General features: G+C 43.4%; 4 protein-coding genes across 14 annotated transcripts; 1 reads left to right on the forward strand and 3 right to left on the reverse strand.

Annotated features, from left to right (window-relative positions):
• The first annotated feature begins 10,975 nt into the window (after positions 1–10,975).
• On the forward strand, positions 10,976–73,233 carry LOC134342652 (syntaphilin-like). Of its 10 annotated transcripts, none has more exons than XM_063041029.1 (8): positions 10,976–11,097; positions 18,094–18,238; positions 30,700–30,836; positions 46,169–46,294; positions 54,619–54,689; positions 59,645–59,842; positions 62,598–62,747; positions 64,889–73,232. In XM_063041029.1, exons 5-8 carry the CDS (start codon positions 54,649–54,651, stop codon positions 65,850–65,852), a joined length of 1,353 nt encoding a protein of 450 aa, XP_062897099.1. In that variant the 5' UTR covers positions 10,976–11,097; positions 18,094–18,238; positions 30,700–30,836; positions 46,169–46,294; positions 54,619–54,648; the 3' UTR covers positions 65,853–73,232. The 10 variants fall into 10 exon arrangements, with proteins under 10 accessions (XP_062897099.1, XP_062897103.1, XP_062897104.1 ...); XM_063041033.1 differs by lacking the exons at positions 10,976–11,097; positions 18,094–18,238 and adding exons at positions 19,480–19,517; positions 35,971–36,225; XM_063041034.1 differs by lacking the exons at positions 10,976–11,097; positions 18,094–18,238 and adding exons at positions 19,480–19,517; positions 45,303–45,383.
• Positions 73,234–76,163: 2,930 nt separating this feature from the next.
• Positions 76,164–117,885, reverse strand: LOC134342654 (syntenin-1-like). Its single transcript, XM_063041039.1, has 9 exons — positions 117,735–117,885; positions 96,190–96,253; positions 94,686–94,755; positions 93,080–93,183; positions 89,883–90,041; positions 87,149–87,324; positions 85,242–85,413; positions 80,244–80,335; positions 76,164–76,895 (listed from the first exon to the last, which is right to left on the reverse strand). Exons 2-9 carry the CDS (start codon positions 96,238–96,240, stop codon positions 76,844–76,846), a joined length of 876 nt encoding a protein of 291 aa, XP_062897109.1. The 5' UTR covers positions 96,241–96,253; positions 117,735–117,885; the 3' UTR covers positions 76,164–76,843.
• Positions 117,886–122,761: 4,876 nt separating this feature from the next.
• Positions 122,762–142,109, reverse strand: LOC134342655 (peptidyl-prolyl cis-trans isomerase FKBP1A-like). 2 transcript variants are annotated; one of them, XM_063041040.1, is made up of 5 exons: positions 141,973–142,109; positions 141,828–141,875; positions 138,324–138,436; positions 131,803–131,941; positions 122,762–125,906 (listed from the first exon to the last, which is right to left on the reverse strand). In XM_063041040.1, exons 1-4 carry the CDS (start codon positions 142,007–142,009, stop codon positions 131,813–131,815), a joined length of 327 nt encoding a protein of 108 aa, XP_062897110.1. In that variant the 5' UTR covers positions 142,010–142,109; the 3' UTR covers positions 122,762–125,906; positions 131,803–131,812. The 2 variants fall into 2 exon arrangements, with proteins under 2 accessions (XP_062897110.1, XP_062897111.1); XM_063041041.1 differs by having other exon boundaries at positions 122,763–125,910; positions 141,973–142,009.
• Positions 142,110–175,313: 33,204 nt separating this feature from the next.
• Positions 175,314–248,893, reverse strand: asip1 (agouti signaling protein 1; the record flags this gene model as incomplete). Its single annotated transcript, XM_063073877.1, has 4 exons — positions 175,314–175,807; positions 209,521–209,591; positions 212,883–213,055; positions 248,847–248,893. Coding segments are annotated over 4 exons (480 nt in total), but the record flags the coding sequence as incomplete, so codon positions are not given.
• Positions 248,894–288,358: the final 39,465 nt, after the last annotated feature.

Consider the following 288,358-nt stretch of genomic DNA (forward strand, 5'->3'; position numbering starts at 1 on the left):
ACTACAACTTTATCACAGAGGTTAGCTTTAAAGTTTTATATCCACTGCATTTTTTAAATAAGTAGCAGCAGTTGTATTTTTGCAAGTGGTTAATTTAATGCACATTGTTGTTGCTTGTTACAATCAATTATTTTGACTGGATTGTCTTTGAAAGCACGTTATTATTTTTTGGCAAGATATACTACTACAGCATTATCTGTATTTGCTTCTATTGCTCAATGGAGAACACTTGTTTCAAGCTCTTTGACCTGTGTGTTTTTTCCCTGTACTTATTTAGCCTTTCTATGTAAATAAACACATTTGCTGGAGTTTGTAAATCATGGTTTGGCAGATCTTTGCAAAGTGCAGGTGTCTTAATTGCAGGAATTACTTTTTTGACAAGCCAAGAAATATGCCTTGATTCATAAATTAGATTTGCGGAGAATGCTGGAAGCTGTCAGCAAGTCAGGCAGGACCAACAGGCTCCGGGACAGCTTCTTCCACCAGGCCATCAGACTGATTAAACTGTATTTCTATGTTATATTGACTGTCCTGTTGTACATACTATTTGTTACAAATTACTATAAATTGCACATTTAGCTGGAGACGTAGTGTAAAGATATTTAGAAACATAGAAAACTTACAGCACAATATAGGCCCTTCGGCCCACAAAGCTGTGCCGAACATGTCCCTACCTTAGAACTACCTAGGCTTTACCCATAGCCCTCTATTTTTCTAAGCTCCATGTAGCCATTCAGGAGTCTCTTAAAAGACCCTATCGTTTCCGCCGCCGGCAGCCCATTCCACGCACTCACCACTCTCTGCGTAAAAAACTTACCCCCGAAATCTCCTCTGTACCTACTTCCAAGCACCTTAAAACTATGCCCTCTCATGCTAGCCATTTCAGCCCTGGGGAAAAGCCTCTGACTATCCACACGATCAATGCCTCTCATTATCTTGTACACCTCTATATTTACTCATGTATGTGAAGGATGTAAGTAATAAAGTCAATTTTTATTGACTTTATTATTTTATTGAATTCTATTATTGAATTCAATAATAGAACAGATGCATTATTTAGGCTTTACTGATTTTCTTTAGAATTCATAGGTCTTTTCCAGACTCTTACGTGGGATCTAGGTATGGAAAATTCTGGTTTACTGCTGATAACAGCTTTTATTCAAACACACCTGACTAAAAATCAGGGAAAAATGCATACTTCATGCAGCAATTTGGTTATTGACAGGTTCACTCAAGTTATATGCTTGTGAAGTGCTTTGGGATTAGCTTTATTTGTCACATGTCAAAGTTAAAAGCAAATTTATTATCAAAAGTACATATTTTTCACCATATACTATCCTGAGATTTATTTTCTTGCAGACATTCTCAATAAATACAAATAAATGTGATACAATTAATGAAAATCTGCACACAAGACTGGCAAACAACCAATGTGCACAAGACACCAACCAACCTGTGCAAATTATAAAGAAAAACACAAACATAATAATAATGATGAATAAATAAATCAAGACTATGAGATGAAGAGTCCTTGAGTGAATTCATAAGCTGTGGGAACATTTCAGTGTTGGGGTGAGTGAAGTTATCCCTCTGGTTCGGGAGCTTGATGGTTGTGGGGTAACAGCTGTTGCTGAAATTGGTGGTGTGAGTGTTAAGGTTCCTATATCGCCTTCTAGATGGCAGCTGTGAGAAGACAGCATGTCCTGGGTGATGCGGGTTCTTGATGATAGATGCTGCTTTCCTACAACAGCACTTCTTGTAGATGTACATCAAAACATGCAGTGTGTCACGGACCCCATGACGGGGATAAAGAACCGGCAGAGATGGAAAACACTTTGGAGTCTCGTATTGCTATAAACTACTAATATTTATTAGTAACTACGCAATACGGTAATATAAATGTAAATAAATCAAACAGGATAGCAATGATTATATATAAAAGTAAGTGTGGAATATATATGTATGAAAAAACCAAGCTTCTTTAAGTCTAGGGGTAAAAAGATACAGTCTTACAATGTTGAGTAAAGTTCAGTTCAGTTCAGTTCGTGGTATTTAGTTGAGTAGTGATGGAGAGAGAGAGTCTTCAGGTGAGCTGATGCCGTCGATCTTCTCGTTGTCCTCTGAAATCATTTACAAGTCTCCGACTGTGACTTTAACCAGGGGCACCGGTCTTCTGTGGTGGAGCTATCACCCAGAGGAGGGTGGACACATAGACAACTCCCCACCAGTCAACCCCTTCTTCACCGATGGAATAGCAATTTGGATCGATCCGCTTGATCGATCCTCCAAAACCCACTTTCTCTGCGGGTACAACAATGCTCATTCAGTGTCCAGATCATGTGTCTGAGGTCTGTATCATCTGACTTCCCATTTATTTCACCAGGCTGAGCATCACCTGTCATTCAAAGAGTCCCTCCTTCCTTTGTCTGTAAAGGAGTGCAAGCAGGCAACCTGTCCTTGAAGTAATATCAACAATCTGCCTTTGGTCACCATAGCAACCTTCGAGCTGCTCGGTGCTGTCTCTAACTCCAAACTCAGTAGAAATCCAAAGTTACTTCCAATGCCTTAAAGTGACAGTCCAACCGTTGATCTTCGTCTCTCTCTCTCTCTCTCTTTTCAAAAGCAACATATCGGTGGTAAATAACTCTGTCTTTCTCTCCTTTCCAAACAAACCATCAGTGATGAATGTCTCTCTCTGTCTCTCTTCAAACAGTTAATAGGGGCACTCCTGGATCCCCTCACACTCCCCTTCCTCAAGGAAAAAAAAATTGTCAAAGACGATTTTTTTTTAAAGTGTCCATCGCAGAGTTTTAAACAATACAGGGAAGAACATCAGATGACAAAGCAAAAATGTGTACAGTTTTCAACTTAACATCTGGATAACTAATCAGCTATAACATTGTCAGTACCTTTCACATGTTTGATTTTTTTAAGTCACCTTCCTGCAATACCAGACTCCAATTTAACAACCTTCTATTCTTATCCTCCATCTTAGTTAGAAACATCAATGGATTATAACCCATGTAAACCACAAGTGGTCTCTGAGCAACAGAAAGGTGTTGAGGTCTCTGATCATAGGCCTCAAAATATTGTAAAGCCAGAATAAGTGCTAGCAATTCCTTTTCAACAATTGAATAATTTTTCTGGTGTACATTAAATTTCTTTGAGAAATAAGCTACTGGATGTTCAATGTCATCCACTCCCTTCTCTAACAGTACTGCCCCAGCAGCTTCATCACTAACACCTGTTGTTGTAGAAAATGGCTTTGAAAGATCAAGTGCTTTGAGCACAGGATGGTTTCCAGATGTTCAAATGCCTCCTGGCAAAGGTCACTCCATTCAAATCTTTCACTCTTCCCTAGGAGTTTTGTTAGGGGGAAAGCAATGTCAGCTAAGTTCGTAACATAACTTATGGTAATACCCAACCATTCCTAAAACCCTTCTTAAAGCTTTCTTGTCAGTCAGAACAGGAACTTCAGCAATAGCTTGAAACTTGGCCTGTACAGGAGCCAGTTGGCCCTGGCCCACCACATAACCCAGATATGTAACTGTGGCATGGCCAAACTCACTTTTAGCGAGGTTCACAGTAAGATTGGCCTTAGAAAGTCTATCAAACAATTTCTCTACCGCTGCAATATGCTCGTCCCACGTGTCATTCCAGACCACTAGGTCATTGATATGAACTCCTGTGCTTTCTAACTCTCCAATCACCGAATTGACTATTCTTTGAAATGTCTCTAGAGCATTCTTCATCCCAAAGTGTAAAACATTGTATTCATACAGTCTAGACGGTGTCACAAATGTTGATATCTCTTTAACTCGGTCAGTCAATGGAACACACCAGTCTCCCTTCAGCAAATCAATCTTTGTGAGGTACTTAGCCTTCCCCACTCTATCAATACAGTCATCTATTCTCTTTCTTTGTTCCTTCTTGTTTCTAATTTCTTCTTCAACCCTTTTACTTTTCTCAAAGTTCACTCTGTGAAGATGCCATTTCATAGGCTGGACTAAATTCATAATGACGTCATTCATTGCATCTGTGCCCCATTTCAAAACACCAATTAGTCCTTTTACTTGTTTTTTCGGCTTTGGGTCCAACTGGTGGACCTTATCAGTAATATTTTTCAAAACAATGGAATTCTGACATCTTGGTGAGTCTAGATTCAGTGAGAAAACATGTTTATCCATTCCATTATCAGATTTCATGATTCCATTTTGTTCTACGACAATTCTCCCAGCTGCAATTTCAGTAAACAAGTGTCTTATTTTGACGACCATTTTGTAAACTTTCCTTAACAAAGTCACAAAGCTTACTAAATCCCTTCCAAAGTTCTCTGAGTAGGGTCAAAGGTCCTTTTGGCCTGTAACTGAACACAGGTTCCAACAAATTACCCTTCACTGCCTTCTGAATCGAATCTCCACCAATAAATAAAAGGAGGGGAACCCCCTCGTTCACATTTTCCTAATTTCTCACACAATGATGTCTACCCAAAGTCATACTGTAAGCCATGTTTAAAATTTCAGCCTTGTAACCTTTCAAAACCACCACGTGACTTGCAGGCACTGTGGCTGGTCTCCAGCTCCTCATCAACACCTCATCTTTAAGGTAACGTCCCACTGACTCTCTCTGAACCTCCTCTCCTGTGAGAGCCATTCCTCTTAAAGCCACCATTCCAGAATCTCGCTTCTGTTCCTCGATACATTCCTTTCTCAATAAAGACAAACCTTTCTTATACACCTTACCCTTATCAATTGTACTACCCTCTAAGTCCTGCTGAAATCTAGAAGGTAGAAAAGTCTGTGACACATCATAATAATTTAAACCTCTGGTCTTTCTATCATAAGTCTTAATAGCAACTTTGCTCATTAGCTGAATTGCTGAAACACTCTTACCTTGGAGAGCTGTCAACATGCCTCCATTGTTTATTAAACAGTACCATCATCAGGCTGATGAAAATATGAAAGAGACCAAATAAACTACCCATCTCATTATGACCTATACTTTGACTTGTATCCATGGCAACTTCCACTCCAAAACCACAACAATGTTTCTGAACAACAGCATGATCTTGCAGGTGCATACTTCCAAATGTCCAAACAAAATCCAACAAACTAGCGCATCCTGTCTCAGCAGGCCTTTGTCCTGCAAGCAGGGTCAAAAGTTGCACAACCAATCCAACCTTTTCCAGCACTTTATCCAAAAGTCCAGGAACAGCACTTTTGCCATTATTTTCAACAATATTGACCTCACCAGGTTCCATTTCATAACCAACTTTTAAAACATGGTCTACTACAAATAACTGAGAACCCTCACATTCCACTGGTACCAAGGTTAACCCCTTATTCACTGAACCAAGTCCATCTGACATAAAAGGACTGCATTCCTTTCCAACCAAGTCAGACACCTCCAACTTTAACTGAGTTTCAACACAAGGTTCAGTACCCTGTGAACTCACAAGTACTTCACCAACCTGACCACATTCAATCCGGACAGCTGCCTCTTCTGGGCTGTCATCACTTGTCCCAGTTTCAAATTCAAGGTCATCTTGAACCTCCCAGCTATTCTCTGGCCAACTCTCATCTGGAGTTAACTCAACCTCGTGTGTTAAAACTTCTTCGTCTGCTTTCTCAACATACCCCTTCAGGGTAGGGGCATCCTCTGACACTGGGTATGCCCTTACCTCATCACGAACACAACTTTTAAATTCATCACACAAAACTAGCCCCTCCGAGCTGTAAAAGTCATCAGGGTCTGACACTAAACCTCTTTGCTGCAACCTGTCCCTTTTAAACTGTCTCTGCCCTTCTGCCACGTGATCTTCACGTTGCCATTTCTCCCTCTCGAGCTGTCTGTCTTTCTGCCTCTTGTCTCTGTTTTGCTGCCTCTGCTGTCTGTTTTGCTGCTTCTTCAGCCTCTCTCTCCAGCTGTTTTAATTTCAATTCATGCTCCCTCTTCAATATTTCCAACAGAAGCTGAAGCTCATCCTCAGCAGATTCACCTTCCTTGAACACCTCTAACGCCTCCTCATCAAATGTTCCCTTATCTATATAATATTCAACTATTTTTCTTTGAATTTCTACCTTACTCACACCCTTCTTTACCTCAATTCTAAATTCTTTAGCAATGTCCCGCTACTCATACTTTTTTAGCAAACTTCAAAGTCCCCAGGTCTGGTGATTTCAGAAAGTCTCTAACGCCCATTTCTGCTGTTTTTCCACACAACCAAATTAACAGTCCAAATCAAAAGGGATTTTCCCCAAATCAATTCAAACCAGCCTCCCGACCAATTTGTTCATATCCCGGACGAGCCCCCAAATTATGTCACGGACCCCGTGACGGGGATAAAGAACCAGCAGAGATGGAAAGCACTTTGGAGTCTCGTATTGCTATCAACTACTAATATTTATTAGTAACTACGAAATACAGTAATATAAATGTAAATAAATCAAACAGGTTAGCAATGATTATATACAAAAGTTAGTGTGGAATATATATATATATGTATGAAAAAAACAAGCTTTTTTAAGTCTAGGAGTAAAAAGATACAGTCTTACGATGTTGAGTAAAGTTCAGTTCAGTTCAGTTTGTGGTATTTAGTTGAGTAGTGATGGAGAGAGAGAGAGTGAGTTGAGTCTTCAGGTGAGCTGATGCCGTCAATCTTCTCGTCGTCCTCCGAAATCCTTTACAAGTCTCCGACTGTGACTTTAACCAGGGGGACCGCTCTTCTGTGGTGGATCTATCACCCAGGGGAGGGTGGACACATCGACAACTCCCCACCAGTCAACTCCTTCTTCACCGATGGAATAGCAATTTGGATCGATCCTCCAAAACCCACTTTCTCTGCGGGTAAAACAATGCTCATTCAGTGTCCAGATCATGTGTCCTGAGGTCTGTATCATCTGACTTCCCATTTATTTCACCAGGCTGAGCATCACCTGTCATTCAAAAAGTCCCTCCTTCCTTTGTCTGTAAAGGAGTGCAAGCAGGCAACCTGTCCTTAAAGAAATATCAACAATCTGCCTTTGGTCACCATAGCAACCTTCGAGCTGCTCGGTGCTGTCTCTAACTCCAAACATAGTAGAAATCCAAAGTTACTTCCAATGCCTTAAAGTGACAGTCCAACCGTTGATCTTCGTCTCTCTCTCTCTCTCTCTCTCTTTTCAAAAGCAACATATCGGTGGTAAATAACTCTGTCTCTCTCTCCTTTCCAAACAAAACATCAATGATGAATGTCTCTCTCTGTCTCTCTTCAAACAGTTATTAGGGGCACTCCTGAATCCCCTCACAAGTGAAATGAATTACTTGCATCAAATCAACTCAGCAATGATTGTTCCATGCAGCCCACAAGTGTCACCACGCTGCTGATGCCGACATTCATTAGGTGAATAGGATTAAATTTATAAACATCTCTCGAACCTGCAGAAAAACATCCCTGGATTGTCTTACTCCTTTACATCTAGCAGCTCGGGCATCATAAGCAAGTAAAGCTTAGCTTAAGACATAGGATCAGAATTAGGCCATTCAGCTTATTCTCCTGCCTCTGTCCCCCATAACCTTTGATGCGGTGACTAATCAAAAACCTCCACTTCAAATATACCCAATGACTTGGCCTCCACGGCCATCTGTGGCAATGATTCTACAGATTCACCACTCTTCTGCTATAGAAATTCTTCCTCATCTCTGTTTTAAAGGGGCATTCTTGTACTCTGAGGTTGTGTCTTCTGGTTCTGGACTCCCCCACTACAGGAAACATCCCTTTCATGTCCACTTCTTGAAGGCAGACTCTGAGCCATACAAAGGATGACTACATTCTTCAGCAGTCTGAAAGTGTAATCTATGTTCAGAATCAGAATCACTTTATTGTATATACGTGGTTGTGGTTCAGTGCCAAGCATAAAATACAGGACAATTCCATAACAGATAACACAATAGCAACCAACAATTTACAATAGTGCAAACAGCCATGAGCTATCAACAATTAGCAGAATGGTCACATACACAATTGTCAATAATGAAGCTTAAATGTGAACATATGAACAGATTAAATAATTATCAACAGAACAAGGGGAGCAGGGAAGACCAATTAATGGAAGTTGTTCAGGGACAACTGGGGTATTACACCTGAGTGAGTTTTGTTGAGAAGCTGGATGGTTACAGGAAAGAAGCTTTGGAGATGGCATGTAGTTCTGGTGGTGATGAACTTGTAGCGTCTCCCTGACTATAAACCTTTACAAATTACATTTTAAGCAGAAATGATGAGGTAAAACACAAGTTGTGATTTTCAGTGAGTAGCAGAGTACAGGTAGATGTAAGGGTTCAAATAGTCTTATGCTTTTCTTAATGTTGTTACATAGAACAGTCAATGCAATTGCAATTTATTGCATGATTTTGAATTATTGCCAATCCCTATCAATCATCTGCTGAAGATCATTGCCCTGAAATAGTAATTGCTTCTTTCTCCATAGATGTTTCATGACTTGCTGAGTGTTTCCCACCTTTCTGTTGTTTCTTATAAAGAATAGCAATAGAGCTGCTTCTTCCACTAACTATGCCTCCATCTGTTGGCACTCCTATAAGGGTATGCCTTCCCAATGTTATCATATTCTTTCCTAAGTACATTAGTAATAACATCTAAACACCTCTTATTTGGTTGGCTCAAAACTGATTACAAATCCTCATCCATGATATTGACTCTGAAATTGCATAACCAATTGTAAGAAAAATTGCTATGTTCTGTGGGAGAACTTTGATTCCAAGGCCCAGGAACATAGAACATCACAGCACAATACAGGCCCTTCAGCCCACAATGTCTTAATCTACTTTTAATCTACTCTAAGATCAACCTATCTCTTCCCTCCTACATAGGCCTCCATTTTTCTATCATCTATGTGCCCACCTAAGGGTTTCTTAAGGAACGTGATTCACTATCATCATTATGTGCCATGTTGTATGATGTAGGAGATCATAGTTTATAACCATGATCATGCTTGGCAAATTTTTCTACATAAGCAGTTGCCATTGGCTTCTCCTGGGCAGTGTCTTTACAAGACAGGTGATCCCAACCATTATCAATGCTCTTCAGAGATTGTCTACCTGGCGTCAGTGGTTGCATAACTAGGACTTGTGATATGCACCAGCTGCTCATACGACCATCCACCACCTGCTCCCATGGCTTCATGTGACTCTGATCAGGGGGCTAAACAGGTGCTACAGCTTGTCCAAGGGTGACCTGCAGGGTAACAGAGGGACGGAGTGTTTTACACCTCCTTTGGTAGAGACATATCTCCACCCCATCATACTAAAGAGCCTTGAATTCCTGAACAAATTTCTATCCCTTCCTTACTATTGCTGAGTTGTAAATGATGAAGTGTATTGTTAATTCAACCTCTTGAGCATGTTTAACGTTACATAAGATCATGGCTGATAATATATTCTAACTCCATTAACCTACCTTGGCTCAATGCCCCTTAATGCGCTGCTTAGCAGACCTATTAATGTCATTTAAAATGGTTGATCATAAGTGGTATTTTAAATGGTACAGTATGTGCTCACTTTTTGATGGAAGAGAGTTTACTCATCTGCCTCTAGTGAGCAAAAAATGTTTTCTAACTTATTCTGAATCACCTCCCCTGTGATCCGTTATCATGGCCACGGTAGCATAGCAGTTAGCATGGTGATATACAGCTCAGGGCATCGGGGTTTGGACTTCAGTTCCAGCATTCTCTGTAAGGAGCTTGTACATTCTCTCTGTGATTGTATGGGTTTCCTCCGGATGCTCCGGTTTCCTCCCACCATCCAAAGATATACCAATTAGTAGATTAATTTGTCATTGTAAATTGTCCAGTGATTAGACTGATGTTAAGTAGGTGGGTAGCTCGGCGACGTGGCTCAATGGGCCAGAAGGACCTGTCCTCGTATCTCTAAACAGAGTAACATAAAATAAAATTTTTCACGTTTTGTTCTCAATATGAACCCTTTTTGGCCACATTATTGAATATTGTTTAATGTCATTTCCTGTACACAAGTGTAAAGGAAAATGAAATAATTGTTACTCCAGATCTGATGCAGCATAAAAAAAACACCGTAAGATAAAGAATACAATAAGAAAAATAATAGAATAAGATAACAATATTAAGTTCAAGTTTACTATCATTCAACCACACACATAGATATATCTAAAACAAAACAACCTTCCTCAAGAACCAAGGTACAAAAACCCAGTACATATGTTCCATAGAGAACATAAATGATATTAACAGATAAAAATATGTCTCTAATGATATACACTGCACAACATATAGTTAAATATACATTGGTATCCTGTTAGTGGCACTGTTAGAAATAATGTATAGTGGGTGGTATCAGGGTGTTCACAAGTCTCACAGTTTGGGGGAAGACGCTGTTACCCAGCTGAACAGTCCTTGCTCTTATACTGCAACATTATGGGGATTTAATAACCTTTGTAAATGCAGCAACATTAAACTTCAACAAAAAACGAGTAGGTGTTAATTTTTGACTTCACAGGTGTACTGCTAACTGTCGTGGTGTGTGCTGGCAACGACTATACCTAGGTGTGGAGGAGTAACAGACACCCGGGTAGAGGCAGAAACAAGAGTTTATATTTGAATTTCAGCAGAATATCAGTGTTTTGACCGAGCAACAGCGTGAGACAAACCATTCTCAGAACAAGGATCCCATGATAGGTTCTAATTGCTTTAAATAATCATAGACTGAAAAAAACCTGTACCAGTCAAAATAAACTTGACAAGGTTAAACAGAAAGCACAAAGGCATAACGATTCTAGTTAAGATAACAGTCAGTAAATACAAGTGCTTGAGAAACCTTGGAGCCCAATGGTCTATGGCAAGCTGCACAGGCCTAAAGAGCTCATGACAGTTTGCACTCACTCAAAATCGCCAAATTGGAGTACTACAGACACAGTAGAAGTGCAAGTCTGGCAAACAGCTTTAAAAACCCCATCTCCATAAAAGAGGGGTACTATCTAGCAGAGCGGTCATTATGGGAGTGGTCTGAGTCAGAGTGGTAAGGCTTTGGTTCAATGGCTTTGGCAAGAACAGGTGGAGGCAAGGTAAGTAGGTAAGTTCATTCCTTATTTCTTATTTCTCTTCTCTTTATTAACTCTTGAGAAATGTCTATAGGCCCAGTGTTCTGTTCTGGGTGTCAGATGTGGGATTTCCAGGAGACTACCAGCCTCCCTGATGGCCACATCTGCACCAGGTGCATTGAGATGCAGCTCCTTAGATTCAGTGTAGAGAATTGGAGCTGCAGCTCGATGACATTCAGCTTGTTAGGGAAAGTGAAGAGGTGATAGACAGGAACTACAGGGAGGTAGTCACCCCAAGGCTACAGCAGACAGATAAATGGGTGACTGTTTGGAGAGGGAAGGGCGAATGTCAGATAGCAGCGATCATCCCTGTGGCCATCTCCTCCAACTCCATTTTGAGTACTATGGGCGGGGGGGGGAGACAACCTACCTGGGGGAAGCAACAGCAGCCCTGCCTCTGCCACTGAGTCAGACCCTGTAGCTCAAAGGTAGGGAACGGAAGAGGATGGCGGCAATAACAGGGACTCTATATTTAAGGGAACACATAAGAGATCCTGTGGATGTGAAAAAGAAACATGGATGGTGGTTTGCCTCCCAGGTGCCAGGGTCTGTGATGTTTCTGAGTGCAGCCACAATATCCTGAAAAGAGAGGGTGAGCAGCCAGAAGTCATGGTACATATTGGTACCAACGACATAGGTAAAAAAAAAGGAAGGAGGTCCTGAAAACAGAATACAGGACGTTAGGAAGGAAGTTGAGAAGCAGGATCTCAGAGGTAGTAATCTCGAGATCGCTGCCTGTGCCATGCGACAGTGAGGAGAGGAATAGAATGAGGTGGCAGATAAATGCGTGGCTGAAGAATTGGAGCAGGGGCAGGATTCAGATTTCTGGATCATTTGAACCTCTTCTGGGGCAGGTAGGACCTGTACAAAAGGAGCAGTTTGCACTTGAATCTGAGGGGGACCAATATTCTTGTGGGCAGGTTTATTAGAGCTCTTTGGAGTGGTTTAAACCAATATGGCAGGGGATGGAACCAGTATGACAACAGAGGATGAGCCAGCAGGTTTACAAGTACAAACCCCATTTCCAGAAAAGTTGGGTTTTTTCCAAAATGCAATAAAAACAAAAATCTGTGATATGTTAATTCACGTGAACCTTTATTTAACTGACAAAAGTACAGAGAAAAGATTTTCAATAGTTTTACTGACCAACTTATTTGTATTTTGTAAACATACACAAATTTAGAATTTGATGGCTGCAACACACTCAACAAAATTTGGGACAGAGGCATGTTTACCATTGTGTTACATCACCTTTCCCTTTAATAACACTTTTTAATCGTCTTGGAACTGGGGATACTAATTGTAGTAGATTTGCAATTGGAAATTTTGTCCATTCTTGCTTGATATAAGACTTCAGCTGCTCAACAGTCCGTGGTCTCCGTTGTCTGATTCTCCTCTTCATGATGCGCCATACATTTTCAATAGGATCTGCACTGGCAGCAGGAGTCAAGCACATGCACTCTGTGTCTACAAAGCCACGCTGTTGTAGCCCGTGCAGAATGTGGTCTGGCATTGTCCTGCTGAAATAAGCATGGACGTCCCGGGAAGAGACGTCGCCTTGATGGCAACATATGTCTCTCTAAAATCCTAATATATGCCTCAGAGTCAATGGTACCTTCACATACATGCAACTCACCCATGCCGTGGGCACTGATGCACCCCCATACCATCACAGATGCTGGATTTTGCACCTTTCACTGATAACATAGTCATAGTCAGAGTCATAGTCATAGTCATACTTTATTGATCCTGGGGGAAATTGGTTTTCGTTACAGTTGCACCATAAATAATTAAATAGTAATAAAACCATAAATAGTTAAATAGTAATATGTAAATTATGCCAGGAAATAAGTCCAGGACCAGCCTATTGGCTCAGGGTGTCTGACCCTCCAAGGGAGGAGTTGTAAAGTTTGATGGCCACAGGTAGGAATTGCATCTTGGAGGAATGAGTCTCTGGCTGAATGTACTCCTGTGCCCAACCAGTACATTATGTAGTGGATGGGAGACATTGACCAAGATGGCATGCAACTTGGACAGCATCCTCTTTTCAGACACCACCGTCAGAAAGTCCAGTTCCATCCCCACAACATCACTGGCCTTACGAATGAGTTTGTTGATTCTGTTGGTGTCTGCTACCCTCAGCCTGCTGCCCCAGCACACAACCGCAAACATGATCACACTGGCCACCACAGACTCGTAGAACATCCTCAGCATCGTCCGGCAGATGTTAAAGGACCTCAGTCTCCTCAGGAAATAGAGACGGCTCTGACCCTTCTTGTAGACAGCCTCACTGTTCTTTGATCAGTCCAGTTTATTGTCAATTCATATCCCCAGGTATTTGTAATCCTCCACCATGTCCACACTGACCCCCTGGATGGAAACAGGGGTCACCAGTACCTTAGCTCTCCTCAGGTCTACCACCAGCTCCTTAGTCTTTTTCACATTAAGCTGCAGATAATTCTGCTCACACCATGTGACAAAGTTTCCTACCGTAGCCCTGTACTCAGCCTCATCTCCCTTGCTGATGCATCCAACTATGGCAGAGTCATCAGAAAACTTCTGAAGATGACAAGACTCTGTGCAGTAGTTGAAGTCCGAGGTGTAAATGGTGAAGAGAAAGGGAGACAAGACAGTCCCCTGTGGGGCCCCAGTGCTGCTGATCACTCTGTCGGACACACAGTGTTGCAAGCACGCGTACTGTGGTCTGCTAGTCAGGTAATCAAGAATCCATGACACCAGGAAAGCATCCACCTGCATCGCTTTCAGCTTCTCCCCCAGCAGAGCAGGGCGGATGGTGTTGAACGCACTGGAGAAGTCAAAAAACATGACCCTCACAGTGCTCGCTGTCTTGTCCAGGTGGGCGTAGACACGGTTAGGCAGGTAGGCAATGGCATCCTCAACTCCTAGTCGGGGCTGGTAGGCGAACTGGAGGGGATCTAAGTGTGGCCTGACCATAGGCCGGAGCAGCTCCAGAACAAGTCTCTCCAGGGTCTTCATGATGTGGGAGGCCAATGCCACCGAGTCTGTAGTCATTGAGGCCGCTGGGGCGCGGCATCTTCAGCACAGGGACGAGGCAGGACGTCCTCCACAGCACAGGAACCCCAGCAAACAACAATCTGGATGGTCGTTTTCATCTTTGGCACGGAGAACTTGACGCCCGTTTTTTCCGAAAACTAGCTGAAATGTGGACTCATCTGACCACAGCACATGGTTCCACAGTCTTTCGGTCCATCTGAGATGAGCTCGGGCCCAGAGAATTCGCCGGTGTTTCTGCATAGAGTTGATGTATGGCTTCCTCCTTGCGTAATACAGTTTCAAGTTGCATTTCTGGATGCAGCAACGGACCGTGTTGAGTGACAATGGTTTTCTGAAGTACTCCAGAGCCCAGGTGGCTATAATTGTCACAGTAGCATGATGGTTTCTTAGGCAGTGCCGCCTGAGGGCTCGAAGATCACGCGCATTCAACAGTGGTTTCCGACCTTGCCCTTTACGCACTGAGATGTCTCTGAATTCTCTGATCTTTTCACAATATTATGTACTGTAGATGTTGAAAGACCTAAATTCTCTGCAATCTTGTGTTGAGAAATGTTCCTTTTGAACTGACTAACAATTCTCTCATGAATTTTGGCACATTGGGGTGAGCCACGACCCATCCTTGCTTGCAAAGACTGAGCCTTTGATGGACGCTACTTTTATACCCAGTCATGATACCTCACCTGCTACCAATTAACCTGCTTAATGTGGAGTCTTCCAAACCGGTGTTACTTGAATATTCTGTGCACTTTCCAATCTTATTTTAACTCTGTCCCAACTTTTGTTGAGTGTGTTGCAGCCATCAAATTCTAAATTTGTGTATATTTACAAAATACAATTAAGTTGGTCAGTAGAACTATTGAAAATCTTTTTTTTGTACTTTTGTCAGTTAAATAAAGGTTCATGTGAATTAACATATCACAGATTTTTGTTTTTATTGCATTTTGGAAAATGTCCCAACTTTTCTGGAAATGGGGTTTGTAGATGATGGGTGTAACATGAATGTGAGAAAGGTCAAGCTAATGATTGGGTACAAATGCAGACAGAGCAAAGAGTTCAGTTGTACCATGGAGGCAAAATTCATAAGGGTGAAGAATGCAGGACTGAAGTTGGTGTATTTAAATGTGCATAGCATTCAGAATATGGTAGACGAAGTTGTGGCGGAATTAGAGATTGGTCAGTGTGACATTGTGGGCTTCACTGAGTCATGGCTGAAAGAAGTTCATAGCTGGGAGCTTAACATCAAAGGATATATTTTGTATTGAAAGGACAGGCAGGAAGGCATGGTGCTGGTGAGGCTCTGTTGGTAAGAGATGGAATTACATCTTTAGAAAGAGGTGACATAGGATCAGAGAATGTTGAATCTTTGTGGATGGAGTTAAGAAACAGCAAAGATAAAAAAAAATCTTATGGGAATCATATATAGGCCACCAAATAGTAGCCAAGATGTGGGGTTAAGATTGCAAAGAAAAGGTATGTAATAAGGGCAATGTCACAATTGTAATAGGTGTTGTGCAATAACCAAGATCTTATATGGGAACTTAATGTAAAGGGACCCTTAGGAGGCAGTGATCATAGTATGATTGAATTCATATTGCAGTTTGAGTGGGAGAAGCATAAATCACATGTATCAGTATCGCAATGGAATAAAAGGAATTACAGAGGCATGAGAGAGGAGCTTACCCAGGTGGATTGGAAGAGCATACTGGCGGGGGTGATGGCAGAGTGGAGGTGGCTGAAGTTTCTGGGAATAGTTCACAAGGCAGAGGATAGATATGTTCCACAGAGGAAGAAGTTCTCAAATGGCGGGGGTAGGTAACCGTGGCTGACAAAGGAAGTTAAGGACTGTAAAAAGCCAAGGAAAGGGCATATAAGGTAGCAAACGTGAGTGAGAAGTTGGATGATTGGGGAAGCTTTTAAAATCCAACAAAGGGACAACTAAAAAAGCTATAAGAAGGGAAAAGAAGAAGTATGAGGGCAAACTAACCAATAATATAAAGCAGAATACCAAAAATTTTTCAGTTATATAAAGAGTGAAAAGGAGGTGAGAGTTGATATTGGACCACTGGAAAATGATTGTGGTGAGGTAGTAATGTGGGGAAAAAGAAATGGCAGATGAACTTAATGGGTACTTTGCATCAGTCTTCACTGCAGAAGACACTAGCTGTATGCCAGAGGTCCGTGAGTATCAGGAAGCAGGAGTGAGTGCCTTTACTATTAAAAAGGAAAAAGTGCTAGACAAACTGAAAGGTCTTAAGGTGGATAAGTCACTTGGACCAGATGGACTACATCCCAGTGTCCTGAGGGAGGTTGCTGAATAAATAGTGGACGCATTGGTGATGATTTTTCTGGCATGATCCCGGAGGACTGGAGGATTGCAAATGTCACTCCACTCTTTAAGAAGGGATGAAAGCAAAAGAAAGGAAATTATAGGCCATTTAGTCTAACCTCAGTGTCTGGGAAAGTGTGGGAGCCTGTTATTAAGGATGGGGTTTCCAGGTACTGGGAGACTAATGATAAAATAAGTCAAAGTCAGTATGGTTTCTGTGAAGGGAAATCTTGCCTGACAAATCTGTTGAGTTCTTCAAGGAAGTAACAAGCAGATTGACAAAGGAGAGGCAGTGGATGTCATTTACTTGGATTTTAAGAAGGCATTTGATAAGGTGCCACACAAGAGGCTGCTTAACAAGATAAAATCCTGTGGCATTACAGGAAAGATACTGGCATGGATAGAGGAATGGCTGACAAGTAGGAGGCAGCGAGTGGGAATAAAAGGGACCTTTTCTGGTTAGCTGCCAGTGACTAGTGGTGTTCCTCAGGGGTCAGTATTAGGATCGTTACTTTTCACATTGTCAACGATTTGTATAATGGAATTGATGGCTTTGTGGCAAGTTTGCGGATGATACGAAGATAAGTGTAGGGGTCGCTAGTGCTGAGGAAGCAATGAGATGGCAGCAGGTCTTAGACAAATTGGAAGAATGGGCAGAAAAGTGGCAGATAGCCAGTGCTGGGAAATAGATGATAATGCATTTTGGTAAAAGGAACAATAGTGCAGACTATTATCTAAATGGGGAGAAGGTTCAAACATCAGAGGTGCAGAGAAACTTGGGAGTCCTCGTGCAAGACTCCCAGAAGGTTGATTTACAGGTCGAGTCTGTGGTAAAGAAGGCAAGTGCAATGTTGGCATTTATTTCAAGGGAATAGAACATAAAAGCAAGGAGATAATGCTGAGGCTTTATAAGACACTCATCAGGCCACACTTTTTTTTAAGATTAGATTATGAGGACACTTAGAGTTTTGCCAACAGTTTGGGGCCCCTTATTTCAGAAAGGATGTGTTGTCGTTGGAGAGAGTCCAGAGGATGTTTATGAGGATGATTCCGGGAATGAAAGGGTTAACATATGAGGAGCTTTTGGCAGCTTTGGGCCTGTATTAACTGGAATTTAGAAGAATGCGTGGGGATCTCATTGAAACCTATCAAATGTTGAAAGGACTAGATCGGGTGGATGTGGAGAGGATGTTTCCTATGATAGGGGTATCCAGAACTAGAGAGCATAAACTCAAAATTGAGGGACAACCTTTTAGAATGGAGGTAAGGAGGAATTTTGTAGCCAGAGAGTAGTGAATTTGTGGAATGCTCTGCCACAGACTGGTGGAGGCCAAGCCCACGGATATATTTAAGGCAGAAGTTGATAGTTTCCTGATTGGTCAGGGCATCAAAGGATATGGTTAGAAGGCAGTGTGTGGGGTTGTGTGGGATCAGGGATCAGCCATGATAAATGAATGGTCTAATTCTGCTCTTACGTCTTATTATCTGATACAAGTCACTACCAACTACAATTACTAAACAACTATCCAGGTTCAGCGTCCAAGATCCAATTTATCCCCTGCAATGCCCAAGGTTCACCTGTGGAAATCTTATGCTTTTTTTTCAGGGTTATCCAGACACAAACATATCCCAGAAGATTGACAGGCTGTCAGCTCAGGCAGAGTATTCATCTACTCACCTCCAGTTAGGCCAGGCGCTGGAGTAAAGCTAGCAGGGACATGTCTCCCTCGCTTACAGATTGCAACAAGAAGGTGAGGAGATGCCTCTTCAAATATGTAAATAGTGGCTGCACCTTTGCATCTTATTGGCTACCTGCACTGTATTCTCTTCATCACTGTAATACGTTATTCTGCATTGTTATTGTTTCAGTGTCTTAATGCACTGGATATTAATGCACCAGGGATGTGATGCTGAGGCTTTATAAGGCATTGGTGAGGCCTCACCTTGAGTATTGTGAACAGTTTTGGGCTCCTTATCTTGGAAAAGATGTGCTAGCATTGGAGAGGGTCCAGATGAGGATAAACCCATCCTACCCCTCATTCCCCCAAACACCCCTCCTCCTCATTACCCGTCCCCCATCCTCCCCAACCCTCCCCCTCCCCCTCACCCTCTTCCTCATCCCCCCTCCCCTTCTCCTCATCCTTTTCTCCCCCTCACCCTTCTCATCCTCCCCTCCTTCTTACCCTTCTCCTTATCCTCCCCCATTCCCCCTCCCCATCCTCCTCCTCACCCTTCTCATCCTCTTCCTCAACCCCTTCCCTCTCACCCTTCTCCTCATCCTCCCCCTCATCCCCATTCTCTCATTCCCTTCCCTCTGCCCCTTTATATCACCCTGCCCCTCATTCTCCCCTCCCCATCCCCCTCCTCATCTTCATCCCCCACAACCCTCACACCCTCTACCCCATCCCCCATCTCTGCTCATACGCCCTTCCCCCATACCTCTCAACCCCTCTCCCCACTCCGCCTCAACCATCCTCCCTTTCCCATCTCACCATTCTCCTTATCCTCCTTTCCCCCTCCCCCTCACCCCTTCAGCCCCTCTAACCACCCTCATCCCCCACTAACCTCCCCTCATCTCCACTATCCCCTAATCCCCATCCCCAACCCCGATCTCTAATTCCCCCGAACCCCTCCATCACCCCTACCCCATCACCACTATATCCCCCCATATTCCCTCATCCCCTTATATTCCCGCATCCCCCACCCCTCTCATGACCCCTATATTCCCCCCACCCCATCCCCAATCACCCCTCATCCCCTATCCCTCCATACCCCTTCATCCACCTCTCTCCCATCCCACCTCATCCCCATCCCCTTATCCTCCATTCCCCCTCATTCCTCCATCCCCCATAATCTCCTTATGCCCCTATCCTCCCACCCCCCCCACCCTCCGACAGCACTCCGACGCGGTGGCGCACGCAGGGACGGCGAGACGCAGCTCCTGGGCTCCATGGGTTGGGGGAGGAGGGAGTCGCCCTCCCTCCCTCCCTCCCAGAGGTAACCTCGCCAAGCAGGGCTCCGGCATAGTCGGTAAGTGACTTTCTGTACATTGCATGGGTCATCTATCGCACTGAAAGGAAGGGGTGATGATGACCCATTCGCTCGTTGTCAGGCTAGCTGTAAAATGTAAATTGTGTGGGGCGGTGAGCGATGATCGAATCTCACCTGCTAAATAAACATTTAATAAATTTAAATGTTAAACCAACGAGGAGGCTTCGAAGTTGGTTAGGAGAAAGCAGTTTTATTGCGAAGTGAAAACCAGGGTGAGGTGGGGTTGCTGGGTACTGAACGGAGGTCGGTTAGTGGTGAATCCGCTTCCTGTACTGCAGTGTCTCTGCACCACTCCAGACGTGTGTGTATGTGTGTCTGCCTCTGATGCTGAACCCTGCAGCTCGCTTCCACGCTCCTCGTTTTCTGCCGCCGAGGCCCGGCGCACGCAGCAACATCCCTGCATCTACCGCCGCTTCTCCGTGTCTCCGACTCTTTTCTTTCTCTGTTTCTCTCGATCTCTCTCTCTCTGCCCCCCCCCACCGCGTCCCTCTGAATTTCTCTCTGCTTTTGTACCCCCCTCTCCCTCCCTCCCCTCTCTGTCTCTCTCTCTCTACCCCTCTCTCTCACACACACACATACTCTGTCACTCTGGTTTTCTCTCTGTTTTGGGAGCCAGTATTTGCTTGTCTAGTACTGTTAATTTGGTCTTGAAATGGTTATCTAAATTCTAATACTTCGTCTTGATGTTTCTGAATTGGCCGATTGTATAAATCCTTTGAGAAAATTTTCCAGTCCTAATCAAAATGCAGCTTGTACGGAAATTAGCTGCTGAACATTTTCAGTGTTGTAATTGTGACTGCACTTGGGAGATGTTTCATTTACTGTGAAGCCCTTTGCTGGGTCCAGAGGTTAGGACGCGCAAGTTTTCATTTGGCACAGTGTCTTTTTCCTCCTCGGAGATCCAGAATTTCACTAACGATCGCCGTGCTATAGGATAAAAACCCAAACCCACCTGATTCAAGATTGACACCTCCCCAAGGGCATAACGTTTTGCTATCGAACCTTGGAGTTGGGTCTCTTTTGGACAGTTGCCAGGCAGTGAGGTACGACAGCAGAATGATGGAGAGTGTTGGAGGGCTGGCCGACTTTATTTATTTAGAGATACGTCGCGAACGGTGAGCTGCACCGCCCAGCAAACCACCTATATTAACACTAGCCTAATCGCAGGGTAGCCGGCCGGTGGTGACTTCGAGGCGAGTTTGAATCCGGCAGGCTCCTTGCACCGTTTCCATCCGTGCTGGATTGAGCGTCGAGCTAGCAACTGGGCGTCCCAAAAAAAAAGCAGATGCAAAGGAAATGGCAAAAATGCCACCCGATGCGCCAAAAGAAACAACAACAACCACAGGGCAATTTACAATTAATTAACCTACTAACCGATACATCTTTGGGAAACCCATAGCGCTTCACGGGGAGAATGCACAGACCCCTAAAAGACAGTACCGGAATTGAACTGCAAACTCCAGAACGCCCCGAGCCATAATAGTGTTGTGCTAATCTCTACGTTACCGTGGCTCCCGGGAGGCTAATATACGCAAGTTGAGATGTTTTGTTTACCATGTACCTCCGGGGACCAGCACTGGTGGACTGTGTTGCCTCAGATTCATCCTGAGAATAAAGTTCCCATTGAGAAGACCTCACTGGACAGTTTTGTAGTTAGTCAATCCTGGATTGAAAGGTTCATTAACCAATTTATTCTGTTGAACTCCAAGATAATTCAGTTTTCTGAAAACTGAATCATTTGTTCAAAGTAAATTTATTATCAAACTATGTATACATCATCATATACTACCCTGAGATTAATTTTCTTGCAGCCCTTCAGTTCTACCCTCCAGGTACCTCTCTCTCTTTTAATGTTTCCAAACATTCTTAGGATTGGGAGTCATCTTTTATTGCTGTACACAAAATGATGGAGGAGTTCAGCAGGTCAGGCAGCATTTACAGCATGGAAAGGAATAAAGAGTCAATATTTTGGGCTGAGGCTCTTCATCAGGACTAGAAAAGAAGGGGGTGAATCCAGAATAAGGCTAGTGCTACAGTGCTAGTGATTGGGGTTCAATTCCCCTGCTGTCTGGGAGGAATTGGGTGTTAAGGTAGTGTAGTGTTTAGCACAACACTACTACAGCTTCAGTAATCGGAGTTTGGAGTTCAATTCCAGAGTCCTCTATAAGGAATCCCTGTACATTCTCCATACGGAATGCGTGGGTTTTCCCTGGATCATCCTGTTTCAACCCACAGTCCAAAGACATACCAGGTGGGTTAATTGGTCATTGAAAATTGTCCTGTTATTAGGTTAAGGTTAAATCAGGATTGTCGGGGGTTGCTGGGCTGTGCTTCCACATTGTATCTCTAAATAGAAATAAAATCTGTAAGGAGCTTATAAATTATTCCCATGATTGTGTGGGTTTTCTCCGAGTGCTCCATTTTGCTCCCACACTGATATTTAATAGTTATTCTCGCATGTTCCCCCTTCCTTTCCAGTCCTGATGAAGGGTCAAGGCCTGAAACATTGACTGTTTATTCATTTCCATATATGCTATCTGACCTGCCGAGTTCCTGCAGCATCTTGTGTGTGTTACTCTGGATTTCCAGCATTTGCAGAATCCCTTGTGTTTATCTTTTATTGTTCAATGGAGTCTGATACGTTCAATTAACAATGACATTTTTATTATTAATGAAGACTACTGGATTGCTGGCCTAATTTTAAAAAGATATCGAGCTATTTTGCCGTAAATCACTTGATTGATATTTTATAAAGATCTTATAAAGATCTTAATCTTAAAGTTCTTTATCTTATAAAGATAAAGATTAGGTAGAAGAGAGCTTTTGGCACATTGGCTTTCATAAATCAAAGTACTGTGTACAGGAAATGGGATAATGTGTTGAAATTGTATAAGACATCGGTGAGGTCTAATTTTGGAGTATTGTGCAAAAGTAAGGTTGAAAGAGTACAGAAAAAAATTACAAGGATGTTACCGGGTCTGGAGGACCAGAGTTATAAGGAAAGATTGAATAGGTTAGGACTTTATTCCTTGGAATGTAGAAGATTGAGAGAAGATTTGATAGAGGTATACAAAATTATATTGATAGGGTAAATGCAAGTAGGTTTTTTTCACTGAGATTGGATGGGACTACAACTAGAGGTCTTGGGTTAAGGGTAAAATGTGAAATGTTTAAGGGGAACTGAGGGGAAACTTCTTCACTCAGAGGGTATGGAGGCCTATGGTCTGGGTGTGGTCGATGAAACAAAGGAGAAGTTTGGGTAAGTACATGAATGGGAGTGTTATAGATGGCTATGGTCTGTGTGCAGGCCGTTGGAAGTAGGCCTGGACTAGATGGCTCAAAGTACCTGTTTCTGTGCTGTAGTGTTCTGTGACTCTATGACTTCATTTATCACATGTACTTCATAACGTAGAACAGTACAGCACAGGAACAGGTCCTTGGACCCACAGTGTTGGAATACAAATTCAACTTTCAGTGAAGTGTGTCTTTTGCATCAACAGCGGATCAAAGATGTTCTGAGACTACCCTGCTAGCATCACCATGCTTCTAGTGCCAACATAGAACACCCACAATTTGTTTACCTTAACTTGTACATCTTTGGAATGTGGGAGGAAACAGGAGCACCCAGAGGAAACCCACACAGTCACAGGGAGAATGTACAAATTCATTACAGACATTGGTGGATTTGAACCCGAGTTGCTAATGTTGTGAAGTGTTATGCTAACCACTACACTACTGTGCTACCCATGCCACGCAGAAATGTCAGGGTCATCTTCCTCTTCTCCTTTTGAGCCATTTATTTTTATTATTAATGAAGTCCACTGGATATTGTTAACCTTGTTTAAAAAAATGTACAGAGCATTGTCTTAGTCATAAATCACTTGATTGATATTTTAAGAAATCATTTAAGTATCTGCTCATGTTGCTCTGTCTAGTAGTTTAAGTTCCATTTCACTCTGCAAATTTTGCAAATTCTTGACATAGACCTCGTTCCCTGGAGTTTCTTCACTTGTTTGGTCACGTCAGACGATATTCCTTTGGGTCTAAAGTCATTCATAGGCCAAGCTTAGACGGGAGGATAGAAGTAAAATGCTTTTTTTCCCCCGCTGAAAAGACACTATAATTGAAATTATTTTTTTTAAATATTGAAATAATTTCAAGCTCCTGTGCAATGATTTCAATTACATACACAAAATGCTGGAAGAATTGAGTAGGTCAGACAGCATCAATGGAGAGAAACAAACAGTCACTGTTTCAGGCTGAGACCCTTCTGCCCCTTTCCTTCCCAGTCCTGGCCCAAAATGTTGACTGTTTATGCCCCTCCATAGATGCTGCCTGATTTGCTGAGTTGCTCCAGCATTTTGTGTGTGTTGCCCAAGAGTTCCAGCATCTGCAGAATCTCTTGTGTTTATGCTTTGAATTTACTTTTTTGTTATTAATCTAGGCAAATAGATAGACAATTCTGTCAGCCACATACAGTAACCGCAGGCCATTATCTTTACCGTACAACACATTCATAAATCACATTTTGAAATGTATGCACGTGTCTGCTGCATATCCTTTATTAATGCTGTGTTATTTATTCATAAGTTTTCTATTTCACTGATCTTTTTTTTGAGAGCTCTCTTTCTCCAACTTCTCCTCTTTTAGTTTTATGTTTTTATATTTTATGTTCTTGCCCATTCTTTCTTGTTGTCATTTGTGCAACTTGTTGTTTTTTATGGGGAGGTGGAATTTGATGGCCTTATCACTGACTGCACGATTTAGTTTTTTTGTGTGTTGGGGCTGATGTTTTTGTTTGAACAGCTTCCATGGTTTTCTATGTTTCGTGGCTATCTGAAAAAGACAATCTCAGAGTTGTATACTATATACATACTTTGATAATAAATGTACCTTGAACCTTGACTCCCTATCAGCAACTGTAGGACAATGTACTGGTTAGCACGATGCTATTACAGCTTGGGGTGTTTCAGAGTTAGATTCTGACACCACTCTGTAAAGAGCCTCTTTCCGTCCTCCCCAAGGAATGCATGGGTTTTCCCCAGGTGCTCCCACAGTCTAAAGGTTTACCAAGGAGGTTAATTATTGCAAGTTGTCCCATGATTAGGTTAGGGTTAATTGGGGTTGTGGGGCTGCTGGGGCGGTTTGACTCGAAGGACCGACAGCCTACTTCAAAATAAAATAAAGCCACAGTTTTTCTTCCCATTCCCATTTTGGACATGTCGGTCCATGGCCTCCTCTACTGCCATGCTGAAGCCACTCTCGGGCTGGAGGAGCAACAGCTCATATTCCATCTGGGTAGCCTCCAACCTGACAGCATGAGCATTGATTCTCTAACTTTTATCAATTTCTATCCTCTCCCTCCTTCCCTCATTTTCCATTCTTCATTCTGGTTCCCCTCTCACCCCTTCGCCTCTGCTCACCTGCCAGTACTTCCATGCATCTTCCTCTCTTTCTCCCTTGGTACACTGTCCTCTCCTAATATATTCCGCCTTCTTCAGCCCTCTTTACCTCTTCCACCTACCACCTCCCAGCTTCTCATTTCACCCCCCACGGAGTCGCAGGGAGAATGTACAGACTCTTTGCAGTCAGCGCTGGGAATTGAACCCTGGTCTGACATTACGCTAACCATTATATTACCGTGCAGCAGTCCATTTCTATACATCCAGTGCTGGATGTTGGACACAGTAGGGGCTGTGGGGTGATGAGCAGAGCTGGTGTGCAGAACCTCTGGGTGTTATTAGTCATCATTTTGTGCTGTGTCGTATGAGTGGGCGATCATGGTCTTTCCATAACAATGTTGTTCTTGACATACGTTTCTACAGAAGTGGTTTGCCATTGCCTTCCTTTGGGCAGTATCTTTACAAGACAGGTGGCCCCAGCCATTATCAGTACCCTTCAGACATCGTCTGCCTGGCATCATTGGTCACATACCCAGGATGTCTGAACTGAATAAGTATTTTGCATCAGTCTTCACTGTGGAAGACACTAGCAGTATGGTGGAAGTTTCAGGTATCAGTGGTCATGAAGTGTGTGAAGTTACCATAACTAGAGAGAAGGTTCTTGGGAAGCTAAAAGATCTGTAAGTAGATAAGTCACCTGGACCAGATGGTGTACATGCAGGGTTCTGAAAGAGGTGGCTGAAGCGACTGGGGAGCCATTAGTAATGATCTTTCAAGAATCACTGGATTCTGGAATGATTCCGGAAGACTGGAAAATTGTAAATGTCACTCCATTCTTCAAGAGGGGGCAGTAGCAGAAGAAAGGAAACTATAGACCAGTTAGTCTGACCCCAGTGGTTAGGAAGATGTTGGGGTTGATTGTTAAGGAAGAGGTCTTAGGGTACTTGGAGGCATATGATAAAATAAGCCGTGTCAGCAAAGTTTCCTCATGAGAAAATCTTGCCTGACAAATCTGTCGGAATCCTTTGAAGAAATAACAAGCAGGATGGACAAAGGAGAATTGGTTGATGTTGTGTACTTGGATTTTCAGAAGGCCTTTGACAAGGTGACACACATGAGGCTGCTTAACAAGGTACGAGACCATGTTATTATGGGAAAGATTCTAGCGTGGATAAAGCAGTGGCTGATTGGCAGGAGGCAAAGAGTGGAAATAAAGGGAGCCTTTTCTGGCTGGCTGCCAGTGACTAGTGATGTTCCACAGGAGTCTATATTGGGACCGATTCTTTTCATGTTATATGTCAATGATTTGGCTGGCTTTGTTGCAAAGTTTGCAGACGATATGAAGGTAGGTAGAGGAGTAGGTAGTTTTGAGGAAGTAGAGAGGCTACAGAAGGAATTAGACAAATTGGGAGAAGAGCAAATAAGTGGCAGATGGAACACATTGTCGGGAAGTGTATGGTCATGCACTTTGGTAGAAGAAATGAAAGGGTTGACTATTCTCTGAATGGTGAGAAAATAGAAAAATCTGAGGCGCAAAAGGACTTGTGTGTCCTTGTGCATGATTCCCTAAAGGTCAATTTGCAGGTTGAGTCTGTGGTGAGGAAGGCAAATATAATGTTAGCACTCATTTCAAAAGGACTGGAATGTAAAAGCAAGGATGTACTGTTGAGTCTTTATAACACACTGGTGAGACCTCACTTGCAGTATTGTGAGCAGTGTTTGGGCCCTTTATCTTAGAAAGGATGTGCTGAAACAGGAGAGGGTTCAAAGGAGGTTCACAAAAATGATTGAATGGCTTGACATGAAGAGCATTTAATAGCTCTGGGTCTGTGCTAACTAGATAGTTAATAGTTGATAGAGTAGATGTGGAGAAGATGTTTCCTATGATGGGAGAGTCTAAGAACATAGGACACAGCTTCAGAATAGAGGGGCATCTTTTTATATTGGAGATGACTCGTGAATCTGTAGAATTCTTTGCCACAGGCAGCTGTGGAGCCCAAGTCTTTAAGTATATTTAAGGCAGAGGTCGTTAGATTCTTCATTGGTCAGGGCATGAAGGGATATAAGTGGAAGGCAGGAGATTGGGGTGAGAAGAAAATTGGATCAGCCATGATGAAATGGTGGAGTAGACTCGATGGGCCAAATGGCTTAATTCTGCTCCTATATCTTATGGTCTTTCTGCACCAGCTGCTCATACGACCATCCACCACCAGCTCCCATGGCTTCACGTGACCCTAACTGGGGGACTAAGCAAGTGCTACACCTTGCCCAAGGGTGACCTGCAGGCTAGTGGAGGGAAGGAGTGCCTTACACTTCGTTTTGTGGAGACGTATCTCTACCTTGCCACCTGGTTCATTGGTATGCACCTAAAAACCACTTTGCTTATGGATGGTATCAATAAGTAGCAGTGTGTAAATAGGAGGAACCACGAATAAAAAGCCCTGTGGTATTAAGGTATCTCAGACTCAATGGGCTGAAGGGTCTCTGGGACATCACAGCTCCATGATAAAGTTTTAAGGGAGATGGCATTGTATACAGGGTAAACTCAGCCATCTCCATCATGGGCACTAGACTCCTCAGCATCCAGGACACCTTCAAAAGGTGGTGCCTTGAAAAGGTAGCATCCATTATTAAGGATTACCATCACCCAGGACATGCCCTCTTCTCATTGCTACCATCGGGGAGGAGGTACAGGATCCTGAAGGTACACACTTAACTATTCAGGAACAGCTTCTTCCCCTCTGCTATGGATATTGAACCCATGGACACTACCTCACTACCTTTTTTTCTCTTTTTACACTACTATTTAATTTATCTTCCATTTATATATTTACTGTAATTTTTAGCTTTTATTACTCTGCATTGCAAGGTACTGCAGCCACGAAACAACAAATTTCACGACCCTACTGTATGCTGGTGATATTGAACCTGATCTTGATTTTCCAGTCAGTAAAGTGAAATTAATAAATATAATAAGGTAATAAAATAATTTTAATAATTAAATTTAAATGTATTAAATCATTAATGAAAATAATCAGAATCAGGTTTACTATCACTGTCATTTGCAGTTTTGTGGCATCAGTACACTGCAATACATAAAATATACTATAAAATACATATTAAAAATTGTGTAAGTTGTGCAAGAAGAGGGTGATAACAGTGAGTTATTGTTCATAAAATAAAGTGCAGAAGCTGTAAGGACTGGTGCATAGAGGTCAGAGGTGTCCTGTTTATGTCTCAGATTTAGTATTAGCCTCAGGAAGTATGTTATAAAAAAACAATGTGTTAGAAGGAAGACATTTTCTGCAGATATATTATCAATTGCAATTAAATCAGCATGCTTGATTGGCTGCTAATAGAATGTCTCAGCTTTGCTGTCTCTGTTAATTAACTTTATTGGAAGACATTCTATGAGAACTCAAACAACATAGCTCTGTATTTCAAGGGAAATATCCTTTGGTGTTAAACATTCTCCCATCACATTAAAACCAGTCAGTGTGGTGACTCTTTATCTTGCTGTATAATGGAGCATCGAAATGAGGAAGGGCATGATTTCCTTTAATGAGATTCTTGGGTTGCTTGTTGCGTAAGAAAGGTCACATTCAAGAGCTGGAATTAATATTGGTTTATTATTGTCGCACATACTGAGATGCAGTGAAAAACCCGCCTTCCATAGTGTTCAGACAAATCAGACTATTACACAGTGTATTTCATCCACTCACCTTAAAATTATGCAGCCCCTCCCCCACCCTGTTATACCATTTCTACCCTGGGAAAAATTCTCAGGCTGTCCACTGGATATGCCTCTTGTAAACCTCTGTCAAGGCACCTCTGATTCTCCTGCCTCCTTCGTTCAGCCTATCCTCATAAGACATGTTCTGTAATCCAGGCAGCATCCTGGTAAATCTCCTCTGCACACTCTGTAATGATTCCATACCATTCCTATAATGAGGTGACCAGAATGAGCACAATACTCCAAGTGTGGTCTAACCGGAGTTTTATAGAGCTAGAACATTACCTCTCAGCTCTTGAGCTTGGCACTGCAACTTAGAGGGACGTGGACTCCAAGATTTCTCTGTCCCTCCACAATCCTAAGATTCTTACCATTAACTCTGTATTCTTCCTTCAAGTTTGACCTTCCGAAGTGAATCACTTCACCCTTTTCTGGGTTCACCTCCATCTGCCACTTCTCAGCCCAGCTCTGCATCCTACGACGACTTTACACCATCCACAGCTCCACCGACCTTTGTGACATCTGCAGACTTACTAACCCAGCCTTCCACTTGCTCGTCCAAGTCATTTATAAAAATCACAAAGAACTGGGGTCCCAGAACAGATTCTGGAACTCCTGCTCTTAGTTTCTCCAGTATTGTGTGTGTGTGTGTATACGTACGTGTGTGTGTGTGTGTGTGTGTGTGTGTGTGTGTGTGTGTGTGTGTTGTGTGTGTGTTTGTGTGTGTGTGTGTGTGTGTGTGTGTGTGTGTGTGTGTGTTTGTGCACTGCTCCAGATTTTCAGCATCTGCAGAGTCTCTCTTGTGTCTTTGTGAGAACATGCCAGTCAGTGTGATGGCACTTGGAGTTCAGCTCCAGCGTGCTCTGTAAGGAGCTTGTATGTTTTTCCCGTGTACACATGGGTTTTCACCAGGTGCTCTGGTTTCCTCCCACAATCTAAAGAGCACAGCAGATTGATTGGTCATGTTAAATTATCCTGTGATTGTTGGTTGTCCGTTGTGTGCATCAGTGACAAGAGACCTGTGTGGGAGAGTTTTTAAAGTGGGAAAGACATTGTACTCTCTCAATCTTGGAAGTCTGGGTCCAATTGTGTGAGCATGATCACAAACTGAAGTCTTCCTTGGTTGCAGTGGATGACCATGACTTGTGCTGTGCCTTGTCATGTCCTTCACTCTCCATGAAGAGCCTTCCTGGATGGATCTCATCAGCCTGGTCTGCTGGAGCTGACTTCACATGCCAGCACAGGCATGTCCTTATCTCACCGGGGTATGAGACCTACTGGCTACACTCAGCTGGGTTAGCCACTGTCACTTGGAGCCACAGGTGAGATCTGAGTGGGGCCCAAAGGTGAGTGAGCTGCCTCGGAATGGACATGACAAGCCCCTTCACCGGAGGTGCTACCCCTCCCTGGGCAGCCGATATACCCCAGTCCTGTGATCATGAGGCCTTCCGTTGGTCGGAGTCAACCATAGATATTGTGTCCTAACTATACATGATACTCAAGCCATGGTAGTGCGATATGGAGAGCAAATTGTTGTCCATGCAACAGGCTCCCCCTCTCCACGCAGCTGATGAACCCAAAGGAACGGCAGAGACTGATGCAGTTGGCACCAGCAGTGTTGCAGGAGTTGCCAGTCAGTGTTGATCTCAATGTGGGACTGTGTTAGGGACTCCAGCTATGGATTATTCCTTAGGGTTTACTCCCAGAGATTCCCTTATGAGTGGGTATAGCCACATAGCAGCAGAGGTTTGAGGTTAAGAGTTTTCCTGTGATTAGTCTAGGGCTGGGCAGTTTGGCTCATTGGGCCGGAAGGGCCTGATTTGTGCTAATCTCTAAATAAAATGAATAAATAAACCACAAACAAGAGAAAATCTGCAGATGCTGGAAATCCAAGCAACACACACTGACTGTACTTTCTTCCATAGATGCTGCCTGGCCTGCTAAATAACTTCTTTCATTTTGTTTTAATAACCTGAGGTGTCACGTCAGTGGCCGACTGTAAACTCTCCTTCCTTCCATGGTGCAGGTGGAAGAATGTTGGTTTCATCCGCTGACACTATAGCTTCGGATTGGTCTGTGTGACACAATGTCTCTGTTCCATCAGCCTGCTCTCTACAGTCCACAGCCTACAGACTGAGGAAAGCACACACCTCCTTCTGCAGGGTAAGGTCAGAAGCTCATCTTTTCAAATCTTCACTTCCATCTGTTATTGCCAGGACAGGATGAAAAAAATCTCAAATAAACGGCAAGTGGTGGAAAATCACCGCGGATTCTCAAAAGGAAGATAAAAAAAAACACTCAGTGACCATTTTATTAGGTACACCTGTATGTTAATGCAAATATCAGCAACTCAATGCATAAAAGCATGCAGACATGGTCAAGAGGTTCAGTTGTTGTTCAGACCAGACATCAGAATAGGGAAGAAATGTGATATTAGACACTAGACACGAGAATACTACAGCATAGTACTGGCCCTTCAGCCCTCGATGTTGTGCCAACCCATATATTCCTTTAAAAAAAGTACTAAACCCACACTACCCCATAACTCTCTATTTTTCTTTCATCCATGTGCCTGTCCGAGAGGCTCTTAAATACCCCTAATGTTTTAGCCTCCACCACCATCCCTGGCAAGTCATTCCAGGCACCCACAACCCTCTGTGTAAAAAACTTACCCCTGATGTCTCTCCTAAACTTCCCTCCCTTAACTTTGTACATATGCTCTCTGGTGTTTGCTATTCATGCCTTGGGAAACAGGTACTGGCTATCCATCCTATCTATGTCTCTCATAATCTTGTAGACCTCTATCAAGTCCCCTCTCATCCTTCTACGCTCCAAAGAGAAAAGTCCCAGCTCTGCTAGCCTTGCCTCATAAGACTTGTTTTCCAATCCAGGCAACATCCTGGTAAATCTCCTGTGCACGCTCTCCATAGCTTCCACATCCTTCCTATAATGAGGTGACCAGAACTGAACACAATACTCTAAATGTGGCAACACACATCAAAGTTGCTGGTGAACTCTAAGTGTGGTCTCACCAGAGATTTGTAGAGTTGTAACATGACCCCTCTACTCTTGAACAACACACATAAAAGTTGCTGGTGAACGCAGCAGGCCAGGCAGCAACTTTTATGTGATTTGCTTGAAATTCCAGCATCTGCAGATTTCCTTGTGTTTGCATTTTTAAATTCTCTACTCTTGAACTCAATCCCCCTATTAATGAAGCCTAGCATCCCATAGGCCGCCTTAACTATTCTATCAACCTGTGCAGTGACCTTGAGGGATGTATGGATTTGAACCCCAATGTCCCTCTGTTCATCCACGGTCTTAAGTAACCGACCATTAACCCTGTACTCAGCCTTCTGATTTGTCCTTCCAAAATGCATCACCTCACACTTATCCAGATTGAACTCCATTTGCCACTTTTCTGCCCAACTCTGCATCCTGTCTATATCCTCTTGTAACCTTCAACAACCTAGAGCTCCATCCACTACTCCTCCAATCTTCGTGTCATCTGCAAACTTACTCACCCATCCTTCCGCCTCTTCATCCAGGTCATTTATAAAAATCACAAAGAGCAGGGGTCCCAGGACAGATCCTTGCGGCACTCCACTAGTCACCAACCTCCAGGCAGAATACTTCCCTTCCACTACTACCCTCTGCTTTCTTCCTGTAAGCCAATTTTTTTATCCAAACAGCCAAGGTTCCACTGATCCCATGCCTCATGACTTTCTGGAATAGTCTCTCATGGGGGACCTTGTCAAATGCCTTGCTAAAATCCTTATAGACCACATCTACCACCCTACCCTCATCAATTTCTTTGGTTACCTCTTCAAAAAACTCGATTAGGCTTGTGAGGCACGACCTTCCCTTCACAAAGCCATGTTGACTATCCTTGAGTAAACTGTACTTCTCCAAATGCTTGTAGATCCTATCCTTAAGAATCCTTTCCAATAATTTGCAGACCACCGACATAAGACTCACCTGTCTATAGTTCCCAGGATTCTCCCTATTACTTTTTTTAAACAAGGGAACTACGTTTGCCATTCTCCAATCCTCCGGCACCTCCCCTGCAGCGAAAGAGGATTCAAAGATCATAGCTACTGCTCCAGCAATCTCTTCTCTCACTTCCCACAGCAACCTGGAGTATATGATGTCCGGCCCTGGGGACTTATCAATCTTTCTGTTTTTAAGAAGATCCAACACTGCTTCTTCCTTAATCTCCACATTGTCCAACACACAGCCCTGTTCTATTTCAACCTCACCCTGATCAAGGTCCTTTTCGCTTGTGAATACTGAAGCAAAGTATTCATTTAGGACCTCCCCAACCTCCTCCGCCTCCAGGCACATGTTGCCTTCTTTATCCTTTAGCGGTCCCACCTTCATCTTTGTCATCCTTCTGTTCTTCACATACGCATAGAATGCCTTGGTGTTTCCTTAATCCTACATGCCAAGGCCTTCTCATGCCCCCTTCGAGCTCTCCTAAGTCCTTTCTTAAGCTCCTTCTTGGCTACCCTATATTTTTCATGAGCCCCTCCTGCTTCCTGCTTCTTATATCTAACATCTGCTTCCTTCTTCCTCTTGATGAGTTGCCTCATGTGTTTCGTCAGCCACGGTTCCTTTTTCCTACCATTTTTTCCTTGTCTCAGTCATACAAACCTATCCTGAACCCTGCATAAGTGGTCCCTAAACTTCCTCCACATTACTTCTGTGCTTTCACCCTTGAACATCTGTTTCCAATTTACTCTCGCTAGTTCCTGCCTCATCCCTTCATAGTTAGCCCTTCCCCAGTTAAGCACTTTCCCATTTTGTCTGCCAACTGACCAGGTTAATTACCCAGAACTAGATCCAGTATGACCTCTCCTCTCATTGGCTGGTCCACATACTGTGTCAGGAATCCTTCTTGAACACAAATTCAGCCCCATCTATCCCCCTTGCAGTCAGGAGGTGCCAGTCAATGTGAGGGAAGTTGAAATCACCCATAACTACAACCCTGTGTTTCCTGCACCATTCTAAAACCTGACTACTTAATCTGCTCCTTGGTGTCCCGAGGGCTATTTGGGGGCCTATAGACTACTCCCAGCATAGTGATTGATCCCTTCCTATTTCTGACTTCCACCCACACTGACTCAGTGGACACTCCCCCTGCAGCGTCCTCCCTTTCTATAGCCGTGGTACTATCCCTGACCAGTAATGCTACTCCCCCCACCTTTTCTACCTCCCATCCTATTCCTTTTAAAACACCTAAACCCCGGTACCTGCATCAGCTGATCCTACCCTTCCTCCAGCCAAGTTTCAGTAACGGCCCCAACATCATAGTTCCACGTACTGATCTGTGCTCCAAGTTCATCCCCTTTATTCCTAATACTCCTAGCGTTGAAATAGAAACATTTCAACCCCTTTAACCGGCTACATTTACGTTTTGTCCCCACCTATCATTCCTCACCAACTCAGAACACATAGCATCATGCCCTTGTCCTTCTACCCTAATCTCTGCACTCACATTCTGAATCCTACCCCCCTGCCAAACTAGTTGAAACTCTCCCCAACAGCTCCAGCAAACCTGCCTGCCAGGATACTGGTCCCTTTCCAGTTCAGGTGCAGCCCGTCCTTTTGGTACAGGTCAGACCTTCCCCAGAAGAGATCTCAATGATCCAGAAATCTGAACCCCTGCCCCCTGCACCAACTCTTCAGCCATGCATTCATCTGCCATAGCTTCCTAATCCTACCCTCTCTGTCTCGTGGCACAGGCAGCAATCCGGAGATTACCATCCTTGAGGTCCTGCTTTTTAACAACTTTCCTAACTTCCTATATTCCTTCTTCAGTACTTCATCCCTACGCCTATCTACGTCATTGGTCCCCACATGGACCACGACATCTGGCTGCTCACCCTCTCTCCTGAGAATACTGAGAACTCGATCCGAGATATCGCGGACCCTGGCACCAGGGAGGCAACAGACCATCCGGGATTCTCGATCTCTCCCATAGAACCTCTTATCTGTCCCCCTAACTATCGAATCCCCTATCACTACTGCTCTCCTCTTTTCCCTCCTTCCTTTCTGAGCTGAGGGTCCGGTCTTGGTGCCAGAGACACGACCACTACAACTTGTACCTGGTAGGTTGTCCCCACCAACAGTATCCAAAACAGTATACTTATTATTGATGGGAAAGGCCACAGGGGTGCTCTGCTCTTTCTGTCTATTCCCCTTCCCTCTCCTGACAGTCACCCAGTTACCTGTCTCCTGACTTTTAGGGGTGACTGTCTCCCTGAAACTCCAATCTATTACTGCCTCTGCCTCACGAATGATCCGAAGTTCATCCAGTTCCAGCTCTAGTTCCCTAACTCAGTTTAACAGGAGCTGCAGCTGGATGCACCTTTTGCAGGTGTAGTCATGAGAGACAATTGTGCTATCCCTGACTTCGCACATCTTACAATTGGAGCACTGGACTGCCCTATCTACTGCCTTCATTACCAACTTCTAAGTTAATTAAATTACCCGGAACTTACCCGGCCTTACCTCACTGGGAGCAAGCTCGTCCTTAGCCTCTGCTTGCTGAAGCCTCTCGAGCCAAAGCCTCAAAGCTCCCCTCCTTCACTGGCCCACTCACTCACTGGCCGTTCTGCCTGAGCTACCCCTCTTTTTATTTGTTTGAACTTGTATAAGTGACTTTCACTATGAAATGATTATTGGTGTCAGAGGGGGTGGTTTGAATGTCTCATAAACTGCTGATCTACTGGGATTCTAAAGTTTGCAGAGAATGGTGTGAGAGGCAAAAAAAAATCTAGTGAGTGGCAGTTCTGTGGGCAAAAATGCCTTGTTAATGAGAGGTCAGAGGAGAATGGTCAGACTGGTTCAAGCTGACAGGAAGGCGACAGTAACTCAAATAACCGCCTGTTATAACAGAGGTGTGCAGAAAAGCATCTCTGAATGCAGAACATGTCGAACCTTGAAGTGGATGGGCTACAGCAGCAACAGCAGAAGAACACGCCAGGTTCGACTGCTGTACCCAATAAAGTGGCCATTGAGTGTATATGTTACTGTCACATACAAGGGAAGATCTGTAGATGCTGGAAATCCAAGCAACACACACAAAGTGCTGGAGGAGCTCAGCAGGTCAAACAGCAACAGGTTCTGATGAAGGGTCTCGGTCTTCAATGTCAATTGTACTCTTTTCCATAGATGCTGCCTGGCTGGCAGAAGTTCCTCCAGCATTTTGTGTGTGTTGTATGTATATTACCAGATGAGGTTAAGGTTAATCCATTCAACAAAAGTAGTTCTAACATAGTTTGTGTCACCCCAGACACTGGTGGGGGCATTTGAGGCCCTGTGTGAACGAGAAGGCGCTTACTTTGACATCGGAGATTCTGCAGATGCTGGGAACCTTGAGCAACACACACAAAATACTAGAGGAACTCAGCATCTATGGAGGGAAGGAAAGAGACAACAATTTTGGACCGAGACCCTTCATCAAGACTGAAAAGGAAGGGAAAGAAGCCAGAATAAAAAGGTGGATGTGGGGAAGGAGTACAAACTGGCAGGTGACAGATGAGACCAGGTGAGGGGGAAGATACTTTATACTTTATACTTTATTGTTGCCAAACAATTGGTACTAGATCGTACAATCATCACAGCGATATTGATTCTGCGCTTTACACTCTCTGGATTACAAATATTAAATATTAAAGATATTAAAAATAGTTAAAATTAGTAAATATTAAAAATTTAAATTATAAATCATAAATAGAAAATAGAAAAATGGGAAGTAAAGTAGTGCAAAGAAACCGAGAGGCAGGTCCGGATATTTGGAGGGTACGGCCCAGATCCGGGTCAGGATCCGTTCAGAAGTCTTATCACAGTTGGAAAGAAGCTGTTCCCAAATCTGGCCGTACGAGTCTTCAAGCTCCTGAGCCTTCTCCCGGAGGGAAGAGGGATGAAAAGTCTGTTGGCTGGGTGGGTCGGGTCCTTGATTATCCTGGCAGCACTGCTCCGACAGCGTGCGGTGTAAAGTGAGTCCACGGACGGAAGATTGATTTGTGCGATGTGCTGCGCCGTGTTCACCATCTTCTGCAGCTTCTTTTGGTCTTGGACAGGACAACTTCCATACCAGGTTGTGATGCACCCTAGAAGAATGCTTTCTATGGCGCATCTATAAAAATTAGTGAGGGTTTTAAGGGACAGGCCAAATTTCTTTAGTTTTCTCAGGAAGTGGGGAAAGGGGGAATGAAGTGAGAATCTGGGAGGTGATGGGTGGGAAAGGAAAAGGACAGAAGAAGGAATCTGATAGGAGAGGACAATGGACCGGAACAGCTATAATTTTATGTTTTTGAAGAGTTATTTTATTTAAGTATATTTTAAGTACTTTATTACATTAAGTTATTAGCCTTATTTTTAGAGTTAATATAATCTTATAGTTTTAGAATGTTTTGAAAGTTTTTGAAATTTGAGTCATGGAGCACTGTAAGCACAGAAACAGGCCCTTCGGCCAATCTAGTTCATACTGAACTGTGATTCTGCCTAATCTCATTGACCCGCATCTGAACCATTGCCCTCCTCACCCCTCCCATCCAGCTGACTGAGTTTTCAACTTCCTGTGTGCTATTAAAAACTTCTCTTAAGTGTTGCAATTGAGTCTGCATTCACCACTTCTATTGGCAGCTCATTCCACATTCACACCAGCATCTGAGTGAAGAAGTTCCCCCTCATGTTCCTCTGAAATATTTCACCCTTCACCCTTAACCTCTAGTCTCACCCAACCTCAGTGGAAAAATCCTGCTTGCATTTACCCTATCTATACCCCTATATTTTGTATACCTCTATCAAATCTCCCAATCATTTATATTCAAGGGAATAAAATCCTAACCCATTCAACCTTTTCCAATAACTCAGGTCTTCAAGTCTTCGTAAATTTTCCTTGTAAATTTTCTCTGTACTCTTTCAATGTTATTGATACATTGCCTGTGGGTAGATGACCAGAACTTCACATAATACTCCGAAAATACTACATACACTCGAGGAACACCTTAATAGGTACAGGAGTGGTTTTCTGCTGCTGTAGCCCATCTCCTTCAAGGCTCCACATGTCATGCATTCAAAGATGCTCTTCTGCACTCTACTGTTGTAACGCGTGGTTATTTGAATTACTGTTGCCATCCTATCAGTTTGAAGCTGTTTGGACACTCTCCTCTGACTCTTTTGTTAACACAATGTTTTCACCCACAGAAATGCCACTTGCTTTATGATTTTTATTTTTTTGCCCCATTCTCTGTAAACTCTAGAGACTGTTGTGCATGAAAATCCCAGGAGATCAGCATTTTCTGAGATATTCAAACCACCCCATCTGGGACCAACAATCATTCCATAGACAAAGTGGCTTGGGTCACATTTCTTCCCAATTCTGATGTTAGGTGTGAACAACAACTGAACCTCTTGTCGATGTCTGCATGCTTTTATGCATTGAGTTGCTGCCACATGATTGACTGATTAGATATTTGTATTAACCAGCAGGCGTGCAGGTGTACCTAATAAAGTGGCCACTGAGTGTACTTCTCTGTCACTTTAGCGTGGTCATCTTCATAGAGTTTTACAATTCTGTGGGTGTTTACTTACTCCAAGCACCTGGGTCTTTCACCGCATCGACAGCTGGTGTCACTGGGGATGTCTTCACTGGGTGTTCATTTCTTGCTTCTTTGCTGGGAAGGCATGCTGTCCTCTAGATGTGACGGGTAATTAACCCGGTGAAATCTGCAGTAAATCATTTTTTGCATCCTCAGACCTGTCCCTTGCAAGTTACCTTGATGCTCATCATTAACCACGAGTCTAGACTGCCAGCTCTTACAATGTTATATACTATTCTGATTAATTTTCAGCATCTTATATTTTAGTTTGGAAATTAGAGGACTTGAATTCTTACAGATTATTTAGTCATTTGCTGGTGAATCTGTGGGGTTGATTGCCACAGATGGCTGTGGAGGCCAAGTCATTGGGTATATTTGCAGCAGAGTTTGATAGGTTCTTGATTAGGCAGGGTGTCAAAGGTTACGGGGGGAAGACAGGAGAATGGGGTTGACAGGGATGATAGCCATGATGGAATGACAGAGCAGATTCGATGGGCTGAATAGCCTAATTCTGTTCCAATATCTTATGGTCTCATAAACTAATCAGAATAAGCTTTAATATCAACCTTATATGTTGTGAAATTGGTTGTTTTCGCAGCAGCAGTACATTGTAATATATAATAATAGGAAAAAAACTGTGGATTACAGTATGTATATATATATAAAATAGTTAAATTAAACAATAAATAGTGAGGTAGTGTTCATGGGTTCATTGTCCATTCAGAAATCTGATGGCAGAGGGGAAGAAGCTGTTCCTGAATCATTGTGTGTGTGCCTTCAGGTACCTCTTGAGAAGAGGACATATCACGAGTGATAGGAGCCCTTAATGATGGACGCTGCCTTTTAGAGGCATCGCTCCTTGAAGATGTCCAGAATGGGCCGGCTGGTGGCACAATGACATCAGCGCCGGACTCTGGAACGGAAGTTCCCGGGTTCGAACCCAGTCGGGGCTGCTCCCAAGTACACTTTCCATCCGTGCTGGGTTGAGTGTCGAGATCGTAACTCGACCTCGTAGAATAAAGGGAAATATACTGTGAAATGCCTGTGTGAGGAGTGGTGCACCACACAGTCTCTCTCTCTCGCTCCGCACCTTGTAAAGGCACGAAAAAGACATCGTCCTGCCAACATCGCACACGCATGGACACATGCACACACGCAGGTGCAAAGGCACGCATGCACATACCAAAAAAAATGTCCTGAATGCTACACAAGTTCACGCCCATGATAGAGCTGACTGAGCTTACAACTTTCTGTGTCATTAAAAAAGTGACTAATGTGAGCAGCTCCGATGGAAATCTGCAAATGTTAATCAGGTCCTGGAGGTGATTCTGAGGTATTAATATTCAAACTAATGTAGAGTTGGCACTTGTGAGCTTTAAGGCGTCTCTGGTTTTGCAGGTAGTTCAGAATTATTTGTGCAGCCTCCTACACGATGCTTTAATTGGATACTTGCTCACTGAGCGTGACGCTTTAACAAGTGTGTTCAGAGAAAACAAATTATATTAAGGTTTTTAATTCTCAGCTTTAAATAGTGGAATGAAAGTGAGGAATGGTGGGTGGTGTGTTAATGTATAACTTTTTTTTAGATTATGAGAACATTCAGTCCTCTTTTATTGTCATTTAGAAATGCATACATGCATTAAGAAATGATACAACGTTTCTCCGGAGTGATATCACAGAAAACAGGACAAACCAAAGACTAACACTGACAGAACCACATAATTATAACATATAGTTACAGCAGTGCAAAGCAATACCATAATTTGATGAAGAACAATCCATGGGCACAGTAAAAAAAAGTCTCAAAGTCCCCGAGCCGATCGACTCTCAAGTCCCCGATAGCGGCGGCAAAAGGGAGGAACTCCCTGCCATAAACCTCCAGGCACCGTCAACTTGCCGATGCCTTGGAAGCAGCCGACCACAGCCGACACTGAGTCCGTCCGTCCAAAAACTTCGAGCCTCTGACCAGCCCCTCCGATGCAGCCTCCCAAGCGCCATCCTCTGCCGAGTGCCTTCGACCCAGCCCCGGCCGCTGAAACAAGCAAAGCCGAGGATTCGGGTCCTTCTGCTCTGGAGATTCTGGTTACCACACAGTAGCAGCGGCAGCGAGGCAGGCATTTCAGAAGTTTTCCAGATGTTCCTCCGTACTCTCACGTCTGTCTCCATCAAATCAGAATAGTGCACGGTCCCCTACTTGACAGATTACAAATATCATTCACCGGAGAGGCTACGCGCGCTGCTGTTGCGCCGCCATCTTCTCCTCCTTTTCAGTCCAACTTCAGTCCAAGGATAAGGTTAACAGTGCCAACTATTTCCGCTCAGCTCCGTTCCACTAGGACCTCAAATGGCATTTTTAAGAAGACTCCTTCCATTTTGCTTATTTACTTTCAGAATCAGGTTTCGATTCAGAGTCAGCTAAATTTATTAATCACATGTACATTGAAACAAATGTCGTTTCCTTAACAACCAACAAAACTAAAGGGTGTGCTGAGGGCAGCCCGCACACTTTCCAATGTAGCATGTCCACAATGTTCAGCAGAACAATACAAGCAACAATAATGACCATTACAAGCAACAACAACTACACAGTGAACAGTAGGGCATTGAGGCGTGTAGTAGAACAGAGGAATCTGGGAAAACTGGTCCAGAATTCATTGAAAGTGGCATCACAAGGTTCATGAAGAAAGCTTTTAGCACATTGGCCTTCATAAATCTAAGTATTGGATACAGGAGATGGGATTTTATGTTGAACTTGTATAAGATGTTAGTGAGGCCTAATTTGAAGTATAGTGTGCAGTTTTGGTCCACCTACCTGCAGGAAAGATGTAAATAAGGTTGAATGAATACAGAGAAAATTTACAAAGATGTTGCTGGGACTGGAGGACCTGAGTTATAAGGAAAGATAAAAAAGATTAAATATGAATAAACTCTTCTTGGGCTTCCTGCCCGTTACAGGTATTGATTTTAACCAATGTTTCGATGACAAACTCTTCCAACTTCATCAGGGATGATGCCTAGGCATGTCTATAAATACCACCAGACTAGACATGCCCCAGGGATCATCCTTGATCCTTTTCAAAGTTCTAATAGGTTAGGACTTTATTCCTTGGAACGTAGAAGATTGAGAGGATATTTAATAGAGGTATACAAAATTATGAGGGGTAAATACAAGCAGCTTTTTCCACTGAGGTTGGGTGAGATTAGAGCTAGAGGTCATGGGTGAAGGTGGAGTGTTTAAGGGGATCATGAGGGGAAACTTCTTCACTCAGAGGGTGGTGAGAGTGTGGAACGAGCTGCCAGCACAAGTAGTGTATGCGAGCTCGATTTCAACATTTAAGAGAAGTTTGGATAAGTACCCAGATGGTAGGGGTATGGAGGCCTATGGTCTGGGTTCAGGTCAAATGAGAGTAAGCAGTATCAATGATTTCTGCACTTCCCTCTCCTGACTGTTACCCACTGAGGCCCCGGAGTGACTACCGGCCTATAGCTCCTTTCTATCACCTCCTCACTCTCCCTGACCAGATGAAGGTCATCAAGCTGCATCTCCAGTTCCCTAATGCAGTCCCTAAGGAGCTGTAGCTCGACGCACCTGGTACAGATGTGGCCGTCCAGGAGGCTGTGAGTCTCCCAGACTTCCCACATCTGACACCGAGCACAGAACACCGGCCTCACACACATACTTCCTGTCTGTATTCTGCACAGATAACCTACCTCTCCTTGACCCGTTATCGCCGAAGCCCAGTTGAGCCAAAGCCTTCCTACTCTATCTCCCTGTATTCTACTGCCCGCTCTATAAAGCTGTCTCCTTTTAAACTCTTCTCACTGTTCTTAGTGGCTGACATCCACCAGCTTGAGCAGTCGTGCCCCAATCAAACCGCTGAAGAAATAAGAGTACAGAGAAAATTTACAAGGATATTGCCAGGACTGGAGAACCTGACTTATAGGGAATGGTTGAATAGGTTGGAATTTAGAAGATTGAGAGGAGATTTGATAGAAGTATACACACTTATGAGGGGTATAGATTGGGTAAATGCAAGCAGGCATTTTTCACTGAGGTTGGGTGGGACTTCAGCAAGAGGTCATGGCTTAAGAGTTAAAGGTGAAAAGTTTAAGGGGTTAATGAGGCGACACTCTGTCACTCAGGGATTGTGGGAGTGTGGAATGAGCTGCCAGCACAGGTGGTGCATGTATGCTCGATTTCAACATATGGATGGTAGGGGTATGGAGGGCTATGGTTCTGGTGCAGATCAATGGGTATAGATTGTTTAAATAGTTGTAAGATTGCGGTTCACTTCCCACCAGGAGTTTGTACATTCTCCCTATCACTTTGTGGGTTTCCTCCGGGTGATCTGATTTCCTCCTACATTCCAAAGACGTACGGGTTAGTAGGTTAATTGGTCTTGCAGGTATAATTTGGTGGTGTAGGCACGTTGGACCTGAAGGACCTGTTTCCATGCTGTACGGGCTAGGGTTACTAAGTTGAGTGCATTCGGTGTTGGCACTGGAAGCATGGAGGCACTTGTGGGCTGTCCCCCAGCACATCCTCTTACTGTACTGGTCGTTGATGCAAATGATGCATTGCAATGTGTGGGTCAATCTGCCTGTTTCAAATAAAGCTGATCTTTCAGCCCCCAACTTCTGAAGTCCTTCTTTTTCTGTCACATCCAGAGGACTACATGTCTTCTTGCCAAAAGAGCTAGAAATGAACACCCAGTGAAAACATCCCCAGTGACACCAACTGTTGACATGGTGAAAGGCCCAGGTGTTTGGAGTAAGAAAACACCCACAGAACTGTAAAACTCTATGACGATGACCATGCTAAAGTGACAGAGAAGTACACTCAGTGGCCACTTTATTAGGTATACCTGCACGCCTGCGGGTTAATACAAATATCTAATCTGCCAATCATGTGGCAGCAACTCAATGCATAAAAGCATGCAGACATGGTCAAGAGGTTCAGTTGTTGTTCAGACCAAACATCAGAATGGGGAAGACACAAGATCTAAATGACTTTGACTGAGGAATGATTGTTGGTGCCAGACGGGGTGACTTAAGTATTTCAAAAACTGCTGATCTCCTGGGATTTTCACACACAGCAGCCACTAGAATTTACAGAGAATGATGAGAAAAACAAAAAAACATCCAGTGGAGTGGCAGTTCTGTGGGCAAAAATGCCTTGTTAATGAGAAATGTCAGAGGAAAATGGACAGACCAGTTCAAGCTGACAGGAAAGTGACTAACTCAAATAACCACGCATTACAGCAGTGGTGAGCAGCAGAGTATCTTTGAACGCACAACATGTCGGACCTTGAAGTGGACGGGCTGCAGCAGCAGAGGGCCATGAACATACACTTCGTGGCGACCTTATTAGGTACGGGAGGCATCTAATAAAAGGGCCACTGAGTCTATGCTGGCGCCACTTGTGGTCTGTCTCTAGCACAATCCTCAGACGGTGTCGGTTGTTGACGTAGCCGATGTATTTCATTATACGTTTCGATGTACGTGTGACACGTCAAGCTAATTGTTACGTGCCAGCTGCAATAAACCACAGACACAGATTTTTAATGTTAAACAACTATATTGTCAATTTAATAGTCAATTAAAAACAATTACTCCTAACCAAAAATTAACGGTGCAATGCATCTTAGCTCACAAACTGTGGAGGTCTGGAAGCAGTTCTTCCCAAGTCTTACTCAACCCAAATATAGACAATTTAAACATAGTCCTAGGATGGCAATCCAGAAAGTTCTGAAATCCATGGGAACAGGTACAGGTGTCTGTGAGGTAGGGTTCATAAATCCACATTATGATGACACAAGGGTGACAGTCACAGAAGATTCCAGAAGTTGAGTGGTCGTCACTTAAATACTAGAGTCCAAGCAGGGATAACAAAGTGACGCCTCAGTCCTAAAATCCACATAGGGATATCACAAGGTGACAGTCACGGAATATTCCTTAACAGAAGTGATCACCATGTAACACACTCGAATGCATGTATAAGTTAACAAAAAGTGGTCACCACAGAATACTCCAGAAATCCGAGTATAGATCGTACAAAGTGACAGTCATGTATCCAATATGCACTGTGTGCCACAAATTATCACAATCTTCCGACACGGAGAAATATTGGGACCGCCCACTGCTGTAGTGAACTCTTCAACTCACTCAACTCAATTCACTCCCTCGCTGGTAGCTTACCGTTAACTGACGAATTTTTCCAGAAACCTCTCGAATCAAATAGAAAAAGCTTCCACGTATTTGTTATAATAATGTCATCCTCCCCTCCCCCACCTCGTCCAGGTGCACTTAAATGATGCTTACGGTTAATAAAAAAAAGTTGACATGTAACATTATGTTCAGCACTGATGGGCAATGTTCTATGAATGTCTGAATTAGAAGCAGGAATGCTCCTTGGCCTTCAAACTGCTTTGTCATTCGATAGTTAGATTATAAATTCAAATTTTTAGTCCCATGTACTTGTAAACCCCTTTCCTGCCTGCAAACCACTGCTTTATAAGTAGCCTCAGACTCTGCTTCTAAAAGTTTTTTGAAGATCTGCTCCCAAAGAGAGGAAAATAAATGTCTTATTTCCATCTTAAATGAGCTGCCATTTATATTTGAACAGTGATGCATTGTTCCGGATCTTCCCTCAGTATAAAATCATCCCCAGATTGTCAGCAGCTCTCAACATCTTTAAAGATTGGCTTTATTTATTACATGTGTTTTGAAACATACAGTGAAATATACTGTTTACATGAAATCAAAGCAGCGAGGATTGGCCCGCTAGTGTCGCCATGTTTCCAAAACCAACATAGCATTTACGAACCCTAACCTGTACGTCTTTCAAATAGGGGAGAAAACCCAGAGGAAACCCACATGGTCACAGGGGAAAAAGTACAAACTCTTTACAGACAGTGAGAGGAATTCAACCCAGATCTTACAGCTAGCATTGTAAAGCATTATGCAGCCATTGCATTACTGTGTCCACCCTTATGTTTATGTTTCTTCTCTGTCCCAGACTTGTTCCACTTGCCCCGTCACTCCTCCGTGCGGAATCTCTGAAGCCGTGTGTGTGGAGCGATGAAGGTCAACTATCAGGGTATTAAATAGGATAATTGCTCTGTGGCACTACTGACTAATCATCACAAACTGTACTGCTTTTCTCTCTGGTTTCTGGCTGTATTCCACAAAAGCCATCCCTGAAACTGCAAACCAAAAGTGCGGTTGACAAAGACCAAAGCTTCATTCATGTGTGACAATATTCGCTTTATCTGGCTCCAGTCACATTGGCCTGATGGGTTGTACTAGCAATTATTCTGAACGTCTAGCCAATGGCCACCCATCGAACACATACACCCTGTCTGAATACCCTGCCGACCCCTGTCACTCCCATCCCTCCACTCTTCAACTCACAGACACACTCTCATCCTGCACTGGTCACTTTACATCTTTTATTGCTGCTGTTTTACATATTTATACAACTGCTTGTTTTATTATGATAGTGTCAGTGACATTATACTGTCTCACATAATCATGTACCTCACACTTTATGTCAACCTGTAACTCTCCAGGTCATGCCACACATAGACTTGTGCTGATATTATTTTGTGACTGTATGTGCTGTATTGTAACTATTTGTGCTGTGTGTAACCATATGTACACCTTGGCCTCAGGGGAACGATGTTCTGTTTAGCTGTATACGTGCGTACGGTTGAATGGTGATAAACCTGAACACCGCAGGGCTGGTGGCAGGTGACGGCTGTCTGAGTCTCACCAGCTGCAGTCCGCAGACTGGAGTCTTCCTGCGCCCTCTCACCCTGATGCCTTTGTAATGCGAAGTGCCAGCCAACTTTCTGAGATGCTGCGGCTGTACTTCCTTTACAGGAGAGACATCGGTGTCCCTGGATCGAATTCCAGACCGAACACGGTGACTGAAGATCATGAGGGCAATGGATTGTCTGTGCCAGCCCAGGATGAGGGACTGAAATCTGAAGAAAAACACAAGCCTTGGTACGATGAGTTAATGCTTCACCATTCCCCAGTAAATGGTTAACAGGTTTGTCCAGGTGTAGTTTCTTCTTTTATAATCAAACGTCACTGAAAGAAACTAGTCAGCCTATTGATCCTGTGATAGTTCCTTGATAAGATCTGATTTGCCCCGTTCTTTTCCCACAAAACCTTAGATTGTTCCTTTTTAAGTATTTATCTAATTCTACTTTGACAATAACTATTGAAACTACTTCCATTGTTTATTTAGAGATACAACACAGTAACAGGACCTTCTGGCCCAAGCGACTCCGTGCCCCCCAATCACACCCATATTAACCTACTGATCTGTACGTCTTTGGACTGTAGGAGGAAACTGAAGCACCTGGAGACAACCCTCAAAGTGATGTGGAGAACGTACAAACTCCTTACGGACAGCGGCAGGAATTGATGCTCGATCTTACAGCTGGCACTGTAAAGCGTTACGCTCACCCCCACACTACTGTGCTGCCCTTAGTAGCCTTAAACTGATGCACCCAAATGGGGAAGGTTTACAGTACTTTGAATGTCTTGTCAGATACCAACAGGTGTCACTAGCTGTAACAGAACCTCAGTGGCGAGGGGTACGTCAGCTGAATGGTGGAACAGACTCGATGGGCCAAATGGCCTACTTCTGCTCCTATACCTTATGGTCTTATGAACCATCAGATTCCACAGATGCTGCCTGTCTTGCTGAGAACCCCAGCAACAATTTGTGTGCATATGAATAGATACCTGGTCACTGATAGAACACTTTTTGCAGGATCTTTCTACAGGACTACCCCCCCCCCACCCCGCCCACCATTACGACATTGAACTTAATCAGCGGCAGGAATTGAACCCATGTCACTGGCTCTGTAGTAGCATTACACTAATCACTATGTTATCGTTCTGCCTTCATTTGTTCTTCCAGGCAGAGCACTACAGCACAGAAGCAGATTGTTTGGCCCATCTAATCTGTGCCAAGCTGTTAATTTGCCTAGTCCTATCGACGTACACCTGGAACCTTGCCCTCCATACCTCTCCCATCCATGTGCCTATCCAAAGTTCTCTTAAATGTTGAAATCGAACCCACATCCACCACTTACGCTGGCAGATCATTCAACACTCGCACCACCCTCTGAGTGAAGAGGTTCCCCATCAGGGTCTCCTTAAACATTTCATCTTTCACCCTTAACCAATGACATCTAATTCTAGTCCTGCCCAACCTCAGTGGAAAAAGCCAGCTTGCATTTACACTATCTATTCCCCTCATAATGTTGTATACCTCTATCAAATCTCCCCTCAACCTTCTACTTTCTAGGTTCCAACCTATTCAGCCTTTCCCCATAACTCAAGTCCTAGCAACATCCTTGTGTGACGCTCCGGTTCGGTTGGCTGAGTAAGTCTGGGGAAGACACCCTCCAGCCCCGCCAAACATGGGAGATTGAAGTGCAAGCCCCTCAAATCCCCGTTTGTGTGGATGCTGTGTGATTTGTTACTCTGTTACAAATCAGTACCGCGAAATAACAGACAGCACACTGCATACAATTAAATGCTTTAGCTTTGTAATTCTTAATTTGACTAAAGGGTTAGTAAAGAAAAATCAAACAATGAAAAGGGCCCATTTTAAATGAAACAGTCTAATGTGCACAAGTTGGAGCTCACAGTTTCCTCTTCGCCGATCCTCCTTCAATCTCCCCGGGCTTCATCGAATCCTGGCTCCACTCCAGGTTGACTCCTCCGACCCCTTCTGTCTTCTCCACCATCAAAAGCCCCAAGCCCAACCTTAGTGTCCCTCACCAGAGAAACCTCCCCTGAACCATAGAAAAAGCATAACAGAGATAAAAGCATAACAGAGAAAAAATATGAACCATGTGAACCAGGGCGTTACACTTGTAAATTTTCTCAGAACTTTTTCAATCTTATTGACATCTATCCTGTAGGTAGGTGATGCTGTCAGTGGGGCCACCATTGATTGCCCGTTCATGGGGTGTGTGCTACAGTGGTGTAGCAGTTAGTGCAGTGTTGTTACTGCTCAGGGCAGAGTTCAGAGTTCATTTCCAAAGCCATCTGTACAACCTCTCTGTGATTGCATGGGTTTCCTCCAGGTTCTCTGGTTTCCTCCCACTTTCCAAAGACGTACCGGTCAGCAGGTTAATTGGGTCATTGTAAATTGTCCTGTGACTGGGCTAGGGTTAAGACAGTGGGTAACCCAATAGTTAAGCATACTTTACGTATATGGTTTCAATTTCGAAGATTTTTTGGGTTTAATCAATTTATCCTAGCAAGCCCTATCTTGTCAAACTTTCTTTTTCAACCTTCCACGATGGATCAAGCCTACTCTGATTGGAAAATTAAAGGTATAATATCTTTTCGCGATTTATTTATGGATAATTGTTTTATGTCTTTTGATCAACTTTCTAATAAATATAACTTACCCAGATCTCATTTTTTCAGATATTTACAGATTAGGAACTTTTTAATTACTGTTTCCCCTAATTTCCCACGTCCATATCCAACGGATATTTTGGAAAAAATTTTAGATTTAAATCTCTCTCAGAAAAGTGTTGTAGCAATTATATATAATATAATTATGAATCTATGTCCTGATGCTTCTAATAAAATTAAAGCTGACTGGGAAAGAGAATTTGAGATTACTATACCGACTGAAAAATGGGAAAAAATTCTTCAGTTGTTGAATTTATCCTCTATATGTGCTAAACATGTGTTGATACAGTTTAAAGCAGTGCACAGGGCTCATATATCCAAAGATAAACTATCTCGTTATTATTCTTATATTAATCCAATATGTGACAGATGTCATTCCGAGATAGCTTCTCTAACCCACATGTTTTGGTCATGTCCCCTGTTGCAGAAATATTGGAAAGATATTTTTGATATTATTTCAACGGTTTTAAATATAGACTTACAACCGCATCCAATTACTGCTATTTTTGGACTACCAATGATAGATTTAAATAATTTAACCTCTTCATCACAAAGGATGATTGCATTTCTTACTTTAATGGCTAGAAGGTCCATTTTGTTGAATTGGAAAGAGATTAACCCTCCTAAGGTATTTCATTGGTTTTCACAAACTATGCTGTGTTTGAATTTGGAGAAAATTAGAAGTGCAGTTTATGACCCTTCCATCAAGTTTGAAAAAGCTTGGAGGCCATTCATTCAGCATTTTCACTTAATGTAATATCTTTATTTCCAAACCTATTCTATTTCTCTGTATTGTTGTTGGAGGGGAATGGAGTCGTTGGCACTGAGGTTTTCTTCTTTTTCATTTTTAAGTTCTTAGATTTGCCCAAGTCTTTTAGTTTAGTTGATTAATTTTGTCTTTCTTTTGGGTTGGGGTTTTCTTTTTGGTTTTGGTTTTTTTTTCCTTTTTCATGTTTTTTTTTAGTTTTTTTTTGATCTGTTTTATCCGTTGTTAGTTTTACATGATTGGGAGCTTTGTCAAATTTCAATATTGGACTTTACAATTACTGTTTGTAAGTGTAACAATTTATCTCCTAATTATTTGTATCATTGCTATGTTTTGTTTATATATTCTAAAATTAATAAAGAGATTGAAAAAGAAAGAAAAGACAGTGGGCTGCTGGGTGGTGCGGCTCGTTGGGCCAGAAAGGCCTGTTCCATGCTGTGTCTCTAAATAAATGCCCCATGGACAGTAATCGGTTTATTATTATCACATGTGTACTGAGATACTGTGAAAATTTTTGCTTGCATGCAATCGAGACAGATCATTTCAAACATAGGTATATTGTGATTGTACAAAAGTAAAAATAAGAACAGAATGCGAAGTATGGTGTTACTGTTACAGAGGAAGTGCAGTGCAGGTAGGCGAGTAAAGTGCAAGGGCCACCATGAGGTAGACTGAGAGATCAAGAGTTCTGTATCACACAAGATACATGTTCAAGAGTTGGATAACAGTGGGGTAGAAGCTGTCCTTGAGCCTGGTGGTACGTGCTTTCAGGCTTTTGTATCTTCTGCTTGATGGTGGGGGGTGGGGTGGTGGGGGGTCGGGGGAGAAGAGAGAATGGCCGGGATGGGTGGGGTCTTTGACTGAGTTGGCTGCTTTCCTGAAGTATTGAGAAGTGTAGACAGGTAGAGGGGATGGGATACTGACCTTGTGATAGGCAGAGCCATTGCCATACTAAACTGTGTGACTTCTGATCGATAATTTCTATGGTACTTTCCATGGATTTCAGGCTTACCGTCCTGTATTGCTTGCCTTCATTCTTCAGTAGGCCGTAAGACATAGGAGCAGAATTAGGCTATTTGGCCCATCAAGTCTGCTCTACCATTCAATCATGGCCGATTTATTTTCCATCTCAAACCCATTCTGCTTCCCTGTCCCCGTAACCTTTGACACCCTGACTAATCAAGAACCTATCAACCTCTACTTTAAATATATCCAATAACTTGACCTTTACAGCTGTCTGTGGCAATGAATTCCACAGATTCATCAAGCTGCATGAAGAAATCCTTCCTCATCTTTGTTCTAAGGGGTCCTCCTTGAATTCTGAGGCTGCAGATGGCCTTTCATCCCTGACGTTACCTCGTCAGGGTCCCCTGTCCTGGGCCAGTCTTTCATGTTGTACTCTGGTGTAGCCCATCTTCTTGGTGTATCCTTCCTCCCTCAGGGATGAGGTCTTTGGAGCTTCTGTTGGTGTTACCGTAGCACAGGGCTTTTGCTGGATGGGGTTGCTGGCCCCATGCTCAACCTTCCTCATTCGCAGTGGGGCTTGGGACGAATGGTCCATGGTGGAGTTGACGGGACTCAATGTAAAGTGGACAGAAGAAGTGAAGATTCTGAATTGACTTTACTGAATAGCACCATGTTTGCTATTCTGGAGAAATGTAGTTATGAAGCTAACAGTTTAACCCAACATGACCAAAAGGAGGTAGAAATGATTTATCAGTGAAAGAATTCCATGCTGCTATTCGAGTGACCTGTCTTGAATGATTGAGCATTACCGTTACGCTGGAAACAACAAGATACTGTGTTAGCAGTTTAGTATCTATCATCTGCCAATCACACTGACAGGCGAAGACGCTTGGAATTCTTAAGGAGTGTGTTCTGTTTCAGAATCAGGTTTAATATCACTGTCACATGTTGCGAAATTTGTTTTTGATTGGTATTGCACTTAAACTATACTTGGCGGGGGCAGTGGAGGCATGCTAGTGTAGCAGTTAGTATAACGCTGTGACACTGCCAGCGGCCCGACTCTGTAAGGAGTTTATTATACATTCTCCCCGTGATCACGTGGGTTTCCTCCGGGTGCTCCGGTTTCCTCCCACATTCTAAAGATGCATAGGTTAGTAGGTTGATTGGTTGCATAGGTGTAATTGGATAGCATGGGTCCGTTGGGCCAAAAGGCCTGTTACCGTGCTGTGTCTCTAAGTATATAAAATGTAGTGATTGCAGTCAGTTCAGTTCAGAACAGCACAGCATCAAAGTTTTGTCAATACAGGCGTAATAGTTCAAGTTTGTTTGTCATGAATACCGCCAAACGAAACAGTGTTAAACAGGAGAAAGTTTGCAGATGTTGGAAATCCAAAGCAACACACACAAAATGCTGGAGGAACACGGTAGGCCAGGCATCATCTATGGAAATGAACAAACAGTTGACATTTCAGGCCGAGAACTGGAACAGTATTAATGTCTTAAACACAGCGATATATTCCAAGGTACCTGAACCGAAAGTGGACAATAAATCGGGACCTGCTGAACTATTGAAACTACACGCAAAGTTCTGGAGGAACTCAACAGGTTATGCAACATCTAGGGAATGGAACAAAGAGTCAAGTGTTTCAGTCAAGACCCTTCAACAGAATTCCTGAAGCCAATGTACAATATGTAAACCTAATTCATGATTAATATAATTCCTTCCTCTTTCACCACCTATAGCCCTCCATTTTCTTTCATCCATGATCCTATCTAAATGATCCTAATGTATCTGCCTCTCCCACCATCCCCGAAGGGGTCCTGCTGAAGGCACTAGGCCTGAAACATTGACTCTGGATTTCCACCATCTGCAGAATCTCTTGTGCAATAAGACAAGAGAAGCTGTGTAATCTAATTATTGTTTCCATCTCCCCTTTGTTATGTAGATGAGGGAACATCAAATGCATACCCAGGTACTCTTTTAATGTATTGAGGATTTTGGCTTCTAATTACGGCAGTCATCTGCAGATGCTCCCATTGCAATCCTCAAAAACTTTTGTTAATCACATTTGATCTCTGCCCCAATTATTATCCTCTCTGCTAGGGATACTGGGTCCTCCTATTCATCTTGTTTTGGCCTCTCAGTTTTAGAACATAGAACAGTACAGCACAGTACAGGTCTTTCGACCCAAATGTTGTGCCAACTCGATAAACTATTCTAGGGTTAATCTATCCTTTCCCTCCTACAGAGCCCCCAGTTTGCTACCATTCAATAGCCTATCTTTGATAAAAGTCCCCAATGTATTTGCTTATTCCATCATCCCTGGCAGGGCGTTCCACGCACCCATCATCCTCTGTGTTAAAAAAGCTCTTGCCTCTGACATCTCCTCTGAGCTTTCTTCCACTCTGGTATGAGCCATTGCTGCTGTGCGAAAATGACTCTGGCTGCCCACTCTACTGTATCTATGTACTCCAATATCAAGTCACACCTCATCCTCCTTCACTCGGAAGAGAAAAGCCCTTGCTTGCTCAACCTATTTTCATAAAACATGCTCTCCAATCCAGGTAGTGTACTGGTAAATATCCCCTCTATCATCTATGAAGTTTCCACATCCTTCCTATAATGAAGCAACCAGAATTAAACATAATATTCTGTGTGGTCTAACCAGAGATTTATAGAGCTGCAACATTGAACTCTTGAACTCAATCCCCTGACTAATGAAGGGTTTTCTACATCTTGATTAAACATCCCACTGATTGAAACAAAACAGTCCAAACAGTCCCAGGCAATGTAGTCTTTGCATTCAGTTGAAGCTCACAGTCCTGTCAAATCTTTATAAATCTTTTCAACATCTTTTCTCCCGGATATAGCTGTACAAAGCTTCGATCCAAAGGTTTCAGCAGCATTTAAAGGAAGACTCTCTTAAATATCCCTAATCTATCTGTTCTGGTTTCGCCTACACTGAAGGTAAAAAACCAGCATAGTCATAGAGCACTGATGATGATGGCTGGTTCTTTGCTTGCGAAGATCAGGAGGGAAGAAGAGTCCTCAGGAGCGACAGCACGATCGTTGGTGACTGTAGAGGCACCCCTTCTCATCGCTGTATGACTTTTTTCTTCCCACCTGCACTGCATAGGTTTATAGTGAGGATCAGTGTGCGCTGACCAATTCCACCTTTAGCCCGGGGTGGCGGGGGGAGGGGGGTGGCATTTCACAGTGGCACAGCGAGCTGCGGCAATTGCACCGACCACAAGGCTGTAGGCTGAGTATCAGAGTTTTCCTTCTCTTAGACAGACTGCCTGGCAAGGCTAAGGGTCCCATCTAGCCAAGTTTGGAATTGGGGTTGTCCTTCTCATAGGCTGGCTGCCAACCAAGGCTGATGAGCCCAGCCTGCCCGCCCAGTTATACACACTCGGTCACGCCATGCCATAGCAAACTCAGTAAGAACAGGCATGCCACCTGAAGGCATTGCTGTGGCAGTAGTGTAGGAGAGACCATATGCGAGTGACCTCCTGCATGGCGACCCTAACAGTGCTCTTGCAGCAGTCACTACATCTGGAAAGAAGAAGCTATGGAAGATGGTTCACCTTCCTTAGGTGTGTGGGACTTCCAGACCAGGACTCACCCATCCCCCATGAAGCACTACAGCACAGAAACAGGCCCTTTGGTCCACCTATTCTGTGCTGAATTGTTATTCTGCCTAGTTCCAGCCACCCGCACCTGGACCATAACCCTCCACACCCCTGTGTAATTGTCCAAACTTCTGCTAAGTGTTGCAGTCGAACACGCATCCATCACTTCTACTGGCAGCTCGTTCCACATTCTCACCTCTCTCTGAGTAAGGAAAGTTCCCTTAAATATATCACCTTTCACCCCTAACCAATGACCTCTAGTTCTAGTTTCACCCGACATGAAGCTGTAATGGTTCTTGGAGCAGCTAATGTACTGTTGCCTGGAACTTTGTGAGAAGATCAGGCACTGTGAAGGTGACATATCAGCTGTCCATTGAGGAGGAAAAGAGAGGGGGCTATTAGAAGCAAGAGATCAGGTGATGCTGAGAGATGTCCAGGGCTGGTAACCCTGGGGGGGGGGCCACTGGCTGTGGCTCAAGGGAGGACTTTCACTGTGGATCTCTTGCTTTTCCAGGTTGCCTGGTGGTTCCCGACAGTGACCCCCATGTCAGGATCAGGAAGCAGAAGACCTTCAGCACCACGGAGGTAGGCAAGACCACAACTGGTACTGATTGCAATGGTCTCAGTAAAGTGGACAATCCACAGTTGACTGATGGAGATCGTGAAGAAGGTTCAGATGGATCTTGGGGTCCACGTCTGTAGACCCCTCAAAGTTGCCGAGCAAGTTGATAGAGTGGTCAAGAAGGCGTATGTTGTGCTGGCCTTCATTAATTGGGGTACTGAGTTCAAAAACCACGAGGTAATGTTGCAGCTCTATAAAGCTCTGGTTAGACCATAAGACATAAGAGCAGAATTAGATCATTTGGCCCATTGAGTCTGCTCTGCCATTCAATCATGGCTGATTTTTTTCCCCCTCCCCAGCCTTCTCCCCATAGCCTTTGATGCTGTGTCCAATCAAGAACCTATCAAGCTCTGCTTTAAATACACCCAATGACCTGGCCTCCATAGCTGCCTGTGGTAACAAATGCCACCAATTCACCACCCTCTGGCTAACGAAATTTCTCCACACATCTGCCTGAAGTGGGTGCCCCTCTATCCTGAGGATGTGCACTCTTGACCTAGACTCTCCCACCATGGCAAATATCCTTTCCTCATCTACTATGTCTAGGCCTTTCCACATTCAAAAGGTTTCAATGAGATCCCCCCTCATCCTTCTTCCATCAAGTACAGACCTGGAGCCATCAAAGATTTCTCGTATGATAACTCTTTCATTCCTGGAATCATCCTTGTGAACCTCCTCTGACCCCTTTTCAATGCCAGCAGATCTTTTCTTAGATAAGGAACCCAAAACTGTTCACAATACTCATGGTGAGGCTCACCAGTGCCTTGAAAGGCCTTAGCATCACATCCCTGCTCTTGTATTCCAGACCTCTTGAAATGAATGCTAACATGGCATTTGCCTTCCTCACCACTGAATCTACCTGCAAGTTAACCTTCAGGGTGTTCTGCACAAGGACTCCCAAGTCCCCCTGCATCTCAGATTCCTGGATTTTCACCCTGTTTAGAAAATAGTCCACACATTTATTTTTACTACCGAAGTGCATGACCGTGCATTTTCCAACATTGCATTTCATTTGCCACATTTTGCCCATTCTGCTAATCTGTCGAAGTCCTTCTGCAGCCTACCTGTTTCCTCAACACTACCTGCCCCTCCACTAATCTTCATATCATCTGCAAACTTGGCAACAAAGCCATCTATTCCATCAGCTAAATCATTTATATACAGTATAAAAAGAGGTGGTCCCATCACCAACCCCCGCCGAACACCACTAAGTCACTGGCAGCCAACCAGACAAGGATCCTTTTATTCCCACTCGCTGCCTCCTACCAATCAGCCAATGGTCTAACCATGCCGGTAACTTTCCTGTAATACCATGGGCTATAACTTGGTAGCAGCCTCATGTGTGGCACCTTGTCAAAGGCCTTCTGAAAGTCCAAATATACAACATCCACTGCATCCCCTTTATCTATCCTACTTGTAATCTCCTCAAAGAATTCCAACAGGTTTGTCATGCAAGATTTTCTCTTAAGGAAACCATGTTGACTTTGTCCTGTCTTATCCTGTGTCATCAAGTAGTCCATAACCTCATCCTTAGCAATTGATTCCAACACCTTTCCAACCACTGAGGTCAGGCTAACTAACTTCCTTTCTGGTGCCTCCCTCTTAAAGAGTGGAGTGACATTTGAAATTTTCCAGTCCTCTGGTACCATGCCAGAGTCCACTGATTTTTGAAAGATCATTAATAATGCCTCCACAATCTCTACCGTTACCTCTTTCAGAACCCTAGTGTGTAGTTCATCTGGTCCAAGTGACTTATGTACCTTTAGGTCTCAGCTTTTTGAGCACCTTCTCCCTTGTAATAATAACTGCACTTACTTCTTTTCCCTCACACCCTTCAACATCTGGCACACTGCTAGTGTCTTCCACAGTGAAGACTGATGCAAAATACTTGTTTAGTTCATCTGCCGTCTCCTTTTTCCCTGTTATTATTACTTCGGCCTCATTTTCTACCAGTCCTATATCCACCCTCATCTCCCTTTTATTTTTTACATACTTGAAAAAGCTTTTACTATCCATTTTGATATTGTTTGCTAGTTTGTTTTTAATCTTTTCCCTCCTATTTATTCTTTTAGTTGCTCTCTGTAGACCTTTAAAAGCTTCCCAATCCACTATCTTTCTGCTAATTTTTGCTTTGTTGTATGCCCTCTCTTTTGCTTTTACATTAGCTTTGACTTCCCTTGTCAGCTACGATTGTACTATTTTGCCATTTGAGTATTTCTTCATTTTTGGAATACATCTATCCTGCACCTTCCTCATTTTTCCCAGAACTTCACAAAATTGCTGCTCTGTTGTCATCCCTGCCAGCATTTCCTTCCAATGTACTTTGGCCAACTCGTCTTTCATACCACTGTAATCACCTTTACTCCACTGAAATACTGCTACGTCAGACTTTACTTTCTCTCTATCAAATTTCAAGTTGAACTCAATCATATTGTGATCACTGGTTCCTAAGGGTTCTTTTACCTTAAGCTCTCTAATCACCTCTTTTACAATAAGTAACACCCAAATCAGTATCAGAATCAGAATCAGGTTTATTATCACCGGCATGTGACGTGAAATTTGTTAACTTAGCAGCAGCAGCTCAATGCAATACATATCCTAGCAGAGAGAGAAAAAAAATAATAAATAAAATAAAACATAATAATAAATAAACAAGTAAATCAATTACGTAAATTGAATAGATTTTTTTAAATGTGCAAAAACAGAAATGTTGTATATTGAAAAAAGTAAGGTAGTGTCCAAAGTTTCAATGTCCATTTAGGAATCGGATGGCAAAGGGGAAGAAGTTGTTCCTGAATCGCTGAGTGTGTGCCTTCAGGCTTCTGTATCTCCTACCTGATTGGAACAGTGAGAAAAGGCATTCCTAGTAGGCTCAATGACAAACTGCTCTAAAAAGCCATCTCGTGGGCATTTAACAACTCACTTTCTTGAAATCAATTACCAACCTGATTTTCCCAATCGACTTGCATGTTGAAATCTTCCATGACAATCATATCATTAGACCACACTGAGAATATTGTGTTCAGTTCTGGTCACCTCATTGTCTGACCCATAGGCCTTCATCAGTCAGGTCACCAACTGTATGTTTTGTAGTTGTAAAAAAATGTTGGTGAGGCTATACTTGGAGTATTGTGTACAGTCTGGGTTACCCTGTTACAAGAAAGAGATAATTAAGCTGAAAAGAGTGCAAAGATTTGTGAGAATTTTGCCAGAACTCAAAGGCCTGAAAGAGGTTGGGCAAGCTAGGACCTTATTCCTTGAAGTGTAGAAGATGAGTTGTGACCTTGCAGAGGACTGTATAGCGTGGGTGGGAGGGTGGGAAGGTGGAAAGGATATTGTTTTGCTGCTGTTGTTTTGTTGCTTGTTGTGTTCTGTGTTGTTCTGTTGAACACTGTGGACACGCTCTGTTGGTGCCAGAATGGGTAGCGACACTTGTGGGTTGTTCCAGCACATCTTTACATTGTTAATGCAAACGATACATTTCACTGTATGTTTTGATGTGTTCATGATAAAGAAAGAATTAAATCTACAAATGAATTACTCATAGATAAACGAAGTTAAGTGCATTAGTTAAATACTATAGGGTACAATACAAATTGTTTAGTGACACTCCAAATGTGATGAGGTAGGGCGTTCCGAAGCCTAGTGGTCTGAGGGAAGAAGCTGTTTCCTATCTTGAACCATCTTATCTTTATGCATCATGGTCTCTTGCTTGATGGTAGAAAGTCAAAGAGGACGCTGGATGGTTGGGTGGGATCCTTGATAATACTAAGGGCCCTGCATATGCGTTGCTCCCAATAACTGTCCCCGATAGATGGTAGGGAGACCCCTATAATCCTCTCTGCTTTTCTGACAGTCCTCTGTAGGGAGTATTAGTCCAATGCTCGGCTGTTGCCATACTCCCATACCAAATGGAGATGTGGCTTGTTGGGACGATCTCAATGGCTGCATTCCATGTCTCTGCCTCAAGGTTTTGTCAGTGGTTTCCTGTTACCATACTAACACAATCCACATCAATATTTACTAGTTATTTAGCCCTCACTGTTCTTTCCCGTACAACAGAGAGGTTTAGAGAGATATGGGCCCAACGTGGGCACCTTGTTGCATGGACGGGTTGTGCTGAAGGGCTCCCTAACTCTGAATCATTTTGTGTTATTTTTGTGTAATTTGCAAGTTTGGGGTGTAGCAGTTAGCAGTTAGTGTCGCACTTCTACAGCGTAATTTCTCTCCACGACCGTGTGAGTTTCCTCTGGGTGCTATGGTTTCCTCCCACATTCCAAGGGTGTACGGGTTGATGGGTTCATTGGCCACATGGGTGTAATTGGGCGGCGTGGGCTCCTTGGGCTAGAAGGGTCTGTTACCGTGCTGTAGCTCTAAACAAAATAAAGTTGGTGAGTTTTGGTTCAGCTTATTTAATTTTTTATTTAGAGATAGAGAGCGGAGTAGGCCACCCCCAGCAACCCCTAGCCTAATCATGGGACAATTTACAATGAGTAATTATCCTACCAACCGGTACATCTTTGGACTGTGGGAGGAAACCAGAGCAGCTGGAGCAAGCCCACGCATTCCACGGGGAGGAGGCACAGGCTCCTGACAACTCCGAACTCCGACGTGTCAAGCTGCAATAGCGTTGCACCCAGTATTTTGTGGTATTTTTGTGTAAGCTGCAAGTTTGAGGTGAAACAGTAATGAACAGTTAACCTAACAGTACGACAGCACCAGTGACCCGGGTTCATTTCCCACCACCGTCCCCACATCCACTTGGGTTTCCTCCCGCAGTCCAATGATGTCCAAGTTAAGAGGTTAATTGGTCACATGGGTGTGATTGGCAGTGCGGGCTCATTGGCCCAGAAGGACCTGTTGCCATGCTGTATCTCTAAATCTAAATCTTCTGATGGTCCTCTCTCCCTACATCCAGTCGGGGTCTCCACGGAAGAAGAGGCTTCTCCTCCTTGTTTAAGGCAGCGTTGGCCCCGGCGTCGGCGCCGCATGAGACACAGCCCCTGCTCCGGCCCTCCAGGCGCAGCTCCCCGCGAGACACCTGCACCGCATCTTCCCTCAGCAGCAGCAGCAACTCCAGTTCCTACAAGGGCAGTGACAGCAGCCCCACACCCAGGTAAGTGGGAGGGGCACCGCTCAACGCCTCCCCCCCCCCACAGGGCAGTTCACCTGCCACCCATGCAGCTGCTTTCTGCAGGTATGCGTCAGAGCAGATGCAACAAATGTATTGCATTGGCTGCAGCTGGTGCAACAGATAGGCAGCAGCCATACCTCCTGGGCACTTCTGTAGCTTCTCGATTCAGAATCAAGTCAAATTCCACTGAGGGATTCTGATCAGAGACTGTAAGAGATTAGCTTTATTTGTCACATGTACATTGAAACATACAGTGAAATGCATCGTTTGCTTCTGTGTCCAACAGAGTCTGATGATCTTGCTCGAGGCAGACCACAAGTGTCGCTATGCTTTTGGCACCAACATAGCAAGCCCACAACTCACTAACCCTAACCCGTACATCTTTAGAACTTGGGAGGAAACCAGAGCACCCAAAGGAACCCTACATAATCACAGGGAGAACACACAAACTTGCTTACAGAGGATGCCAGAATTGAACTGTAAACTCTGACATCCTGAGCTGTAAAAGCATTGTGCTAACCACTACGTTACCGTGGTGGCCCAATCTTGCTGCATCTTCGAACTTACAATTCGAAATCCTTGATCTGTAGCTCCACCTACATCAAACTGAATAAGCGAGTGGGTGACCTCAAGGGCATCGAGGTGGCACCTCCCCCCGCTCCACCACTGCTCCCTACGGTCCCTTTGGGATGGACCGTACATTAGAAGGTCTCAGCTTCTCAGCCTGGCCTGGGCCATCACTGGGCACAAGCGAGCTGCCTGCGGGCCCAGGCCCCCAGCTGGTCACCCTTCAGGACCAGGGCATCCACACTGACCATATCACCCAACAACCCAACCTGAAGGTCATTCCTAGGAAAGTGCTGAGGTCCAGTGCCTGCAGCCTTACCTCGGAGGGGGAAGCCCTGAGAACCTGAGCCAACCAGATGACCCTGGATAAGAGGCTGGTCGATAGGTGGTTATAAGGGTTAGTGAGTTTTATTGGCTGCTGGAACTTAGGAGGGGTGATTGATAAGTTCGTGGCCTAAGGTAGAAGGACTCAATTTTAGAAAACCTACCACATTTATTTTTTGACATAGTCCCCTCCTACATTTACACACTTAGTCCAGCGGTTGTGGAGTATACGGATCTTGGACTCCAGTAAGTGTCCACAACAGATGTATTTGATAAGTTCATGGCCTAAGGTAGAAGGAGCTGAGTTATACAGCTCTCTTAACATGCACGTGCAGTTCAACTCTTTGAGTGATTATGCAGAAAGTTTGAAGTTAACGACTCATCTCCTTCTACCTTAGGCCATGAACTTATCACTCACCCCTGATGAGTTATTAACCTCAAACTTTCTGCATAATCACTCAAAGAGTTGAACTGCATGTGCATGTAACGAGAGCTGTATAACTCATCTCCTTCTACCTTAGGGCACAAACTTATCAATCACCCATCTGTGGGCACTTTCTGGAGGTCCAAGATCCGTATGCTCCACGACCGCTGGACTAAGTGTGTAAATGTAGGAGGGGACTACATTAAAAAATAAATGTGCTAGGTTTTCTAAAATTGACTCCTTCTACCTTGGGCCACAAACTTATCAATCACCCCTTGTATTTCTCATGTGCAGCTGAGTGAAAGAATCTGGGGCGAGTTCTTGGAAACTTTCATTCATTCATTCATTTATTTACTTGGGATACAGTGCAACAATCTCCTGATTTAACCCAAGCCTAATCATGGGACAATTTACAATTACCAGTTAACCTACTAACCATTACGTCTTTTTGGATGGGAGGAAATTGGCTCACCCGGAGAAAACCCACATATTCCACAGGGAGGACGTACAATCTTCTTAGAGATGATGCCGGGGGTGAGCTCCGAACTCTGACACCCCAAGATGTAATAGCATCATTATGCTACTGTGGCGCCCTAATATGGGAAGTAAATGCTACAGGAAAGAATGATTGTGGGAAAGGATTGCTCTATGAGTCAGTATTGACTCAATGGGCCAAAAGACTTCCTCCTGTTACCATAAAGAAAGTATGCAGTCTGCAGAAATGAAGGCAAAATACTGCAGGAACTCAGCAGGTCAGGCAGCAGCTATGGAGGGGAGTAAACAATCAACATTTCGGGCTGAAATCCTTTATCAGCAGCACACAACCTATTGCAGGAACTCAGCAGGTCAGGCAGCAGCTATGGAGGGGAATAAGCAGTCGACATTTTGCGCCAAGACCTTTCATCAGGACGAAAAAGAAAGGGAGAACAAGTATGAAGAAGGAGGAATCTTATAGGAGAGGACAGTAGACCATGGAAGAAAGGGAAGGAGGAGAGGGCAGGTGAGGAGAAGAGAAGGGGTGAGAGGAAAACCAGAATGGGGAATAATAAAAGAGAGAAGGGGTGAGGAAGAAATTACCTTTCTCCTCTCCTATCAGATTCCTTCTTCTTCAGCCCTTTACCTCTTCCACTTATCATCTCCCAGCTTCCTACTTCATTCTCCCTGCTGCCCCCACCCACTTTTCCCCTCACCTATTCTCGCCTGTCACCTTCCAGCTTCTTCCACCTTTTCCAGTCCTGCTGAAGGGTCTCGGCTTGAACGGTCAGCTGTTTATTCCTGTCCATAGCTGATCCTGCTGAGTTCCTCCAGCATTTTGTGTGTGTAGTGTAGTTCTGGATTCCCTGCATCTGCAGAATCTCTTTTTTAAAACCTCTCAGCCTGCTTCCTGATCTCACAGTTTTTTTCCTGAACTCCCCCTGGCAGACGATCCAGTAAGTATTCATCCTGCAGTGAGAATCACGGCATCAAACCCCCGAGCCCGGAGCAGTACCTGACGCCACTACAGCAAAAGGAGGTCTGCATCCGACACCTGAAGGCGAAGCTGAAGGAGACAGAGGAGAGGCTGGATGAGAGGTACTGTTCGGAGGGCCGCGGCAGGGTCACGTCCTCGGATACATGGCTAATGGCAGGATCCTTAGCATTGTAGAGGAACAGAGGGATCTTGGGGTCCACATCCAAAGTCGCCGAGCAAATTGGTAGGGTTATTTAGAAGCCGTATAGTACTGTGCAAAAGTCTTAGGCACATATATGTAGCTAGCGTGCCCAAGATTTTTGCGTAGTACTGTATTTGTCAACATGGAGCGAAGAGTGAGTTTGTAGATCTGGTTTTGCAAAGGATGTTGAGAATGGTAAGGGTGGCGTGTGGGTCAGGTGGCAGAGAAGGAATGCTAGGGGTGTGAGTGGCGCGGGTGCAGGTACACCCAACCCTGATACACGAGGAAAGGTCATTAGATTCCAAACAATTGGTTTATTGAGCATTAAAGAATGTCTCTCTGGTGCTTCCCACTCCCTCCCCTCTCACTGTTCCCTTCCCACTCTTAGTCCACAATAGTAACTCCATATCAGAATCAGGTTTATCATCACTCATATACGTCATGAACTTTGCTTTTTTTTGTGGCAGCAGTACAGTGAAATTCATAAAAATACTACAATGCAGTACTGTGCAGAAGTCTTAGGCACTCTAGCTATAAATACATATGTGCCTAAAACTTTTGCACAGTACTGTATATTGTGTTGGCCTTCATTAGTTAGGGAATTGAGTTCAAGAAGTGTGAGAGAAATGTTACATCTCTATAAAACTCTGGTTAGACCACACTTGGAGCATTATGTTTCATTCTGGTCACCTCATTGTAGGAAGGATGTAGAAGCTTTACAGAAGGTGCAGAGGAAAATTATCAGGGTGCTGCCCGGATTGGAGAGCATGTCTTATGTGGATAGGTTGAGAGAGTTAGGGCTTTTCTCTTTGGAGTGGAGGAGGATGAGAAATACTTCAATGAAGTTCATAACAGCCTTTTTCCCGGGGTATCCTTGGCCGAAGATATATCCTTTAAGGTGATTGGAAGAAAGTGTAGAGGAGATGTCAGGGGTAGATTTTTTACACGGAGAGTCTTAAGTGCTTAGAAGTGTGAGGAAGAAGTCTTAGGTCCCTCACCATTGGGTTCAGGAACAGTTATTACCCCTTAATCATCCGGCTGCTGAACCAGTGTGGATAACTTCACTCACCTCAATGTGAATACTCACTGCTACCTCCAGGCAGGAGATACAGCAGCCTTAGGGCCCAAACCACCAGGTTCAGGAACAGTTATTACCTTCAATCACCAGGCTCCTGAACTAGAGGGGGTGACTTTACTCACCACGACTCTGAACTGATTCTATGACCTACAGACTCACTTTCAAGGACTTTACAGCTCATGTTCTCAGGATTATTTATTTGCACATTTTTTCTTCTTTTATACATTGATAAGTTTGTTAACATATGATGTTTAGCAAATTATGTTGTACTTAAAGAAAAATACAAATATTTATATAGAAAATGGAAGGCTATGTAGGAGGGAAGTGTAAGATTGATCTTGGAGAAAGTCAAAACTTCTCTAACCTCAACTCTGAATTGATTCCACCACCTATGGACTAAATGCCAAGGACTGTACAACTCATGTTCTCAGTATTATTTATCTACTTATTGATTTTTTCTGTATGTGCGGTTTGTCTTCTTTTGCACATTGGTTATTTGTTAGTGTTCCTGTGTAATTTTTCATTGATTCTATTGTATTTCTTTGTTCTATTGTGAATGCTTGCAGGAAGTTGAATCTCATTGAGATTTACAGGAAGATGTTTCCTGCTTGGCATTGCGGCCTGCCACACCTCCAACAGTGCCCTTAGGTCAGCTGCAGGGTCATCAGCCAGGGACCACCACTCATGGTAGTACTGGTACTTTGATAAGGAATTTACTTTGAACTTTGAAAAGGTTTGCACAGCCTTGTGGGCCAAAGGGCCTGTACTGTATTCTATGTTCTATTTCTTTATTTCTATGTGAATGCCTGCAAAAAGTGAATCTCAAAGTAGCATATGGTACTTTGATAATTAATTTTCTTTGAACTTTGAAAACTTTGAAATAAATTTATTATCAAAGTACATATATGTCACTGAGTGTCAGGCTGGAGGGGTGCGTACAGTCGGTGATGGGCAACTGATGGGGTGTCCTGTGGGTTTGACAGGGATGTCGAGGTGGAGGACCTGAAGATGCAGTTGTCACGGATGCAGGAGGACTGGATCGAGGAAGAATGCCACCGTGTGGAGGCCCAGCTGTCACTGAAGGAGGCCAGGAAGGAGATCAAACAGCTGAAGCAGGTGATCGAGACGGTGAAGAACAACTTAGTGGAGAAAGACAAGGGCATCCAGAAGTATTTCATTGACATCAACATTCAGAACAAGAAACTGGAGACCTTGCTGCAGAGTATGGAGTTGGCCCAGGATGGGGCCTCTCACTCCACCTCTGGCTCCCCGGCCAAATCCCTGACCCGAAGCTCGACCTACACTAAGCTGAGCGAGCGGGTGGGTGAGCTCCAGGGCATTGAGGGTTTCCCGGCCCCTCACCATAGCTCCTTGGCCTCTGGGATGGACCGCACCCTGGAGGGTCTCAGCTTTTCAGTCCGGCCTGGGGTATTGATGGGCCAGGAGCCCGAGGAAGCTGCTTGCAGGCCTGGCCCCCAGCAGGTCATCCTTCGGGACCAGAGTGTCCAGACTGACCATGCCGCCCGCCAACCCGACCTGGAGGTCATCGCCGAGAAGGTGCTGAAGTCCAGTGCCTGCAGCCCACGTAGCCTCACCTCGGAAGGAGAGGCATCAGAGATCCTCCCTGACCAGCAGACGCTGGACACGAGGCTGGTTGATAGGCAGTCGGCCACAGGGGGGCTGATGGAAATCTCGGGCCAAGCAGTGCCGGTGGAACCTGATGGCTGGCTGACCCACTGGAGCCACCACTACATTGTGGACCTGCTGGCGGTGACTATTCCAGCCGTCCCCACCCTTGCCTGGATCTTCAGCACACAGCAGGGCAGTTCTCAGCCCCTCTACAACATCGGCATGCTGCTGCGTTGCTGTTGTGTCATCGCTCTCCATTCCTTGCGCCGACTGAACAACAGTCCGCCTTCCTCTCACTGTCCCCGTTTCCCATCCTAGCTCCTACCTCACCTCTGTCCCAGCTTCGCCCTGTTGTCCACCAGTCACTGACCCATCATAGATCCCACCCTTCATTTTATAGAGATACAGCATGGTTACAGCTGGCCAGTTTCACCTTGTGCTGAAATAACCTACTCACCTGCACGTCTTTGGACTGTGGGAGGAAACTGGAGCACCTGGACAAAACCATGTGGTCATGGGGAAAATGTACAAACTTCTCACAGACAGTGGCAGGAATCAAACCCAGGTTGCTACCATGCCCCCACCATAGACCTCCGCCGGGTCCCTCTCACTTTCCCTTCTCTAGTAGCCCCTCCCCATTCCTTACCGTAACTTGTCCCACTGGTTTTCCTCTCCCAGTCCCCAGTCTCCATCCCTGACCTCCAGCCTATTCTATCCTAGCCCTCCCCTCGGTTCCAGTTAGTCGTGATCAAATGGCAAGACAGAATTGATGGGCTGAATGGACCATCAGCTCCAATGTCTTATGGGATCTCTATCATTGCCTATCCAAGCTCAGCAGCTCTTCTTGATGCCCCACCATCATCCAAAACCTCTTGACACTCTTTCCAGCACACACCAACATTATCTCCCCACCCTCCCATACCGTCCGTACCCCTCACCCTAATCCTCATTCACCTTCTCCATTATTTCAGAAACAATTTCACACCATTCCCATGCACTGATCAGACTCCTTGTATAAATATTAACAATTCATTGATACACCCAAATATATAGAAATATACATAAATATATATATAATAGAGACAAATAACTAATCTAAATGAGTGTCTAAAGGACATCACAAAGCTCCTGTGACCATTTCCATCAGAGTTCATTGTTATTATTAGTCAAAGACAATTCATCAAAGCATTTTCAATATGCTTCTGTCAATAACACATCTACAAACTGGCACCTTCACTCCATTAATGCACTGGATCAGTTGCTGGCAGTTGTTCCCTGTCAGCTGGTGCCAATCTTCAATGGTCACTTTTAACCATGATTGATATCTGATTGTAGTTTTAGACAATCTCTCCCCACCCTTTTTGTGGTGACAACCATATTTATATATTTATTGATTGTTTGCACATTTTTAACAACTTTACCTTTGTGACGCATTTGCACTTTGCTGTGTTGCTTCTGGGAGGTGGAAGAGCAGGGTTTTTGTACTCCCAGCTGCCAGATCAGACTTCCTGTGAATCATCGCTGTGGTAAACCTGCCAATCTATTCAAGAAAGGAGATGGAATTCCTCCCACAATATATCTCAGTCCAAAGCAATCACTGGGCTCCTTCCTTGGCTCTGGTATAAAGCCAGTGGTAGACTAGTGGCTTCTTTTCACGGGAATGGTTTGAGGCTTGACAAAGATTCGGATGAGGATTAATTTTTCACATGCGCAGGTTTCTTACCCACTGTTAAATCAGAATGTTAGATTACATTCACTGGGCTTGTTCTCTTGGGACATGAGAGATTACAGATGCTGCAATAAGGAGCAGGACACAAAATGCCAGCGTTTGTGGACAGAAATAGATAGCTAATGTTTTGGGTCAACTGTCCAATTCCCTTTGTAGATGCTGCCCAACCTACAGAGTTTCTCCAGCATTCTGTGCAATGTTTAGTATTCCTGGGAATATGCAAAAAGTGTTTTAAACTATAATAGAATCACATAGTTCTACAGCACAGAACCAGACCCTTTGGCCCATCTAGTCCATGACAAAAAACTGTTATTCTGTCTAGTCCCCTCAATGCCCACCTGGACCATAGCTCTCCCTACCCCTCTCGTCCATATACATCCAGACTTCTCTTAAAAGCTGCAATCAAACCTTCTTCCACCACTTCTGCTGGCAACTGGTTCCACACTCTCACCACTCTCTGTGTGAAGAAGTTCCCTCTTAGGCTCCCCTTAAATATTTCACCTTGCACCTTTAACTGATGACTTTTAGTTCTAGTCTCACCCAACTTCAGTACAAAAAGCCTGCCTATCTATACCCCTCATAATTTCATATAGCTTGATCAACTCTCCCCTCAATCTTCTACATTCCAGGGAATAAATTCCGAACCCATTCAACCTCTCCCTATAGCTGATGACTTAAGCTCTGGCAACATCCTTGTAAATTTTCCCCGCACTCTTTCAACCTTATTTACATCTTTCCTGTAGGTAGGTGACCAAAACTGCACACAATACTCCAAATTAGGCCTCACCAATGTCTTAAACAACTTCAAAGTAATATCCTAACTCCTGTATTGAATACTCTGATTTGTGAAGGCAAATGTACCAAAATCTACCAACCCTTGCTAACAGGTCAAAAGTGGTCAGGGAGCAGCAAGTCATGTGATCATTCAGCTTTGACACCCTTGCCCAAGTCAATTAATTTACCCTCGGTGATAATCCATTCCTTGTTTGGGAGATTCAATGCGGGGGTAGAAATCATTTAACACCCGTGGAAATGGAATTGAGATGGATTCTTCAGGTAATCTTGGAAAGAATGGATTATCAGACTTTTTAATGAAAGTCTTAAATAGTTGGGGTGGTGGGGTGGAGATACGTCTCTACCAAAGGAGGTGTAAGGCATTCTTTCCCTCTGCTAGCCTACCTTTGGGCAAGGTGTAGCACCTGCTTAGCACCCCACCCCCACCCCTGATGAGGGTCACATGAAGACACAGGAGCTGGTGGTAGATGATCATTTGAGCAGCTGGTGTATATCAGAAGTCTTGGTTATGTGACCACTGGCCAAAAATCTGCTCCTATACCTTATGGTCTTAAGTCCTGTTAGTTCAGGGGTAGAATTTTCCAATGTTCTGTCCTGATGAAGGGTCTCAGCCCAAAATATTGGCTCTTTATTCCCCTCCACAGATGCTGCCTGACCTGCTGAGTTCCTCCAGCATTTTGCGTGTGTTGCTCTGGATTTCCAGCGTCTCCGGAATCTCTTGTGTTTAGAATTTTCTAATACGTTGTTTATAAATATTCAGAGAGAAATCAACATATCACTGTTTAAAATTGCATTTCCACTATTACAGCATTATATTTCTAATTCTTTCTGTGGGACGTCGGAGGGATAGCATTTTTGCACCGTCTCCCTGATGTCCCTGACAGAGCATCACATCGACCCATTGGCACTGGTTGTTGTGACGGTGCCATGTGATGGAACATTGAAACATTCACCACAATAGAACATTGACACCTGGTCAGATCAGGGTGGCAAGTAGTTTCGAGGGGAGGATGTGTCCTTAGAAGTTTAATGTGTTCCTCATTTCCTTAACCCTGGTGGACATACTTAAGTGCTGAGATCTTCCTTTGTTAACTTGATGCCTGGTCTGGGAGTCTAGAGAACAGGCCAGAAGAGTGATCATAACATTTGATAATGTCTTTGTTTTGTGTTTGGTTGAGTCTTGTTTATTACATACGTGCATGTGTGTGTTTGTGTTTGTGTGGCAGTGTTCCCTCTAATTTTTTTTCAGCTGCACGGACTAACCATTGCTCTGAGCAGGAAATTTTTACGCGGCCTGAAATCTGCACGGCAGTTCAAAGACTTTTTTTTAATATGCATACTATGAATATTTAGAATGAAAATTGAAAAATCACATACTTTTGATTTTATTTATTAATTGAAGAGTATAATGAAATACAGTACTACTATCCTCTCCTGTCAGATTCCTTCTTCTCCAGCCCTTCACCTTTCCTACCCACCTGGCTTTAGCTATCACCTTTCAGCTAGCCTCCTTCCCCTGCCCCCATCTTTTTTATTCTAGCATCTTTCTCCTTCCTTCTTATTCCTAGAGAAGGGTCTTGGCCCGAAACATTGACTACCTATCGTTTCAATAGATATTGCCTGACCTGCTGAGTTCCTCCAGTATTTTGTGTGTTACTTTGGATTTCCAGCACCTGCAGACTTTCTCGTGTTTATAAAGAAAATCTTACATGTTTCGTAAACTTTTAAACTTAGATGGCGTCGGTGTTCAGCAGGTGGTGGTTTATTAACAATGAGATACTAACTTCCATTCTGTGTTTATTGTTACAATTTGTAACAGTGCTGTAACTTGAAACACGATGTAAAAACGTTGAAGCTCTAAGATGTTTCAAAGTAAATGTGGTATGTTTATTGTTTAGAAAATTTATGGACTATATTGATTAACACATAATTACAGGATATTTCGCAATTATATCAACATAGATTTCAAAATTATATGAACATAACTTCAAATTTAGATTAACATTATTCAAAAGAAAATTCCAGCTGCATGGCAACAAAGGTTATGTGCGTGGGAGAATTTCAGATACTGCACAGCTGCACACCCATGCAGCTTAGAGGGAACAGTAGTGTGTGTGTGTGTCGGTGTGTGTTTCTGTGTGTATGCACACAAGAAACTGGGTGCCAGCTGTTGTTGAAGGTTTCTGTGAAGCAGTCTAACACTGAACCCAGTGCTGTCTGACAGATAACTGAGGGGCTTCTTCGCTGTTACTGTTTATCATTTGTACCACTGACTCTGTAGCATTCAGAGTATCCTGTACCTGAAATAAACACCTGAAACCTCTAGGCTCCTTGTCTAAGTGGTGCAGAGACAAAAACATCAAGGTATGTGAAATATTGCCAGGAAACACGAAGTGTGCGGTGAACCTTCCCTTGGGAGAGGAGCTGTTAACCCAATGATGTTCAAGAAGTTAATCCTTTTTATTCTGGCTTTAGAAGATGTAAATGTTTGTGAGCATGCCCCACAGCTTCAAGGAGAGCTTCTATCTTGCTGTCATAGAATGCAGGACATTCTGCAGTTGCTGAAAATCAAGAACAACACATACAAAATGTTGGAAAACTTCAGAAGGTCAGACAACATCAGTCCTGATGAAGAATCTCAGCCCAAAATGTTGATTGTCATTCCCTTTCATAGAAGCTGCCTGATCTGTTGAGTTCCACCAGCAATGTTTTTGTGTGTTGCTTAAGATTTCCATGCATCTTCAGAATCTCTTGTGTTTATGATCTGCTGTTCCAATGCAAAGTGTTCAAGGTACTGTTTGGTTATTCTGGAGAAGTTTAAATTTTCCTTCCTCTCCTATACCTTATTATTCTGGCTTCTTCCCACTTCCTTTCCAGTCTTGATGAAGGATCTTGGTGCAAAATGTCAGTTGATTTTTTTTCCCTTCCGTAGATGCTGCCTGTCCTACTGAGTTCCTCCAGCATGTTGCATGTTTTGCTCAAGATTTCTAGCATCTAGGATCTCGTGTGTAGATGTCAAACCTTGCTATGGTTCATCGCAATTAATCTGTTATTCTCTTAACACCTCACCTGAATAAGACCATAACGCATAGGAGTAGAATTAGGTTCATGGAGTCTGTTCCATCATTTGATGTTGTTTAATTTATTATCCTCTCAAACCCATTCTCATGCCTTCTCTCTGTAACCTTTGACACCCTGACTAATCAAGAAGCTATCAGCCTCTGCTTTAAATATACCCAAAGACCTGGCCTCCACAGCCATTTGTGGCAATGGATTCCACAGATTCACCACCTCTGGCTAAAGAGATTCCTCCTCATCTCTGTTCTAAAGGGACATTCTTAAATTTTGAAGTTGTGCCCTCTGGTCCAAGACTGTCCTACTGTGGGATGAGGAGTAATTTCTTTTGCCCGAGGGTGGTGATTGGCGAAGACATCAAGAGTTATGGGAGAAGGCTGGAGAATGGGGTTGAGAAGGATAATCAGCCATGATGGAATGACAAGGCACTTGATGGGCCAAATGCCCTAATTCTGCTCCTGTTTCTTATGGTCTAAGAGAGTACATTGTGGAGTTAATATAGAAACATAGAAACATAGAAAATAGGTGCAGGAGTAGGCCATTCGGCCCTTCGAGCCTGCACCGCCATTTATTATGATCATGGCTGATCATCCAACTCAGAACCCTGCACCAGCCTTCCCTCCATACCCCCTGATCCCTGTAGCCACAAGGGCCATATCTAACTCCCTCTTAAACATAGCCAATGAACTGGCCTCAACAGTTTGCTGTGGCAGAGAATTCCACAGATTCACCACTCTCTGTGTGAAGAAGTTTTTCCTAATCTCAGTCCTAAAAGGCTTCCCCTCTATCCTCAAACTGTGACCAACATAGTCAGGAAAAACGATTAGACTGAATCCACAAGGTGCCACATAATCAGTTATTAGTATGGCACTTTTGTCTACACTCTTATAACTTGGATCGGAACCGCTATACAGACAAAATAACTCTGCAGCTATGCCTTATGGTTTTCACCAGAGTGGGGTCTGTTGTGGACCAATTTGTTTAAGTAATGCTCAGTGTTATGGGAGGCACAGTAGTGTAGCAGTTAGTGTAACACTTACAGTGCCAGCGATGGTTCAGTTCCTGTCAGTAAGGAGTTTGTATGTTCTCCCTGTGACTGCTGGTTTCCTCCACAGTCCAAAGACGTGTGGTTAGCGTTAATGAGTTGTGGGCATGTTACTTTGGCGCCAGAAGCATGGTGAAGCTTGTGGGCTGCCCTCAGCACAATCCTTGGAATGTGTGGGTCGTTGATGCAAAACGATGCATTTCACTGTAAGTTTCAATGTACACATGACAAATAAAACTAATTTTTTTTGTGTGTCTCACTGATCAAACTGTGGTTGAAGAGATTCGAAAACAGGCACACAGTTACACTCAGCTAAACTAGGAGCAGAGTACATGCTAATCCTGTCAATGTGACAGTACCGAGGTTAAAAATCAATTTCCTGTCTCTGGATTAAGAGAAGTCTGTCTCACAATGTTAAAGTGACTGTGAGTTTCTCTAGAGGTTTACCCTTCAACCAACATCAACAGGACAAGTTAGCACAATGCTGTCTGTGGGAGCTGTGTGTAAACTGGTCAGTCTACCTCATTACAACGGCAATTTTACACTATTAGTGATCAAGGGCTCTGAGAGAAACCCAAGAACACCACTTTGTAAAGGGTGTTATTCTTTACGGCCAACTTCTAGCTGCAATGTTTGTCACCAGCCTTTTGAGAGGACTAGAATATTCTGCTCTTAAATCTATGGTGTAAGATGGTGCACAAGGTAAGAGGATACCATAGGATGCCACATGAATCAGATATATGTATTTATTTTTATTATATGTATGGAACATGCTCTTCTGGCCCTTCGAGCTGCATCGCTCAGCAATGGAAAGGAAAGGTATGTTGCATCCAGAGTTTCTCCAGTTAGACGATTTCCCTCCACGCCTCTCTGGGGAATCGCGTATGAGGCAAGTTACAGCAGTGGTTTGCCTTTGCCTTCTGCCAGGTGAGTTTCCAAAGAGATCACCAGCTCGTAACCCAGCACGGATGGAAAGCATGCAAGGGAGCCAGCTGGCTGGATTCGTTCCAAAGTCCGACTCTGATGCCACTACACCACCAGCCAGGTCTAACGATTTAATCCTACCCTAATCACAGGACAATTTACTTTCTTTTTAAATCTTTTTATTGAGTAAGTATACAAAAAAGGTAAGCCATATAAACATTAATACAATGTTAAAGTATAATAAAATTCCAAAAGATAACAATACCAAAAAGAAAATACTACAATGTAATTTAAGTATAAGAAACCAAGATAACATAATAGTATACTAAATTTTATATATATCAATGGAAAAAAAGAAAAAAAAAACCCCAAAAAAAAACCCACCGTGCAACTAACTAAAAGCAAGGCAAAGCAATGGGCTAACTTGAAACCAAACAGAGTTAAACTTAAAATCACGTCCTCAATCCCGACCTCCATTAAAACAGTGAAAAAAAAAACAAGAAGGGTAAATATTACATTAAATGAAAATATCGAATAAAAGGTCCCCAAATCTGTTCAAATTTAAATGAAGAATCATAAAGGTTACTTCTAATTTTCTCCAAATTCAAACATAAAATCGTCTGAGAAAACCAAAAAAAGGTAGTTGGAGCATTAAGCTCTTTCCAATGTTGTAAAATACATCTTTTCGCCATTAAAGTAAGAAATGCAATCATTCTACGGGCTGAAGGGGAAAGATTACTAGAAATTTTAGGTAGTCCAAAGATAGCAGTAATAGGGTGAGGAGAGATATCTATATTTAATACCTTAGAAATAATATTGAAAATATCTCTCCAAAAAGTTTCCAAAGTAGGGCAAGACCAAAACATATGAGTTAAAGAGGCTATCTGCCCCGAACATCTATCACAGAAAGGATTAATATGCGAGTAAAAACGTGCTAACTTATCTTTGGACATATGTGCTCTATGAACCACTTTAAATTGAATTAGGGAATGTTTAGCACAAATAGAGGAAGTATTAACTAATTGTAAAATCTGCCCCCAATCATCCACAGAAATGGTAAGCCCCAATTCCTGTTCCCAATCTACCCTAATCTTATCAAATGGAGCTTTCCTAAGTTTCATAATAATATTATAAATCATAGCCGATGCACCTTTCTGACATGGATTAAGGTTAATTATCGAATCTAAAATATATATAGGAGGAAGCATTGGAAAGGAAGAAAGTATAGTACTTAGGAAATTTCTAACTTGTAAATATCTAAAAAAATGTATTCTTGATAAGTTATATTTATTAGATAATTGTTCAAAAGCCATAAGGGAACCATCTAAAAATAAATCCAAAAACCGTAAAATACCCTTAGTCTTCCAAGTTTGAAAAGCGCGATCCGTAAAAGAGGGAGGAAAAAATATGTTACCTAAAATAGGAATCGCTAACCCGAATTGATTAAGATCAAAAAATTTTCTGAATTGAAACCAAATGCGCAAAGCATATTTAACTATCGGGTTAGAGACCTGCTTAAGGCATTTCGAATCAAAAGGAAGAGAGGAACCTAAAATAGAACCAAGTGTATAACCCTGAACAGATTGTAATTCCAATGCTACCCATTTAGGAATAGATAGTATGTCCCGGTCAAGTAACCAAAATTTCATATGTCGAATATTAATAGCCCAATAATAAAATCTAAAATTAGGTAATGCTAAACCTCCATCTCTCTTAGCTTTCTGTAAATGTATTTTACCCAGTCTCGGATTCTTATTCTGCCAAATAAATGAAGAAATTTTAGAGTCAACTTTATCAAAAAAAGATTTAGGAACGAAAATTGGTAATGCCTGAAACACATATAAAAATTTTGGCAAAAAAAAACATCTTAACTGCATTAATACGACCAATCAAAGTTAAATATACACAGGACAATTTACAATGACAAATTAACCTACCAACGGATAAGTCTTTGGACTGTGGGAGGAAATCGGAGCACCAGAGGAAACCCATGTGGTCACAGGCAGAATGTACAAACTCCTTAGAGGCAGTGGCGGGAATTGAACCCAGGTCTCCTGTACTCTAAAGCATTGTGCTAACCACTACACTAGCATGCTAGCGCCATTGTCTTCACCAATTTATAGCTTGGATTGGAACTACTATGCAGTCAAGATAATAGCAATCTTCTGGATATTTGTGTAATTTTACTGATTAACCTGACAATTGTTCTGTTGAAGGGTCTCAGCCCCAAATATCAACTGTTTATTCATTTCCATAGGTGCTGCCTGACCTGCTGAGTTCCTCCAGCATTTTATGTGTGTTACTCTGGATTTCCAGCATCTGCAGAGTCTCTTGTGTTTATGATTAACATTCTGCTTTTTAACTACATTTAAACATTACATGGAAACAGGAGCAGCATCTCACATGCGGAGATCACAAATCCTTTGCCAAGAATTAGTTTTGGGTGCGAGAGGATCAGTCAGCGTGGACAGGTATAGAAGAGGCCTGTGCGCAGTTTCTACTGAGTGGTGTCAGCTATTTCCCCCTGCCTTGCTGCTGGAACAGGCAAGTTTATAACTGAATTGATTCCCTTTCAGTTATCACTTCAGTTGAACCCTTTAACTTCCAAGACAGAAATCCCAAATGGCCAGTTGCTGGGCTTGTGACCTCAGCTATCAGGCAGTTTGCATTACCGTTGATCATAGTACAAACTGTGTGATCTGATTGTGTTCCTTTTTAACTAACAAATGTCATTGGTTTGCAACAGCAGTTCCCAACCTGGAGTCCACAGACCCCTTGTTTAATGTCCATGGCCCAAAAAAGTTTGGGAACCCCTGGTTTACAATATGCAACATTCCACTTTAGTAACACTAAGAGTTGTTAACCATTGTTATTGGTTATTGATATTTGGAATATACTGGTATGGAAACACCAAAACCCAGGAACACAAAAGTCTACAGGAAGTGGTGGATGCAGCCCGGTCCATCACAGGTAAGGCTCCCCCCCCCCCCCCCATTGAGCACATCTATAAGGAGCACTGCCACAGGAAAGCAGCATCCGTCATCAAAGACCCCCACCATCCGGGCCATGCTCTCTTCTGCCTAATAACATCAGGTATGAGGTACAGGAGCATTAGGTCCACACCACCAAATTCAGGAACAGTTATTACCCTACAGCCATCGGGCTCCTGAACCAGTGGGGATAACTGATTCCACAATCTACAGACTCACTTTCAAGGACTCTTCAACTCATGTTCTCAGTAATATTTATTTAAAATTATTTAAATGATTTATCATCTTTTTATATTAGTTTGTCAGTCTTTGTGATACATAGTTTTCATAAATTCTATTGATTTTCTTTATTTTCCTGTAAACACATGCAAGAAAATGAATCTCAGGATAGTAATATATGGTAAGTATACATACTTTGATAACCAATTGACCTTGAACTTTGAACTTACTGGTTATTATGCTTGCAAATCTGTTCCCTTAGCATTTTTAGCTGCTGATGGTCTGTTAGGTAAAGTTTGTCCATAATTACAGTAGCTAATATAATGTACTGAGAGTTCAAACACCAAAATGGTTAAAATTACAGAGAGGTCCACAAGATAGCAGAATAAAGTGTGAATTAATGCACAAACTTGATATGGAGATGATTTTAATAAAAGAGCAGAGATCCAGTGGATTATTCCAGATAAAGTGGCAGAGAATATAGCTCCACACTTGATCTCTTGTGAGTAAATACTAAAGCACCAACTAGCTCTTACACCTCTGGAGTGGAGTGATCCATCTGAGACACAAGACCAGAGGACATCCTGGAAGAACAACAAACACACCATTACCCCAGCGTCGCGTCAACACTAGTAACATTCTGCAATGAAGGAGGCTGAGGGGACGTCTGATGGAGGTATGTAAAAATAGGGAGAAGATTGTTACTGTGTCTTGCAAGGGCATGCAATGAAAGTGGGAGGGAGGAGTTCAGAGGGGAAATTCCTTCCACAGAAGGAGTTTTGTATGTAATGCCTCAGGAGGTCAATGGGAGTAGGCAATTTAAATGGTTCAGCACAGACTAGATGGGCCAAAGGACCTGTTTCTGTGCTGTACTTTTCTATGCCTCTAAGAGGTAGTGGAGAAATAAGAAAATAGAGCAATACAGGCCTTTCAGCTCACAATGCTGTGCAAAGCTTTTAACATACTTGAAGATCAATCTAATTCTACCCTCCCACATAGCCCTCCATTTTTCTTTCATCCATATGCCTCTTAAATCTTCCTAACATATCTGTTTCTACCATCCAACATTTAACAGTGAGTTCCACACATCCACCACTCTGTGGAAAAAAAAACAAACTACTTCAGACATTCCCCCCCGCCCCATACCTTCCTCCAATCACCTTAAAAATGTTGTCCCCACGTAGCAGCCATTTCCACCCTGGGAAAAAGTCTGGCTGTCCATTCAATCAATGTTTGTTGTCCTCTTATCCACTTCTGTCAAGTCACCTCTCATCTTCCTTCACTCCAAAGAAGTTTCCCCTTAAACTTTTCATCTTTCATACTTCACCCATGACCTCTGTTGTAGTCCCACCCAACCTTGGTGGAAAAAGCCTACACCTCATAATTTTGTATCGTTCATTCGTTATGAGACATGTCGTATGACGTGGGCAATCATGGTCTTTCCATGATCATGATTGTTCCTGGCAAATTTTTCCACAGAAGTGGTTTGCCATTGCCTTCTTCTGGGCAGTGTCTTTACAAGACGGGTGTCCCAGCCAATATCAATACTCTTCAGAGACTGTCTGCTTGGCGTCAGTGGTTGCACAACCAGCACTTGTGATATGCACCAGCTGCTCATACGACCATCCACCACCTGCTCCCATGCTTCACATGACCTTGATCTGGGGCCTAAGCAGGTGCTACACCTTGCCCAAAGGCGACCTGCAGGCTAGTGGAAGGAAGGAGTGCCTTACACCTCCTTTGGTAAAGACATATCTCCACACCACCAACCATATAGCATTTTGTATATCTCTATCAAATCTAATGCTTTCCAAAGAATAAAGTTGTAACCTATTCAATCTTTCCTTATAACTCAAGTCCTCCAGTCCTGACAAGAAGTTTGTAAATTTTCTCTGTACTCTTTCAAACTTATTTACACCTCGACAAGTACTTGAATCACCAAGGCATTAAGGCCTTAATGTGGGCAAACAGAAAGATAGAAAACCTACAGCACAATACAGGCCCTTCAGCCCACAAAGCTGTGCCGAACATGTCCTTACCTTAGAAATTACCTAGGGTTACCCATAGTCCTCAATTTTTCTAAGCTCCATGTACCTATCCAGGAGTATTTTAAAAGACCCTATCGTATCCACCTCCACCACCATCACCAGCAGCCCATTCCACACACTCACCACTCTGCATAAAAACCTTATCCCTGACATCTCCTCTGTACCTGCTTCCAAGCACCTTAAAACTGTGCCCTCTCGTGCTAACCATTTCAGCCCTGGGAAAAAGCCTCTGACTATCCACACGATCAATGCCTCTCATCATCTTGTACACCTCTATCAGGTCACCTCTCATCCTCCGTCACGCCAAGGAGAAAAGGCCGGGTTCACTCAATCTATTCTCATTAGGCATGCTCCCTCCCCAATCCAGGCAACATCCTTGTAAATCTCTGCACCCTTGTATAGTTTCCACATCCTTCCTGTAATGAGGTGACCAGAATTGAGCACAGTACTTCAAATGGGGTCTGACCGGGGTCCTATATAGCTCTAACATTACCTCTCGGCTCTTAAACTCTGTCCCACGGTTGATGAAGGCCAATGCATAGTATGCCTTAACCACAGGGTCAACCTGTGCAGTAGCTTTGAGTGTCCTATCAACACAGACCCCAAGATCCCTCTGATCCTCCACACTGCCAAGAGTCTTGCCATTAATGCTATATTCTGCCATCATATTTGGCCTACCAAAATGAACCACCTGACACTTATCCAGGTTGAACTCTATCTGCCACTTCTCAGCCCAGTTTTACATCCTATCAATGTCCCGCTGTAACCTTTCACGCATACAGATATTGACATAGAAACATAGAAAACCTACAGCACAATACAGCTGAGCCGAACAAGTCCTTACCTTTGAAATTACTGAGGGTTACCCATAGCCCTCTAAATAAGATTAGTGTACATTGATACAAAGTGGTAGCATACACAGGATGGGCTGAAGGGCCTGTTCAGTGCTATAGAATTGTAAATAAGATTGACATTGCTTCATAAACTAGCACAGAGCACAAAACTATTAAGGATGTTGGTAGTAAGGAACACAAATCCAATGTTAGTATTCATTGAGAGGACTAGAATAGAAAAACAAGGATGTAATGTTGGGGGGTTTTATAAGGCATTGGTCAGACTGCACTTGAAGTATTGTGAGCAGCTTTAGGTCCCTTATCTAAGAAAGGATGTGTTGGCATTGGGGAGGATTCAGAGAGGTTCACAAGAGTAATCCCAGGAACAAAAGGGCCTATGTATGATGAGCATTTGATGGCTCTAAACCTATACTCACTGGAGTTTAGAAAACTGATGGAAGCTGTCACTGAAATCTATAGAATATTGAAAGGCCTTGATAGAGTGGATGTGGAGAGGTTGTTTTCAATAGTGGGAGAGTCTAGGACCAGAGGACATGGCCTCAGAATACAAGAATGTCTCTTCAGAACAGAGGTGAGGAGGAATTTGTTTAGCCAGAGGCTGGTGAATCTGTGGAATTCATTGCCACAGACGGCTATCGAGGCCAGTGGGTATATTTAAAGCAGAGAAAGGTTCTTGATTAATAAGGTTCCAGGGAACAAGCGGAAGAATGGCATTGAGAGGAATAATTGGATGGCAAAGCAGACTCAGTGGACAAAGGTTTTGAGAAGCACCACAGCTAGAGAAAGCTGGAGAGACCTAGGGCCTGGGTTTCAGAGAACAAGGCCCCCACTTTTTGTTGTTGACAATTATACTTGGAGAAGGGGCCAGAATGGAAGCCTTGGAGAGTGGCAGTGCTGGTAGGAGTTGTCGAGATAGGGAGGATGCAGGATGCGAGTGAGGACAGGGATGACAATACTACCCCTTGCACCTTCCCATACTATCCAACCACTGAATCGGCTTTGTACCCAGTTTCATTGCTGGCTCACTCACCTTTTAACCATGTGCTCAAAGACAACAGTAGGCATGACAGTGAGGGTCACTGAGGTTCCAGCTGTGGCCAGAATATCAGCGACCTGAGAGTCCTGTGAAACAGAGGACAAAGATACAAGCCACATCTTCAACTCTGGACAGCACAGCAATCAAACGCATACCAACACATTCAAGGATGTGCTGGAGGCAGTGACAGGGTTAAAACAGCCAGCACAGAACAGAAACAATGTACCAGAATCAGAATTATTATCACTGATGTACAGTTTAAAACACAGGAACAGAATTATGCCATTCAGCCCATCGAGTTTGCTCCACCATCATGGCTGATTTATAATCCCTCTCAACCCCATTCCCTGCCTTCTCCCCACAACCTTTAACACCCTGACTAATCAGGAACATAGTAACTTCCACATCACATATAGCCAATGACGTGGCCTCCACAGCAGTCTGTGGCAATGAATTCACAGATTCACCACCCTCCTCATATCTGTTCTAAAGGGGTGTCCTTCTATTTTGAGGCTGTACCCTCTAGTCCAAGACTTCCCACTTTTGGAAACATCCTCTTCACATCCACTCTATCTAGGTCTTTTAATATTCAATAGGTTTCAATGAAATCCCCGAGTCATACGAAAGGTATGTTGTGAAATTTGTTTTTTGCAGCAGTGCTACAGTGCAATACTAAAATATACTATAAATAATAAATATATTTAAAAGATTTGAGAGTGCAGAGCTTGTATGTTCCTGTCAGAATTAAAGGCAAAGTGAATAGGAATAAGGAACCTTGGTTCTCAAGGGATATTGCAACTCTGATAAAGAAGAAGAGAGAGTTGTATGACATGTATAGGAAACAGGGAGTAAATAAGGTGCTTGAGGAGTATAAAAAGTGCAAGAAAATACTTAAGAAAGAAATCAGGAGGCCTAAAAGAAGACATGAGGTTGCCTTGGCAGTCAAAGTGAAGGATAATCCAAAGAACTTTTACAGGTATATTAAGAGTAAAAGGATTGTAAGGGATAAGAAGATCAGAGTGGTCGGCTATGTGCAGAACTGAAAGAAATGAGGGAGATCTTAAATGGGTTTTTTGCGTCTGTATTTACTAAGGAAACTGGCATGAAGTCTATGGAATTAAGGGAAACAAGTAGTGAGATCATGGAAACTGTACAGATTGAAAAGGAGGAGGTGCTTGCTATCTTGAGGCAAATTAAAGTGGATAAATCCCCAGGACCTGACAGGGTATTCCCTCAGACCTTGAAGGAGACTAGTGTTGAAATTGCAGGGGCCCTGGCAGATATATTTAAAATGTCGGTGCCTATGGATGAGGTGCCGGAGGATTGGAGAGTGGCTCATGTTGTTCCATTATTTAAAAAAGGATCAAAAAGTAATCCAGGAAATTATAGGCTGGTAAATTTGACGTCGGTAGTGGGTAAGTTATTGGAGGGAGTACTAAGAGACAGAATCTACAAGCATTTGGATAGACAGGGACTTATTAGGGAGAGTCAACATGGCTTTGTGTGTGGTAGGTTATGTTTGACCAATCTATTGGAGTTTTTCAAGGAGGTTACCAGGAAAGTGGATGAAGGGAAGGCAGTGGATGTTATCTACATGGACTTCAGTAAGGCCTTTGACAAGGTTCTGCATGGGAGGTTTGTTAGGAAAATTCAGTTGCTAGGTACACATGGAGAGGTGGTAAATTGGATTAGACATTGGCTCATTGGAAGAAGCCAAAGAGTGGTAGTAGAGAATTGCTTCTCAGAGTGGAGGCCTGTGATTAGTGGTGTGCCACATGGGTCAGTGCTGGGTCCATTGTTATTTGTCATCTATATCAATGATCTGGATGATAATGTGGTAAATAGGAGCAGCAAATTTGCTGATGATACAAAGATTGGAGGTGTAGTGGACAGTGAGGAAGGTTTTCAGAGCCTGCAGAGGGACTTGGACCAGCTGGAAAAATGGGCTGAAAAATGGCAGATGGGATTTAATACAGACAAGTGTGAGGTATTGCACTTTGGAAGGACAAACTAAGGTAGAACATACAGGATAAATGGTAAGGCACTGAGGAGTGCAGTAGAACAGAGGGATCTGGGAATACAGATACAAAATTCCCTAAAAGTGGCGACACAGGTAGATAGGGTCATAAAGAGAGCTTTTGGTACATTTGCCTTTATTAATCAAAGTATTGAGTATAAGAGCTGGAATGTTATGATGAGGTTGTATAAGGCATTGGTGAGGCCAAATCTGGAGTATTGTGTTCAGTTTTGGTCACCGAATTTCAGGAAGGATATTAATAAGGTTGAAAGAGTGCAGAAAAGGTTTACGAGGATATTGCCGGGACTTGAGAAACTCAATTACAGAGAAAGGTTGAATAGGTTAGGACTTTATTCCCTGGAACATAGAAGATTGAGGGGAGACTTGATAGAGGTATATAAAATTATGATGGGTATAAATAGAGTGAATGCAAGCAGGCTTTTTCCACTGAGGCAAGGGGAGAAAAAAACTAGACATGGGTTAAGGGTGAGGGGGGAAAAGTTTAAAGGGAACATTAGGGGGGGCTTCTTCACCCAGAGAGTGGTGGGAGTGTGGAATAAGCTGCCAGACGAGGTGGTAAATGCGGGTTCTTTTTTAACATTTAAGAATAAATTGGACGGATACATGGATGGGAGGTGTATGGAGGGATATGGTCCGTATGCAGGTCAGTGGGACTAGGCAGAAAATAGTTCGGCACAGCCAAGAAGGGCCAAGAGGCCTGTTTCTGTGCTGTAGTTTTTCTGTGGTTTTCTATGGTTTCTATAAATAAGTAGTGGAAACAAGGAGCAAAAAAAAAGTGATGTAGAATTCATGGGTTCTTGACAGTCTGGAGAAATGGACAGTTTGAACTGCCTTAATAGACATTCAGAAGTCATCCAGGGACAGTTAATGGTCTGTGAATTTCTCCAAGGATGTCAAAATATAAAACAAGAAGATTAGTAATGACTTAATCGATTGAATGGCTCGTCAGGTTGATTGATTACAGACATAAACACAAGCACACACACACAGGAAGTGCTGGAGGAACAAGGTCAGGCAGCATTATGGAACTTAATCAATGTTTTTGGGCTGAGATCTTTCTTCAGGACTGGAATGGATGAGAGAAGAAGCCAGAATAATGTGTGGGGGGGAGACAAGCTAGAGGGTGATAGGTGAAGCCAGGTTGGTGGTTTGGAGGTTGGGGGGGGGCGATGAAACAAGAAGCTGGGAGATGATAGATAGAAAAGGCTGAGCTGGAGAAGAAGGAATCTGTTAGGAGAGGAGAGTGGAAAGGAGGAGGGGCAGCAGGGGGAGGTGATTGGTGGATGTGGAGAAGAGGTAAGAGGCCAGCATGGGGAATGAAGAGGAGGGGAAGACATTTCTGAAAGTTGGACGAATTGATCATGCCATAAGGTTGGAGGCAACCAGACAGAATGAGGTACAATCCAAAAGTGACTTTATTGTGGCAGGAAAGGAGGCCATGGACCAACAAATTGGAATGGAAACGGGGTAGGAATTAAAATGAAACTCAGTCAGTCAGGCAGCAACTATGGAGAGGAAAATAGGGATTCCATCCAATTTCTAAGCACAAGTCCTTTCTTTCCAAATGCTGATTGAATTGTTGAGTTGTTTGGTATTTGACATTATAGTGAGAGTTTCCTGCCACGGATATTGCATTGAGTATAGTGACTGAATTGCCCAGTGACCAGCATCGGGCTGGGTGCTAACTGCTTAATAATCTATCCCCTGGCAACACATAGACACAAGATGAGAAAATCTGCAGATGCTGAAAATCCGAGCAACACACACAAAATGCTGGAGAAACTCAGCTGGCCAGGCAGCATCTATGGAAATGAATAAACAGTCAATGTTTTGGGCCAATGCTCTTCTTCAAGGCAGGAGAGGAAGGGGGAAGAAGCCAGAATAAGAAGGGAGAGGGGGTTAAGAGGAGAAAGAGTTGCAAGCATCTTTGAACCACTGGAAAAAGTGGTTCAGTAGCCAGACAGGATATGGGAGTCACTCGCACTAGCAGACTGAAATAGCAGTTAAAGAGTGCAGAAATTTGCAGATTCTGTGCAATTGTAATTACAAACTCTGATCTGGAATTATTACAGATTGTGCATTGCCATCGTTGGAGGAACTGCAAACAGACTCATCTCTGGTTATTAATGTCCTGAAGGGCTGGTAGCAACCCCACCTTGTGACAAAATGCAGACAGCGCAGGTTCACAACCAACAGCGGTGAATGAACAGTGAGAAGCATCAATGACCAACCAACTTTTAGTGTAACGCTATTACAGTACCATCGACCTGGGTTCAATTCCCGTCACTGTAATGCTGCAGCTCTATAGAACCCTGGTTAGAACACATGGAGTATTGTTGTTCTGTTCTGGTTTCCTTATTATAGGAAGGATGTGGAAGTTTTTGAGAGGGTGCAGAGGAGATTTACCAGGATATTGCTTGGATTAGAGAGCATAGGTTGAGCAAGCTAGGGCTTTTCTCTTTGGAAGGAAGAAAGATGAGAGGAGTACAAGATGATAAGAGGCATAGATTGAGTGGACAGCCAGACTTTTTCCCGGGGGCAAAATGGCTAATATGAGAGGGCATAATTTTAAGCTGATTGGAGGAAATTATGAGGGAGATGTCAGAAGGTGCTTTTTTAAAAAAAAAATCACAGAATACTGGGTGTGTGGAACGTGCTGCCAGGGGTGGTAGGTAGAGGCAGATACATTAGGGATATTTAAGAGACTCTGAAGTAGGTACATGGATGATAGGAAATGGAGGGCTATGTGGGAGGGAAGGTGTAGATTGATCTTACTGTAGGTTAAAGGGTTGGCAGAACATAATGGGTTGAAGGGCCTGTACTCTGCTTTACGATGTTCTAAATATTTGCTCACTTTCTCCCTCCACAGACACTGCCTGACCTGCTGAATGTTTCCAACTTTCTGGTTTTCTGTTGCATTCGGGCATGTGGGTGACAAGCATGGTGAACCTCACCTTCAACCCAATGACATTCTGACCATTGATTTCGCAGATGTTGTGATCGGTCAGTAGCCCGTTCCTGGCAGCAGAACTGTCCTTCACAATGGAGATGATCTTCCCACGTTTATAGAGGAAGCCAACGTGTCCACCACTATCCTTGTGAAGGATGACTGTCCTCTGGAATGGCCTGGAGGATGGTTAAAGAATTCATGAAAAATGTAGACTACAATCTCAGGAAGAAATCTCTTCTCCCACATACATTCAGTGTTATTTTATTTATTTAGGGCAGGGGTTCCCATTTTTTTTGCCATGGAGCCTTACCAATCACCAAGGGGTCTGTGGACTCCAGGTTGGGAACCCCTGATTTAGAGATACAATGTGTTCAATGAGCCACACAGGCCAGCAGCCCACTGATTTAACTCTCGTCTAATCACAGGACCATTCAGAATGATCAAACATCCCACTAACTGGCACATCTGTGCACAGTGAGAGTAAACCCATGCAGTCACGGTGAGAATGTACGAACTCCTTACAGATAGCACTGGAACAGGACTCCACACTCTGAGCTGTAATAGTGTCGCTCCCTTCGGGTCGAGGACATTGGCAGCAGTACAGTGCAAGGCATAATAAATTATTAGAAGTTACAATAAAATAAATTGGTGAAAAAGAGGAATATTAAGGCATGTTCATAGGTTCATGGATCATTCAGAAATCGGGTGGGTCAGAAATGCTCAGAAGCCCTTTCCTCCAAACGATGATAGAAGCACCATCTTTGAGCATGCCTTGGACAGGAGGGAGAAAAATTCTTGATAAGTAATGAGGTGAAAGGATACCATGGGAAGAAATGAATGTAGAGATGAGATTTCAATCAGATCTGCCAGTGAAACACACACACATACAACACTGGAGGAACTCAGCAAGTCAGGCAGTGCTTATGGAGAGGAATAAAGAGTGAACGTTTCAGGCCGAGGTACTCCACATGATTCACTCATTATTTAGTGTTAAGGGGTCTGTACATAGAACACTACAGCACAGTACAGGCCCTTCAGCCCACAATATAGTGCCAACCCTCTAGCCTATTCCCAGATCAATCTAACCCTTCTCTCCAACATGGCCCTTCAGTTTTCTCTCATCCACATGCCTATCTAAGAGCTTAAATGCCCCTACCGTGGCCTCCGGCAGAGCGTTCCATGCACCCACCACTCTGTGTGGAAAAGAAAACAAACACCTGACATTCCCCCCATACTTTTCTCCAATCACCTTAAAATTATGTTCCCTCGTATTAGCCATTTCCACCTTGGGAAAAAGTCTCTTGTTATCCATTCGATCTATACGTCTCATAAATCTCATACACCTTTACATGTCACCTCATCCTTCTTCGCTCCAGAGAGAAAAGCCCTCGCTCACTCAACCTATCCTCATAAGACATGCTCTCTGATCCTGGTAAATCTCTGCAGCCTTTCTAAAGCCTCCATGCCCTTCCTAAAACAAGGCAACCAGTACTGAACACAATATTCCAAGTGTGGTTTAACTATTGTTTATGGAGCTGCAACATCACCTCTTGGCTCTTGAACTCAATCCCCTGACTAATGAAGGCTAACAGACCATACACCTTCTTAAACCTATTAGCATGTGCAGCAACTTTGAGGAATTTAAGAGAGAGATCCCTCTCTTCCTTCACACAAAGAATCCTGCTATTAACCCTGTACTCTGTCTTCAAATTTGACCTTCCAAAGTGAATCACTTCACTTCAGAAAAAGCTAGGCAGAGATATGGCAGATGGAGTTCCAGGTTGAAATCCATCATCCACCTCTAAGCCCAGCTCTGCTCTGCATTCCATCTATTAAAAGTTAATTCTTTCAGACCATTATAGCAGGGAATGTCCCTCAGCCTCAACAATGCAACCAAGAGCAGGTCCTCACCGGTCACGAACGATGAGAGAGATCTTGTCCTGTGGTGCCTTTTTCAGGGCCTTGTGAGCTTTGCCGGTGCTCCAGCCTGCACACGTGTTCCCATCCAGCTGCAGGATCTGGTCCCCGAAGCGCAGGCCCACGAGCGAGGCGGGAGAATTAGCTTGCACCAGCTGGACAAAAATTCCCTGGAAGAGAAGAGGGAGTAGGTAATAGTCAAAGAGAATAGCTTTTCTACTTTAAACAACTTCTTGATCGGAGTTTACATTTCAGTGAAAGATTTCTAATGTAGGCGGTATGACAGGAGTATTGTACAGGGAACCGTCCCGTCCCAGCTGACAGTCTTGTACGGGGAACCGCCCCGTCCCAGCTGCCAGTCTTGTACGGGGAACCGCCCCGTCCCAGCTGACAGTCTTGTACAGGGAACCGCCCCGTCCCAGCTGACAGTCTTGTACGGGGAACTGCCCCGTCCCAGCTGACAGTCTTGTACGGGGAACCGCCCCGTCCCAGCTGACAGTCTTGTACAGCGAACTGTCCCGTCCCAGCTGACAGTTTTAGACAGGGAACCGTCCCATACCAGCTGACAGTTTTAGGCAGGGAACCGCCCCATCCCAGCTGACAGTCTTGTACAGGGAACCACCCTGTCCCAGCTGACAGTCTTGTACAGGGAACCGCCCCGTCCCAGCTGACAGTCTTGTACAGGGAACCGCCCCGTCCCAGCTGACAGTCTTGTACAGGGAACCGCCCCAGCTGACAGTTTTAGACAGGGAACCGCCCCGTCCCAGCTGACAGTTTTAGACAGGGAACCATCCCGTCCCAGCTGACAGCTTTAGACAGGGACCCGCCCCATACCAGCTAGTTAAGAAAGTAAATACCAGCCAGAATATTAAGGGAATCACCAGCAGTTTGTGAACTGTCTATTTCCCTCCATAGATGCTGCCTGACCTGTAGTGTACCTCTGGCATTTTGTGCGTTAGTCCAGCCCGAAATGATGTACCAGTAGACTTAAGGACAGCTTCCATATGGTGTTCTCAGACTCCAGCTTTCTGTGTGTGCTCCTCACAGTTTCCATCATCTCCAGAACCTCTTGTGTTTATGGCATAGGAGAGTCTATGCAGGAGGGGGAAGGTAGGTGCGTGGGGGAGGGAATAATGTGAAGATCTGGGGAAGGCAAAGGGCTGAAGAAGGAATCAGATAGAAAAGGAGAGTAGATAATGGAAACAGGGAAAGCAGGTGGTGAACCAGAGGGAGAAAGGTTGTAGGTGATAGGCAGGTCATGAGGGTGAAGGAAGGGAAAGAGAAAGGATAATGGAACTACAGGGATTAGGGAAAACAAATGTTGCGGGGTGAGGGGGGCTGAAGAGACTGGTTACTGGAAGAGAAATTGTGTCGATGCCATCAGGTTGGAGACTACCAAGACAGAATATGAGGTGCTGCTACTCCAGTCTGCACTTGGAACCAATGTGGTTTTGCGGGAGGCGTGTAGACAAACCTGTCACCGTGGGAATGTGAAGTGGAATTGGAATGTGGGAGATCCTGGCTGTGGACAGAGCGAAGGTGCTTGATCTTTGAAGACCTATCCTGGGCCCAACATATTGATGACATCAATGAGAAGGGATGCCAGTGGCTATATTTCTTTTGGGAGTTTAAGGACATTTGGTATAAACTCTTCTCAGGCTTCTAGCCTGATTATAACTGATGTTTCGATGACAAACTCAGGGATGATGCCTGGGCACGTCTGATGAAGATGGCGGACTTTATCATCAAAATGTCTGTTATAATCAACCCGAATAAAGCCCGAGAAGAGTTTATTCCTCATATATGTGGGAAAGCACTAGATCCTTTCTTTTGACATTTGGTACGTCACCAAAAACTCCAGTAAATTTCTACGGTTTTACCGTGAAGTGTATTCTGACTGGTTGCATCACCATCTGGTATGGAAGCAAATGCACAGGATCAGAAAAAGCTGCAGAAGGTTGTAAACTCTGCCAGCTCCATCATAGGCACTGGCCTCTCCATCATCGAGGACATCTTCAAAAGCAGATGCTTCAAGAATGCAGCATTCTTCATTAGGGACCCTCGTCACCCAGTACTCTTCTCATTGCTACCATCAGGGAGGAGGTACAGGAGCCTGAAGATGCTCAATCAACATTTTAGGAACAGCTTCTTTCCCTCCACCATCTGATTTCTGAATGGTCCAAGAACTCACGAACACTACGTCACTATGTTACTCTCTGGTTATGTGACCACTGATGCCAGGGAGACAATCTCTGAAGAATATTGATAATGGCTGGAGTCACATCTTGTAAAGACACTGCCCAGAAGAAGGTGATGGCAAATCATTTCTGTTGAAAAATTTGCCAAGAACAATCATGGTAGTGGAAAGACCTTGATCACCCACATCATACAATATGGCATGTAACTTATACTTTATGTATTGCACTGTACTACAACATGAAACAATAAATCTCATGACATATGTCTGTGATAATAAACCTGATTCTGATGGGAATCATGAAATAAGCTCTCCAAAGATGGCAGTTACTAGGAACAGGAGATAAGGTTCAATTTCAAGGTGTAGAAATCAGATTCAGGTCTTAGAGCTGGTTGAAAAGCCTGCAGGAGATCGTGGGCCAATGGGCTTGTATTGTGTTGTACTGTACTATCTTCATTTTTCTATCATTTATGTAGTTGGTGAGTAATGTGTGATGGGACATTGGAGTCCATTTGGGACGAGGCTACTTACTCTGTCGATCGAGCGGAGACGAAGCCCGACCTTTCCATCCTGGTCCTTACAGAGGATCACTTCACGGACACCAGGTCTAATCTCAGCCCGGTGGAACCCCAGGCTGTTTCCTGACACTGGGGCCACCATGTTACCCAGAGAAGGCTGACCACCAGCAACCTGCAGCAGAGAGAAACAAAATATGTTGTAGATGTAATCTCCCATTTCATCTCATGTTGTCGACCTTTATTGCTTATTTACTTTTTGTTATTATTTTCTTTGGTTTATTTGTGAATGCCCACAAGAAAATGAATCTCAAGGTTGTCTACGATGACATATGTATATACTTTGATAATAATTTACTTTGAAGATTTGCTTTATTTGTCACTTTGAAACATACAGTGAAATACATTGACCACCACTGCCCAAGGATGTGCTGGGGGCAGACTACAAGAGTTGTTGTGCATCTGGTGCCAACATAGCATGCTCACAACTTACTAACCCTAACTTGTACATCTTTGGAATGTGGGAGGAAACCAGAGAACCAAGAGGAAATCCACATTGTCACTGGGAGAACTCCTTAAATCCTTTAACAACATGGTGCAGGTGACTACTGGCGATATCCTGCAGACAATTCAGAAAACTACTACTTCTACTTCTTTTAAATATGCTTCTAGTACTAAACTGTGTGTGATTGGAGCCTGTAATTTACATTTTGATGCTGTGTTTTTGGGCCTACTAAGCGATCTAGCCTTTTTCCTGTCTCCAGGGAAATTCAATGAGGTGGAGAGCTGAGTGTGTGGTCTAAAAGCAGAGCACGAACCCACAGTCGGGTCCATTACTACTCACCAATTTAAGTGTCGAGCGAGATTGAGATCGATGAGGGCGAGAGGGGAAGGCGAGCAGGTACTCAGTGCTATCTGCCTGTGTTTGACTGGTCTCCCTCTCTCCTGCTGGTGGAGGAAGGTGCAGGAGTCTTCCTCATGCTACAAGGTTTGCTTGATGCAGGTCTTGGCTGTGGACTTGATTTTACTCTGTGGTTCATATTAAATGTGTTTCTGCTTTCTGGTTATTCTCTTTTTTTTTGCTATTTTTGTGCAGACTGACTGCAAGGCCTGCAGTCAATGAACTAAACTGAACACTCCTAGACCATTTCAAGGACTCTACAGTTTGATGTTTAATATTCTGTGTGTTATTTATTCACTTTTTGCTGTTTGTGTGATTTGTTCTTTTCATGTGCTGGGTGTTTGATGTTTGCTTTGAACAGATTCCATGCTATTTGTTTTGTGGCTGCCTGTGGGAGGACCAATCTCTGGCTTGTACACTATACACATACTTTGATAATAAATGTATTTTGAATCTTTGAACTCCATATCTCCCTGAGAGTGACTACACAGGTTGACAGGATGGTACAGAAGGCATATGGTACACTTGCCTTTTATTAGTCAAAGCACTGAGTTCAAGAGTTGGGAAGTTAAACTCAGTGACAACTTTATTAATTTTACCTAATAAAGTGGCCTCTGAGTGTACGTCCATAGTCTTCTGCTGCTGCAATTTGTCCACTTAAAGGTTCAAAGTAAATTTATTGAAGTACATACTATGTCACCATATATAACCCTGAGATTCATTTCCTTGCAGGTATACTCAATAAATCAATAATAGAATCAATGAAAGACCACACCAATTTGGGCATTCAACCAGTGTGCAAAAGTCAACAAACTGTGCCGATACAAAAATAAATAAATAATAAGTAAATAAGCAATAAGTAGGTTTATAAGTAATAAAGGTTTGACTGTTGTTCACTCAGAGATGCTCTTCTTCACACCACTGTTGTACCACGTGGTTATTTGAGTTGCTGTTGCCTTCCTGTCAGGTTGAACCAGACTGGCCGTTCTCCTCTGACTCTCTCATTAACAAGGCGTTTTCATCCTCAGAACTGCTCACTGGATGACGTTTTTTGTTTGCACCATTCTCTGTGAACCTGAGAGACTGCTGTGTGTGAAAATCCCAGATCAGCAGTTTCTGAGATACTCAAGCCACCCTGTCTGGCACCAACAAGCATTCACAGTCAAAGTCACTTAGATCACATTTCTTCCACATTTCTGATGTTTGATCCGAACAACTGAACAGCTTGACCACGTCTGCATGGTTTTATGCATTGAGCTACTGCCACATGATTGGCTGATTAGATATTTGCATTGAGGTGTACTCGTGTACCTAACAAAGTGACCACAGGTGTATATTGCAGCTTTATAAAACTTTAGTTAGGCCGTAACTAGAATATTGCATTCAGTTCTGGTCATCCTTTCATAGAAAAGATGTATTATCATTGGAGAGAGTCCAGAGGAGCTTTACGAGGGTGATTCTGGGAATAAAGGGGTTAATGTATGAGGAGCATTCGGTAGCTTTGGGCCTGTACTCACTAGAATTTAGAAGAGTCTCATTGAAACCTATTGAATGTTGAAAGGACTAGATAAAGTGGATGTGGAAAAGATATTTCCTCTGGTGGGGGTATCCAGAACTAGAGGGCACAGCCTCAAAATTGAGGGGTGACTTTTAGAACAGAAGTAAGGAGGATTTCTTTTTAGTCAGAGAGTAGTGAATCTGTGGAATGCTCTACCACAGATTGTGGTTGAGGCCAAGTCCATGTGTATATTTAAAGTGGAAGTTGATAGATTCCTGATTAGTTGGGGCATCAAGGGATATGGTGAGTGGGCAGGTGCATGGGGTTGAATGGAGTTTGGGATCAGCCATGATGAAATGGCAGAGTAGACTCAATGGATTGAATGGCCTAATTCTGCTCCTATGTCTTATGGTCTTCTGGTAGAGGCTTTGAGAGGGTGCTGAAGAGATTCGCCAGGTTGCCGCCTGGATTAGAGGGCATGAACTATAAGGAGAGGTTGGCAAATGGGTTGTTTTCTGTGGAGCGGTGAAGGCTGAGGAAAGATCTAATGAGAGTCTTTTTTAAGATTATGAGAAACATTGAGTACAGAGTTAATAACTTTTTCCCAGAACTGGAACATCTAATAGCAGAAGGCATGCATTGAAAGTTGAATACAATAGAGGTTTTAAGAGGCTCTTAGGTATGCACATGAACGTGCAGGAAATGGAGGGATATGGACGTTGTGTATATCATGATGGGCTGAGGGTCTATTCCTGTGCTTTACTGTTCTATGTTGTGAGTTTACTGGGTTCCCCCAGCCCTGTCAGATGCTTACCCCAGACTCGGAGACAGGCACCAGGGACAAGTCTTGCTGCAGCTTCTCACTGTTCAGATCGAGGCCCATGTAGTTGCCCAGTTCCTGGAGATCTGGGTACAGACCTGAAGCGGGAGGAGAAGCACCAGTCAGAAACTCCGACCCTGTTAGGGAGAATGTTAGCAATGGGAATCGGGGGCCCTTGTCACTGAAGTGATGTCTACACCCTGGATTTTGACCCTTCTACTAATGAAAACAGAGCAACTGCAAAGTTCCTACACTAGTCCCTCAACTAACCCTACTCCCCATAACCTTCACTCTTAAACCACCACTCTCATCCACCGCTCCTCCATGAAATATAACCTCAGCCATCCAATCCATCCACAAAAACCAAGATTTCTTGGTGGCCAACCATTTTAATTCCTATCCCCATTCCTGTTCTGACATGTCAGTCCATAGCCATTGCTTCTGCCACGATGAGGCCACTCTCAGAGTGGAGGAGCAACACCTCATATTCCATCTAGGTAGGCTCCAGCCCAATGGCATGAACATTGATTTCTCCAACATTCAGCATGCATTTTCCCCTCCCCCTTTCCTCTTCTTCACTCCCCACTCTGCTGCTTATCACTTCTCCTCAGCTGCCCATCACCTCTCCTGATGCCCCTCTTCCTTCCCTTTCTCCCATGGCCCACTCTCCTCTCCTATCAAGATTCCTTTTCTCAGGCCCCTTTTCCACCTATCACCTCCCAGCTTCTTACTTCAACTCCCTTTCCCCAACCCACCTTCTAACTTGCTCTCCTCCCCCCCCCCATTCTTATTGTGGCATCTTCCCCCTTCCTTTCTAGACCTAATGAAGGGTCTCAGCTTGAAACATCGACTGTTTATTCATTTCCATGGATACTGCCGGACCTGCTGAGTTCCTCCAGTATTTTTTGTGTATTGTACTGGGTTTCCAACATCTGCAGAATCTCTTGTGTTTGTCCAATTTTCCCCATCATTGTAATTTTATAGAGTTAAACTCTGAGTAACTCCTCAGTTTGAGTCTGACCAGCTCCTCAGTCCTGAGCCAGCGCCCTGCAACTTAATCCCCCCCAAAACTGATTTCCCTCCTGACTCACCACTTTTCAGTTCTGCTTCTTTTTGCACAGCTGCTGCCTAACTTGTTGAGTATTTCCAGCATTTCCCGTTTTTATTTGTGATTTACAGCGGCTACAGGTTTTTATTTGTTGATGAACCCACGGCTGATTAGTGACATACAAAATGTCTATTTTCTACAAAGAGCGATTCCTGACCTCTGGTTCCTAAACAAGTGACAACGTGGAGAGTGGAGGGAAGAGGTGGCCTAGTTGATTCTCCACGCTTATCCACTTCTGCCCTCACTTTGCAGCCGACACTGTCTCAGCATTCTGAATTGTCAGCACTACCACTTGGACTGAGTGGTGCACAGAGGGTAGAGGAGTTACAGGGACAGGGGAGGACAAAGTCCATGGTGAAGGTGCAGATGCTGTGGTCGAACCAGGGTCTGGTTTGCCAATGAGAAGCTGAATTTTGAAGTCTGCGTGGGGTAGTGAGGTTGTGTGGATGGCAAAAGGAGGAGACAGTGTGTAGACAGGTATCCAGAACTCACCATCTCCATCATGCAAGGCTTTGGCTTCGATGGCCAGCGAGGCCTGGTTGGCCACAATAGTGGACTGATCCTGAGGAAATTAAACTTTAAAAAGGTCAGTGTTGCATGTACAACAAACAGCCAGCGTCACCCAAATGCAGGAATAAAATCTCCCCCAACTCATTCCCATCCCAGCTTCTGTTTAAATAACAAGTTGCTTCATTTTGGTTCCCATTTTGTTTCTGTCAGTTTCTGTGTATTTTAAGTTTATGGCTTTAGTATTTGTGTGAGAAGCTCTAGGTTTTTGGAAAATAAATCAATGTTAGACTTCCTCTGCATTAAGATGTGCAAAGACGTTATTTCATGGGTTACCCTTGCTGTCCTTCAAGGGACCATTAATATTTTAGATTTTTTATGGACTATTAGGGCTATTTTATATTTTGTTAATATGGTTGCAAAGTTTGTGTTGTGGCATGGTATGGGAAGTGTAAACAGAGAGAAGACTGGTTTTCATGAGCTGTGTTCTCAATATAGCAATTTCTTGTGGCCATGATACATCCACACAGAATACATCAAATATATAGTGGTTTCCAGTTATTTGGGCCATCGGTTAATCAGCGCAGTGGCTTATTTGGGACACCTCCTAAAGAACAAAAACTAATTGGGAAAATAGCCAGGATTCCCTTTCTTTATTTGGGACACTATACTACCTGATTGGGACAGGAAGCTGTTGCTGAACAGTTTCTAACTAGTGTTAGTCACATGCACTTTTAGTTAGACAATACACTGTGCTTAGAACAAACAGTCTTTAAATATCATCAGATACGTGTACTTCTGTTCAAAAGCAGTAATTTTGTTACTGATAGTTGGCAAGAAATAAACATGAAAGCAATTTAGGACTGTTTTGCTCACTGTGGTTTCAAGCATTCAGGCTTGGAGATGCCAGAAATGACCAGGAGTAAAAATGAAACAATTTCACTGGTTCAACAAGTTAAGCACTATGAAGAATTAAAGTATTGACCATCATCTTGAATGTTATAATGAAAATGAAGATTTGGAAGATGCAATCATTGTTAGCATTTTATGAAGGCACTCCATTACCTACACAATGTGTCTGCACTGATTTTGTTCATTTACAATCAATCAAAAAAACCACCACCAATAACTTTTAGGAACTAATACACAGTTTTATAGTATTGTCATGGTATTGATAGAGTTCTACCTTGTTCTGTATTTCATTTAACTGAGTAATAAATTATGTACTTATTGTATTTAAATGGTAGCACATATTTTTAAATACCCCTTAAATTTTTTCCATGAAACTTCAGCTAATTGGGACAAACACTTAATAAGACCAAAATGTACTTGGCCTGATGTGTCCCAATTAACTAGAATCCACAATTTCATATATGGAACTGATCCACGCAGAACGCTTGCTGACAAGTTAGTTTATCATAGCTACCATTCAAAGGATTGGCCTTGAACAACTCAATTTCACAATAACGCAACCATTGTCTGCACTGACCTGCATTATTTTGGAGACCTTGAGGTCCTCTAGTGATGGATACAGAGCCATCTTGTAGTCCGACCTGTAGGTAAAAGTGGACAGAGTCATCAACTACAGATCCATATACCGTAGTTACAGTTACATATTTCTTATTGTAACATATAGTAATTGTTTTTATATATTTCTTCATATTGCTGCTGCAAAACTACAAATTTCACGACATATGTCAGTGATAGTAAACCTGGCAAACTTGGAGAGCTGTGATCTACAGAATGACAACTGGTCATTTAAAAAGATACAAGAGATCCTGCAGATGCTGGAAATCCAGAGCAGCACACACAAAATGCTGGAGGAACTCAGCAGGCCAGGCAGCATCTATGGATAGGAAAGATCAATTGATGTTTTGGGCTGAATCCCTTTATCAGGACTTCTGATCCTCCCCCCTTCCCCTTCCCACTTTTCAATTCCCCATTTTGGTTTCCCACTCATCCCTTCTCTTCTCACCTGCCCATCACATCCCTCTGGTGCCCCTCCTCCTTCCCTTTCTTCCATGGTCCACTTTCCTCTCCCATCAGATTCCTTCTTCTTCAGCCCTTTACCTTTTCTGCTTCTCACTTCACTCCCTCTCTTCCATCCACTCACCCTCCTCCTCACGTCATCTCACCTCACCTCACCTATCACTTGCCAGTCTGGACTCCTTCCTTTCCCCTCCACCTTCTTATTCTGGCTTATTCCCACTTCCAATCCAGTCCTGATGAATGGTCTCAGCCTAAAAATTCCTCTCCATAGATTCTCCGAGCTGCTGAGCCCCTCTAACATTAGTCTGTGTCAAGTCGAGTCACTTTTTATTGTCATTTCGACCATAACTGCTGGTACAGTACACAGTAAAAATGAGACATTTTTCAGGATCATGGTGCTACGTGAATAATACAAAAACTACACTGAACTACGCAAAAAAACAACAGAAAACTACACTAGACTACAGACCTATCCAGGACTGCATAAAGTGCACAAAACAGTGCAGGCATTACAATAAATAATAAACAAGACAATAGGCACAGTAAAGGGCAGTAGGTTGGTGTCAAGCCAGGCGCTGGGTATTGAGGAGTCTGATGGCTTGGGGGAAGAAACTGTTACATAGTCTGGTCGTGAGAGCCCAAATGCTTCGGTGCCTTTTGCCAGATGGCAGGAGGGAGAAGAGTTTATATGAGGGGTGTGTGGGGTTCTTCATAATGCTGTTTGCTTTACGGATGCAGTGTGTGGTGTAAATGTCTCTAATGGTGGGAAGAGAGACCCCAATGATCTTCTCAGCTGACCTCACTATCCGCTGCAGGGTCTTGCGATCTGAGATGGTGCAATTTCTGAACCAGGCAGTGATGCAGCTGCTCAGGATGCTCTCAATACAACCTCTGTAGAATGTGGTGAGGATGGGGGGTGGGAGATGGACTTTTCTCAGCCCTTGCAGGAAGTAGAGACACTGCTGGGCTTTCTTCGCTATGGAGCTGGTGTTGAGGGACCAGGTGAGATTCTCCGCCAGGTGAACACCAAGAAATTTGGTGCTCTTAATGATCTCTACGAAGGAGTCGTCAATGTTCAGCGGAGAGTGGTCACTCCGTGTCCTCCTGAAGTCAGCAACCAGCTCTTTTGTTTTGTTCACATTCAGAGACAGGTTGTTGGCTCTGCACCAGTCCGTTAGCCGCTGCACCTCCTCTCCGTATGCTGACTCATTGTTTTGCTGATGAGACCCTCCATGATCATTGGCGAACTTGATGATGTGGTTTGAGCTGTGTGTTGCAGCACAGTCGTGGGTCAGCAGAGTGAACAGCAGTGGACTGAGTTCACAGCCCTGGGGGGCCCCTGTGCTCAGTGTGATGGTGTTGGAGATGCTGCTTCTGATCCGGACTGACTGAGGTCTCCCAGTCATGAAGTCTAGGATCCAGTTGCAGAGGGAGGTGTTCAGGCCCAGTAGGCTCAGCTTTCCAATCAGTTTCTGAGGAATGATTGTGTTGAATGCTGAACTGAAGTCTGTGAACAGCATTCAAACCTATGTGTCTTTTTTGTCCAGGTGGGTTAGGGCCAGGTGGAGGGTGATGGCAATGACATTGTCTGTTGAACAGTTGGGATGGTACGCGAACTGCAGGGGGTCCAGTGAGGGGGGCAACAGGGTTTTGATGTGCCTCATGATGAGCCTCTCGAAACACTTCATGATGATGGATGTGAGTGCAATATGATGGTGGTCGTTGAGGCAGGACACTGGAGACGGGGGGGAGAAACACCCCCACTCGGCCAGCTTTTCTGCAAGGAAAACAGGCCCAGCCTATCCAATCTCTCCTCATATCTGAGGCATTCTACCCTGTATAATCCTGGAGAATCTCCTCCGCAGCCTGTCCACTGCCTTCATTTCCTTCCCAAGGGGTGACAATCAGAATAGCACACCTTACTCCAGCTTTGCTTCTACCTAATCTTCTGTGAAGTAGTACTGAGACCCTGCTGCTATGTTGCATCCAGAGAACATTCTGTCTGCTTTGTCACCACCTTGTCTAACACTGCAACCTTCAGGGGTCCTTGGACTGGTAGACCAAGATCCCTTTTGTCCTCAGTACACCCTAGGGCCTGACCATTCAGGGTGTGCTCCCCAAAATGCTTCACCTCACAGTTATCTGCGTCTTCTGTTGCTCTGCCCGATTTAGCAGCTCATCTATTTCATTCTGTAGCCAATAAGGTTACCCTCCTCAACACCAGTAACAAGGTTTTCAAAGGGCTGTGGAGGAAAGGCGAAACATTTCAGGAACAGCTTCTTCCTCTCCGCCATCAAACTTCTAAATGGGCAGTGAACCCATGAACACCACCTCACTATTTTTTCCATCTCTTTTTGAACTACTTACCTAAATTTTCTATTTTTATATACAATTTTTATTATAATTTATAGTGTAATTAAACCAGATTCTGTTTCTGAAATGGACTTGAGGCAAGAATAAATCGTGAGTGGATGGTTGTTCGGTTCTATAGATGCACAGCACAGAAGAGCCAACTGATTGAACCACGGTCTGGTGTGGAAGCACCAATGCCCAAGAACAGAAAAGCTTACAGAAATTGGTGGATGCAGCCAAGTCCATCACAGGCAAAGCCCTCCCCACCAATGAGCACATTTACATGGAGTGCTGTCACAAGACAGCAGCAGCCATCGAGGTCTCACTACTACAGATGGGCAGGAGGTACAGAAGACTTAGGTCCCACACCTCCAGGTTCAGAAACAGTTATTACCCTCTAACCATTAGGGTTGATGTGTTGTGCGTTCAGAGATGCTGGTCGGCACACCACTGTTGTAATGTGTGGTTATTTGAGTTACTGTCACCTTGAACCAGTCTGGCTATTTTTCACTGACCTCTCTCATTAACAAAGCATTTTCACGCTGCTACTTACTGAATTCTGTTTTGTTTTTCGCACCATTCTCTGTAAACTCTAGAGACCATTGTGAGTGAAAATCCCAGGAGATCAGCAGTTTCTGAGATGTTCAAACCACCCCGTCTGACAGCAACAATCATTCCACAGTCAAAGTCACTTAGATCACATTTCTCCCCCATTCTGCTGTTTGGTCTGAACAACAAATGAACCTCTTGAGACCAAGTCTGCATGTTTTTTATTCATTGAGTTGCTGCCACGATTGGCTGATTAGATATCGGCGTTAATGAGCAGGTGTACCTAATAAAGTGGCCACTGGGTGTAGACTTTGCAGCTCACCTTCTCAGTATTGTCTTTTCTCTATTTGCACATTTTGTCTTTTTTACATTGGTTGTTTGTCCGTCTGTGTTTATGTACAGCCTTTTTAAATTCTATTGTATTTCTTTATTTTACTGGAAGAAAATGAATCTCAGGGTTGTCTATGGTAATATATATGTACTTTGATAGTAAATTTACTTTGATTTGACTGCCTTTTGCTAAACATCCCTCTTTTACTGAGCACAAATGATTTGGTGGAACTTGATTTTCAATCACTTCCTCTTTGGAACAGGTTAAGTGCGATCCTCCCTCTACCCCTGAAGCCAAGGTGTGTATCCAAGCCTGCTTTAGCCTAGTAAATAACACATCAATATGATCAACTCTGAAATGTATTTTAATCACCTTCCCAGTGTGGTTTTGTTACACCCTGTGACCTCAGTCTTCCTCAAACAGTGTACACCTGGACATGGAGACCACTGCTCCACACATTCTCACACAGTATCCAACAGTCTCCCTACAGGGGGATATGGAGAGGATGCTTCCTCTTATGGAAGCATCTCAATGTAGAAGGATGTTCAGTGGTTCATTAAGAGAGATTCAAAGAGATTAGCTTTATTTGTCATGTACTTTGAAACACACAGTCAAATGCGTCATTTTGCATCAATGACCAGCACAGACCGAGGGCTTGCTGGGGACAGCTCACAAGTGTCACCATAACATGTCCCCAGTTTACTGACCCTAACCTGTACATCTCTGGAATGTGGGAGAAAACTGAAGCACCCAGACGAAACCCACGCGGACACAGGGAGAACGTACAAACTCCTTACAGACAGCAGTGCGAATTGAACTCTAATCACAAGATCGCTGGTTCTGTAAAGCGCTATGCTACCATACTGCCCAAAGTTAGATCTGAGATTGTCCGATCAATCCAATGACTCACTCATCTCCCTGTAAACCTATTCTCTCTCATATGCCTATCAACACTTCAACTCATCTCCACCCAACTACATCAGGGGTAACTTATAATAGCCACACAGTCTTCAACACACTTGTTGATAAGCTGAACATGGAGCAGTCTACTGACTCAAAGCAGGCACGCAGAATCTTATCTATTTTCTCAGACCAACAATGTCTGTTGTTCTCTCTACCCCCCCCCCCCCACCACTCCCCATCAGGCACAGGGACCAGAAACAAAAAAATCAGGGTAAATATTAATGGCATATGTCTTGAAATTAGTTTTTTTGGGCAGCAGTACAGTGCAATCATCATTATGCGCAGTGTTGTATGAAATTAGCAATCCTGGTCTTAGATCATGATCGTTCTTGGCAAATATTTTCTACAGGAGTGGTTTGCCATTGTCTTCTTCTGGGCAGTGTCTTTACAAGATGGGTGACCCCAGCCATTAACAATACTCTTCTGCCAGGCTGACGATCTCTGAAGAGTATTGATAATGGCTGAGCTGACCTGCCTTGTAAAGACACTGGCAGGAGAAGACAATGGCAAACCACTTCTGTTAGAAAAATTTGCCAAGTACAATTATGGTCATAGAAAGACCATGAACACCTACATCATGCAACACAGCAAATAATGAATGAAAGAAATATATATTCAACAAATTAAATAAGCAGTGTAAAAAGAGAGCAAAAAAGAAAAAAAGTATTGAGATAGTGTCTTTTCAGAAATCTGTGGCAGAGGGGAAGACGCTGTTCCTGAAACATGGAGTGTGTGTCTTCAGGCTCCTGTACCTCCTCCCTGAAGGCACCAAAGCATTCGGGCTCTCACGACCAGACTATGTAACAGTTTCTTCCAAGCCATCAGGCTCCTCAATACCCGGAGCCTGGCATGACACCAACCTACTGCCCTCTACTGTGCATATTGTCTTGTTTATTATTTATTATTATTTATTGTAGTGCCTGCACTGTTTTGTGAACTTTATGCAGTCCTGGATAGGTCTGTAGTCTAGTGCAGTTTTTGTGTTTTTTCTTGTACTTCGGTGTAGTTTTTGTATTGTTTCATGTAGCACCATGGTCCTGGAAAACGTTGTCTCATTGTTACTGTGTACTGTACCAGCAGTTATGGTTGAAATGACAATAAAAAGTGACTTGACTTGACTTGAGAAGAGGGAATGTCCTGGGTGATGGGGATCCTTAATGATGAATGTCACTTTTTTGAGGCTGCATCGATCATTATTAAGCATAAAAGCCTGAAAGCATGTACCAATAAGGTCAGCTTCCATCTCAGTTATTAGACTACTGAATCATCCCCTTGTGTGACAAATTGGACTCCTGACCTCACAATCTACCTCCTGGGTGCATTTCACTTTATAATTTGATGTACACATGACAAATAATCTGGAATCTTGTTACGGCCTTGCATCTTGTCTGCCTGCACTAAACTTCCTGTAACTGTAACACTTTGTTCTGCATTTTGTTGTTCCCCCCTATACAAACCTCAATGCATTGATATGATGAAATTATCTGTATGTATAGCATGCAAGGTACAGATTAGGGGCAATAGGCAAGACAAGTTTCTCGTGTGACAATAATAAACCAATTTCAGTCCCAGTTAACCTGTTGGCACATGTTGGGGAATGTGGAGCATTGAAAAGATCAGAGCACCTGGGAGAAATGCATCATTTATTAAAGTACATTTATTATCAAAGTATATATGCGTTACCATACACCGCCTTGAGATTTATTTTCTTGCGGACACTTACAGGGAAAAATACAATACAATTTTATGAAAAAATTCAGAATCTGAATCGGGTTCACTATCACTGATATATGGTGTGAAATTTGTTGTTTTGCAGTAGCAGTACAGTGCAATAGAAAAATATATACTATAAATTACAATAAAAAAGGTGTTAAAAATTAAATAATTAATGCAGAAAGAAAGCAACATTCAGAAATCTGAGGATGGAGGGGAAAGAAAGCTGTCCCTAAAATATTGAGTGCATGTCCTGAGGCTCCTGTGCCCCCTCCTCGATGTTAAGTCATGAAAAGAGGCCATGTCGCTCCCACAACTGCACTTCCAGATCCTGCTCAAACCCCATCAAGTCCACCACAGTGGTTAACCTCCTTGGCAACAGTGATGAGTCAACATACAGAGAGGAGGTAGGGAGGCCTGTCAAAGGGTGTAAGGCCAACAACCCCAGTCTCAAGGTGGACAAGACAAAAGAGATGATTGTGGACTTCAGGAAGGTGCAGGTCGACCACTCTCCATTGCATATGCCGTGGAGAGAGTGAACAGCACAAAGTTCCTTGGTGTGCACACAACAGATGATCTAACCCAGACCCACAACACTACCTTATTAGTCAAGAAGGCACAGCAGTGTCTACATTTTCTGAGGAGATTGAGGCATGCAAGGCTCTCCGCCCCCAAGCTAACAAATTTCTACAGGAGCATCATCGAGTGTCCTGTCTGGCTGCATCATTGTGCGGTACGGAAGCTGCAAGGTATCAGATCAAACACCCCAAGGAAGATAGTAAAGAATGCAGAGAGAACCTTCCTTCCATCTATTGGTGACATTTACTGGTAGCATTGTAGATGAAGGGCCTGAAGCATTATTGAGGATCACTAGGACCCATCCCACAATCTCTGTGACCCACTACCATCAGGGAGGAGATACAGGAGCATCAGGACTAGGACTGCCAGGCAGGGTAACAGCTTCTTCCCCCAGGCTGTGAGACTAATGAATACCCTGCCTCCACAGAGGTCTGGTCAACAGGACTGTGAGTTACTTACTGTTCACTGTACTGTTTACCTGTGCCGTACACTTCAAATGCATCTTGAATTATTTTTATTAACTTATTTGTGGTAATATTTGTTCTATGTGCTGAGTGAGATACATGTTTTATGGTCTGGAGGAACTTTGTTTCATTTAGTTGTATACATGTATGTACAGTCAGATGTCAAACTTGAACTCACAACTTTTTGAGTTTGGGGTTCTTAATAATGGATGCTGCTTTTTTAAGGCATCTTATTTTGAAGACATCCTCAATGGTAGGGAGGCTAGTGCCCATGATGGAGCTACACATAAAACTATACATTAACAAAGACTGACAAACAACCAAGATGCAAAAGACAACAAACTGTGCAAATAGGAACAATACTGGCAGCCACTAATATAGACTGAGACTTGGAAGGATGATATTTATCCCTCTGCTCCACAGCAAAAATGAACTACACAGTTAATTTGTCAGTTCTGACAACTGTCGAAGTAAGTGTCATCGCTGACAATAAAATAAATAAAATAACTGAGCCCAGAACACACGCACTCTTACGACTCAAACATTCTTTTTATTTGACTTGTGCACAACAGCGTGGCTCCATGCACCGTACTGCCCCGAGGTCTGAAAAGAAAACTGCTATTCTTATACAGAATTGGCTTGTCAGTTACAGAGTTCCTGACTTGCAGGATCTATCACTATTCACAATAGAGGTGTTAAAGTCAATCGAAACTTTGAAAGGACAGACAATGATATTTTGAAGTTAGTAAAGACAAAATAGCTTTCATTGTTGGATAAGTTTCACATTCTTCCATTACTCTTATCTCATCTGGCTCTGGCACTCCTGCCCCCATTGTGTAAAGGGACATTATATTGTAGGAAGACCTTTCTGGAAAACTCTCACTGCAGAGTGTATCTTGTCTGTAGTAAGCAGAAGGTCTCACTTGACTACAACTGCTATTATTGTCTTACATCAACTTCTACACAATCATTGCTATATCACAACAAATTTATTTGTACTTTCTTCTTCCTGGAAATCTATAATCAAATTCAGGGAAAGTAGGTAGTTTTCCACCAATCACTGTATGACTTGATGAAATATTCACAAGAAAATCTGCAACACACACAAAATGCTGGAGGAACTCAGCAGATCAGGCAGCATCTACGTCAAAGAGTAAACAGTTCAGTTGATGTTTTGGGCCAAGACCCTTCCCAAGGACTGTGGGAAGAGGGGAGGGCAGAGGGAAGATGCCTGAATTAAAATGAGGGTGGGGAGGTGGGGAAAGAGGCTAGCTGGAAGTTCATAGGTGAAGCCAGGTGGATGGGAATGCTCAAGGGCTGGAGAAGAAAGAATCTGATAAGAGAGGAGAGTGCGCAGTAGGGGAAGGGGAAGGGGACTCAGAGGGAAAGATCAGAGAAGGAATAGAGGAAGTGGGGACCAGAAATTTTGTTAACTGGAAAGAGAAATCAATATTCATATCATCGAGTTGGAGGGCACAAGAGGAGGCCACAGACTGACATGTCAGGATGAGAATGGAAATCGGAATTAAAATGCTTGGCCACTGGGAAGTCCTGCTTGTGGTGGGAGGTGTTCGATGAAATGGCCCCTAATTTACGAGAGATCTCACCGATGTAGAGGAGGCCACATTGGGAGTGCCGGACACAAAAGACAACCCCAGCAGACTTGCAGGTGAAGTGCTGACTCACCTGGAAGGACTGACTGGGACCCTGAATACAGGTGAGGGGGGGTGTGGGCAGTGTGGCACAGGCTGCTTGCAGGGATAAGTGTCTGGAGGGAGCTGAGTTGGGAGGAACTAATGAACCAGGAAATCAGAAAGGGAGTGATCCCTGCAGAAAGCAGAGGGTGGGGGTACAGATAGGTTTAGTGGTAGGGTCCTTTGGAGATGGCGAAAGTTGTGGAGGACCGTCTGCCACAAGCAGGACTTCCCAGTGGCCAAACATTTTAATTCCCATTCTCATTCTGATGAGGCCACCTTATATTCCATCTGGGTACCGTCCAACCTGATGGTGTAAATATCGATTTCTCCAGTGATCAAAATTGCCCCCCCCCACCCTCTGTTCCCCACTCTGACCTTTTACCTTTTCTCGCCCTTGGGTGCCCTCCTTCCCCCTCTCCTAATGTCACTCTCTTCTCCCATCAGATTAATTCTTCTCCAGCCCTTGGCCTTTCCCACCCACCTGGCTTCACCTATGACCTTCCAGCTAGCCTCTTCCACCCCACTCACCTTTTTATTCAAGCAACCCCCCCAACCCCCACCTTTCCTTTCACTCTTGAAGAAGGAAATCAGCCCAAAACACTAACTGTTTACTCTTTTCCAAAGATGTTGCCTGGCCTGCTGATTTCCTCCAGCATTTTGTGTGTGTTGCTTCTGATGAGTGGGTTTAGATCACCGTCCCCTTCACTGCACACCAGGGATGATCAAATTCCTATTACAAATAATGAGCTATTTCTGATCTTCCTTTTGATGCAGAGAGCCAAAGTTCAAAGTAAATATTTAGATTTGACTTCAATCCAAACTCGGTTTAGGGCTCTGCAGTAGCATAGCAGTTAGTGCAATAGAATTACAGCTCTGGGCATAGAGGTTCAGATTTAAATTCTGGCGTCCTCCGTAAGCAAGGTTTATACATTCCTTCCTGTGGGCACATAGGTTTTATCTAGGTACTCTGGTTCCTCCCACAGTCCAAATACGTAGTAGCCAAGGCTAAATTAATGGGTTGGTGGGTTGCCAGGTGGCGCGACTCAAAGGGCTGGAAGGGCCTGTTTCTCTGAATAATAAATAAATCAATCAATGGTCTTGCCCAGGAGATGGGGTGCTGCGGTTCAATACACCTACTACAGCACCCATAATTTCTTCAAAGTTGACGTGCAAGTTGATAGGGTGGTTAAGATTATGTACAGTATGTTGGTCTTCGTTAGTCAGGGAATTGAGTTCAAAACCCACGAGGTAATGTTGCAGCTCTATAGAACCCTAGTCAGACCACACTTGGAATATTGTGTTCAGTTCTGGTTGCCTCCTTATAGGAAGAAGGATACAGAGCATGTCTTGTGACAAAAGGTTGAACAAACTAGGGATTTTCTCTCTGAAGTGAAAGAAGATGGGAGGTGTCTTGGTAGAGGCGTACAAGAAAAGAGATTTCTTCCCAGGGTAGAAATGGCCAATGGGGGGGGCATAATTTGAAGATGATTGGAGGAAAGTAAAGCGGGGGGGGGGGGGAATGCCTGAGGTAGGCATTTTTTTTAAAAAAACACAAAACGGTGGGTGCATAGAACACCCTGCCAGGGTGGTTGTAGAGGCAGATACATTAGGGGCATTTAAGAAATTCTTAGACAGGTACACAAATGATAGAAAAATGGGGGGCCATGTTGGAGGGAAGGGTTAGATCTCAGAGTAAATTAAAAGGTTGGCACAACATCGTGAACCAGAGAGCCTATACTGTGCTGTAATGCTCTATGATCTAACATGGGAGGGAAGAGTGTATGACATCATATGTTGAATTAGGGTGTGTACACACACACACAACTGCTTTTCTTTATTCAATGGGTCAATTGGATTTTTTTTACTAAAGAGGGACAAACAGGTGATATCCACAGGAGATTCTGCGGATGCTGGAAATCCAGAGCAACTCACACAAAATCCTAGAGGAACTCAGCAGGCCAGGCAGCATCTATGGAGAGGAATAAACAGTCGGCCTTTTGGGCCGAAACCCTTCAATAGACAATAGACAATAGGTGCAAAAGTAGACCATTCGGCCCTTCGAGCCTGCACCTCCATTCTGAGATCATGGCTGATCATCTACTATCAATACCCGGTTCCTGCCTTGTCCCCAGAACCCTTGATTCCCCTATCCATAAGATACCTATCTAGCTCCTTCTTGAAAGCATCCAGAGAATTGGCCTCCACTGCCTTCTGAGGCAGCACGTTCCACACCTCCACAACTCTCTGGGAGAAGTTGTTCCTCCTCAACTCTGTCCTAAATGACCTACTCCTTATTCTTAAACCATGCCATCTGGTATTGGACTCTCCCAGCATCTGGAACATATTTCCTGCCTCTATCTTGTCCAATCCCTTAATAATCTTATATGTCTCAATCAGATCCCCCCTCAATCTCCTTAATTCCAGCGTGTACAAGCCCAGTCTCTCTAACCTCTCTGCGTAAGACAGTCCGGACATCCCAGGAATTAACCTAGTGAACCTACGCTGCACCTCCTCCACAGCCAGGATGTCCTTCCTTAACCCTGGAGACCAAAACTGCACACAATACTCCAGGTGTGGTCTCACCAGGGCCCTGTACAAATGCAAAAGGATTTCCTTGCTCTTGTACTCAATTCCCTTTGTAATAAAGGCCAGCATTCCATTAGCCTTCTTCATTGCCTGCTGCACTTGCTCATTCACCTTCAGAGACTGATGAACAATTACTCCTAGATCTCATTGTATTTCTCCCTTACCTAACTCCACACCATTCAGATAATAACCTGCCTTCCTGTTCTTGCTCCCAAAGTGAATAACCTCACACTTATTCACATTAAATGCCATCTACCAAGTTTCTGCCCACTCACCCAGCCTATCCAAGTCACCTTGAATTCTCCTAACATCTCATCACATGTCACACTGCCACCCAGCTTAGTGTCATCAGCAAACTTGCTGATGTTATTCACAATGCCTTCCTCTAAATCATTGACGTAAATCGTAAACAGCTGTGGTCCCAATACCGAGCCCTGTGGCACCCCACTAGTCACCACCTGCCATTCCGAGAAACACCCATTCACTGCTACCCTTTGCTTTCTATCTGCCAACCAGTTTTCTATCCATGTCAATATCCTCCCCCAAATGCCATGAGCTCTGATTTTACCCACCAATCTCCTATGTGGTACCTTATCAAATGCCTTCTGAAAGTCGAGGTACACCACATCCACTGGATCTCCTGCGTCTATCTTCCTGGCTACATCCTCGAAAAACTCCAATAGATTAGTCAAGCATGATTTGCCCTTGGTAAATCCATGCTGGCTCGGCCCAATCCTGTCACTGCTATCAAGATATGCCGCTATTTCATCTTTAATAATGGACTCTAGCATCTTCCCCATGTTACGTACCCCGTAACTGGGTTGCCAAACCAGCAGAAATGGATCACTCAGTTGGAGTCTGGAGTACTAGAACTAAGAAAGTTTTATTAAAGAAACAAGCAACACAGTAATCGAAAGGATAATAAATGCAACAGTTCAGCGATGATAAACACACATGTGCACAGAATTAAGATAACAGCATCAATCAAGCTCTATCGTTGTCTAGGGGTAAATGACCAAATTTCAAAGTGACTCAAAGTTCAGTCCAGTTTAGTAGTTCAGTTCGCAGTAATCGTTGCCATGGCGATGGACAACGTGGGGGGAAGAGAGAGATAGAACAGGAACAACTGATCATTCAGAACGGCTTCACTCACAGACCGGCGAGATTGCTCACAAGCAACTTTTGGGCAGGTCCTTGGTGATGTCACCTGAGGTCACCGACTGTGACCCCTCCTCCAGATGCGGTCGATCCTCTGCAGTGAACCCGGCACCCAGGCAAGGGTGGACACACACCGGGTTCCCGCTGATCGTACCTTTCCACCCCAGGCGTTGTCTGATACTTCTCACCGACTCGTGAGAGGCGTACCGCTTCCAGGGTCTCGTTACCTCGGGTGTCGTGTGTGTGTTGCCTTAGCAAACCGGTCCCTTTTTATCCCCCTGCTGGGGTATCGCCTGTCCATCACTTCAAACAGTTCAAGGTTCAAAGGGGGGGAGCCGCTCCAGACAGCTCTCTCTCCCCCGTTCCTTCATTACACATGTCCAGACGCTGCTCCATTGTTCCTTATCTCTCCTTCCCCTGAGGGCAGGTGGCAGTCCACTTGCTGATGTCACTGATGCTAACCCAGGCCAGCAAACATCTTAATTTTATGTGTATTCTCGTCACACTTCCCCCCTTTAAGGATTTTTACCGGGAGGTAAAAATTACAAACATGAATACATTATTTGATACATACACAAATATACATCTTTATCAGCTATTTGGCTAACACAGCGAGTTTGAAGCTGTCAACACCTTGACAGACAGTCATCGCATTTTCTGTTCCTTTTACACGTGTTATTAATAATCCCTTAGACCAGGCTCCAACTCAGCAAACTTCATAGTGGCCAAAAACACTGATGAATTGCGACCAATGTAACCTCTCATTTGGTTTTGTCCCGGACCACAATAACAAGGGTCGTCCCATTCCGACTCAGTTTTCTCTCGCAAGGGCTTAGTAGGAGGGGGACGGGTATTGACTGCAGAGTTATTGCAAAACTTCCTGCAGTACCCCACCATCTCCAAAAGCCTTCTGAGGGCCCTCTTGTCTGTCGGGGTTGGGAGGTCAGCGATAGCCTGCACTGTAGCTTGCATCACTGCCAGCTGCCCCTGTGTCACCACAATTCCCAGGTAAGTGTGGCCGAATTCATTTTTTTCAAGGTTCACTATCAAACTGGCTTCAGACAGCCGTATTAAATTGCCAATACACACCTCTGTGTTCATCAGCCCTTTAGTCACTGAATTACTCAAAAAATATGGGTGTTGTTTACTAGGCCACCCTATTGTAACAGACATAACCCAACGTCACAGTTCTTTGCATTTCTTCGGGACAATCAAACCCACGGGCGCGAGTCGTTTAATTACTTCTGCTAAAGATTCGCTTTGTTTGGGGATTAAGGGAGAGACCTTATCAGTAGACCTGGCCAAAACAATAGCCTTCTCCCATCTGATCGATCCCATCCTAATCTTTTCAAGCAACACACATCAAAGTTGCTGGTGAACGCAGCAGGCCAGGCAGCATCTATAGGAAGAGGCGCAGTCGACGTTTCAGGCCGAGACCCTTCGTCAGGACTAACTGAAGGAAGAGTGAGTAAGGGATTTGAAAGCTGGAGGGGGAGGGGGAGATGCAAAATGATAGGAGAAGACAGGAGGGGGAGGGATAGAGCCGAGAGCTGGACAGGTGATAGGCAAAAGGGGATACGAGAGGATCATGGGACAGGAGGTTCGGGAAGAAAGACAAGGGGGGGGTGACCCAGAGGATGGGCAAGAGGTATATTCAGAGGGACAGAGGGAGAAAAAGGAGAGTGAAAGAAAGAATGTGTGCATAAAAATGAGTAACAGCTGGGGTACGAGGGGGAGGTGGGGCCTAGCGGAAGCTAGAGAAGTCAATGTTCATGCCATCAGGTTGGAGGCTACCCAGACGGAATATAAGGTGTTGTTCCTCCAACCTGAGTGTGGCTTCATCTTTACAGTAGAGGAGGCCGTGGATAGACATGTCAGAATGGGAATGGGATGTGGAATTAAAATGTGTGGCCACTGGGAGATCCTGCTTTCTCTGGCGGACAGAGCGTAGATGTTCAGCAAAGCGGTCTCCCAGTCTGCGTCGGGTCTCACCAATATATAAAAGGCCACATCGGGAGCACCGGACGCAGTATATCACCCCAGTCGACTCACAGGTGAAGTGATGCCTCACCTGGAAGGACTGTTTGGGGCCCTGAATGGTGGTAAGGGAGGAAGTGTAAGGGCATGTGTAGCACTTGTTCCGCTTACACGGATAAGTGCCAGGAGGGAGATCAGTGGGGAGGGATGGGGGGGACGAATGGACAAGGGAGTTGTGTAGGGAGCGATCCCTGCGGAATGCAGAGAGAGGGGGGGAGGGAAAGATGTGCTTAGTGGTGGGATCCCGTTGGAGGTGGCAGAAGTTACGGAGAATAATATGTTGGACCCGGAGGCTGGTGGGGTGGTAGGTGAGGACCAGCGGAACCCTATTCCTAGTGGGGTGGTGGGAGGATGGAGTGAGAGCAGATGTACGTGAAATGGGGGAGATGCGTTTAAGAGCAGAGTTGATAGTGGAGGAAGGGAAGCCCTTTTCTTTAAAAAATGAAGACATCTCTCTCGTCCTAGAATGAAAAGCCTCATCCTGAGAGCAGGTTTTTTCCTCTTATCGGGGGGCCCTAGCTTCATTGATTTCCACGCTAACACCGACTAGGTTTGTTAGCATATCAAAAGCCGGTGACCGTCTCAGTTCGCGTCGGTCATGATCAATAACATTCTTCCCCCTGGGCAGCCGGTAAATCTCTTTCATGATTCCACCAACTGTTTCCTCCAGCACCGCAAAATGTCCACCGGGGGGTACCTCGTGGGCCATGTTAAAAACCCCATCCCCATAACTCTTTTGCACCACCCCCCACTCCTCATCTGCGGGTACTGTCCTTGATTTCCCTTTCTTCCTTAGCACTTCCTCATCCGCACAATAGCTTGTCAAGGCTGTGTCAGAGAGAGCGGTCTCTGCAAAAACCATCAGCCCCTCGTCTCGCTCCTTCGTCTGCACAAATTCTTTCCTGGCTACTGCTACGTCCGTCCCAGCTCCCTCACTACTTCTTATCTCACTACACCCTGTCTCATACAAGGTTGGCAGGAATGTTTCAGCTAAATTTACCACCACAGCTAAATTCACTACTGCAGCCCCATGATGAACCTGTGAGTCCATGGGCGGGGCCTCAATGCTGGCAGGCTGACCTGTCAATCTCACGACTGGGAACACGATTCCCCCGGCGATGTCATTACCGAGCAAGACTTCCACGTCTTTCATTGGTAATTCAGACCTCACCCCGATCGTGACTAGTCCAGAGACCAGGTTGCTCTGTAAGTGTATCTGGTGCAAAGGGACTGACTCTGTCCCTTCCCCAACACCTTTGACCTCTACCTCCCCAGTCTGGGTCTCTGAGCTAAACTCTAATACACTCTTCAGTATTAGTGACTGACACGCTCCCGTGTCTCTCCAGATCCGCACTGGAACTGGTTTTAACCTCTCCTTCACTGACACCAATCCAGCCGAGATAAACCTCTCGCGCCCTTCCTGGACTTTTTCAGACCTGTCCTTCCCTAGCGGTTCACTTAACAGCTCGATACAGCCATTCAAAATTTCCGCTTTTCCTTTCCCCGTCTCCTTCCTTGGGGCAAAGCACCTGGATGCAAAGTGTCCGACTTTCCCACAATTATAACAGACGACCCCAGGAGACTTCCTACCAGACTGCTCCCGGTCTACCTTATCCTTTTCACTAGTCCCCGGCTTACTTTCTGACTTTTCCGGCGGACTCTCCCTTCCGTCCTGACTACCCTTCTGGTAGTCTTTACTCGGGGCAAACTTCATTTTATGCGTCAACGCATACTCATCCACTAACTTAGCAGTTGCGGCTAACGTGGCTGCCTCTTTCTCATCGAGGTAGGGTCTCATACCCTCAGGGACACAACCTTTAAACTGCTCAATCAGGATCAGCTGTAGCAGTCTGTCATAATCCCCCTCTACCCCTTTCGAGGCGCACCAACGCTCACAATATGTCTGCATCTCACGGGCAAACTCCAAATACGTGCGGTCCCACTGCTTCCTCGCATTCCGGAACCTCTGCCGGTATGCCTCCGGGACCAACTCATAAATCCTGAGGATGGCCTCTTTCACCACCTCATACCTCTGAGCATCTTCCGCGGACAAAGCTGAGTGAGCTTCTTGGGCCTTCCCTTTCAGTACACTCTGAAGTAAAACAACCCACTTATCCCTCAGCCAGTCCTGACTTATAGCCACTTTTTCGAAGTGGAGGAAGTACCGATCCACGTCGGTATCGTCAAATGGGGGAACCAGCCAAACCTCCTGGGTCGCCCGGAACCCTCCACCTTGGTTTGGCACGAGCCCCTGCTCGGCCCTTATCTTTAACTTCTCCAGCTCAAATTCCCTTTCCCTCTGTTTCCCTCTCTCTTCTCGCTCCCATTGCCTCTCTTTCTCCTCTCTCTCTAACTGTCTGTCCCTCTCTTTCTCTTCTCTCTCTAACTGTCTCTCTCTCTCTTTCTCCCGCCTTTCTAACTGCTTCTCTTCGTGTTCTAACTGCCGTACCCGGAACTTGTGCTCGAGTCTCAGTTTTTCAAGCTGTACCTGTACCGTGTCTCCAGCAGGTTTTTCAATAGACACCACCCCCAGCTCACTTTGGGGAAACACACCTTTAGATACATAGTGCTCTACAATAGCTCTGTGTATCTCCTCTCTCCTCATTGTCGATTTCACCTTAGCAAGATTCAACCGTTTGGCCACAGCTATCAATTCCAATTTCCTGGCATCCTCTAATGCCTCCAAGGTCGGCGCCTTTATAAATTCCTCAGCTTCCATTTCTGCTGTTTGTTTTTTCTTTCTTTCGGGAATTTTAACCCAATCAATTTACTCCGTCCCCAAATTTAGCGTTCAAAATCGCGGACGAGAACCCCACTTATGTTACGTACCCCGTAACTGGGTTGCCAAACCAGCAGAAATGGATCACTCAGTTGGAGTCTGGAGTACTAGAACTAAGAAAGTTTTATTAAAGAAACAAGCAACACAGTAATCGAAAGGATAATAAATGCAACAGTTCAGCAATGATAAACACACATGTGCACAGAATTAAGATAACAGCATCAATCAAGCTCTATCGTTGTCTAGGGGTAAATGACCAAATTTCAAAGTGACTCAAAGTTCAGTCCAGTTTAGTAGTTCAGTTCGCAGTAATCGTTGCCATGGCGATGGACAACGTGGGAGAGAGAGAGGGGGAACAGGAACAACTGATCATTCAGACACGGCTTCACTCACAGACCGGCGATATGGCTCACAAGCAACTTTTGGGCGGGTCCTTGGTGATGTCACCTGAGGTCACCGACTTGACCCCTCCTCCAGATGCGGTCGATCCTCTGCAGTGAACCCGGCACCCAGGCAAGGGTGGACACACACCGGGTTCCCGCTGATCGTACCTTTCCACCCCGGGCGTTGTCTGGTACTTCTCACCGACTCGTGAGAGGCGTACCGCTTCCAGGGTCTCGTTACCTCGGGTGTCGTGTGTGTGTTGCCTTAGCAAACCGGTCCCTTTTTATCCCCCTGCTGGGGTATCGCCTGTCCATCACTTCAAACAGTTCAAGGTTCAAAGGGGGGGAGCCGCTCCAGACAGCTCTCTCTCCCCCGTTCCTTCATTACACATCTCCAGACGCTGCTCCATTGTTCCTTATCTCTCCTTCCCCTGAGGGCAGGTGGCAGTTCACTTGCTGATGTCACTGATGCTAACCCAGGCCAGCAAACATCTTAATTTTATGTGTATTCTCGTCACACCCACTACTGATGTTAGGCTAACAGGGCGATAGTTCTCTGTTTTCTCCCTCCCTCCTTTCTTAAAAAGTGGGACAACATTAGCCATTCGCCAATCCTCAGGAACAGATCCTGAATCTAAGGAACATTGGAAAATGATCACCAATGCATCCGCAATTTCCAGAGCCACCTCCTTTAGTACCCTAGGATGCAGACCATCTGGACCTGGGGATTTGTTAGCCTTCAGTCCCATCAGTCTACTCATCACCGTTTCCTTCCTAATGTCAATCTGTTTCAGTTCCTCTGTTACCCTATGTCCTTGGCCCATCCATACATCTGGGAGATTGCTTGTGTCTTCCCTAGTGAAGACAGATCGGAAGTACTTATTAAATTCGTCTGCCATTTCTCTGTTTCCCATAACAATTTCTCCCAATTCATTCTTCAAGGGCCCAACATTGTTCTTAACTATATTCCTTCTCTTCACATACCTAAAAAAACTTTTGCTATCCTCCTTTATATTCCTAGCTAGCTTGCATTACCTCATTTTTTCTCCCTGTATTGCCTTTTTAGTTAAGTTCTGTTGCTCCTTAAAAATTTCCCAATCATCCGTCTTCCCACTCACCTTAGCTCTGTTATGCTTCTTTTTTAATGCTATTCTATCTCTGACTTCCTTTGTCAACCACTGTGGCCACTTTCCCCCCGATGAATCCTTCCTTCTCCGGGGCATGAACTGATTTTGCACCTTGTGCATTATTCCCAAGAATACCTGCCATTGCTGTTCCACTGTCTTTTCTGCTCGGATATCCGACCAGTCAACTTTGGCCAGCTCCTCCCTCATGGCTCCATAGTCTCCTTTGTTCAACTGCAATACTGACACTTCTGATTTGCCCTTATCCCTCTCAACTTGCAGATAAAAACTTATCATATTATGGTCACTACCTCCTAATGGCTCCTTTACTTCAAGATCACTTATCAAATCATGTTCATTGCACAACACTAAATCCAGAATAGCCTTATCCCTGGTCGGCTCTCGTACAAGCTGCTCCAAAAATGCATCCTGTAGGCACTCTACAAACTCCCTATCCTGGGTCCAGTACCAACCTGATTTTCCCAGTTCACCTGCATGTTGAAATCCCCCATAACTACTGCAACATTTCATTTGCCACATGCCATTGTTAACTCCCTATTCAACTTGCACCCAATATCCATGCTACTGTTTGGGGGCCTGTAGATAACACCTATTAGGGTCTTTTTGCCCTTACTGTTCCTCAGTTCTATCCACACTGACTCTACTTCTCCTGATTCTATGTCCCCCCTTGCAAGTGACTGAATCTCATTCCTCACCAACAGGGCCACCCCACCCCCTCTGCCCACCTTTCTGAACCCTTCGATATCACGTATACCCTTGTACATTCAATTCCCAGGTCTGATCCCCCTGCAGCCATGTCTCTGTTATCCCAACAACATCATAGTTACCCATTTGCACTTGAGCTTCAAGCTCATCTGCCTTATTTCTGACACTTCGTGCATTCAGATATAGACTTTTTAACCCATTTCTCCTCTCTCTGTTTAAATCGCTGCCTATTGTGCATAACCCAGCTCCCTGAACTCTCAGCGGGCTATACGCCCCTTGAATTTTGTTGTCCTTCTTAAATTTACTTAGTCTTTCTGCACATTTAACTCCATGCTCCGTCAGACCATCCCTCTGCACATGTATCCTCCTTATCACTCGTTCCGCCTCACCTTTCTCTACTTCACACTTATATTCTGGAACTGTGTAATCCCCACCTGTCCTTTATACTTCACCTCGCTATCCTCTCTCACATTTGGGATCCCTGCCCCCTGCAAATTTAGTTTAAACCCCCCCAAGCAGCACTAGCAAACTTTCCTGCAAGAATGTTAGTACCCCTCCAGTTCAGGTGTAAACCGTCCCATCAGAACAGATCCCACCTTCCCTGGAACAAAGCCCAATTATCTAAAAACCTGAAGCCCTCCCTCCTGCACCATCCTCTTAGCCACGTATTGATCTGTATAATCCTTCTGTTCCTCGCCTTCATCAGGATTGGATGGGAAGGGGGAAGAAGTCACAATCAGAGGGCGGAGGGAGGTGAAGGAGCACAAGCTGGCAGGTGATAGGTGTAATCAGGTGAGGGGTTAAGGGGGGTGGAGGAAGGGAAGGAATAGAAACTGGCAGGTGATGGGTGAAATCAGGTGGGGGGAGGGGGGATTAAAAACTGGGAAGTGATAGGTGGAAGAGGTAAAGGACTGGAGAAGGAATCTGATAGGAGAGAATTCAAAGATTCAACATACATTGTCAAGTTATATATACAGAATACAACTGAGATTAGTTCTCCCACAGGCCACAAAACAAAGGAACACAATGGAACCCATTCAAGAAAACATCAAACACCCAACACGCAAAAAAAAAGAGGAGCAGGCACCATGGGAGAAAGGGAAGGCGGAGGGGCACCAGTGAGAGGGGTACAGTACCAGAATGGAGAATGGAAAAAGAGAGAAGGCGAGGAACAGAAGGATTATACAGATCAATACGTGGCTAAGAGGATGGTGCAGGAAGAAATTTGCAACCAACTGAAAAGGTCAGGCTATTGTGGGTGGCTGGGAGGTGCGGGTGGAAAAGATTGGCTGCTATTGTTGAACCATAAGAGGATTTTCCAAGGATATTCATAATAGGACAGCCGTGCTGGGAAGGGTCTTTGAGGAGTAAAAAGAGCACGCCCTGAATAAATATTAATAAATGACTCATTAAAAAAACACTTTTAAAACTAGTTTACATCTAGATTCCTTAGAGGAATTGCTTTTATAAATGTGTTTCGTGGGTGTGCCAAATGCTCTTAATAGTTTAAACTTCCGTCCCGATTTAAACCAGGCTTGGACAGGACATTACAAGATGGAAATTCGACAAGGTCGATTGGTGATAGCGGAAGAAGGTCCACTCACCTCTGAACGCAGTGTCGTAGCTTTCAGCCGCGGCACCTCTCGGACTCTGCCTGACCCACTGAATACGAGTTAAAACGTCCAGTTACTCAGCCGCAAATGGCAACTAATTGCGAGCAGGAACCAGGAAGAAAACTACCGAGAGGCAGGTTCTGGGATTGTTTGGGGCGGATCCCTCTGTAATTTGTAAACAGGAAAAATCTGCAAAGCAACACACACAAAATGCTGGAGGAACTCAGCAGTTCAGGTAGCATCCGTGGAAATGAATAAGCAGTCGACGTTTTGACCCAAAACCCTTCTTTAGGATTGGAAAGGAAGTAGGAGACGCCAGAATAAAAAGGTTGGGAGGAGGGAAAGGAGGATAGCTAGAAGGTGATGTGTGAAGCGAGCCGGTGAGGAAGGAATCTGATAGAGTGGACCATAGGAAAAAGGGAAAGAGGAGGTGACGGACAAGTGAAAAGAGATAGAAACATAGAAAACCTACAGCACAATACAGGCCCTTCAGCCCACAAAACTGTGCCGAACATGTCCTTACCTTAGAACTACCTAGGCTTTACCCATAGCCCTTTATTTGTCTAAGTTCCATGTATCCATCCAGGAGTCTCTTAAAAGACCCTATCGTTTCCGCCTCCACCACCGTCGGCAGCCCATTCCACGCATATAGGCTAGAATAGGGAATAGAAGAACTGGGGGGAGGGGGATATTGTTTTTACTGGAAGGATAACTCGATTTTAATGCCATCCGTTGGAGGCTACCCAGGCGAAATATAAGGTATTGCTCCTCCATCGTGAGGGTGGCCTGTTCGTGGCACAAGAGAGGCCATGGGCCGACATGCCAGAACGGGCAAAAGAAAATCTGCAGATGCTGGAAATCCGAGCAACAAACACAAAAAGCTGGAGGAACGCAGCAGGCCAGCAGCTGATCCATTCTCCCATTTAGTCCCATTCCCCCGCCTTCGCACCATAACCTTTGATGCCCTGGCTACTCAGATACCTATCAATCTCTGCCTTAAATACACCCAATGACTGTATTTAAGGCAGAGATTGATAGGTATCTGAGTAGCCAGGGCATCAAAGGTTATGGTACGAAGGCGGGGGAGTGGGACTAAATGGGAGAATGGATCAGCTCATGATAAAATGGCGGAGCAGAACCAATATCTTGGAGAATTAACAAACGGATCAAAAGAAGGGTTGGACGGAGTTGTTGGCTTCTTCTTCTTCTTCTCTGTCTTGTTTTACGGTGGTTGGCACCCAGTTTAATGGTGCATTACCGCCACCTTCTGCTCCGGAGTGTGCAATAGACTTACATTCTCAATCCCTTCACCCAATCACATACATACACATACCCTAACCTACACTTTATCCTCCCATCTTTGGCCATCCTAGTACCCTATTCCTGCTTATCCATCATATCCTATAAAAAAACACTGTATCCCTTAAGAAGGCTAAAAATACCCTGACCTGTGCTCTTTCACTCATGCTCAGCAACCCTTTTAATGTGAATTCCTGCACCCCCAGTTCCCTTAGATTGACTGTCATCTCTCTCTGTATCCCATACTTCCTGTAACTCAGAACTACATGTTCTACTGACTCCTCTTCCTGACATTCCTCACGCAATCCTGTCTGGTGTCTCCCTATCATTTTCAATGTTTTGTCTAACGTACATTGCCCCAGCCTTAACCTAGTCCAGTTTCCTCTCTTCTGTATCCACTACCTACCCTCGTACGTGCAACACTCTTTTGTATTTGATATAAATGCTTCCCTTTCCCCTCCCCGTCCCATCTTTCTTGCCACATTTGGTTGATTTTTTTCTCCCAGATTATACACTTAACCTCTGCTTTACTGATACTAATGTGCATTTCTATATTTTCTTTCTTTAACACCCTTTTTGCCAACTTATCCACCCTCTCATTCCCCTTCACTCCTACATGTACTGGAACCCATAGAAATTTTACCTTACCTCCCTGATTTGCAATTCTTGTGACTTCATAAACAGGACTTCATAAAGTACATCTTGCCGACTGTTTGAGTGAAAAGACCTTAAACTTGCTAGAACTGAGGATGAATCTGAGCATATCAGCACTTTGACTTGTCTAGCTTTCTCCACCCATGGACAGAGTTGTGAGCTCCAAGGGGCATTTTAAAGGAGAGAGAGACGGAGGAGGTGAGGTTTATGGAAGAAATCTCTTAGGTTGTAATGTTGGTTGGTCGAAGTAAAATGTATTATCAAAGTACATATACTACCATGAGATACATTTTCTTGCAGGCATTTACAGGAAAATAAAGAAATACAATAGAATTTACATAAAACTATACATAAACAAAGACTGACAGGTAACCAAAGCGCAAAAGAAAACAAATTGAACAAATAAAAAGTAACTAATACTAAGAACATGAGTTGTAGAGTCCTTGAAAGTCAGTCTGTAGATTGTGTAATCAGTTCAGCCTTGTGGCGAGTGAAGTTATCCATGCTAGTTCAGGAACCTGATGTTTGAAGGGTTCCTGAACCTGGTGGTGTGGGACCTAAGGTTCCTGCAACTCTTGCCCGATGGTAGTAGTGAAAAAAGAACATGGTGGGATTGTTGATCAAACACTATCAAACAGCTCAAACACTATCGATAAATTTGCGAACAACACAATTATTGTTCGCAGAATTTCAGATGGTGACAAGGAGGCGTACAGGAGCGAGATAGATCAGAAAAGCGTCGCAACAACAACCTTGCACTAACGTCAGCAAGACCAAAGAATTAATTGTGGACTTCAGGAAATGGGGGGGGGGGGGGCAATGGAACACATGCCAGTCCTCATCAAGGGATCAGCGGTGGAAAGGGTGAGCAGTTTCAAATTCCTGGGTGTCAACATCTCTGAACATCTATCTTGAGCACAATGTATTGATCCAATTGCAAAGAAGGCAAAACAGTGACTATACTTCATTGGGAGTTTGAGGAGACGTGGCATGTCACCAAAGACACTCGTTAATTTCTACAGATGTACTGTGGAGGGTATTTTAATTGGCTGCATCACGTCTGCTATGGAGCAGCCACTGCACAGGATTGGAAAAAGCTGCAGAAAATTGTAAGCACTGCCAGCTCCATCATGGAGGCACCTTCAAAATAGAATGCCTCAAAAAGGCGGTATCCATTATAAAGGACCCCCATCACTCTACTCATTGCCACCATCAAGGAGAAGGTAAAGGGGCCTGAAGATATACAACTAACGTTTCAGAAACAGCTCTTCCCCTCAGCTATCAGAATTCCGAATCGACAATGAACCCATGAACACTAACTACCTCAATACATTTTTGCTCTACTTATTTATTTTTAGTATATATTTATTGTACTTTATAGTTTTTATTATGTATTGCAATGTACTACTGCTGCAAAACAACACATTTCACGAGGTATACACCTAGGTTGTTCGATCACATAAAATAAATGCTCCTATTTCTAAAGTGCTTAACTACTGCTCAGGAGTGTGAATGATCTTTATACAGTATAATTGTAGATTTTTAAGGAGTAAGGCTATTTTTGGAAAATAGAAATGAAAGTAACACACACAGTCCCACTTATTATTTACTGAGTAACCCGTTTGCTGGTCACTCTTACAATTAAAAACATACTTTCAGCTTGAAATTGGAGTTCAATCCAGAAAATTGAATAAATTGAGCAAACTGGAGTTTTTTTTCTATTTAGAGTGAAGAGGGATAAGAGGTTACTTGACAGAGGTGCACAAGATGATAAGAGGCATAGATAGAGTGGACAGTCAGATACTATTTCCCAGGGTAGATGCAGTTAATATGAAGGTGCATGATTTTTAGGTGACCAGATGCAAGTTTTTTACACCAAGAGACAGGTGCATGAAACATCTTGCCGGGGTGATGGTAGAGGCAGATACATTAGGGACATCTAAGAAACTTGGGAACATGGATGAAAGAAAAATGAAAAGCTATGTGGGAGGGAATGATTAGATTAATCTAAGAGTAGGTTAAAAGGTCAGCACAACATTGTAGGATGAAGGACCTATACTGTTCCATGTTCTATAGATGAAGTTACAAAATAAAACTTAAGGACCATAAACTACTCATCACTAATTTATAACATCTCTCATGAAAAGTTTTAGTGACATGGACAATTATCAAACATCACATGCACTACTTGTGTCAGCTATTTTACTGTATGGGTTCTGACGATTAGGGTCACCAATTTTTGAACTGAAGAAAAAAAAACTAGGCATGCATATAACTGTCCTGAAGAAGGGTCTCAGCCTGAAATGTTGTAGGTTTCTTCATTTCTATGGATGCTGCATGACCCTGAATGGGCAGGCTAGTGGAGGGAAGGAATGCCTTACAATTTTTTTTGGTAGATATGTATATGTGTCCACCTCACATCAAGTAAGTCAGTGATAACGCTGATTCTGGTTCTATTTGCACTTTCATTTTAGGGTGTTCCAAAGTAATGTAGAACCAAAATGCTGTGGAGGAATACAGGCACAAGAGATCAACACACTCAAAGTTCTGGAGAAACTCAACTGGTCAGGTAGCATCTATGGAGGAAAATGTACAACTGTCATTTTGGGCCGAGACCCTTCACTATTTTGTTTATTGTCGTAATAATCGCAGATGTTCTTTATAAATATGGAAGACAGTGTTTTACAATCTCATTTAATGAAGTCTGGGGTATTTGCTGACTACTGCTTCCATATGTCTCTTCCAAATGAGGTGTAGGGTGCTCCTTCCCTCCATTAGCCTGTAGGTCACCCTTGGGCAAAGTATAGCGCCTGCTAGCCCCCACCCCCACCAATCAGGGCCACGTGAAGCCAAGGATAAAGGTGATGGATGGTCGTATGAGCAGCTGGTGTATGTCACAAGACCTGGGTGTGCGACCACTGACGCCAGGCAGACAATCTCTGAAGAGTATTGATAATGGCTGGGGTCACCCATCTTGTAAAGACACTGCCCAGAAAAAGGCAATGGCAAACCACTTCTGTAGAAAAAATTGCCAAGAACAATCATGGTGACATAAAGACCTTCATATGACATGACAACTTCTTCCCATTTTACTAGTAGTGTTCAAAACAAGACAAATAATTGGATATTTTACACATGCAACGATGATTTAAAATGAGTACATTTAGAGGAAACTGAATTCAAAATTGACTCAGTGGTGGGAAGTAGTAAGTAGTGTAACATTGGTAAAAATAAGAAGTTAATGTTTTAGATCAATAGGATCCGGGGAACCTGGATTAACATGCCTCAATAAGTTACATTATTAAACATCACCAGAATGAGAAACCAGCTCTGGTCTTTGAACAATATCATACAATTATGACCCAACTGAGATTGTGTGTTGGTATGAAGTCAATTAAGAGACAGTGAAGCATACTTGAATACTGCACAACATTCCACACTCCAGATTCAGATATATTGCATCCTACTCTGCTTTCAGATTCCTCCAACAAATGATAGAAATTGGACCTCATTATGCCGCTCTTGTATGATGAACCAATAGAACTTGAACCAACTGATGAGCAGTATCCTCTCATTGCTTGCTTGGATTTTAGTAAAGCCTGGTGGATAGGTGAGACCAGAATCAAGTCTCCTGAAGATCTTAATTTTACATTTCACAGAAATTTGATTCTGTTGATTTAGTGAGATGTCAAGATCTGCTCAATTTGGAGTTGGGAAAACCAGGATTGTTCATCAGTCTGTCCAGTAAACATTGGCAATCCATGCTTCTCTAGGGCAAAACTGCTGGTAGTTGAAATATGGAGCTCTGTAGACCAGGTACCATGGGGCAGCAATAGATCTTTATAAGATCCAGGTTCAATCCCTGCCGCTCTGTCAGAAGTTTGTTGTTCTCCCCGTGACTGTGTGGGTTCCCTGTCGCTCTGGTTTCCTCCCATATTCCAAAGCTGTACGGGTTAGGGTTAGTGAGTTGTGGGAGTGACATGTTGGCGCTAGAAGTGTGGCAACACCTGTGGGCTGCCCAGCACAATCCTCGCTGATTGGATTTGATGAAACAATGCATTTCACTGTACTTTTCAATATACTAGTGACACAAAGGCTTCACTTTTGAAAGTGGGCAAGAACCAAATTTACCCCAACTTCTTATAAAACAAAACAGTAACATCAGATACTGCTGGAATTGGTAGAAATCATTTTTATTGTAAAAGTATTTTGGAATTACATTGAATTGATTAAAGGGCTACAACGCAACAGAAGAATCACTAGCCACACTGAAGAGGGGATGACCAGCATAACTGGCTTGCAAATGTTATTAGCACCTATTTAACTTGTTGTGAAGAGACACACTGCTTATTCCATTAAAGGAAATGTGAAATAACAGAAAAAACAGCAGTGAATCAGCCTGACCCTGCAGTCCCCATTTAGACTGCACCAATCTTACATTAATGCCTTTATAAAACAATGTCTTCACAATTACATCAACTCCCTCCAGATTCAACCCACTCACCCAACACCAGGAGCAATTATGGTGGTCAATTAACATAACGGCCTGCACACTTTCAGGAAGTGGGAAGGTAACAGAGCACCTGGAGGAAATCCATGAGGTCACAGGGCAACTCCACACAGACATCACCCAAGGTCAGGACTGAACCCAGATTTCAGTGCAGTGAGGCAGTGGCTCTAGGAAAAAGGTCACTACCACAACCGGAAACTGGAAAGGCTCCAAAGCAGGGTTAGTGCAAATACCCCTCCATTAATAATGGGGAGACCCCGACTATAGAACAGTATAATTTACAGTTTCATAGTTTCTACATTATTAATAAAGACTGAGAATGCCAAGGTCTCTGAATAGTTGTCCTAAAACACTTCATGATTGTGATGATTCATGACTTCTGAAGTGCTACCGTTGTTCGTCCTCTTAGGGAACTGGCCAAGCTGCAAATCATTTTTGTAAAGGTACAGATGAATATCAGGCCCCCACAACATAACCAATGGTGTTAGTTATTCAGAATGAGCCACTACATTTTACCATGTTAAATGTTCCATAAAAGCAGCAGACTCCGAACATGATACAGGCTGTGGTGAAATAACAACGTACAGAGAAAAATGTGAAGCTGTGAACTTGCAAAGTATTGGAATTAAAAATTTAGACAACCAATAGGATAATTTAAATTGATCTTTTTTCCTTATCCAGCCCAAATAAAGCCCACATTTCAGCTCGTATCAACTTTCTGCCAATTTTGGATAAATCATCAATAACAAATGTTGAGATAGATATGAACTTAAGCAACACACGTAAGCCCTAAGCCAATCTTCTCTATTCAATTATGGGTTTAAAAGTGTGTAATCCACATAACCTTGTTGTCACTGGATTTCAATATATCAATTCAAAAAGATCATCTTATGCTTTTGTATAGGGTGGCTAGGGAGAGGCTGCATCTCTAGCGAAGGGGCTTGTTGAATCCATTCTGGGGCAGCTCACTCACCTTTGGTCCCCACCAGACACGCAGCTCTCACCTGTGGCTCCAAGTAGCAACAGCAGCCACACCCCGGTCTTCAACAGGCAGACTTAACCAGATGAGCGTAGCTGGCGGGCCTCATACTCTGGTGAGATAGGGACATGCCTGTCTTAGCATGTGAAGTCAGCTCTGGCAGATGAGATCTACAGTGAGATCCAATGGCCAAAAAGGCAGTTCTGAAACACTTTATGGAGAGCAAAGGGCATGACAAGGCACAGAAGACATCATGGTCATCTACTGCAACAAAGGAGATGACTACTTGTACAACTGCACCTGGACTTACAAGGTCGAGAGAATGGAACTGCCACAGTGCAGCAGCTTTTCCATTTTCAAAACTCTCCTACACAGGTTTCTGTCATCATTGGATACAATGGACAATCATCTTATGCTTTAACAATTGAATCTTAAAAAGATTTGTTTTCCTTTCTACTTACAAGTTCTTTGATACTTGACCACAAACAATTTAAGTCTTTTAGAAAGCAAAACATGGTATATCAAAAGAAAAAGTTCAGGTTCAGATCATCAGATTTTGTTACAGTCCCAAAAGATAAATGATGTGATAAACAGCTTTTTGTTGATGTACAGCAGGCTGTAGATGGAAAAAGTAAATGTAGTGTTTTTTGCTGGCTCCCACATTTTCAATGCACAATTTTCCAGGTTCTCCACGTTTCTGTGCCATAAGCAGGATACAAACCTATCTAAAAAAAAACAGAAATCTGATTGTTCCACCTTCCTGTATAAGGGACTATAGCATATGACCTAAATAGGTCGTAATGGCAGCATAGCGGTTAGCGTGACTCTATTACAGACTGGAGTTCAATTTAGAATGAAGATGAGGAGGTATTTCTTTAGCCAGAGTGGAGAAATCTGTGGAAATCGTTGCCACAGGTGGCTGTGGAGGCCAAGTCTCCGCGTGTATTTAAAATACAGGCTGATAGATTCTTGATTGGTCAGGGCATGACGGGATATGGGGAGAAGGCAGGAGTTTGGGGCTGAGAGGGAAATGGATCAGCCATGATGAAATGGTGGAACAGACTTGATGCAACAAATGGCCTAATTCTGTTCCTATATCTTATGGTCTTAAGACAGATACATCAAAATAAAAAGTTCAGGTTCCGATCATCAGATTTTGTTACTCTATTGGCAAAAAATGAAATCAAGTAATTAGAAAGAGGTGACAGGGCTGGAAGGTGTTGAATCGTTGTGGATAGAGCTAAGGAACTGCAAATGTAAAATTACCTTGATGGGAGTTGTATGCAGACCCCCAAACAGTAGTAAGGATGTGGCCTACAAATTACAATGGGAGATAGAAACTGCATGTCAAAAGGGCAATAGTCATGGAGGATTTCAATATGCAGCTAGATTGGGAAAATCAGGTTGGTGATTCCAGGAGGGGATATTTCTAGAGTGCCTACCAAATGGCTTCTTAGCCCACTAGGGGATCAGCTATTCTGGATTGGGTGTTGTCTAATGACCCAGAATTGTTTACAGAGCTCAAGGGAAAAGAACCCTTACAGGCAAGTGATCATAATATGATCAGATTCACCCTGTAATTTGAGAAGGAGAAGCTAAAGTCAGATGTATCAGTATTACAATGGAATACAGGGAATAACAGAGGCACAAGAGAAATTTGCCAGAATTCGTTGGAAAAGAACACTGGCAACTTCTTTTCTTTGGTATTCACTAAGGAGAAGGATATTGAATTGTGTAAGGGAACAGTACGTGTGCTTGCAACACTCTGTGTCCGACAGAGTGATCAGCAGCACTGGGGCTCCACAGGGGACTGTCTCGTCTCCCTTTCTCTTCACCATTTACACCTCGGACTTCAACTACTGCACAGAGTCTTGTCATCTTCACTGCAGAGTCTTGTCATCTTCAGAAGTTTTCGGATGACTCTGCCATAGTTGGATGCATCAGCAAGGGAGATGAGGCTCAGTACAGGGCTACAGTAGGAAACTTTGTCACATGGTGTGAGCAGAATTATCTGCAGCTTAATGTGAAAAATACTAAGGAGCTGGTGGTAGACCTGAAGAGAGCTAAGGCACCAGTGACCCCTGTTTCCATCCAGGGGGTCAGTGTGGACATGGTGGAGGATTACAAATACCTGGGGATACAAATTGACAATAAACTGGACTGGTCAAAGAACACTGAGGCTGTCTACAAGAAGGGTCAGAGCCGTCTCTATTTCCTGAGGAGACTGAGGTCCTTTAACATCTGCCAGACGATGCTGAGTATGTTCTACGAGTCTGTGGTGGCCAGTGCTATCATGTTTGCTGTTGTGTGCTGGGGCAGCAGGCTGAGGGTGGCAGACACCAACAGAATCAACAAACTCATTCGTAAGGCCAGTGATGTTGTGGGGATGGTACCGGACTCTCTCATGGTGGTGTCTGAAAAGAGGATGCTGTCTAAGTTGCATGCCATCTTGGTCAATATCTCCCATCCACTACATAATATACTGGGTGGGCACAGGAGTACATTCAGCCAGAGACTCGTTCCACCGAGATGCAGCACTGAGCATCATAGGAAGTCATTCCTGCCTGTGGCCATCAAACTTTACAACTCCTCCCTTGTAGGATCAGACACCCTGAGCCGATAGGCTGGTCCTGGACTTATTTCATAATTTACTGGCATAATTTACATATTACTATTTAACTATTTATGGTTCTATTACTATTTATTATTTATGGAGCAACTGTAACGAAAACCAATTTCCCCCAGGATTGATAAAGTATGACTACTACTACTACTGGAAGGGAAACAAGTAGGGTAGTTATGGAAACTACGATGATTAAAGAAGAGGAAGTACTGGCGCTTTTAAGGAATATAAAAGTGGCTAAGTCTCTGGGTCCTGACAGAAATATTTCAAATGTCATTAGAAACTGGGATGGTGCCGGAGGATTGGCCTATTGCTCATGTTGTTCCATTGTTTAAAAAGGGTTCTAAGAGTAAACCTAACAATTATCGGCCTGTGAAATTGACGTCAGTGGTGGGTAAATTGATGGAAAGTATTCTTAGAGATGGTATATATAATTATCTGGATAGACAGGGTCTGATTAGGAACAGTCAACATGGATCTGTGCGTGGAAAGTCATGTTTGACAAATCTTATTGAATTTTTTGAAGAGGTTACTAGGAAAGTTGACAAGGGTAAAGTGGTGGATGTTGTCTATATGGACTTCAGTAAGGCCTCTGACAAGGTTCCACACGGAAGGTTAGTTAGGAAGATTCAGTTGTTAGGTATTAATATTGAAGTAGTAAAATAGATTCAGCAGTGGCTGGATGGGAAACGCCAGAGAGTAGTGGTGGACTATTTGTCAGATTGGAGGCCGGTGACTAGTGGTGTGCCTCAGGGATCTGTACTGGGTCCAATGTTGTTTGTCATATATATTAATGATCTGGATGATGGGGTGGTAAATTGGATTAGTAAGTATGCAGATGATACTAAGATAGGTGGAGTTGTGGATAATGAAGTAGGTTTTCAAAGCTTGCAGAGAGATTTATGCCAGTTAGAAGAGTGAGCTGAAAGATGGCAGAAGGAGCTTAAAGCTGATAAATGTGAGGTGCGACATTTTGGTAGGACTAATCAAAATAGGATATACATGGTAAATGGTAGGGCATTGAAGAATGCAGTAGAACAGAGGGATCTAGGAATAATGGTGCATAGTTCCCTGAAGGTGGAATCTTATGTGGATAGGGTGGTGAGGAAAGCTTTTGGTATGCTGGCCTTTATAAATCAGAGCATTGAGTATAAGAGTTGGGATGTCATGTTGAAATTGTACAAGGCATTGGTAAGGCCAAATTTGGAGTATTGTGTACAGTTCTGGTCACCAAATTATAGGAAAGGTGTCAACAAAATTGAGAGAGTACAGAGAAGATTTACTAGAATGTTACCTGGGTTTCATCTCCTAAGTTACAGAGAAAGGTTGAACAGGTTGGGTCTTTATTCTTTAGAGCGTAGAAGGTTGAGGGGGGGACTTGATAGAGGTATTTAAAATTATGAGGGGGATAGATACAGTTGACGTGGATAGGCTTTTTCCACTGAGAGTGGGGGAGATTCAAACAAGAGGACATGAGTTGAGAATTAAAGGGCAAAAGTTTAGGGGTAACATGAGGGGGATCTTCTTTACTCAAAGAGTGGTAGCTGTGTGGAACGAGCTTCCAGCAGAAGTGGTTGAGGCAGGTTCGATGTTGTCATTTAAAGTTAAATTGGATAGCTATATGGACAGGAAAGGAATGGAGGGTTATGGGCTGAGTGCACGTCGGTGGGACTAGGTGAGAGTAAGAGTTCGGCATGGACTAGAAGGGTCGAGATGGCCTATTTCTGTGCTGTAATTGTTATATGGTTTATATGGCAGGGATGATGGCAGAGCAGCAATGGCTGAAATTTTCTGATGCAATTTGGAAGGCACAGGATATATACATCCCAAAGAGGAAGAAGGATTCTGAAGATGACACAACCGTGGCCAACAAGAAAAGTCAAAGAGAGGGTATATAATACAACAAAAATTAGTGGGAAGAGGATTGGGAAGCGTTTAAAAACCAACTGAAGGCAACTAAAAAAGTCATTAAGAAGGTAAAGATGGAATACAAATGTAAGCCAGCCAGTATTATTAAAGAAGATACCAAAAATGTCTTCAGATACACGAAGTGTAAAAGACAGACAGGAGTGGATATCAGATCACTGGCAAACGATGCTGGAAGGGTAGGAATAGGGGACAATGAAATGGCGGATGAACTGAATTAATAATTTGCATCAGTCTTCATTGCAGAAGACACTAGCAGTATGGTGGAATAGTCTGCCCATTTATTTCTTCCAGCAAAGTGCATGACCATATACTTTCCAACATTGTATTTCATTTGCCACTTCTTTGCCCATTCCCCTAACTATCTAAGACTCTCTGCAGTCTCTCTGTTTCCTCAACATTACTCGCTCCTCCACCTATGTTTGTATCATCGGCAAATTGAGCCACAAATCCATTAATATCTTAGTCCAAATCATTGACATGCATCGTAAAAAAACAGCGGTCCCAACACTGATCCCTGTGGAACTTGACTGGTAACCGGCAGCCGGCCAGAATAGGATCCATTTATTCCCACTCTCTGTTTTCTGCTGACCAGCCAATGCTCCACCCACATACACAGTGGCCACTTCATTAAGTACATCATGGAACCTGGTGGGTATTCTGTTGCTGCTGTCCACCTCAAGGTTTGAGATGTTCTTCACCACTGTTGTAACGTGTGATTATTCAAGTTATCGTTGCCTTCCTTTCAGCTTGAACCAGACAGGCCATTCTAGTGACTTCCCTGTAATTCCATGGGCTCTTATCTTGCTAGGCAGCCTCGTGTGCTGCACCTTGTCAAAGGCCTTCTAAAAACCCAAGTACACCACGTCTACTGCATTTCCTTTGTCTACCCTGCTTGTAATTTCCTCAAAGAATTGCAGTAGGTTTGTCAGGCAGGATTTTCCTTTCAGGAAACCATGCTGGCTTTGGCCTATGTTGTCATGTGCCTCCAAGTACTCTGTAATCTCATCCCTAACAATCGATTCCAATAACTTCCGAACCACTGATGGCAGGCTAACAGGTCTATAGTTTCCTTTCTGCTGCTTCCCACTCCTTCTTAAATGGAGAGAAAATACCAAAAAAGAGGCACAAAGGGACCTGGGAGTCCTCGTGCAGGATTCCCTAATTTGTAGGTCGAGTCTGTGGTGAGGAAAGCAAATGCAAGGTTAGAATTCATTTCAAGAGGACTGGAATATAAAAGCAAGGATGTAATGTTGAGACTTTATAAAGCACTGGTGAGGCCTTACTTGGACTATTGTGAGCAGGTTTGGGCCCCTTATCTGAGGATGAGCTGAAACTGGAGAGGATTCAAAGGAAGTTCACTAAAATGATTCCAGGATTGAATGGCTTGTCATTTGAAGAGTGTTCAATGGCTCTGGGCCTGTATTCACTGGAATTTAGAAGAATGAGGGGTGACCTCATTGAAAGCTATCAAAAGGTGAAAGGCCTTGATAGAGTGGATGTTTCCTATGGTGGGAGAGTCTAAGACCAGAGGACACAGCCTCAGAATAGAGAGGCATCCTTTTAGAAAGGAGATGAGGAGGAATTTCTTTAGCCACAGTGTGGTGATTCTGTGGAATTCTTTGCCATAGGCAGCTGTGGAAGCCGAGTGTTTATGTATATTTAAGGCAGAGGTCGACAGATTCTTGATTGGTCAGGGCAAGAAGGGATATGGGGAGAAGGCAGGAGATTTGGACTGAGAGGAAAATTGGATCAGTCATGATGAAACGGCAGAGCAGACACAATAGGCCAGATGGCCTAATTCTGTACCCATATCTTATGGTCATATAATTCTGGCGCTATCTGTAATAAGTTTGTATTTTTTTCTCATGTGCCTGTGAGTTTTCTCTGGGAACCAGTTAGTAGATTGATTGGTCATTGTAAATTGTCCTGTGATTAGGTTAGAGTTAAGTAGGTGGGTTGCTGGGTGGAGCAGCTCGTTGTATCACAAGGCTTGTTCTGTGCTGTATCTCTAAATAAATAATAATTTTTGTCAGTGCTATCTGAAACACATTGCAAAGAGTCTTACCAACAGAGTTTCACTCAAGTCTCAAGAGTTCCACATCAAACATCAAAGTGGCATTAGGTGGAATGACGCCAGGATGACCAGGAGCTCCATATGCATAGTCGGGAGTACAGGTAAGCTTTGCTCTCTGCCCAACACTCATCTCATAAAAGAGAGAGCACAAAAGAATAACTTATACAATTACATACACCATTCTGTGCCAACCCATCCCACTTTGAGTACTCAAACCCAGGATCCAAAAGCAGAACTGTATTAGCCCCAAGTCAAATTCTGTTTAAAAAAAGGGATCAGTTCACAAGAATTTCACATAAAGAAGATTTCACAAGAATTTCTGATAGGTATTCTGAGGCAGGTCAATGTTTAGATCAAAGTTATAGAGCTATCACCGTTTGGAATGGTGGCGCCAACGCACAGGATTGGAAAAAGCTGCAGGGGGTTGTAAACTCTGCCAGCTACATTATGGCCACCATTGAGGACATCTTCAAAGGTTGATGTCTCAAGAAGGCGGCAGTTCTGCTGCTGCAAAATAACAAATTTCACGACATATGTCAGTGATAATAAACCTGATTCTAATAGTATTCTTTTGATTTGTTAGATTTAAATTGATTTTTCATACACAGTGGCCACTTCATTAAGTACATCATGGAACCTGGTGGGTATTCTGTTGCTGCTGTCCACCTCAAGGTTTGAGATGTTCTTCACCACTGTTGTAACGTGTGATTATTCAAGTTATCGTTGCCTTCCTTTCAGCTTGAACCAGACAGGCCATTCTCCTCTGACCTCTCCCATTAACAAGGCGCTTTTGCCCACAGAACTGTTTGCACATTCGCCTCGTGAACCTTATGGGCCCCCCTCACAGTCCAAAGTCGTATTAGTTAGTAGGTTAATTGGTCATTGTAAATTGTCCTGTGAATATGCAGGAGTTAACTTCGGCAGCTCGTTGAGCTGGAAGGGCCTGATCACATTGTATCTCTACACAAGAAAATTATATAAAACTGCCTCTCACTGGATTTTTTTTTTTGTTTTTTTTGCACCAGTCTCTATAAACTCTAGAGACTGGTCTGCTTGGAAATCCCAGAGATCAGGAGATTCTAATACTGAAATCACACTGCTTGGCACCAGCAATCATTCCATGGTCAAAGTCATTCAGATCACATTTCTTCCCCATTCTGAGGTTTGGTCCGAACAACAACTAAACCTCTTGCCCATATCTGAATGTTTTTATACATTCAGTTGCAGCCACGTGATTGGCTGATTAGATATCTGCAGTAATGAGGTGTACAGGTGTACCTAATAAAGTGGCCACTGAGTATATTCTACCTCCCGGTGGCTAGTAAAATTTCTATAATTTTTTTTCTATATATAAAAAAAATCAGCAATACATAGCAGGTATTATTGATTATTCAATTTGATATTTGGTCTTCTATCCATAACTCCAAGTGCCCATTTATGTTCCACATTTAAAATGAGGAGAAAACAAAGCAGGAAATTACAGGCCAGCTGCCTTCTTAGCTATCATAATAAAGATGTCTGAAACAGTAACAAAGTTATGAGAGCAAGGTGCTTAGTTTTTAAAAAGGAAATGTTTGATGAAGAAATAGCATGTACTATGCATGAAGAAAATATAGTAGGATGTACTATATTTAAATTTCTAAAAGGTATTTAATAAAGCCATAAGACATAGGAGCAGAATTAGGTCATTCGGCCCATCGGGTCCACTCATCCATTTGATCATGGCTAATTTATTATCCCTTTCGACCTTATTCTTCAGCCTTCTCCCCATAACTTTTGATGCCCTGACTAATCATAGTGAATCAATAAGGTGTCACTTCAAAGGTTATTGCAAAGACAGTGCCAGAAACATGCCCATGTATGGTTTAATTAACACATTGACAAGGATAGAAGGCTGACTGGCAAAAAGGAAACAGAGCATGCACAGATTGTACACTGGTTGACAAGATTTAAGGAGCAGTGTTATCAGGATTACAATCTGTATAAATGACTTTGATGAAGGCACCAAAGAAAGGATTGCTAAATTTTCTGATGACAAGGAATGTAAACTAGTGGACATAACCAGACTATAAAAGGAGATAGATAGGTGAATAAAGTGAAGAAATGGAAAATGTGAAACCACCCATTTTAGAAGAATAATAAAAACAACAAAGAACGGGAAAGTTACGAGTTAGAAGAAAATGTTGGTTTCTATTCTTTGCTGAAGAGTAGAAGAAATATACTTCTTCTGAACTACTCTCACTGCAATCTGCAGCCTGTAATTTTCCATTTAAGTAATGAACATTTGAACTGTCTTAATAGCTAGTGATTTTACAATCTTCTGAAGGACTCAATGGACTTAACTCTCCAGCATGTAGGTACAGCATCCTTAAACAGATGAAGGTACATCATCATTGTCAAAAGAGACCGAGGAGGGTAGAGCTCCATGCCAGACTAAAACGAAGGGGTATGAAAACTCTTCTACCCAGTATCGTTAGCAAACAATGTACAGTCACTGGAGAACAAGACTAAGGACCTCAGGGCAAGATTGCTGTATTGCAAGGAAATGAGGGATTGCTGAATTCTGTATTTCATCAAGATACAGCCAAATCAAGTCACGCCCAATTTGGCGATCACACCCAAGGTGATCCACCAGACGACTGCACTGCTGATTCAGAAGGCAAAATATGAGATCTGTTTCACGGTAAACTCTTTGTGGTGCTTGGATACAGTGGTCTTGTCACACTTGTTTCCCCGATCTGGAATACCTAATGATTAAGTGCCGACAGTTCTACTTACTAAGAGAGATCTCCATAATCCTGACTGCAGTTTACATACATCAAAGGCTGATGTTTAAGCAGGTACTCAGGGTACTGAGTGTCACCATCAGCAAACAAGAAACATCCTATCCAGACTCCTTTCAAATCATTGCTGAAGACTTCAATCAGGATTGTTTGAAAAAAAATCTTTGCCCAATTGTCATCAACATATCACCGTAGCACCGGGAGTCCCAACATTCTTGACCACTGCTATACTACCATACAGAATACCTACTGTTTGATCCCTAGACCACATTTTGGGAAATCCGATCACTTGGCTGTCCTCCTCCTACCTGCATAAAGAGGGTAAAGAGCAAGACTCCAGAGTAAAGTACAACAAAGAGGTGGTTATAGAAAGAAGAGGAACAGCTACAGGGTTGCTTCAAGTCATTGGACTGGGCCCTGCATTCAAGGATTCGGAGGATCTGAACAAATACACCACGGTTGTCACTGAATTCATAAAAGTAGTTGAAGACAAGTGCGTCCCTACAAAATCATTCAGTCTTCCCCAACCAGAAGCCCTGGATGAATCCTAAGATTCGCAATCTGCTGAGGACCAGATCGGTAGCATTCAGGTCTGGTGATCAAGTAAGATACAAGAGGTCCAGGTATAATCTCTGAAAAGCCACCTCACATGCGAAGAGGTAATTCCAGCCCAAACTTGAACCATTGAAGGATGCTCGACAGTTGTAGCAGGGCTTGAATGCTATCACCTCCTACAAAGTGAAACCAAGTGACATAGGTGATAAGGCTTCGCTCCCAGATGAGCTCAATGCCTTTTATGCTTGCTTTGACCATGTGGCACCTTCACCAACTCACGCAGCTCCTTATGACCCTGTGATTTCAGTCTCTTGAGGCTGACATGAGAGCATCCTTCATGAGGGTAAACTCACAGAAAGCAGCCGGCCCAGATGGGGTATTTGGTTGAGTACTAAAGACCTGTGCTGATCAGCTGGCTGGAGGGCTCATTGATATCTTTAACATGTCAACTTGGCAGTCTGAGGTACCTATCTGCTTCAAGCAACCTTAAATTACACTGGTGCCTAAGAAGAATGTGGTAACCTGCTTCAATGACTATCATCCAAAAGCACTTACATCCACTGTGATGAAGTGCTTTGAGAGGTTGGTGATGAAACATATCAACTCCTGTCTGAGAAGCCACTTGGATCCACTCGAATTTGCCTGTCATCACAACAGGTCAACAGTGCATGCCATTTCATTGGCTCTTCACTCAATCCTGGAACATCTGGACAGTGAAGATGCATACATCAGGATTGACTACAACTTGGCATTCAATACTACCATCCCCTCAAAACTAATCAATAAGCTTTAAGAACTTGGCCTCAATACTGTTTTTATGCAAATTGATCCTCGATTTCCTCACTTCAACAACCCAATCAATTTGGATTGACAACATCATCTCCTCCACAATCTCCATCAGCACAGGTGCACCACAAGATTGTGTGCTTACCCCCTGCTCTATACTTATGACTGTGAGGTTAAGCCATATTTAAGTTTTCTAATGACACCACTGTCACTGGCCAAATCAAAAGATGGTGATGAATCAGCATATAGGAGGGAGATTGAAAACCTGGCTGAGTGGTGCCATAACAACCTCTTACTTAATGTCAGCAAGTCCAAGGAGCAAGTTATTGACTTCAGGAGCTATGTTACCTCTGAGCTCTGCGCGTGTGCGCGCACACGTTTTTCAACCAGCGCACAAAGGAAATTAATGTGCTCACAAAAGGTTAGTTATCTAAAATAATGTAGGAATTAATAATTATACTTATTGAAAATAATCTTTTAGCTAACTGTTTCTGTTAACTAGTTAGTCAGTTTTTCAAATACCACAATGCACGTCACTAATTTACGTCACCTCACCTTTCCTGTTCCGGTTTGTACAGCTGCATCACGGCGGCAGCCATCTTTGGCGGACAGTTCATATCGTACAGTTTACAAAGATCTGTTTCAAATCCTGTAGATAGCTTACTAAGTTTTTATTGAAAAAAATATTGATTCACTGTGTTGAATTCAAAAGAAGCAAAGAGCGTGAAGCGCAAAAGAACTGCAAATCTGGGGATTTGTGATGCATGGAAAGAAGTCAAGTCAAGACATTGAAACTTTGATGAGAACAATCTATACAATGTTATCTCGATCTGCAGTTAAAAGATGCGAATTTAAAGAAACTGCAGAGTGAAAATGAAGCTTTTGCTTTCAGACCACTTAATGAAGTCAGATGGTTTTCTAGACACTTTGCAATGCAGGCAATAATAAAAAACTATGAGGCACTGATCACATACTTTGAAGACGATCAGTCAAATGACCCAGTGGCTAAATATTGTCACAAGAAATTGATAAACATCACATACAAAGTAGCCTTACAGGTTTTAAGTGATGTCTTTGATGAACTGGCTGCACTGTGCAAGATTCTGCATAAGAGTGGCCTGACACCGATTGAGTCACCTCATTTTGCGCGAGGCAAAATTAACAAGAAAGCAGTATCTGGGAGACAATGTTTCGTGGAGTGACAAAGTTTTGCTAAGCCGACAACGTGAAGAAAACGTCACAGTAGATACAAGTTCGCTGTTGACTTTTATAAGTAGTCTTTGTGATCATTTAGAAGAAAGGTTTCCTGAAAATGAGGTACAAGAATGGTCAGCTTTTGATTCCACCGCAATTGCAGATGGTGGCTTCACATTTAGCGATGAACAAGTTAATGCCTTATGTCTAAAATATCATGATTTTCTAGCTGAAAATACTGTTATAGACAGTTTAATGATTTCAATTTTTCTGTGCAAGAATAAATTAAATCCAAACCAATTTCAAACTTTGCTCAAATGGTGGCATTTGTACTTAAAAATGAAGGGTTTTGCGACCTTGCACAGTTGATGGACATTGGGGGAACCTTTCTTGCATCTAGTGCAGACCTGTGAGCAAGGTTTTAGCCTAATGAATCAACTCAAAAACAAGCTGAGAAACCGTTTAGGTGAATGTCATTTGGATCTGTTAACAAAAATCAAAAGCTATCAATTGGATGGAAGTTCTGTTAGTCTAGACATAGTTTACAAAGAATGGGTAAATGCCAAAGACAGGAGAGAGAAAAAATAACTGAGTGACTTAAATATGTATGTTATTTTGTTGTTGTTCTGTGCAGTTTTATGTCAAATATTTTGTAAGCCTACATAAACTGTGCCATGTGTACTTTCAGTGCACACATACTATTGTCACAGGAAAAAAATTTGCACAACGCAAGATTTTTGCGCACATTGACTACTAAAAATTAGAGGGAACATTGTTCAGGAGTAGGAAACCAGAGGTCCAGGAACCAGTCCACACTGCGGGATCAGAAGTGGAGCGGGTCAGCAACTTAAAATTTCTTGCTGTGATCATTTCAACGTCCAGCAAGCAAGGGCCATGACAAACAAAGCATGACAGCGCCTCTACTTTCTAAAGTAGCTTACAAAGTTTCGGCATGTCATCTAAAACGTTTGACAAACTTCTGTTGATGTGCGGTGGAGAGTATATTGTCTGGTGGCATCACGGCCTGGTATGGAACACCAAAGCCCTTGAACAGAAAAGTCTACAAAAAGTTGTGGATACAGCCCAGTCCATTACGTGTAAAGCACACCCCACCATTGAACACGATTGGCTGATTAGATATTTGCACATCTTTAAGCAGGATTCAGATAATTGAATTTAAGCTTTTTTTTAAACCTGAGCTAATCCTTCATCCCATCCTCTGATGACCTCACTTTGACCGATTATAAATTTGAATGGCTTGTTTCGGTCGCGGGAAGAATCGAACTTTGTCCCATCCATCAGTGAACCTGTTGGTAATAACAAAATACAAGTGAAGTTAATATATAAACATGATGGTAATGTAATACAAATTGCTTCAATTTAGACAACTATGACTTTGAGTCTGATCTCTTCCTGGGTATTCTGGACTACTTTAACCAAGAAACCTTGCTACAATTCACTGAAGAAGAGTCCAGGCCCTTAGAACTGGAAGACCGTGCCTACAGTGAAAACATTGGTTCTTTCACCTGCTTCCGTAAGTTCTGATTATAGGCTTTGCGATAAAGTAGAACACTTTCCACTTCTCATATTCATAAAGGTGCCAACGCAATGGGACAGCAGAAAAAACTCAAAAGATCAAATGCAATGATATGTTGGTCTTTCAGCTGTAAAGTTGAATTACTTTCAATTCAGATAAATTTCTGGTTGTGCCTGCATCCTCCATTTCCCCAAGTTTGTCGCACTATTGAGGAAATCTTCAAATTGTGATACCTCATAAAGGCTGCATCCATCACTAAAGACTCTCATCAACCAGGACATGCCCCCTTCTCATTGCTATCATCAGGGAGGTGGTACAGGAGCCTGAAGATACACACTCAATCTTTTAGGAACAGATTCTTCCCCTCCACCATCAGATTTCTGAATGGACAATGAATCATGAACACTACCTCAGATTTTTTTTTGCTCTCTTTTTGCACAATTTAATTTATTCAAATATTTTTCTTATTTTAATTAATAGTATTTTTTATTATAATTGCAATGTACTGCTGCGGCAAAACAACAAATATTGTGACACAAGCCAGTGATAATAAACCTGTTTATGATCTTAAGATTACCAAACACAAAAAATGTCAATTTACAAATAATACAAATAAAAAGGTTTAAGTTATGCACTCATGGCTAACCCAAGGTATATCATCCACCCTGAAGTGCTTTTCACAAGATGGTGGTTAAGGTATTTCCTCAATCTTGTGTCGTTTGAAGTTCCTGGCATTTGCCTTAGCAACAATGAACAATGATACATTGCCAAGTCAGGGTAACATCCAACTTGGGGAATTTCTGGATGGTTGTACCTGCTGTTATTCCTTTATACTCCTGATTTATAACAAAAATGGCGTGGAATATCCAAATTCCAACCCGAACTTTAAGCCACAGTCCTCTAACTGTTAAAATTATAGATTGTTGATTTTGCAGGATTTGGTCTAAAACTATGAAAATTGAAACAATCAACGAGATTAGCTCCTGTCAGTGGTGCCAAGAACAATTGTGGCACAAATGTGACAGGCCACTTTGCAAACTGAGCATTAATATGTCCGGGTGCTTCATCCTGCAAATTCTAAAATAATGAAGCAGTTCAAGGACTACTTTAGTAGTTTTGAAGTTGCAGGATGGTGACAATCAGTGAATATCCCCACTTCTGGCCTCACCACGGTAGCGTAGTGGCTCACATGATGCTATTATATAGCAAGCCGGAGTTGGAAGTTCAATCCCGGCCACCTCAGTGAGGAGCTTGTGGAATGCATGGGGTTTCCCCAGGAACTCTGGCTTCGTCTCTCAGTCCAAAGATGCACTGGTTACTATGTTAATTGGCTATTGGAAATTGTCCCTGGTTTAGACTAGGGTCAAGTCGGTGAGTTGCTGGCAATGCAGGACGAAGGCCCTGTTTTGCATGGTATCTCTAAATAAATAAACAATGGAAGATGATTGGATACAAGACACTGCCTTGAAGAGCTTCTGTAACCATAATTAAATGAAGTTGTAGGCAGCAAGAACCTTGCATTGGATAATGATTCAAACCTATGGAATTCTCCCACGAGTCACAAACACTCAAGTCCTGCCTTGATCACAAAGGCACACACCTGATGTTTTAGCCCCAATGTTGATTGGGATCAGCGCTATTAATTACACTGAGATCAATGTAATGAAATCTCAAACTGGGATTGCAGGGAGCTTCTGCGGGAATACAAACTGAAAACTTTACTGTCAGGGAGTCAATAGTATCGCCACCCTCGAATCCACAAGACTGTTTACACCTCCCTCAACCTCAGTGGTACCCTTCAGCTATGCTCTCTCATCCAGGGCACCTACATGGCCATTCTCACTCCTCAGTGTTACACCACCTCGCTCCATTGCACTCACCTCATCTTCCCTCCCATCCCGGGGATCACAGGGCTATTTTCCATACCATCCCACTACCCCAGGGATCCCTGCAGTTGAAATGCCCCGACCCAGGGATCATGACAACACCAACACCATGTCCCAGGGATTAAAGGCCTGCTCCTCACCCCCCTTTGATCCCGGGGAATAGAGAGCTGTCTCCCCTTTGATCCCAGGGATTAGAGAGCTGCCTCCCCCTCCCAGGGATTAAACGGCCACTCCCCCCACAATCCCACGGATTAAATAGCCGTTCCACCCCCCCAAATCCTGAGGATTAAACAGCCCTATCCCACCCCCAAAATCCTGTGGATTAGATGGCTGTTCCACCCCCCCCAATCATGGATATTAAACAGCTGCCCCCCCAAATCCCAGGGATGAAACTACTGTCCCTCCACTAAACAGCTGGCTGTTCCCCCTCCCATCCCATGGATTAAACAGCTGGCTGTGTCCCCCCAATTTCAGGGATAACCGGCATTCTAGCCCCCCTAATCTCGGGGATTAAACAGATGTTCCCCCTCACAATCCTGGGGATCAAATGGCAGTTCCTCCCCAATCCCGAGGATCAAACAGGTGTTCCCCACAATCCTGGGGATCAAACAGGTGTTCCCCACAATCCCGGGGATCAGACAGGTGTTCCCCACAATCCCAGGGAACAAATGGGTGTTCCCCCTGATCCCGGGATCAAACGTGTTCCCTCTCAGTCCTTGGGATCAAACTGGAGTTCCCATCCCCCAAATCCCGGGGATCAAATGGGTGTCCCCCCCCCCCGCCATCCCAAGGATCAAACGGGTGTTCCACACTCCCCAATCCCGAGGATCCAAACCGGTGTTCCCAACCCACCCCCCCATCCCAGGAATCAAACAGGTGTTCCCCCCAATCCCAGGAATCAAACAGGTATTCCCCCCAATCCCGGGAATCAAACGGGTGTTCCATACTCCCCAATTCCAGGGATCAAACGGGTGTTCCCCCCAAAGCCCAGGGATCAAACAGCTGTTCCCCCAAATCCCGGGGATCAAACGTGTGTTCCCCCTCACAATCCCAGGGATCAAACGTGTGTTCCCCCCAATCTTGGGGATTAAACAGATTCCCCCCCAGTCCTGGGGATCAAACGGATTTCCCCCCCCACCAGTCCCGGGGATTAAACGGATTCGCCCCTGCCCTGGGGATCAAACGGATTCCCCTCCCCCCCCCACAATCCCGGGGATTAAACGGCTGTTTCCCTCCGCTTCCCACCTCTCCCCCGTCCACGCCACCTGCACTCACCCACATAGTGCACCACGCAGACTTGCCCCGCTTTGGGAAAGGTACGGCCTAGAAGAGAGAACAACAATCGCGGGTTAAACCAGCCGAGGGACGGACTCGGGGCTCTCTTAGCGACGGGGAATAAGACAACCACCGCCTTCCCTACCGTCTCCCGGGGTGATCGTCTCCAACTCAACGCCCATAGCAGCTCCGCTTCAACTCCGCCGACACACCGTCCGTCCGTCCGTCCGGAACAGAGGCACTACGCGAGGGCGGGAACTCCGCAACCAGGCACGCAAAGGCAACGCTACGCGTGACCTGAGTGACCAATCGGAGATCACCCGCCGACGGCTGCCACACCAAATATGGGCGGAAAGGCGGGGCCCTCGCCTGGCGCCTTCGCTATTGGCCTGGGTCCGGGAGGCCGATGGCCGCGGGACTGTTTACGAGCCGAATTCTGAGGTAAAAGGCGGGCGGTTGGGCGGTGCCCTGTTTGGGTGAGAGAGCGTAAATCCGGGTATTTTTAGCGTTTTTAAGGGGTACAGGGGTTTTTTTTATAGAGTATGACGAATAAACAGGAATGGGATACTAGGATGGTCAAAGCTGGGAGGGTGAAGTGTAGGTTTGTGTGTGTGTGTGATTGGGTGAAGGGATTTTGATGTATGTCTAGTGCACATTCTAGAGCAGAGGGTGGCGATAATGCACCATTAAGCTGGATGCCAACCGCCGTAAAACAAGATACAGACAGACAGACAGGTGCCCTGTCTACCCATCTCAAATTAAATGGAGCTCCCGACACCGAGCTGTTTAGGTTTCGTTTGTTCCTGGCGTTGACGTTTGTAAAGAAACATGTTCGCCGTCGTAAAAGGAATTAGAGGTGCTGAACGGCCGCTGTAGTTAGTTAAATAATAACAGGGACCCCTGATGAACTAAATGTATTTTACATCTGTTTTCACTGTGGAAGACACGAGCAGTGTGCCAGATTTTGAAGAGTGTGAGGGAAGAGAAGTGGGTGCAGGGTACTATTACAAGAGGGAAGGCGCTCAAAAAGCTGAAAGACCTGAAGGTACATAAGTCACCCGGACAAGAGGAACTGCACCCTAGGGCTCTGAAAGAGGCAGTGTTAGAGATTGTGATGATCTTTCGAAAATCATAGGACTCTGTCACGGTGCCAGAGGACAGGCAAATAGCAAATGTTACTCCACTCCTTAAGAAAGGAGGAAGGCAGCAAAGAAGTTATAGACCTGTTAGCCTGACCTCAGTGGTTGAGAATATGTTAAAGTCAATTGGTAAGGACAAGGTAATGGAGTACTTGGTGACACAGGACAAGATAAGACAAAGTCAGCATGGTTTACTTCAGGGAAAATCCTACCTGACGAACCTGTTGGAGTTCTTTGAGGAGATTACAAGTAGAATAGATAAAGGGGATGCAGTGGATGTTGTATATTTGGACTTTAAGAAGGCCTTTGTCATGGTGCCACACATGAGGCTGCTTACCAAGTTAAGAGCCCATGGTATCACAGGAAAGTTACTAACATGGTTAGAGCATTGGCTGATTGGTAGGACTGGAATAAAAGAATCCTTTTCTAGTTGCCAGTGAGTAGTGGTGTTCTGCAGGGGTTGGTGTTAGGACCATTTCTTTTTATGCTGTATATCAATGATTTAGATGATGTAATAGATGGCTTTGTTGCCAAGTTTGCAGATGATACAAAGATAAGGTGGAGGGGCAGGTAGTGTTGTGGAAACAGATAGGATGCAGTAGGGCTTAGACAGATTAGGAGAACAGGCAAGAGAGTGGTAGATGAATTGCAATGTTGGAAAATGCATGGTCATGCACTTCAGTAGAAGAAATAAAGACTATTTTCTAAATGGGGAGAAGATCCAAACAAATTGAGATGCAAAGGGACTTGGGTGTCCTTGTGCAGAACATCCTAAAGGTTAACTTGCAGGTTGAGTTGGTGGTGAGGGTAGCAAATGCAATGTTTGCATTCATTTCAAGAGGTCTAGAATACAAGAGCAAGGATGTGATGCTGAGGCTTTATAAGGCACTGCTGAGGCCTCACCTGGAGTATCATGAACAGTTTTAGGCTCCTCATCTAAAAAAAAATGTGCTGGCATTGGAGACGGTTTAGAGGAAATTCACAAGGATGATTCTGGGAATGAAAGGGTTATCATACAAGTAACACTTGATAGCTCTGGGTCTGTACTCACTAGAATTCAGAAGGATGAGGGGAGATCTCATTGAAACCTTTTGAATGCTGAAAGGCTTAGACAGAGTAGATGTGGAAAGGATATTTCCCATGATTGAGGAATCTAGGACAAGAGGGTACAGCCTCAGGATAGAGGGGCATCCATTTAAAACAAAGATGCGGAGAAATTTCTTTAATCCGAGAGTGGGTGGGGAATTTGTGGAATTTATTATCACAAATTGTCTTGATTGAACACGGCATCAAAGGTTACAGGTGGAAGGGCGGGGTGTGGGGGCGAAGGAGGGGGAGAAAAGTATCAGCCATGATTGAATGCGGAGCAGACTCGATGGGCATATAGCATAATTCTGACCTTGTGGTCTTGGTTGGAGGGGTTTTTACCTTTGTAAATGCCACCCCTCTCCCCTTCCCTGGGTTGGCTGGATAGAGTGGATGTGGAGAGGATGTTTCCTGCAGTGGATGAGTCTGGGGCCAGAGAGCACAGCCTCAGAATAAAACCATAAGACATGGAAGCAGAATTAGACCATTTGGCCCATTGAAACTACTCCACCACTCCTACCTGTGCTATTATCCCTCTCAACTCCATTCTTCTGCCTTTTCCCTGTGTGACATTTGACTCCCTTACCAATTAGAAACCTATCAACCATTGTTTTACATATACCCAGTGATTTGGCCTCCACTATGACAATGAATTTGACAGATTCACCTCCCTCTGGTTAAAGAAATTCTCCACATCTCTGTTCTAAATAGGCGTTTCTCTATTCTGAGGCTGTGCTGTTTGGCCCTAGGCTTATTCACTATAGGAAACATCCTCTCCACATCTACTGTATCCAATAGGTTTCAATAAGATCCTGACCCTCATTCTTCTGAATTCCAGTGAGTACAGGCCCAGAGCCATCAAATTCTTCTCATGGGTTAACCCATTTCATTCCTGGGATCGTTCTTGTGAACCTACTGTGGACCTTCTCCAATGCCAGCAGATCCTTTCTTAGATAATTTCCACTTTGAACATAGTTGCCCTCAGTTCATTGTAAGTCATGAATGCTTTTTTTGCGGTCCAGAGTGGCATCACTGTAGTGGCCATAGGGTTATCAGAAGGACTCTTTGGCCACGAATACGATGCTTCTCCTGTGATTCCACTTCACAAACTTAAATTAAAATAGTACTTTGTATATCCTTGGGATTTTCTGAAGAGGTTTACAAATGATGAATTAATTTACTTGCATTTGATAGGTGGCAAAGCCAGCATATATTGCCCATTCCTCATTCCCTCTGAATCATAAAATGGTCACAATACAGATGGAGGTCATTTGGTTCTTTGAGTCTGTGCCTGCTCTTTGCCAAAGCAACTTAATGTTGACTGTTTACTCTTTTCTATCGATGCTGCCTGTCCTGCTTAGTCTTTCCAGCATTTTGTGTGTAAAGCTTACTGGTTCCACCTGTTTTCCCCTTGGCCCGTTTTCCATAGCTGTGCAATTTATTTCCTTCATTATGTACTTGACTCTTGAAGACTACCATGGACCTAACTTCTGTAGAACATTCTAAGTTCAAATGACATTTTTTTTGAAAAAGTGTTTCCTTATGTCACTCACAATTTCTTCCTGTTTACTAAAGATCATAATGGGGTAAGTTGTGAGTCCATTTTAACACCTGACCCTCAGACCTGTTTTGTCATTCATTAAGGTCATAGCTGATTCAATTTTAGTTTTGTCACTGCTTTGCAACCTTCTTTCCTTTCATTCGGTTGAAGATTAACCATCTATGGAGTTAACTCCAACGTGAAATCACTTCTGTACGGGGTAGTGTCTTGCAGGACAACAATCATTGGGAAAGTGCAGACCTTTATTGATAGCTGTCTGAGAAAAATCCTGCAGATCTGCCGGCTGGAAGTCATCAGCAACACCGATCTATGGCAGAGAACACACCAGCTAGCAGCGGAAAAAGAATTAAGGAAATGAAGATGGGATGGGTAAGATACCCGCTGCACAAACCAACTACCAACATCACCAGGCAAGTACTAAGGTGGAATCCCCAGAGAAAGCAGCAGAGAGGCCAGCCAAAGAAAGAAAAAATATAATAATAAATAAGTCAATTCCAGTATACATATATTGAATAGATTAAAATTTGTGCAAAAAAACCCAGAAATATATTTTAAAAGTGAGGTATTGTCCAAGGGTTCAATATCCATTTAGTAATTGGATGGCAGAAGGGAAGAAGCTTTTACTGAATCGCTGAGTGTGTGCCTTCAGGCTTTTATACCTCCTACCTGATGGTAACAGTGAGAAAAGGGCATGCCCTGGATGCTGGAGGTCCTTAATGATGGATGCTGCCTTTTGTGTCAGGCTTCACTGTGAAAGACACTACAGTATGCCAGAAGTTCAAGCGTTAGAGGACAAAAATTGAGTGTAGTTATTATTAGTAAGGTAGGGGTTCCTAACTTTTTTTTAATGCTATGGACCTGTACCATTAACCAAGGGGGTCCATGCACCCCAGGTTGGGAACCCCTGAACTACGGAGGAAGCTGAGAGGTCTGAAGATGGGTACGTGACCTGGACCAGTTGAACTATACCTCAGGGTTCTGAAAGAGGTAGTTGAGACTGTGGAGGCATTAGTAATCCTTCAAGAATCATTAGATTCTGAAATGGTTCTGGAGGACTGGCTCTCCACTCTTTAAGAAGGGAGAGAGTCAAAAAATAAAAGTAAACTATGCTCCGTTCTGGTTCTCAACTTGGCCTTTTCTCCTTGGAGTGACGGAGGATGAGAGGTGACCTGATAGACGTGTATAAGATGATGAGAGGCATTGATTGTGTGGATAGTCAGAGGCTTTTTCCCAGGGCTGAAATGGCTAGCATGAGAGGGCACAGTTTTAAGGTTCTTGGAACTAGATACAGAGGAGATGTCAGGGGTAAGTTTTTTACACAGAGAGTGGTGAGTGCGTGGAATGGGCTGCTGACGATGGTGGTGGAGGCAGATACGATAGGGTCTTTTAAGAGACTCCTGGATAGGTACATGGAGCTTAGAAAAATAGAGGGCTATGCGTAACCCTAGGTAATTTCTCAGGTTAGGACATGTTCGGCACAGCTTTGTGGGCTGAAGGGCCTGTATCATGCTGTAGGTTTTCTATGTTTCTATAAAATTATAGGCCTGACGTCAGTAGTTGGGAAGATGTTGGAGTCGATTGTTAAGGATGAGGTTTCAGGGTACTTGGAGGCACATGGTAAAATAGGCTGGAGACAGCATGATTTCCTAAAGGGAAAATCTTGCCTGAATAAACTGTTGGAATTCTTTGGGGAAATAACAGGCAGACAAAAGAAAATCAGTGGATGTTGTGTATTTGGAATTTTAGAAGGCCTTTGACAAGATACCACACATGAGGCTGCTTGGCAAGATAAGAGCCCCTGGTATTACAGGAACCAGACTAGCATGATACTAGAATATTGAATATTAATATTAAAGATACTAGAATATTGGCTAATTGGCAGGAGGCAAGGAAGGGGAATAAAAGGTGCCTTTTCTGATTGGCTGCCGGTGACTAGTGGTGTTCCACAGGGGTCAGTGTTGGGACCACTTCTTTTTGCATGGTATGTCAATGATTTGGATGATGGAATTAATGGCTTTGTGCACAGGCATGTGCACTATACAAAGATAGGTGAAGGGCAGGTAGCGTTGAGGAAGCAGGAGGACTTAGACAGTTTAGGAGAATGGGCAAAGAAGTGGCAGATGGATTACAGTGTTGGGAAGTGTATGGTCATGCACTTTGGTAGGAGGAACAAAAACATAGACTATTTTCTAAATCAAAGGTTAATTTATTATCAGAACATTTATCCATATACAGTACAACTTGAAATTTGTATTCTCCAAATAGCCATGAATACAAGAAAGAATATGAAAGTCATTTAGAGAGAAACATCAAACCCTCCCCCCATACAAAAAAGAATGGCATCCTGATCATCAACTCCTTTCCCCAGAAACCCTCTCCTCCACACAAAATGGAACAGGAACATCAACGCCCCCCCCAAAAAAAAAACACTCTCCTGCACAACAGAACATCAACCCCCAAGCATCCTCACCTCCACAACAAAACAGAAAAGAAACGGGCAATAAAAAAAACAGAATATAAAACAGTAATTCTGAAATAATCCACAGACTGTAAACACAATATTCCAGGTGTGGAACTATGATACTATGCTCTGATATCACCAACATTCATCGAAAGAGAGCGACACCACATGAAGCAGAGAAGCCTACCCGTCTGCCACAGTGATAGGTTGCTCACAGGATCCTTCTCTGGCACCGATCACAAGGCAGGCAGTCAGCGCTGAAACTCTCCACATTTGCCTCGATGTTTCAATTTGCCCCAATGCTTTAATCAGCGATTAATAGCAAAATGGAGTCAAACATCAGCTCGCACCCGTCTTGAAATTTCTTCGCATTAACGCCCGTCTGAGTATGTGCTTGCTTCCCAGAAAATACTTGGAGACAGCAAAGTGCTATATCACTCAAATGATATCCAAACAGTATATTGCAGACTCCAACTCTTTTTAAACAGTCCCAGAAACACATCTGAGGTGAAAAACATTTGTAAAAGAAGTAAAAAGGATATTTTCATGAGCTATCTGGAAGATGTGGACCGAGGGAGTGTTGCATGCTGGCGCTATCTTGACCAGAACTGAAATGGGGAGAAAATTCAAGACTCTGAGGTTCAAAGGGATTTGTGAATCATCGAGCAGGATTTGCTAAAGGTTAACTTGCAGATTGAGTCAGTGGTAAGGAAGGCAAATGCAATGTTAGCATTCATTTTGAGAGGACTAGAATATAAATGAGGCTGTAGTGCTGAGGCTTTATAAGACACCGGTGAGGCCTCACTTGGAGTTCGGGCCCCTTATCTAAGAAAGGATATGGTGACGTGAGAGATTTCAAAGAGGATTAATGAAATTCATTCTGAAAGTGAAAGGGTTATCATATGGGGAGGGTTTGATAGCTCTGGGCCTGTACTGACTGCAATCTGCAAGAACGAAGGGGGATCTATCTCATTGAAGCCTGACGAATGTTGAAAGGCCTAGATAGAGAGGATATTTCCTATAGTGGGGGACATAGAACTAGAGGGCAAAACCTCAGCATAGAGGGATGTCCATTTAGAATGGAAATGAGGGGGAATTTCTTTAGCCAGAGGTTGGTGAACCTGTGGAATTCATTGCCACTGGTGGCTGTGGAGGCCAAGTAATTGGGTGTATTTAAGGTGGTGGTTGATAGATTCTTGATAAGTCAGGGAGTGAAGGGTTATGGGTCGAAGGCAGGAGTTTGGGGTTGAAAAGGAAATGGATCTGCCGTGATCAAATGGCAGAGCAGACTCGATGGGCTGAGTGGCTTAATTCTACTCCTATATCTTATGGTCTTATTTCTCAATCTATAAGCCCCAATAATTATGGAGCCAACCTGCACTATGTTCTTTCATAGGTCAGCCATTTTATACCTGGCATCAGCATAGTGAAATCATTTTGCACCTCTTCCATTGTAAGTATATCTTTGCCTTAAATATGCTGATTAAAACTAAATTCAAACATTCAAAGACTCTGTAATGTGATTTCCTGTACACATGTGTAAAGAAGAAAGAAATAATTGTTACTCTGGATCCAATGCAGCACAAAAAAACAGAAGAGGTAAAAAAACACAGTAATAATAAAAAACAATAATTATAAATACATGAGTGAGTGAGGGCCTCCATCAGTCAGATTTGACCATGGACGTTGTGTCCTAGCCGTCTAGATATGCAAAGCCTGGGCAGTACGATATGGAGAGCATGCTGTTGTCCAGGTAGCAAGCTCCCCCTCTCCAGGCATCTGATGAACCTAAAGAAATGGCAGAGGCCAATACAGTTTGGTACCAGCAGCATCGCAGGAGTTGCCAGTCAGCATTGAACTGCCTTAGGGACCAGCTCTGGATTTTTCCCTCAGGGTTTACTCCTGAAGCCTTCCTCATGAGTAGGTATAGCCACAAAGCAGCAGAGGTTTGAGATCAGAGTTTTCCTCCTAGATGAGCTGCCAGCCACAGCTGACGAGCTCCATCTACCCAAAGCGACTGGTTTTAAGGTGCCAGTAACCGAACTTTTCCCCCATTCCTGTCAGTAGAAACAGTTCTGCCGGGCTTAGTAGCTAAGCCACACATGAAGTCCAGGAGCTGGACTTGGTTGTCAGAGGCTATTTGAGGTGCACACCAACGGGAGCATTTAATAGGTAGTGGGAGCTTGTCCCCATTACTACCCCCAGGTATAACAACATTAAGTTAGTTTATATGCATTGATTGTATGTCCTTAAAGTGGTGTTAGGCTGTACATAAAGTGACTGACAGGAAATGATAAAGTAGCAGTGGTGGTGGGTGGAGGTGTTGATCAGCCTCACTGCTGGGAAAAAGTAACTGTATTTAAGTCTGGTGGTCCTGACCTGGATTTACATAGCCTCCTCCCTGATGGTAGTGGGACAAACTGAGGAGTAGGAATTTGTTCACCAAGGTCTTTGGGAGAATAGTGTTGAAAGCTGAGTAGAAATCCAGAAAAGGCATTTAGACATAAACTACAGAATTGGAGGTGTGATTCAACAGTGTCATGCAAATTACATCAGAACTTCACTACTTTTTTATAATTCCTGCTCCTGGCATTGAAGGCCAATTTTTCATTGACCTTATTAATTGCATTGCTACATTTACACACCAGACATTTGTGTTTCATACACTTAGTCACTCAGATCTTTCTGTTCTGCTGTATTTCATAGTCCTATTCCATTTAAAATGTCCCACATTATAATGCATGGATAGGGGATTGGCTAACTTGCAGGAAATGGGACAGATGAGTTATTTTTGGATTGGTTGTTGGAACTGGTGGGGTGCCACAGCAATTAGTGCCAGGGTTCAATTATTTACAATCTATATTAATGACAAGGATGAAGGGATGGTGTACCAGAGCCAAATTTGCTGATGATACAGATTCACACATTTTATTCCATCTGTCAGAAAATGTTGGAGGAACTCATCAGATCAGGAAGCATCTATGGAGGGGAATAAACAGTTGATATTTTGGGCCAAGACCCTTCATCAGATTTGGAAAGGAAGGGGACAGAAGCCAGAATAAAAAGGTGGAAAGAGGGAGGAGTACAAGCTGGCAGGTGATAGATGAGACCAGATGAGGAGGAAGGTATGTGGGTGAGAAAAGGGGGTTGAAATAAGCTGGGAGGGGATAGGTGGAACAGGTAAAGGGCTGAATAGAGGAAATCTGATAGGAGAGGAGAGTGGTCCATAGAAGAATTAGAAAGAGGAGGAAACTAGAGGGAGGTAGTGGGCAGGTGATGGGAAGAGAGGGGTGAGAGGGAATCAGAATGGAGAAAGAGAAGGAGGATAGGGGAGAAATTACCAGAAGCTGGAGAAGTTGATGGTCATGCCATTAGGTTGGAGACTACAAGGCAGAATATGAAGTGTTGTTCCTCCAACCTCAGATTAGAGTCATCATGACAGTAGAGGAGGCCTGGGACAGACATGTCAGAATGGAAATGGGAATGGGAAGTTGAAGTGAAATGGCCACCTGGAGATCCTGCCTTTTTAAAAAAAATAATCCCTCCTCCCCCACCCACCCACCCACCTCCTCACCTTGTCTGATCTATCGCCAGCCAGTTTGTACTCCTTCTCCTCCCTCCATGATTTGAAAGCATATCCAGCTCTATAGTATTCTGTGTCCCTAAGAAGACAAAATTACTACAGATTGTTCCAGCTTGTTATTTAATAACTCTGATTGGGCAGAATATGTTGAAAGATTTATGATTCAAGATTGTTTAATGAGATTTCCAGTACACAAGTGTAAAGGAGAATGAAATTGGGTAATCACATGATTGGATTTGATTGTAATGCCCCTTGTAGTTACAAAGCTGCATGCAATTTAGACTCAGTCCTGAAGAATGTAAACAAATAAATTTTAGAAGGTGATTTAAGTACTTTCTCACACAATGTCTTTAAAGGGAAAGGATAATAGATGAAAGAGCCTCCAGACCAGGGGTTCCCAACCTGGGATCCACAGACCCCTTGGTTAACGGTAAGGGTCCATGGCATAAAAAGGTGGGAACCCCTGCTCCCCAGGATTGAGGCCATCTTCAAATGGTGGTGCTTCAGCAAGGTGGCATCCATCATTAAGGATCCCACCACCTGCAATATGCCCTCTTCACACCTCTTCAATATGCCTTAAGACACACACTCAATACTTTAGGAACAGCTTCTTCCCCTCTGCCATCAGATTTTTGAATGGTCCATGAACACTATTTCAGTATGTAGCTCTCTTTTTGCACTACTTACTTATTTTTCATATTTCTTATTGTAACATATAGTAATTCCTTCTTTCACTGTACTGCTGAATCAATACAGCAAAATTTCATGACCTATGTCAGTGAAAATAAACCTGGTTCTGATTCCAGTTTGTATTTAATGCTGAGTGTTGTCTTCCAGTACCTGTAATCACTGAAGACTGGCACAAGGTGGTGCAGCTAAACCACAAATATCCTATCAATCAACTTGATATTGTTGCATGAGATTAGAAAAGCCACAATTTGGACAACCCTACAACAGTAATTATGCTTGTGTGCAGTTTACTTATATTGACAGATTTATTCATTTAGGTATAGAGCGGTTAAAGAATCTTTGAAAGACACAAGAGGCATCAGCAGCATGGGCAGAGAGCAGGAAAATGATATTGAGATGGAGCAGGGGTTCCCAGCCTTTTTTATGCCATGGACCCTTCCATTAACTGAGAGGTCCATGGACCCCAGGTTGGGAACCCCTGACATAGAGGATCAGCCATGATTGTTTGCCTATTGCCATTGACAGAATAGGCTCTGAGATGGTAGACATATTACTGCTACTCAGATGTATGTTTCAATTATTCAGATTTATTTGTTACATGTACATTGAAACATACAGTAAAATGTGTTGTTTGTGTTAGCAACCAACACTCCTAAGGATGTGCTGGGGGCAGCCTGAAGCTGTTGCCACGCATTCGAGTGCCAGCATAGCAAGCTCACAATGCATGGCAGAACAACACAGAACACAACAAGCAGCAATACAACAACAGCAAAATAAGCCCCTTTCCTCCCTCCAACATGCACATGGGCCAGACAGTCCTCCAACTCCCAGTCAGGCTTCTGGGCCTCCGGTCTCCAGGCTTCAGCTTCCCAACTTTCGACTGACCCCTGGACTAGCTGGTAATAGGTCCTCAAATTCCAGGCTCGAAACGGTAGTATTCTACCTTGTATTAAGAACTGGGGCCTGAATATTTGTGGGGATGTCATGTGGTTTTCTTGCTTTCCTGTTGATAAAGCAGAAATGGATGGACCCTCAGGTAAAGGATTTCTTCGATTATACACTGAATGGCCCTCTTACTCCCACAGACTTATCAGGCATTTTCTACCTTGTATTAAGAACTGGGACCAGAATATCTATGAGGTTGTCATGTGGTCTTCTTGCTTTCCTGTTGTTGAAGGGGAAACTGATCGAATCCTTGGGCAAGGAGTTTCTTAGATATTCCACAGAATGGCTCTGTCACTCCTCACACAGAATTTTCAGGTGAGACTTTTAAACCAAAAATCTCTATTGACGGAACAAAGAACAAGCTACTGGGAAGTCAATGGGTCAGGCAGCATCTGTGGAGTGCAAAGGTAGTAATCTCATGATTACTGCCTGTACCACGTGACAGTGAGTATCGGAATAGAATGAGGTGGAGGATAAATGCATGGCTGAGGAATTGGAGCAGGGGGCAGGGATTTAGATTTCTGGATCACTGGAACCTCTTTTGGGGCAGGTGTGACCTGTACAAAAAGGACAGGTTCCACTTGAATCCTAGGGGGACAAATATCCTGGCGGGGAGGTTTGCTAAGGCTACTGGGGAGAGTTTAAACTAGAATTGTTGAAGAGGTCAAGGTAGCCAAGGTAAGATCATTCTTGATGCTTCGAGACTCAAAAGACCCTGTCATCAAGAATACCCAGCCAGATGTGAGATCAGGCAGGAAGTGGTCAGCCCATGTAGCAGTTGATGAGGCAGAGTCTAGATTGAAGCACAAGGAGACGGTTGGGGCTATCCAGCTAGGCCGCCAGGGACTTGGATGGACAACTCACAAGTGGTGGTCATCTTCTACAGATAAGGAGCGCCGTGAGCTTGTAACGCAAGAAATACGAGAGGTAGAAGAGGAGAAGAGGTTAGCTAAAACAGCTGGCCTGGCCAAACAAGGGGCTTGGACCTGGTGGGAAAATGTTGAACAACGACATCTATCTTGGAATGTTCTGTGGCAGATGGAACCGCTCCACATTTCTTTTTTATGCAGAGCAGCGTATGACTTGCTCCCAACATCTGCCAACGTCAGCACCTGGTATGAAGAGAAGACAGACAGGTGTGCTGCTTGTGGCGAGAAAGGAACACTTCAACATATTTTGAGTGCATGCAGAGTCAATCTTTACAGCAGCATGTACACTTGGAGATATAACAATGTTCTCAAAGTTGTAACAGAAGCAGTTGAGCTGAGAGTACTGCAGCACAAATTATCTCATGCCCCATGCTGCACAGAACATTGCATATCATTTGTGAAAGAAGGCTCCAAATCAGGGGTGTACAGCACAAGCCCACAATCAAGCATACTTTCTTCAGCCAATGATTGGTGTGTCGAGGCCCATCTGGATGGGAAAGGCAGTTTCCCAAAGCAAATAGCTTTCACCGCATTGCATCCAGATATAATCATATGGTCTGACACCAGTAGAGAAGTGGTTATTGGTGAACTCACAGTACTCTGGGAAGACAACATCGATGAAGCCCATGAGCGCAAGTTAACCAAGTATGCAGAATTAAGATCAGAGTACAGAGACAGAGGGTGGAAGGCCTCATGCTATCCATTTGAAGTAGGTTGCTGTGGCTTTATTGCGTTCACTTTCCAGAAGTGGCTGCGTGACCTTGGCTTCACTAGAAGAGAGATTAACTCAACCAGCAGGGCTCTAGCTGAGGCAGCAGAGACAGGATCAGCGTAGGTGTGGACCAAGTTTGTCCAGAGGGGCAGACAGTCGGACAGTGTATCCATTTTCTGCAAACCCTTCAGTAGTTGCATAGACACCTGAATAGACTATCTGTTGGATGGAAGTGACCAACAACTCTGATAGAGGCAAATGCCAAGTTTTTAAGCTCACCAGTGGGAGGTGGTGCTTTAGCACTGCTGGCCCACCACCTCGAGGGAGTCTTGATCATAAGCGGGCCGAAACTCCTGAAGACAGGTGGCAGATCAAATGATGATCCCACTGGTGATAGCACTGGACAGTTAACATCTTAGTCCAAGTATATTTTCAATTTGTGGTGTGGGAACCGAACTGAAGAGACTGGGGAAGAGGTGGTTGGCTCACAAATAGAGAAAGCTTGGAGACAGTGTGTGAGGGAGGATAGGCAGGTGATAGAAAAGGGACGCGCTCAGAAGGATGGTTTGAGATGTGCCTATTTTAACGCAAGGAGTATTGAGAACAAAACGGATGAGCTTAGAGCGTGGATCAGTACTTAGAGCTATGATGTGGTGGCCATTAGAGACTTGGATGGCTCAGGGACAGGAATGGTTACTTCAAGTGCTGGGTTTTAGACGTTTCAGAAAAGACGGGGAGGAAGGCGAAAGAGGTGGGGACGTGGCACAGTTGATTCAGATTTCTGTCCCTCATAGGCTGCAGGAACAGTAACTTAATCATTATTCTATCAAACCACTATGTCATAAATTGCATTTTGTTATATCTTAAAAATCACCGGTCAGTAATCAGATACTGGAATTCTGGCTAATGTTCCTCTCTGAAGCCCAAGTAGCAAATACTTGGGCATCAGAGAGCAATAATTAACAGAGCAGAGACTGATCATTGCCTTTAGTCCAACCCCCTGAGCTATAATACTCAATGCTTTAGACACTTGGGAAGGTTATTGTCTTATGAGTTGTCTGAAAAATAGTTATTTTGGAGTTCTTTAGATGTCAGGCTACTTTTACTGAGTCAAAGTTCAAAGTAAATTTATTATCTAAGTACGTATACATTACCATGCTCTTCCCTAGGAATCATTTTCTTATTGGCATTCACAGTAGGACAGAGAAGTACGATAGAATCAGTGAAAAACTATACACAGACAGTGACAAACAACCAACGTGCAAATAATAAATAAATATGAGAATCTGAGAACCTGAAATGTAAAGTCATTTTTAAACTGAGTCTGTTGGCTGTAGAGTCAGTTCAGTGTTGAGGTGAGTGAAGTTATCTACACTGGTTCAGGAGCCTGATGGTTGTGGGGTAATAACTGTTCCTGAACCTGGTAGTGTGGGAACTAAAGCTCCTCCACTGCCTGCCTGATGGTTGTAGCAAGAAGAAAGCATGATCCAGATGGTGAGGGGTGGGGTTGGGAGGTGGGGCGTGGTCCTTGATGTTGCTTTCTTGTGGCAAACTCCTTGAAAATGTGCTTAAATAATTCAAAAACTCAAAAGATATTACTAATTAACGTTTTGACAGATTTATACCTATTTGAACATTAAGAACATGATAAGAATTTCTTTCTTTTCAAATCTTTTTATTGTTATATTATACAAAAAAATAACATGAGTACATTGAAGTAACACCATATACAATGTCTCAGAAAGACATTATCTTAAAGATTGAAAAAAAATTTTGTGATAACAAAAATAACCTACGAAGCAGAAAAGTGAGGGAAAAAAAGAACCCATTAGGTGTAGAACCCCGGAGCCATGCGTCATACAAAAAGCTTCTAAAAATAAACATCAAACCGCCAGCAAGAAAAGAAAATATACTAAAAAATTTACAATTAGGTCATGGAAAAATTATATCAATTAGCTCAAATGATAATAACGAGCAAATGAGCCCCATCTTTTCTCAAAATCAAATAAAGGTTCAAATGTTCGACTTCTAATTTTCTCCAAACTAAGACATAGCATCACTTGAGAGAACCATTGTGACAAAGTGGGAGCTGATGTATCCTTCCACTTCAACAAAATGGCCCTCCTAGCTATCAATGTAACAAATGCAATAACATGTTGGTCAGACACAGAAATACCATGAATATTTTGAGGAATTATTCCAAAAAGCACAGTTAATTTATTAGGTTGTAGATTAATTTTAAGTGCTTTAGAAATTATTGAAAAAAACGACTTCCAGAACTGTTCCAATATAAAACAAGACCAAAACATATGTGTCAGTGTAGCTATCTCAGTTTTACATCTATCAGAATGACGATCAACATTAGAAAAGATTTTAGAAAGTCTCCCCTTCGTCAAATGATAACGATGTACAATTTTAAATTGAATCAATGAATGGCTAGCACAAATTGAAGAAGAGTTAACCAACTTCAAAATCCGCATCCAATCCTCCATCATAAAAGTCAAATTAAGTTCCTTTTCCCAATCCTGTTTAATCTTAGATAAAGGACGCTTATCCCATTGTAATAATAAATTATAAATTCTTCCAATAGAACCCTTGATCGAAGGATTCATACTCATAATAGTATCTAACAGGTCAGCCTACAATATGTAAGGAAAATTACTTAAATATTTTTGTAAAAAATATTTAACTTGAAGGTATTGCAGAAAGTGTGAGTATGAAAGAGAATATTTATCAATTAATTGTTCAAACGACATCAATCTATCTTCTTTAAATAAATCCAAAAAAGAATTAATACCTTTATTTTTCCAAAGTAAAAAAAATGGATCACTCAAAGAAGGCTTAAAAAAGTAATTTCGATAAATTAAACTACAAAGTTTGAATTTATTAAGATTAAAAAAATTGCGGAACTGGAGCCAAATTTGTAAAGAATACTTAATCACAGGATATAGGTTAAAATTAACAACTTTAGCTAATTGCATAGGTAAAGCAGCTCCCAATAACGAGGTTAAGCAAAACTGTTTTACAACTTTCAGTTCCAGGTCGACCCAAATTGGCCGATCACTCTTATCAACCCAGTATAACAAAAAAGACATGTATCGCACATTAACAGCCCAATAATACATTCTTAGATTAGGCAAAGCAAGACCTCCATTCTTTTTCAATTTTTGTCAGTGACATTTACTAATTCTTGGTCTTTTATTATTCCAAATAAAAGATAAAATGATAGAATCAATCCGATCAAAAAACTTCCTCGTCAAAAAAACAGGAATATTCTGAAATAAATATTAAAAAATTGGTAAAATCATCATTTTGACTATGTGAATACGACCAACGAGTGAAAATATAAGTGGACTCCATCTACTAAATAAATACTTCATAGAGTCTACTAAAGGAATAAAATTGGCTTTATAAAGATCCTTATATTTTTTAGTAATTATAATACCTAAATATCTAAAAGAATCTGTGACTTTAAAAGGAGTATTGTCATACATAGAAATGGATTCATTTATAGGAAACAATTCACTTTTACTAAAAAATGTTTTATATCCTGAAAAACCTCCAAATTCATTAAATAATTTTAGCAGGGCAGGAATAGATTTGTCAGGGTTAGACATATAAACTAGTAAATCATCAGTGTAAAGAGAGATCTTATGTATGGTCTCATTCACAAAAATCCCATGGATATTGCTAGCCTCATGAAGAGCAATAGCAAGGGGTTCTAATATTAAATTAAACAATAGAGGACTTAATGGACAGCCTTGCCTTGTCCCCTGTGAAAGCTGAAAAAAAGGAGACCTACAATTGTTAGTAACAACAGTAGCAATAGGGGCTTTATATATCATTTTATTCCAATTATTAAAGTTAGCACCAAAGCCAAATTTCTCTAAAACATTGAATAAATATTTCCATTCGACTCGATCAAACGCTTTTTCAGCATCCAAAGAAGTTTTAAAAGAGGACGAATATATAATGTTAAATAGTCTCCGAACATTTGAAAAGGAATAGCAACCCTTTATAAAGCCTGTTTGATCTTTAAAAATAATTTTACCCAAAATATTCTCCAACCGATTGGCCATTATTTTTGACAGAATCTTAGCGTCGACATTCAGTAATGAAATATCTCTATATGAAGCACAGTCAGTGGAATCTTTGTCTTTTTTAAGAATTAAAGAAATAGAAGCCTCATAAAAAAGTAGGGGGTAAGTCACCTTTCACAAAAGAATCCTTAAACATTTCCAACATACACGGAGAAAGCAACTTTCGGAATTTTTTATAGAATTCTACAGGATAGCCATCAAGTCCTGGGGACTTACCAGATTGTATTGAAAAAATAGCTTTATGAATTTTGGCTTCAGTGATTTGAGCATCAAGAGTTTTTTGATCCTCAGCCGAGATTTTAGGAAAAACAATCTTTCATAAAAAAGCATTCATTTCAGAGGAATCTAATAGACATTGAGATTTATAAAGTTCAGCATATAAATCTTGAAAAATCATTAATTTCTTCATATTCCTGAGCCAAGGTACCATCTTTCCTACGAATCTTCATGATTTGCCTTTTGGCTGCAGCCATTTTTAATTGAGATGTAAGCAGTTTATTATTTTTATCTCCTGTTACCTTACCTGGCAACAATGAATATCAATCGAGACAGGTTATATAAAAACAACCAAGCATTTATTAAACACGAATAAACAATAAAAAAAAACAAATGAAAACCTTAACTGAAAGTTAACCACTATGCAGCCATTCAACAAATCGTCACTCGGCACTGGTTCTTAAAGTGTTAAATGCGAAAACAGTTTTTAAAGCAGTAAAGTCAGAAATAGTTCTTAAAATGGTAAATTTGAAAGTCCAACAGATTTATACGTTCAATTGGGACAGACATCTCTGGAGAAGGATTTCTTCATAGACGTGACTTTCCTGCTGGTTCTGTCCAAAGGATTCACGATGCAGGAAATAAACAGTTTAAAACAACTGACCTTAAATTCTAGAGAGCACCTTGCATAAACTCCTTTCTCTTTTGGCAAGAGTTATCTTCGATGCAGGTCACTACTCCTTCAATGAAGACTCAATGAGGTCGATCCTTTGTTAAACTGCCGAACGATACCAACTCCTCTCAATCCTCTGGGTCCTGTACTTGAATAAAGTCTTCACTCTCCCGTACTACTGCTGGAATAAGGTACATCAACACATCTAGCAAAAATTTCCAGTCCAGCACTATCGTACTCTGCAACAGAACGTAACAACCGTTTTAAAAATGAAACTGCGTCATAAAAACAAATACGCAACAGAAACGGAGACACAGATGCACGTTCTAGCTGGAAACTAAAAACTAACTGTGTCATCTGAGGTCTTCCCTTATATACCCGTGGTGTACATGTCATCACGTGAACTCACATCGGCGGGAAAATTACATCAGGTGACCTCCAAAAGACCATTACATCATTCTCACAAAAAAAAATCACAGATCTCCTTAAGGTACATAACACTCCAAACATATAAAATTGGTTCTTTAACTTAAGCAAATATCCTTCAATGGGATGAGTTAATAACAGGTTATATTGTGATTGAAGTTCCACCCTTTGTTTAAATAAATCAGTATTGGAGGAAATTGCATAGATATTATCTAAATCTTTAATTTGTTTTGAAATTCTATCTAATTCTGCTTTAGTCTGTTTTTTAAATTTAGCTGAATAAGAAATAATCTGACCACGTAAAAATGCTTTAAATGTATCCCATATAATTAATTTAGACATACCCCCTATATCATTAAAAAGAAAAAATTCTTTTATCTGGGTTTCAATGAAACTGACAAAGTCAGAGTTTTGCAATAAAGTCTGAGACATGCACCAAGGCGGGCGGACAAGAATGACATCATCAAATTCAAAAGACAAACTCAGAGGCGCATGATCAGATATAGCAATAGCGTCATATTTGCAAGTTTTAACACTAGGCAAGAAGCAGGGATCAATTATAATATAGTCGATCCTTGAAAATTTTTTATAAACATGTGAAAAGAAAGATTATTCTCTATTATCGGGATGGAGGTACCTCCACAAATTAATCAACCCAAAATCAATCAAAAAGGAATTAATAAATGATGCGGATCGATTTGGAAGTCGCTGATTGTTTGAGCTCTTATCAATCATAGGATTTAAGCAGCAGTTAAAATTCCCGCTCATTATCAGCATATATTCATTTAAATCAGGGAGTAAAGCAAATACCTTTTTAAAAATAGAAGGATCATCTAAGTTAGGACCATACAAATTAACCAAAACAACTTTTCTGTTACAGATCATTCCTTTAACAATTAAAAATCTACCATTAGAATCTGATTCAATATCCTCTTGAATAAATATATTAGGTTTAATAAAAATAGACATGCCTTTTGTTTTACTCTGAGAAGTAGAGTGGAATTGCAAACCATTCCACCATCCAAAAAATCTATTTTGATCTCCTGCCCTGATATGTGTCTCTTGAGCAAAACTTATATAAGGTTGGAATCGGTTAATTATTTTAAAAGTCTTTTTTCATTTAATAGGATGATTCCAACCATGTACATTCCAACTTATTATATTAATCCGTTTAAATACCATACTATAATTTTATTCTACTTTATACACGCGCAGAGCACATACCAATATGGGATGATCAAAGATGGTGGTGATGAAGAATACAACCACATAAAAAACACGCATGCTCCGGAACCACCCAATGGGAAAAAACTCCTAACTCTAAATCCACCCACCCACACCTGGAAGCCCGAAAAAGGCAAACGATCTATGATAGAGTTCAAAGCTACTGGCCGCTCTGTCTGTGTTTTCTTTCCCTCCCCCCAGTTAGTAAAAAAGTAGAGTGACCTTGTAAAAAATACAATAAAGTCTCAGCAAAAAAAAGGTATTTACATTCCATCAACTAATAAACAAGAAAGAACCAAAATAATGTTATCTCTTAGAGAGAAAAACCAGCGCCATCTTTAAGTTTAATATTAATTCCCTAAAAAGCTTTAAATTCAATTATAAAATGTTATAATAAAACAGAAAAAAAATTAATAGTATATTTGACCCAGCTGAATTTTCAAGAAGACTGATTAATAATATCATAAGTAATTAAATCCTCCCAAATATATATATATAAAGCCCTATTAGTAGGAAAAAACTACCAATTAGCTGATTAAAAAAAGAAACAAACCAAGTATTAAATTAAAGGAACAAGTCCCCTTTATCTTCTTCTCTCAGTCGAATGTTCAGATGATCATTTAGACAGTCATTCTTGAGCCATAAATCTTCTTTACAAAGGAAAACCAACAATATGCAATAATGAACAACTCTCCTTGTCTTCTTTAATTAGTCTCTCAATTAAATATACAAATGACCTTCATAAATCTTCTTTCCAAAATGCAAATAATATACAGATAGCCAAACAGCCTTTCAGATAGTTCATTCAGCAGCGGCGTCAGTAACAGCGGCGGGTATAGCCTGAACAAAGTCCACTGCAGCTTTTGGATCAAAAAAAAGTATGAGGAGGAGAATTTGTCACAATGGGGGGGGGGAGCATTGGGAGCAAGGGTGGACCCAGATGCAAGACACATCTTGTGAGGTTACTTAGATTGAGTTTATTGTTTGATACCAGGAGAGCAAAGCAGGAGCAGGAATAGCGACCTGGACAAGGACTCAGGACTACGACTAGGCTGGGACTAAGGGTCTGGGCTTGGACTCGGAATCGGATCCCAGAACTAGAGGAGACATGAAGAGGTGAGGTTATGGACTCCGAGCCAGAGACTGGGCAAGGACCCAGTACCTGGGTCTTGCCCCGGGCTCAGACCCCAGAACCAGGCATGGACATGACATGGGTTAGAGAGAGAACGACCTTGGGAACACAGAGCCTTGGTCTCAGGAGAGCAGGTACATGGAACCATGGACACATACACAGAACACAGAGTCGAGACCCCTCCTTGGGTACAGGACATAGGGCCGGGACTCACACACAGAACAGAGAGCCGGGACCCCTCCTTGGAGACAGGACATAGGGCTGGGACTCACACACAGAACAGAGAGCTGGGACCCCTCCTAGGGTACAGGACATAGGGCCGGGACTCACACACAGAACACAGAGTTGGGACCCCTCCTTGGGTACAGGACATAGGGCCGGGACTCACACACAGAACACAGAGTCGGGACCCCTCCTTGGAGACAGGACATAGGGCCGGGACTGATGACCCCCCCCCGCGGGGCAATGGCAAGATGGCCTGACTTACCCCACGGCGGTGAGGATCAGACGAGACAAGACAAGACATGACCCCCCGCAGAGCAACAGCAAGATAGCCTGACTTACCCCATGGAGGCGAGGACAAGACAAGACAAGACATGACCCCCCCCCCCCCCCCGTGGAGCAACGGCAAGACGGCCTGACTTACCCCACGGAGGCGAGGACAAGACAAGACCAACACGAAAGAACACCAACCAGTACCTATCTAGCTCCGGCGATAGAACTAGACTGAGGTGCAGGCAAGGGCTGCAGATGAGGGCCAGAGGCGAGAGGGGCAGAGAAGGGATTCAGACGGCGGTGGGTGGTAGGACAGGAATCACAGACCGCCAGGGCCAGGACTTGACTGAACTTGGATGCCGCCAGGGCCAGGACTCAACTCGGAACTTGGATGCCGCCAGGGCCGGGACTCGACTTGGAACTTGGTTGCCGCCAGGGCGGGGTCTTGACTCAGAACTTGGATGCCACCAGGGCCGGGACGTGAATCGGTATTGCCGCCAGGGCCAGGACTTGACTTGGTACTTGAATGCCCCCGGAGCCAGGACTTGACTTGGAGCCTCCGGGTAGTGGAGCTCTCGACTCGGCCCGGGAACAGTAGACAGCGGTTCTTGATTCCCTCCAGCGGGTTAACTGACGGACCCACCTTGGTGAGGAAACTTTGCAGGCTCGCTTTGGCGAGGTAACTTGACAGGGTTGCTCTGGTGAGGAAAGGCGAATTACCGGCACTCACTTCGGGCGGAAACTAGGCTTGCTCCGGCCAGATGACATTGGCACGCCGTACCTTGGTGACTTTGCAAATGTTCCCACGCCAAACAGCTGAAAGCCAGAGACTATAAACTACCGGTTCAGCTGAGAGTAAATTGCTTCTAATCACCAAGGCCGAGGGACACGGGAAAACAGGGAACCAAAGGGAAACAGGGAGTCAACGGTCTGGATCGTAACATAAACAAAGTAAATTTAAAGAGACCCTGATCCGGACTATGACAGAATTAGCAGGAAAAACTTTAATTCTTGTCGGATACCTCAAAGAGGGAAAGAGTTTTTTTCATCATATGCTTGTTTCATTACCAGGGCAAATTTTGATCTTTGTTCCATTATCTCCCTTGGATAATCTTCATAAAAGCGGAACTCAGATTCCATAAATCTATAAACTCTCTGTTTTCTTTCCTGTTGCATTATTTGATCTTTAATTTTAAAGTGGTGAAAGCAAACCAGAACAGATCTTGGTTTACTAGAATCCTTCAATTTCGAGATAAACGGGCCGTGTGCCCTTTCTACAGCAGGCAGCTTTGATAGAATGGTAGGAAATAAAGTGTGGAAAAGCTTACCAAAGTAAGCAGTTAAATCTCCATATTCAACTCCTTCTTGCAGCCCAACAATTTGTATATTTTTTTTGGCGAGACCTAGTTTCCAGGTCTATAATCTTACTTTGATATCTTTCCAAACGAGTTGTATCTTCAGACAACTTTTGTTTAGATATCTTCAATTCCTCTTCATGTGTAATAACTTGAGTTTCCAGGTCTTTAAGTTTCCCAGAAATGACTTCATTTCATTACTATTCTTTTCCAGTTGGTCTTTAATTGATCCATTCTGATCCTTAATTGAATTCAGTGTCCGAACGATATCTTCAGCCCACGATGGCATTTCATCAGATCTTTCCTTTTGCACCTTTCCTTTCCCATTACCTTTATCACTAGGTTCAAGTAAATTCTTCCCACTTCTTGTAGACATAGACATAGTGTTCCCCCTCAAGAATCAGCAAATAAAAATTTTAAATTCAAAGTTCAAACTAGGGGGAGAGAAAGAAAACTAAGAGCAGCACAAAAATATTGCTACTCCATTTGCAGACAGGGGTGGCCCTCCCATGATAAGAATTTCATTTGCTTATTTATCAGCCTTTTAGTATTGTCTTAATTGAATAAAATATTTTGCAATTTTGACAAAATTAAGTTGATTTAGTTTAGGTTCTCATTGTCATAGTGTAAGTTAAAGAACAGCTGGCATCAGCCTTTCATTTAAGCCAAGCTGCACACTCAGTTTTAGTTTTGAGTCACACCCTTCATCAGCTGGATTTTGGCCCAGGGGAAGCTGAGGACCAGTGCTGGTTTGTACCCAGACAGTGCTCAAGAAGGTTGGGAAAATTCTATTTGATCTCATGACATAAAACTTTTATCTGTAAAAGAATTGCGCACAGTTGAGGAATAGTACGTGCAATAAGTTACATGTTTAATGTTTGTTGTAAAATCTACGTCCGTATATCGACGACTAAAAATCAAAGCAAGGTTTTGAAACTGAAGTTTGAAAATTAAAATGCTTGAAAACACCTGTCACATCTGTACAAGTATCAGCTGGAGATATTTTCCTGCTAAATTATGAGCCATATAAACAATTTATTTGTGTAGAAAGTTTTAACAATACAATCCATTGAAGTCAAAGTCCTATTGGTCAGAGTGATTTTTCTTATAGTTTATATGTCCAGTTGGAAACTAAATTGGACCTATGGGTAACTGACGTGCAGATCTGTCCAATCCAGAGAGAAGAAAGGATGCCAAAACTCATTGTTGCGCTGTCAGCCTGGTGCCCTGGTACAATTGGCCATGCTGATTCAGGCCCAAATGCTTTCAGTGAAATTTGAGATCGAGTAGTGGGAATCCCAGGAATAGTATGATTATCAGATTATTTTTGTGGTAGATTTGAAATGTAACTACGCAGGCTCCTGTTTGGATATGCACTCAGTAGCCACTTTATTAGGTACCTCCTGTACACCTCATTAATGCAAATATCTAATCAGTCAATCATGTGGCAGCAACTCGGTGCTTAAAAGCATGCAGACATGATCAAGAGGTTTAGTTGTTGTTCAAATCAAACATCAGAATGGGGAAGAAATCTGACCTAAGTAACTTTGATCCAGAATGTTTATCGGTGCCAGACAGGGTGTTTGAGTATCTCAGAAACTGCTGATCGCCTGGGATTTTCCTGCACCACAGTCTCTAGACTTTACAGAAAATGGGTGAGGAAAAACAAAACACATCCAGTGAACAATGGTTTTGTGGGTGAAAGCACCTTGTTAATGAGAGAGGTCAGAGGAGAATGGCCAGACTGGTTCAAACTGACAGGAGGGTGACAGAAACTCAAAGAGCCATGCACTAGAACAGAAGTGTGCAAATGAACACCTCTGAATGCACAACACATTGAACCTTGAAGTGCATGTGTTACAGCAGCAGGAGACCCCCAGGTTGCACTTCAGTACCTAATAAAGAGGCCTGGGGGTTAGATCACTGTCCGTGTGTTGGTGGGTGGGTGGGAGGAAGGGGTTTGTGGACTGTTTTTGTGTGTAGGTAGGAGTGTGGGAGGGAGGTAACAGGTTGGAGGGCTGTCCGTCTATTTAGGAAAGAGGGCTGAGGACTGCTTGGTGTGTCGTTAGGTGGAGGGAGGAATGCGGTTGGAGGAGTGTCTGTGTGTGTTTTGGTGCCTGGGAGTGTGGAAAGGGGTTGGAAGACTGTCTGTGAGTGTAGGTGGGTGGGAGTGTGGAAAGGGGTTGGAGGACTGTCTGTGAGTGTAAGTGGGAGTGTGGAAAGGGGTTGCAGGTCTGTCTATGAGTGTAAGTGGGAGTGTGGAAAGGGGTTGGAGGACTGTCTGTGAGTGTAGGTGGGAGTGTGGAAAGCGGTTGGAGGTCTGTCTGTGAGTGTAAGTAGGTGGGAATGTGGAAAGGGGTTGGAGGACTGTCTGTGAGTGTGGGTGGGTGGGAGTGTAGAAAGGGGTTGGAGGACTGTCTGTGAGTGTAAGTGGGAGTGTGGAAAGGGGTTGCAGGTCTGTCTATGAGTGTAAGTGGGAGTGTGGAAAGGGGTTGGAGGACTGTCTGTGAGTGTAGGTGGGAGTGTGGAAAGCGGTTGGAGGTCTGTCTGTGAGTGTAAGTAGGTGGGAATGTGGAAAGGGGTTGGAGGACTGTCTGTGAGTGTGGGTGGGTGGGAGTGTAGAAAGAGGTTGGAGGTCTGTCTGTGAGTGTAGGTGGGTGGGAGTGTGGAAAGGGGTTGGAGGACTGTCTGTGAGTGTACATAGAACATTGAATAGTATAGCACATTACAGGCCTTTGGCCCACAATGTTGTGCCGACCCTCAAACCCTGCCTCCCATTTAATTCCCCACCTTAAATTCCTCCATGTACCTGTCAAGTAGTCTCTTAAATTTCACTAGTGTATCTGCCTCCACCACTGACTCAGGCAGTGCATTCTACGTACCAACCACTCTCTGAGTAAAAAACCTTCCTCTAATATCCCCCTTGAACTTCCCACCCCTTACCTTAAAGCCATGTCCTCTTGTATTGAGCAGTGGTGCCCTGGGGAAGAGGCACTGGCTGTCCACTCTATCTATTCCTCTTAATATCTTGTACACCTCTATCATGTCTGCTCTCATCCTCCTTCTCTCCAAAGAGTAAAGCCCTAGCTCCCTTAATCTCTGATCATAATCCATACTCTCTAAACCAGGCAGCATCCTGGTAAATCTCCTCTGTACCCTTTCTAATGCTTCCACATCCTTCCTATAGTGAGACGACCAGAACTGGACACAGTACTCCAAGTGTGGCCTAACCAGAGTTTTATAGAGCTACATCATTACCTCGCGACTCTTAAACTCTATCCCTCGACTTATGAAAGCTAACACCCCATAAGCCTCCTTAACTACCCTATCTACCTGTGAGGCAACTTTCAGTGATTTGTGGTCATGTACCCCGAGATTCCTCTGCTCCTCCACACTACCAAGTATCCTGCCATTTACTTTGTACTCTGCCTTGGAGTTTGTCCTTCCAAAGTGTACCACCTCACACTTCTCCAGGTTGAACTCCATCTGCCACTTCTCAGCCCACTTCTGCATCCTATCAATGTCTCTCTGCAATCTTCGACAATCCTCTACACTATCTACAACACCACCAACCTTTGTATTGTATGCAAACTTACCAACCCACCCTTCCACCCCCACATCCAGGTCATTAATAAAAATTACGAAAATTAGAGGTCCCAGAACAGATCCTTGTGGGACACCACTAGTCACAACCCTCCAATCTGAATGTACTCCCTCCACCACGACCCTCTGCCTTCTGCAGGCAAGCCAATTCTGAATTAACCTGGCCAAACTTCCCTGGATCCCATGCCTTCTGACTTTCTGAATGAGCCTACAGTGTGGAACTTTGTCAAATGCCTTACTAAGGTCCATGTAGATTACATCCACTGCACTACCCTTATCCATATGCCTGGACACCTCCTCAAAGAACTCTATCAGGTTTGTTAGACACGATCTGCCCTTCACAAAGCCATGCTGACTGTCCCTGATCATGATTCTCTAAATGCCCATAGATCCTATCTCTAAGAATCTTTTCCAGCAGCTTTCCCACCACAGACATAAGGCTCACTGGTCTATAATTACCCGGACTATCCCTACTACCTTTTTTGAACAAGGGGACAACATTCGCCTCCCTCCAGTCCTCCGGTACCATTGCCATGGACAACCAAGACATAAATATCCTAGCCAAAGGCTCAGCAATCTCTTTCCTTGCCTCGTGGAGCAGCCTAGGGAATATTCCATCAGGCCCTGGGGACTCATCTGTCCTAATGTATTTTAACAACTCCAACACCTCCTCTCCCTTAATATCAACATGCTCCAGAACATAAACCTCACTCATATTGTCCTCACCGTCATCAAGTTCCCTCTCATTGGTGAATACCGAAGAAAAATATTCATTGAGGACCTCGCTCACTTCCACAGCCTCCAGGCACATCTTCCCACCTTTATCTCTAATCGATCCTACCTTCACTCCTGTCATCCTTTTGTTCTTCACACTTCACATAATTGAAGAATGCCTTGGGGTTTTGCTTTACCCTACACACCAAGGCCTTCTCATGCCCCCTTCTTGCTCTTCTCAGCCTCTTCTTAAGCTCCTTTCTTGCCACCTTATATTCCTCAATAGACCCATCTGATCCTTGCTTCCTAAACCTCATGTATGCTGCCTTCTTCCACCTGACTAGATTTTCCACCTCACTTTTCACCCATGGTTCCTTCACCCTACCATTCTTTATCTTCCTGACCGGGACAAATTTATCCGTAACATCCTGCAAGAGATCCCTAAACTTTGACCACATGTCCATAGTACATTTCCCTGCAAAAACATCATCCCAATTCACACCCGCAAGTTCTAGTCTTATAGCCTCATAATTTGCTCTTCCCCAATTAAAAATTCTCCTGTCCTCTCTTATTCTATCCTTTTCCATGATAATGCTAAAGGCCAGGGAGTGGCGGTCACTGTCCCACAGATGCTCACCTACTGGGAGATCTGTGGCCTGACCCGGTTCGTTACCTAGTACTAGATCTAGTATGGCATTCCCCCTGGTCGGCCTGTCAACATACTGTGACAGGAATCCACCCTGAACACACTTAACGAACTCTGCCCCATCTGAACCCTTGGAACTAATCAGATGCCAATCAATATTAGGGAAGTTAAAGTCACCCATAATAACAAGCCTGTTATTTTTGCACCTTTCCAAAATCTGCCTCCTAATCTGCTCCTCTGTATCTCTGCTGCTACCAGGGGACCTATAGAATACTCCCAATAGAGTAACTGTTCCCTTCCTGTTCCTGACTTCCACCCATACTGACTCAAAAGAGGATCCTGCTACATTACCCACCCTTTCTGTAGCTGTAATATTATCCCTGACCAGTAATGCCACCCCTCCTCCCCTTTCCCCCCTCTCTATCCCTTTTAAGGCACTGAAATCCAGGAATATTGAGAATCCATTCTCGCCCTGGTGCCAGCCAAGTCTCTGTAATGGCCACTACATCATAATACCATGTATGTATCCAAGCTCTCAGTTCATCACCTTTGTTCCTGATGCTTCTTGCATTGAGGTACACACACTTTAGCCCTTCTACCTTACTACCTTTACACCCTTTATTCTGCTTCTCTTTCCTCAAACCCTCTCTATATGTTAGATCTGGCTTTACTCCATGCACTTCTTTCACTGCTCTATCGCTCTGGGTCCCATCCCCCTCGCAAATTAGTTTAAACACTCCCGAACCATGCTAGCAAACCTACCTGCAAGGATGTTGCTCCCCCTCAAGTTCAGGTGCAACACATCCAATCTGTACAGGTCCCACCTTCCCCAGAAGAGATCGCAATGATCCCAAAATCTGAAACACTGCTCCCTGCACCAACTCCTCAGCCACGCATTCAACTGCCATCTCCTCCAATTCTTACCATCACTGTCATGTAGCACGGGCAGCAATCCTGAAAATGCCACCCTTGAGGTCCTGTTCTTCAGCCTTCTGCCTAGTTCCCGAAACTCACACTTCAGGACCTCATCCCTCTTCCTGCCTATGTTGTTGGTACCAACATGTATCACGACTTCTGGTTGCTTTCCCTCTCGTACCAGGATGTCGTGCACCCGGTCAGAGACATCCCGGACCCTGGCACCCGGGAGGTAACAAACCATGCGGGTGTCCTTCTCACGTCCACAAATCCCCTGTCTGCTGCCCTGACTATAGAGTCTCCAATGACGACAGCTCTCCTCTTCTCCATCCCACCCTTCTGCACCACAGAGTCAGACTCAGTGCCGGAGGCCCTGCCACCGTAGCTCATACCTGGTCGGTCGTCCCCGCCAACAGTATCCAGTCTGGTAAACTTATTATTCAGGGGAATGGCTACAGGGGTGCTGTGCGCTACCTGTCTACTCACCTTCGCTTTGCCCCCTCTGACTGTCACCCGACCTGCTTCCTGCAACCTAGGTGTGACTACCTCCCTGTAACTCTCATCTATGACTGCCTCATTCTCCCTTATGAGTCGAAGGTCATCCAGCTGCTGCTCCAGATTCCTCACATGGTCTTCCAGATCGCCCATCCGCATGCTCTTCTGGCAGATGTGACTCTGCGGGAGAGGGGCGTTCCCCCAAGACTGTCACATCTCACATAAGAGGCACATCACCGTCTCAGGAGGCATTGTAAAGACCAACTGCGAGCAAGCTTGTCCTCTGCCTCTTCTCGTCGAAGCCTCTCGAGTCAAAGCCTCAAAGCTCCACTCCTTCACTGGCCCACTCACTCACTGGCCGCTTTCCAGGATTGTCTGTGAGTGTAGGTGGGAGTGTGGAAAGGGGTTGGAGGACCGTCTGTGAGTGTAGGTGGGAATGTGGAAAGGGGTTGGAGGACTGTCTGTGAGTGTGGGTGGGAGTGTGGAAAGGGGTTGGAGGACTGTGAGTGTGGGTGGGAGTGTGGAAAGGGGTTGGAGGTCCTTGTGTAGGTGGGAATGTGGAAAGGGGTTGGAGGACTGTGTGAGTGTAGGTGGGAGTGTGGAAAGGGGTTGGAGGACTGTCTGTAGGTGGAAAGGGGTTTGTTTTGCAGGTTTTTGATCTGTTGTTTGTTGTTTTCCATCATGCTGCCTCACTGAGCATCATGGGCCTACAACATCGGATTTGTAATGGGTTTCTGGGGTGTTGGTAGAGGCACATTCAGATTCAGATTTGTTTATTTTCATTGAAACGTACAGTGAAATACATTGTTTGAGTTAACATCAAGCACAGTGAAGTATGTGCTGGGGGCAGCCCGCATGCGTAGGCACACATTCTGGCCTTACTAATAGAATTGGAATTAACCCGCTATCCCTGAAATTGTAATTAGTGTGTGGAGCCTCAGACTGGGTGCTGGCTGTAGATAGACAGATGATGCTGTCATTTCTTTTTGGCCTGACTGTAATTGATGGATGCAAGCTGTCTAGCAGCAAGGCTATATATTTTTTTGTTTTATAAGATTTTATTTGAATTCTACTTCGGATCTGCCATCAAAAAATGCAGTGATTGATATTCTTCCTGATATGTTTTAGATAGCCTTAACTAACCCAGAGCAAAATACTAAGTTGGTGTCAGAAATCCCCAAGAGAAATATTAGGATTTAAACTCATCATATCTGGAAGAGAACATCATCCTGTTTATGTGCTCTATTGTAATGACATTGGCGATCATGATCTTCAATCTGTCTTTATTCTGTTTACCGAACTAGTGATCGTTGCCTTGGGGAAGTTCCCTTTCGAGCTGTTACTCTATCCATGACCGTGATTGCTCTTGGCAAACTTTTAAGTAGTTGTTTTGAGGTTCAAAGTTAGTTTATTATCGAAGTACATACAGTATATGTCACCATATACTACCTTGAAATTCATTTTTTACAGGAAAATAAAGAAATACAATATAATTTATGGAAAACTATAAATAAAAAAGATTGACAAACAACCAATGTGCAAATGAGGACAAATCATGCAATTAATAAATAAAAAGTAAAGTAAATAAGTAATACTGAAAAAAGTAATTAAATAATACTAATATTTTAGGAGCATTTGTAAATCCTCGTTGAGCGTTTAAGTGCAAATCATATGCTCAACAATTCAGGAACAACTTCTTCCCCTCTGCATCAGAGTTCTGAATGGACAATGAACCCAGGAACAATACCTCACTATTTTTTTCTCTTTTTTGCATGGCTTATTTATTTTAACACATACTGTGTCCATGTACATACATACATACACACACACACACACACACACACACACACACACACACACACACACACACACACCAATTATATTAAATCTGATTCTGATTCTGATCACTGTAGCCAGAAATGGACAGAGCAGTGAAAGACTTCATAAGATATGTGCAGATCTACCCAAGAAAGACAACAGAAGGAGCCTGCACTTGAATATAAGGTGCTGGATAGATCTTGATTAAAGGCACTGGAGTATCTGCACATTTCAGGCCAAATATTCTTTGACAGTAGTTTATATATTATTTTTCCTGCTTCATATATAAAGAATTATATATAATTAAAAGAATAGAAGCCTAATAACATTTGAGGTTAAATATGCATAAATAAATAAACAGCAACAAGTGCTTAAACTGTAAACAGCATTATAAAACAATGGTTTAAAGTGTTTACAGTGCAGTGCTGTGGCGGGGATAATAGATAGAGGGAGTGGGGAGGCTAATTAGTTTGGTTGATTAGATTAAGATGGCGTTAAAATTTTGTTTAAATAGACCTATAGTGCTTTCCAGAAGGAAGCTTTTGGAAAAGGCAGTTATTCCGTAAAGCCTCCTAAATTTCAACCTCTATGACTTAACAGGGCAAAAGCATCTTCAGATGATGTGTACCTTGTTGGAACCATTTCTGATTAGATATTTTTTCTGCTTTAAATACTTTCTCCTTATGGAAAAGAAACAGAAACACCCAAGTAAAATGTGAGGTCTTTGATGATGATCTGTAAATTTTACTTCAAATGATCTTAATCAGTACCAGAAGCAGATTTTTCTTCTGATTCAATTATATCAGAATGCAAAACATATGTTGAATTTTTTTTCTCTGATTACAGAATTACTTCATCTCATCTAGTTAGTCTTTCTCTGAAAATGGAACATGTTTTAATTAGAATTCATTCTCACTTTCAGTTGTTGAATCTGTAATAAAGCAAACCACTCTGTCTCCCCTCTTACCTCTTTTCACCTGCCCATCACCTCCCCTGGGGCTCTGCTCCTTTGCTTTCTCTCATGGTCCACTCTCCTTTCCTCTGATTCCTTCTTCTTCAGTCCCTTTCCACCTATCGCCTCCCTTCTTCTTACTTCATCTCCCCATTCCCAACTACACCCATCTGGTGTCACCAATCACCTGCTAGCTTGTACTCCTTCCCCTCCTCCCCACTTTCTTATTCTGGCTTCTTCCCCTTTCCTTCCAGTCCTGATGAAGGGCTTCAGCCCAAAACGTCAACAGTTTATTCCTTTCCATTGATGTTGCCTGATCTGATGAGTTCCTCCAGCATTGTGTGTATATTACTCTGAATTTTCAGCATCTGCACAATTTCTCACATTTATGATTTTCAGGGAGAAGTTTGTTGCTTTTGAGACCCAGCAGTTTTAGCAGCAGTAGGGGGGAGCCTGCACAGTTCAAAACTGGTTTTGCCGATACAAAGAAAAAGTCAGGCTTTTGTGGAGTTGTAGGTTAAATTTGCTGCCTTCGGGAAGGAGGTTCAGGAGTCTCAGCTCCCACACTATGAGGTTCAGAAACAGTTATTACACCTCAACCATCAGGCCCCTGAACCAGAGGAGATAACTTTACTCAACTTCACTTGCCCCACTGTTGAACTGTTCCCACAACCTATGGACTCACTTTTAAAGACTCCACTATTCGTGTTCGCAGCATTTATTTATTTATTTGCACAGTGTTGTCCTCTGCACATTGTTTGTCCATCTTTGTGTGTAGTTTTTCATTCATTTGATTGCATTTCTTTGTTCCAATGTGAATGCCTGAAAGAAAATGAATCCTAGGGTTGTATATTGTGACATATATGTACTTTGATAATGAACTTACTATGGATTTTGAAATTCACTTTGTTCTATGTTAATGAGAAAATTTCAATGCCATCCACCCCACCCCATTCTCTCCATACTCACACCATTTTGTTGGTGTTTTTTTTAAAGGCACCTTTCTTCAAGGTTCCTTAAGGTTGTTATAGCCGGAGGAGGTAGTAAGGATAGTTTCCTACTACCTATTAACTCATTCCAATGACGTGCATCTCAAATAGTCTCTGACAACCAAGTCCAGCTCCTAGCCTTCACACGTGGCTCAGCTGCTAAGCCTGGTGAACCGTTTCTACTGACAGGAGAATGAGCAAAGGCGTGTTACTGGTGCCTTAAAACCAGTCACTTTGGGTAGATGGGATTCATCAGCGATTGTTGGCAGCTCACCTAGGAGAAAGAAAACTCTGATCTCTAACCTCTGTTACCTTGTGGCTATACCCACTCTTGAGAAAGGAGTAAACCCTGAGGAGAAATCCAGAGCTGGAGTCCCTGTGGCAGTCCTATGTTGAGTTCAATGCTGACTGGCAACTCCTGTGACTGTATCGGTTCCTGACGTTCCTTTGGATTCATCAGCTGCATGGAGAGATGGAATTTGCTGGATGGGAAACACCTTGCTCTCCATATGGTAATACCTGGCTTGCATATCATGTCAATAGCTAGGACATAGTGTTCATTGTCAACCCTGACCAACGAAGAGCCTGATGATCTTTCTTCAGAATAAAGCATTAAGCAAATCTGTTTGCAAATTTATTGTGTATGCATGAAAATCAGAAGAAAACTCACCATTGCAGATGAAAGTAACGAAAATATCCTCTGCACACATTCCTCCATGTCTCAGTCTTTAGTTAAATAATACTTTAGTGAACCTCTAATTCCCTACAACTAGTTTATATCAAAGATTGTGCAAGTCCTATAAGAGTTCATTGGTAGATTGTAGATAATTCTTAATTGGAATCTACTGGTACCCTTAAATGCTAAAGTGAAGGCATGCATATTATACAGTATACTTTTGAAACCTTGCATTAATTATACGTATGTTCACCGCCTATGTTCTGTCCATGCATTTGGAATTCAGCTTCCGGCAGTAGCAGATGGTATTGAAGAAACGACAATGGCAGAAGGCACAGGGATTGCAACATGGTGGAGAAGGTGGAAGGCACATTCCCCAGAGCTGCACACACTGCCCATTGTACCCTCTTAGTTTCTTCATCTTATGGCCCAATGGTCCATTGTCCTGCATTGAGAAAATGAAAAAAATGCTGAGAAGATTGTGGTCCAATCACTTTAGTAAATTTTATTTAGAAAAGGGAATCATTTCATTATTGATATGTACTCTCTTCGTAATTAACCATCACCTTTCAACTTCTGAAACAGGGTGAATAACTTCACTTACCTCAACACTGAGCTGATTCTACAACATACTATCAAAGACTCTACAACTCATGTTCTAGGTATTAATTGTTCTCTTTCAATATTTTTATTAGTTACTGCATAAAGAAATACAGAGTCCAAGAAGATACATAGAAACCATAGAAAAACTACAGCACAGAAACAGGCCTTTTGGCCTTTCTTGGCTGTGCCGAACCATTTTCTGCATAGTCCCACTGACCTGCACACAGACCATATCCCTCCATACACCTCCCATCCATGTATCTGTCCAATTTATTCTTAAATGCTAAAAAAGAACCCGCATTTACCACCTCATCTGGCAGCTCATTCCATACTCCCACCACTCTCTGTGTGAAGAAGCCCCACCTAATGTTCCCTTTAAACTTTTTCCCCCTCACCCTTAACCCATGTCCTCTGGTTTTTTTCTCCCCTTGCCTCAGTGGAAAAAGCCTGCTTGCATTCACTATCTATACCCATCATAATTTTATATACCTCTATCAAATCTCCCCTCATTCTTCTACGCTCCAGGGAATAAAGTCCTAACCTATTCAACCTTTCTCTGTAACTGAGTCTCTCAAATCCCAGCAATATCCTTGTAGACCTTCTCTGCACTCTTTCAACCTTATTTATATCCTTCCTGTAATTTGGTGACCAAAACTGAACACAATATTCCAGATTCGGCCTCACCAATGCCTTATACAACTTCATCATAACATTCCAGCTCTTATACTTAATACTTTGATTAATAAAGGCCAATGTACCAAAAGCTCTCTTTACGACCCTATCTACCTGTGACACCACTTTTAGGGAAATTTGTATCTGTATTCCCTGATCTCTCTTATACTTAATACTTTGATTAATAAAGGCCAATGTACCAAAAGCTCTCTTTACGACCCTATCTACCTGTGACGCCACTTTTAGGGAAATTTGTATCTGTATTCCCTGATCTCTCTGTTCTACTGCACTCCTCAGTACCTTACCATTAACCCTGTATGTTCTACCTTGGTTTGTCCTTCCAACGTGCAATACCTCACACTTGTCTGTATTAAACTTCATCTGCCATTTTTCAGCCCATTTTTCCAGCTGGTCCAAGTCCCTCTGCAGGCTCTGAAAACCTTCCTCACTGTCTACTACACCTCCAATCTTTGTATCATCAGCAAATTTGCTGATCCAATTTACCACATTATCATCCAGATCATTGATATAGATGACAAATAACAAAGGACCCAGCACTGATCCCTGTGGCACACCACTAGTCACAGGCCTCCACTCTGAGAATCAATTCTCTGCTACCACTTTTTGGCTTCTTCCATGAGCCAATGTCTAATCCAGTTTACCACCTCTCCATGTATACCTAGCGACTGAATTTTCCTAACTAACCTCCCATGCGGGACCCTGTCAAAGGCCTTACCGAAGTGCATGTAGACAATATCCACTGCCTTCCCTTCATCCACCTTCCTGGTAACCTCCTCAAAAAACTCCAATAGATTGGTCAAACATGACCTACCACGCACAAAGCCATGTTGACTCTCCCTAATAAGTCCTTGTCTATCCAAATGCTTGTAGATTCTGTCTCTTAGTATTCCCTCCAATAACTTACCTACTACAGATATATTGTAAGTCAAGAGAAAAAAAGTACCTGATACATTATATTAAAAACACAGTTACAATCACAAAATCCTGTATTCATAAAAAATTAGATTAAATCATAATATTGAAATACAATAATTTTGTTATCATTAACATCATCAGGTGCCATGCCCAGTTTGAGCTTTGACTGCCATGGCCCACACACTCCTGTTTCGGGTCAAGTGGATCAATTAAATGGTATTCATTTCCAGTTCTCTGGCTGCTGTCTCCATCATCATTTGTCTTTGTCTTCCTCTTGCTTTCTTCCCTTCAATCTTTCCCATAATTACCATGCATTCTAACTCCTCTTTCCTAATCACACATCTAATGAAGTTACGTTGCCTTTTCATGATCTCATACGTTATTTCTCTTTTCGTGTTTGCTCTGTCCATGACATCCTCATTAGATATTCATTTCGTCCATGATATTCTTTGCATCCTCCTCAAAAACCACATCTCTGCTGCTACAATTCATTTCCTCATGATACTAGATATTGTCCAACATTCTGAGCCATATAACATAACTGGATAAATGTAACATTTCAGTACTCTGAGGTGGGTTGTCATGCCTAGTTTAGTATTGATCAGTATACTCGTCATTCTCGTAAATGGGGAAGACATAAAACAAGTACAGAACTTTTGCTACTTAGGAAGCTGGGTGACATCAGATGGCAGGTGTGACTTGGACATCAAAAGAAGAATAGGGATGGCAAAAGACACCTTTATGAGAATTTTGTTATACAGAAAAAAAATCTAAACCCACTACCAAAGTCAGAGCTGTTAGGAAAAGCAAGAAAGGGGGGGAAAACCCTTATCATATAGTAAAATGTATTATTAGCCACCATCTGTACTTTTACGACAAATCAAAGGTTTTGAAAATAACTAAAAATGGTCCCCACAATATATAAAACTCTTGGCTAGATTCAAAACCTGAACAATGGATCTTCTCTAAATTTAAGCATGACATAACATCACATAACATTGAGCATGAGTAGGCGGAGCAGCACCCTTCCATTTAAGCAAGAGTGCCCTCCTAGCTATAAGAGAAATAAAAGCCAAAATATGCAAATCAGATGTCTCCAAAATAAAGTCTTTTCTTCCAACAATACCAAATAATGTGGTCAAAGGGTTAGGCTTAAAATTTACCTTGAAAAGTACCAAGAAAGTTTGAAATACTTCCTTCCGATATCTTTCAAGGCTCGGACATGTCCAAAACGTGAATTAATGAAGCTTCTCCATTATTACATCCATCACAGAAAGGAGATATATCTGAATTAAAAACGAGATAGCTTATCTTTAGACATGTGAGCCCTATGAACCACTTTAAATTGTAAGAGGGAATGACAGGCACATTTCGATGAAGTGTTCACCAATTAAAAATTTCATTCCAAGTTTCCTCAGAGATTGAAGTCTGTAAATCTTGTTGCCAAAGATTTTTAACTTTGTCTATAGGAACATTTCTCATTCCTAGCAACATACCATTAATATTGGATATTGAATCATTATAAAAAGGTTTCAGATTAAAAATTACATCTAATAAGTCCTTATTGGAACGTAAAGGAAATGTATATAATTGAGAACGTAGAAAGTCTCTAACTTGTAAATAATGAAAAAAGCGAGTTTTGGGTAATCAATATTTAGCTGACATTTGCTCAAAAGAAAGAAGACTTCCTCCAATAAACAAATCCTGGAAGCATTTAATACCCAATCTATCCCATTTTTTAAAAACTGAATCGGTCTTTGAAGGTTTAAAAAAATAGAACAAATGGGACTAGGCAAAGAAAATCTCAATAGACCACTGTGTACATACATCTATTGATGCTTCTGGATACATCTTCAGTGATGTTCCTGGAATCATCGGGTGTTTCGGGTCTTTCAACATCATACAACCTCCTCCAGATGACCCAGCCGGGGCTGATCAGACCCCAGCTTGTGTCCAGATGGTTAGCTACTTATGACTCCATGGCTCCCCTCTTTTGAGCCACAGCCATCTTGAGGCCCTCTCTGCCGCATCGGTGGTACTGCGGATGGCTCTCCTCTTCCTCTCTCCCTCGATGTCCAAAATGCTGATGGCCCTAACTAAAGAACGGGCTATGAATCCCTTACAACCAACCTCCACTGGGAGACACCTCGCTCTCCATCCAGCCTGCTGACAGTTGCTGAGCAGTCCTGCGTACTTGGAGAGCTTCCTTTCAAAGGCCTCCTCCAAGTTATCTTCCCATGGGACTGTCAGCTGCAGCAGCACCACTTGCTTAGTAGACTCAGACACTAGGACCATGTCTGGTCGCAGGGTGGTGGCTGCGATATGGTTGGGGAACTTCAGCTGCCTTTCGAGATCCACCAACAGCTGCCAGTCCCTTGCAGAGGTCAGAATGCCTGCAGATGTTCTTTCGGCAGGTATTGGCCGCTCCCCAGCTCTGAAAAAGGCAATGGTTTGCTTGGAGGGTCGGGACCGCTTCGCCCACTCAACTCCTGCACTGACGGCTTCAGCGATGGTCTTCAGGACCTGATCATGCCTCCACTTGTACCGTCCCTCACCAAGTGCCCTTGCACAGCCGCTGAGGATGTGCTCCAGAGTTCCTCGCTTGGAGCACAGTGGGCACGCAGATGACTCTGTCTTGCCCCATGTGTGCAGGTTTGATGGGCTTGGAAGCACATCGTCCACTGCCTGGATGAGAAATTGGATGCAATGTGGTTCGGCTTTCCAAAGATCAGCCCAGGTCACTTTCCTGTCAAACGCATTCTCCCATCTTGTCCAAGCTCCCTGTTGCTTCATTCCCACCGTCTTGCAGGCTATCTCCTCCACTACTGCTCTCACCTCCTCCTGAACTAGACGACGCCTTTCCTTCCCTCTGGTGTCCATTTGGGGAGTTGGAAAGGATCCTAGCCCAGCTCGGCCTTGTGTGACCACTCCCACCAGCCTCCTGTGACGCAGCCTCGCCTCTGTCTCCTGAACAGCTTCCTCTGCCCTTCACTTCCTGCCAGTACTTACTTGGATCCCTGCTCTAGCCACCTTCGGGTTACTTGAGTCCCTATACTGTAGCACTTCTCTGGCTCTTGTTACCTTGAATTCTTCCTCCAAGGATTTGAAGGGCAGTTGCAGTTTGTTGTGGTGTCCATAGAGTGCGATGCTGCTCAGGCTCTTTGGCAGCCCCAGCCATCTCCTGAGGTGGTTGCTAACCCTCCTCTCTAAGGTTTTGACTGTCGAGATCGGAACTGCATAGACGAGGAGGGGCCACAGGATTCTGGGAAGAATGCTATGCTGATACACCCAGGCTTCAAACTTCCCAGGTAGGCCAGACTTGTCCACAGACTTCAGCCAGCCATCCAACTCAGTGCAGGTTGCCTGAATGGATGTTGTGTCCCTTAAAGAGCAGTCAAAAACTTTGCCTAAGCTCTTGACTGGCTTTTCTGTGATGGTTGGGATGGCTGTGTCTGCGATGCTGAACCAAAACTTGTTCTCCAACTTCCCTTTCCTCAGCACCATCGATCTTGATCTGGCAGGTTTGAAACGCATCCGGGCCCACTCCACCAGCTTTTCGAGCCCTTGCAGAATCCTCCGGCAGCCTGGGACTGATTCTGTGGTGACTGTGAGGTCATCCATGAATGCCCTGATAGGTGGTTGCCGTTGAGCGGAATTCATTCTGGGCCCTCTGCACTCTGGTTCAGCAGACTTAGTGAGCATGTTCATGGCTAGGGAGAACAGTGTCACTGAGATAGTGCACCCTGTGATGATGCCGATCTCCACCTTGTGCCAGGTTGGTGTAATTGCTCCTGAAGAGACCCTCATCCTGAAGTTGCTGTAATAATCAGCGACAAGGTCTCTGATTCTGCTGGGGACGTGATATTTGGTCAGTGTGAGCTGCACCAGCTTGTGTGGAATGGAGCCATGTGCATTTGCCAGGTCGAGCCACCACACTGACAGGTTGCCCTTGTTTTCTCTGGCCTCCCTGATGAGCTGTTTCACCACGCCGATGTGCTCCAGACAGCCCGGCATCCCTGAAATGCCACCCTTCTGGACTGATGTATCAATATAGGTGTTCTTTGCTAGGTAGGTGCACAACCGGTTGGAAACTGCACTGAAGAAGATCTTTGCCTCGACACACAGCAGGGAGATGATGCGAAACTGATCTATCTGGGTGGCATTTTCCTCCTTCGGGATCCACACCCCTTCAGCCACTCTCCACTGTTCTGGGATCTTCCCCTTTTCCAGAAGATTCTCAGGATCTTCCACAGACGCAGCAGGAGTTTGGGGCAGTTCTTGTACACTTTGTATGAGGTGTTGCTTGGTCCTGGAGCCGAGCTTGCCCTTGCTTTGCGGACGACCTCTCTGACTTCCTTTAGTTGCAGCTCTGACATGTCGAACTGCACATCCTGTTCAGGTGGGTCTATTAGGATGTCGCACTCTCTCAACTCCTGCTCTCTTTCAGGATCATTATATACCTTCTTCAGATGTTGGTCTATGTCTTCCTGCGAACAGGCCAGTTTCCCACTGCGCTTCTCCCCCAGCAACTCCTTGGTGAACTTGAAGGGGTTGGCGATAAAGGCAGCACGTTTTCGAGCCCTTTCACAACGCCGCCTTCAATGCCACTCTGCCCGGCGGAGGACCCTGATCTTCTTTCGTAGTATGCACATCAGCTGGGCCAAGCCAATGCGCTCCTCTTCTCCAGCCTCCTTGTATTGGGACTTCAGCGCTTTCATCTCCTGCCTGATATTGTGGATCCTCAATGCTCTTTGGTTCTTCGAGTAAGATGTTTTGGAGCCTTCCTTCTCCTCTTCTCCAGACCGTTCAGCTGCGATACTGACAATAATTGTTGTCATGGCTTGCAGCTTCCTATCAACCCCTCCCTTCGCCGTTGCCTCCAGAATTTGGTTAACATCTTCATCAAGCTGCTTCCACAGTGAAGTCATGTTAGCTGCAGGCCATTTGATCCACCTCCTGTTAGACTTCATGTTTGAGGGATTAGTTTGCAACACTTGGAGGTTCCGGGCACTATGGGGTGACTCCGGGCCTGGCCCCTCCTTCGTCTCATCAGGTTGGACACCTGCGCGTTGTGCTGCTCCTGCTCCCGCCAAACACATCATCCTCGCTTGGTGGATCTTCAAGCCGTGATCATTCTTGCAGATTTTGCCACATGCACACTGCTTCCTCATCGTCGTTTGTTCATTGCCTGGGTCTGATGTCGTTGTGTCCATCCGACTGGGGTGCTCATCCTCCCCCCCTCTCGGGCACCCCTGGGGGTACCAAAGAATTTCCTAAAGGATAAAGGGAGTGAGGATCCAAGAAAAGAAATAATAGAAAATTTATTAACAGAGTTAGCTTCTAAAGAAATCCATATCGGACAGTCCTCACGGTTAATGTAGTATGTCCAAAACATAAGATTTCGTATATTGACTGCCCAATAATACAACCTAAAATTTGGTAAAGCAAAACCTCCATTCTTCTTAGATTTTTGAAGATGAACTTTATTTAGTTGAGAGTGTTTGTTTTTCCATATACAAGAAGATATAATAGAATCGAGAGAGTCAAAAAAAGATTTAGGAATAAAAACGGGTAATGCCTGAAAAAGGTATATGAGTTTAGGTAAAATATTCATTTTAATAGAGTTAATTTGGCCAATCAAGGATAATGAAAACGGTGACCGGTTTGAAAGTGTCCTTTTCACAAAATTCAGTAAGGTAAGAAAATTTTAATTAAATAGGTATTATAATTCTTAGTAATTGTTACAGCCAAATAGATAAATTGATTTCTTACAATTTTATAAGGAAGGTTAGTATTAATTGATAACAAATTATTCAAAGGAAAAAGTTCACTCTTATGTAAATTCAATTTGTATCCTGAAAACCGGCTAAAACGAGGAAGTAGAGAAAGCACAGGAGGTAATGAAGTCTCGACATTAGAAGTAAAAAGCAGTAGGTCATTAGCATAAAGTGAAACTTCTCATGGTCCAGTCCGTGATGTCCGTATTCCGGTTCACGGTCCAGTCCATCGACCCTTGCTCCAGGTTTTCCTGTCTACCCTGTTTCTGTTCTTGTTGAGCTCTAATTGAGTCAGCTGATGCTTGTTGGGGCTGGCTGCATAAATACCTTCAGAGACCAGGACATGGCTGCTGGATTGTTCTTGTCCTACTCCTTGTATCCCTTCCTCTGCCTCCTGTTTCCTCGCCTGAAGCCCTGTCTTGTCTTGCTGGTAACTCTCGCCTCACCTGAAGTTCTCATCTCGCTTTGCATTGCCTGAAGCCTTGCCTTGTCTTGCTGGTAACTCTCACCTTGTCTTGCCTGCAGTCTTGTCCTGGAGCCACCCTGTACCTAGCTCCCTTCCTGTCCCTTGCCTCTGCCCAGGTAAGCCAGGCCGTCTTGCCATTACCTGCGGTTGGTTCTGTCCCTTCCTGTCCCTTGCCTCCATCAGGTAAGCAGGCCGTCTTGCCGTTACCTGCGGTTGGTTCTGTCCCTTCCTGTTCCATGCCTCCGTTGGGTGGTGATCCATGTCCTGCCCAGAAGTACCGCACCCTGCCCAGGAGGAGCCTGCCTAGCCTCAAGCCTGAAGACTCCAGCCTCCTGCCTAGCCTCAAGCCTGAAGACTCCAGCCTTCTGCCTAGCCTCAAGCCTGAAGTCTCCAGCCTCCTGCCAAGCGTCGCCTCAAGTCTCTAGCCTCTAGCCTCAAGCCTGAAAACTCCATCCTCCTGCCTCCTGCCAAGCCTCGCCTCTAGCCTCAAGCCTGAAGACTCCAGCCTCCTGCCTCCTGCCAAGCCTCAAACCTCAAGCCTCAACCCCGAAGACTCCAGCATCGTCCTGCCTGCCAGCTAAGCCTCGTCCTTGCCTAGTTCTGGGGTCTCTGGCTCGGAGTCCAAGCCCGGGCTCCTAGCTCTCTTGTCCAGTCCCGTTCCGGGTTCCTGGTTTTCGTGTCCATGTCCTTGCCCTCACCCTGTATCCTAGTCCTGTCCCTAGTACTTCAGTGTCTGTGTCTTGCACTTGGGTCCGTTCCCAGCCACCTCCTTATGACAAAACTATGAATAGTCCCTCTCCTTAAAATACCAGTAATATCATTAGATTCTCGGAAAGCAATGGCTAAGGGTTCTAAAGCCAAGTTAAAGAACAAAGGGCTCAAGGGACAACCTTGTCTAGTTCCACACTGAAGTTTAATTGGTTTGGAATACTGAAAATTGAAAATCCTAGCAGAAGGGGCTAAATAAAGTAATTTAATCCATTGAATAAAATCGGGCCCAAAATTAAATTTTTCTAAAGTTTTAAATAAATAATTCCATTCAACCCAATCGAAAGCCTTCTCAGCATCCAAAGAAATCACACATTCCGATATCTCCTTAGAAGGGGAATAAACAATGTTTAATACATGACGAATATTAAAGTGGGAATATCGATTTTTAATTAATCCAGTCTGATCATCAGAAATGATAGATGGTAAAATATTTTCAATCCTACAAGCCAGAACTTTGGATAGGATTTTAGTATCAACATTAAGTAAAGATATTGGTCTGTATGAAGAACATTTGGTTGGGTTCTTATTCTTTTTAAGAATAAGCGAAATAGAAGCTTCATAAAAAGATTGTAGCAACCTACCCAACTCAAAGGAGTCCGAAAAAACTACACATAAATGAGGTATAAGCAGTGAGGAAAAAGCCTTATAAAATTTTGCAGAAAATCCATCAAGACCCAGAGCCTTCCCCAAGTGCAAGGAACGTACAGCCTCGGCAATTTCCTCATATAAAATAGGTTGATCCAACTGTTTTCGGTTATCAACAGAAAGTGTAGGAATGTTTAATTGGTCTAAAAATTATTTATTACAGTTTTATCTTTGGGAGGGTCAGAACTATAAAGTTTAGAATAAAATTCTTTAAAAATATTGTTTATTTCTACATGGTCTGTTGTCCTATCACCGTTGGCTTTTCAAATTTCTGTAGTTTGCCATTTAGCTATAAAGGTTTTTAATTGGTTAGCCAATAATTTATCTGTTTTGTCTCCGTAGATATAAAATTGACTTTTATCTTTTATAAGTTGAGTTTCAGTTGAATATGTTAAAAGAAGATCATATTTCGTTTGAATTTCAACACGTCTTTTATACAAAGCAGGATCTGGAGCTAAGGCATGTTATTGTTCTAACTGTTTTAACTAATTAGCTAACTCAATTCTCTCTTTATTAGCTTTTTTCTTGATACTTGCGGTATAGGAAATAAGTTGACCTCTAATAAAAGCCTTAAAGGAATCCCATCTAATAGGACTAGAAGTCTCTTCCAAAGTATTCTCTTCAAAAAAAAAAGAATAATTTGTCTCTCCAGAAATTTTAAGAAATTTTTATCAGATAACAAAGTTAAATTAAAATGCCAAGATCTGTTTGTTTGAGGAAGACCAGGTAGATTTAAAGATAAAATCACCAGAGCATGATCTGAAACAGCATTTTCTTTATATTCACAGGATCGAACTGAAGGAATCATTTGACTATCAATAAAAAAGTAATCAATCCTGGAATACATATGATGGACATTAGAAAAAAAATGAATACTCCCTATCTAGTGGATGTACAAAATGCCATACATCTACAATACCACATTTCATTAAAAAAGATTGAATAAACAAAGCTGATTTATTAGGTGTCGCTGTTTTAAAGGACGACCTATCTAAAACTGGATCTAACCAGCAATTAAAGTCTCCTCCCATCACCAATGAGTAAAGGCTCAAATCTGGCAGCAACGAGAAAAAAAACACTCAAAAAATCCTGGATCATCTGTATTCGGAGCATACAGATTAGCAAATACCATTAATTTATTATCTAATTTCCCTGACACTATGACAAAGTGCCCATTAGTATCAGACACTACTTTATGTTGGACAAAGGGAACTGTATTATCCATAAAGATTGAAATTCCCCTTGACTTAGCCTGGAATGAGGAGAAAAAATGTTGTCCATTCCATCTACTGAAAAGATGTAAGTTGTCACATTTACCATAAGACCATAAAAAAAGAAGCAGAAGTCGGCCATTCGGCCCATTGAGTCTGCTCCACCATCTTATCATGAGTTGATCCATTCTCCCATTTAGTCCCACTCCCCCGCCTTCTCACCATAACCTTTGATGCCCTGGCTACTCAGATACCTATCAATCTCTGCCTTAAATACACCCAATGATTTGGCCCCCACTGCTGCCATGGCAACAAATTCCATAGATTCACCAACCTCTGATTAACAAAATTTCTTCGCATCTCTGTTCTGAATGGGCGCCCTTCAATCCTTAAGTCAAGCCCTCTCATACTAGACTCCCCCATCATGGAAAACAACTTTGCCACGTCCAATCTGTCCGTCCCTTTCAACATTCGAAATGTTTCTAGGAGGTCTCCCCTCATTCTTCTAAACTCCAAGGAATACAGTCCAAGAGCGGATAAACGTTCCTCATATGTTAACCCTCTCATTCCCGGAATCATTTTAGTGAATCTTCTCTGTACCCTCTCCAACGTCAGCACATCCTTTCTTAAATAAGGAAACCAAAATTGCCCACAGTACTCCAAGTGAGGTCTCACCAGCGCCTTATAGAGCCTCAACATCACATCCCTGCTCCTATACCCTATTCCTCTAGAAATGAATGCCAACATTGCATTTGCCTTCTTCACTACCGACTCAACCTGGAGGTTAACCTTAAGGGTATCCTGTACGAGGACTCCCAAGTCCCATTGCATCTCAGAACTTTGAATTCTTTCCCCATTTAAATAATAGTCTGCCCATTTATTTCTTCTGCCAAAGTGCACTACCATACACTTTCCAACATTGTATTTCATTTGCCATTTCTTTGCCCATTCTTCCAATCTAACCAAGTCTCTCTGCAGACTCTCTGTTTCCTCAGCACTACCGGCCCCTCCACCTATCTTCATATCGTCAGCAAACTTAGCCACAAAGCCATCTATTCCATAATCCAAATTGTTGATGTACAATGTAAAAAGAAGCGGCCCCATCACGGACCCCTGTGGAACACCACTGGTAACCAGCAGCCAACCAGAATAGGATCCCTTTATTCCCACTCTCTGTTTCCTGCCAATCAGCCAATGCCCTATCCACATATGTAACTTTCTCGTAATTCCATGGTCTCTTATCTTGTTAAGTAGCCTCATGTGTGGCACCTTGTCAAAGGCCTTCTGAAAATCCAAATATACAACATCCACTGCATCTCCCTTGCCTAGCCTACTTGTAATCTCCTCAAAAAATTGTAATAGGTTTGTCAGGCAGGATTTTCCTTTAAGGAATCCATGCTGAGTTCTGCCTATCTTGTCATATGCTTCCAGGTACTCTGTAACCTCATCCTTGACAATCGACTCCAACAACTTCCCAACCACCGATGTCAAGCTAATAAGTCTATAATTTCCTTTTTGCTTCCTTGCCCCCTTCTTAAATAGCGGAGTGACATTTGCAATCTTCCAGTCCTCCAGAACCATGCCAGAGTCTATCGACTTTTGAAAGATCATCGCTAATGCCTCCGCAATCTCCACAGCTACTTCCTTCAGAACACGAGGGTGCATTCCATCTGGTCCGGGAGATTTATCTACCTTTAGACTATTCAGCTTCCTGAGTACTTTCTCTGTTATAATTGTGACTGCGCACACTTCTCTTCCCTGCCACCCTTGAATGTCCGGTATACTGCTGATGTCTTCCTCAGTGAAGACTGATGCAAATTCCTCCGCCATCTCCTTATCTCCCATTACAATTTCTCCAGCATCATTTTCTATCCATCCTATACCTACTCTCACCTGTCTTTTACTCTTTATATACTTGAAAAAGCTTTTAGTATCCTCTTTGATATTATCTGCTAGCTTCCTTTCATAGTTAATCTTTTCCCTCTTAATGATCTTCTTAGTTTCCTTTTGTAAGCTCTTAAAATCTTCCCAATCCTCTGTCCTTCCACTAATTTTTGCTTCCTTGTATGCCCTCTCCTTTGCTTTAACTTTGGCTTTGACTTCTCTTGTCAACCATGGTTGCATCCTTTTATCCATTCGAAAATTTCTTCTTTTTTGGAATATACCTGTCTTGCACCTTCCGCACTTCTCGCATAAACTCTAACCGCTGCTGCTGTGCCATCTTTCCTGCCAGTGTCCCTTTCCAGTCAACTTTGGCCAGTTCCTCTCTCATGCCACTGTAATTTCCTTTACTCCACTGAAATACCGACACATCAGATTTCGGCTTCTCTTTTTCAAATTTCACAGTGAACTCAATCATATTATGATCACTGCCTCCTAAGGGTTCCTTCACCTCAATCTCTCTAATCACCTCCGGTTCATTACACAATACCCAATCCAGTACAGCCGATCCCCTAGTGGGCTGAACAACAAGCTGTTCTAAACAGCCATCTCGCAGACATTCTACAAGTTCTCTCTCTTGAGATCCAGTGCCGACCTAATTTTCACAATCCACTCACATGTTAAAATCCCCCACAATTATCATAACACTGCCCTTCTGACAAGCCTTTTCTATTTCCTGTTGTAATTTGTAGTCCACATCACTGCAGCTGTTTGGAGGCCTATACATAACTGCCATCAGGGTCCTTTTACCCCTGCAATTTCTTAGCTCAAACCATAAAGATTCTGCACCTTTCGATCCTATATCACCTCTTTCAAATGATTTAATATAATTTCTTTCCAATAAAGCCACGCCTCCCCTCTGCCTAGCTGCCTATTCTTCCAATACACCGTGTATCCTTGGACGTTCAGCTCCCAGAGACATGCATCCTTTAGCCACGTCTCAGTGATGGCCACAATATCATACCTGCCAATCTGTAGCTGTACGACAAGATCATCCACCTTACTCCTTATGCTGCATGCATTAGTACAACACCTTAAGACCAGTATTTGGTACTTTTTGCTTTGATTTCACTGCAACTCGTCCCAATGGCTACAAATTTGCCCCATCACCTGCCTATCTTTCCTGACATCTTTACTGCTCACTATCTTAGATTTATTTCTGTTTTCCCCTTCCTCCGCTCTATCATTCCGGTTCCCATCCCCCTGCCAAATTAGTTTAAACCCTCCCTAACAGCTCTATTAAACTTTCCTGCCAGGATATTGGTCCCCTTCGGGTTCAGGTGTAACCTGTCCATTTTGAACAGTCATACTTCCCCCAGAAGAGATCCCAATTATCCTAGAATCTGAAGCCCTGCCCCCCTGCACCAGTCTCTCAGCCACGCATTCATCTGCCTGATCCTACTATTCTTACCCTCGCTAGCATGTGGCACAGGTAGCAATCCCGAGAGTACTACCCTGGAGGTCCTGCTTCTCAGCTTCCTTCCTAACTCCCTGAAATCCCTCTTCAGGATCTCCTCCTTTGTCCTATCTATGTCATTGGTACCAATGTGTACGAGACAACTGGCTGCTCACCCTCCCCCTTCAGAATATTCTGGACCTGATCCGAGACATCCCGTACCCTGGCACCTGGAAGGCAACACACCATGTGGGTATCTCTATCAGGCTCACAGAATCTCCTGTCCGTTCCCCTGACTATGGAATCCCCTATGACTACCGTATTCCTCTTCTCCCTCCTTCCCTCCTACACAACAACGCCAGGCTCAGTGCCAGAGACCCGGTCACCGTGGGCGTCCCCTGTCAGGTCATCCCCCTCAATAGCATCCGGAACAAGATATTTGTTGCTGAGGGGGACAGCCACAGGTGTGCTCTCCACTATCCGGGCATTTCCCTTCCCTCTCTTGACAGTGACCCAGTTTTCTGACCCCTGTAGCCTAGGGATGACTACCTCCCTGTAGCTCCTGTCTATCACCTCTTCACTTTCCCTGATAAGCAGTAGGTTATCAAGCTGCAGCTCCAGATCCCTAACACAGTCTCTGAGGAGCTGCATCTCAATGCACCTGGCGCAGATGTGGCCATCAGGGAGGCTGGAGGTCTCCCAGGATTCCCACATCTGACACCCTGAACGAAGCACTAACCCTGCAGGCATGCTATCTAATTCTACAGGAATGAAACAGGAAAAATAAGTCTACTCACCCACTTACCTCACCAAACAGACGAACTTTTTAAACTGTTAGCTCGTATTGTTAGCTGTGAGAGCCCTGCTGTTCCTGTCTGTCCAGGCTGATTCGCGAAAGAGGGGAGGGGAGTAAAAAAGAGTTGGTGCTTCACTCTCGCCCCTTCCCGTTTACTGCCGAAGCCCGTTGAAGCCAAAGCCCTACACTCTGCTACCACTCACTTCGCTGCCTGGACAGCTGCCCGCTGTATAGGGTGGTCTCCTTTATAAACTCTCCACGCTGTCCTGTTACATCATGTGCCTGCGCAGTCTCGTCCTTCTTGCACTCGAAGAAGTTTTTTAAAAAAAATCTGCCTTCTTTCAGAATTCAGTTCCCACACCGCTCTGTAGTCCCGATCCAAAAGAAAGCCATTGGTAGCAACCTTCCTTTTTAAACTCTCCACGCTGTCCTGTTACATCACACGCCTGCGCAGTCTCATCCTTCTTGCACTCGAAGAAGTTTTTTAAAAAAAAACTGCCTTCCTTCAGAATTCAGCTGCCACGCTGCTCTGTAGTCCCAATCTCAATACGTACATGTGTTTCTTGTAAAAGAATAATTGGTGCCTTAAGTTTTTTAATATAGGCAAAAATCTTATTCTGCTTCACAGGGTGATTTAATCCTTTCATGTTAAGACTGAGTAAATTAATATTATAGCCTGTTATTAATATTATTTAATAAAGAAATCAAAGTAATAACCAGTAAAATTAACATTAAAACCAAACAATAAGCCTTGAAATAGGGTAATCAAGCAACATATTTGGCTAACATTCCACAACAGCTCACAGAAAAAGACACCTCCCCCCTCCCCCCTCCCAAAGTCAGAAGGCCAGGCAAAAGAAGGCTGGCAGCTATAGCTAATCACATCGCCCTCCCAAAACAACCTGCTGGATTTGACTCCTAATTAATTCGAAGGTCGACTGTGTTCCAAGCTAGACTAAACGATGGCCAAAACACAACTTAACCCTCATAACAAGAACACAAATAGATTAATGTTTCAAAATAATAGAACGAAAAATATCCGAACAAGCCATATTGATAAAAAAAACTAGAAAAAAGTGTATAAAATAATTAAAAAACTTATCAAAATTCATAACATATATTCAGACTCAGTATTAATTCATTAAAATCTTATTCTCTGAGTGAAGTAATTTAAATCACAAGGAGGTTTAGCCGCGAAGGTTCACCAAAAATAAGAGAAGCAATTATTCATATAGCAAGGTACTAACCAGTCAACCCATTGTTTTTAAGAACTCCCGGGCTTCTTCACTCGAGTGAAACCATTCTTTAGGACCATTTTGCAGAGTGATTCTAAGACGAGCAGGATAACGAAGAGACGGCTTTAAACCTTTGTTAAAAAGCTCCGACATAACCTCTTTGAACTTAACACGCTCATTCATGACCTGGGATGAAAAATCTTCAACAAATCTAATCTTCTGATCCTTGTAATCAATCATTCCGCTTCGATGAGATTCATGAATTAAACGTTCCTTTGTTTGAAATTCATGAAAACAAATTATAACTGATCTGGGTTTGGCTCCCGGAGGTGGTCTGGGCACGGGCAATCTGTGAGCTCGGTGGATCATAGGTGCAGACAGTAAGATTTTAGGAAATAATTGTACCAAAAGGTTTGCAAAGAATTCAGTAGGCTGATCACCTTCCGTTAACTCTTCAAGACCCAGAATTCGTATGTTATTCCTTCTACTTATGTTTTCTAGATAGATAATCTTCTGTCTTAATTTCTCATTAGATTTAGATTGCTTTTCACAGAGCTTTTGTAGGTCATCCATTCTTGCATCCAATGAGTTTCTTCATTCTCTTCAATTCATTTATCGTGCTCAGTTAAGGTTTTTTGAATAGAATCCAATTTTGCGTCCGTTAGTTTAACTTCAGACCTAAGTTGCTGGAACTCGTCGGAGGATTCTTTTCTGTGTTTTTGAAGCAAATCTATTATAGAATCCAAGGATGCAGGAGCATCTTTTTTACTAATTTTGGCACCCCTCGTACTCATAGTACTCATAATAAAAAATATCACGTTTAAAAGTGAGGTTTCAAAACAGATTGGAAACAGTAAAGTAGGTGAGATAGGAGTGACTGCAAGAAGATGTTACTCCATTCACAACCAGCAGGAGAATCCTAGGTATTAATTGTTAATCAATCAATCAATTAATTAATTTTAACAGATTGAACATCTCTTATGCAAAATGCTTAGGGCTGGAAGTGTTTTGGATTTCGGATTTTGGAATATTTGCATCTATATAATGAAATAGCTTGGGGATGGGACCCAATCCTAAACACAAAATCCATTCATATTACATATACAGAACTGTGCAAAGGTCTCAGGCACATATATATATATAACTAGGGTGCCTAAGACTTTTGTACAGTACTTTATTTGTCAACGTGAAGAAGAGAGCAAGTTTGTAAATCCAGCGGGAGCAAAGGATGTTGGGAATGGCAAGGATGGAGCACCGTGGGAGGGGTGCGGGAGAGGTGGCAGAGAAGGAGTGCCAGGGGCAGGGAGTGATGGAGGTGCAGACACATCTAGCTTTGAGACACCAGGCAAGGTCATTTGATTCCAAATAGTTGGTTTATTGACCATTACAGTATGTCTCTGTGGTGCTTCACACCCCTTCTCCTTTTCCCAAGCTTGAATCCCTTCTCCCTGCCTCCTTCCCATTCTCAGTCCACAATAGAGACCCATATAAGAATCAGGTTTATCAGCACCAACATGTCATGAAATTTGTTTTTTTTTGTTGAGGCAGCAGTACAGTGCAATACATAAAATTACTACAGTACTATGTAAAACTCTTAAACACCCTAGCTATATACAGTATCTATAAAAAGCTTTCATCCCCTTGGAAGTTTTCATATTTTATTGTTTGCAAATATTGAATCACAGTAGATTTAATTTGGCTTTTTTGACGCTGATCAACAGAAAAGACTTGTGTCAAAGTGAAAGCACATTTCTACAAGTTGGTCTATATTTATTATGATTATTAAACACAAAATAATCGTTCACATAATTACTCACAACCTTCAAGTCAGTATTTAGTAGATGCACCTTTGGCAGCAATTACAGCCTTGTATCTGTGTAGATTGGTCTCTATCAGTTTTGCATATCTGGATTCTACAATTTTTCCTCATTCTTCTTTACAAAACTGCTCAAGCTCTGTCAGATTGCATTGGGTATTCTGAGTAAACAATCCTTTTCAAGTCCAGCCACAAATTCTCAATTGAATTGAGGTCTGGACTCTGACTTGTCCTCTCCAGGACATTAACTTGGGTGTTTTCCAGCTGAATGGCTTATGTAGTTTTGGCTTTACGCTTGGGGTCATTGTCTTGCTGGAAAACAATTCTTCTCCCAAGTCACAGTTCTCTTGCAGACTGCATCAGGTTTTCCTCCAGGATTTCCTTGTATTTTGCTGCATTAATTTTACCCTCTACATTCACAAGCCTTCCAAGGCCTGCTGCAATGAAGCATCTCCACAGACTGATGCAGCCACCACCATGCTTCACCAGTAATGGTGTATTTTTGATGATGTGTAGTGTTTGGTTTATGCCAATTGTAGCGTTCAGTCTGATGGTCAGAAAAACTCAATTTTAGTCTCACCAGACCATAAAACCTTCTTCCAGCTGACTTCAGAGTTTCCCACATGCCTTCTGGCAATCTCTAGCTGAGCTTTCATTTGAGTTTTTTTTTCCAAAGGTGGCTTTTCTTTTTCTCTCTCCCATAAAACTGTGACTAGTGAAGCACCCAGACAACTTTTGTTGTATACACAGTCTCTTCCATCTCAGCCACTGAAGCTTGTAACTCCCACACAGCTATCATAGGTCTCTTGGTGGCCTCCTTCACTAGTTCCCTTCTTGCACGGTCACTCAGTTTTTGAGGATGGCCTGCTCCAGGCAGATTTACAACTATGCCATATTCTTTCCATTTCTTGATGATTGACTTAACTATACTCCAAGGGATATTAAGTGAATTGCAAATTTTCTCCTCACTCGTACTTTTCAATAACCCTTGCACGGAGTTGCTTGGTTTGTTCTTTTGTCTTCATGGTGTAGTTGGACCTTCCAGATACAGGTGCATTCTTACGACAATCAATTGAAACATCTTGACTGCACACAGTGATCTCCATTTAATTAATTATGTAACTTCTAAAATCAATTGGCTGTACTAATTATGATTTGATGTGACATATTAAAGGGGGTGAATACATATGCAATTAATTATTTTGTGTTTTATATTTGTAATTAATTTAGATCACTTTGTAGAGATCTGATTTCACTTTGACACAAAAGAGTCTTTCTGTTGATCGCTGTCAAAAAAATCAAATTAAATCCATTGTGATTCAATGTTGTAGAACAATAAACCATGAAAACTTCCAAGGGGGGTAAATACTTCTTATGGACACTGTACATCTGCTTAAGACTTTTGCATAGTGCAGAACAGCTTATACATATAAACTGAAGGTAATTTTATATAATAGTTTTAATAATTTGTGCATGAAACAATAATATGTACATTGAACCATCAGAAAGATAAGCTATCACAACTTTGACTGCCCAGGAGGACAGTCAGTGAGTGTATGACATCAGTCATTCCCAATTCTGAATTTATGTGCTACCTGTAAGCAGTCTTTGTCTTGCACTTTTTCATCACACCTGTACTTAACAGTAAAAATTATTACAATCCATTAATATAATAAAAATATAATGTGTGCAGATTAACAAAAGCAGCACAGCAGCATCAGGAGAATACCTGAACCTGCTGTTGAAAAACGGCAGGCTTTCAGTCTCCACCTATGATGCTATGCTTCGATTAAAAGAACCTTCCCAGTGCCTTGTAGAATTTTCCATTTGTGGGATCATGTCAGCACTCAAAAAAATTTCACATTTCGGAGGTTTTCGGATGATTGTTATCTTGTGTATTTGCATAGTTTGTCTTCTTTTGCACATCGGTTGGTATCAATCTTCGTTTGTCTGTAGTTTTTCATTGATGTTATTGTATTTCATTGTTGGAATATAAGGCGTTGTTTCTCCAACCTAAGTGTGGCCTTATCCCGACAGTGGAGGAGGCCATGGGTGGACATAATGGAATGGGAATGGGAAATGGAATTAAAATGGGTGGTCACTGGGAGATTCTGCTTGTTCTGGCAGGGTAGACTACTGTTTGGCCAGCCTCCAACCTGATGGCATGAACATCGATTTCTCAAACCTCCAGTAATGCCTCCGTCACCCCTTCACCATTTCCCATCCCCTTGCCCTCTCTCATGTTATCGCCTTGCCCACCCGTCACCTCCCTCTAGTGCTCCTCTTCCCCCCCCCCCACTTTCTTCTTTCTTCCATGGCCTTCTGTCTCTTTCACCAATCAACTTCCTAGCTCTTTGCTTCATCCCTTCCCCTCCAAGTTTCAGCTATTGCCTGGCATCCCTCTCTCCCCTCCCCCCACCTTTCAAATCTCCTGCTCAGCTCTTTTCCTCCAGTCTTGCCATAGGGTTTCAGCCCCAAACATTGACAGTACTTTTTTCCATTGATGCTGCCTGGCCTGCTGAGTTCCTCCAGCATTGTGTGTGTGTTGCTCCTGTACCAGCATCTGTAGATTTTCTCTTGTTTGCAACTCTGTTTCTGGAGATAGTCACACCCATTAGATTAGCTGCCTCAAATTCAGTCTGTGGTCAGGGACAAGAGGGTGTGACTGTGAGTGAGGACTCTAAGCGACAGTGCTGGATAAGCCTCGGCCCTTGAGCTTGTCCAACAAGTCTGCGATTCTTGCTCCCTGTGTGGATGAGAGTGGGGACTGTAGGAAGGATGAGCAGCCTAACTGGCACCGTAGTTCATAAGCCATTGAAGAGGGGGGAGAGAAGAGAAATGTAGTGGTAATTGGGGATAGTCTAGTCAGGGGAATATTCAGAGCTCTCTATCAGAAGGAAGGAGCATCCTGAAGGCTGTGTTGCCTGCCTGGTGCCCGGGTTCGGGACATCTTATTTGATCTGCAGAGGAATTTGCACTAGGAGGGGAAAGATCCAGTTGTCGTGGTCTATGTGGGTACCAACAACATAGGTAGAATGAGGAAGGAGGTTCTGCTGAAGGAATTTGAGCAGCTAGGGACTTAATTAAAAAGCAGAACCAAAAAGGTGGTAATCTCTGGATTGCTACCTGAGCCGCATGCAAATTGGCACAGGGTCAAGAAGATTAGAGAGTTAAATGTGTGGCTCAAGGAGTGGTGTGGGAGAAGTGGGAAATTGGCACCAGTATTGGGGAAGGAGGGAGCTGTACCAATGGGACGGGCTCCACCTGAACCGTGATGGGACCTGGATCCTGGCGAATCACATAACTGGGGCTGTGGATAGGGCTTTAAACCAAATAGTAGGGGGGTGGGTTCAACAGATTGGAGAGGTATGGAGAAAGTAAAAGAGAAAAACGTGGATAAAGATAAAGAAAAAACAAAAGATAAAAAAGAGAAAAGTATGAGTGGAGTGAAGAAAAGTCAAGTGCAAAAGAGAAAGATTACAAAATTTTAAAAGCACAATGAGTGTAAGGGCACTTTATTAGAATGCCTGTAGTATTCAAAACAAGGTCAGTGAACTTGTGGCACAAATCTGTACAAAGGGGTATTATTTAGTGGCAATTACAGAAACATGGTTGCAGGGTGGAGAGAACTGGGAATTAAATATCCAAGGATATCAGGAAATGCGGAAGGATAGGCAGGAAGGTAAGAGAGGTGGGGTAACGCTCTTAATTGAAGATGAGATCAGGGCAATAGTGAGAGATGATATAAAATCTAAGGAGTAGAATGTTGAGTCCATGTGGTTAGAGATTCAGAATAGTAAAGGGAAAAATGTCACTGGTGGGAGTTGTCTAATGGCCACCAAATAATAACATTTCAGGCACAGGCAATAAATAGAGAAATATCTGAGGCATATAAGAATGGAATAGCAGTTATGGTGGGGGACTTTAACTTGCACATAGATTGCGTATATCAAGTTGGTTGAACATAGAACATAGAATAGTACAGCACATTACAGGCCCTTCAGCCCACAATGTTGTGCCAACCCTCAAACCCTGCCTCCCATATAACCTCCCCACCTTAAATTCCTCCATATACCTGTCTAGTAGTCTCTTAAACTTCACGAGTGTATCTGCCTCCACCACTGACTCAGGCAGTGCATTCCAAGCACTGTTTTTGTGTGTAGGTAGGAGTGTGGGAGGGAGGTAACAGGTTGGAGGGCTGTCCGTCTATTTAGGAAAGAGGGCTGAGGACTGCTTGGTGTGTCGTTAGGTGGAGGGAGAAATGCGGTTGGAGGACTGTCTGTGTGTGTTTTGGTGCCTGGGAGTGTGGAAAGGGGTTGGAGGACTGTCTGTGAGTGTAGGGAGTGTGGAAAGGGGTTGCAGGTCTGTCTATGAGTGTAAGTGGGAGTGTGGAAAGGGGTTGCAGGTCTGTCTATGAGTGTAAGTGGGAGTGTGGAAAGGGGTTGGAGGACTGTCTGTGAGTGTAGGTGGGAGTGTGGAAAGCGGTTGGAGGTCTGTCTGTGAGTGTAAGTAGGTGGGAATGTGGAAAGGGGTTGGAGGACTGTCTGTGAGTGTGGGTGGGTGGGAGTGTAGAAAGAGGTTGGAGGTCTGTCTGTGAGTGTAGGTGGGTGGGAGTGTGGAAAGGGGTTGGAGGACTGTCTGTGAGTGTACATAGAACATTGAATAGTATAGCACATTACAGGCCTTTGGCCCACAATGTTGTGCCGACCCTCAAACCCTGCCTCCCATTTAATTCCCCACCTTAAATTCCTCCATGTACCTGTCAAGTAGTCTCTTAAACTTCACTAGTGTATCTGCCTCCACCACTGACTCAGGCAGTGCATTCTACGTACCAACCACTCTCTGAGTAAAAAACCTTCCTCTAATATCCCCCTTGAACTTCCCACCCCTTACCTTAAAGCCATGTCCTCTTGTATTGAGCAGTGGTGCCCTGGGGAAGAGGCACTGGCTGTCCACTCTATCTATTCCTCTTAATATCTTGTACACCTCTATCATGTCTGCTCTCATCCTCCTTCTCTCCAAAGAGTAAAGCCCTAGCTCCCTTAATCTCTGATCATTATGCATACTCTCTAAACCAGGCAGCATCCTGGTAAATCTCCTCTGTACCCTTTCCAATGCTTCCGCATTCTTCCTATAGTGAGGCGACCAGAACTGGACACAGTACTCCAAGTGTGGCTTAACCAGAGTTTTATAGAGCTGCATCATTACATAGAAACATAGAAAATAGGTGCAGGAATAGGCCATTCGGCCCTTCAAGCCTGCACCGCCATTCAGTACGATCATGGCTGATCATCCAACTCAGAACCCTGTACCTGCCTTCTCTCCATACCCCCGATCCCTTTAGCCACAAGGGCCATATCTAACTCCCTCTTAAATATAGCCAATGAACTGGCCTCAACTATTTCCTGTAGCAGAGAATTCCACAGATTCACCACTCTCTGTGTGAAGAAGTTTTTCCTCATCTCGGTCCTAAAAGGCTTCTCCTTGATCCTCAAACTGTGACCCCTCTTTCTGGACTTCCTCAATATTGGGAACAATCTTCCTGCTTCTAGCCTGTCCAATCCCTTTAGAATTTTATACGTTTCAATCAGATCCCCCCTCAAACTTCTAAATTCCAGAGAGTACAAGCCTAGTCGATCCAGTCTTTCATCATATGAAAGTCCTGCCATCTCAGGAATCAATCTGGTGAACCTTCTTTGTACTCCCTCTATGGCAAGAATGTCTTTCCTCAGATTAGGGGACCAAAGCTACACACAATACTCCAGGTGTGGTCTCACCAAGGCCTTGTACAACTGCAATAGTACCTCTCTGCTCCTGTACTCGGATCCTCTCGCTATAAATGCCAACATACTATTCGCCTTTTTCACCGCCTGCTGTACCTGCATGCCCACTTTCAATGGCTGGTGTACAATGACACCCAGGTCTCGTTGCACCTCCCCTTTTCCTAATCGGCCACCATTCAGATAATAATCTGTTTTCCTGTTCTTGCCACCAAAGTGGTTAACCTCACATTTATCCACATCAAACTGCATCTGCCATGAATTTGCCCACTCACCTAACCTATCCAAGTCACCCTGCATCCCCTTAGCATCCTCCTCACAGCTTCGTGTCATCCGCAAACTTGGAGATGCTGCATTTAATTCCCTCGTCTAAGTCATTAATATATATTGTAAACAACTGGGGTCCCAGCACTGAGCCTTGCGGTACCTCACTAGCCGCTGCCTGCCATTCTGAAACGGTCTCGTTTATTCCCACTCTTTGCTTCCTATCTGCCAACCAATTCTCTATCCACATCAATACCATACCCCCAATGCTCCCAACATCGCGACTCTTAAACTCTGTCCCTCGACTTATGAAAGCTAACACCCCATAAGCTTTCTTAACTACCCTATCTACCTGTGAGGCAACTTACAGGGATCTGTAGACATGTACCCCCAGAACCCTCTGCTCCTCCACACTTCCAAGTATCCTGCCATTTACTTTGCACTCTGCCTTGGAGTTTATCCTTCCAAAGTGTACCACCTCACACTTCTCCGGGTTGAACTCCATCTGCCACTTCTCAGCCCACTTCTGCATCCTATCAATGTCTCTCTGCAATCTTTGACAATTCTCTACACTATCTACAACACCACCAACCTTTGTGTCATCTGCAAACTTGCCAACACACCCTTCTACCCCCACATCCAGTTAATAAAAATCACAAAAATTAGAGGTCCCAGAACAGATCCTTGTGGGACACCACTAGTCACAATCCTCCAATCTGAATGTACTTCCTGAGGCAGTCTTGCGGAGGACTTCATAGAATGCATACGTGGTGGCTTTCTTGAACAGCATGTTACAGCATGTTGCATGAACCTACAAGGGAACATGTTACCTTAGATCTGGACCTGTGCAATGAGACAGGTAAAATTAGTGATCTTGTAGTTAGGGATCCTCTTGGAAAAAGTGATCCCACTATGGTTGAGTTTCTCATGCAAATAGAGAGTGAAATAGTTTGATCTAACGCTAGTGTATTATGCCTAAACAATGGAATGAGGGAGAATTTGGCTAGAGCAGAGTGGAACACAGGCTATAGGGTGGGATGATTGAGGAACTGTAGAAGACTTTCAAGGAGATTTTTTACGGTGCTCAACAAAGTATATTCTAGTTAAAAGTAAGGACAGTAAGGGTGGGAATGCCAGCGTTGGATAATTAAAGAAATAAAAGAAGGCGTTAAACTGAAAGCTCTGTGTACAAAGTCACCGAGTAGTGGGAAACTGGAAGATTGGGAAAACTTTAAAAAGCAACAAAGAACCATAAAGCAAGCGATAAAGTGGGAAGATAGATTATGAAAATAAACTAGCACAAAATATAAAAATAGATAATAAAAGATTTTGTAATATATATAGTGGAGAAGGTTGGCTAAGGTGAACGTAGGTCCCTTGGAGGACGAGAAGAGGGAATTGATATTGAGTAATGAGGAAATGGCTGAGGCTTTGAATGACTATTTTGTGTAATTCTTCACGGTGGAGGACATGCCTAACATGCCAAAGAGAAATGTTATGGATGCGATGGGAGGTGAGAACCTCGATACAATAGTTTTCACTAAAGAGGTAGTGCTGAGCAAACTTGTGGGCCTGAGGATAGGTAAGTCCTCTGGTCCTGATGGAATGCTTCCCAGGGGACTGAAAGAAATGGCAGAAGTTATAGTGAAGGCTTTGGTGATAATTTACCAAAATTATCTGGATTCTGGGCAGGTCCTGATAGGTTGGAAGACGGCGAATGTCACACCACTGTTCAAAAAAGGATGTAGGCAAAAGGCAGGTAACTATAGGCCAGTTAGTTTAACATCTGTAGTTGTGAAAATGCTTGAAGCTATCATTAAAGAACAAATAGCAAGGCAGCTGGAAGGAAATGGATCCATCAGGCAGACACAGCAGGGATTCAGCAAAGGCAGGTCCTGTTTGACAAACTCTCTGGAGTTCTTTGAGGATATAATGAGCGCAGTGGATAGAGGGGAACAGATGGACATTATTTACTTGGATTTCCAGAAGGTGTTCAATAAGGTGCCACATAAAAGACATCCATAAGATAAGGAGGCATAGAATTGGGGGTGATGTATTAGCATGGATAGAGGATTGGTTAATTAATAGAAAGCAGAGTTGGGATACATGGGTGTTACTCTGGTTGACAATCAGTGGTGAGTGGTGTGTCGCAGGAGCTGGTGCTGGGCTTTCAACTCTTCACGATATACATTAATGATCTGAAAGAGGGGACCAACTGTAGTGTATCTAAGTTTGTTGAGGACACTAAATTGAGTGCAAAAGCAAATTGTGCAGAAGATACGAAAGGTCTGCAGAGAGATATAGATAGGTTAAGTGAGTGGGCAAGGGTCTGGCAGATGGAATACAATGTTGGTAAATGTGAGGTCATGCATTTTGGAAGGAAGATTATTATTTAAATGGTAAAAAAAAATGTAGCATGCTGCTGTGCAGAGGGATTTGGGAGTGCTTGTGCATGAATTACAAAAAGTGAAGCAAGCTATCAAGAAGGCAAATGGAATGTTGGCCTTCAATGCTAGAGGGATTGAATTTAAGAGCAGGGAGGTTATGCTGCAACTATACAGGGTACTGGTGAGGCTGCACCTGGAGTACTGCATGAAGTTCTTGTCTTACTTGAGGAAGAATATACTGGCTTTCGAGGCAGTGCAGAGGAGGTTCATCAGGTTGATTCCAGAGATGAGGGGGCTAGACTATGAAGAGAGATTGAGTCACGCGGGACTGTACTCACTGAAATTTTCTGGAATATGGAAGAATGAGAGGAGATCTTATAGAAACATTTAAAATTATGAAGGAGATAGACAAGATAGAGGCAGGAAAGTTGTTTCCTCTGGTAGGTGAGACTAGAACTAGCCTCAAGATTTGGGGGAGTAGATTTAGGACAGAGATTAGGAGGATCTACTTTTCCCAGAGAGTGGTGAATCTGTGGAATTCTCTGCCCAATGAAGCAGTGGAAGCTACCTCAGTAAATATATTTAAAACAAGGTTGGATAGATTTTTGCATAGTAGGGGAATTAAAGGTTATGGGGAAAAGGCAGGTAGGTTGGGATGAGTCCATGGCCAGATCAGACATGATCTTATTGAATGGCCGAGAGGCTCGACGGGCCAGATGGCTCCTCCTGCTTCTATTTTTTATGTTCTTATGTTAAGTGAATCTCAGGGTTGTATGTGGTGGCATATATGTACCTTGATAATAAATTTACTTTGAACTTTGATGCTGAAAGATGAAGGTCCATAAGATCGTAAGACATAGGAGCTGAATTATGCCACTGTGTGCCCCACCATTCCATCATGGCTGATTTATTTTCTCTCACCTATTCTCCTGACTTCTCCTGTGATATTTGACATCATTACTAAGTAAGTACCTATGAACTGCTGTTTTAATTACATCCAATGACTTAGCCCCCACAGCCATCTATGACAATGATTTCCACAGATTCACCACCCTCTGGCTAAAAATATTCCTCTTCAGCTCTGTTCGAAAGGGATGTCCTTCTATTTTGAGGCTGTGCCTTCTCGACTCTCCCACTATAGGAAACATCCTCTGGACATCCACTCTATCTAGTCTTTTCAATATTCAGTGGGATTCAATGAGACCCCCCCCTCATTCTTCTAAACTCCAGCAAATACAGGCTTCGAGCCATCAAACACACCTCGTACATTAATCCTTACATTTATGAGATTATTCTTGTAAACCTCCTCTGGTCCAAAGCTCAAGACACCGCTGAAGAGTAAAGATGATGAGATATAAAATTTGGTGAACTACACTAGAATATAAAACAAGTTTAGGTTTTCATTCCTGATAATTTGTAGAAGGAGGCAAGTTTTTATTTATTTTGAGAGAAATCGCATAACGGCCCCTTCCAGCCCACCAAGTCACACCACCCAGCAACCTACCTATTTAACACTAACCTAACGACAGGTCAACCTACAATGACCAATTAACCTACTAACCGGTATCTCTTTTGACTGAGGGAGGAAACCGGAGCACTCACGGAAAGGACATTCAAACTTCTTATAGAGGATGCCGGAATTGAACTCCGAACTTAGATACCTTGAGCTGTTATAGTGTCACGCTAACTGCTACTCAATTGAAGAATAGAAAGATCTCTACGTCTTCTGGGTTTGATTTCAGTACAGAGGAGATGTAATTAGGTAGAAGGTCGAGCTTAACGTTGAATGCCATGTTTTAGACAAGCAGATTAAAAATTGAGCAACAAAGGAAGTGCTTGAGGAATTGCAATAGTATTGATTTTTACTTTCCTTATTTGTTTCCAGTAAGATGGCAGCGCACTTGGTCACAATGGCCTTTCCGGGCCCAATAAACAGTGCAAGTGTTTGTCTTGAACATTTCTCTTGTGATCCTGTTGAATGTTGGTCTTACAAAATACTGCAAATCCAGTTCATTGGCAGAGGAGCTGTGCGATCTCAGTTGTTGCATGGACCACACTTTCATACTGTGGTGTCACTCATTGCACCCACCCAGAGGAGGATGCGTCAGAGACACCGGATTGGGGGATGGCCCCTGCAGGCTGGCTGTCCCATAGGGGCTGCTCTCCAGCATTTGCTTCCTGAAAGACAAGCTTGATTGCCTATTCCCATGGCTACATGAGATGAGGAACTGCTGCGTGCTTGTTCTTGTAGATTAGATTATAAGGACACACAGTCCTCTTTTATCGTCATTTAGTAATGCATGCATTAAGAAATGATACAATTTGTTCCTCCAGAATGATATCACAGAAACACAAGACAAACCAAGACTAAAAAAACTGACAAAAACCACATAATTATAACATATAGTTACAACAGTGCAAAGCAATACCGTAATTTGATGAAGAACAGACCATGGGCACAGTACAAAAAAAGTCTTAAAGTCTCTCGAAAGTTCCACCATCTCACGCAGGCAGTAGAAGGGAGAAACTCTCCCTGCCATGAGCTTCCAGCATCGCAAACTTGCCGATGCAGCATCCTGGAAGCATCCGACCACAGTTCGACTTTTAAGTCCGTCCGAAAACTTCAAGCCTCCGACCAGTCCTCCGACACTGAACACTGAGCACCATCTCTGCCGAGTGCTTCGACCCTGGCCCCGGCAACAGGCAATAGGCAAAGCCGAGGATTTGGGGCCTTCCCCTCCGGTGTATTCTCGATCGCACAGTAGCAGCGGCAGCGAAGCAGGCATTTCAGAAGTTTCTCCAGATGTTCCTCTGTGCTTCTCATGTCTGTCTCCATCAAATCAGGATTGTGCACGGTCCCTATTTAACAAATACGATATCAATTCGGAGCGGTCGCGCGCGCTGTGTCGCGCCACCATCTTCTCCTCCCCTGAAATGAGGCTCCAGACCAATATCCCATGCACTATCAATCTGCAGGCCATGCCACTCAGGGACATATGCTACTATTATTTTGTGACCATATGTGCTATCGTAACCATATGTGCTGTGTGTGCCTGTATGTTCTGTGTTTTGCAACTTGGTCCCAAAGGAAAGCATCTTTTGGTCAGTTGTATACATGTGTACGGTTGAATGACAATAAACTTGAACTTGAACTATTTCATTAGTTGGTATCACACCACGTGACATTCCTTTTACCAATGGAATTGAAAAGTGATGAGATACACTTTGCTGTGTTAATTCCAGCTTTGTAAGTAACTTCAGTAATTGGCTGACATTGGGTGGGAGACACCTGCTTGCCCCTGTCCAATGCTACTTAAGGTGGATGAGGAGTGGTATTGTAACTTAACTTCCCGAAGGCAGTTTATTCAACTGTGGGAAAGATTCAAGTTCAATTTCAAGTTTATTGTCACTCAACTGTGTATATTCCAGAAGATGAGCATTTAGCATCAGGTGCATTCACAACACAAATTAAAAAGTAAACAGTATAATGCTACTCGCACTTCATACATGAAGACAGGGAGTTCAGTAGTCTCACGTCCTGAGGGAAGAAGCTGGTTCCCATTCTAACAGTCCTTGTCCTAACGCTGTGGAAACTCTCCTTGATGGTAGGGTGTCAAAGAGATTGTGGGATGGATGGGAGGGACCCTTGACAGTGAATATGCAAAAAAAATCTAAAATATTTGTGCACTTGTCAGCAAAGTACACGACATTATCAACATGCGCAACTGTAACTTTCACAACCTACTAACTACTGCTTCCACAGAGGGAGATGTCATCAAGATCAGGCAAAGATCCTGCCCACCACTCAACACTGCATAAATGCTAATCCAAAATACTGTACTACGGAAACGAAAAACATCTGATTCCAATAGCCTGTCAATATTGGCACTAATCACGAGCTCTATTTTATAACTTTGTTTTTTTTCAGATAATCTTGTGATAACAAACCACTGGAGATGCCGTCAGTCGTTGTGGTATAAAGTAAAGGTAGCTCCCTCTTTTTGGTTGTTGGTGTTGGCGGAGGGGGGGCGGGGAGTTGCACAGTTGCATTCCCAGAAAACTGTTGTGGTTTATCTTAAGGCAGAAACAGAATTAGAATCAGAATCAGGTTTAATATCACCAGCGTATGCTATGAAATGTATTGTTATACGGCAGCAGTACATTGCAATACATAATAATAAAAACTGTGAATTACCCTAAGAAGTGTATATATTTGTTAAGTTTAATAAGTAGTGCAAAAAGAGAGGAAAAATGTTGTGAGGTAGTGTTCATGGTTCAATTACCATTCAGAAATCAGATGACAGAGGAGGAGATTCTGATTCATAAATCTGATAGCAGAGGGGAAGAAGCTGTTCCTAAAACATTGAGTGTGTCTTCAGGCTCCTGATCCTCTTCTGTGATAGTAGCAATGAAAAGAGGGCACGTACTGTGTAGTGAGGATCCTTAATGATGGATGCCGCCTTCTTTTGAAGATATCCTTGTGGGGAGGCTATGCCCATGATGGAGCTGGCTGGGTTTACAATGCTCTGCAGATTTTTCTGATTTTGTGCATTGGTGTCTCCACACCAGACAGTGATGCAACCAGTCAAGGTTCTGTCCATGGTACACCTGTAGAAATCTGCTCGAGTGTTTGGTGACATACCAAATCTTCTCAAACTCCTTATGAAATATAGCTGCTGGCGCACCTTGTTTGTAATTGCATTAAGACCATAAGACATAGGAGTAGAATTAGGCCATTCGGCCCACTGAGTCAGCTCCACCATTCAATCATGGCTGATCCCTTTTTTCCCTTCTCCTCAACCCCAGTTCCCGGCTTTCTCCCCGTAACCTTTGATGCCATGTCCAATCAAGGACCTATCAATCTCTGCCTTAAGTACACCCAACGACCTGGCGTCCACAGCTGCACGTATACTCAAGGTGGGGCCTCACCAGTGCCTTATAAAGCCTCAGCATTACATCCCTGCTCTTGTATTCTAGACCTCTTGAAATGAATGCAAACATTGCATTTTCCTTCCTCACCACCGGCTCAACCTGCAAGTTAACCTTTAGGGTGTTCTGCACAGGGACTCCCAAGTCCCTTTGCATCTCAGAATTTTGGATTTTCTCCCCAGTTAGAAAATAGTCCGCACATTTATTTCTGCTACCAAAGTGCATGACCATGCATTTTCCAGCATTATATTTCATTTGTCACTTTCTTGCTCATTACCCAGAGAGTGCTGGATATGTGGAATGCTCTGCCCCAGAAGGCAGTGGAGGCCAAGTCTCTGGATATTTTCAAGAAAGAGATGGATAGAGCTCTTAAAGATAGCAGCATCAAAGGTTATGGGGATAAGGCAGGAACTGGATACTGATTGTGGATAATCAGCCATGATCACAGTGAGTGGCGGTGCTAGCTCAAAGGGCTGAATGGCCTACTCCTGCACCTATTGTCTATTCTCCTAATCTGTCTGTCCTCTGCATCCTACCTGTTTCCTCAACACTACCTGCCCCTCCACCAATCTTCATATCATCTTCAAATTTGGCAACAAAGTCATCTATTTCATCATCTAAATCATTTATATACAGCATAAAAAGAAGTGGTACTAAAACCGACCCCTGCGTAACAACACTAGTCACTGGCAGCCAACCAGACAAGGATCCTTTTTTCCCCACTCTCTGCCTTCTTCCAATCAGCTATTGATCTAACCATGCTAGTAAATTTCCTGTAATACCATGGGCTCTTCACTTGGTAAGCAGCCTCATGAGTGGTACCTTGTCAAAGGCCTTCTGAAAGTCCAAATATACAACATCCACTGCATCCTCTTTATCTATCCTACTTGTAATCTCCTCAAAGAATTCCAACAGGTTCGTCAGGCAAGATTTTCCCTGAAGGAAACCATGCTGACTTTGTTCTATCTTGTCCTGTGTCACCAAATACTCCATTACCTCATCCTTAACAATTGACTCCAACATCTTCCTGACCACTGAGGTCCGGCTAACTGGTCTATAATTTCCTTTCTGCTGCCTTCCTCCTTTCTGAAAGAGTGGAACGACATTTGCAGTTTTCCAGTCTTCTGGCACCATGCCAGAATCCAATGATTTTTGAAAGATCATTTCTAATGCTGCCACAATCTTTAATGCTACCTCTTTCAGAACCCTAGGGTGCAGTTCGTCTGGTCCTGGTAACTTATGTACTTTTAGGTCTTTTAGCTTTTTGAGCACCTTCTCTCTTGTAATAGCAACTGCACCCACTTCTTTTCCCTCACACACTACAACATCTGGCACACTGCTAGACTGATGCAAAATACGCATTTAGTTGATCTGCCATCTCCTTTTCCCCCGTTATTATTTTCTAGCAGTCCTTTATCCACTCTCATCTCTCTTAGTTTTTACATACGAGGGGTGATTGATAAGTTTGTGGCCTAAGGTAGAAGGAGTCAATTTTAGAAAACCTAGCACATTTATTTTTCCCTTCCTACATGTACACACTTAGTCCAGTGGTCGTGGAGCATACGGATCCCTTCTTTGTAGAAGTTCATGGCCTAAGATAGAAAGAGATGAGATTAACTTCAAACTTTCTGCATTATTACTCAAAGGGTTGAACTGCACATGTATTTGACGAGAGCGTTTTGGACCTCCTGGTGGTCCACAGTAGAAGTGATTGATAAATTTGTGGCCTAAGGTAGGAGGAGATGAGTTATACAGCTGATTTATTATCCCTTGCAAACCCATTCTCCTGCCTTCTCCCCATAACCTTTGATGCCCCGACTAACCAAGAACCTCTTTACCTCTACTTTTAATATACCAAATTACTTGCCTTCTGCAGCCATCTGTGGCAGTGAATTCCACAGATTCACCAACCTCTGGCTAAAGAAATTCCTCCTCATCTCTATTTCTTCTATTCTGAGGCTGTGCCCTCTAGTCCTTGTTTCTCCCACTATAGCAAACATCCTCTCCACATCCACTCTATCTAGGTCTTTCAATATTCGATAGATTTCAATGAGATCCTCCTTCATTCTTCTAAACTCCAATGAATACAGGCCCAGAGCCATCAAACACTCCTCATACATTAACTCTTCCAGTCTCGGAATAATTCTTGCAAATTTCTGCTAGACCCTCTTCCATGTGAACACATCTTTTCTTACATAAGGAGTCCAAAACTATTCATAATACTCCAAGTAGGAACACCTATAAAATGTTGGAGTAACTCAGCAGGTCAGACAGAATCTGTGGAAACGAGTACACAGTCAACATTTTGGGCTGAGACCCTTCATCAGGACTGGAGTATTGTAGGTCAAGTCTATGTAGCAAGACTATATACTGTACCTATTGTAATGTAGGTCAGACTAAAGAGCAAGACTGAAAACAGGACCATTTACTTCCTGGAAGTATGGTGTCACAGAACAATGGTTAGTGGATATTTAAAATATTATTAATTCAGGTTACTGTTGAAGTCAGCTCACAAAAGGCTGATGTTACTTACCCTTTCAAGTTGATTGGGAAATATTCTTCCATTCTCTCTTCTGAAATGAAATTTTCTGCTACTTGGCAGTTCTACAAGGAACATGAGACAGGGATTTGTAAAATACGAAGTGGAAGTTTCAAGAATCTACCAAATTTCCAATTGTTTCTTAATGCCACTGGAGGCAAAACTTTCCAATTTGTTCATAAAAAGTGTGGCATGTTGAAAATAAACCAATCTTTCATCTCTCAGGGCTGTACTATGTGAGACTTATAGTTTGCTAAGTATCCATCCTGGGTGTGTAGATGTGGACATGGAGAAAATGTTTCCTATAGTAGGAGAGTCCGGACTGGAGGGCACAGTCTCAGAATACAAGAACATCCCTTTAGAACAGAAATGAAGCGGAGTTTCTTTAGCAAGGTGATCATGAATCTGTGGAATTCATTGCCACAGATAGCTCTGGAGGCCATAAGACAAAGGAGCAGAAGTCGGCCATTTGGCCCATCAAGTCTGCTCCGCCATTTTATCATGAGCTGATCCATTCTCCCATTTAGTCCCACTCCCCCGCCTTCTCAACATAACCTTTGATGCCCTGGCTACTCAGATACCTATCAATCTCTGCCTTAAATACACCCAATGACTTAGCCTCCACTGCCGCCTGTGGCAACAAATTCCATTGTTCACCACCCTCTGGCTAAAAAAATTTCTTCGCATCTCTGTTCTGAATGGGTGCCTTAAGCCATGCCCTCTTGTACTAGACTCCCCCATCATGGGAAACTACTTTGCCACATCCACCTTGTCCATGCCTTTCAACATTCAAAATGTTTCTATGAGGTCCCCCCTCATTCTTCTAAACTCCAAGGAATAAGTCCAAGAGCGGACAAACGTTCCTCATATGTTAACCCTCTCATTCCTGGAATCATTCTAGTGGATCTTCTCTGTACGCTCTCCAACGTCAGCACATCCTTTCTTAAATAAGGAGACCAAAACTGCCCACAGTACTCCAAGTGAGGTCTTACCAGCGCCTTATAGAGCCTCAACATCACATCCCTGCTCCTATACTCTATTCCTCCAGAAATGAATGCCAACGTTGCATTCACCTTCTTCACCACCAACTCAACCTGGAGGTTAACATTAAGGGTATCCTGTACGAGGACTCCCAAGTCCCGTTGCATCTCAGAACTTTGAATTCTCTCCCCATTTAAATAATAGTCTGCCCGTTTATTTCTTCTGCCAAAGTGCATAACCATACACTTTCCAACATTGTATTTCATTTGCCACTTCTTTGCCCATTCTTGGCAAATCATTGGGTATATTTAAAGCGGAGGTTAATATGTTCTTGATTGGAAAGGGCGTCAAAGGTTACAGGGAGAAGGCAGGAGAATAAGGTTGAAGTGATAATAAGTTACATGATGGAGCAGGTGGAGCAGGCTCAATGGGCCAAATGAGCTAATTCTGCTCCTACATCTTATGGTAATACAGTCTAACTCAACAAGGTTACCAGCATAATTTTACAAACTTATTACATCAACCACCTAGAAGGACTAGTGCAGGAGGTGTATGGGAAAGTCATTATCTGCAATTGCATCTCCATGTCTTGGAACTTTACTGACACTGGTTCCTCATATTGGAACTACCTGCCCATCAACATCTTGGAAACATATTCACTACATGGACTACTACAGTTCAGGAACTGATGCATAATATTCATCACCTACCTGGGCACGTGACCAAGTGGTTAAGGCATTGGACTAGTGACCTGAAGGTCGTGAGTTCGAGCCCCAGCCGAGGGAACATGTTGTGGCCTTGAGCAAGGCATTTAATCACACATTGCTCTGCGACGACACTGGTGTCAAGCTGTATGGGTCCTAGTGCCCTTTCCTTGGACAACATCGGTGGCGTGGAGAGGGGAGACTTGTAGCATGGGCAACTGCCGGTCTTCCATACAACCTTGCCCAGGCCTGTGCCCTGGAGAGTGAAGACTTTCCAGGCGCAGATCCATGGTCTCGCAAGACTAACGGATGCCTTTACTTACCTGAGCAACAAGTGAACTCAAGTAGAAAGAAGTCAGACTTGACCTTCAAGTATCACCAAAGTAAAAGAAATGCAGATGCAAAAAAAAATCTGTTCCAATACTCTTCTACCGCTGAGTGGGATTCCTAGAAACTTGCTGCCAAAGATTTATCCAATTAAATGACTCTGATCAGAAAGGTGGTTAATAACAGAGTCAATAACTTCTCTGCAAAACTCTATTACGATGCCAGTGACCTGGGTTCAATCCTACTGCTCTCTACACTATCCCTGTGACTGTGTGGATTTCCTCCGGGTCCTCTGGTTTCCGCCCACATTCCAAGGGAGTATTGGTTAGTTGGTCACATGGTTGTAACTGGGAGGTGCAAGCTCATTGAGCCAGAGGGGCCTGTTACTGTGCTGTTTCTCTAAATCTGTCCAAAAAGTTTTAAAAAAATAAATGAGGTTGAAATCTATCTTAAAAACAATTTCATCTGTAACCACAGTTAATAATCAGCAATAGCAGAGTTGTATTTCCTAGAATTATAAAATTATCAAATCAGAATGACACAAGAGATTCTGCAGATGCTGGAAATCTTGAGCAACACACACAAAATGTTGGAGGAACTCAGCAGGTCAGGCAACATCATTGATGTCAGCTGTTTATGTCCCTCCATAGATGCTGCCTAATTTACTAAAGGCATTATCAATAAGGGAAGGCAGCATCTATCAAGAATACATCTCTTTAATTATAGACCGGGGCTGCTGGGTTCTGATGCTCTCAGAGATGTTATCAAAATACTGAGATTTATGGATTGAACTGTAGTTCATGTTGGCCTCTTTCTATGTATATTTTTCATGTTCTTGTCTATTCTTTCTTGTTGCTGATTGGCAGGCTGGGAGTTAGGGAGATCTGTTAGTTTTGTGCAAGGGAGGAGTTGGGGCGGGGTTGGGGTTTGCAAGTTTTTGTTTCCTTTTGTTTTCATGCAAGGGGGGAATTGATGCCTTTCTTTCAACTACTTCTATGGTTTTCTGTACCTTATGGCTGTCTGGAAAAGACAAATCTCAGAGTTGTATTCTGCATTCAAACTTTGATAATAAAATCAACCTTTGCTCCTTTTTGAACCTTTCCCAACCTGGGGTCCAAAGACCCTTTGGTTAATAATAAGGCTCCATGGTATAAAAAAGGTTTGGAAACCCTGCCACAGACTATGGTAACAGTAAATGAATTATTCATTCACACCAGAAATAATTTTCAATACTTTCCATTAATTGCTTCACCCACTAGGTAAATACCAAGCAACATCGTTACTAAAATAAAAATTTGTTTGCTGTTCAGCATGCAGCCAGATCTCTAATAACTTGTGACTAACCCACTATGGTGATGCCAGTATACTTGGATTGGTGGAGATCAGAAATGTTCTTGTTCTGTGGAGTTTCTGGGGGTTTTTCTTCAATAACAAGATGTGAGTAGACAAGGATGCAGCAGGTACATTGGAGAATCAGGTAGTAGTACACTATCGCGGCCATCTTCAATGTTGAGGAACTAAGGGGCGGGCAAAATAAAACAGGTTATTGTTTGTGCACCAATGACAACATAACTTAATATTAGAAAGGAAGACTTGGCAAATCTATAACTTTGCATGCAGCCTCAAAACGTCCCAAAATGGTTTGTAATATGGAAAATATTTTTATGTATTATCATTGATGTAGGTTGTCAAATATTGATCAGACTGCACTTGGACTATTGTGAGTAGTTTTGCATCCCTTATCCAAGAAAGGATGTGCTGTGTTTGGAGAAATTTCGGAGGAGGTTCATGAGAATGAAAGGGTTAATGCATGAGGAGCATTTGATAGCTCTGGGCCTGTACTCACTGGAGTATAGAAGAACATAGAAACATAGAAAATAGGTGCAGGAGTAGGCCATTCGGCCCTTCGAGCCTGCACCGCCATTTATTATGATCATGGCTGATCATCCAACTCAGAACCCCGCCCCAGCCTTCCCTCCATACCCCCTGACCCCCGTAGCCACAAGGGCCATATCTAACTCCCTCTTAAATATAGCCAATGAATTGGCCTCAACTGTTTCCTGTGGCAGAGAATTCCACAGATTCACCACTCTCTGTGTGAAGAAGTTTTTCCTAATCTCGGTCCTAAAAGGCTTCCCCTCTATCCTCAAACTGTGGCCCCTCGTTCTGGACTTCCCCAACATCGGGAACAATCTTCCTGCATCTAGCCTGTCCAACCCCTTTAGGATCTTATACATTTCAATCAGATCCTCCCTCAATCTTCTAAATTCCAACGAGTACAAGCCCAGTTCATCCAGTCTTTCTTCATATGAAAGTCCTGCCATCCCGGGAATCAATCTGGTGAACCTTCTTTTCACTCCCTCTATGGCAAGAGTGTCTTTCCTCAGATTAGGGGACCAAAACTGCACACAATACTCCAGGTGTGGTCTCACCAAGGCCTTGTACAACTGCAGTAGTACCTCCCTGCTCCTGTACTCGAATCCTCTCGCTATAAATGCCAGCATACCATTCGCCTTTTTCACCGCCTGCTGTACCTGCATGCCCACTTTCAATGACTGGTGTATAAGGACACCCAGGTCTCGTTGCACCTCCCCTTTTCCTAATCGGCCACCATTCAGATAATAATCTGTTTTCCTATTTTTGCCACCAAAGTGGATAACTTCACATTTATCCACATTAAATTGCATCTGCCATGAATTTGCCCACTCACCCAACCTATCCAAGTCACCCTGCATCCTCTTAGCATCCTCCTCACAGCTAACACTGCCACCCAGCTTCGTGTCATCCGCAAACTTGGAGATGCTGCATTTAATTCCCTCATCCAAGTCATTAATATATATTGTAAACAACTGGGGTCCCAGTACTGAGCCTTGCGGTACCCCACTAGTCACCGCCTGCCATTCTGAAAAGGTCCCGTTTATTCCCACTCTTTGCTTCCTGTCTGCTAACCAATTCTCCACCCACACCAATACCTTACCCCCAATACTGTGTGCTTTTAGTTTGCACACTAATCTCCTGTGTGGAACCTTGTCAAAAGCCTTTTGAAAATCCAAATATACCACATCCACTGGTTCTCCCCTATCCACTCTACTAGTTACATCCTCAAAAAATTCTATGAAATTCGTCAGACATGATTTTCCTTTCACAAATCCATGCTGACTTTGTCCGATCATTTCACCGCTTTCCAAATATGCTGTTATCACATCCTTGATAACTGACTCCAGCAGTTTCCCCACCACCGATGTTAGGCTAACCGGTCTATAATTCCCCGGTTTCTCTCTCCCTCCTTTTTTAAAAAGTGGAGTTACATTAGCCGCCCTCCAATCCTCAGGAACTAGTCCAGAATCTAACGAGTTTTGAAAAATTATCACTAATGCATCCGCTATTTCTTGGGCTATTTCCTTAAGCACTCTAGGATGCAGACCATCTGGCCCTGGGGATTTATCTGCCTTCAATCCCTTCAATTTACCTAACACCACTTCCCTACTAACATGTATTTCGCTCAGTTCCACCATCTCACTGGACCATCTGTCCCCTACTATTTCTGGAAGATTATTTATGTCCTCCTTACTGAAGACAGAACCAAAGTAATTATTCAATTGGTCTGCCATGTCCTTGCTCCCCATAATCAATTCACCTGTTTCTGTCTGCAGGGGACCTACATTTGTCTTTACCAGTCTTTTCCTTTTTACATATCTATAAAAGCTTTTACAGTCCATTTTTATGTTCCCTGCCAGTTTTCTCTCATAATCTTTTTTCCCCTTCCTAATTAAGCCCTTTGTCCTCCTCTGCTGAACTCTGAATTTCTCCCAGTCCTCAGGTGAGCCACTTTCTCTGGCTAATTTGTATGCTTCTTCTTTGGAATTGATACTATCCCTAATTTCTCTTGTCAGCCACGGGTGCACTACCTTCCTTGATTTATTCTTTTGCCAAACTGGGATGAACAATTGTTGTAGTTCATCCATGCAACCTTTAAATGCTTGCCATTGCATATCCACCGACAAACCTTTAAGTGTCATTTGCCAGTCTATCTTAGCTAATTCACGTCTCATACCTTCAAGGTTACCCCTCTTTAAGTTCAGAACCTTTGTTTCCGAATTAACTATGTCACTGTCCATCTTAATGAAGAATTCCACCATATTATGGTCACTCTTTCCCAAGGGGCCTCTCATGACAAGATTGCTAATTAACCCTTCCTCATTGCTCAAAACCCAGTCCAGAATAGCCTGCTCTCTGGTTGGTTCCTCGACATGTTGGTTCAAAAAACCATCCCGCATACATTCCAAGAAATCCTCTTCCTCAGCACCTTTACCAATTTGGTTCACCCAATCTACATGTAGATTGAAGTCACCCATTATAACTGCTGTTCCTTTATTGCACACATTTCTAATTTCCTGTTTAATACCATCTCCGACCTCACTACTACTGTTAGGTGGCCTGTACACAACTCCCACCAGCGTCTTCTGCCCCTTAGTGTTACGCAGCTCTACCCATATCGATTCCACATCTTCCCGGCTTATGTCCTTCCTTTCTATTGCGTGAATCTCTTCTTTAACCAGCAATGCCACCCCACCTCCCCTTCCTTCTTGTCTATCCCTCCTGAATATTGAACATCCCTGAACGTTGAGCTCCCATCCCTGGTCACCCTGGAGCCATGTCTCTGTGATCCCAACTATATCATAATCATTAATAACAATCTGCACTTTCAATTCATCCACCTTATTACGAATGCTCCTTGCATTGACACACAAAGCCTTCAGGCGCTCTTTTACAACTCTCTTAGCCCTTATACAATTATGCTGAAAAGTGGCCCTTTTTAATGCTTGCCCTGGATTTGTCGGCCTGCCACTTTTCCTTTTCTCCTTAGTACTTTTTGCTTCTATCCTCACTTTACACCCCGCTGTCTCTCTGCACTGGTTCCCATCCCCCTGCTGTGAACTAACCTCCTCATGCCTAGCCTCTTTAATTTGATTCCCACGAGAGGGGAATTTTAATTTAAACTTATTGAACAGAGATGAAACAGACATGTGGAGGAATTTCTTTAGCCAGATGGTGATGAATCTGTGGAATTCATTGCCTTAGTCATTGGGGTGTATTTAAAGTGGAGACTGATAGGTTCTTGATAAGTAAGAGTGTCAAAGCTTATGGGGAGAGGGCAGGAGAATGAGGTTGAACGGGATAATAGATTAGTCAAGGTGGAATGGTGGAGCCAATTTAATGGTCCAAATGGCCTAATTCTGCTCCTACGTCTTATTGGCAGCATGGTTCATAGAGCTTGAAGGGCCTATTCTGTTCTGTATCTCAATAAGTAAAAAAAAAGCCTCACTTCTATGCACTCTGTCTACTCGTTGCCTCAGTAAAGCAGCCAACACATACCACCCTTACTGAGCATTCCCTCTTCTCTCTCTCCCATCAATATATTAACACCTGAAAGCACACACCACCAGGCTCAAGGATAGTTCCTGTCCCACTGTTATCAGTCTCTGAACAGGATATTCTCAGCATTTGTCCCACATTTCCCATGAGGTGCTGGAGACAGTGGTTGTCTAAACAGTCATTCAATGACCAACTCCTCTCACTCTTCTAGAGTCTTTGATGACATATTGAATCTTCTCAAACTTCTAAGCTGCTTTGTAGAGATATCATCATTGTTATTTGCCTTGTCATATGACATGGTCAATCATGATCCCATAACTGTTATTGTTTTTGGCAAAGTTTTATACAGAAATGGTTTGCCATTGCCTCCTTCCGGGCAGTGTCTTTACAAGACGGGTGACCAATTGACCTACTAACCTGGATGTCTTTGGAATGTGGGAGGAAACTGGAGCACCAGGAGAATGAACCTGGGTCGCTGGCACTACACTAACATAGCATTACACTAACCACAATGCTAATGTGCTGCCCAACTATTCGTAAGTCTTGTTGCAATAGTTCTCCAGTGTAGCCTTGTGCAATATTTGTTAATTATGTGTTTTGTATCCTCTTACTTACTGCCCGTTACACCATTTCTGACAGTGTTCAGAGCTTCCTTCATCACATCAGCAGCTTCTTCTCGGCTTTCACTATTGTCAGCCGTGCAGGTCCCGGTGGAGACTCAGGAATACCATCGCACTCAGATGTTGGAGGACTCTTCATTGCTGTTTCCATAAAAATTTTGATTGACCAGTCAGGACTGTTTGCCCAGAGCTGAACCCCCAAACCTGGAGAACTGGTGGACCACTCTTAGTCTGGCCTCCATCCTTTGACCTGTTTGGCATAGGAGACCCTACCAAGATCCAAAGCGTAAAGCCCTGACTCCAGCCAACAATCCCTCTGGTTGTGGGATTATTGTCTAGATCTTGTTGAGATTTTAAAGGCCCGAGAACTTGTCTGTCGGCTTTCTAATGACAGTAAACAGAGATTGTAAACTAGATCAGGAAACTTCAATTGAGAAATTATCCTTGTTTCTTTCCTCTGAACTTTCTTCAACTAGCAAGGTGTCTTTGAAACCAAGATGCACAAACATACACATGATTTTAAAAATATGTCATCTTATGATAGAATATCTTATTTGGACTTCAGCTTAGTTACAGTGAGCTTCATGCTGAAATATTTGATTAATTTGTGATGTTGAGGCTCTATAAGGCACTGGTGAGACCTTACTTGGAGTACTGTGGGCAGTTTTGGTCTCCTTATTTAAGAAAGGGTGTGCTGACGTTGGAGATGGTACAGAGAAGATTCACTAGAATGATTCCGGGTATGAGAGGGTTAACATATGAGGAACATTTGTCCACTCTTGGACTGTATTCTTTGGAGTTTAGAAGAATGAGGGGAGACTTCATAGAAACATTTCGAATGTTGAAAGGCATGGAAGAGTGGATGTGGCAAAGTTGTTTCCCATGATGGGGGAGTCTAGTACGAGAGGGCATGACTTAAGGATTGAAGGGCGCCCATTCAGAACAGAAATGCGAAGAAATTTTTTTTTCAGAGGGTGGTGAATCTATGGAATTTGTTGCCACGGGCGGCAGTGAAGGCCAAGTCATTGGGTGCATTTAAGGCAGAGATTGATAGGTATCTGAGTAGCCAGGGCATCAAAGGTTATGGTAGGAAGGCGGGGGAGTGGGACTAAATGGGAGAATGGATCAGCTCATGATAAAATGGCGGAGCAAATTCGATGGGCCGAATGGCCGACTTCTGCTCCTTTGTCTTATGGTTTTATGGTCTAATTTTGTTCGTGACAACTTTTCAGTATGTTGACACAAAACTTTGAAGAAACAATCTGTAAATTGCATCCAGATCCCTTTTACCCTTTCATGGTTCTGCCTAGGAGATCTGTTAAAGAAAAGTGAAACATAATAGAGAAAAAAATATTTTCTCAGTACACGTTTACTAGCTCCACCATGGACTGCAAAAGGAGAAGGGTTAGGCATTGGGTGAGCAACCCCAACCCTTAAAAACCCAAAGCTAAAGAAATGCCAAAAAAGCTCCAAAGATCTCATCACTGGTAGAGAAAGGATCTTCACAGATGGGCTGCACCTGGGGACAACTTGAAAAACTGGTTCAGGACAGGGCAGCCGCTGTTGGTGGCCTCTGTCCTACTGGGAGGTGATGGGCTTCAGAAGAAGAAGGTGTGTTTACTAGAGGCTATCACTGTTCTGAACCATGAAATAAAGAGATATTAAGCTTGTACTTCACTGATGTATGATAATGGCCAAGGAATGACTTGACTTTGAGTAGGTGGGCTCATCTCCTTTGCAAGGGCAGGCAATAACGCATTTAGTTATTTATCGAGATACAGCGTGGAACAGGCCCTTACAAATATTGCCACCCAGCAATAACCCGATTTAACCCTAGCCTAATCACAGGACAATTTACAATGACCAATTAACCTACTAAGTGGTACGTCTTTGGACTGGAGGAGGAAACTGGAGCACCCAGAGGAAACCTATGTGGTCATGGGGAGAACGTACAAACTCCTTACAGGCAGCATCAGGAATTGAACCTGAGCCCCTCCGCCCCGTAGTGTAAAGCGGTGTACTAACAACTACACTACAGTGCCAGCCCAAATAAGGCCCGTTAAGTGCTGGTGGTGCCCACGTTCCAAGAGTAAATAAATAAGCAGAACAAAATGAAAGAAAAATGGAGGGCTATGTGGGAGGGAAGGGTTATTGATCGTAGAGTAGGATAAAATTTTGGCCTAACATGGTGGCCTGAAGGAGCTGTATAGGGTTGTGCTGCACTATGTCCTATGTTTTAAAATACAGGCCCGGAATGTTGACTGTTTATAGATGCTGCCTAGCTTGTTGAGCTCCTGCAGCATTTTGTGTCTGTTGTTACTTATTACTGTTACATGTTTGTGAGAATCTGCTGTAGTTAGGCTATCTACACTGAACTAGTGGACTAGTTTGCCAAGTTAGCTTCATGGCTGGAAGATGTCTCCTGATCACAGGTGGGATCTTGTTTTGGGCAGCACAGAAGCCAGTGATTGTCAGATCGGTGTTCAGTTCTACCTGCTGTCTGTAAGGAGTTTGTTTGTCTCTCCGTGACTCTCTGGGTTTCCTCTGGGTGCTCCAATTTCCTCCCATATTCCGAAGACATAGACAAAGACACGCTGGTTTGGATTAGTAAGTTGTGGATATGCTATGTTAGCGTCAGAAGCATAGCGACACTTCAGAATCTGAATCAGGTTTGTTATCGCTGAGGTTTGTCGTGAAATTATCTGTTTCACGTGCTGGCTGCCCCCAGCGCATTCTCGGCTTGTGTTGGTCTTTGACACAAACGGCGCATTTCACTGTGACAAATAAAGCTTATTTTATCTGCTACCTAACGCCTCCGGTTTCTCCTCATCGTGGAGGGGAGAAGATGGCGGCTTGACGCAACTCGCAGCGGCCACTCTGGTGGTGATGTCTGTTATCTGTCAAGTAGGATGCCGTGCACAATCCTGATTTGATGGAGGCAGACGTGAGAGCACGGAGGAACATCTGGCCAAACTTCTGAAATGACTGCTTCGCTGCCGTTGTTACTGTGTGATCCTGAATCTCGGGAGGGGAAGGCCCCGAGTCCTCGGCTTTGCTTGTTGCTCGGCGGCCGGGGTGGGGTCGAAGCGCTCAGCAGAGATGGTGCTCGGTTTCGGAGGGCTGGTCGGAGGCTCAAAGTTTTGGGACGGACTCAGAATCAGCTGTGGTCGGGTGCTTCCAGGATGCTGCATCCCCAAGTTTGTGGCACTGGAGGTTCATGGCAGGGAGAGTTTCTCCCTTCTGCCGTCTGTGTGAGATGATGGGCTATTGGGACTTTGAGACTTATTTTTACCGTGCCCATGGTCTGCTCTTTGTCAAATTACGGTATTGCTTTGCACTGTTGTAACTATATGTATAATTATGTGCTTTTTGTCAGTTTTAGTCTTGGTTTGTCCTGTGTTTCTGTGATATCATTCTGGAGGAACATTGTATCATTTTCTAATGCATGCATTTCTAAATGACATTAAACGAGGACTGAGTGTCCTCATAAACTAATCTAATCTATCTTTCTGGGCCATAGGAAGTAAGGCTGGGTCCTCATATGAGGCTCCAGCTGGAGACTAATATATGACATCCCTGAACAACAGAGAGAGTAGAATCTAATTTTGAAGATCAAAGTGTCACTTTGTACTCAGCTGTGTGTGTCTGACAGGCTGATGTAATTAATTATATTCTCCACTATATTGAAAAACCCAGACTAACTGAGCTGCCAAGGATTAGCTCTTATCCCCTGCACCCACATCACCATCTAGTGGCAGATATATGGTGAGCAGAGTGGTCTCCCTCAGTGGCCACTATATTAGGTACACCCATACATCTGCTCGTTAATGCAAATATCTAAACAGCTAATCACGTGGCAGCAAGTTGCCAAATTCCTATTCACATAGTGTGTTGAAATAACTATCGAGTTTAGATTTTAAAGTCCCTGAGGTACTACTCTCAACTACACAACTAGGTAGTTTGTTCCATGTGTCCACAACTCAGTGTAAATAAATGTTTCCTGATGTTAGTCTGAAATCTCCCCTTAACCAGTCTCCACCTATGGCCCTGTGTCCTCATTGATCGATTAATTTGAAGTAGTAGCTAATATCCACCTTACTTATACCCTTTATGATTTTGAACACTTCTATCATGTCTCCTCTCATTCTACGTCTACATAAGCTAGAAAGATTTAATTCTTTCAAATGTTCTTCATAGCTCATACCCTACAGATCTAGAATGAGTCTTGTTGCCCTTCTTTGAACTCTCTCCAGTGCCTTCACATGCCTTGCACAATATGGAGACCAAAATTGTACAAGGTGTGGCCTCACAAGCACATTATTCAGCTTAAGGAGAATGTCTCTAAACTTGAACTCCACTGAGTGCATTATATTGCCCAACATTCTACTATCCTTGCTAATCACTTCTGTGCATTGTGTAGATGTTAATAGTGATGAGTCTACCAGGATGCCCAAATCCTTCCCACACAGTCACCACATACAACCCTGAGATTCCTTTTCCAGCTGGCATATTTAGCAAATCTGTAGAACAGTTACTGTAACCTGTAAACATCAGAAGCTGTAAACAAACTGTGCAAATGCAGATATAAATAAATAGTTCCTGAGACCCCAAGAGTCCAGCTCCTGGTAGGGTCACCCGTGGTGGTAAGGTTCCAGGCAAAGAAGATCCAACCAGGTGGAGCTGGCAGTAGATGATGATGCATCACAATGGTGATGAAAGCAGAGGAAGGCTGCAGCAGTGAAGCATCCCCAGTCGTCTTGCACTCCATGTCACTGAACTCCGATCCTGGTTTGTTACCGACCGTGTGGTGGCTGTCCTTGCAGCAGCCTCACCATGTTAAACAAGGTTTCCCATGAAGGGCATAACTCCTTGGGAGAACATCACATGCAACTCAAGTGATCACACTACTACTACAGTCAGTCATAACAGATTAGTGGAGATATTTATTGATGTCCAGGCAAAAAATCTTATATGAAAATCAAACAGCCTTTTGGGGCTATTCATACAATATTACCAGAGGTACATGAGAGAAATCTACGCAATGCAGTGGAGTGTGGGATCCTGATGAATAGAAGTTCTTAGAAGAAGAAGGAAAACATATTTTAAAAGGAAGATGTATTTTATTAAGAAACTCTGTCTTGAATTACCAGTTTATTCTACTGCTGTTAAGTAAATGGAAGATGTGGAGAAGTTAACTAAGAACATACCAAAAATGTCCAGGCACAAATCCATAACTGTCAATCAGATCTAATGGAGAAAGACAATGCCAAAAACCTGTTTTTTTTTCTCCCCATTGTTTTATTGAGAATAATATGGAGATGTGGATGTTAATATACATTGAGCGGCCACTCTATTGGGTGCCCCCTGTACGATATCAAGTGGACACTGAGTGCATGTGTGTGGTCTTCTGCTGTTGTAGCCCATCCTCTTCAGCTTCGGCAGGTTGTGCATTCCCAGATGCGGTTCTGCACACCACTGCTGTAACCTCTCCGTATAGCTTATATCCTCCAATCCAGGCAGCATCATAGAAACATAGAAACATAGAAAATAGGTGCAGGAGTAGGCCATTCGGCCCTTCGAGCCTGCACCGCCATTTATTATGATCATGGCTGATCATCCAACTCAGAACCCAGCCTTCCCTCCATACCCCCTGACCCCTGTAGCCACAAGGGCCATATCTAACTTCCTTTTAAACATAGCTAATGAACTGGCCTCAACAGTTTGCTGTGGCAGAGAATTCCACAGATTCACCACTCTCTGTGTGAAGAAGTTTTTCCTAACCTCGGTCCTAAAAGGCTTCCCCTCTATCCTCAAACTGTGACCCCTCGTTCTAGACCTCCCCAACATCGGGAACAATCTTCCCGCATCTAGCCTGTCCAATCCCTTTAGGATCTTATACGTTTCAATCAGATCCCCCCTCAATCTTCTAAATTCCAACGAGTACAAGCCCAGTTCATCCAGTCTTTCTTCATATGAAAGACCTGCCATCCCAGGAATCAATCTGGTGAACCTTCTTTGTACTCCCTCTATGGCAAAGATGTCTTTCCTCAGATTAGGGGACCAAAACTGCACACAATACTCCAGGGTCTCACCAAGGCCTTGTACAACTGCAGTAGTACCTCCCTGCTCCTGTACTCGAATCCTCTCACTATAAATGCCAGCATACCGTTCGCCTTTTTCACCGCCTGCTGTACCTGCATGCCCACTTTCAATGACTGGTGTATAATGACACCCAGGTCTCGTTGCACCTCCCCTTTTCCTAATCGGCCACCATTCAGATAATAATCTGTTTTCCTATTTTTGCCACCAAAGTGGATAACTTCACATTTATCCACATTAAATTGCATCTGCCATGAGTTTGCCCACTCACCCAACCTATCCAAGTCACCCTGCATCCTCTTAGCATCCTCCTCACTGCTAACACTGCCACCCAGCTTCGTGTCATCCGCAAACTTGGAGATGCTGCATTTAATTCCCTCATCCAAGTCATTAATATATATTGTAAACAACTGGGGTCCCAGCACTGAGCCTTGCGGTACCCCACTAGTCACCGCCTGCCATTCTGAAAAGGTCCCGTTTATTCCCACTCTTTGCTTCCTGTCTACTAACCAATTCTCCACCCACACCAATACCTTACCCCCAATGCCGTGTGCTTTAAGTTTGCACACTAATCTCCTGTGTGGGACCTTGTCAAAAGCCTTTTGAAAATCCAAATATACCACATCCACTGGTTCTCCCCTATCCACTCTACTAGTTACATCCTCAAAAAATTCTATGAAATTCGTCAGACATGATTTTCCTTTCACAAATCCATGCTGACTTTGTCCGATCATTTCACCGCTTTCCAAATGTGCTGTTATCACATCCTTGATAACTGACTCCAGCAGTTTCCCCACCACCGACGTTAGGCTAACCGGCCTATAATTCCCCGGTTTCTCTCTCCCTCCTTTTTTAAAAAGTGGAGTTACATTAGCCACCCTCCAATCCTCAGGAACTAGTCCAGAATCTAACGAGTTTTGAAAAATTATCACTAATGCATCCACTATTTCTTGGGCCACTTCCTTAAGCACTCTGGGATGCCGACCATCTGGCCCTGGGGATTTATCTGCCTTCAATCCCTTCAATTTACCTAACACCACTTCCCTACTAACATGTATTTCGCTCAGTTCCTCCATCTCACTGGACCCTCTGTCCCTTACTATTTCTGGAAGATTATTTATGTCCTCCTTAGTGAAGACAGAACCAAAGTAATTATTCAATTGGTCTGCCATGTCCTTGCTCCCCATAATCAATTCACCTGTTTCTGTTTGCAGGGGACCTACATTTGTCTTTATCAGTCTTTTCCTTTTTACATATCTATAAAAGCTTTTACAGTCCGTTTTTATGTTCTCTGCCAGTTTTCTCTCATAATCTTTTTTCCCCTTCCTAATTAAGCCCTTTGTCCTCCTCTGCTGAACTCTGAATTTCTCCCAGTCCTCAGGTGAGCCACTTTCTCTAGCTAATTTGTATGCTACTTCTTTGGAATTGATACTATCCCTAATTTCTCTTGTCAGCCACGGGTGCACTACCTTCCTTGATTTATTCTTTTGCCAAACTGGACAAAGTTGGGTTGTTTTCTCTGGAGTGATCTGATAGAAGTTTCTAAGATTATGAGAGGTGGAGATAGAGTAGACAGCTAGTATTTTTTTTACCCAGGGTGGAAATGTCTAATACCAGAGGGCATGCATTTAAGGTAGGAAGGGATAAGTTCAAAGGAGAGGTGTGGGATGTATTTTTTTACACAGCTTTGTGGGTGTCTGGAATATGCTTCCTGGGTGGTGGTATTTAAGAGGCTTTTAGATGGGCACATTAATGAAAAGCATTGGTGAGTGCAGGTTGAGACTGTATTTCTGTATGCTCATGGTCTTCTGCTACTGTACCCCATCCACTTCAAGTTTCAACACGTTGTGCAGTCAGAGATGCTCTTCTGCATGCCACTGTTGCAATGTGTGGTTATTTGAGTTACTATTGCCTTCCTGTCAGCTTGAACCAGTCTGGCAGTCCCCTCTGACCTCTCTCATTAACAAGATATTTTCGCCCACAGAACTGCTGCTTGCTGGATGTCTTTTGTTTATCGCACCATTTTCTGTAAACTCTAAAGACTGTTGTGCGTGAAAGTCCCAGGAGATCAGCAAATTCTGAGATATTCAAACCACCCTGTTTGGCACCAAATGTCATTCGAGTCAAAGTCACTTAAATCACATTTCTTCTCCATTCTGATGTTTGGACTGAATAACTGATCCGTTTGTTAATGTCTGCATACTTTTATGTATGAGTTGCTGGCACATAATTGGCTAATTAGACACTTGCATTAATTAGCAAATGTACAGGTGTACTTAATAAAGTGGCCACTGAGAATTGTTTAAAATAATTGAGGTAATTCTAGTCTGCCTGGTCTGGGGTTTAAAACACCATTTTACTCTTCATCAGAAATAATTAATCTGAATCTAAGATGCTTTATAATGGGAAAATACAGTGCTCACACGGTAGAAGACAAACTGGATTGCATTTGACTGCAGACTGCTGCAACATTCATGGACTCAGGGACTTGGACTATACTTTTTGTGTGACTGTATGTTTACTTGCTATCTTATATGTGGCTTGTGCTGTGTATGACTGCTGGCATTGTGTTTTCAACCTTGGCCCCGGAGGAATGCTGTTTTGTTTGGCTGTATTCATGTATGGTTAAATGACAATTAAACTTGAACTTGAAGAAGAAAGTAAATTGTCCTCTCTGTGAGCCAGACTGAAATGCTCTTTCCTTCTCATGTGTCAGACTGATAAACTGCTTCTTTCAGTGATTTGGGCTAATCCCTGTCCTTACCAGAACCTTGTTTTACAGAGTCATGGACTCATACAACTTCTGTTCATCTGCCTTTTAAAGTTGTTATTGTACCTGTCTCAACCACTTCTTCTGGCAGTTCATTCCACATGCATACTTCTTACTGTACAAAGAAGTTGCCTCTCAGGTTCCTATTAAACCTTTGCATTTTCACCTTAAACCTGTGCCTTCTAGTTCTTGATTCCCCAATCTTGAGAAAAAGACTGAGTGCATCACCCTGTCTGTGCCCCTTGTGATGTTATACACCTCTATAAGATAACCTCTCAGTCGTCGAGGCTCTGAGCTGAGGAGCACAAAAGACTAAGATGACCTTACAGAGACCAATGTGTTCAGAGAAATGCACGTTCTTTCCCCTTGGCCCAGTCACCCCTACAACTGTGTCTAGTTTTCCATCTTTTCAGAACATGTGATATTTGGCCTCTTACTGTTCAAACTAGTTGACTTCTTGAGTGATTACTAGGTGGTGCTTGTCACGTTTTGTAACTTCAAAACAATAAACAACTTCAAAGGAAGATACGAGAATCTGAAATGTGAGTATAATTTTGTATCTTACTTTAAGCGAGGTGCACACATATCACGGGGTAGTATCATGACATATGCAATTCATGTATTTTTATATAAAACCTGTAGGCCTGTTCTTGTCAATGTTCTAATGTATGTACTCTGATAATAAATTTTACTTTGAACTTTGAACTATTGTGTTAAGTTCTGTTTGCTTCATTATAGGAAGGATGTGGAAGCTACCTAGAGAGTGCAGAGGAGATTTACTGGGAAGCTGCCTGAATTAGAGAGCATGTCATATGAGGATAGGTTGCGTGAACTAGGGCTTTTCTCTTTGGAGTGAAAGAGAATGAGAGGTGACTTAACAGAAATGTACAAGATGAGAAGAAGCATTGATTGAGTGGACAGCCATATATAGACCTCACCTTTCTTGGTAATTTCTTCATGAAACTGAATCAAATTTGTGAGGCGTTATCTCCCATTCACAAGTTGTACTGACTATCCCTAATCAATGTTCTAAGTGATCCCAAGTGTGTCTAGCTCCAGCTCCTTAACCCGGGCAGTCAACTACGAGCAACGGCTGGACACACTTCCCATAGGCATAGTCCTCAAAGACACAAAGAGTCTCCCTGACCTCCCACATCCTGCAGGATGAGCATCCCACTACTCTGATTGCCATCTGAAGTTGAAACAAACCTCAACTCCTACCACTGCTCAGAATCAGGTATATTTTCACTGAAAATGTTGTGAAATTTATTGTTTTGCGGCAGCAGTACAGAAAAATACATAAATTGTCATAAGAATATATTCAAAAATAAATACTGTAAGTAGTACAAAAAGAGAGCAAAATACTGAGGTAGTGTTCATGGGTTCATTGTCTATTCCTAAATCTGATGGCAGAGGGAAAGAAGCTGTTTCTTAATCAGTAAGTGTATGTCTTCAGGCTCCCGTACCTCCTCCCTGATGGTAGCAATGAGAAGAGGGCATGTCCTGGGTGATGGGGGTACTTTATGATGATGTCATGAAACATCGCCTTTTGAAGCTGTCCTCAATGGTGGGGAGGCCAGTGCCCATGGTGGAGCTGGCTAAGTTTACAATCCTCTGCAGCTTTTTCCACTCCCGTGCATTTGCTTCCATGCCAGATGGTGATGCAACCAGTCAGAATACACTCCATGATACATCTGTAGAAATTTGCTAATGTGTTTCGTGACGTACCAATTCTCTTCAAATTTCAAATGAAATGTAACTGCTAGCATGCCTTCTTCATAATTGTATCAATATATTGGACCCAGGACAGGTCTTCAGAGAGGTTAAAGCTGCTCACCACTGCTGATCCCTTGATGAGAACTTTTGCATGTTCTCCCAGTTTCCCCTCCTGAAATCCACAATCAAATCCTTGGCCTTACTGACACTGACAACAAGGTTGCTGTTGCGACACTACTCAATCAGCTGATCTATCTCACTCCTGTATGTCTCCTCATCACCTTCTGAGATTCTGTCAACAACAGAATTTATAGATTGGGGTATTTATAGATGGTGTTTACGCTGTGCCTATCCACACAGTCATGGCTGTAGAGCAGGAGTTCTTAACCCTTTTTATGCCATGGACCCCCTTGGCAGTCCAATGAAGCCTATGGAGCCCTTCTCAGAATAATGTATTCAAATATATCAAATAGGATTACATAATAAACCAATTGTATTGAAATACAGTTAATGTAATGTGCTGTAGATTTCTATGTTCTATGTTCTAAGTGTACTTTGAACTTTGAACTTCAAACTTCAATTCTGAAACAATGACTCCCAATTCTAGACCCCAAATGTGGGGTCAAAGTAGGCTAATTCTGATGAATTTATAGTTAAAACATGAATTTACTGCTGGGGAACACTACAGTTTTATGCTCACCCTCTCCCCACAAAAACCTTAGCCTGGAATTTATGACTGAAATAATACAACTGGCTGTCTACATGTTGGGATGTAAACCTGTGAGAAAGCATTTATCTCACTGGAGTTTTAATTTCTTCTGTCAGCTCAATAGTAACTTTGCTTGTGAAGGAATTGTTTATATCAAAGCAGAGAGAGAAAAATGCATTTATTTGTTCATGCAGAGGATGTTAACAGCAAAGCTGGCATTTATTGTTCATTTCGAATTGCCCCTAATCCAGGGAGGCAACTAAGTCTCCAACTTTCTTGGTGGTTTAACATCCGCAGTGGTATATACAGCCTAGTCCATTACAGGCAAATCTCTCCCCACACTTGAGCACATTTACAAGGAGTGTTGCCACACGAAAGCAACATCCATCATCAAGGATCCCCACCATCTGGAACCTGCTCACTTTTCACTGCTACCATCAGGTGGGAAGCCTTTGGTCCCACACCACTAGGTTCAGGAACAGTTATTACCTCTCAACCATCATTGATTCAATGGTTCTATTTAATATCAGACAATGTATACAATGTACAACCTGAAATTCTTACTCTTCACAGATATCGAAGAAACAGAAGAGAAACCCCAAAGAATGAATGACAGGAAAATGTTAGAACCCCAAAGCCCCTTCCCCCTCCCACACACAAGCAACAGCAAAAGCATTGACCCTCTCCCCCCACCACCTGTCTCAGCAAAAAGCACCAACCCCCCCACCACCACCCACCATGCAAGGAATAGCAAAGCCTCCAAAGAGACCATGATCTACAGTCCATCACCCCATCAGTTTGACATGCCACAGGCTCTCTCTCTCTCTTTCCCTAATGAAGGAGAGAGAAGTATCACAGTGAGAGGGAGCCCAACAGCTTGCTGTTTTGAAGTTACAGTTTGCAGCAGTGTATACTACTGTCTCAATGTTCTAATCTCCCATGACACTTCATTCAGCAACACCGGATGACTGGAAAATTGCAGATGTTACTCCGCTATTTAAGAAGGGTGGGAGGCAGCAGAGAGGAAACTATAGACCTGTTAGCCTGACATCAGTGGTTGGGAAGTTGTTGGAATCGATTGTTAGGGATGAGATTATGGAGTATCTGGAGGCACATGACAAGATAGACCAAAGCCAGCATGGTTTCCTGAAAGGAAAATCCTGCCTGACAAACCTACTGCAATTCTTTGAGGAAGCTACAAGCAGGGTAGACAAAGGAGATGCAGTAGATGTGGGGTATTTGGATTTTCAGAAGGCCTTTGACAAGGTGCCACACGTGAGGCTGCTTATCAAGATAAGAGCCCATAGAAATACAGGGAAGTTACTAGCATGGGTGGAGCATTGGCTAGTCGGCAGAAAACAGAGAGTGGGTGTAAAGGGATCCTATTCTGACTGGCTGCTGGTTACCAGTGGAGTTCCGCAGGGGTCGGTGTTGGGACTGCTGCTTTTTATGATGTATATCAATGATTTGGATTATGAAATTAATGGATTTGTGGCTAAATTTGCCAATGATACAAAGATAGGTGGAGGAACGGGTAGAGTTGAGGAAACAGAGAACCTGCAGAGAGACTTAGATAGTTTAGGGAATGGGCAAAGAAGTGGCAAATGAAATACAATGTTGGAAAGTGTATGGTCATGCACATTGGTGGAAGAAATAAACGGGCAGACTATTATATAGATGGGGAGAGAATTCAAAATGTAGAGATGCAATAGGACTTGGGAGTCCTTGTGCAGGATAGCCTAAAGGTTAACCTCCAGGTCGAGTCGGTTATGAAGAAGGCGAATGCAATGTTGGCATTCATTTCTGGAGATATAGAATATAAGAACAGGGATGTGATATTGAGGCTCTATAAGGCACTCATGAGACCACACAGAGTATTGTGTACAGTTTTGGCCTCCTTATTTTAGAAAGAGTATACTCACATTGGAGAGGGTTCAGAGAAGATTCACGAGAATGATTCCAGGAATGAAAGGGTTACCGTATGAGGAATGTCTGGCAGCTCTTGGGCTGTATTCCCTGGAGTTCAGGAGAATGAGGGGGAATCTCATAAAAGCATTCCGAATGTTAAAAGGCCTGAACAGATTAGGTATGGCAAAGTTATTTTCCATGGTAGGACAAGAAGACACTACTTCAAGATTGAAGGAAGTTTATTTAGAACAGAGATGCGGAGAAATTACTTTAAATAGAAGGTCATAAATCTGTGGAATTTGTTGCTGGGGGAGCAGCTGTGGAGGCTAAGTCATTGGGTATATTTAAGGCAGAGATAGATATGTTCTTAATTAGCCAGGGCATCAAAAAGTATGGGGAGAAGGCAGGGGAGTGGGGATGACTGGAAGAATTGGATCAGCCCATGATTGTATGGTGGGGCAGACTCAATGGGCTGCTGGCCTACTTCTGCTCCTATATCTTATGGTCTTATGGTCACTGGTGAGGAATTGGTTCATCCACAGGGCCACACCCAGAAGGCACATGTCTTCCAGGCCGTTCCTGGTAATATTGAAAACTACACAATGAGCCTTAGGTCTCACACCACCAGGAACCTCTCAACTATCAGGCTCCTGAACCAGCATGGATAACTTCACTCACCTCAACTGATCCCACAAACTACAGACTCATTTTCAAGGACTCTACGGCACAGTATTATGTATTTATTTTTTTTTATTATTTATACGATTTGTCTTCCTTTGTACATCAGTTGTTTGTCAGTCTTTTTGTATAAATTTTCCTTTTTTTTATTTTCCTTAAATGCCTGCAAGAATTGGATTGGCAACTCTGCGGATGACACCAAGATTGGGGGGTGTAGTGGACAGTGAGGAAGGCTATCATGGCTTGCAGAAGGATCTGGATCAGCTGGAAAAAATGGCTGAGAAATAGCAGATGGAATTTAATTGCGATAAGTGCGAGGTTTTGTACTTTAGTAGGATCAAACAAGGTAGGTCTTACATAGTGAACAGTCGGGCACTGAGGAGTGTGATATAAATAAGGGATTTGGGAATACAGGTACATAATTTATTCTCTGTGGATTGTCACCTTGTCGTGGTGGAGAAGCTTGTGTGGTCCTCTGATCCCAAGAGCTATGCCATCTAGAGCTATGCTCCTGCTAGGGTCATCCATGGCGGTAAGGTCAAGAGTGAGGTCCCTGACAAAGAACAATCCAACCAAGACCTCAACAGTGGAACAGGCGGATGAAGTTACTTCAAACTCGATGGCTGTGAAGGCGGATGAAGGCTGCAACAAATCCATCAGCTCCAGTCGTTGTCGTTTCCATGCCATTGGAATCAATTGGTTGATTTGTGAAGTATCGTGTGCTTCTTGGAGTGCAACATCAAGTACACATTAAACAAATACATGCACAGGTGTCTTCACTCTGTGGGCCACTTCTTCAGAATGAAGACCATCATCCTTGACCATGAGGGATAGCTACGACGACGTCATAATTTATTGAAGTGGTGTCACAGATAGATAGGGTCATAAAGAAAACCTTTGGCATATTGTCCTTCATAAATCAATGTATTGAGTACAGGAGATGGGATGTTATGTTGAAGTTGTATAATATGTTGGTGAGGCCTAATTTGGAGTATTGTGTGAAGTTTTAATCACCTACCTACAGGAAAGATGTAAATAAGGTTGAAAGAATGCAGAGAAACTTCACAAGAATTTCACCAGGTCTGGAGGACCTGAGTTATAAGGAAGGATTGAATAGGTTAGGACTGTCTTCTTTCGAACATAGAAGATTGAGAGGAGATTTGATAGAGGTATACAAAATTATGAGGGGTATAGATAGAGCAAATGCAAGCAGGCTTCTTCCACTGAGGTTGGGTGGAACTACAACCAGAGGTCATGGCTTAAGGGTGGAAGATAAGGAGTTTAAGGGGAACATGAGGGAAAACTTATTCACTCAGAGGGTTGTAAGAGTGTGGAATGAACTGCCAGCACAAGTGGTGCATGCGAGCTTGATTTCAGAAGTTTGGATAGGCACATGAATAGTAGGGATATGGAGGGTTATGGTCCCGCTGCAGTTCAAGAGACTAGTCAGTTTAAATGGTTTTGGCATGAACTAGATGGGCCGAATGTTCTGTTTCTGTGCTTTACTTCTTTATGACTCTCTATGAATCTAAGAAAATGAATCTCAGGGTAGTATATGGTGACATATACATACTTTGATAATAAATTTATTTACAACTTTGAAGATAAATCTAGACTGAATAAAGCTACTAGATTTCCTTATGTGATGGACATTAGGGAATCGATGCATTTATTTTAATGACAGTCCAGTGATTATGCCAGTTTTATTCATTAGAGCTACAGCACAGAACAGACCCTTCTGGCCCAACAACTCAGCTATTTAACACTAATCTAATGACAGGACAATTTACGATGACCAATTAACCTACCAACTGGTACGTCTTTGGAATGTGGGAGAAAACCAGAGCACCTGGAGGAAACCCACACAGTCAGGGGGAGAACGTACAAGCTCCTTTCAGACGGCACCGGTGATGAACTCTGAACCCTGGGACACCTCAAGCTGCACTAGCGTCATGCTAACTGCTATGCTACTGTGGCACCCAAAAAAAGAAGAAACTGAGTATAAACTATAGGGCTTGAGCTAAGACAGTGTCTGTGGAGGGGAATTGTCAGCTGATTCTTTAGACTGAGACCCTTCATCAGGGCTGGAAAGGAAGGGGACGGGAAGAAGCCAGAATAAGAAGGTGGGGTGAGGGGAAGTAGTACAAGCTGGCAGGTGATAGGTGAGACCAGGTGAGGGGGAAGGTAGATGGGTGGGGAGATGAAGTGAGAAGCTGGGAGGTGATAGATGGAAAAGGCAAAGGACTGAAGAAGAAAGAATCTGATAGAAGAGCAAAGAGGACCATGGGAGAAAGAGAAGGAGAAGGGGCATTGGAGGGAGGTGATGGGCAGATGAGAAGAAGGGTTGAGGGGAGAATGGAAACCAGGGAGGGGGGTAGAAATTACCAGAAGTTAAGGAAGTTAATGTTCGTGTTTATGCCATCAGGTTGGAGGCTGCCCTGACGGAATGTGAGGTGTTGTTTCTCCAACCCGTATGACTTTGGAATGTGGGTAGAAACCGGAGCATCCGGAGGAAGCTCCTGTGGTCACGGGGAGAACTAGCAACCCCCTACAGACAGCATGGGAACTGAAGCAGGTCGCTGACTACAACATTACGCTAACCATTATGCTTCATCGCCATCACTTACAACAATGGCCAAACCTAATCAAATGCAGGCCCTCTTCTCATTGCTGCCATTAGGCAAGAAGTGCCTCCTGTGCATCCTGAATTCCTGCAGCAGATTGTTGCTCCAGATTCCAGCATCTGTGACATCTGGTGTCCCAATACATTTTAATTCACTTTTATATCAGAACCAGGTTTAATATCAGCAGCATATATCGTGAAATTTATTGTCTTTGCGGCAACAGTACATTACAATAATAGAGGGGTTTACAGTATATATATATATATATAAAATAGTTAAATTAAATTAATAGTGCAAAGTTTAAAACAGTTATGAGGTAGTGTTTATGGGTTTATTATCTATTCAGAAATCTGATGGCAGAGGAGAAAAAGCTGTTTCTGAATCACTGAGTGTGTGTCTTCAGGTTCCTATACCTCCCCCTTGATGGTAGCAATAAGAAGAGGGCAGGTCCTGGGTGATGGGGGTCCTTAATGGTGGACACTGCCTCTTTTGAGGCATCGCCTTTTGAAGGTGTCCTAAATACTACAAAGGCTAGTGCCCATGATGGAGCTGACTAATTTTACAACTCTTCTGCTCTCAATAATTTAAAATTATTACTATGTTATTAACAAAAATACAGAGGAATATTAATGTAGTGAAGAGAGTGTTTATAGCATTGAGTTTCTGCATACTGTTTGATGAAATATAACTGACCAGCCATGGAACGGTCTGAGGATTCCACTTTGCTGTCGATTCTGCAATCGGCGCCCATTGATGCGCAATAAAACACCCAGGCCTAGTTCAAGCTTCGAAACTGACAGCCATCACAGCCCTTTGCATAATGCGTTGACTTTCTTTCGACATCTCAAACATTAACATGGAACAATTTGTGGGGTGGTTGTCGACTTTGGAATCAGAGCTCCTCATACAGATGGCACTCCCAAGCACCGCACAGCGATCTTTGAAACCACAAAATGACCGCGTCTCATCCCCCTGCCCAAGTCGGCTCCAGGTACAACTCCACCCGAAAACACTGCAAGTACTGAGTTGTGACACGCTCACTTTCAAGTCGTCTCAGTTGTGCTGTTGTGGGGCTCTGCTGCTGGGGATAGCGAGTTATGATTTCACAATCAATGTCATGTGGCAACAAGTTAATTTTGTGAAGGTTCCAGTGTTACAATAAAGCAATAGAATTCATGCATTTGCTCCGTAATTAATGGCCCACTAACTGATCTCAGCCCAGTCATACTTCACATTGCAACATCCAATTCATGCAGAAAGACTTGGACAGATTAGAAGAATGGCCCAAGATGTGGCAGGTGAGTCAGCACGGTAGCATAGTGATTAGCACAGCACTTTACAGTACAAGACCATAAGACATAGGAGCAGAATTAGATCATCTGCCCATCGAGTCTGCTCCGCCATTCAATCATGGCTGATCTTTTTTTTCTCTCCTGCTCAACCTCAGTTCCCAGCCTTCTCCTTGTAACCTTTGATGCCATGACCAATCAAGAACCTATCAACCTCTGCCTTAAATACCCCCACTGACCTGGCCTCCACAGCTGCCTGTGGCAACAAATTCCACAAATTCACCACCCTCTGGCTAAACAAATTTCCCCGCATCTCTGTTTTGAAAGGGCGCCCCTCTATTCTGAGGCTGTGCCTTCTTGCCCTAGACTCTCCCACCATGGGAAACATCCTTTCCACATCTACTCTGTCTAGAGTACTCAATGAGATCCTCCTTCACACTTCAGAATTCCAGCACCATCAAACGTTCCTGGTATGATAACCCTTTCATTCCTGGAATCATCCTTATGAACCTCCTCTGGACCCTCTCCAATGCCAGCACATCTTTTTTAAAATGAGGGGCCCAAAACCAATGTTCCCTCTAATTTTTAGTAGTCAGTGTGTGCAAAAATCTTACGTTGTGCAAATTTTTTTCCTGTGACAATAGTATGTGCGCACTGAATGCACACATGGCACAGTTTATGTAGGCTTACAAAATATTTGACATAAAACTGCACTGAATAACATCAAAATAATATACATATTTAAGTCACTCAGTTATTTTTTTCTCTCCTGTCTTTGGCATTTACCCATTCTTTGTAAACTCTGTCTAGGCTAATAGAACTTCCATCCAATTGATAGCTTTTGATTCTCATTAACATATCCAAATGACATTCACCTAAACGGTTTCTCAGCTTGCTTTTGAGTTGATTCATTAGGCTAAAGCCTCGCTCACTAGGTGCAAGAAAGGTTCCCCCAATGTCCATCAACTGTGCAAGGTCACAAAATGTTCATTTTGAAGTACAAATGCCACCATTTGAGCAAAGTTTGAAATCAGTTCTGTAACGGGTAATGATGGGTTCTGTTGCCTGAGCTTTTGTACACCGTCCAAATGTGATTTACTTGCCAAATGACGCTTCAAAAAGTCAAATTTCTAAATATCATCCCACTTCTTTCCACGAGCAAATTCTCCAGCAACTTTCGCATCATGACAATACAAACAGATAACTCCAGTTTCCGAATCATACATAAGTATTTCTCGTAGCCGAACGTTCATGACCTCATGAGCTTTTAGTGTAGCAGTTTCCACTATTTTGTTAAGCTTTTCAACTTTAAACAAATTTGCGCTTCACGCCCTTTGCTTCTTTTGAATTTGACATAGTGAATCAATATTTTTTTCAATAAAAACTTAGTAAGCTATCTACAGGATTTGAAATAGATCTTTGTAAACTTTACGATATGAACACAGTCCGCCAAAGATAGCTGCCGCCGTGATGCCCGAGAGATTTCACCTTTACTGCAGACTGAGGAACTTCCAATCACAGAAACATTTAGCTAAAAGATTATTTTCAATAAGTATAATTATTAATTACTACATTATTTTAGGTGACTAACCTTTTGTGTGCACATTAATTTCCTTTGTGTGCTGGTTGAAAAAAGTGTGTGCGCACGCATGCGCGCGCAGTTTAGAGGCAACATAGCCCAAAACTGTTCACAATACTCAAGGTGAGGCCTCACCAGTGCCTTATAAAACCTTAATATCACATCCCTGCTCTTGTATTCTAGACCTCTTGAAATGAATGCAAACATTGCATTTGCCTTCCTCACCACTGACTCAACCTGCAAGTTAACCTTCAGGGTGTTCTGTACAAGGGCTCCCAAGTCCCCCTGTATTTCAGATTCCTGGATTTTTTCCCCTGTTTAGAAAATAGTTCACACATTTATTTCTACTACCAAAGTGCATGACCATGTATTTTCCAACATTGTATTTCATTTGCCACTTTCTTGCCCATTCTCCTAATCTGTCTAAGTCCTTCTGCATTCTACCTGTTTCCTCAACACTACCTGTCCCTCAAACAGTATCATCTGCAAACTTGGCAACAAAGCCATCTATTCCATTATCTACAAACGTAAATCATTTATATACAGCATAAAAAGAAATGGTCCCAACACTGAACCCTGCGTCATTGGCAGCTAACCAGAAAGGGATCCTTTTATTCCCACTCGCTGCCTCCTACCAATCAGCCACTGCTCTAACCATGTTAGTAATTTTCCTGTAATACCATGGGCTCTTAACTTGGTAAGCAGCTTCATGTGTGGCACCTTGTCAAAGGCCTTCTGAAAGTCCAAATATGCAAGATCCACTGCATCCCCTTTATCTATCCTACTTGTAATCTCCTCGAAGTATTCCAACAGGTTCGTCAGGCAGGATTTTCCCTGAAGGAAACCATGCTGACTTTGTACTACCTTGTCTTGCATCACCAAGTACTCCATCACCTCATCCTTAACAATTGGCTCAAGCATCTTCCCAACCACTGAGGTCAGGCTAACTGGTCTATAATTTCCTTTGTGCTGCCTTCCTCCTTTCTTAAAGAGTGGAGTGACATTTGCAATTTTCCAGTCCTCTGTCCAATGATTTTTGAAAAATCATTTCTAATGCCACCACAATCTCTAACACTACCTCTTCCAGAACCCTAGGGTGCAGTTCCTCTAGTCCAAGTGACTTATGTACCTTTAGGTCTTTCAGCTTTTTGAGCACCTCCTCTCTTGTAACAGTAACTGCACCCACTTCTCTTCCTTCACAACTACAACATCAGGCATACTGCTAGTGTCTTCCACAGTGAAGACTGTCGCATTAGCCATCTCCTTGTCCCCTATTATTATTTCTCCTGCTTCACTTTCTAGAGGTCCTATATCCAATCTCATCTCTTTTATTTTTAACGTACTTGAAAAAACTTCTACTATCTTCTTTTCCCTTCTAATGATTTTTAGTTGCTCTCTGTAAGTTTTTTAAAACTTCCCAATCCTCTATCTTCTCACTAATTTTTGCTTTGTTGTATTCCCCTCTTTTTGCTTTTACAATAGCAGTTGTACTATTTTACCATTTGAGTATTTCTTCATTTTAGGAATACATATGTCCTGCACCTTCCTCATTTTTTCCCAGAAACACACGCTGTTGCTGCTCTGCTGACATCCCTGCCAGCAGCTCCTTCCAATTTACTCTGGCTAGGTCCTCTCTCATACCAATGTAATTTCCTTTACTCCACTGAAATACTGCGACATCAGACTTTACTTTCTCCCTATCAAATTTCAAGTTGGACTCAGTCATATTGTGAGCACTGCCTCCAAAGGGTCCTTTTACCATAAGCTTCCTAATCACCTCTGGTTCATTATATAACACCCAATCCAGTATAGCTGATCCCCCTAGTGGGCTCAATGAATAACTGCTCTAAAAAGCTATCTCTTAGGCATTCAACAAACTCACTCTCTTGAGATCCATTACCAACCTGATTTTCCCAGTCGACCTGTATGTTAAAATCTCCCATGACTACAAGTGACCCAAGTTGCCTGTACCACGTGGGGTTTCCTCCCACAGTTACCAGTTGGTAGTGTAGTCGCGCGCAAACGCACTACTAAGGAAACACGGAGGCAGAGAGAGCTGAACTCAGAATGCCTTTACTGATTCAAAATCGTGAGCTTAAATCCCCCCTCCCATGGGCCCCTGTGACCCGCGGGGCGGATGTGGCGTTAGACTGTCCCCGGAAGGTCCGCCCCGAGTGGGTAGTTCCAAACGTGCTACCGCATGTCTGCCTACGTCTCCTGATGGCGGTTCAAGTCCCACGTGTGCGGGCTGCCACCGCCCCCCCCAGAAACATCCATTGAGGGAGTGGAGCCCCCAGTCTGTGTGGCTTGCCTGGGTGGCTGGCCTTGCCGGCGCGGTGCGGGTACCCTCAATGGTTGCTCAATGTCCAAGTGCTCCGGTTTGAGGTAGTCCACTGTAAAAGTCTCTTCCCGGCCACCCACCTCCACGACACACTTGGTTCTGTTGTGCCGGATCACCTTGAAGGGTCCCTCGTACGGCCGCTGTAGAGGTGACCTGTGCATGCCCCTGCGAATAAAAACATACTCACAGTCTCGGAGGTCTTTAGGGGTGGAGGATGGCGTGGGACCATACCTGGAGGTTGGGACTGGTGCCAGGGTCCCTACCTTGTCTCGCAGCCTCGTTAGCCCGCTGCTGGAGTTTCTTCCGAACCTTGGGCCTCTGGTACAAACTCGCCTAGGACCATCAGAGGGGTGCTGTAGACCAATTCTGCCAAGGAGGTGTCCAGGTCCTCCTTGGGGTCTGTGCGGTTGCCCAGTAGGACCCAGGGAAACTCATCTGTCCAGTTGGGGCCCCTGAGGCACGCCATCAGGGCCGACTTGAGATGCCGGTGGAATCGCTGTACCAAACCATTGGACTGGGGATGGTATGCTGTGGTGTGATGCAGCTGGGTGCCCAGGAGCTGCGCCAGTGCTGTCCACAAACCAGAAGTGAACTGCGCCCCTCTGTCGGAGGGGATGTCTGTTGGGAGGCCGAACCTGGCGATCCAGTTTGCAATGAGCGGCCTGGCACAGGACTCAGTGGATGTGTCTGCGAGCGGTACAGCTTCTGACCATCTGGTGAACCTGTTTACCATGGTAAAGATATACCTGGCGCCCCGGGAGACTGGCAGGGGGCCGATGATGTCCACGTGGATGTGTTGGAACCTCCCGTACGTCGGCTGGAACTGCTGGAGGGAGCCTTCACATACCACTGGACTTTGGGGGTCTGGCAGTGTACGCAGGTCCTGGCCCAGTGTCCGACCTGTTTGCGCAAACCGTGCCAGACGAATCTGTCCACTACCAGCTTGATGGATGCCCGGATGGACGGGTGGGTCAGGTCGTGCAGCGTGTCGAACACCCGGCGCCTCCATGCTGCTGGTACCACGGGTCGGGGTTTGCCGGTAGACATGTCGCACAGGAGTTGATCCGCTGCCGGGCCGATGGAGACGTCCTCCAACTGGAGCCCCGAAATGGCGGTGCAGTAAGCCGGGATCTTGGTGTCTGACCGTTGTGCTTCCGCCAGTGCTGCGTAGTGTATTCCTGAGGTCGATATGCCTACTGAGTGGAGGCAGGGGTGAGACAGTGTGTCGGCGACAACGTTGTTCTTCCCTGCGATGTGGCGGATGTCCGTGGTGAATTCTGAAATAAAGGACAGGTGCCTCTGCTGCTGAGCCGACCATGGGTCCGATACCTTGGCCAGTGCGAAGGTGAGGGGCTTATGGTCCATATACACTGTGAACTCCCTTCCCTCGAGGAAGTACCGGAAATACCAGACAGCCAGGTAGAGCGCTAGCAACTCTCTGTCGAAAGCACTGTACTTCACCTCTGGTGGCCGGAGGTGCCGGCTGAAGAAAGCGAGTGGTCGCCACTGGTCCTCGACGAGCTGCTCCAGGACTCCGCTGACTGCCGTGTGGGAAGCGTCGACTGTGAGTGCCGTGGGTACATCGACTCTCGGGTGCACTAGGAGGGCCGCCTTTGTCAGCGCCTCCTTGGCCTGCTCGAACGCCTCCGTGGACTCCGCGTCCCGTGCCACCTCTTTGGCCTCGCCGGCCATCAGGCTGAACAAGGGTCTCATGATGCGTGTCACCGCCAGCACGAACCGATGATAAAAGTTGACCATCCCTACGAACTCCTGCAGGCCCTTGTCCGTGCTGGGCTTGGGGAACTGGTGGATGGCCTGGACCTTGTCCAGTAGGGGAACTGTGCCATGTTGGTTGACTCTGTGGCCCAAGAAGTCGATCTCCGTCAGCCCTAACTGGCACTTCGCTGGATTGATTGCCAGTCCGTGGTTGCTCAGGTGTTGGCAGAGCTGGCGCAAATGTGCCACATGCTCTTGGTGCGAACTGCTGGCCACCAGGATATCGTCCAAGTAAATGAAAGCGAAATCCAGGCCGTGTTCCACCGAGTCCATGAGCCTTTGGAAAGTTTGGGCTGCATTCTTGAGATCGAAAGGCATCCTCAGGAATTCGAACAAGCCAAACGGGGTGATGAGGGCTGTCTTGGGCATGTCGTCGGGGTGCACTGGGATCTGATGGTATCCCCTGACCAGGTCGACTTTCGAGAAGATGGTCGCCCCGTGCAGGTTCGCCGTGAAGTCCTGGATGTGGGGTACCGGATACCTGTCGGCAGCTGTGGCGTCGATGAGCCTTCTGTAGTCTCCGCAGGGCCGCCATCCTCCTGCAGACTTGGGCACCATGTGCAATAGGGATGCCCACGGGCTGTCTGAGCGGCATACGATTCCCATCTCTTCCATCTTATGGAACTCCTCCTTGGCAAGGTGGAGCTTGTCAGGTGGGAGCCTGCGAGCTCGGGCGTGCAGCGACGGTCCTTGCGTTGGGATGCGGTGCTGCACGCCGTGCTTGGGGTCGGTCGTGGAGAACTGCGGGGTGACTATGGAGGGGAATTCTGCCAACACCCTGGCGAATTTTTTACCCAAGAGGGTCATGGAATCCAGGTGGAGGGCCGGTATCTTGGCTTCTCCAAGCTGGAAAGTCTGGAACGTCTCGGCATGGACCAAATGCCGGCCTTTTAGGTTGATCAGGAGGCAATTGGCTCGTAGGAAATCTGCCCCTAGTAGTGGCTGTGACACCGCTGCCAACGTGAAAGTCCAAGTGAAACGGCTGGACCCGAAATGCAGTGAGATAGTTCGCGGGCCATAAGTCCGAATACTGGTGCCATTTGCAGTGGTGAGTTGGGGGCCTGGGATCGCGTTACGAGTGTCCATGTTCGGGGGCGGGGAGTACGCTGACTTCGGCCCCAGTGTCTACCAGGAAGCGCCACCTGGAGTGTTGGTCCCAGAGGTACAGGAGGCTGTCTCGGTGGCCAGCCATCATAGCCATTAGTGACGGCTGGCCCCAGCGTTTCCCAGAAAAGCACATGGTGGACGGCAGCAGCGCGCGCCTGAGCCCCATCTTTGGTGATAGAAACACAATTGTTCCGAACTTTCGTCATTTCCCCTGTGGGTCTCGACGGCTTCGGTTGCAGGGCCTGGGCTTTGGGGTGCGTGATCGTGGCTAGGCCAGTGTAGGCTGCTCCACGTTGCTTGCTCTACCAAAGGACGTCTGCTTTAGCCATGACCCAGTGTGGGTCGCTGAAATCCTCTGGTATTTGCTCGAGGAACAACTGTTCAAATAAAAGGCACGGCTTATGGCCGTCCATGAGCGCCAGCATGTCATTCATGAGCTCGGATAGCGTGCGGTCACCCAGGCTGTCCATGTGTAGGAGCCGCGTGGCCTGTTCGCGGCAGGAGAGTTGCAAGGTACGGATCAGGAGCACCTTAAGCTTAGTGTACCTGTCCTCCGTTGGTGGCTGGCGCAGGAAGTCGATGATCCGGCCTGCCATCTCCTGGTCGAGCGTGCCGGCCACGTAGGAGTACCGCGTGGCGTCAGCTGTAATGTCTCTGATATTGAACTGGGCCTCAGTCTGCTCAAACCAAACGTGGGGCTGAGTGGCCCAGAAAGACAGGAGCTTCAGAGAGACTGTGCTGTGCGAGTTGCTCGAACTCATGGCTGGTCGCTGAGTCGCCGGCTCCAGATGCCGTCTGGAACGTCGGGGTCACCAATGTAGTCGCGCGCAAACGTGCTACTAAAGAAACACATGGAGGCAGAGAGAGCTGAACTCAAAATGCCTTTACTGATTCAAAATTGTGTGCTTAAATCTCCCCTCCCATGGTCCCCTGCGACCCGCGGGGCGGATGTGACATCAGACTGTCCCCGGAAGGTCCACCCCGAGTGGGTAGTTCCAAACGCGCTACCGCGTGTCTGCCCGCGGCTCCCGATGGCGGTTCAAGTCCTGCGTGTGCAGGCCGCCACAGTAGGTTAATTGGTCATTCTCAATTATCCCGTTATTATGCTAGGATTGCTAGGATTAAATGGGGAGTAGGGGTGGTGGGGTTGCTGGGCGGCATAGCTTGAAGAGCCAGAAGGGCCTGATCTGTGCTGTATCTCAATCAATCAATCAATCAATAAATACAATTAATTATGAGTGGGCAAAGAACTGGCAGATGAAATGCAATGTCGGAACGTGTATGTTAAGGGAATGTATGCTCCTGCATTTTGGTAGAAGGAACAAAGACAAAGACTGTTATTCTAGGAATATAGACATAGTTTCTTGATTAGTCAAGATTTCAAAGATTGTGGGGAGAAGGCAGGAGAATGGGGCCGAGAGAGAATAAAATCAGCTGTGACGGAATAGCAGGGCAGACCTGATGGGCTAAATGACCTGATTCTGTTCCTATGTCTTATGGTCTCAAGCTATTCTCCATATCTGATGGGGAAACTTTGACCCTTCAGGAAGGAATTGCACCCACATGGAGTGCTAACAAATGAGACAATTGGTTTGCACTTGCAACACCCAAATTGGCCAGAATCTATGGATCACTACTGAAGTCTGGGCAATGAGCAAAATATTATGCATTACCGAACTTGTACACTATAGCCTCATGCTCTAACTTCTCGTCTTTTTCCAGTCCTGAAGAAGGCTCTCGGCCTGAAATATTGACTGACTGCTTACTCTTTTTCTATAGATGCTGCCTGGCCTGCTGAATTCCTCCAGCATTTTATGTGTGTTGCTTGGATTTTCAGCATCTGCAGATTTTCTCTTTTTCGTAATCCTTCTAGGCTGCTGTGCTTCTCTGATCTCTTTTTCTGTGCATTTCAGATTTTAATTATTTGTTTTTATATAGTATTTTTACATATATTGTATTGCATTTCTTTATTTTCCTGTAAATGCCTGCAAGAAAAAACAATCATTCTAGTTAGCCCCCTCCCACCGGTCTCTATGTAGTACCCCATCACTGCACTGTAAACACTGTTTATAATGCAGTTTACATTGAAAATACATGATGGTATTTATGTATTCATGCACATATCTCTACATCTATATCTCTACTTTAACATCTAACTTTATTTTTTTATATAATTGTTGAATGTTGGTGTTTTTTGTTGCGTGTCACATCCTGACCAACGCAACACAACAAATCCTTAAAGCAAGTAAATGAAGGGTAACACACAGAAGATGCTGGAGGAACTCAGCAGGCCAGGCAGCATCAATGGAAAGAATGAGCAGTCAATGTTTCTGGCCCCTTCATCAAGATATGTAAATGTATATGGTGATTAAAGTTAATCCTTGATCCTTGAAAGCAAGTCTCAGGGTAGTCCATGATAACACACAGATACTTTGATCATAAATTTACTTTGACTTGAATTTTACTTTCTCCATTGTTTGTGGGTGGTTTAAAATGCCACCTTCTCAAATTTCTACAGATGTACTGAGAAGAGCATTCAAACTGGTTGCATCACCGTCTGGTATGGAATCAATTGCACAGGATCGGAAAAAGCTGCAGAAAGTTGTTAACTCTGCCAGCTCCATCATGAGCACAACCCTCCCCAGCACTGAGGACACATTCATAGGGCGATGCTTCAAAAGGGTGGCATTTTTCATTAAGGACCCTCATCACCCAGGACATGCCCTCTTTTCATTGTTACAAAACAACAAATTTCATGACATTTGCTGGTGATATTAAAGATAATTCTGATTCTGAACATACTCGTCCCTTTCTAAGATGTTGCTTAAATCCAACCTCTTTTACCAAGCTTTGGTACAATCCGAATATCTCCATATAACAATGTTGTTTAGTAATGCTCGTGAAGTGCTATGGACATCAACATGGGTGATGCTGACAGGCTCAATAAACTGATTAAAAAGACTGGCTCTGTTATAGGACTCAAACTGGACACACCAGAGGCTGTGGTAGAACAAAGGACACTACAGAAAATCCTGGCAATTGTGGACAATCTTTCTTACCCTCTGCACACCATCTTGGCTGAACAGAGGAACACTTTTAGTAATAGACTAAGACAATTGCGCTGCTCCAAAGAGCGCTAAATGAGGTCATTCTTACCCTCAGCCATTAGACTCTGTAATGAGTTAACCTACAGCCGGGGAAGTGATGACCTCCTTCCTGTTAGACTGTTTGTGGTAACTTTTTTTTTATCCTTTCTTATTTTTCTTCTAATATTTGTATATCTGTGCACTTGTAATGCTACTGTGATACTGGAATTTCCTTTGGGATCAATAAAGTATCTATCTATCTATCTATTTTATTATGCAATGGAATGGCGCAAAAGGAAGTCATACACACACGATTCTGCAGATGCTGGAAATCAAGAGCAACACACACAAAATGCTGAGGAAATCAGAAGTCAGGCAGCATCGATGGAAAGGAATAAACAGTCAATGCTTCAGGCTGAGACTGTTCATCAGGAGTGGAAAGGAAGGGAGAAGAAGCCTCCCTTCCTTTCCATAGTTGCTGCCTGACCTGCTGAGGTCCTCTGGCATTTTGTGTGTGTGTGTTAATAAAGGTAGTTGTCATTAATATTTCAGCTGTAATTGTTGTTCTGACCAAAGTGAAAAATAGCAGGCATCCTTGTCTATACAGCATACACACTATCACAAACACAACACGTACACAAACACACACAACACACTCACACACACATACACATAAACACACTCACACATAAATACACACACACAAACACACACAAGCACACACAATACACTCACACACACGCACACATACACACAAACACACACGGACACACACACCCAAATCACATGCAAACAAACACACATGCACACAGACACACACATACACACAACAAACACACATTCACAAATACACAGTCTCACACACACACTCCCACACATGCACAACACACACACAAACGCACACTCACAAACACACACTCAAACACTCGCACACACAAAAACACAGACAAACACTCGCACACATGAACACACACACATACACACAAACATACACGCACACTCACACAAACATGCTCACACACGAACACACACACACACACACACGCACAATATTGTTGAAGGATGTGGTGCTTGCCGAGGCAGGGGAAGCCCTCTAGCCCTTTCGTTCTGGTAACAGAGCAACTGAATATCTTATAGAACATAGAACAGTACAGCACAGTACAGGCACTTCGGCCCACAATGTTGTGCCGACCCTTAAACCCTGCCTCCCATATAACCCCCCACCTTAAATTCCTCCATATACCTGTCAAGTAGTCTCTTAAATTTCACTAGTGTATCTGCCTCCACCACTGACTCAGGCAGTGCATTCCATGCACCAACCACTCTCTGAGTAAAAAACCTTCCTTTACTATCCCCCTTGAACTTCCCACCCCTTACCTTAAAGCCATGTTCTCTTGTATTGAGCAGTGGTGCCCTGGGGAAGAGGCGCTGGCTATCCACTCTATCTATTCCTCTTAACATCTTGTACAACTCTATCATGTCTCCTCTCATTCTCCTTCTCTCCAAAGAGTAAAGCCCTAGCTCCCTTAATCTCTGATCATAATCCATACTCTCTAAACCAGGCAGCATCTTGGTAAATCTCCTCTGTAGCCTTTCCAATGCTTCCACATCCTTCCTATAGTGAGGCGACCAGAACTGGACGCAGTTCTCCAAGTGGCCTAATCAGAGTTTTATGGAGCTGCATCATTACATCGTGACTCTTAAACTCTACCCCTCGACTTATGAAAGCTAACACCTCATTAGCTTTCTTAACTACCCTATCTACCTGTGAGGCAACTTTCAGGGATCTGTGGACATGTACCCCCAGATCCCTCTGCTCCTCCACACTTCCAAGTATCCTGCCATTTACTTTGTACTCTGCCTTGGAGTTTGTCCTTGCAAAGTGTACCACCTCACACTTCTCCAGGTTGAACTCCATCTGCCACTTCTCAGCCCACTTCTGCATCCTATCAATGTCTCTCTGCAATCTTTGACAATCCTCTACACTATCTACAACACCACCAACCTTTGTGTTGTCTGCAAACTTGCCAACCCACCTTTCTACCCCCACATCCAGGTTGTTAATAAAAATCACGAAAATTAGAGGTCCCAGAACAGATCTTTGTGGGACACCACTAGTCACAATCCTCCAATCTGAATGTACTCCCTCCACCACCACCCTCTGCCTTCTGCAGGCAAGCCAATTCTGAATCCACCTGGCCAAACTTCCCTGGATCCCATGCCTTCTGACTTTCTGAATAAGCCTACCGTGTGGAATCTTGTCAAATGCCTTACTAAAATCCATATAGATCACATCCACTGCACTACTCTTATCTATATGCCTGGTCACCTCCTCAAAGAACGCTATCAGGCTTGTCAGACACGATCTGCCCTTCACAAAGCCATACTGACTATTCCTCTTATTATTCCTGTTATGGGACTGAAGCATTTGAAAATACACCGTTTATTGCCTCGTTAAGTGCATGACATATTAGATAATAGTTTACTCAGTTTTGCAGTGAAATGTGGCTACACGGTACTCCAAAATATTTTTTATATTACTGGATATGGGAACTAGCGCCTCGTCATTTTGCAGATATTTTTATAAATATTTTTCACGTTCCTATTTTGCAACTTTTGGGAGATCTTTATTTACACAGGATGGAACATTGCTTATTGAATAGGATAATAATTCTGGGCAGTTACAGGAAGCGCTGAAGTTCCCAAATGCTCAATTAGTCAGAGCGAGCACACATAGCTTTTCAGTGAAATCAACACAGGAGATTCTGTAGATGCTGGAAATCCAGAGTAACACACACTAAATGCTGGAGGAACTCAGCAGGCCAGGCAGAATCTATGGAAATGAATAAGGAGTCGACGTTTCGGGCCGAGACCCTTCATTAGGAGAGAAATAACACCGCGTTTTGTCGTCTGTTAGACGCACGCATTAGGGTAGCGGGCAGAATTGTTTTTCGATAACCGCACATTCTTGCCTTTATCCTTCGGTTGAGAATGCCGCAGATTTGTTTGCCTCCCAAAAACTTGGAATTAAACTCTGTTTATATCTGACAGAGCTAAGAAAGCAAAGATCACGGGTTGACACTTGTCAGTTTATTTCTGGTCAAAGGCCGCCCGTGCTCTAATACGCACCCCCAATAAACACACTGGTCCAATTGTCTTCAAAGCTTTCAAAGTTTAGAACGATAGTCAATTTTACTCCGTCTCTCTACAAAGAAAACTTCTTTTATAATGTTGATGTCGATATTGAAAAGAATTACGGCGATAGTAAATTTAGATTATGAAGTATTTTACCCATAATCCAGTATTGTTATTTCATATGTGTAGGAAAAGTGTACACTCTTATAAAAGAAGTTCAAGTTTATTGTCATCTGGCAACTGCAAGGAGCAAAGTTCCTCCGGACCACAGTGCACTCTCAAGATATGTATCATTCAGAGCACATAAACCAAAATATTACCACAAATATGTTAATAAAAATAATGATATTTAGTCGAATTAAATTCACATTCTGGCGGGCTCTTGGAAAAATACACTTAAACACATATATACTACTTCCCTTAAAAACGAGTCGATTGAGCTGTTGTTTGTAAAGACCCAGATCGAACGGAGGTTGTTTGAATAGGTTCACCTACCCGTTCAGACCGTTTCGCTGTTCAGTGGATGTTGCCTCTTGAATTCTGCAAATGTACAGCCCAGGTTATCTGGGGACCACTTAAATAAACACTTTTTTTTCGTTTCACCCACCCCCTCCCTTTTCAAAATAATCTGAAGAGAGTTTATTGCTTCCTTTCTTCCCACCCCTCCTCGCGTTCCCGGCCAGCGGAGTGGTGATGGTGGGAAAGGGGTGGGAATGGAGGGTAGGGAGCTTGCCAAGGGTGGCATAACTCTAGTTGACAAGCACTTGGGATCCGCGCGCCTCAATGCTCAAGTGGGGATGTATTTAAAAACAAGCCACGCGCGGAAAAGCAAGGTGTGTGCGTGTCTTCCCCAAACGGTTCGCCCCATTAAAATATCGGTGTCAACGATAATCGGAGATATTTTAAAAGTAAAGATAACAGAGATCTTTTCAACGTTAAAAAGATCATCAGAGATTTATTTAAAATAAAGATAATCGGAGATATTTTAAAAATTAAAAAAAATGGGAGATCTTTGTTGTGATCTTTTTAACGTTAAAAATCGGGGATTTTTTGAAGTAAAAACGTACAAATAATGATAGGGAAAAACGTTTTAAAAAGGAAGTTTGACAAAGGAATTGTTATATCGTATCTATTTTCTTCACATTCGTTTTAAAACGAGTGCAAACGGTGCAGGCTTGGCCGTTGTGCCTACGTGGTTTCAATGTTATTTTAACATTTCGTGTGCAAGAGAGGGAGAGGCAGTTGCTACTAAATTTGCATATTTAATCCCAGGATTGCAGTGAAGTATATTTCTTTTCCATCCGGGAATCAGTTGGGAGTTATTCTCAGGATTCTGTTTAGAATCTCTTCTCTCCAACATTAAAAGAGGTACCTTGTCAATTCATCTGAGCTCCACATTCTATATAAACACGATGCTAATTGTCTTGAATAACGCCCTTAATTGAATGTATAATTACAATGCGTGATCAAAGCCTCCCCCTAATTGTTACCTTCCGCAGATTTTGATGTGATAGCGGGACAAAAGTTTGTAATGTACCATCATTTGTCACACTCAAGAAGTAAATCAAAATGTTTTTTAAACACAGCTCAGATGCAATGCTAGAAAGCATTTTTTGTATTAAAATTTGTTTGAATTCGGAATTTACAGTCATTTTGTATGCAGAGCGACGAAGACAACAAAAAAAATATCGGGTGCCTTCGCAAGTTATTTGGAACATCTCTCGTAAGTATTAGAATCAGAGTCAGGGGCATGTGACATGAAATTTGTTAACTCAGCAGCAGCAGTTCAATGCAATACATAATCTAGCAGAGAGAGAAAAATAAAATAAAAACATAATAATAAATGAACAAGTAAATCAATTACTATATTGAATAAATTATTTAAAATGTGCAAAAGCAGAAATACTGTATATTAAAAAAAGTGAGGTAGTGTCCAAAGCTTCAATGTCTATTTAAGAATCGGATGGCAGAGGGGAAGAAGCTGTTCCTGAATCGCTGAGTGTGAGCCTTCAGGCTTCTGTATCTCCCACTTGATGGTAACAGTGAGAAAAGGACATGCCCTGGGTGCTGGAGGTCCTTAATAATGGACACTGCCTTTCTGAGACACCGCTCCCTGAAGATGTCTCTAAAGATTACGGATCAGTCTAAACTGCAAGGGACGCAAGGCAGTTAACACTTTTAACACCAGCTCAAAACCTATTTATTCAATCTTACTAAGATCTTTTTGTCTTTTATTTTCATGTTTATTTTTTTTTAATTTTATTTTCATCTTTCCACTTCATCCTACTGTAAAGCAGCTTGAACTACATCGTCTGTATGAAAAGTGCTCTACAAGTAAATTATTATTTTTATAAGAGATCCCAGCGCATGCGGATCTTAAAAAATCGGGTCGCAACGACGAACGCATTGGTTGTTTTACACTTAATGGAAAATATTTTAATGTATTTTCTGGATTGGGGAGCATGCCTTATGAGAATAGATTGAGTGAACTTGGCCTTTTCTCCTTGGAGCGACAGAGGATGAGAGGTGACCTGACAGAGGTGTACAAGATGATGAGAGGCATTGATCGTGTGGATAGTCAGAGGCTTTTTCCCAGGGCTGAAATGCCTAACACGAGCGGCACAGTTTTAAGGTGCTTGGAAGTAGGTTCAGGGGCGCAGAGAGTGGTGAGTGTGTGGAATGGGCTGCCGGCGACTGCGGTGGAGGCGGATACGATAGGGTCTTTTAAGAGACTCCTGGACAGGTACATGGAGCTCAGAAACATAGAGGGCTATGGGTAACCCTAGGTAAAGACATGTTCGTCACAGCATCGTGGGCCGAAGGGCCTGTATTGTGCTGTAGGTTTTTATCTATGTTTCTATATTTCTTATTATAATTTACGTATATTTTAAGTATTGCACTGCACTGCTGCCATTTCACCACATCTGTCAGTGATAGTGAACCTGATTCTGATTTTATTTCTGAAATATCAGTCAGGGTTAATACAACAATAAATAAACAAATAAATAAAATTACTGGTCGCTTTCCTTCGCAAACAAAAACTCTGTAAACAATAAGCAAAATCTAAAAAGAATTTTAAAGACGCCTCCGAATTTAATTGCTTGTTAGAACAGCGGGCCCGTTTCTCGTCTCGTCATTTAAAAACTTAGATTGTTCTCTCTCTCATTGCACCATCCCTTGCTGAGAACATTTTTTTCTCTGTGTATTTTATTTATATTTATACATTGTACGTACGTGTGAAGCAGGTAATTATACAGCTAAATATTTATAATCTTAATAACGTTACAGTATCATAAATTGTTTTAGAATAACATTATATAATTTGAAAGTTCCGTTATGTTTCATTTGACATCCCAGAATAGCCGTTTTTATTTAATCGGAATATCATCCACGGCGAATTTGATCTCAATGGATCTTGACACCAACCTACTGTACCCTCTACTGTGCCTATTGTCTTGTTTATTATTTATTATTATTTATTGTAGTGTCTGCACTGTTTTGTGCACTTTATGCAGTCCTGGATAGGTCTGTAGTCTCGTGTAGTTTTTGTGTTTTTTCTTACGTAGTTCAGTGTAGTTTTTGTATTGTTTCATGTAGCACCATGGTCCTGGAAAACGTTGTCTCATCTTTACTATGTTCTGTACCTGCAGTTATGGTACAAATGACAATAAAAAGTGACGACTTGACTTGACTTGAAACAACCCTAAACACACAGCTATCCTCCGTTGATTTCTACGTCTCAATCGCTCCTCTACATAAACCTGCTGATTAAAAACACGATGGAAGCCATTTCAGAGAAACTTATATTTAGCACAGTCTCAAAAAAAAGATTAGTTAATCCTTTTGATATAACTTGAAAGAATAGATCAGAAAACTGCGTTAGATGGTTTTCAAATGGTCTTTGCTGAAGTTAAAAGTCTTGCTGACGTTCATCAACTTCAATACCTTCTCTTTCATCTACAACTACATTTGTTTGAAAAAATATTTACCCATCTTTGGTACAGTATTGAATGCACTGAAAGTCCCGTGATAATTTTAAAGACTTAGTATTGACTGAGTTTAAAGTTCAAAGTTTGAAGTAAATGTATTATCAAAGTAGATATATGTCACCATACACTGTACAGCCCTGAGGGATGTTTCCCTGTGGGCGCTCACAGTAAATACAAGCAAACACAATAGAATCAATGAAAACCCTGTACATAACAAAAACAGACAAACAACCAGCCTGCAAAAGGCAACAAACTGAGCAAATACAAAAGAAACCAAAAATAATAAATAAATAAACAAACAAACAAACAAGCAAGCAAGCCATAAATATCAAGAAGAGTCCTTAAAAGTGAGTCCCTAGATTGTGGGAACAGTCCAGTGAAGGGCGAGTGAAGTTGAGTGAAATTATTCTCTCTGATTCAAGAGCCTGATGGTTGAGGAGTAATAACTGCTGCTGAACCTGGTGGGGTGAGTCCTGAGGCTCCTGTACCTTCTCCCTGAATGCAGCAGCGTTGCCTGGAATGTGGGGGTCCCTGATGGTTTGGTTACAAAACTGATGTTTAAGGTTGTAATTTAAATCCAGCAAACACTGCAGATGGCTGATAGGAGAGAAAGGGAGAAAATCTTTATAGGGTGAAATTTATCATTTCATGTCAGAGTCACCTTACGTAGAGACATTCCTGTGCCTAGCATCACTTTATGGACACACAATCAATGAATGTATATAAACTATCTAATGTACTTATATTTATTGTGTTTTTCTATTATTGTATTCTTTATCTTAATTTTTTTTGCTGTTGCATCGGATCTGGAGTAGCAATTATTTCATTCTCCTTTACATTTATGTACTGGAAATGATGTTAAACAAACTTGAAGAATTACATTTTTATTTAAATAAATGATAAGTGATATTTTTCATTTTGAAAGACAAAACTATGATTATACTAGTAGTGGATTAACCCTTGATATCATAGCAAAGCCATTCCACCCACCAGTGAAATGTGCTGATAGTTATCATTCTCAGCTATAAGGCACCATGGTAGCGTAGTGGTTAGTCCGACACTATTACAACTCAGGGCATTTTAGAGTTCAGAGTTCAATTCCAGCGCCGTCTGTAAGGAGCTTGTATGTTCTCCCTGTGACCACATGGGTTTCCTCCGGGTGTTTCAGTTTCCTCCCACAGTCCAAAGACGTACCAGTTAGTGGGTTGATGAGTCATTGTAAATTGTCCTGTGATTAGACTCGGGTTAAGCAGATGGTTTGCTGAGCCTGTTCTACACTGTATCCAAAAACAAATATATAAAATTAAAACTTTTATACTTAAAAAATTAAACTCAACTTATACTCAAAAATGAAAAAGCAATGTGAAAACTGTCTTAATTTTAATACTAACTTCAGATTAGTATTCATGGTAAATTGTTATTGTAATGTGAGATTATTGTATGTGTAGAAATATTATTCCTTCAGATGTGATGCTTATACAGTCAGTTATAATGCTGCGTTTGTTACATTCACTGAAATGTGAAAAGTAGAATTTGACATGTTTAATGTGATAATGGCGTTCAGTATAAAGGGCAACATACTGTAGCTCCTTCGTACATATCGTATTGTTAATTCAATATCAGTGTTCACTGGAATGTGCTGTCCAATCTTCTTTGCACACATTGAAAAGTGTAATTGTAGTATTTACTGCACAAACTGTAAAACATAATTTACCAACTGCTTCATTCTGCGCACTATCAGTATCTTGTGAATTCTGGAATGTTTAATGCTCCTGCCTTTTGCACATATTGTGGATCAGTACTTACTGGCCCAAGGGAAATGTTTTATGTGGCGTGAGTGAAAGCAGCAAAGTGAAAGGCTTATTGGATGAGGAACGTTTGATGGCTCGCTGGAATTTAGAAGAATGAGGAGGATCTCATTGAAACCTGTTGAATGTTGAAGGGCCTTGATAGAAGAGACATAGAGAGGATGTTTCTTATGGTGGGGGAGTTCACAACCAGAGAACCCAGACTCTGGAGCAGAATCTGTGGTTGTGACAGGGCCATCTAGATGATTTATTGTCACTGCCAATGGTCCCAGATTCCAGGTCTGAATTTGAAATGATCAGTTCCAATGATAGAATTTAATTTCTTGTCTCTGGACCAATAGTTCAAATCTGTAAGTACTTGTCTAGTAACTTGAACCATATTCTGTTGTGTCACTAAATACCATTTATGGTGTAGCAAAGTCACACCACCCAGGACATACACTCTTCTCATTGCTAATATCAGGGAGGAGGTACAGAGACCTGAAGACCCACACTCAACATTTTAGGACCAGCATTTTTCCCTTTGCCATCATGTTTCTGAATGGACCATGAACACTACCTCACTATTTTGCAAACAAGAGAAAATCTGCAGATGCTGGAAATCTGAGCAACACACACAAAATGCTGGAGGAACTCAGCAGGCCAGGCAGCATCTATGGAAAAAAGTACAGTTAACGTTTCAGGCCAAAACAGGACTCTGCCCAGCATGTGATCCGGCCGAAGGGTTTCAGGCTGAAATGTCAACTGTGCTTTTTTCCATAGCTGCTACCTGGCCTGCTGAGTTCCTCCAGCATTTTGTGTGTGTTGATCAGTATTTTTCTCTTCTTTTACACTGTTTGTCTATATTTTATATTTCTTATTGTAACTTACAGTAATATTTTATGTATTGCACTGTACTGCTGAAAAATAAATTTCATGACATACTATATGTCAGTGATAATAAACTTGACAAAAATAATAATAATGTGGCATTTATTATGCCTAATATTTTATTTATTTATTTAAAGATAGGGGGTGGGACAGGCCTTTCTGGCCCGGTGAGCCACACCACCAAGCAACCCACTGATTTAACCCGATCCTAAAGGCAGGACAATTTACAATGACCAATTAACTTACTAACTGGTTTGCCTTTGGACTGTGGGAGGCAACCACAGCACCCGGAGGAAACCCATGCAGTCATGGGGAGAATGTACAAACTCCTTACAGACGGTGCTGGAAATGAACTCCGAACTCTGATGCCCCGCGCTGTTAACTGCTACACTACCGTGGTGTCCCAAATATAATTCAGAATTGATTGCATTGAATGTAATGTGTAATTGACCTTTACTACCAGAGTCCAGAACTCACTTTTAATGAGCCTTCATCACATGTTTTCAACATTGATCTATTTATTTATTTGTCTAGGGACATTGAGGAGCAGATAGGGAGACAGATCCTGGAAAGGTGTAATAATAACAGGGTTGTCGTGGTGGGAGATTTTAATTTCCCAAATATTGATTGGCATCTCCCTAGAGCAAGGGATTTAGATGGGGTGGAGTTTCCTGACACAATATGTAGATAAGCCTATAAAAAGACTCTGTACTTGATCTGATATTGGGAAATGAACCTGGTCAGGTGTCAGGTCGCTCAGTGGGACAGCATTTTGGAGACAGTGATCACAACTCTATCTCTTTACCATAGCATTGGAGAGGGATTGGAACAGACAAGTTAGGAAAGTGTTTAATTGCAGTAAGGGGAAATATGAAGCTATCGGGCAGGAATTTGGAAGTATAAACTGGGAACAGATATTCTCAGGGAAATATACGGCAGAAATGTAGCAAATGTTCAGGGGATATTTGCGTGAGTGAATGGGCCAGTGAAGGAGTGGAGCTTTGAGGCTTTGACTCGAAAGATTCTGGCAGTTTTGGCAGTTGGTCTGTGCAATCAAGTCAATCAAGATTTGAATAGATCAGCAGAAAGCCGTTGATTTGAATAGCTCAGACTTAGCAGAAAGCAGCTGATTGGACAATCGAGGTCAGGTGACCAAGCATTTTGAAAAGTTCGAATGGATAAATAGAGGGGTAGCTCAAGCAGAGCAGCCTGTGGAAAGTGGCCAGTGAGTTGAGTGGGCCAGTGAAGAAGTGGAGCTTTGAGGCTTTGACGAGAAGAGGTGGAGCCAAGCTTGCTTGCAATTAGTCTTTACAATGCCTCCTGAGACGGTGATGTGCCTGTCATGTGAGATGTGGCAGTCTTGGGGGAACGCCCCTCTCCCACAGAGTCACATCTGCCAGAAGTGCAAACGTTTGGGCGATCTGGAAGACCGTGTAAGGAATCTGGAGCAGCAGCTGGATGACCTTCGACCCATAAGGGAGAATGAGGCAGTCATAGATGAGAGCTACAGGGATGTAGTCACACCTAGGCTGTCAGAAGCAGGTCGTTGGGTGACAGTCAGAGGGGGCAAAGCAAAGGTGAGCAGACAGGTAGTGCAGAGCACTCCGGTGGCCATTCCCCTGAATAATAAGTTTACCGTCCTGGATACTGTTGGCGGGGACGACCGACCAGGTGTGAACCACAGTGGCAGGACCTCCGGCACTGAGTCTGACCCTGTGGTGCAGAAGGGTGGGCTGGAGAAGAGGAGAGCTGTCGTCATTGGAGACTCTATAGTCAAGGGAGCAGACAGGAGATTTTGTGGACGTGAGAAGGACACCCGCATGGTTTGTTGCCTCCCGGGTGCCAGGGTCCAGGATGTCTCTGACCGGGTGCACGACATCTCGGTACGAGAGGGAAAGCAGCCAGAAGTCATGAAAAATGTTGGTACCAACAACATAGGCAGGAAGCGGGATGAGGTCTTGAAGTGTGAGTTTCGGGAACTAGGCAGAAAGCTGAAGATCAGGACCTCAAGGGTGGCGTTCTCGGGATTGCTGCCAGTGCTACGTGACAGTGATGGTAAGAATTGGAGGAGATGGCAGTTGAATGCGTGGCTGAGGAGTTGGTGCAGGGAGCAGAGTTTTAGATTTTTAAATCATTGGGATCTCTTCTGGGGAAGGTGGGACCTGTACAGATTGGATGGGTTGCACCTGAACTCGAGGGGGAGCAATATCCTTGCAGGTAGGTTTGCTAGCATGGTTCGGGAGGGATTAAACTAATTTGCGAGGGGGATGGGACCCAGAGCGATAGAGCAGTGAAAGAAGTGTATGGAGTAAAGCCAGATCTAACATACAGAGAGGCTTTGAGGAAAGAGAAGCAGAATAAACGGTGTAAAGATAGTAAGGTAGAAGGGCTGAAATGTGTGTACCTCAATGCAAGAAGCATCAGGAACAAAGGTGATGAACTGAGAGCTTGGATACATACATGGAATTATGATGTAGTGCCCATTACAGAGACTTGGCTGGCACCAGGGTAGGAATGGATTCTCAATATTCCTGGATTTCAGTGCTTTAAAAGGGATAGAGAGGGGGGAAAAGGGGAGGAGGGGTGGTATTACTGGTCAGGGATACTATTATAGCTATAGAAAGGGTGGGTAATGTAGCAGGATCATCTTTTGAGTCAGTATGGGTGGAAGTCAGGAACAGGAAGGGAGCAGTTACTCTATCTGGGGTATTCTATAGGCCCCCTGGTAGCAGCAGAGATACAGAGGAGCAGATTGGGAGACAGATTTTGGAAAGTTACAAAAATAACAGGGTTGTTATCATGGGTGACTTTAACTTCCCTAATATTGATTGGCACCTGATTAGTTCCAAGGGTTTAGATGAGGCAGAATTTATTAAGTGTGTCCAGGATGGATTCCTGCCACAGTATGTGGACAGGCCGACTAGGGAGAATGCCATACTAGATCTAGTACTAGGTAATGAACTGGGTCAGGTCACAGATCTCTCAGTGGGTGAGCATCTGGGGGACAGTGACCACCGTTCCCTGGCCTTTAGCATTATCATGGAAAAGGATAGAATCAGAGAGGACAGGAAAATTTTTAATTGGGGAAGGGCAAATTATGAGGCTATAAGGCTAGAACTTGCGGGTGTGAATTGGGATGATGTTTTTGCAGGGAAATGTACTATGGACATGTGGTCGATGTTTCGAGATCTCTTGCAGGATGTTAGGGATAAATTTGTCCCGGTGAGCGAGATAAAGAATGGTAGGGTGAAGGAACCATGGGTGACAAGTGAGGTGGAAAATCTAGTCAGGTGGAAGAAGGCAGTATGCATGAGGATTAAGAAGCAAGGATCAGATGGGTCTATTGAGGAATACAGGGAAGCAAGAAAAGAGCTTAAGAAGGGGCTGAGAAGAGCAAGAAGGGGGCATGAAAAGGCCTTGGTGAATAGGGTAAAGGAAAACCCCAAGGCATTCTTCAATTATGTGAAGAACAAAAGGATGACAGGAGTGAAGGTAGGACTGATTAGAGATAAAGGTGGGAAGATGTGCCTGGAGGCTGTGGAAGTGGGTGAGGTCCTCAATGAATACTTCTCTTCGGTATTCACCAATGAGAGGGAACCTGATGATGGTGAGGACAATATGAGTGAGGTTGATGTTCTGGAGCATGTTAATACTAAGGGAGAGGAGGTTTTGGAGTTGTTAAAATACATTAGGACGGATAAGTTCCCAAGGCCTGACAGAATATTCCCCAGGCTGTTCCACAAGGCGAGGGAGGAGATTGCTGAGCCTCCGGCTAGGATCTTTATGTCCTCGTTGTCCATGGGAATGGTATCGGAGGATTGGAGGGAGGCAAATGTTGTCCCTTGTTCAAAAAAGGTAGTAGGGATAGTCCAGGTAATTATAGACCAGTAAGCCTTACGTCTGTGGTGGGAAAGCTGTTGGAAAAGATTCTTAGAGATAGGATCTATGGGCATTTAGAGAACCATGGTCTGATCAGGGACAGTCAGCATGGCTTTGTGAAGGGCAGATCGTGTCTAACAAGCCTGATAGAGTTCTTTAAGGAGGTGACCAGGCATATAGATGAGGGTAGTGCAGTGGATGTGATCCATATGGATTTTAGTAAGGCATTTAACAAGGTTCCACATGGTAGGCTTATTCAGAAAGTCAGAAGGCATGGGATCCAGGGAAGTTTGGCCAGGTGGATTCAGAATTGGCTTGCCTGCAGAAGGCAGAGGGTCGCGGTGGAGGGAGTACATTCAGATTGGAGGATTGTGACTAGTGGTGTCCCACAAGGATCTGTTCTGGGACCTCTACTTTTCGTGATTTTTATTAATCACCTGGATGTGGGGGTAGAAGTGTGGTTGGCAAGTTTGCAGATGACGCAAGGGTTGGTGGTGTTGTAGATAGTGTAGAGGATTGTCGAAGATTGCAGAGGGGCATTGATAGGATGCAGAAGTGGGCTGAGAAGTGGCAGATGGAGTTCAACCTGGAGAAGTGTGAGGTGGTACACTTTAGAAGGACAAAGTCCAAGGCAGAGTGCAAAGTAAATTGCAGGATACTTGGTAGTGTGGAGGAGCAGAGGGACCTGGGGTACATGTCCACAGATCCCTGAAAGTTGCCTCACAGGTAGATAGGGTAGTTAAGAAAGCTTATGGGATGTTAGCTTTCATAAGTCGAGGGATAGAGTTTAAGAGATGCAGTGATGCAGCTCTATAAAACTCTGGTTAAGCCACACTTGGAGAACTGTGTCCAGTTCTGGTCGCCTCACTATAGGACGGAGGTGGAAGCATTGGAAAGAGGATGGAGATTTACCAGGATGCTGCCTGGTTTAGAGTGTATGCATTATGATCAGAGATTAAGGGAGCTAGTATATGGTTTTCAGCAAGGCATTTGATAAGGTACCCCATGCAATTTTCATTGAGAAAGTAAGAAGGCATGGGTTCCAAGGGAACTATGTTTTGTGGCTCCAGAATTGGCTTGCTCACAGAAGGTAAAGAGTGGTTGCAGACAGGTCGTATTCTGCATGGAAGTTGGTGACCAGTGGTGTGCCTCAGTGATCTGTTTTGGGACCCCTTCTCTTTGTGATTTTTATAAATGACCTGGATGAGGAAGTGGAGGGATAGGCTTGTAAATTTAGATGAGATTAGATTAGATTACATTATGAGGACACTCAGTCCTCGTTTATTGTCATTTAGAAATGCATGCATGCATTAAGAAATGATACAATGTTCCTCCAGAGTGATATCACAAAAAAAATCACTCCAGAGTGATATCACAAAAAAAACAAGACGAACCAAAGACTAACACTGACAAGACCACATAATTATAACGTATAGTTACAGCAGTGCAAAGCAATACCATAATTTGATAAAGAGCAGATGATGGGAATGGTAAAAAAAAAGTCTCAAAGTTCCGATCGATTCCTGATAGTCCCCGATAGCAGGCAGCAAACTCTCTTTGCCATAAACCTCCAGGCACCGACAACTGTCAATGCATTGGAAGCACCCGACCACAGCCGACTCTGAGTCCGTCCAAAAACTTGGAGCCTCCGACCAGCCCTTCAACACCGAGCACCGAGCACCATCTCTGCCGAGCGCTTTGACTGCGCCCCGGCCGCCGAGCAACAAGCAAAGCCAAGGATTCGGGGCCTTCCCCTCCGGAGATTCAGGATCACATAGTAAGAGCGGCAGCGAAAAAGGCATTTCAGAAGTTTCTCCAGATGTTCCTCCGTTCTCTCACATCTGTCTCCATCAAATCAGGATTGTGCGCGGCATCCTATTGACAAATAACAGATATCATTCACCGGAGTGGCCGTGCAAGCTGCGTTGCGCTGCCATCTTCTCCTCCTCCATTGAACTCCATTGAAATTTGCTGATGACACTAAGGTTGGGGGTGTTGTGGGTAGTGTGGAGGGCTGTCAGAGGTTACAGCGGGACATTGATAGGATGCAAAACTGGGCTGAGAAGTGGAAGATGGAGTTCAACCCAGATAAATGTGAGGTGGTTCATTTTGGTAGGTCAAATATGATGACTGAATATAGTATTAATGGTAAAACTGTTGGCAGTGTGGAGGATCAGAGGGATCTTGGGGTCCAAGTCCACAGGACATTCAAAGCTGCTGCGCAGGTTGACTCTGTAGTTAAGAAGGCATATGGTGTGTTAGGCTTCATCAACCATGGAATTGAGTTTAAGAGCCGAGTGGTAATGTTACAGCTTTATAGGACCCTGGTCAGACCCCACTTGGAGTACTGTGCTCAGTTCTGGTCACCTCACTACAGGAAGGATGTGGAAACTATAGAAAGAGTGCAGAGGAGATTTACAAGGATGTTGCCTAGAATGGGGAGCGTGCCTTATGAAAATAGATTGAGTGAACTTGGCCTTTTCTCCTTGGAGCGACGAAGGATGAGAGGTGACCTGATAGAGGTGTACAAGGTGATGAGGACTATTGATTGTGTTGATAGTCAGAGGCTTTTTCCCAGGGCTGAAATGGCTAACATGAGAGGGCACAGTTTTAAAGTGCCTGGAAGTAGGTGTAGAGGAGATGTCAGGGTAAGTTTTTTACGCAGAGTGCGTGGAATGGGCTGCCGACGACTGTGGTGGAGGCGAGTACAGTAGGGCCTTTTAAGAGACTCCTGGATAGGTACATGGAGCTTAGAAAAACAGAGGCCTATGGGTAAGCCTAGGTAATTTCTAAAACAAGTACATGTTCAGCACAGCATTGTGGGCTGAAGGGCCTGTATTGTGCTGCAGGTTTTCTATGTTTCTATTTATTTATTTTTATTTTTGTATTTGTACAGTTTGCTCTCTTTTGTAGATTGGTTGGGTATCAAAGGACCTAGATAGAGTTGACATGGAGAAGATGTTTCTGATAGTGGGGGGAGTCTAGGACCAGAGATTGCAGTCTCAGAATAGAGGAACATCCACTTAGAACAGAGATGAGGAGAAGTTTCTTTAGCCAGAGGGTGGTGAATCTGTGGAATTCCTTGCCACAGGCAGCTGTGGAAGGCAAACCACTTAGTCTATTTAACGTGGAGGTTGATAGGTTCTTGATTAGTCAGGGTGTCAAAGGGCACGGAGAGGAGACCGATGAATGGGGTTGAGAGGGATAATAAATTAGCTGTAATGGAATGGTGGAGCAGACTCAATGGATCAAATGGCCTAATCCTACTCCAATGGTCCTACTCTCACCCCCTAGAGGACTTTAAATATTTGATAGGTTTCAATGAGATCTCCTTACATTCTTCTAAACTCCAGCAAGAAATTTCAATTCCATAAATTCCAAGTTTTGGAATTGACAATATGGAGCTCTGATATGAAGTTCTGGGTGAGATGTAATGTACATGTCCCCTAGTGTCATGTCAATTTCAGTTTGTGCAGGATGTAATACAATTTTATTATGTCTGATGTTTTCTGTAACTCTCTCTAATATACATATAACAGGACACATAAAAGTTGCTGGTGAACGCAGCAGGCCAGGCAGCATTTCTAGGAAGAGGTGCAGTCGACGTTTCAGGCCGAGACCCTTCGTCAGGACGAAGGGTCTCGGCCTGAAACGTCGACTGCACCTCTTCCTAGAGATGCTGCCTGGCCTGCTGCATTCACCAGCAACTTTTATGTGTGTTGCTTGAATTTCCAGCATCTGCAGAATTCCTGTTGTTTACATACAACAGGATCTGGTTTATAGCTTACATGATCAGCATACACTAATTAATTTCATCCAGCGCTTAATCTTTCATTCTACTAACACATCTTTCCTAGGTCATAGGTTATGTCATAACAGGATTAGCAAGATGCTTGAACCAGGAAACTAATTTGGATAGAAAATTTTGTTTAATTCACTGCAATACCAGACATCCCACCCTGCAAAAACTCATTTCAGGGAGGTAGCACCATCAATTTGCAGGAGACTCACGGAACTTCCGGGAGAGGTGGGATGTCTGCAATAGAGTAGCTCCTTAGCAGCTAGTCAGCTAGTTTAAATAGACAATAGACAATAGGTGCAGGAGTAGGCCATTCGGCCCTTTGAGCCAGCACCGCCATTCACTATGATCATGGCTGATATATCCACTATCAGTATCCAGTTCCTGCCTTATCCCCATAACCTTTGATTCCACTATCTTTAAGAGCTCTATCCATCTCTTTTTTGAAAGAATCCAGAGACTTGGCCTCCACAGCCTTCTGGGGCAGAGCATTCCATATATCCACCACTCTCTGGGAGAAAAAGTTTTTCCTCAACTCCGTTCTAAATGGCCTACCACTAATTCTCAAACTGTGGCCTCTGGTTCTGGACTCACCCATCAGCAGGAACATGCTGCAGCATGTCTAATCCCTTAATAATCTTATGTGTTTCAATCAGATCCCCTCTCAGCCTTCTAAATTCCAGTGTATACAAGCCCAGTTGCTCCAATCTTTCAACATATGACAGTCCCGCCATCCCGGGAATTAACCTTGTGAACCTACGCTGCACTCCCTCAATAGCAAGAATGTCCTTCCTCAAATTTGGAGACCAAAACTGCACACAGTACTCCAGGTGTGGTCTCACCAGGGCCCTGTACAGCTGCAGAAGGACCTCTTTGCTCTTATACTCAATTCCCCTTGTTATGAAGGCCAGCATGTCATTAGCTTTCTTCACTGCCTGCTGTACTTCCCCATGCTTGCTTTCAGTGACTGATGTACAAGAACACCTAGATCTTGTTGTGCTTCCCCTTTTCCTAACTTGACTCCATTTAGATAATAATCTGCCTTCCCGTTTCTACCACCAAAGTGGATAACCTCACATTTATCCACATTAAACTGCATCTGCCATGCATCTGCCCACTCACCCAGCCTGTCCAAGTCACCCTGCATTCTCATAACATCCTCCTCACATTTCATACTGCCTCCCACCTTTGTGTCATCAGCAAATTTGCTAATGTTACTTTTAATTCCCTCATCTAAATCATTAATATATATTGTAAACAGCTGCGGTCCCAGCACTGAACCCTGCGGTACCCCACTGGTCACCGCCTGCCATTCCAAAAGGGACCCGTTAATCGCTACTCTTTGTTTTCTGTCAGCCAGCCAATTTTCAATCCATATTAGAACTCTGCCCCCAATACCATGTACCCTAATTTTGCCCACTAATCTCCTATGTGGGACTTTACCAAAGGCTTTCTGAAAGTCCAGGTACACTACATCCACTGGCTCTCCCATGTCCATTTTCATAGTTACATCCTCAAAAAATTCCAGATTAGTCAAGCATGATTTCCCCTTCGTAAATCCATGCTGACTCGGACCAATCCTGTTACTGCTATCCAGATGTGTCGTAATTTCATCTTTTATAATTGACTCCAGCATTTTCCCACCACTGACATCAGGCTAACTGGTCTATAATTCCCTGTTTTCTCTCTTCCTCCCTTCTTGAAGAGAGGGACAACATTAGCCACCCTCCAATCCACAGGAACTGATCCTGAATCTATAGAACATTGGAAAATGATTACCAATGCGTCCACGATTCTAAAGCCACTTCCTTAAGTACCCTGGGATGCAGACCATCAGGTCCCGGGGACCTATCAGCCTTCAGACCCAACAGTCTATCCAACACCATTTCCTGCCTAATATAAATTTCCTTCAATTCATCCATTACCCTAGGTCTTTTGGCCACTATTACATCTGGAATATTGTTTGTGTCTTCCCTAGTGAAGACAGATCCAAAGTACCTGTTCAACTTGTCTGCCATTTCCTTGTTGCCCATAATAAATTTACCTGTTTCTGTCTTCAAGGGCCCAATTTTGGTCTTTAAGCTAAATAATATTAGCTATGCTAATGAACGAATGACACCTGCTAAGCTCGTCTCAACATGACTTTTACAGTCTTAACCCACCATGGGCAATAGAAAAGTCACTGTTGCAAACAGTGCAGCGAGCAACACTGTCATTATTTTGACCCCTATTAGGCAGGGGTACACTTTAGTGTAGTTTGGGGTGACGTACATTTTATATTTTCTTTTTTGGAACACTCTGCCACTCTGACTTTTTTTGGAACTGTCTCGTTCTTGATCTTGCTCTCTCTCCCTCTCTCTTGCGCGCATGCTCTCTCACTCGTGGTCGCTGTCTGGCGCTTGCTTTCTCGCTCTTGCTCTAGCTCTCTCTCTCTCGTGGTCGCTCTCACTCGCGCTCGCTGTCTCGTGCTTGCTTTCTTGCTCTTGCGCTCGCTCTCTTGCTCTTTCTCGCGCGTTCTCTCATGCTCACTCTCAAAAAAATCAATTTCCGGGACATTGTATATAATTTGCGGGCATCAGGGAGCCACTATTAATATGCGGGAGACTCCCGGAACTTCCCGGAGAGGTGGGATGTCTGCATTACTATTAACACCTTTTCTGAAGTAAATTGTGGTAAATTATCACTGCAAACAATGAAGAGGTGAGTGAAGGACAAGCGAAATCGAGGGATGAATTGTGCTGGTGCGTTGCAGAATAGATGCATTTGGAGTGAGCCATTTGGAGAGGCGGGGCAAGGTTGAGGCGCAGGAGTTTCGATGCCCGTACAGCTGGCCCGGGTTATGAGGTTGGATTGCTCTGTACACTGAGCTGGTTTGGAGACATTGAGAATGGCTATGGGCTGGGTGGCAAAGTCTGGGCCTGGAGCCAGTCACTAAGTGGCCTGGTCTAGGCCCAGAGCCTTTTGCTGCACTGGTGCCTGGGTTCCAGCATGAGGTACGATATGCTGTTTGGCAATTTAAACGCCGGCCCAGATGGACTAGAAAGACAGGGTGTTGGGATCGGAGGTGAAAGCCGATAGCTTTTGCTCTCTCACAATATTCACCCCTCACTCCATGGCACTGAGGCAATGAAGACTGCCCCGTCTGCTGTGCTCCGTGCCCGTTAATGTGATGACTTTAGGCTGAGGCTTTGGGCCTACTCCGGGCTAACCCCGAGTTCAGAACCGAGGACTCATTTTGGTTTGGAATGTTGCTGGTCACTCCAATTGCTTGCATGATTTTTTCCTCCTTTCTCTGCGCATCGGGTGTTGGCCTTTTTTTTGGATTCTTTCGGTTTCTTGCTATGTGGCTGCCTGTAAATCTCAAGATTGTATTATTTATACATTCTTTGATACTAAGTGTACTTTGAAACTTTGAAATAAACTCCCAAGTCCTGTGTTTAGACTAATTTTGAAATATTGGAGTAGCTAAGTTTATTGCTACGAAACCCAGAAATTCTCCAAACGAAATAGGCCGGGGCTTAATAGAAATAAGATCCAGACTTCACGTTTTCAGATTTATTTATTGATTACATTTACATTGAAACAAACAGTGAAATGTGTCATTTGCTTTAACAAACAGCACAACCTGAGGATGCGCTGGGGGTAGCCTGCAAGTGTTTCTTTGATTTACTGTGTATGCCTGTAAGAAAAGAAATCTCAGGTTGCATAGTGATGTATATGTACTTTGATAATCAATTTACTTTGAATTTTTAAGTCCTGCCACACATTCTGACGCCAACATGACACACCCGCCATGCTCGGCAGAACAATACAGAACACAACAAGCAACAAAACAGCAACAGCAAAACAAACCCCGTTCCAATGACACAGATGTGGGGCGTCAGGTCGGCAGACCAGTGAGGACAAGGTTTAGTGCTCCAAACCTAGATCGGTAAGTCGCCGACGGGTTGCGGGATCGAAGTTCCGTGTGGGCAGGAAGCACCAGGGCTGTTAACTCCATAGGTCAATGAAACCGGAGCTCAAGGCTTGATGTTTGGGGTCCAGGTCATCGGGGAGTCCAGCGTTCGAGGCCTCGTGGACAACTCTCTGTATCTTTATCCAATAAGGAATCTGACTCCACCATGTGTGTTTGCAATGCATTCCGGATTCCAACCACACAACTGGAAAGGAAGAGTGCAGAAGCTGGTGTGTGGTGGGGAAAGGAATACACCCTGGGCAGTGATAGGTGACAGCAGGTGAGGGGGAAGGTGGGTGGGTTGGCGAGGGGGTGAAGTAAGAAGCTATGAGCTGATAGGTGGAAAAAGTAAAAGTCTGAAGAAGAAGGAATCTGATAGGAGAGGACAATGGACCATGAGAGAAAGGTAAGGGGAGGGGGCACAAGAGGGAGGTGATGGGCAGGGGAGGAGAAGGGCTCAGTGGGGAACTAGAGTAGGGAATGGAAAACAAAGGAAGGGAGAATTTACCAGAACATCTTTGATTCTCATTTATGTTGGCAGCTAATCTTTTCCCAGATATTCATATTGCCTCCAAAGGGAGACAGTTCAGTATGAACTAGATGGGCTGAAGGGCCTGTTTCTGTTCTGAAGCGCTCCATGACTCCCTTATTTTAAATTTCACTCTGCTTAATGGATAATCAGCCCAATTCCCATTGGTATTTAAAACCTGACACTTGCCACAAACAGTCTTTGCTTGTTCCATCTTCTTCCATATTTGGGAAGCTCCGGATCTGTGTGTCCTTCCTTTGCCCCTCATAGAATCTCCCTCAACTGCACTCCAACTATTTCTTTCCTAAAGGCAGCCCATTGTTCTGTTATGGTCTTGCCTGACAAGCTTTGGGCCAGATCCACAATCATTGCAAACAGATTGGCCTTCTGCCAATGAATTATATTTATTTGAAAAACTTCCACTGCTTTTCTGTAGGTAATCTAAATCTTATCATCTTCTCTCCCAGATGTTAGTCTACTGAGACATGAGTAGATTTCACCCTCCCCATGTTTCCAGAACTAGATCCAACAAAGACTACTTCCTCATTAGGCAACATACTTGGTCCTAGAAAATTGAAATGTGATAGAGTCATAGAAAACTACAGCACAGAAGCAGGCCCTTCAGCCCATCTAGTCCATGCCAAACTCTTATTCTGACCAGTCCCATCAAACTGCACCCGGACCAGCCCTCCATTCTCCTCCCATCCTATACTTATCCAAACTTCTGTTAAATGTTGCAATTGAACCCATAGTCAGTTCTACCATTGGCAGCCTGGTCCACAATTTTACCACCCTCTGAGTGAAGAAGTTCCCCCTCAGGTTCTCCTTAAATATTTCAGCTTTCACCCCTAACCCATGATCTCTATCTGTAGTCCTACCCAACCTCAGTGGAAAAAGCCTGCTTGTATTCACCTTATCTATACCCGTCATAATTTTGTATCCCTCTATCAAATCTCCCTCATTCCCCTACGCTGCAGGGAATAAAGTCCGAACCTATTCAAGCTTTCCCTATCTTTGAAGCACTTTAGAAACTCATCACCCTCTGCCCAAAATGTCAATTGGTTATTCCCCTCCTTAGATGCTGCCTAACCTGATGAGTGTTGTGTGTGTTGTTCCAGATTTCCAGCATCTGCACAATCTCTTGTGTTTAACATTTAATAACAATAAATTTCCAGATTTTTTGCCATTTAAAATATGCAGGTGTTTTATCTCCAACGTGCTTTTGGTCTAATCTGACACCACCCAGGCAACACATCTCTGGGACATGGTTGTGTGGAGGTGAGTGGGTGGAATGGTACCTGCATCAGGTATCCATCACTCAGGTCATTAATTTTTTTTTAATCACTGCTTATTTAATTTAATTTATTTTGAAAATATACTTCTGTTCGTAATCGATAGTTTTTGTTATAAAAGATACAAATAAAACGTCAGCAAGACGAAGGAATTGGTTGTTGTCTTCAGAAGGAATAGCGGACTGCACGACCCAATTTACATCGGTGGTGTGCAAGTGGAACAGGTCAAAACCTTTAAGTTCCTTGGGGTCAATATCACAAATGACCTGACTTAGTTCAACCAAGCAGAGTTCACTGTCAAGAAGGCCCACCAGTGCCTTTACTTCCTGAGAAAACTAAAGAAATTTGGCCTGTCTCCTAAACCCTCACTAATTTTTATAGATGCACCGTTGAAAGCATTCTTCTGGGGTGCATCACAACCTGGTATGGAAGTTGTCCTGTCCAAGACCGAAAGAAGCTGCAGAAGATCACAAAAACGGCGCAGCACATCACACAAACCAATTTTCTGTCCGTGGACTCACTTTACACCACACGCTGTCGGAGCAGTGCTGCCAGGATAATCAAGGACTCGACCCACCCAGCCAACAGACTTTTCGTCCCTCTTCCCTCCGGGAGAAGGCTCAGGAGCTTGAAGACTCGTACGGCCAGTTCTGGGAACAGCTTCTTTCCAACTGTGATAAGACTGCTGAACGGATCCTGACCCAGATCTGGGCCGTACCCTCCAAATATCCGGACCTGCCTCTCTGTTTTTTTTGCACTACCTTACTTTCCATTTTTCTATTTTCTATTTATGATTTATAATTTAAATTTTTAATATTTACTAATTTTAACTATTTTTAATACTTTTAATATTTAATATTTGTAATCCAGGGAGTGTGAAGTGCAGAATCAAATATCGCTGTGATGATTGTACGTTCTAGTACCAATTGTTTGGCGACAATAAAGTATAAAGTATAAATAATAAAAAAGCAGCACTGTACTGCTCTAAAACAGCAAATTTCACAACATGACAAAGTTCACAGTAAATTGATGATCATATACTACCCTAAGATTCATTTTCTTGTGGGCTTGCTCAATACACCATAACAGGATCAATAAAAGAAAGAGGAGCCCGCAGAAAGTCACCATGTCATTCTTCTTATCACATATGTCAGTGGTATTAAACCTGATCGGATTCTGATGCATTTCTGTGCATGTTGTTGTTCCTCTCCGCTCCCTGTGGTGCATTGAGCAGCAAACTTGCCGTTTCTTTAGCATTTTGTCTGTTTTTTACGAGACTCAGTTGCCAGCTCGACGCTCAACCCAACGCGAATGGAAAGCGTGCACGGAGACGGCCGGATTTGAACCCAGGACATTGAAATCTGGTGCTGATGCCACTACACACCTGCTACCTAATGCATGTGTTAAACAACTACTGAATTCTCTCTGAAAGCAGTTATGTTTATATTCTTGCTCATGCCCTTGCCCTGAGGGTACTTTTATTCCCAGCATTTAGTGCTACATTTTAGCAGGCAATAGCAGCGGGCTCCCCTTGTGCAGATGGAACCTTGTAGGGGTGTTTCAGCCCTGCTCCAGACCGACTTTCAAGGACCAGTCCTTCTCCGCTTTAATTCTTTTCATTGCTTAATCACTTCCTTTCCCAGCACAGATTAATACCAGCTCCCTGCTGCCTTACCTAAATACACTCAGTGGCAACTTTGTTAGGTACACCTGTACACCTGCTTGTTAATGCAAGTATCCTTCAAGGACCTTTTCAGAATGGCAGGCGGTGACTAGTGGGGTACCGCAAGGCTCAGTGCTGGGACCCCAGTTGTTTACAATATATATTAAATGACTTGGATGAGGGAATTAAATGCAGCATCTCCAAGTTTGCGGATGACACGAAGCTGGGTGGCAGTGTTAGCTGTGAGGAGGATGCTAAGAGGATGCAGAGTGACTTGGATAGGTTGGGTGAGTGGGCAAATTCATGGCAGATGCAATTTAATGTGGATAAATGTGAAGTTATCCACTTTGGTGGCAAAAATAGGAAAACAGATTATTATCTGAATGGTGGCTGATTAGGAAAAGGGAAGGTGCAACGAGACCTGGGTGTCATTATACACCAGTCATAGAAAGTGGGCATGCAGGTACAGCAGGCGGTGAAAAAGGCGAATGGTATGCTGGCATTTATAGCGAGAGGATTCGAGTACAGGAGCAGGGAGGTATACTGCAGTTGTACAAGGCCTTGGTGAGACCACACCTGGAGTATTGTGTGCAGTTTTGGTCCCCTAATCTGAGGAAAGACATCCTTGCCATAGAGGGAGTACAAAGAAGGTTCACCAGATTGATTCCTGGGATGGCAGGACTTTCATATGAAGAAAGACTGGATGAACTGGGCTTGTACTCGTTGGAATTTAGAAGATTGAGGGGGGATCTGATTGAAACGTATAAGATCCTAAAGGGATTGGACAGGCTAGATGCAGGAAGATTGTTCCCGATGTTGGGGAAGTCCAGAACGAGGGGCCACAGTTTGAGGATAGAGGAGAAGCCTTTTAGGACCGAGATTAGGAAAAACTTCTTCACACAGAGAGTGGTGAATCTGTGGAATTCTCTGCCACAGGAAACAGTTGAGGCCAGTTCATTGGCTATATTTAAGAGGGAGTTAGATATGGCCCTTGTGGCTACGGGGGTCAGGGGGTATGGAGGGAAGGCTGGGGCGGGGTTCTGAGTTGGATGATCAGCCATGATCATAATAAATGGCGGTGCAGGCTCGAAGGGCCGAATGGCCTACTCCTGCACCTATTTTCTATGTTTCTATGTTTCTATCTGATTAGCCAATACATGGTAGCAAGTCAATGCACAATAACATGCAGACATGGTCAAGAGGCTCAATTGTTGTTCAGACCAATGATTGTTGATGCCAGACGGGGTGGTTTGAGTATCTCAGAAACTGCTGATCTTCTGCGATTTTCACACATAACATTCTCTAGAGTTTACAGCGAATGGTGCAAAAAACAGAAAAAAATCCAGTGAGCAGCAATTATGTAGATGAAAACGCCTTGTTAATGAGAGAAGTCGGGGAGAATGGTCAGACTGGCTCAAGCTGACCAGAAGGTGACAGTAACTCAAATAACTACGCGTTACAACAGTGGTGTGCAGCAAAGCAACTCTGAACTTACAATGTGTCGTACCTTCACGTGGATGAGCTACAGCAGCAGAAAACCATAGTTATAAACTTAGTTGTCACTTTATTACTTTATTACTTTATTGTCGCCAAACAATTGACACTAGAATGTACAATCATCACAGCGATATTTGATTCTGCGCTTCACGCTCCCTGGAGTACAAATCGATAGTAAATATTAAAAAATTAAATTATAAATCATAAATAGAAAGTAGAAAACCAGGAGACAGGTCCGGATATTTGGGGGTTCCGGCCCAGATCCGGGTCAGGATCCGTTCAGCAGTCTTATCACAGTTGGAAAGAAGCTGTTCCCAAATCTGGCCGTATGAGTCTTCAAGCTCCTGAGCCTTCTCCCGGAGGGAAGAGGGACGAAAACTGTGTTGGCTGGCTGGGTCGTGTCCTTGATTATCCTGGCAGCACTGCTCCGACAACGTGTGGTGTAAAGTGAGCCCAAGGACGGAAGATTGGTTTGTGTGATGTGCTGCGCTGTGTTCACAATCTTCTGCAGGTATTAGGTATGGGAGGTATCTGATAAAGTGGCCACTGAGTGTTGCAGCTGGTTTGTTGTGCCTAGGTAGTGAATATTGGTACACTGTTTCTCCATGACTGGCCCAAGTGCCGGAGAGATTGACCTCCACTTCAATGTGACTGAGGTGTCCCACGCAGCACTTCAAACAGAACAATTTCCTGCAACTCTTGCTGAACTTGGCAGCCAGTTTAATACAGATTTGAATGTTAAACCATGTATACAGTAAAATTTCATTAAAGCACAGGATGTACTTGTCACTCACTGCCTTTTCTTATACATGGAAATATCAAGTTATGGCTGCTTTATTTCACAGAGTTTATTCACCCATTCCTCATTTTCAGACTGTTTAGTTCTCTTTACTCCAGATCGAGAGCCTTCAGGAGCTGCGTGCCTCATGGACTGCTCCTGAGCAATGAGTTTCTCATATCGTGTGAAACAAGGCAGGGTGACTGCAAGGCTCAAAGGAGTAAAAAGTCAAAAGGCAACACGGAGAAAGAAAAAATGAATGAAAGGAAGAAAGAGAAAGAATGAAGAACTAAAAAAAAGAAGAAAACGAGAAAAAGGACGGAAGGAAGAAAGGACAGGCAATAAGATCTTCACATAGGAGCAGAATTGAGCAATTTGGCCATCGAGTCTGCTCCACCATTCCATTTTGGCTGATTTATTTTCCTTCTCAACCCCATTTTCTTGCTTTCTCTCCGTAACCTTTGACACCCTGACTAAATAAGAACTGATCAAACTCCACTTTATATATATCCAATGACTTGGCCTCCACAGCCATCCATGGCAATGAATTCCACAGATTCATCACCCACTGGCTGAAGAAATTCCTCCATCCCTGTGTTAAACAGATGTCCTATTCTGAGGCTATGTCCTCTGGTCCTAGACTCCCCCACTATTGGAAACATTCTCTCAACATCCACTCTATCTAGGCCTTTCAATATTCGACATGCTTCAAAGAGATTCCCCCCACCCCCACCCCCATTCTTCTAAACTCCTGTGAGTACAGGCCCAAAGCCATCAAATGCTTCTCATATGGAAACCCTTTCATTCATGGAATTATCCTCATGAACCCCCTCTGGACTCTCTAACAATGCCATAAAATCTTAATTAGATAGAGGGCTCAAATCTGCTTGTAATACATCAATGTGGTCTGACCAGTGCTTTTTAAAGCATCAGCATTACATCCATGCTTTTATATTCCAGCCCTCTCGAAATGAATGCTAATGTTGCACTTGCCTTCAGCATCATGTTAATAAGACTTTCAAGATTCAGGCTTCAAGATTGTTTACTGTCATTTCCAGTACACAAGTGTAAAGGAGAACAAAATAATTGTTACTCTGGATCTGATGCAGCACAAAAAAATACAATAAAACAAAGAACACAATAATAACAGAAAAAACACAACACAATAAATATAAATACATAAGATAGCTTATATACATTGATTGTACGTCCATAAAGTGACACTAGGCACAGGAGTGACTGTACATAAGGTGACTCTGACAGGAAATGATAAAGTAATGGTGGTTGGGGGTGTGGAGAGGTGGGTTAGTGGGTGGAGATGTTGATCAGCCTTTACTGCTTGGGGAAAGAAACTGTTTTTGAGTCTGGTGGCCCTGGCGTGGATGCTATGTAGCCTCCTCCCTGATGGGAGTGGGACAACCAGTTGATGAGCGGGGGGCTGGGATGCTTCCTGCTGTTGCTGATCTTGTTAAGGCACCTTTATGAATGTATGTCCTTCATGGTGGGTAGCCTGGTGCTGGTGATGCTTTGGGTAGTTCTGACGACCCTTTGTAGAGCCTTGCTGTCTGCCTCACTGCAGTTTCCATACCATGCAGTGATGCAGTTTGTTAGGATGCCCTCTACTGCACATCTGTAGAATGACATGAGTGTAGATGAGCATTATCCATCTCTTCAACCTCCTCAGAAAGTAGAGGCGCTGGTGAGCTTTCCTGATTGTGTAGGATGTGGCTATTCCGGCAGACAGGGCTCATCAGCTGTGGTTTGCAGCTCATCTAGGAGAAGGAGAATTTTTTAGATTATGAGGACACTCAGTCCTCGTTTACTGTCATTTAGAAATGCATGCATTAAAAATGATACAATGTTCCTCCAGAGAGATATCACAGAAACACAAGACAGACCAAGACTAAAACTGACAAAAACCACATAATTATAACATATAGTTACAACAGTGCAAAGCAATACCGTAATTTGATAAGAGCAGACCATGGGCACGGTAAAACAAAGTCTCAAAGTCCTGATAGCCCCAACATCTCACACAGACGGTAGAAGGGAGAAACTCTCTCTGCCATGAGCTTCCAGTGCCGCAAACTTGCTGATGCGGCATCCTGGAAGCACCCAACCACAGTCCGATTCTGAGTCAGTCCGAAAACTTTGAGCCTCCGACCAGCTCTCCGACACTGAGCACCATCTCTGCCGAGCGCTTTGACCCCGGCCCCGGCTTCCAAACCACAGGCAAAGCCGAGGATTCAGGCCCTTTCCCTCTGGAGATTTTGGATCACACAGTAGCAGCAGCAGCAAAGCAGTCATTTCAGAAGTTTCGCCGGATGTTCCGCCGTGCTCTCACGTCTGCCTCCATCAAATCAGAATTGTGCACGACCTCCTACTTGACAGATATTGATCACCAGAGAGGCCGCGTGCACTGCGTCATGCCGCCATCTTCTCCTCCTCCCAAAAAGTAGAATTCTCATCTACTTTGTGGCTATTACATTCATGTGTAAAGCTTTGGGAGTAAGCCCCAAGGAAAAATCCAGAGCTGGAGTCCCTCAGGAAGTTTTACATTGAGTTCAATGCTGACTGGCAACTTCTATGACGTTGCTGGTGCCAAACTGTATATGTAATCAGCTGTATATGTATCATCTGTGCGAGGAACTGGAGAGCACTAGGCTCCAAGGTTTTTAGAACACCTGAATTGGTTAATTGTTGTTTAACCAGTGTGATTAATTGCTTAGAGTTTGTTGTTGTGTTTTTCTTGAATGACTCACTCTTTGCAACGTGACCTCCTGGTGTTAAGTTCATTTTGATAGGCTCAGAAATTCCTTTTCTTTTTAAATCTTTTTATTGAGTAAGTATACAAAAAAGGTAAGCCATATAAACATTAATACAATGTTAAAGTATAATAAAATTCCAAAAGATAACAATACCAAAAAGAAAATACTACAAACAATGTAATTTAAGCATAAGAAACCAAGATAACATAATAGTATACTAGATTTTATATATATCAATGGAAAAAAAGAAGAAAAAAAACCCCAAAAAAACCCACCGTGCAACTAACTAAAAGCAAAGCAAAGCAATGGGCTAACTTGAAACCAAACAGAGTTAAACTTAAAATCACGTCCTCAATCCCGACCTCCATTAAAACAGTGAAAAAAAACAAGAAGGGTAAATATTACATTAAATGAAAATATCGAATAAAAGGTCCCCAAATCTGTTCAAATTTAAATGAAGAATCATAAAGGTTACTTCTAATTTTCTCCAGATTCAAACATAAAATCGTCTGAGAAAACCAAAAAAAGGTAGTTGGAGCATTAAGCTCTTTCCAATGTTGTAAAATACATCTTTTCGCCATTAAAGTAAGAAATGCAATCATTCTACGGGCTGAAGGGGAAAGATTACTAGAAATTTTAGGTAGTCCAAAGATAGCAGTAATAGGGTGAGGAGAGATATCTATATTTAATACCTTAGAAATAATATTGAAAATATCTCTCCAAAAAGTTTCCAAAGTAGGGCAAGACCAAAACATATGAGTTAAAGAGGCTATCTGCCCCGAACATCTATCACAGAAAGGATTAATATGCGAGTAAAAACGCGCTGACTTATCTTTGGACATATGTGCTCTATGAACCACTTTAAATTGAATTAGGGAATGTTTAGCACAAATAGAGGAAGTATTAACTAATTGTAAAATCTGCCCCCAATCATCCACAGAAATGGTAAGCCCCAATTCCTGTTCCCAATCTACCCTAATCTTATCAAATGGAGCTTTCCTAAGTTTCATAATAATATTATAAATCATAGCCGATGCACCTTTCTGACATGGATTAAGGTTAATTATCGAATCTAAAATATATATAGGAGGAAGCATTGGAAAGGAAGAAAGTATAGTACTTAGGAAATTTCTAACTTGTAACTATCTAAAAAAATGTATTCTTGATAGGTTATATTTATTAGATAATTGTTCAAAAGACATAAGGGAACCATCTAAAAATAAATCCAAAAACCGTAAAATACCCTTAGTCTTCCAAGTTTGAAAAGCGCGATCCGTAAAAGAGGGAGGAAAAAATATGTTACCTAAAATAGGAATCGCTAACCCGAATTGATTAAGATCAAAAAATTTTCTGAATTGAAACCAAATACGCAAAGCATATTTAACGATCGGGTTAGAGACCTGCTTAAGGCGTTTCGAATCAAAAGGAAGAGATGAACCTAAAATAGAACCAAGTGTATAACCCTGAACAGATTGTAATTCCAATGCTACCCATTTAGGAATAGATAGTATATCCCGGTCAAGTAACCAAAATTTCATATGTCGAATATTAATAGCCCAATAATAAAATCTAAAGTTAGGTAATGCTAAACCTCCATCTCTCTTAGCTTTCTGTAAATGTATTTTACCCAGTCTCGGATTCTTATTCTGCCAAATAAATGAAGAAATTTTAGAGTCGACTTTATCAAAAAAAGATTTAGGAACGAAAATTGGTAATGCCTGAAACACATATAAAAATTTTGGCAAAAAAAACATCTTAACTGCATTAATACGACCAATCAAAGTTAAATATAAGGGAAACCATTTAGATGAAAGTTGAGTAATATGGTCTATTAATGGTAAAAAGTTAGTCTTAAATAAATCTTTATGTTTACAAGTAATTTTAATCCCAAGATATGAAAGGTAATTATTAATCAATTTAAATGGAAATTTATAATATAAGGGAAGATGTTTATTAATCGGAAAAAGTTCACTCTTACTAAGATTTAATTTATAACCTGAGAAAAGACCAAATTGTGCTAATAACTCTAAAACAGCAGGAATAGATCTCTCAGGATTAGAAATATATAAAAGTAAATCATCAGCATAGAGTGATAATTTATGGGACTTTAATCCCCGAGTTATCCCAGTAATATTTGAAGATTCTCGAATAGCAATTGCAAGAGGTTCTAATGCAATATCAAATAATAGGGGACTAAGAGGACAGCCTTGTCGAGTACCACGAAAGAGAGGAAAAAAAGGTGAGTTTAAAGAGTTAGTACGAACCGAGGCTACAGGGGAGTGATATAACAGTTTAATCCAGGATATAAATTTCAGGCTAAAATTAAACATTTCAAGCACCTTAAATAAATAAGGCCATTCTACTCTATCAAAAGCTTTCTCGGCATCTAAAGAAATAACACACTCAGGAACATTTTGTGAGGGAGTATAAACGATATTTAACAATGTACGAATATTATAAAAAGAGTAACGACCTTTAATAAAACCCGTTTGGTCTTCCGAAATAATAGAAGGAAGTACTTTTTCTAGTCTATTTGCTAATAACTTAGAAAAAACTTTAGAATCAACATTTAATAAAGATATTGGTCTATAAGATGCACATTGAGCAGGGTCTTTATCCTTCTTTAGTATTAAAGAAATTGATGCTCTATTAAAAGATTCCGGAAGTTTACCAAGTTTCAAAGAAGCCTCAAAAACCTTATAGAGCCAAGGAATCAATAAAGAAGCAAAACATTTATAAAATTCAACGGTAAACCCATCAGGGCCAGGAGCTTTCCCCAGATTCATAGAAAAAATAACATTCTTAATCTCATCCATTGTAATGGAAGTATCTAATAAAGAAGACATATCCTGTGAAACCTGAGGAAAGTCTAACTTATCTAAAAAATCATTCATATATTTAGAATCTCGAGGAGACTCTGATTGATATAAAGAAGAATAAAAATCACAAAAGGTTTGATTAATCCCCACATGATCCAATATCAATCGATCATTTTGGTTATAAATCTGATTGATTTGAGATTTAACATAATTAGATTTCAATTGATTAGCCAGCAGCTTGCCAATTTTATCACTGTGAACATAAAAATCACTTCTTGTTTTCTTTAATTGGTTTACAATCGAGGACGAGAGTAGTAAACTGTGTTCCATTTGAAGTTCAGTTCTTTGTTTGTATAGCTCCTCAGAAGGAGCCATAACATATTTCTTATCAATTTCTTTAATCTTGTCCACAATTGCCATCTCCTCCTGCTTCTGTTTCTTCCTCAAAGCAACGGAATACGAAATAATCTGACCCCGAATATAGGCTTTAAAAGTGTCCCAAAGAGTGTTAACCGAAATATCTTCTGTATGGTTAATTGTAAAAAAAAGCTCAATCTGTTCATTCATAAAATTAACAAAGTCCGAGTCCTGAAGCAACAGCGAATTAAAACGCCATTGTCTATTGTTTGGTATATTGGCCATAATTTTAATAGAAAGCTTAAGTGGAGCATGATCCGAAATGGTTATAGAATCATAATCACATTTAATCACTGAAGGAATGAGACGAGAATCAATAAAAAAATAATCAATTCTTGAATAGGAATGATGAACATGTGAAAAAAAGGAAAAATCTTTTTCCTGAGGATGCAGAAAACGCCAAATATCCGTCGACCCAGAATCAGAAAGGAAAATAGGCTCAGAAATTCCGTGCTACTTGTATTATTCAAGGGGATGCCTGATTAGCGCTAATTGTGGGGTCCTAGTTTTGAGAATATTACATCTTACAGTGTCATTCAATCAAGCCACCAGTATTCTATTGGAATTCTTATGAATAAACCCTGGTAACCATCTCTACATGGGAGTCCGTCTTTCCTCCACACTTGTGTTCCATCATTGCAAGGGCACAACGTGACACCATCAGTCTCTTCTGTCCCTTTGGATTCATCAGAAGCGTGGAGGGGGGGAGCTCGCTATATGGGGAACAATTTGCTCTCCATATCGTACTGCCCTAGCTTGTGTGCTGGTTTGCGTATCACATAATCAGCTGAGGCGCAACATCCACGGTCAACCCTGGCCAATGGAGAGCCCCTCGTGACGTTATTAAGAGCCAGCCTAGAATGAAAGGGTCAAACAGGCTTCATCGTTATGGAATACAAAAATAGAACATGCATAACTGTAAGCAAAACAGAGCCACCCCATTGCCTGGATACAGTATGTAGTCATTTGAAAAATTCCCTCAGTCTAATTATTTTTTAAATAAAAGTCGTGTGAGATCACCTTCGTAGGCTTATCCTTTGAAAGTTCTTATCCATATGCCTTCGGGCATTTTTATCTTTACCTTGCAGTGTTTCGAGTAAGGGTAAGCTTGGTCCAGACAATAGTGCTTATTTTATCTGAACATGCTAGAATATTTACAATTAATTAAGATTTTCCATTAAGATTTGTTTTGGCAGCTGCGCGTGCTTTAAGTTTGTTGTCTTAACCTTATTGTTATGGGACAGCTTGCACTGCTGGGATGGTGAAATCCTGTTTATTGAGCACATGGTTATGGAAGGAATCAGTAACGCATCATTTGATTGAAGAACAAAGCTCAACTGCAGAAACTCTGGATTTATAGACTGCAGCTTCAGAGTGATGGTGTCATTCGGAAGAGAAACAGGCCTTGTGGTCCACCATGTCTGTACAATCATCAGTTCCCATTGACACTAACCACATTTACATCAGTTTCTGGTTTTAATAATCAAATAACCCCAGGTGTTTGGAGGAGAGTTAACAAGATAATATATAACAGACATAACTTCACCAAGCACCTATGCTCTGTTTACCATAAAAGACAAGGTTTCCAGATGCCCATCCACTTCAATTCAACTCCCATTATAACATGTCCATGAGACCACAGGGCCAGAAGATATAGGAGCAGAATTAGGCCATTCAGCCCATCGGGTCTGCTCCACCATTTCATCATCGCTGATCCAATTTTCCTCTCAGCCCCAAGCTCCTGCCTTCTTCCCCCAACACCCCAGTATTCCTTCATGCCCCGACCAATCAATAATCTATCAACCTATTCCTTAAATATTCATAAAGACTTGGCTTCCATAGCTGCCTGTGGCAGCAAATTCCACAGATTCACCACTCTCTGGCTAAAGAAATCCTGCTCATTCCTGTTCTAAAAGGACGTCCCTCTATTTGTGATTTTTATAAATGACCCGGATGAGGAAGTGGAGGGATGGGTTAGTAAATTTGCTGATGACACAAAGGTTGGGGGTATTGTGGATAGTGTGGAGGGCTGTCAGAGGTTACAGCGAGATAGCGATAGGATGCAAAACTGGGCTGAGAATTGGCGGATGGATTTCAACCCAGATTAAGTGTAAGGTGGTTCATTTTGGTAGATCAAATATGATGGCAGAATATAGTATTAATGGTAAGATTCTTGGCAGTGTGGAGGATCAGAGGGATCTTGAGGTCCAAGCCCACAGGACACTCAAAGCTGCTGCACAGGTTGACTCTGTGGTTAAGAAGGCATATGGTGTATTGGCCTTCATTAACCGTGGGATTGAGTTTAAGAGCTGAGAGGTAATGTTACAGCTATATAGGACCCTGATCAGACCCCACTTAGAGTACTGCGCTCAGTTCTGGTCACCTCACTACAGGAAGGATGTGGAAACCATAGAAAGGGTGCAGAGGAGATTTACAAGGATGTTGCCTGGATTGGGGAACATGCCTTATTAGACTAGGTAGAGTGAACTCGGCCTTTTCTCCTTGGAGTGGCGGAGGATGAGAGGTGACCTGTGTATAAGATGATGAGGGGCATTGATCGTGAGGATAGTCAGAGGCTTTTTTCCAGGGCTGAAATGGCTGCCACAAGAGGGCACAGTTTTAAGGTGCTTGGAAGTAGGTACAGAGAAGATATCAGGGGTAAGTTTTTTTACACAGAGTGAGGAATGGGCTGCCGGCGATGGTGGTGGAGGCGGATATGATAAGGTCTTTTAAGAGACTCCTGGATAGGTACATGGAGCTTAGGAAAATAGAGGGCTATGAGTAACCCTACATCAGCGGTCCCCAACCACCGGGCTGCGGACCGGTACCGGGCTGCAGAGCACGTGCTACCGGGCCGCGAGGAAACGATATGATTTGGCGATATGAGTCAGCTGCACCTTTCCTCATTTCCTTGTCATGCCCACTGTTGAGCTTGAATGTACGCGAGGTCATTACGCACGTGTCATCCATGGCAGCGCGGGAAGGAGATCAACTCCTCGAGCTCGCAAATGACGGCGGGCTGAAAGTATGTTTGACATAACATCTCCGCCGGCATTCTGGATCAAAGTCAAGGCTGAATATCCTGAGATAGCCACGGAAGCACTGAAAACGTTGCTTCCATTTCCAACGTATCTCTGCAATGAATGCAACGAAAACTAAATCGTGGAATAGACTGGACATAAGGAACCCCGTTCGAGTATCGCTGTCTCCCGTCACCCCTTGATAGGACCGACTTGTTGCAGGGAAACAAACCCAGGGCTCCCACTGATTCAGCGATATTGGTGTGTTGCAATTATTTTATGTGTTCATACGGGGAAAATATGTGCTGTGTGTTTAATATCTTAAAATATTATGATGTTATTGACTTATAAGTGACCTATATAACCGTATAACAATTACAGCACGGAAACAGGCAATCTCGGCCCTTCTAGTCCGTGCCGAACGCTACTCTCACCTAGTCCCACCAACCTGCACTCAGCCCATAACCCTCCATTCCTTTCCTGTCCATATAGCTACCCAAATTTTCTTTAAATGATAATATCAAAACTGCCTCTACCACTTCTACTGCAAGTTCGTTCGACACTTACTTCAAGCTCCCCTGATAATTGACTTATCACTATATTCATGCGAGGAAAATATGTGCTGTGTGTTTAATATTAAATTCTTTATATAAACCCATTTAGAAACGAAATTGAGTGTATTAGCAACTTATCACCTATATTCCAGTCGTGATTAACCACCCGCAACCCCCCAATCGAACAGAATCGCCAAAAACGATTTGCGGGGGGGGGGAGGAAATCGGCAGATCACGCATGCGCGCTGGTGCCCGCGCAAGGTTTCATGGTCATTGTAGTCTTTCTCGGGGCAAACACAACATAATTGACTGCTCACAATGCACTGGAGGAACTCAGCAGGTCAGTCAGCATCAGTTGAAAAGATTAGTTGATGTTTCGGGCCGAAAACCTTCGTCAGGACTGAACGAAGAACTTTGGGGAGGGTTTGAAGAATGCTGGTAGTTGAAAAAAACAGTAATTTTAAAGACAAAGGGGTGGGGGTTCCTCCAGCGCATTGTGAGTGTTCCTTTGACAACAGCATCTGCAGATTATTTTGTGTTTACGTATTTGACTGCAACTCTTGTCCGTTGGCAATCCTACAACCCCACCGCCCCGGTCGGCCGGTCCGCAAGAATATTGTCAATATTAAACCGGTCTGCAGTGCAAAAAAGGTTGGGGACCCCTGCCCCAGATAATTTCTAAAGTAAGTACATGTTCGACACAGCATTGTGGGCTGAAGGGCCTGTATTGTGCTTAAATATAAAAGTTGCTGGTGAACGCAGCAGGCCAGGCAGCATCTCTAGGAAGAGGTGCAGTTGACGTTTCAGGCCGAGACCCTTCGTCAGGACTGCGTTCACCAGCAACTTTTATGTGTGTTGCTTGAATTTCCAGCATCTGCAGAATTCCTGTTGTTTCCTGTATTGTGCTGTAGGTTTTCTATGTTTCTATTATGAAGATGTGTCCTCTGGTCCTGGACTCTCCCATCATAAGAAACATCCTCTCCGCATCCTCTATCAAGGTCTTACACTATTCAATAGGTTTCAATGAGGTCACCCGTCATTCTTCTGAATTCTAGTGAATACAGGCCCAGAGCAATCGAACGCTCTTCATATGACAAGCCATTCAATCCTGGAATCATTTTTGTATGGTCCACGACTTCCTCTACTGCCACAATGACGCCACACTCAGACTGGGTGGAACACTTCATATTCTCTCGGGGCAGTCTCCAGCCTGATGGCACGAACATCAATTTCTCTAACTTCCAGTAAACTCTACACCTCCCTCACCAGCCTTCTCTCTTTTTCCAATCCCTATTCTGGTTACTCTTACCCCTTCTCACCTCCTTGCCTGCCCATCAGCTCCCCCTGGTTTGCCTCGTCTTTCCCTTTTTCCCACCGTCCACTCTCCTCTCCTATCTGATTCCTTTTTCCTCAGCCCTTTACCTCTTCCATCTATCGCCTCCAACTTCTATCTTCATCCCACCACTCACCTGGTCTCACCTATAACCTGCCAGCTTGTACTTCTTTCCTTCCCCCCACCTTTCCATTCTGGCTTCTTCCTTTCCATTCCTTTCCCGATGAAGGGTCATGGAAACATAGAAAATAGGTGCAGGAGTAGGCCATTCGGCCCTTCGAGCCTGCACCACCATTCAGCATGATCATGGCTGATCATCCAACTCAGAACCCTGTACCAGCCATCCCCCCATACCCCCTGATCCCTTTAGCCACAAGGGCCATATCTAACTCCCTCTTAAATATAGCCAATGAACTGGCCTCAACTGTTTCCTGTGGCAGAGGATTCCACAGATTCACCGCTCTCTGTGTGAAGAAGTGTTTCCTAATCTCGGTTCTAAGAGGCTTCCCCTTTATCCTCAAACTGTGACTCCTCGTTCTGGACTTCCCCATCATCAGGAACAATCTTCCTGCATCTAGCCTGTCCAATCCCGTTAGGATTTTATATGTTTCAATAAGATACCCCCCTCAATCTTCTAAATTCCAACGAGTATAAGCCTAGTCGATCCAGTCTTTCATCATATGAAAGTCCTGCCATCCCAGAAATCAATCTGGTGAACATTCTTTGTACTCCTTCTATGGCAAGGATGTCTTTCCTCAGATTAGGCGACCAAAACTGCACACAATACTCCAGGTGTGGTCTCACCAAGGCCTTGTACAACTGCAGTATACCTCCCTGCTCCTGTACTCGAATCCTCTTGCTATAAATGCCAGCATACCATTCACCCTTTTCACCAGCTGCTGTACCTGCATGCCCACTTTCAATGACTGGTGTATAATGACACCCAGGTCTCGTTGCACCTCCCTTTTTCCTAATCGGCCACCATTCAGATAATAAAAACAACAGGAATTCTGCAGATGCTGGAAATTCAAGCAACATACATCAAAGTTGCTGGTGAACGCAGCAGGCCAGGCAGCATCTATAGGAAGAGGCGCAGTCGACGTTTCAGGCCGAGACCCTTCGTCAGGACTAACTGAAGGAAGAGTGAGTAAGGGATTTGAAAGCTGGAGGGGGAGGGGGAGATGCAAAATGATAGGAGAAGACAGGAGGGGGAGGGATGGAGCCGAGAGCTGGACAGGTGATAGGCAGAAGGGGATACGAGAGGATCATAGGACAGGAGGTCCGGGAAGAAAGACGGGGGGGGGGGGTGACCCAGAGGATGGGCAAGAGGTATATTCAGAGGGACAGAGGGAGAAAAAGGAGAGTGAGAGAAAGAATGTGTGCATTAAAAAGAGTAACAGATGGGGTACGAGGGGGAGGTGGGGCCTAGCGGAAGTTAGAGAAGTCAATGTTAATGCCATCAGGTTGGAGGCTACCCAGACGGAATATAAGGTGTTGTTCCTCCAACCTGAGTGTGGCTTCATCTTCACAGTAGAGGAGGCCGTGGATAGACACGTCAGAATGGGAATGGGACGTGGAATTAAAATGTGTGGCCACTGGGAGATCCTGCTTTCTCTGGCGGACAGAGCGTAGATGTTCAGCAAAGCGGTCTCCCAGTCTGCGTCGGGTCTCACCAATATATAAAAGGCCACATCGGGAGCACCGGACGCAGTATATCACCCCAGTCGACTCACAGGTGAAGTGATGCCTCACCTGGAAGGACTGTTTGGGGCCCTGAATGGTGGTAAGGGAGGAAGTGTAAGGGCATGTGTAGCACTTGTTCCGCTTACACGGATAAGTGCCAGCAGGGAGATCAGTGGGGAGGGATGGGGGGGACGAATGGACAAGGGAGTTGTGTAGGGAGCGATCCCTGCGGAATGCAGAGAGAGGCGGGGAGGGAAAGATATGCTTAGTGGTGGGATCCCGTTGGAGGTGGCGGAAGTTACGGAGAATAATATGTTGGACCCGGAGGCTGGTGGGGTGGTAGGTGAGGACCAGGGGAATCCTATTCCTAGTGGGGTGGTGGGAGGATGGAGTGAGAGCAGATGTACGTGAAATGGGGGAGATGCGTTTAAGAGCAGAGTTGATAGTGGAGGAAGGGAAGCCCCTTTCTTTAAAAAATGAAGACATCTCCCTCGTCCTAGAATGAAAAGCCTCATCCTGAGAGTAGATGCGGCGGAGACGGAGGAATTGCGAGAAGGGGATGGCGTTTTTGCAAGAGACAGGGTGAGAAGAGGAATAGTCCAGATAGTTGTGAGAGTCAGTAGGCTTATAGTAGACATCAGTGGATAAGCTGTCTCCAGAGACAGAGACAGAAAGATCTAGAAAGGGGAGGGAGGTGTCAGAAATGGACCAGGTAAACTTGAGGGCAGGGTGAAAGTTGGAGGCAAAGTTAATAAAGTCAACGAGTTCTGCATGCTTGCAGGAAGCAGCGCCAATGCAGTCGTCGATGTAGCGAAGGAAAAGTGGGGGACAGATACCAGAATAGGCACGGAACATAGATTGTTCCACAAACCCAACAAAAAGGCAGGCATAGCTAGGACCCATATGGGTGCCCATAGCTACACCTTTAGTTTGGAGGAAATTTCCAAAATTTCCATTCGTCCCCCCCATCCCTCCCCACTGATCTCCCTGCTGGCACTTATCCATGTAAGCGGAACAAGTGCTACACATGCCCTTACACTTCCTCCCTTACCACCATTCAGGGCCCCAAACAGTCCTTCCAGGTGAGGCATCACTTCACCTGTGAGTCGACTGGGGTGATATACTGCGTCCGGTGCTCCCGATGTGGCCTTTTATATATTGGTGAGACCCGACGCAGACTGGGAGACCGCTTTGCTGAACATCTACGCTCTGTCCGCCAGAGAAAGCAGGATCTCCCAGTGGCCACACATTTTAATTCCACGTCCCATTCCCATTCTGACGTGTCTATCCACGGCCTCCTCTACTGTGAAGATGAAGCCACACTCAGGTTGGAGGAACAACACCTTATATTCCGTCTGGGTAGCCTCCAACCTGATGGCATTAACATTGACTTCTCTAACTTCCGCTAGGCCCCACCTCCCCCTCGTACCCCATCTGTTACTCTTTTTAATGCACACATTCTTTCTCTCACTCTCCTTTTTCTCCATCTGTCCCTCTGAATATACCTCTTGCCCATCCTCTGGGTCACCCCCCCCCCCCGTCTTTCTTCCCGGACCTCCTGTCCCATGATCCTCTCGTATCCCCTTCTGCCTATCACCTGTCCAGCTCTCGGCCCCATCCCTCCCCCTCCTGTCTTCTCCTATCATTTTGCATCTCCCCCTCCCCCTCCAGCTTTCAAATCCCTTACTCACTCTTCCTTCAGTTAGTCCTGACGAAGGGTCTCGGCCTGAAACGTCGACTGCGCCTCTTCCTATAGATGCTGCCTGGCCTGCTGCGTTCACCAGCAACTTTGATGTATGTTGCTTATTCAGATAATAACCTGTTTTCCTGTTCTTGCCACCAAAGTGGATAACCTCACATTTATCCAAATTAAATTACATCTGCCATGAATTTGCCCACTCACCTAACCTATCCAAGTCACCCTGCATCCTCCTCACAGCTAACACTGCAGCCCAGCTTCAGGTCATCCGCAAACTTGGAGATGTTGCATTTAATTTCCTCATCTAAGTCATTAATATACCTTTGTATATTGTAAACAACTGGAGTCCCAGCACTGAGCCTTGCGGTACCCCACTAGTCACTGCTTGCCATTCTGAAAAGGTCCCATTTATTCCCACTCTTTGCTTCCTGTTTGCCAACCAATTCTCCAGCCACATCAATACTATACCCCCAATACCGTGTGCTTTAAGTTTGCACACTAATCTCCTGTGTGGAACCTTGTCAAAAGCCTTTTGAAAATCCAAATATACCACATCCACTGGTTCTCCCCTATCCACTCTACTAGTTACATCCTCAAAAAATTCTATGAGATTCGTCAGACATGATTTTCCTTTCACAAATCCATGCTGACTTTGTCCGATCATTTCACCGCTTTCCAAATGTGCTGTTATCACATCTTTGATAACTGACTCTAGCATTTTCCCCACCACTGATATCAGGCTAACCAGTCTATAATTCCCCAGTTTCTCTCTCCCTCCTTTTTTTAAAAAGTGGGGTTACATTAGCCACCCTCCAATCCTCAGGAACTAGTCCAGAATCTAAAGAGTTTTGAAAAATTATCACTAATGCATCCACTATTTCTTGGGCTACTTCCTTAAGCACTCTGGGATGCAGACCACCTGGCCCTGGGGATTTATCTGCCTTTAATCCTTTCAATTTACCTAACACCACTTCCCTACTAACATGAATTTCCCTCAGTTCCTCCATCTCACTGGACCCTGTCCCCTACTATTTCCGGAAGATTATTTATGTCCTCCTTCGTGAAGACAGAACCAAAGTAGTTATTCAATTGGTCTGCCATGTCCTTGCTCCCCATAATCAATTCACTTGCTTCTGTCTGTAGGGGACCTACATTTGTCTTAACCAATCTTTTTCTTTTCACATATCTATAAAAGCTTTTACAGTCAGTTTTTATGTTCCCTGCCAGTTTTCTCTCATAATCTTTTTTCCCCTTCCTAATTAAGCCCTTTGTCCTCCTCTGCTGAACTCTGAATTTCTCCCAGTCCTCAGGTGAGCCACTTTTTCTGGCTAATTTGAATGCTTCTTCTTTGGAATTGATACTATCCCTAATTTCCCTTGTCAGCCACGGGTGCACTACCTTCCTTGATTTCTTTTGCCAAACTGGGATGAACAATTGTTGTAGTTCATCCATGCGATCTTTAAATGCTTACCATTGCATATCCACCGTCAACCCTTTAAGTGTCATTTGCCAGTCTAAACTAATTCATGTCTCATACCTTCAAAGTTACCCTTCTTTAAGTTCAGAATCTTTGTTTCTGAATTAACTATGTCACTCTCCATCTTAATAAAGAATTCCACCATATTATGGTCACTCTTACTCAAGGGGCCTCTCAT

This window comes from Mobula hypostoma, chromosome 2 (genome assembly GCF_963921235.1).
Source record: "Mobula hypostoma chromosome 2, sMobHyp1.1, whole genome shotgun sequence".
Taxonomy (NCBI): domain Eukaryota; kingdom Metazoa; phylum Chordata; class Chondrichthyes; order Myliobatiformes; family Myliobatidae; genus Mobula; species Mobula hypostoma.

Coding starts and splice junctions, on each gene's coding strand:
- LOC134342652 (XM_063041029.1), top strand. CDS start 54,649: ATGTCAGGATCAGGAAGCAGAAGACCTTCAGCACCACGGAG. Junction 54,690..59,644: donor AGACCTTCAGCACCACGGAG/GTAGGCAAGACC, acceptor CCCTACATCCAG/TCGGGGTCTCCACGGAAGAA. Junction 62,748..64,888: donor GAGGAGAGGCTGGATGAGAG/GTACTGTTCGGA, acceptor TGGGTTTGACAG/GGATGTCGAGGTGGAGGACC.
- LOC134342654 (XM_063041039.1), bottom strand. CDS start 96,240: ATGGCTCTGTATCCATCACTAGAGGACCTCAAGGTCTCCAAAATAATG. Junction 94,756..96,189: donor AGGTCTCCAAAATAATGCAG/GTCAGTGCAGAC, acceptor TAATTTCCTCAG/GATCAGTCCACTATTGTGGC. Junction 90,042..93,079: donor TGCCTGTCTCCGAGTCTGGG/GTAAGCATCTGA, acceptor TCTCTGCTGCAG/GTTGCTGGTGGTCAGCCTTC.
- LOC134342655 (XM_063041040.1), bottom strand. CDS start 142,009: ATGGGCGTTGAGTTGGAGACGATCACCCCGGGAGACG. Junction 138,437..141,827: donor CTGCGTGGTGCACTATGTGG/GTGAGTGCAGGT, acceptor TATTACCAACAG/GTTCACTGATGGATGGGACA. Junction 131,942..138,323: donor GGGATGAAGGATTAGCTCAG/GTTTAAAAAAAA, acceptor CTCTTTTATGAG/ATGAGTGTTGGGCAGAGAGC.